This window comes from Stenella coeruleoalba (genome assembly GCF_951394435.1).
Source record: "Stenella coeruleoalba genome assembly, chromosome: 2".
In the NCBI taxonomy this organism is placed as follows: Eukaryota; Metazoa; Chordata; class Mammalia; order Artiodactyla; family Delphinidae; genus Stenella; species Stenella coeruleoalba.
In genome coordinates, this window is record NC_137147.1 from 108,592,684 (window position 1) to 108,878,467 (window position 285,784).

At 45.9% G+C, this 285,784-nt stretch overlaps 5 protein-coding genes, 4 long non-coding RNA genes and 1 pseudogene across 27 annotated transcripts in view; 6 read left to right on the forward strand and 4 right to left on the reverse strand.

Annotated features, from left to right (window-relative positions):
* Positions 1 to 3,837: 3,837 nt before the first annotated feature.
* On the forward strand, positions 3,838 to 91,846 carry HOMER2 (homer scaffold protein 2). 2 transcript variants are annotated; one of them, XM_079913394.1, is made up of 9 exons: positions 3,857 to 3,971; positions 53,213 to 53,369; positions 62,203 to 62,334; positions 77,052 to 77,144; positions 81,985 to 82,091; positions 85,995 to 86,151; positions 88,269 to 88,379; positions 89,562 to 89,642; positions 90,835 to 91,846. In XM_079913394.1, exons 1-9 carry the CDS (start codon positions 3,967 to 3,969, stop codon positions 91,021 to 91,023), a joined length of 1,032 nt encoding a protein of 343 aa, XP_079769520.1. In that variant the 5' UTR covers positions 3,857 to 3,966; the 3' UTR covers positions 91,024 to 91,846. The 2 variants fall into 2 exon arrangements, with proteins under 2 accessions (XP_079769521.1, XP_079769520.1); XM_079913395.1 differs by lacking the exon at positions 53,213 to 53,369 and having other exon boundaries at positions 3,838 to 3,971.
* Positions 23,854 to 24,553, reverse strand: LOC307182717 (small ribosomal subunit protein eS27-like; annotated as a pseudogene). The gene has a single exon. The product of its transcript is annotated as a small ribosomal subunit protein eS27-like (transcript).
* A 12,170-nt stretch (positions 91,847 to 104,016) lies between the features above and the next one.
* Positions 104,017 to 108,840, forward strand: LOC307183116. Its single transcript, XR_013827363.1, has 3 exons — positions 104,017 to 104,247; positions 107,450 to 107,588; positions 108,781 to 108,840. It is a non-coding gene; the product is annotated as an uncharacterized lncRNA (long non-coding RNA).
* On the reverse strand, positions 107,025 to 125,757 carry WHAMM (WASP homolog associated with actin, golgi membranes and microtubules). The gene is made up of 10 exons (XM_079915150.1): positions 124,983 to 125,757; positions 121,782 to 121,955; positions 119,276 to 119,426; positions 116,445 to 116,614; positions 115,280 to 115,445; positions 112,698 to 112,885; positions 111,652 to 111,738; positions 111,321 to 111,416; positions 109,599 to 110,076; positions 107,025 to 107,772 (listed from the first exon to the last, which is right to left on the reverse strand). Exons 1-10 carry the CDS (start codon positions 125,592 to 125,594, stop codon positions 107,477 to 107,479), a joined length of 2,418 nt encoding a protein of 805 aa, XP_079771276.1. The 5' UTR covers positions 125,595 to 125,757; the 3' UTR covers positions 107,025 to 107,476.
* A 10,413-nt stretch (positions 125,758 to 136,170) lies between these two features.
* FSD2 (fibronectin type III and SPRY domain containing 2) lies at positions 136,171 to 157,934 on the forward strand. Its single transcript, XM_079914531.1, has 11 exons — positions 136,171 to 137,303; positions 137,454 to 137,549; positions 139,233 to 139,463; positions 140,829 to 140,851; positions 141,878 to 141,999; positions 144,002 to 144,157; positions 146,596 to 146,730; positions 147,472 to 147,622; positions 150,288 to 150,425; positions 153,049 to 153,177; positions 155,703 to 157,934. The coding sequence occupies exons 1-11, from the start codon at positions 136,659 to 136,661 to the stop codon at positions 155,881 to 155,883; spliced, it is 2,007 nt and encodes a 668-aa protein (XP_079770657.1). The 5' UTR covers positions 136,171 to 136,658; the 3' UTR covers positions 155,884 to 157,934.
* Positions 139,490 to 166,772, reverse strand: LOC307182881. 3 transcript variants are annotated; one of them, XR_013827284.1, is made up of 5 exons: positions 166,610 to 166,772; positions 163,188 to 163,342; positions 160,423 to 160,458; positions 148,044 to 148,178; positions 139,490 to 143,458 (listed from the first exon to the last, which is right to left on the reverse strand). It is a non-coding gene; the product is annotated as an uncharacterized lncRNA (long non-coding RNA). The 3 variants fall into 3 exon arrangements; XR_013827285.1 differs by having other exon boundaries at positions 158,722 to 160,458; XR_013827286.1 differs by lacking the exon at positions 139,490 to 143,458 and adding an exon at positions 145,758 to 146,286 and having other exon boundaries at positions 158,722 to 160,458.
* A 133-nt stretch (positions 166,773 to 166,905) lies between these two features.
* LOC307182273 lies at positions 166,906 to 169,079 on the forward strand. Its single transcript, XR_013827162.1, has 3 exons — positions 166,906 to 166,934; positions 167,506 to 167,566; positions 168,527 to 169,079. It is a non-coding gene; the product is annotated as an uncharacterized lncRNA (long non-coding RNA).
* Positions 169,080 to 198,592: 29,513 nt separating this feature from the next.
* Positions 198,593 to 229,641, forward strand: AP3B2 (adaptor related protein complex 3 subunit beta 2). 2 transcript variants are annotated; one of them, XM_079914323.1, is made up of 26 exons: positions 198,593 to 198,873; positions 207,308 to 207,383; positions 207,519 to 207,593; positions 207,901 to 207,996; positions 212,443 to 212,603; positions 212,874 to 212,940; positions 213,041 to 213,223; positions 213,331 to 213,614; positions 213,854 to 213,908; positions 214,264 to 214,335; positions 215,768 to 215,830; positions 216,182 to 216,314; positions 216,593 to 216,702; positions 217,344 to 217,520; positions 220,959 to 221,145; positions 222,644 to 222,762; positions 223,243 to 223,351; positions 223,736 to 223,859; positions 224,216 to 224,399; positions 224,543 to 224,603; positions 224,936 to 225,042; positions 225,244 to 225,472; positions 225,890 to 225,974; positions 226,224 to 226,321; positions 228,971 to 229,109; positions 229,211 to 229,641. In XM_079914323.1, the coding sequence occupies exons 1-26, from the start codon at positions 198,761 to 198,763 to the stop codon at positions 229,359 to 229,361; spliced, it is 3,258 nt and encodes a 1,085-aa protein (XP_079770449.1). In that variant the 5' UTR covers positions 198,593 to 198,760; the 3' UTR covers positions 229,362 to 229,641. The 2 variants fall into 2 exon arrangements, with proteins under 2 accessions (XP_079770449.1, XP_079770450.1); XM_079914324.1 differs by lacking the exon at positions 198,593 to 198,873 and adding an exon at positions 201,842 to 202,195.
* Positions 229,642 to 230,597: 956 nt separating this feature from the next.
* Positions 230,598 to 243,736, reverse strand: LOC307181801. Of its 4 annotated transcripts, none has more exons than XR_013827051.1 (6): positions 241,771 to 243,736; positions 237,305 to 237,426; positions 234,703 to 234,820; positions 233,328 to 233,420; positions 232,789 to 232,827; positions 230,598 to 231,941 (listed from the first exon to the last, which is right to left on the reverse strand). It is a non-coding gene; the product is annotated as an uncharacterized lncRNA (long non-coding RNA). The 4 variants fall into 4 exon arrangements; XR_013827053.1 differs by having other exon boundaries at positions 234,703 to 235,095; XR_013827052.1 differs by lacking the exons at positions 232,789 to 232,827; positions 233,328 to 233,420 and having other exon boundaries at positions 234,703 to 235,095.
* CPEB1 (cytoplasmic polyadenylation element binding protein 1) overlaps positions 240,296 to 285,784 on the forward strand; it is a 99,107-nt gene continuing 53,618 nt past the window's right edge. For 2 of the 11 annotated variants that reach the window (XM_079912648.1, XM_079912649.1), the window contains exon 1: positions 240,296 to 240,624. Coding sequence is in view for 2 of the 11 variants with exons in the window: in XM_079912639.1 (XP_079768765.1) it covers positions 240,610 to 240,624; positions 255,592 to 255,766 (190 nt within the window). In the remaining 9 variants the exon portion in view is untranslated. Of the gene's footprint in view, positions 240,625 to 240,846; positions 241,104 to 241,171; positions 241,419 to 255,591; positions 255,767 to 260,359; positions 260,591 to 285,784 lie in introns of those variants that run through there. The other 9 variants (XM_079912647.1, XM_079912646.1, XM_079912644.1 and 6 more) reach the window with 8 other exon arrangements.

The following is a 285,784-nucleotide window of genomic DNA, read 5'->3' on the forward strand; positions in this document are numbered from 1 at the left end:
TAGCTCCTGTATCCCTTCCATGTACCGCCATCCCTTAGCTAGTGGGGAGCAGCCGCATAGCACAGGGAGATCAGCTCGCTGCTTTGTGACCACCCAGAGGGGTGGGATAGGGAGGGTGGGAGGGAGGGAGACGCAAGAGGGAAGAGATATGGGAACATATGTACATGTATAGCTGATTCACTTTGTTATAAAGCAGAAACTAACACACCATTGTAAAGCAATTATACCCCAATAAAGATGTTAAAAAAACCCAAAAACATACTGCCATCCCTTCGGTTTTTTGAGTACCTCCTTACTTTCTGGTACTACAAGATGCTTTATATTGGTCTTGTATTTTCCCTGCCCCAGACTACACTCAGCCATTTCTCCAGGTGCTAACTTTTGAGATACAAGAAGCAGAGATGTGGAATGTTACCCTCCTAGGCACAGAGGGTACACAGTGCTTATCTGCCCGGGGTGCTTGGGAGATTTGCTGGCAATACAGAGGAACGGTACAGGTGGAGCCGCTCCCTGTTTCCGTAGTTTCACAGGTTTGTATAGCTCTCTGGTGAGCCATCCACGGTTATTCCATTGCCCCGGTTAGAGCGCAGAATGTCCCTCAGACCGGCTATTCATGCCGGGCGATCAGATTCTGGAGCCTCTGCTGCCCACACAGAGTGGCAGGAACTCCAGGTCCCTGAGGTTGTGCTGGTCAAGGTCTGGCCTCTCAGACTTCTGGGGACATCTCTGCCCTGCTCATTCCCAACTCTGGGGCTATCCAAATGCCAGTTTTTATTTTCCCAAGGCTGTTGTTTCAAAGTTGGCTTCTACCCCACCTCCTCTCTCTCATGCACGTTCAGTAGGTGTCCTTGCTTCCGTTAGAAAAAGGAGCCCACCAGGCAAGTGTTCCCTCCACCTCTCTCACCTTCCCCTGTGGACCCTTCTCCCCCCTCCAAGGCCAACGCCTCCACCTGGGCCTGGACCCCATCCTCTCCCGGTTTCCCCAGGACCTCCCCTTCCTTCTCACATCTTCAGTCTTGTCCCCGCTCACTGGCTCTTCTTTGCTCAACCTAAAAGGATCCTCAAATCTCTTGCCCTAAAAAGAGTCTCCTCGGCCTCGCCTCAGCCTCCAGCCAGCATGGAATCCCCTTGACTGCAGGCCTCTTGATAGGAGAGACTTCACCACTCATTTCCCTTGACAACTGGGGCCACGAAGACCACGTTGATGGGAGATTTTCCACAGAAAAAGGGTGACTGTATTGGCTTCAATGGAGGGAGGAGGTACTGATAGGGAAATTAAGTGGCCTCTCTCTAGGGAAGATTCCAAGATAGTGGAACACTACTGACAAGAACCGGAAGCTTAGACAAGGCTCTGGGTGTCTGGGAAAGCTCCTGAGAGGCAGGACCCGTCCTAGGCCTGGAGTTGGGGTTGAAGGAGAGGAGGCCGCTCCCTACGGGAACAGCAGCCCGAGATTGGAGGAAAAGAGGGGCATCCACTTCCAAATCTTGTCTGATCCACCCTTTTCTCTGCCCGTAGGGAAGCCTTTGCCCAGAGTGACAGCCACTTTAATCATGGAGGATTTAACCTCACCTGGGCTCACACCTCTAGCATTGCCCTGCTTTCCGCTGACTGTGTGAAGCAGCCCAAGTGATTCACCAGCCCCACCTGTTTCACCTCACTACATCTTCCCAAGGTAACTTGGGTGTGCCCTTTCCATCAGTGGAGAGAAAGGAAACTCCCATTCAGGGTTTGGGATACTACTTGGCCCAATGCACTGTGAATCTATCTTCTGGTACTTCTATTCCAGCCGATCCTGCTTCTGCCATTCATCCCCCTTCTGCTGACTTCTCCCTTTGACACTGCCAGAAACCCGTACCCCTAACCAGCTTCACCTGGCCTTTGGAATTCAGCTTGTGATAAGTTTCCTCCAGGACCAAATGCTTATCTAGTCCTGGCTCTAAACAGACTTACCTGTGCTTACAGACCCTGGCCAATTCTGTGTATCTGTGGCCCAACCTATTTGCTAATTCATTCATTCAACAAATATATATATATATATTTGTGTGTGTGTGTGTGTGTGTGTGTGTGTGTGTGTGTGTGGTACGCGGGCCTCTCACTGTTGTGGCCTCTCCTGTTGTGGAGCACAGGCTCCGGACGCACAGGTTCAGCGGCCATGGCTCACGGGACTAGCCGCTCTGCGGCATGTGGGATCTTCCTGGACCGGGGCACGAACCCGTGTCCCCTGCATCGGCAGGCGGACTCTCAACCACTGCGCCACCAGGGAAGCCCTCAACAAATATTTATAGAGGACTTTCAGGTACAGTTCGAGGCACTGGAGAGACAATGATGGGCAAAAAGATATGGCTTCATAGAGTGTGCAGATGTGCCTGGGAGACATACTAAATAATTTCACAAATATAAATTACAAACAATAATTTCAATGAAGAAAAAGTACAGGAGTTCACAGTCTTGTCTGGGGCATTAGGTAAAGTGTTCCACAAGGAAGTGACAGTTTAACTGAGATCTGAAAATGAGTAGGAATGGACTAGGCAAAGGGGCTGGGGTGTCAGAGACAAGAGAGGACAAAATCTTCCCAGACTGACAGAATGGCATGGGCTGAAGGGAGGATGGCCAGTTGGCTGGAGTGCAGAAAGCAAGGGGAGAAAATAAGAGGAGAAAAAGCTGGAGAGGGCAATGGGGTTACAATGCGGCAGGGTCTTACAGCCATGTTCAGTATCTTGTCTTCATCCCAAGGACAGTGGGAAGGAAACCACTGGAGCATTTTAAGAAGAGTGGTATGATCTGATTTGTAATTGAGAAAATTACTCACAGGGAGTCGCTAGCCACATGAGAAGACCCTGAGGGTTAGCAGGTAAAGTTGTGGTCCCAGGAGACATGAGGGTAGGGTTGGGGTGTTGGCCCTCCTCTATATGCTTGTTCCTTGACTTTTTTACTGTCCTGAGTAAAAAAATCCTGCCCAGGCTCATGTGGGCAGTATGTTCTCAGCAGAAAATGATCCTGCGAAAGGCCCAGAGGGGGGATGAAGATTAGGTTAGTCCCAGTGTCGGCCTTTAGTAGGGGATCCGGACCTGATACGTGGAAAGGAGATTAAGACTGCCCTTCTTTAAGCTCCACTTTTGCCATCTCCATTTCCCTTGCTCTAAGCCAAGTTGATTAAGCCCCCATCCCATCTTTACCCAGGGAAGAGCCCAGAACACTGCTGCGGGTGTAGGATCCTCCCTGCCCTGCTGGCTTCCAGAATTTCATGGTGGGGGTACCCTGAGCCACCCACCTGGCGGTGGGCGGCAAGATGAAAGGGGGCTATAAGGAGGGACACAGCCGTGCCCATCACAGATTCTGAAGACCTTGAGCTCAGATCTGAATGTGTGACCTTGGGCAAATCACTTCCTCTCCTGGGGCCTCGTTCCAGCATCTGCACACTAAGGGTCGCCCCAAGTCCCCTCCAGCTGCGAGCGGGCCTCTGAATCCCCGCCGGCTGGATGCTTGCTCGCGGCACTGCGCCGAGCCCCCGGGTGGGCGTGGGGCGGGGGCGAGCCAATGCCGAATCTCAAAGGTAAGGGGGTGTGCTCAGGAGGGGGGTGGAGACCGCGGGGCGGCGCCGGGAGGACGCCGCACACACGGCCGCGCTCCCAGCCCCTCGGCTGGGCGCCGGCCCCGGGGGCCAAGAGGTTACGTAAGGAGCCGGGCGGCGGGAGCGGGGCGGGGCGGATACCGCCCGAGCACAGCAGCCCAGCCCCCGGCGACCAAGACCCCGCCCGCCCGCCCGCGCCTGGTGTCGGCGGCGGCGGCGGCGGCGGCGGCGGCGGCGGTGGCGGCAGGCGCGCAGCCCCGCGGAATGGAGCGGCGCCGGGGCTGAGCCGGGCGCGCACGGGCTGCCGCATGTGCCGCGCGGGGAGCGGCTGCAGAGCGGGCGGAGAGCGAACACGAGAGGCCCCGTCGGAGCGGCAGCCGGAGCAGCGCCGGAGATGGGGTGAGTGAGACCGCGCCGCGCGCAACCCCAGAGGGGCTGCGGGGCCGCGGCTCGCGTCTCCCGGGCTCGGAGCCCCGAGAGCGAGCGCGCCCCTACACCCCGCGCCGGGACCCTGGAGCCAGCGAGCAGTCGGCTCCTGAGAGCCTGAGGCCGCCTGACTCCGCGCCCTCCGGCCCGGCGCGCGGACACCGGCCAGGGGCACCCCGGCCTGGGCGCGGACTTTCAGCTCCGCGCCCGTGGCCTTTCCCCTCCCAGGCAGCCCGGGCACGGGCGCGGGGGCACCGGGCGGGGACAGGCACCCTGGCCGGCCTCCGTGCTTCGGCCATTCCGTGGTCCCCTCGCTCCGGGCGCGATCAACTCCAGGGCCTGTGTTCTGGAGTCTTAAGAAGCAGTTAGTCTTTCTGCACGATTGGGTTTATTACAAACAAAATGAAAATCGAAGTTTTCCTGGAAAGAGAACACACCAGATAATAATCATCCCCAGTGTAGTAATAGTGGACTTTGAGTCTGCTTTGAGATGACTGAGGATGTGTAGATAAGGCTTCAGTCTTTGAAACAACTGAGTTGATGCTCAGGAGAGAAGTTGAAGTACTCTGTCGAAGTGACTAATGCTTCTGAGTATATAAAGTAATTTAAAAAGCAGAATTGATTTCTCCTTGGCGTCTCTCTGAGCAGTAGGCGCTGTGAGTCAGGCAGCCGCTGTGCTAATCACAAAATTAACTCCTTACATCTGCTTACCCGATGTGAGCCCATATTGATGATGTGCTGTGCACACTCAGGGAACGGTTGCTATTCCCATTGTACAGATAAGGAAACTGAGGCCTGAAGTGGTGGGGTGATTTCTCCCAGGTTGGGCAGGCAGCTGATGAGTGTTTGTAGAAGGACGCTGAGCGCATCGGCAGAGGGGAAGCCACAGCCTGACTGTGGGCTTGGGAGTGGGGGGTGGGTAAGTGAGCCAGAGTTCCTGAGTCTCTGTGTCCCCTGCTGCTAAGTTTAGCGGCCTTCAAACAGCTTCTCAAGACCCAAAGACTGCTGCTGGGTGGGTCTAGAGAGCTTGCTCTCCTGTATGGGATTGGTGAGGAGTGGAAAGGGGAAGGATTGTCCTGGTGGCCTGACCCAGCTCTCATGGGTCAGTGGCTTTGTTGCACCTTACTCCTTACTTTACTCCAGGTAAGTTTCTGGAGTAATTCTACCGAGTGAATTTTATCTGTGTGGTCTGTAAAGTGTTTGGAGGAAACAGAGGGAGGTCAAGAGGAATTTTGAGAAGGGCAGTGTGAGAACTCCAGACCAACATGGGCAGGTCAGGGGGGACAGAGAGGGGCCAGGAGATTTGCTTAAGACATTGGTGCGGATCCAGACTTCACACATGCAGAAGGTGTGAGCGATTCTACCAGAGGCAGCCTGGCTGGGAAGCAGTTTTTCTGTAACATTGCCAGTGACCTCTTGGTCAGCGATGAAAGGGCTGCTCTTTGTGCAGTGGGAAGCTTTGAGGCTCTCAGATTTCATACTTTAAAAAAAAAAAAGTATGGGAAGAAGGAGTTCGCAGATGTAGGTCTCAAGATGGAAGATAAAAGGGATCTGGGTAATTTTAACACTCTCTCTCCCCCCTCCCCCCAGCCAACACAAAACCAACCCAACACACTTGCATGATCAAAAACAAATATTTAAGTTCTGTGGTTGAGAACAAATAGTTCTGTGGAAATGAAAACGTTTACTCATAAAAGCTTAAAGAAAATGTCAGAAAATAATTTTTGTTTGTAGAGAAGCAGGGAGGAGTAGCTTGGAGATTTTGTTTAAACATTGAATATGCCTTTCATGTAATTTTAACATCATCTGATAAATATCTATTACTCACTTCTTGTAGGTAACGGTTGGTTTGTAACTCCTACCTACTTCTGCCATTTTAATATATCCACCTCTTCTATAATTTATTTGAACGTACAAACCATGGCTGTAAGTTGAGATGGAGCTAAGGGCTGGGTAAGCAGTACAGACAGAGGAGGGTGGAGGGAGCCATTTTAACCGAAAATAGAACCAATGTCATCCTTTCCGAGAGTTGAGTAGGATGGAGGGGGATGAACCAAGAAGGGGCAGCCAGTAGAAAGTCTTGCTGTGATCCTACAGCTTTGCCATGGCTCTACTGTCTAGACATGACCAAGATTTAAGGGAAAAAAACAAAAAAACCCTGAGTTTATCTCTTCCCCACTTAAGATGCTTTTCCTCATTCAGATGTTCACTGCTATTTCCCGCTTCTCTTCTGAGAAGTATTTTGCATTAAGTGTGTGGTTTCCCCAGTAAGTTTGTGTTCTCACTTCCCAAGGAAGCTGCTTCATACCTTCTCCCCTTCTCAGACCTCTCTCTCCTCCGCATGCACACCTTGCATCCCTTTTCATTGACAAAATAGAGCCACAGTCCAAGGAAAAGCCTCATCTTCCTGCCATGCCTGCAGTCCCGTGTGCAGCTGCTCCTGTGTTTTCCTTCCCACCTGTTGTTCTACCAGAGGCTCACCCCTCCTGGCGGACCATTCATCCCATCCCCTTTCACCTTGTCAGGGAACATTTCTTGTTCTCTCACCTTCCTCTCTCTCCAGGGTCTTTCCCATCAGTGCACAAACATGTTTTAGTTCAGTGCTGTCCAGTAGAACTTTCCACACTGATGGAAACATTCTGTATCTGCATGGTCCAGTACCGCTGCCACCAGCCACATGTGGCTCTGGGGCACTTGAAATGTGGCTAGTGCGACCGAGGACCTGAATTTTTAATTCAAGTTTAAATAGCCACAAGCGGCTAGTGGCCGCCATATCGGACAGCACAGCTTTAGCATCTCTCGTTTTACATCCCTGTCCTTCTTCTGTTCCGCCTCTTTGCTCCCCTTCACCTGAAAACATCTCAAAAGAGATGTCCAAACCCACTGTCTCCATTCATTTCCTTCACCTACCATTTGTTAGCCCTTCACAGTCTACAGTCTGGCTTCTGTCCCCACCTCTTCACCAGAACTGTTCGGTCACTGATGACCTTGTCATTGTCTTCCTGCCCTTCTCAGCAGCCTTCCTCCACCATGGCCACTCCCTCCTCCTTCCCACCACGCTCTCCTGGGTTTCCCCTTCCCTTCCTGACAGCTCCTCTTCAGTCTCGCTGCTGGTTGCTCCTCTGTCTGACCTCAGTGTGATGGGGTGGGTTGTTTAGGAACTTGTCCTGCTTCCTTCTTGCTGTCAACACTCTCTTCCTAGGTAATGTTATCCTATCCCACCCCCACCCCCCATGGCTTTTTAAAATTTTTTAAGTTTTTAAATTTTTATTTATTTATTTTGCGGTACGCAGGCCTCTCACTGTTGTGGCCTCTCCCGTTGCGGAGCACAGGCTCCGGACGCACAGGCTCAGCGGCCATGGCCCACGGGCCCAGCCGCTCCGCGGCACGTGAGATCCTTCCGGACCGGGGCGCGAACCCGTGTCCCCTGCATTGGCAGGTGGATTCTTAACCACTGTGCCACCAGAGAAGTCCCCCCATGGCTTTAAATACTCTCTATATGCTGGTGACTCCCATGTTTGTATTTCTAACACAGCCCTTTCTCAGGGCTTCCTGCTCTTGTCCACGCATGGAGCTCTTGATATTCCTTCCAGATCTCTCCTACCCTCTTTCTTCCCCATCCCAGTCCATGGCCCCACCGTCCACCCATTTGCAAGAGTCGTCCTTGATTCTTCTCTCCCTTACCCCTGACATCCAGGCTGTCAGTGGGTCCCAGGGGTTCTACTTCTGGGATATTATCTGGGGTGCATTCTCCTCTCCCTAGAATCATAGCTCCTACTCTAGTCCTGGCCACTGTAGCCTCCTTCCTGGACTAACTTCCTAACAGTCCCCCCAGCTTCCACTCTGGGGTGTCTCCAGTCCATTCTCCACATGGGAGCCCGAGTGATCGGCTTTTCAATCAGGTCACATCACTCTTTTCCTTAAGCATCCTCCAGCCGACAGGCAGCTGGCTTGTGCCCCGCCATCCCAGTCACTCTGGGCATCCCTCACTGCCTTCTGCTAACACTGGCCTCCTTTCTTTTCTTGCCCTGCCTGGGAGGTCTTTGAACTTGCTCTTCCCTCTTCCTGGAATGTTCTTGCCCTGACTCTGCAAATACCTTCCTCCTTCTCATCCTTGGCATTTTGACATCAGGAGCTCCTGCTCAGGGAACTTTCCTGACCACCCCTGTTAAATGCTGACAGTAGCCACACTTTGTTCCCACAATTGCTCACCACAGCACACCTGCTGTCGTTTGAGTTCTACCTCCTTGTTTATCATCTGCCTTCCCCAGTAGCATCCCTAGAGGACAGGGTCTTCTGTTTTTCACCAGTGAATCCCAACAGCTAGCCCAGTGTCTAGCACCTAATAGGTCCCCAATAAATTTTTTGATTGAGTTAATGCTTGAATGTGGTGGGCAGCCTTGCTTGGATTACGGCCTGGAAGCTGTGGATTACCTTTTATATAGCACACTAAATTGAGAGTTGCAAGGGCCAAGAGAGAAAGAAATCACATTTGGATGCAGTTTTCTTTTAATGCTAGAGCAAGCCATTTAGCTTTTATTGTGACTTGGGTTCATTTTCAGGCTGTCGGCTCTCACCCGATCACTGGGGTTGTAAATTACCTTTTTACCCGCCTGCAGAAGGCTAACAGAAAAGCCAGCTTGTCTGCTGTCGTGGCTTGTGGATGATTTTGTCAGTGTTTACAAACAAGATCTACTGTATTTCTGTTTGGCTTCAGTTTACACTCATTTGTTTTGTTCAGCCAAGATTACGTTGCGATGTAACCATCTTGGTTATCTAACACCGTGGGCCTTCTTTTGGTAATCTATACCGATTAGCTTTCTTCTGATGACCATTCCTTCTCCTTTCATTTTCCACTCCCTCTGAATCACACCTAATTACATAGTTCCTACAAATTACAGACTTTTCTTTGGGGTTTGTGTTGACTAAAATAGATAACAGTCTCTCAGATATATTGAGGAAACTTGTCTTCTCTTGGTCCTGTTGTGGGGTGTTTTGTTTTGTTTTGTTTTTTAATTTATTTTGGCTGCGCGGTGCGGCTTTGGGATCTTAGTTCCCCGACCAGGCCCACGACAGTGGAATGCAGAGTCCTAACCCCTGGACCACCAGGGAAGTCCCCTGTTGTGGGTTTTTTAAGCTTTCTGAGGTTCACTCAGTCTCTTCGTCTGTAAGGCAGTTGGAGAGTCTACTGGGGATCCGGGATGAGCAAACCTACTAGTTAGTTCCTGCCCTTGTGGAGTTTTGAGGAAGAGGAGATAAACCACATATACAAGTACCAGCTTTATGTGTGAGTTTCAACAAACTATTGTAATCCATAGGGTGTCAGAGGAACTATCTGGGGAACTTAGGAAAGATGCCCCAGTACACTATGGGGAGATGCTTAGGGAGACCATTAGCATGTAGGATCACCCTCATCATTTAGAAGCCCTTAGCGTCACCCTGAGTGTCAGAGATGGAAAAATACACAGTACTTGGCATGGGGTAGACACTAAGTAAATATGTACTGAACGAATGAGTGAATAGGAATAAATGAAAACTCACTTTGGGTTGACTCTCACTTTGGGAAGATGCCATCATTCTTGTTGGAAACAGTCCTGAAACAACTGGCCTTGAAGGTTTTAGAATGGAATTGAGGGCACGTTTGCTGCCTGTGCACAGTCTCCTGAAGGAGGACCCAGAGCAGAGCAGGTGGTTTGTTTTTGTCCGCTGGACTCAATGATTTGTGTAAATTACTAGGTTTCTTTTCTGTAATGGCTTCTGGGGAACTTAAGAGACAGATGTGCGGTCCCCCTTAGCAAATTTATCAGACCTCATCCTTTACCTTTATTCCTCATTCAGTTGTATGGCCCTGCCCTTGTTTTACCTTCACCCTTTTTCATCTACCGCTTTTTTTTTTTAACAAAATGTAAATAGCTTTGCTTTTTTCTAATTATAAAAATGTTACATGTCCCTACTAAAAAATAACAGCATAAAGGAGGAAGTGAAAATTACTTGTCATCCCACATTGCAGGGATAACCTCCATCAGCAATCGTATGTCTGTCTTTGCAGACTTTTCCATGTATTGGAATATATATGTCTCCGTGTCTAGACCTATGTCTACATAAAACAAGTATATTTTTATCCAGATGGAATCATATCATACATCTGTTTTGTAACATAAGTTTTTCAACTTAAAATACCTTGAATGGACATCTTTCCACACCAATCACTATAAATATACATCATCATTTAAATCCAAAACTACTTCTGATTTGTCATTTTGCTGAATTTTATACATCCTTGCAAACCTGCTTAAGTCCTTTCTAGAACAAGGCAGGGTATAATTTAAAAAATAAAAACGACATTTTGATAATCTTTTAAAGCAGTTGTTTGCTTTAAATGAATTGCTGAAGGAAAGAAATGGTAGAGGAAACCAGGATCACAATTAACGTTGGGTAATTTGCAGTGACTGTGTAATTTTGAGTGAGTCACTGCTCCTTAGTGAATCTTGGTAAGAACACCAAGGATTCGTCGTTGTTGCTAAGGGTGTTGGTGGACCAGGACCCAGCTGCTCAAACTGTTTCTGCTTGTTTGGAAATATCAGGGCAGAGTAATTCTGCTTTAAGACCTGGAGGAGAAGGCGCTCTACAAGCAGAAAGCACCCGTGCCCACCCCTGAGCACCCCTTCTGCTGCAAAGCCCTTTGTCTGGTGGGCATCAGGCCCCTCCTGCAGAGAGGCTTCCCTTGGCGAGGGGATTGGCAGGGACATACATACAGGAGGGACGGGTACAGTCCCTGCTTCAGTTGTCAGGCAATTAAAGAAAAACACCTGGGTAAATCCTGTGACATGTTACTCAGCCAGCATTGGCGTCTAAAACCTTTGGAGAAAGACTTCCTTTTGGCATATGGAGTGGGGCTCGGAGCTCCTTTTCCCTTTGAAAAGAAAAACTTCCTTCACCTTTGTCAGACGAAAGTGAACAGCAGCCCCCAAACAGATTTACAATGGAGAAAAAGCATTTTTCAGAGTATTTGAACTCTCAGGTGTAACAGGTCCTGACCTTGTGGTCTTGAGGGTTAGACTTTGGTTTTTTTCTAGCATGAAGATACATTAAGCAAAAAGCAGCCTCGAGAGGAATTGAGGCAAAGAGCTTCTTTCTAAATTCGCATGGGTTTGGAGACGCTGGTCCCCAAGCCCCGTGTGTTCTGTGTCTGCACTTCCAGGTATTGCTCACGCAGGCTGCCCCCAAGTCGTATTTATAGGCTTGGAGGCACGCGCTGGCAGCAGGAGCCGGTGTCCTATAGCGGGTGTGCGTTGTGTGGGAACAGTGTCAGGTTGGAAACCTCTGCTGAATGTACGATGAAGCCTCCAGAAGTTCTGCCGCCGGGTGCTGTTAGTCATATGGTATCATTCTGGTAGAATTTATTTAAATTATATTTCAAATTAGCTTGTTAGAATAAAAATACGCATGTGGGGAACACATTTAGACATTTGTCAACGACTAGAGATTTTTTTTTTCTTTTTAAACAGTTTTATTCACAAGCCTGGTTGATTGTCTTCTTCTTCTTCTTCTTCTTCTGAGGAATTGGGGACCGTGGCGCCCCCTCACCCCATGCAGAAAAGCTTAGGATAAGGCATCGCCACCAGCCAAAGCAGTTAGCTTGAGAGCTGTGCAGTAAGAGACCCTTTGGTACCCAGGTGCCTCCCAGCCGAGTTGAGGCTGAGACCCAGCTACCAGGGGGGCTCTGACGGTCCCTTTTTTGTTGCCTTGTCCTGGGGAGATCTTGGTCCAGATCACCAGTGAGGGGCAGACCTGCCCAGCCAGCCCTTTGTCCTCCTTCCTCCCTTTGTGCTCTGGGGGAAATCTTGTCTGTGGGTTTTGGGGTAGGGGTTGTCCACAGGGATCCAATTAATGAGGAATATTGTAGACCCTGCTGCCCAGGCATTGGATCCCTTTTGGGATTTTTAATTGGGAAAGCTTTTAATTGGGGTTGTTGAGATAAATGGAGAACAGGAGAGTTGTTTGTCCTGGGGGGGCGTGGGGTGATGGAGAAAAGGTCCTCCTGGGGAAGAGGAATGGAGCCTGTTTCGGGAGGCTCCAAAGGGCAGGAAAAGGAGGTCTCGGTGGAGGCGGCATCAAGGCTGATTTCAGGCCATGGGCCTGAGGATGAGCTCTCTAACCCCTCTGAGCGGACCGAAGATGAAACTGGCTGTCTCGGGCTTCCCTGGTGGTGCAGTGGTTGAGAGTCCGCCTGTCGATGCAGGGGACACGGGTTCGTGCCCCGGTCCGGGAGGATCCCACATGCCGCAGAGCGGCTGGGCCCGTGAGCCATGGCCGCTGAGCCTGCGCGTCCGGAGCCTGTGCTGCGCAACGGGAGAGGCCACAACAGTGAGAGGCCCGCGTACCGCAAAAAAACAAGAAAAGAAAAAAACTGGCTGTCTCAGCAAGATGAGTCCATTGTCATGGAAGGCCACCTGTCAGGGGGGCTCAGGGGGGCTCAGTACAGACCCCAGCCCCCCTGGTTGGCTGTGTGAGCTTGGACAAGTCATTTTATCTCTCTAAGCTTCACTGTCTTCAGCTGTTAAAGGACTGAGACGATTAATGAGAAAAATGTGTGTAAAGCACTTAGCACAACGTCTCACACATAAATATTTCATCAGTGGTGGCCAAATTCACCGTGATCATCATGATCATTTCCGTTTTGGGTAGGAGGTTGGCAGGTGTACTCCTCAAGGTACTCCTGAGGTACCTTATGGAGTACATGGTTGGGAATGGTCCATTCTTCATCTTTAATCCTCTTGGGCGCTCCCCTGAGTCCTCAGCTGCTGGCCAGTCCTGAGTACTGCCAAGGTTGGTTCCCTGTCACTGGGTGACCCGGAGAATATGCGGTTTGCCTTCTGAAGCTCTCGTTCGTATCACTAAGCCTCTCCAGTCGTGCGGGTGGAGGAATGTTACCAGTCCGTGGACACGGAAGGTTAGGAAGCTGACCCACCCATCCCAACAAGAAAGCCAGTCTACCAACCAGTTGCTTTCATGGGGAGGTGCAAGTGTGGACAAAAAACCCAAGGAGCTCTCCCCGTTGTGGGCATCAGACTAGGGATTTGTGTTGCTGGTTAGGGAACCCTTCATTGTATATTCATTCTCTTATTCTTTCAAGGAATCGTGGCCATCTACCTTGTGTCAGGCACTGTTGTAGGTGCTGGGAACAAACACAATGATGAACATTCATGGTCCCATGATGCTTGCAGTCTAGTGGGGAGGTGGACATCAACCAAACATTACCTAGTGGACTAACGTGGGACGGATATGGGACCAGGGGCCATGTGGACTAGACAGTAGTTGGTTTCAGAGGCTCATATCTCTGATTCCCACCCACTTATATGGATCTGAACTCCTTTGTCATCACCCTTCATCTGTTCATCAGCTCCTGTAGCTTTCTTTTTTATAATTAAAAAAATTTTTTTAATTAATTAATTTTATTTTTGGCTGCATTGGGTCTTTGTAGCTGTGAGCGGGCTTTCTATAGTTGCAGCGAGTGGGGGCTACTCTTCGTTGCAGTGCATGAGCTTCTCATTGCAGTGGCTTCTCTTGTTGCCGAGCACGGGCTCTAGGCACACGGGCTTCAGTAGTTGTGGCTTGCTGGCTCTAGAGCACAGGCTCAGTAGTTGTGGCACACAGGCTTAGTTGCTCTGCGGCGTGTGGGATCTTCCCGACCAGGGCTCGAACCTGTGTCCCCTGCATTTGCAGGCAGATTCTTAACCACTGTGCCACCAGGGAAGCCCATTCTGTAGCTTTCTTGACTCTTTGACCAATGGCCATCCCCTAGCTCTTGAGCACCTTCTCTGGGCCAGGCTCTAGGAGGACAGAGGTTGTTAGAACAGGGTCCCTGCCCTCCTGAGGCAGATGGATGGTGGGCAGCTAATTAGGGCAGTGAGATTAGCCCTTGTATTGAAATATGAACAAGGATGAAATGCTTAACTCTGCAAGAAGTTAGAGAAGGCTTCTTGAAGGAGATGACCTTGGAACTGAGTCTTGAAGGACGAGTAGGAGTTTCCCAGGCAGACAGAAAGGCAGGACAAGGCAAAGCATTTAGATGGAGAGAGCTTCCCATAGGAGGCAGTGGAGTATGGAGGTCAAGAACAGAAACCTTGTACTCAGGCCTGGCTTGGCCATTCGCTGGCTGTGTGACTTGGAGCAAGATACTGACCTTCTTTGACCTTCAGTTTCCTCATCTGTGAAATGGAAATGATAATAGTACCAACGTCATAGTGTGGTTGTGAGGATTAAATGAAATACACATTGTGATGTGCGTTAGCTGTTAGTGGTGGGCAGGGAGGTGAGAAAGAATGTGAAGTACATGGTGAGTGTGGAGAAGGGGTCAGGAAGGTATAGACATGAAGGAAAGGCCTTTGTGCCAAGTGGTTGGGACTTCATCCTGTGGGTGGCAGGGAGCCAGTCATGGGTGAGGCTGGAGGTGGGGGGAGCAGTTAGTCTTGGTACCAGAGAATGAGGCCTGACCCCCAGGGCAGTGGCAGGCAGTGGGCTCAGAGCGGAAGAGGTGACTTGGGGTAGGAGGCAGAAGCATGCTGTATCCCATGGAATTGGACTTCAGTCTATACATAATGAGGGAACACTTTCAGTTCTGAAGAGAAGAATGTTACTTGCGTTAGGAAAATTATTCCAGAGATGGTAATGAAGGGTTGCATAAAAAGTTAAGAGATTAGAGGAAAGAGACCTCATAGGAACTAGCCACAGTCAGGCAAGAAATGTTGAGAGCAGAAAGAAGATATGGCACAGACTTATGTAACATAAACCTTGCCCTGTTCTGTTCCAGATCTGAGATGGCTTCTAGGAATGAACATAATACAATAAAATAGAAAAATATATGTAAGACACCTTGCTGGAGGTGAGAGGTAGAAAGCTTGAACGTCTTTCCTATAGAGTCGCTAAGTTAGGACACAAATTAAACTATTATTTAATGAGAACTTAGTGGGTTGGAGTCACCATGCAGAGTGTGTCTATATAATATCTCATTTAATTCTCACAACAACCCTCACTTTCATAGTTGGAGACACTGGACTTGAGAAATCAGTAATCTGTTCAAGCTCCTAGCCAGGAAGTGGCAGAGTTGGAAACCAAGTTCAAGCCTGTTTGAGAAGCAGAATCCATGTTCTTGAGATGCACTTTCTGGAGGCCAGAGACGCCCTGAGAGTCAGGTGGGAGGTGGACACACGGCTCTTGATTGTTGGAATGAGAGAAAGGGAGAGGCAGAGCTGCCAGCAGTTCGGATATTTCTAGACGGTATGGCTGAGTGGATGGTGGTGCCATTAACCAAGGTTGGGAACACAAGAGGAGGTGCAGTTTTGGGGAGGGAATTGATGAGGGTTTAGTCTGGGGTGATTATGGTAAATTTCCACTTGTGGTGTGTCATATGGAGTGGCCTCTGTCAGTAGAAATTCAGCCCTAGCACTTAGCAATGCACTTAGCAATTAGGATAGAATCAGAGGTACAGATTTGAGAGCCATCACCTCTGAGATGGATTTGATCAGCCAAGGAGAGAGTGGGTCAAGAAGGTGGAGATGGAACTCTGGGAAAGGATGACAGTTGAAGAGAAGGAAAAGAAGCCAGTGGGTGAGTCTTAGAGGTGATGACATTGGAGGAAGGCTGGAGGAGAGAGGTGTCGCGGAAGCCAGGGAAGAGGAGGCTGAAAAGGGAGGTGTACTCAACAGGAGTGAAGACCTCAGAAAGCTGGGTGGGGACCCAAGGTGCATGCTGCTGAATGCACTGTGAGGGTGGGAGTGTTAGGGCACTGATGGATTTTAAGAGCAGCTTCCGCCAAGTGTGAAGGCAGAAATCCATCTGCAGTGATTTAAGGAGTGAGCATGTGGTAGGGGAATAGAGAAGTCTGGCTGAAGGTGAAGGTGAGTTTGAGGATGAGTCAGGGTAGAAGGAAGGCTGATTTTTATTTCATAATTGAGCATGTTGCAAGTCTGAGGGGGAAGGGAAAGGAGGAGGTTGAAGGCATTAGAGAAAGATGAGAGGCAGTGAGGTTGGAGGCAGGCCAGAACTAGAACAAGAGCTTTCGGCTGGGAGGGTCATCCTTAGAGACCAGGCAAGGTACAGGTATGGAGGCATTTTGAGGCTGTGGTGGAAAGGGGAATGAGGGAGCTGGGTCGACTGGCTTTTTTTTTTTTTTTTTTAATTTAATTTATTTTGGGCTGTGCTGGGTCTTCGTTGCTGCGTGTGGGCTTTCTCTAGTTGCGGCGAATAGGGGCTACTCTTCGTTGCAGTGCACGGGCTTCTCATTGCGGTGGCTTCTCTTGTTGCGGAGCACGGGCTCTAGGCACGCGGGCTTCAGTAGTGGTGGCATGTGGGCTCAGTAGTTGCTGCACACAGGCCCTAGAGCGTGCGGGCCTCAGTAGTGCGGCACATGGGCTCAGTAGCTGTGGCGCACGGGCTTAGTTGCTCTGCGGCATGTGGGATCTTCCCGGACCAGGGCTCAAACCCATGTCCCCTGCCTTGGCAGGCAGATTCTTAACCACTGTGCCACCAGGGAAGTCCCAACTGGCTTTTCCTTCTCAGTGTGAGCTAAGGAATTGATCTGAGAACCAGGCGGTAGTTTGGGAACAGAGGAAATGGTTTGGTACAGCTGGTTGTTGGGGGTGGGGCAGGGAGTTAGCTGGGGCAAATACAGATTTGTGAGCAACCTGAGGGACTGGTTGGAGATTCAGGAATGTGAGTTTGCAAAGGTGCCAGTTGCCACAGCTAGACTACTTGCCAACATCCAAGCGACCTGGGGGCAGGAGCAGAGGCAAGCAGTCCCAGACCCAGATGATGGGCAGTCAGAGACGGCCACCCTGGTTGGATTCCAGGTGCTTTGCTCTCCGCAGCTGTCGGGGATGCTGCGTAGGAGGAGGGGAGAGCCTGCTTCATCCCCATCAGTCCCCTTTTTGCTTTCGCTTCTCTGAGTAGCCAGTCACTGTTCTGTTGTTAATAATTCTTCCAGACCTTTTCTAAAAAATGCATTAAAGTTCTTGCCAGCATGACCTCTTTGAGTAATGAGATCTGTAAGTTTATTAACCTTGTGAGAAGTGGATTTCCTTGCTCCAGGGGAGCAGATAATCTCTTGGAGGGAATGAACATTAATGTGGTGACCCGCAGGGTCAGCTCGACACCTGAGGGCAGAGGCAGGGTGGGGATGGCTTATCTGTGCCCTCTCCCCCACCATCTGATGTAGGGTGTGTCCCATGGAAGATGGACTGAGTGCTTCTGCACAGCGCTGTCTCCTTGACCTCACTCTGAGTCTTGGAGTGGCCCAAAGCTGAGAATGGTAAGAAAAACCAGACCGTAACAAAACCTCATTTCTTTTGATGAGTCTGATTCTCTAAGTATGAGAAGGGGAAGGGAGGGCATGGGAGCACTGAGTCTTACGCAGACAAGAATATCTAGAGTGTGGGTCAATTCACAGGGCGCCCAGCTAAGTAGCAATGATTCATGACTTCATCTTCTTTAGTTTGGCGTTTGCAGCCTGCTCTAACCTAGCCTGACCTACCCGTCTTCTGTGTACCTGAATACTTGGCCCATGCCCCTCTATATTGTTTATCACATAAAACATTTGATTATAAGACAATGGGTTTTTTTGTTTGTTTGTGGCATGTTTTGTTTTGTTTTGTTTTGTGGCATGCGGGATCTTAGTTCCCTGACCAGGGAATCGCACCTGCGCCCCCTGCATTGGAAGCACAGAGTCTTAACTACTGGACCGCCAGGGAAGTCCCTATAATACAATGTTATATCAACATAATATCATAATCTGCTTCCCCCCAATCCTTGCGAACCAGACCAGCACAGTCCAATAGAAATATGAAGGCCACATATGTAATTTTGCACGTTCTATTGTCCATTTTAAAAAAAGCAAAAGAAACAGGTGAAATAAATTTTAATGTATTTTAAACAAATACATCCAAAATAGTATCATTTTAACATTTAATGATTTAAATCAGACATGGTTCCTCTTATTCCCATGGAATTTACATTCTAGTGAGGGAGACAGATTCCGCCTGTCTCTGCCCACTCCCAGCCCTCGCCTCCCCCCAACAACAACAACAAAACCTCTTAAAAGCATCCACAAATAAAGTAACTGCAAGTCATGCTCAGTGCCATGAGAGAGAAGCAAGGGCTGAGACTGACTTTAGAATGTATGTTTATGAGCTGCCTCTGAAGAGGTGACATTTAAGCTGCTACATCACGTGAAGAACAGGAGCAGACCATTCTAGGTGGAGGAGCAGGTGTAAAGACCCAGCGTGGGAAGGAGCTGCCCAGAATGTTTGAGAAATTGAAATCAGACCTGTGGGGCTGGCTGGCAGCAGTGAGGGGAGGGTGCCCAGTCTGAGGTTGGAGAGAAGTAGGAAGGAATGAAGGTGGACGGGACCTCATAGGCTGTGGCATGGAGTATGGTGTTTTTTTGTTTGTTTGTTTGTTTTTGCTGTACGCGGGCCTCTCACTGTTGTGGCCTCTCCTGTTGCGGAGCACAGGCTCCCGACGCGCAGGCTCAGCGGCCATGGCTCACGGGCCCACCCCCCACCCCCCCGCGGCATGTGGGATCTTCCCGGACCAGGTCACGAACCCGCATCCCCTGCATCGGCAGGCGGACTCTCAACCACTGCGCCACCAGGGAAGCCCTGGACTATGGTTTTTATTTGAGATGTCGTGAGATTGGATAAGACTGAAGGTTTTTTTAAAAATTTATTTTTGGCCGCACTGCATGGTGTGTGGGATCTTAGTTCCCTGATCAGGGATCGAATCTGCACCCCCTGTATTGGAAGCACGGAATCACAACCACCTTACCGCCAGGGAAGTCCAAGACTGAAGGGTTTTAATAGACCTGCGACACGGCCCTTCCTAATTTTTAAGAAGACTTTTCTGGTGCTCTGTGGAGAATGGAATGAAGAGGATGAGCCCTGAGCCAGAAGAAGTGATCGGGTTCCTGGGTTCCAGTTCAAAGAGGATGCTGGCTGAGCCTAAGGTTGCAGAGGGGAGGGAGTGAAGTGGGCGGATTCCACAGATGGTTTGGAGAACTTTCAGAGGGATTGGATATGGGCTAAGGTTAAGGGAGAGGGAGAACATAAAGAGGACCCATTTGGTTTGGGGGTTAAGCAAACAGTAGGTGTAGGGAGGCCTACAGGAGGAGCAGGTTAGGTGTGGAGTGGGTGAGGCAAGGTCAAGTAACTGCATCATGTTGAGCCAGAGGTTGTGAGTGGAGCTGGGCAGAAGGCAGTGGATTGTACGCAGCTTGGGCTCAGCGGAGGTCACACTGGAGGTAGATTGCGTGAGGTCACGATGGATCGGGAGGGTAGGCAGAGGGGGAGAGGGCTCAGGAACACCCACTGTCGAGGAGCCAGTAGAAGAGGAGGAGCCAGCAAGGAAGACAGAGGAGGAACGCCCGGGGAGGGAGGAGGAACTGGGGCCGTATCTCCAGGAGGAGGGCTTGGGCATCAGTGTCAAGCGCTGCTGAGAAGTGGCCTGGGACTGGGTGCCATGGTGGCCGCTGGTGGCCCTGACCTCAAACCAGTCAGCGACGAGGTGGGGCCGGACACCAGGTGGGCTGGAAGTTGAATGGGAGGCTGGAACAGGGGTTGCGTAGGGGATGCGTGGACCACTTGTTCAAGAAGTTGACTGTTTAGGGAGGAGAGGAATGAGACAACATGAGAGGCTGTGGGTAAAGGGGGAAGGTATTTAAGATAGGAAACTCCAGCATGCACGGATGCTGGCAGGAATGCTGCCCAAGAGAAGCGAGGTGACGGAGGAGCCCAGGCCTTGAGAAGATGACAGGCATGGGGCTCAGGGCATCAGGGGAAGAACTGTCCCTTGGAGTGGGGAGAGGGAGGCACCCTCTCCTGGAAAGGAGGGAAGGAGGCCACAGTGGGAGCTGAAAGAGGCAGGTCTGGGTGGGGTTGAAGATGCATGAGTTCCAGTCCAAGCCTCCTGTTTTCTCCATGATGTTTGAGACAAGGTCATCAGCTCACAGAAAGGGTGGAGGGGCTTCCCTGGTGGCGCAGTGGCTAAGAATCCGCCTGCCAATGCAGGGGGTGTGGGTTCGAGCCCTGGTCTGGGAAGATCCCACCTGCCACGGAACAACTAAGCCCGTGCGCCACAGCTACTGAGCCTGCACTCTAGAGCCCACGCCACAACTACTGAAGCCCGCGCGCCTAGAGCCCGTGCTCTGCAACAAGAGAAGCCACTGCAATGAGTAGCCCCTGCTCGCCACAACTAGAGAAAGCCCGTGCGCAGCAACGAAGACCCAACGCAGCCAAAAATAAATAAATAAATAAACAAATTAATTAATTAATTGAAAAAAAAGGGTGGAGGACTGGGTGTGGGAAGTTTGAGAAGAAGAAAAAGGTGTGAAATTGGGAGCAGGTGGTAAGCCTCCCAGAGAAACCCAGGCTTTGTGGGCCATTGCAGAGTGACAGTTTGAGGTCCGAGAACATGCCTTTAAAGTGAAACGTGTCCACCCAATTTTGTGATGTTGCCCGGTTGCTTGGATGTGGGCATGGGAAGCGGATGGCAGGACGCATCAGGCTGAGGGGCAGGGTATTCCCATGGGGTTGGGAACAGTGATAGCCTGTGGGAAGGGTATGGGCCATTCAGGGAAGGAAGGGAAGTCACTGAAGGGCATGGGGAAGAAGGCATTGGACTGGCGGAGGTCAGGGGGCTGAGTCCAGGGTGCTGGGGGCTATCCGTGTGGATGGTGGTGGTGACAGGAGGTGGCTGGAAGAAGCAGCTGGGCTTGGAGCTGAAGCCCCCGATCAATGACCGGAAACACCTGGAGGCTGGTGAGGGTGGGGAGGGGAGGCAGGTGGCTGGAATGGTCTCGCCTTCAAGCGCTCAGAGAGAGCCACGTGCTGGGGGGGCCACAAGGACACCAGTCGCCCGTCTCCCCTTGTGTTCTGCTTTTGTAGGAGGCGAGAGGAGCAGACTGGCTGTGCGTGGTGTGCGGAGTGCTATCCTCAGGGACCAGCCTAGGGTCAGTTAAGGCATGAAGGTGAAGGGAATATTCTGGCTGGACAGCTGGTGCCCGCTGATTTCAAGGACTTCAGTGAGGCCACAGAGGATTTGAGAGTGTGGGGGGGAGCGAAGGACTGGCTCCGATTTGGGGATGAACAGAGCAGGGAGGACCGAGAGCCTGGATGATGCTGGGTGACTCAGAGGGTGTGACCTCCTGGCTCTCCCCGAGGTAAAGGGGTGGGAAGTGGGGCACATCTTCCCGAGCATGTGAAAGACTTGGGGATTTTGAGTTGATGGTGAGTTCCACGTGAGTCCGCTCAGGTGGTGTGGTTGTCTCGAAGGCTGGCTAAAACTTTGAAGACCTCAGTCGAAGTATGAAAATAGCTATAATAGAGGCGATGGGTGTGCTTCACTCTGCATCTAGGATGTTGTATTTGGTTCTGGGTGTCAGAGTTCATCCAATTTAGAAGGGAGAGCAGAGCAGGAGGGGTCTGGACACATGTTTCCTGAGGATGATTTGAAGGAAGTTTTCTTAAAATGAAGTCCCTGTATGCAGTGCAGGGGTCTGTGAACACCCCTCCCCACAAACTGTACGAGCATTGTGTATGTGCATGTGCTTTTCTAGGGAGGATGGCCATAGTTTTTTGTGGTTTTTTGCCATAGTTTTTTTTTTTTTTTTTGGTACACAGGCCTCTCACTGTTGCGGCCTCTCCTGTTATAGAGCACAGGCTCCGGATGCGCAGGCTCAGCGGCCATGGCTCACGGGCCCAGCCGCTCCGCGGCATGTGGGATCTTCCCGGACCGGGGCACGAACCCGTGTCCCCTGCATCGACAGGCGGACTCTCAACCACTGCGCCACCAGGGAAGCCCTGCCATAGTTATTTTATCAGATATTCAAAGGGGTCCTTGACTCAAAAAGAGATTAGAACCACTTGTTTAAAGGATTTGGGCATGTTCAGCTTAGAGAGGGGAGAACGTGGGCCAAGAGGTAGGGGGAGGAGAGAGCTGTTTCCATGTAGGTGAGCACTGCCATTTGGAGGAGGGGGATTTGCTCTTGTGGACACGTCTGGGGGAACTCCGGCCAGTGGGAGGGAGACACAGGCAGCCGGGTGGGTGTCTGAGGGAGCCTGAGGGCACCTGCTACAGGTTGGGTATATACACAGGGCAGGGACAGAAGGAGGTGGCCTGCGATGGCTGCAAAAGCTTCGTCCAAACCTTCCTGTTCTGAGGAGCACACAGCTCTGGGCATTGCCAGGTTTTCCTGTCCTCAGGAAGACCGTGTTGTGGGCTGAGCTTCGCTGGGAGAGATGAACCCCCTGCACATGCTCAGGTGTGCGGCTCTGGGGTGCAGAGGCCCCCTGGAAACGTGCCTGCCTTTTTGGAGACAGTGCATTAACTGTCCTTTTAGGGAGTGGGCCCTCCACCCATCCTGGGGCCTCAGGTGACCCCTCTGAGGTGTGGGGACGTGTTCCTTGGGCATTGCCATGGGGTGTGCCTAGCCCCTCCCCATGTCTTATCCGGGGCTGTGAGCCCACCATTGTGGGCCCTCAGATGCCCATGTAGATGGCCTGTGGCATCTCTTCCAGGATGTGGAGTTGGGTGAGACGAGCACTGAGTTGGACCTGGGGTTGAGCAGCGCTTCCTGTCTTAGGGGGGCCCTGTACTTCCCTGCAACCAGCGTGTTCCCAAGCAATAGTTGGGCTCCTACCTGACTTTGGCACCGACAGAATCTGATCTGCTAAATTTGAAAGTGACTCCCATGGGACAAAACTGATGATTAATCGAGTTTGGCCTTTGTCAGGGCTTCCTCCCTGTTTTTTCTTCTCTGTTTTTTTTTTTTTTGCTGTACGCGGGCCTCTCACTGTTGTGGCCTCTCCCATTGCGGAGCACAGGCTCCGGACGCGCAGGCTCAGCGGCCATGGCTCACGGGCCTAGCCGCTCTGCGGCATGTGGGATCTTCCCGGACCGGGGCACGAACCCGTATCCCCTGCATCAGCAGGCGGACTCTCAATCACTGCGCCACCAGGGAATCCCTGTTTTTTTTTTTTAAAGCAGGCATGTTTCACCAAGGATGGAATATTCTGGAAAATTGGAATTGGAATCCCACAACCTGATTGAAAGCCATATCCCTTACTTCAAGGGAGGGAGCTAAAAAAAAACCCACTCCTTGGCTTCTCCCGTGAATTTTAAATATTCTGAAAGCTTTGCCCACAAAGGAAACAATGCCTCATTCCTTACATAATTAAGTAGAGTACACCAAGCATGGCTGTGTGGCCCAGGCCTGGTCATACTGTACCTCTGGGAGCCTCTCAGGGGGAGAGCTTGGCTGGGTGCCCAAGGAGGTTCTCCTCATAGAGAAAGGGATGCAGCTTCAAACAGCTGCCTTGCAAGCACCCGGCGAAATTGGCACAGCCCTGGAAATGTCACGAAAGCGGATGAAGGTGTCATGTGATATAATGCAAGTTTTCCCCTGAGAGGCTGCATCCATCAGCTGTTTGTATCAGCCCCGTGAATTCTTAGTTGGTCTTATTTGTCCCTTCACTGCCACGTGACTGCACACGTGAGATGACCGTGTCCTCGGGCCACATCTGCATCCTCCCAACCACTGTAGTATTGGCACTGGTTTCTATATGTACTTGGTGGAGATTTCTGGAGACTCTGCAGGGAAGAGAAGGCTACTTTATCTTCTGGAGGATGACCCTCCCCTCAGGAGCCATGGTGGCATCTCAGAACTGGCCGATTATTTCCCAGCTTTCTTCCTGTTCTGTAATTACACAGGTTCTTTATCTGTGAGGCCACAGAATGGTCTGCTGGACAGACATAGGTCATGCCAGACGGTCATTGTGGTGTCTTACTTGGATTCTGTAGAAGATTGAGTTCTGCCAGGAGGAAGGGAAGTAATATTTGTTGATTATCTATAGGCATTATTTCATTTAAGCTTCATGTTTTATGGATAAGGAAATGAGCTCAGAGAGGTTAAGTTACTTGTTTAACGTCACACAGCCAGGACTCTGAGTGGGCTGGTGGTTATATACGTTGTATTACTCTGAGACTTTTACAGTTCCATGACAAAAACAATCTTTGTTTCAAAAGTACCGCTTGAGGTTTAAAAGAAAAGAGATGTGTTTAAGGAAGCTCTGTTAGCACACCTTCCAAAGGGCAGGGGTAATAAACAGGTATTTAGTCTGATGTGAACCCATGGCTGTTCATGCAGCTGAGTTTTCTTTTTCTTTCTTTCCTTTTTTTTTTTTTTAATCCAAAATGTGTTTATTGGGGTGGTTTCCCGTTCATCTTGATTCAGGGTGCTTTTAGTGCTGCCTCTGTCTGAAGGAGCATCCTCCTGTAAGCCTTGCTTTTCCTCCTGTAGGCTGGCAGAGGACAGTAGAGCAGCCAACACACAAAACTGTGCACGGCTAAAGACGGTGGTGATTTTATAGCGTCCTGGGCATTTCACATCCATGAAATAGGAAATGGGGCTCTGCACCAGGCGCTTCTTCTTGTGTTTCCTCTTCTCCTCCTCTGGAGAGGGATGAAGGAGATCCTTTGCAAGAGGTGTGTTCTCGTGGGGAAGTCATCACCACCGGAATGCAGCTGAGTTCTCTACAGATTTTGCCCTGAATCTACCGAACCCATTCCTTTTCTCATCCTTCTCTCTTCCAGTTTCTCTCTGGTCCTTTTTCTCAGATTTCAGTCGAGGTTCTCAGAATGACTTAATTCTTCAGTCTTCTTGAGTTGTAGGTTGCAATCACATCTATTAAGACAATGTTCAGATCACGTAGTAGGCATCTGAGTCCCCAGCGAGTAAACCTGTTAGGCTGGGTCTATGTCGGGTGAGTTATGTCGACATTAATCTTGACACAGGGCAGGGTGGTAAGCTCGCCAAAGCCCACGTTGCTCTCACCTGCTTGCTGGCTGTGAATCAGGATCTCGCCCACACTTGCCAGGGGTTCAAGCTTTAGCTGATTGCCTGCATTGTTTGTCGGAAAGATGCACGAGAACTTTTTTCCCCCCAAGTGTCCTGGCAGCTTTGCTGTAGCTGGGCCTCTCCTGGCTGTAATAGAAGGAGCTGCCTGTCAGGAACCGGAGCTGGAAGGTGCTTGAGGGATGTGATTTTCAGGACTGGTTTCCCTGTCAGCACTTTATCTCCACAAATGGGAGTGCTTTTCAAGCCCCTTCATCCTAGGGGAGAGGTCAGACTAAGTCTGAAGTAGTGACATTTGGTTCTGTTTGAGCATCTTACAAAAATTGTGTGGTTTCTTTGTATGTTTTTTTCCTAGAGCAAATCCCTTACCCACGAATGGCTAAACTAACCTAGTGAGTCATGAGTGCAGCTTGAAGGGGAAGTCACAGACTGAAGTTATGATCTGAAACCTAGATAGGATCTCGTTAAGTGTCTTTTGCTGGGAGGAAGTTCATGGTTGAGCGTCTTCTAGGTAATCTGTTTTTAGAATGAACTTTTTCAGGTAGCCTCTGAAACTCTTCTTGGTAACAGGTAAAATGAACTTCCCCCACATCCATGGGAGCAAATATTTGCACGGCAGCAGCAGGAAGCACTGTTTATGCTCAGATCTCCGTGCCTATGGGCTTCTGATGCTTCATGCTTGGGTTTATCAGAATCAACAGCTTTATCTAGGTCACCTGTATCCAGGTGGCCGCCAGTGGGAACAGAGCTGCGTCCAAGCAGTCTGGGTGGAAGTTACCCTTGCGAGCAGCGGGTTTAGCCCAGCAATGCAGTTCTTGAATATGAACTTTGCTCCTCCGTTCCCTCAGTTACGTAGTATTTACTGAGTACTTCCAGGGGTGACCTAGACGGATTTGACCTCTGTCCTTGTAGAGCTTACAGTATAGCAGGGGAGATGGAGGTTGAATAATTACAAAAGTAAAAGTCATTCATTCAACAAGTGTTTGTTGAGTATCTCGTCTACCAGGTGCTGCACGTGGTGAACCAGACAAGAATCCCTGCCTTTGTGACACTTACATTTGAACGAGACACACGATAAATCAAACTGTAACAAAGAAGTAAATTTTATGGCATATTAGAGGTGACAAATGCCATGAGCAATAGAGCAGGTAAAGGTGACTGGGAGTAGGAACCGGGCACGGTGGGTGACTGGGTGCCAGTTGCAGAGGGTGGGACGCATGGAATGAAGATTATAGACGGGTTTGGAGATATTGATAAATGACAGGTTTTGACAGGGAGTTGGAGAGGCTGAGGGGGGTTCAAGCAGTTAGGAGGCCAGTTGGAAGGATCATGTATGTGTGGGTCGAAATGACTGAGAATCGGGAGAGAGAGGGCCTGTGATCCTGAAATCATCCAGAAACGAGGGGGAGTGACACGGGGTTGGTGGTTGACAGCAGCAGTGAGGGGTAGAGGATGACAGAGTCTGATGACAAGAGATTGAAGACCTGGGACTTTGAGGGAGGAAAGAAGAGGTAGAGAGGAGCCTGGTCATCCAGCTGTGCTCTGCAGGAGAGGTACAGGGTGTCGCGAGGGCAGATGGTAGGGGTGTCTGGCCTGGAAGGGAGAGGCTGGGGAAGGCTTCTGTGATAATTTATAATAAATATATATTTGATCTTCGTCTTGTTCCTGGCACAGAGCTCCTCAAACCCTTGGAATTTCCTGTGAAGAGAGCCTTACAGGTGTCTTGTTATGTTAATGAGGTGACTGGGAAAGCACCTGAGGATGGGGGACCCAACCACATGATTAGAGGGTTGGAACTTTCAGCCACGCTCCCCCACCTCTGGGGAGGGGAGAGGGACTGGAGGTTGAGTCGATCGCCAATGATGTCATCAGTCACGCCTCTGTAACGAAACCTCCATAGAAACCCGAAAGGGCAGGGTTCAGGGAGCTTCCAGGTTCGTGAACACGTGGGCATTTGGGGCGAGTGGCGCTCAGAGAGAGCAGGGACGTTCTGAGTCCTTTTTCTATACCTTGCTCTATGTGTCTCTTCCATCTGGCTGTTCCCGAGTTATATCCTTTCAGAATAAACCAGTGATCTAGTGAGTAAAATGTTTCTCTGAATTCTGTGAACTGCTCTAGCAAATGAATCAAACTGTTGAGACCTTGAATCTGTCGCCCGCTGGTGAGAAGTGCAGGTGGTAACTGGACTTGTGATTGACATACGAAGTGGGGGCGGGCAGGGGTCTTGTGGGACTGAACCTGTAACCTGTGGGATCTGACCCTCTCTGCGGGTGGATGGTGTCAGAATTGAGTTGGATTGTAGGACGCCCAGCTGGTGTCTCAGTTGCTTGGTGGTGTGGGGGGAAACCCACACATTGAAATTGGGTGTCGGGACTTCCCTGGAGTGGTTAAGACTTCGCCTTGCAGTGCCGAGAATGTGGGTTCCATCCCTGGTTGGGGAGCTAAGATCCCACATGCCGCGTGGCCAAAAAACCAAAACATAAAAAAAAAAAAGAAGAAGTGTTGTAACAAATTCAATAAGGACTTTAAAAACGGTCCACATAAAAAAAAGAGAAAAATTGAGTGCAGAATCTTAGCTTCCCAGGGGAAGTGCTGTTTGAGAGGGTGGTGGGTGGGTAGATGTGGTCCAGAAGGGTCAATAGGGAGCACGAACTCTGGAATGGTCAGGAGGAGGCCTGCCTCACAGATCAGGGGTGAGTGTGGACAGGAGCTGGAGAGACAAGGGGGTTTCCTGAGTTAGTTGTTTAGGGCTGCAGTGGGAAGAGGCCTGTTTGGGTGACTGGTGGCTGCATAGAGACCCAGGTGGGCCAGATGGACATTGTCTGTGGCCACCCAGGAGGCCAGCTGTTGAAGCACCCGGTGGGCCAGCTGCTGCCTGCTGCCCCATCTTACTGCCTGGTGGGTGGTTCATCAACATGGTCCAGACAGGCCCCAGGGGCACCTCTAGGAGTTGTGAGCCTTTGGCCAGGAACCTGAAGGTTTGGGGGACTCAGGAGGTATTTTCTGGGTTTTCTCCTGACTGTGGAGACTTTGGGAAGGACTGTGCGGTTGCTGCTGGTGAGCAGGATTTGGATTTCTGGATCATTCCTTAAGGCCTGGGATGACAGCCTTGGTAAGAGATGGATAAGGATGAACCTGTTTGCCCAGAGACCCGCTGAGGTCCTCAGGAGGGCTTCTGCCTGAACATGGTGGCAGGGGAGGCAGCCTGGGGAGGAGGGTCAGGGAACACAGGTGTGGGGCCTCCTGGGACAAGTGGGAAGGGAGCCTGAGGGGTGTGTTGGGTTTAGGTGACCCAGGTGACTCCCGCCTGACAACTTTGTGTGCCCTTGGGTGCATTACTTAATCTTTTCCCCCTGTTTTCCTCTGTAAAATGAAGACACAGACACTGATTCTCAAGGTTGTTGGGAAAATGAGGTGAGCTATGTATGTCAGTGCCCAGCACGACGCCAGACACCGACAGGTGATCAATACATGCCAGGACCTCTAGGAAATACCTTTTCCGAGGTACTGCCGAGATCTGGTGAGCGGATCTCAGCATTGCTCTAGGACATGGAAAGGCATTTCCTATTTAAAAACCAGATGCCTTGGGAGAGGCACACGAATTGCGCTGCAAATGTGAGCGTGCGTGGAAACCCGTGAATCTGAGGATGGAAGCTTGATGCAGAGCGCTTGGAGGAGATAAAAAGGAAGTGGGGAGAAGTCTACACACAGGCCATCTGGGCCTTCGGAGGGGACAGGCAGTGTGTCCTTGGTATATGGGAAGGATCACGGGCTGTTCTGGGCACACGTAGGCCCCAACTGTCTGGACACCTGCTAGCTGCCTGGGTCTGCTAAAAGTCGAGTGTCAGACCTTTTCCAAAAGGGAGAAAAACCTGTAGAAGATCCAGTATGATAAATAGCCCCCATCTGATTCATCATAACCAGAGCACAGTGGGATAGGAAAACATGTCATTCTTCTAATAGTCACTTATTTCTGTCTGCTGAAGACCTACCAATGCTGTGTACATTTCCTTCCAAACCTAACGAAGTATAAATGGAACTTGACTGCCTGTTTGCTCGGACCCTTTTGTTCTCTCTCTGCACCCTTCCGTCTCACCCCCTTGTTTTTTTTGTTTTGTTTTTGGGCTGCGCCAGGCGGCCTACAGGATCTTAGCTCCCCGACCAGGATGGACCCTGGGCCACGGCAGTGGGAGTGCCGAATATTAACCCCTGGACTGCCAGGGAATTCTCTCACCACTTTGTTAAGACATGTCTTCTGGGTGCCAGGCTCTGGCTGTGACATGGCACATAAAACGTAGTCCTGGCCCTTAAGCTCACCCCAGTAGAGCTGTGCTTTCAGGCCAGGCAGAGTGCATCGGGAAAGGTCATTTGTGCAGCACCTGGGGTAAAGGGAGGAGTTGCTGGTGGAAGCCGTAAGCTGGGCCTCCAGCTATCCTGTTGCAGCCTGGAGCTGAGAGGGTCAGTATATCTCTGCATGCCTCTGTGTGTGTCTGTGTGCATGCACGTGTGTATGTGTGCTCGTGTGTATGTGTGCCTGGAAGGAAAACATTACCTAGCAGTTCTGCTGTAGAGAGGGGTTCCCACTGCTTCCAAACAAAGGTCTGCTTGTTTGCCCTGTGGAATTTCACAGGGGTCACACCAGCCAGCGACTAGTCCCTCTGGGCCCTCTGTGACTTGGGTTCACTCAAAGCTCTGGCCACAACTTCAAACACTTCCTCTATCAAGGTGCTGCAGGGGCTCTGTAAATGAAGACCTGATTCCTGCCCAAGGGGGCTTACAGTCCAATTTGGGGGGTACAGCACACCTATAGCTACCCAAAGACAAGTCAGAATAATATGAGGGCCACAGAGGAGACACAGAAAGCTGGGCTCCAGAGAGAGAATCCAGTCTGGTGGTGGACCCAGGTGCCCCTGATGGAAGAGGTGACCAAATTGCACTTTGTCTTGAAAGATGGTAGGATCCTGACCAGTGGGGGTGGGCTAAGCGGGGGGTGGCCGTGAACAAGGGGGCATTCCAGGGGGAAGGCACAGCTCCTCTGAAGGCACAGGTATGGGTGAGAGGAACTTCTGTTTTGTTAATCCTGTGCGTTGGTGCAGGGGTTGATAGGGAAGAGGAGACAAAGGCTGGGTGAGGTCTTGGATTTGGGCTCCGGGGCTGGGGCTGGGGGCTGCCTTCACAGCCCTTGTATGAATAGCTAGACAGAGCAGACGCCCGTGGTTGGTCTGAATGGGGTGCAGTTGACGCTCTGTAGTACAAGGGAATCCAGCACAAAAAGGCTCCCTTTACTCGTGTATCGCTCGTTTGAGGTCCACAAGGGCTGACTTTCTATTGAACGTGGCCTGTCTCAGCTCCTGCGGGGTCAGCATGCACCTGGTGCCATGCGGTTCTGTGGAGCCTCGGGCACGAATTATTTTTGTGCTCCTTCAAATGCCCGTGTTTATTTTTAAACTTGAGCCTTGGTGAGGCAGGGATGTGTCATGCAGGCTTCGCTTTTGAGTGAAAAGGTTCTCTTGGGCTGATGGAACCTGCAAAAGATGTTCCCCATTTAACGCTGTCCCTTCTCTTCATTTCATGTCCCAGTGCCTGTATTCCGGCCTTATAGGGAAGGCCACAGAAGTAATTTGCTTTTTAAAAAAAAATCCTGGAAAGAGGAAACCTGCATGCAGTCTGCCAGTCTCATAACTCGCACTGGCAGATCTGTGTCAGGAGGGGCAGTGCTCAGACAAGGGGGGTCTGTGTGCATCGGAGGTGGGTGGGAGGTGACAAGCTGGGATGTGAACCCGAAACCTGCCGTCCCCACTCCCACTTCCCACCAATGGGAGCCCACGGACAAGGGGCTTAGAATAGAACGTCTGTTATCTTTGCGGCATATGCAAGTTATAACTGAAAAGGTAATGAGATTAACTTAGAGTCCAAGATGAAGGATTCAGCGCATGTGCCTCTGTCTACCCTTCCTCCCCAGAACCCATTAAAATGATAATAAAGAGATTATTAAAAGTATAATCCTATGACAGCAAAGTGAATGGGAAGGGATTAGCAGCAGCTGAGAGATTGCAACAAATTTCTGGACGATAGAAAGCAGGTGGAGGCATGGCCACATCAGAAATGTAGCAGAGAAGCCCCAGAGCCCAGTGGGCCCGAGTGGAGCGGGCCAGTCTGCCCTGCCCAAGAACCCCAGAGAGCCTCTCGACTAAGCCTGCAGGTCCATCCCAGGACAGAAATGAGACGTGGTGCTGAAAGCTGGGACTTTAATGGAAGGTCTCAGGGGAAAATGAGGACAGGTGAACTTCGTTGGCAGAGGCAAGCCTGGGGGTGTGGGTGCTGGCCTTCTAGAACAAAGCCTTCCTTCGTCCGGCGTGGATCTGGGGTCAATGGATGGTGTTTGAAGCCATGGTACCTACTCAGTTAGATTAGCTGGGGAGGGAACGAGGAGTGCTCTCACGCTGAGGAATCAGAGAGAGGAAGAGGCAGCAAAATAAACGTCTAATCAGATAACATGGATGAAAGACAATCAGTAGTAAAGCCAGGCCTTCAAGACACTGAGGGAAAATAATTTTGTAACCATTGGAAAAAATTTTTATATATTGCAGAGTAGACTGAAAAATGTCCCCTATAAATATCAGGCCCTAATCTCTGGAACCTGTAAGTGTTACCTTATAAGGTAAAAAAAAGGGTCTGTGGATGTGATTAAGGGGAGGATCTTGAGATGAGGAGATTGTGGCGGATTATCCTGGTGGGCCCTGATGCAATCACACGTGTCCTTATGAGGGAGAGACCTAAGGAGATTTTACTATACACAGATACAGAAGAGAGATGGGGACATGAAGACCTCAGCAGAGAGAGATTTGAAGATGGAGGGAGAGGTCAAGGAATGCAACCCTAGAAGCTAGAAAAGGCCAGGAGTCGGATTCTCCCCTCAAGCCTTTGGAGGGAGCTTGACCTTCCTGACACCTTGGTTTTAGCCCAGTGAAACTGATTTCGGACTTCTGGCCTCCACACTGTGAGAGAATAATCCTGTTGTTTTAAGCCACCCAGCTGGTGGTCATTTGTAGCCCTGGGAAGCAAATACACCCAGCCCAATTCATCCAGTGTTGGGCGGGGGGGGGGGGGGGAGTGGAGGCAGTTACAGGTATGCAAGGACTTAAACGTTTACTTCCCACTCATTCTGAGGGTCTACACCAGCCAAACAAGGGTGAAGCCTATGAAGGAGGCAGTTGGGGGCAGAAAGAGAATTGGTAGCTTCTGGGAGCCTGAAGAAAAGAACTTCCAGACAGACGGCTGTGAGTGGGCCTCAGAAGCACCCAGTCCAAATTAGAACTGGAAGTCGTCAGCTCCAAGAATAATATCTCCAGGACAGAGACTGGAATGGATTCCAGGAAATGTTCAGAATGAACAAGAAGCTGGAAGACCACAAGCGTTATAGGAAGATGGGCTGTGTTTCTTTTCTCAATAGGAAAAAGAAGGCAATAGAAAAATGCCACAGAAAAGAAAAATGACCGCAAGCCTGTTGTGATCCAAATGTGAAACACACTAAGATACCACCCCCACCACCTGCTTTGAACAGTGGGGAGACAGCTGGAGAGGAGAAGCTTCTCTTTGACCTGGATGCTGGGAACTTTTCCCTTTGAGGAGCACTTGGCTCTTGACATTGGAACTGTACAGAAGGAACTAGAATTCCTGGCACATTTCTTGGCTCTGCAGGGAACAATATTTATATAGTCATAATAATGTTCTCTTTTTAAATGGTGATATAGTGCTCTACTGTGGTAATGTATTAACTGAACTCTTCCTGGACATTCCATTTAATTCCTGGTTGACTCTTTGACTTTTTTTTTTGTTGTTGTAACTAAAGCTGGAGTCTGAGGTCAGTTTGACCCATGACACCTCTTAGTGGGGAGAGTTGAAGAACTGAATTGTTAGACTAGTAATGTGTAACCATGCACCTGAGGCGCCCCAGGTGGAAGAGTGATGGCGGGATTCTGGACAGAGGTGGTTTCGTGGCCCACCTAGACCGTCCCCATTACTGGGCCTTGGTCCTCCTGGATCCTTTCCTGGTGAGCAGCCTGGTGCTGCTTCCCGGAGCAGTGGCCTGTGGGCAGAAGGGGGTGTGGGGTGGGGCAGGCACGCGGCCTTACAGGTGGTGCAAATGGGAGAAACCTGAGCTTGTTTAGATGCCAACAGAAAGGATCCAGAAACAGAGAGAGGCTGTGGTTGTAAGCAAGGCCAGAGTTGCCCAATCTTCTTAACGTCATGGACACACGGAAAATATTTGTACAGCTTATGGGTAAACGGACGAGACTGCTCATGGTCAGAAGTGACCAGCCCGGGCACTCCAGTCGTCCCCGGCTCTGCCGTGCACCCGAGGGTTGAGGAGATCCCCTTGTCAACAAGTTCCTTCCTCCCAACGCCATGACATCTTTGTACAAATGAGAAAAAAGTCACTTCTTTCTCAAGACACCTTCCAGACGCCTGCTTTCTGCCAGGCAGTTGACAGAGTCAGTGTGCAGAGCTTTTATGAGCCACACCGCCATGGATGGATGCCCTCCGAGTTCTGTGCCGTGCAGACTCATGGCTCAGCACACCTGTGGCCCATTTGAGGACGCTGCTAGGAAGAAGGTTAAGGGCCTGAGCTGCAGGGGAGCGGACAGAGGCCAGAGATGTTCCTGCCGTGTGCTGGCATGAGACTCCTCAGGATTCTGCCGTGCTGACAGAGCCGAAGGTGGGAGCACCTGAAATAGGGCTGCAGGGAGGTGAGGTGTGGGCGCCACGTTCAGGAGAGACACCTGGGCTGTAGGCAGACATCTCGGCATCATCACGAGGAGATGGTTCTTGAAGCTGTGGAAGTGAGCGTCTGGAAAAGCTCCATGGAGAAGAACTTGGGAACAAGCAAGTAAGCCCCTGTGGATCACCCAGCACCCCTGCTAAGGTGGGGCCTGATATTCAAGTAGAACATGGAAATGAGCCCCCAGTGGGAGGGGAATCTGAGCACTGTGATGTCCTGTCCCATGGCTTTTGGGCACTGTCCCAACCAGATCGAGGATCCCTGGCAAAGACCTCTGACTGCCGTACCTGAGCCCTCAGGTCTGCACCCTTAGGTGCTGGCTTTCTTCACCCAGTACTCACTCGGTGTCACTGCCAGTATGTGCTGTCTGGGACAGCATCTCATTCATCTCTCTGTCCCTAGGGCCAAGTGTTAGATTTTTGAAGGGCTTTTAGGAGTGTAGATAGAGGTCTGGGCCGGGATGCTTGGAGGATGCAGGGCTCCAGCAGCCCTGCCTGCTCTTGGCCTCGGGTGTCCTTGGGAATCCACTGCCCGGGTGTTCTCCACAACTCTTGATTCTGAGCCGCTCCATGGAGTGTAGGGTCCAGTCCTGTAGAGCTCTGGCCTCGCCAGCTGTCCCAGGGACGCTCTCCGGAACTGAAGGAGGCCTGCTTTGGGGCCCCCACACCTGAACTCTTGGGCCAGATGAGCTGTTTACACATTTGCCCTTGACATTGTGGGTAATAATAGAAAGGAATTTTTGCTTCGTTGGGCACATCCGATATAATTTCCACATTACATCGAAGACAAATCATTTGGTTCAGCAAATAGTTTGGCCCAACTGTGTGCATGGGACTGCAGCAAATAAAAGGCTGGAGAGAGGTGCATTGTTTCCGCACGTCAGAGTAAACTCACGGTGGCTCTAGAACAAGGGATTTATTTTTATTTACTAGGCTTCCTTCTCTTAAGACATACAGTGTTTCAGCCTCATAATGTTAACCGCTAAACATGTCACTTCTGCCTTACGTGGTGCTGGGACTTGTTGCTGTCCCCACGGGGGCAGGTCCTCTCTGCTTGCGCCTTCCCGTGTGTCTTTGGCGTCACGTGCCATGTCCTTGGGTGCAAAGGAAATGGCTGTCCAGCAGTTCCCACCCAGGGGCCTGGGAGGGTAGGAACCAGCGTCCGGGCTATTTTATTATTTCCCCAAGACAAAGGGCAGTTGTTCTGCTTTAGGCTGCTTGGGCAGGTAACTAACGTACCTTCCTTTTTGGCTGGAATCCTATCAGTTCTTGAGGCCACCTTGGTGAAATCCTGCTGATTAGAAAGCTATTTGGGAGTTATACATGACTTCAGTCATAAAGAAGTGAGAAAAATTATTCTTTCATAAATACTGCCTGGAAGGTCAACATCTTTCAATCAGTGGGGTCCACAGGGAAGATACGAATAATGAATGGCCACTTCTCGGTCAGTAGGTTGGAAACCAGTGGATTAACTGTGAGTCAGAAACGAGCCCAAACAACCACTGAAAACGAGGGTTCTGGCTCTTTCCAGGGCAGTCCGTGGCTTGGAGATATCCAGCCCAGCTCCTGGGCACTTAGAAGGCACCTTGGGTCTCAGTTCTGTTGGTGCCAAGTCCCCATCCAGCTTCTGTCATTTCTGTTCCCTTGCTAGCTAAACTTTTTAAGAAAAAACAGTTTACTGAGGTATAAATGGCATACAAAAAGCTGTACGTATTTGATGTACACAACTTAATGAGTTTGGAGATAAGAACACACCTGCGAAACTATCACCACAGTCTATGCCGTAAACAAATCCATTCCCTCCAAAAGCTTCCTCCTGCCCTTCTTGCTTATTATATGTGTGTGTGACATAAGAACACTTAACAGAAGATCTTTGCAAAATGGTAAATATACAGTATAATGTTAACTCTTGGCACCGTGCTTTTTTTTTTTTTCTTTTCTTTTTTTTTTTTTTTTTTTTTTTGGCTGCGTGGCATGGGGGATCTCAGTGTCCTGACCAGGGACTGAACCCGTGGTGGAAGCATGGAGTCTTAACCACTGGACCGCCCGGGAAGTCCCTGTATAAATTTCTTCAGAGCACCTACCCCTCTCCCTCTGTCAACCGTGGTGTTTGGGGTCCTCTCACACCTGTCTTATTTGGTCCAGGTGGTTCTACACTTGACCTCTCGGATGGGAAGCGAGCGACACCGGCCTCTCTCTTGCCCAGACACAATTTCAGGTTGTAGCAAGGCTCACTGTCTTCACCTCACGTGCATTCAATAACCCTCATTTCTCCCTTTGCCAGAGAAAACCCCAGCTCTGTCGTCACCGTTCCCCGGTCTTCCTCATGCACACACAGGTAGCTCCAGAGCTCCCTGGATTCTGAGGCAGAGGCCGTGGTGGTCTTGTTCTGGGGTATTCCCAACGGTCAGCATAGCTCTCCTATGGAGCTGTGGAGTAGATATTTGCTAAGTTAATATATATTTTTATTAGTATGCATATTTATAAGAATGAGATCTTAGTAGGATGCTTTTTTGTAAGCTCTTTTCATTTTAATACTATACGTCCTTAGTAACATCTATAGTCCTAGTGTTGGCGAGCTTTTGTTGGAACTCTGGAACCTATGAGTTCTTGTTTGTTTGTTTGTTTTGTTTTCTTTGAAGAAGAGATTTTGAGTGACACTGAAGCCCTTCAAGTCCTAGCTGGTTCTGTTCAGAAGGAAAGGGGACACAGACTGTACTCAGCAACACCTGTTGGCCTCCTTATTCAGTAACTTCTGGATGTAAATCATTGAATGATAATTTAATGAAGTCAAGAATAAATCATGATGGGTAAAGGAAAAAAGAACATCTTTCCATGTTAGTAAGCACTACAAGTTTTAAAGGCTGAGGGGTATGTCTTGCATGGGTATATTACACTTGATTTAAACAATCCCTCACTTTGGGGCATTTAGGTTATTTACAAGGATTGTGTGTGTGTCAGGGGAGGTGTGTGTAATAAACAGCTCTTCAGTGACTGTCCTTTTGCCCTCATACCTTTGCACGTCCTCATTTATTGCCCTTGAATAGGTTCCTAGAAGTGGAGTTGTTCGAAATTGAGTTATTTGTAGGGAGGTGGATGGACCTAGAGTCTGTCATACAGAGTGAAGTAAGTCAGAAAGAGAAGAACAAATACTGTATGCTAACACACATATATGGAATCTAAAAAAAAATGGTTCTGAAGAACCTAGGGGCAGGACAGGAATAAAGATGCAGACGTAGAGAATGGACTTGAGGACCCGGGGAGGGGGGAGGGTAAGCTGGGACGAAGTGAGAGAGTGGCATGGACATACATACACTACCAAATGTAAAATAGATAGCTAGTGGGAAGCAGCCGCATAGCACAAGGAGATCAGCTCGCTGCTTTGTGACCACCTGGAGGGGTGGGATAGGGAGGGTGGGAGGGAGGGAGACGCAAGAGGGAAGAGATATGGGAACATATGTATATGTATAACTGATTCACTTTGTTATAAAGCAGAAACTAACACACCATTGTAAAACAATTATACTCCAATAAAGAAGTTAAAAAAAAAAAAAGTGGAGTTGTTGGCTTCAGGAGAACACATTTCTTTTTGGCCGCATGCAGCATGTGGGATCTTAGTTCTCCAACCAGGGATTGAACCCATGCTGCCTGCAGTGGAAGCGCGGAGTCCTAATCACTGGACCTCCAGGGAAGTCCCAGGAGAATGCAGTTTTAATCAATTTATTACTGATTCAATAAATTGCCTCCCAGAGAGCTCTCCTGGTCATACCCCATTAGTAGTGTAAAAGAGACAGATGCGTTCCACTCTAGCAGGCTGGATTTTTTTTTTAATCTTTTTTTTTTATTGCGGTAAAATGTACACAACATATGATGTACCATCTTTTTTTAAATTTTATTTTTTTTATTTTGGTTTTTTGGCCCTGAGGCATGTGGGATCTTAGCTCCCCGACCAGGGATTGAACCTGCACGCCCCCGCATTGGAAGGTGAAGTCTTAACCACTGGACCACCAGGGAAGTCCCTGACCATTTTTAAGTGTGCACTTCACTGGCATTAAGTGCTTTCACATTGTTGTACAATCGTCACTGCCATCCATCTCCAGAACTTTTTCAGCAGGCAAGTGGTTTTTGTTTTTGTTTTTTTAGTCTTTGCGGTTTGATGCTGAAAAACCTCTCACTGTTTTAGCTCACAGTTCTTTTTTACTGAGAAGGTGCAACTTGCTGTCAAGTGCTGTGGACACTTTTGTGTCTCTGTGCTCTCTGCAGTCTTCAGCATCCTCGGAGCCGCTGGAGGCTCTGGACAGCTCCTTCCTTGAAGCTTTGAGCTCCCGGGCTTGGTGTTGGCCGTCTTCCCTGGCTTCCCTCCCGCTTGCCCAGCTTGCCCAGCTTGCCCACCTCTGCTCCACCTGCCCTTTCAATGCACACTGTTTGCAGTTTTCCCTCTGCTGCCTTTGAGCTGTTGTTCTTCAGGGTTGCTCTTCCCTGCCCCGTCCTCCTGAGGCCTGCTCCATCCCAGCACACTCTGCCGCTGTTGTTGGAAAATATACATAACGTAAAGTTTAGCATTAAAAAAAAATTATTTATTTATTTATTTTTGGCCGCGCCACGCAGCTTGTGGGATCTTAGCTCCCTGACCCTCGCCCCCTGTGGTGGAAGCTCGGAGTCTTAACCACTGGGCTGCCAGGGAAATCCCAAAGTTTAGCATTTTAACCACTTCTAAGTGTGTTTGCAATTCAGTCGCAGGTAGAACGTTCACAGTGTCGTGAGCCTGTTACTGCTGCCCCTCTCCAGACCTTCTTCATCGTCCCAAACAGAGGCTCTGTACTTGTTAAGCAGTAACGCCCCATTCTCTCCGGCCCCCAACCCCTGGTAATCATCATTCTACTCTCGGTCTCTATGCATTCGGCTGTTTGATTCATATAAGTGGGATCATATAGTATTTGTCCTTTTGTGTCTGGCTTATTTCATTTAGCAGCATATTTTCAGGGTTGATCTGTGTTGTGGTATATGTCAAAATTTCATTCCTTTTTATGTCTGAATAGTATATTCCATTATATATATGTAACCCATTTTGTTTATCCATTCATCTGCTGGTGGACATTTGGGTTGTTTCTACCTTTCGGCCATTGTGAATAACGCAGCTATGAAGATTAGTGTACGAGTATCTGTTTGAGCCCCGGATTTCAGTTCTTTGGGGGTATATACCTAGAAATGGAATAGCTGGATCATTCGGTAATTCTGTGTTGAACTTTTTGAGGAACTGCCAACTGTTTTCCACAGTCCCAGCACACTTTTTGAATAAACGACCAGAAGAGATGGCACCTGAGGCTCCCCAGGCTGAGGGACTCTGCCATGCAGGGAACCTGGACCTGAGAGTCTAGAGAAAAGGATTCAGGCAGGGGGACTGGGACAAGAACCGTTCCCTAAGGCATGTAGAGCTTGACTGTGTAACCTACCGTCTGCCTGTCGTAGTTTACTCTTCTAAGCAGTGACTTCTGTAGCTTTTTAAAGAAGGTAGCCTGAGAGAGAGCTGCTGTTGGGCACAGAAGCAAAGACAGTGGCCAAGACAAGGGGGCAGGAAGGCTCTGGGCTGTAGGTAGACTCTCAGTCAGACTCTCGGTCTCTACCAGCAGGCACCATTGTCTGGAAGCAGCCAAGGGGCTTCCAGCTGCACAAGAGAAGTTCTGGAAGGATCCAGAGCTCTCTTCTTGTAGCTCAAGCCTCTGTGAGGTGGTCAGAGTAGCTTGGAAGCAAAGCAAGAACAGTAGACATGCTCTTGAGGCACTGGGGACTTCCATAACCACCTCTCCCCAGCCCGCAGGGATGCTGAGTTTCAACTCTGTCCAGGCCACTCCAGACAAGGGGAGAATGGCAGAGCCCAGGAGAACATCTTCCTAGTCTTTGAGATATGACCTGCCCACAGTCTACAGCTTTGCTTGTATCTCCCAAGGTTGCCTTACCTGAAGACCCTTTGCTTCGGTATTTACCGAACTCCTTCCTTGCCTCTCTCGAAACCTCCGTTTTCTGTGTTTTCAATATTTCTAAACACATTAAAAAAATTCTCCTGTTCATAAGAGACCCTGAAATAGGCAGCCTAGTGTGAGATGGGTTCCTCCCTGGGACAGCAATGACCCAAGTAAGACAGTGGAGGCCCAGAGTGGGCACACATTCTGTCTGTCTACCTAGGGTGTAGGTCACCTTCATCAAGTACACCATTGTCCCGCTAGAGATGTGTTAGGTATCTGTTAGCCTCTACTTCATGCCCACTGGGAGGGCTGTAATAAAAAAGACAGACAATAACGAGTTCTGGAAAGGATGCAGGCACGTTGGAATTCTCAGACAGTGCTGGTGGGTATGCAGAATGGTGTAGCCTCTTTGGAAATAAGCCCGGCAGTTCCTCAGAAAGTTAAGCATAGAGTTACCATATGACTCTTTCACTCTTAGGTATAAACCCGAGAGCCAAGAAAACACATGGCCACATAAATCTAGTCCACAGATATTCGTAGCAGCATTATTGATAATAGCCAAAAGGTGGAAACAGTACAAGTGTCCATCGACTAATGAATGGAGAGACAAAATGCAGTATATCCGTACAATGGATTAATATTCAGCCATAGAAAGGAATGAAGTACTGATATGTGCTACATGAGGGATGAACCTTGAAAACATGGTGCTCAGTGTAAAAAGCCAGACACAGAAAGCCACATACTGTGATTCCATGTATATGAAATGTCCAGAACAGGCAAACCCATAGAGACAGAAGGTAGATCAGGGGTTGCCTGGGGCTGGAGGTGGGGAGAATGGAGTGACTGCTAATGAGTGTGAATGGGGTTTTGGGGGTGATGAAAATGCTCTGAAATTAAATAGTGGTGATGGCTGTACAATGCTGTAAGTAAACTGAAAACCACTGAACCATACACTTTCAAAGGGTGAGTTTTATGATATCTGAATTATAACGCAATGAAAATAATTTTAAAATTATCCATGAAATTTAAATTTCGCCAGTTCTGTATTTGCGTATATGTATGTGTGTGTCCGTGTGTGTGTGCGCGCGTACCAAATCTGGTGACTCTATACTTGCCACCTATTTTTGTAGAAAATTGTGTATTATAATACACACATAAAATATCTATTAGCCTGAGAGACCAACTGATAGATAGTGTAAATGAATACATCAGAAGTGCTTTTTTGAGGTATGTCTGCACCTTTGGTTTTGTATTTTACACCTTTTGCAATTGACTTGGCAAGTTACCAGACTCTTCACACCATGCGATTCTAGTTTTACACGAGTGGTTCCTAGGAAAACAAAAAGAGCTTTTTCCCCCTGAACCCAAATTCAGAGTGGTAAGCTATATACTTAACCGCAGTTGGTTTCTAGAACTGGTACTAGGATCCCCCTTGCTGCTACCCAGGAACCCAAAAGACAAAAATGAACCACAAAACCAGTTTGCCATAGTTAGTACTAATTTGCCAGCAAAGGAAAAAATAAATCCCAGACTTCTAAATTTTTTAAGCTATAAAATTTTTTTTTTTAATTGTGAAAGTGCACAGTTATTCTTTTTGAAGATTCTCTTTTGTTTAATTTGCTGATGATAACAGGGAGAGAGAGCTAGGTCTCTTTGGGCATATTGAGCTGTCTAAGGTGGAAAAGGGGATTGTCTTCCCTGCAGTGATGTCTCACGCGTGTAATTAATATATTATCATAATATTCCTTTAACTGGCTGCTATTACTAACAAAAAAGCACTTTGCAGGACCTCCCTGGCGGTCCAGTGGTTAAGACTCGGTGCTTCCAATGCGGGGGGCATGGGTTCAATCCCTGGTCAGGGAACTAAGATCCCACATGCTGTGCAGTGTGGCCAAAACGTTAAAAAAAAAAAAAAAAAAGGAAAGAAAGAAAGCACTTTGCATATATTATCACATTTAATCTAAACAGTCCCTTGAGGTGGTTCTGTTAATGTTGAGGGAAGGGACTTGGCCAAGGTTACACAGATGATCAGGTCCTCCTAGGGAGCATGTACTGTTCCACAGTCTGAACTAGTCTCCCCGTTACTCTTTTTTTTTTTAATAAATTTATTTATAAGTTTATTTACTATTTATTTTTTGGCTGCGTTGGGTCTTGGTTGCTGTGCATGGGCTTTCTCTAGTTGTGGCGAGCGGGGGCTACTCTTCGTTACGGTGCTCGGGCTTCTCATTGCGGTGGCTTCTCTTGTTGCAGAGCACGGGCTCTAGGCATGTGAGCTTCATTAGTTGTGGCTCGCAGGCTCTAGAGCGCAGGCTCAGTAGTTGTGGTGCACGGGCTTAGTTGCTCTGTGGCATGTGGGATCTTCCCAGATCAGGGCTCGAACCCATGTCCTCCGCATTGTCAGGTGGATTCTTAACTACTGTGCCACCAGGGAAGTCCCCGCCGTCCCACCACCACGCCCCCCACTTACTCTCAACAAAGAGAAGCAGCATGATTTTGTGGAGCCTCCCTCCTCTTCTTCAGCTTTGTCTCTGACAGGTAAAAAGAGCCAAGAAAGGAACTAGAATCAAACCCAAACCCTCCTATGTTCCTGACGCGAAATAAGGACTGTTAAGTCGTTTTGGTATATATTTCATATGTCCATCACTTTGTTTTCCTTTCCCGATAAAGGTTGGGCTACATGGTGGCTTCCAATATGATACGAAGCCAACTGGATTTTTGGAAAGCTCTGTCAGCCTGAATGACCCTGAGGACTCTTGAGCTCCCCTGCTCTTTCCTGGCTCCCCTGCTGCTTTCCTGACCCCTGTCCTTCATCTCTAAGGGTGGGTCCTCTTCCTACCCCTGTCCTGGGTGTCCCCCAGCTGGGTTGTCCCTCTCCTCCTCTCTGCCTGTGTACTCACCCTGCGTGGTTTCATCCACCTGTGATTTCTGCTCAGCTGCTGCAGTGGGTTCCCCAGTCTAGTCTTCTAACCTTGAAGAGTCACCCTGAAAAGGGGTCCCATTTGCCTTCTTTTTTAAAAAAAAAAAAATTATTCATTTATTTGGCTGCGCCGGGTCTTAGTTGCGGCACTCGGGATCTTTAGTTGTGGCATGCAGGATCTAGTTCCCTGACCAGGGATCGAACCCAGGCCCCCTGCATTGGCAGCGTGGAATCTTAACCGCTGGACCACCGGGGAAGTCCCCCATTTGCTTTCTAACATCTCTTACAGATGGTCCACAGGCAAGGTCCACTCGTCATGACTCACGTTTCCTCTCAACTGCCCAAGCCAGAAAACTTGGGTCTTTTTCCCTCTTATCCTTTTCTACACTTGATCTTTAAAAAAAACCAGCTTTACTGAGATAAAACTCATGCACCGTACAAGTTTACTTATATAAAATATACAATTCATTGATTTCTTTTTACTATATTCAGAGCTTGTACAATCATCAACACAGTCTAATTTTAGAACATTTTTCCCTCCTCAAGGAAACCCAGAACCTGTTACCAGTCACTCCCCATTCCCCCCATTTTATGTTTACTGTAGATGAATACAAAAGCCCTCAACATTTAAAATTGAGAACATTATTTTTCCAGTCTTATAAGAAAATCATATCTGCTTAATTAGGAATGATGTTGCCGAGTCATACCCTCATCGCAGACGCAGAATAAAGTCTTCTCTATTTTGTTTGCATTGCAGTGTAACAGGAAAATCTATGTGCACAGATGTGTTACAGCAAAAGGAAGAACACAGACTGCTCCTTCGGCAATATTTTGCACTCTCTTGAATTAGCCGTCCCAGGAATCGTTAATCGTTATGACTTGGCCGCTTGCCACCTGACTTTTTAGAAATCATCACTTGGATGTTTTCTGGTTCTTGGCTTTTGGTGTTCCTAGCAGGTGAATCATAAAACTCTGCTTTTTGTTTTAAGACTCCCATTTATCACCATAGATTCAGGTGGAATGACCTTTTTTAGTATAAATGTTCAATAGACCACATATAGAGTAAAATCACAAATGTATGTTGAAATCCTAGGATACCTTCCGTAGATGAAATATCATGCATAGAAGGTGCCTGTTGATTCGGTGGCTGGTTTGTAAGTGCAGGTGACATGCCCATGTGCAACTCAAAAGACGGGCATTGGTGCATCACCTGTGACCCAGCAGTCTTGAGTAGAGAACACAATCTCTTAATGATGATATCCCATAATTATGAGAACAACTACCCAAGTGCATTTAACATTTTTCCTACATATATATTTCTTAGACTGTATTTGGAAGAGAAAATAGCTTTGACATAAATTTTCCACTGAGCACAGTTGGAGACGGTGGCCCCCAAGATAAAGACCAATTTCCTTAGTGTGTCTTTCAGAATCCATGGCTATCTGGCTTCAGCCCACCCTCAGGCCTCATCTCTTCTTTTAAACCTATTTATTTATTTAGGCTGCACCGGGTCTTTGTTGCGGCATGCAGGATCTTTCAGTTGCGACATGCAGACTCTTAGTTGCGTCGTGCATGTGGTATCTGGTTCCCCGACCAGGGATCAAACCTGGGAGCCCTGCATTGGGAGCATGGAGTCTTAGCCATGGGAATTCCCCAGGCCTCATCTCTTGCCACCCACTCCTGTAGCCACAAATAGCACTTGCCAGTCTCTGAGCATACCTCTCATGTCTGCAGAGTCATTTTCCCCTCACCTGCTAAACCCAGATTTGCTGGACTCTGGGCCCGGGGTAGAGGGGGACGTTTGGAGGAGGGGGAGGAATTTCTGTGCAGGAGTAGAAGGGTGCTGTTTGAACACGAGATGGTCTTGCAGTGTTGCTGGTGAGTGTTATTTTCTTCCTTGATCCCGTCCTTGGTCTCATCTTCCCATCATATGTTTACCTATCCTGCATCCTCAGAGAAGCCCCTCACCCACCCCATACAAATACTTGCCTTCCATCACAGATTTGCTTTTCTGAAATTCTGCCTCTCCCCTCCCCGACCACTGGGATCCTCACCCACTGCTCTGGGCCCACCACCCCTTTTGAAGAGTACGGACCCTTTTCCAAAGCACATGGCAATGGACCTCATGGGCCCTCTGGGGCAGCCCTCAGCCTGTGAACCAGTCCCAGAACTTATGCAAACCCACATCACAGGAAACCCGCAGGAGAACGTGGGTTGAGAGCTCCTGAAAAACTGTCAAGCCCTCTATGATAAAGGTAGTGTCATCAAGAAAGCCTGTCAGTGTTCATCAGGGGTACTTTCCTCATTCTGTTCCGTGATGTAAATGTGACCCAAAAAGGGAATCCCTAGTCAGTGGAGTACGAAGATTTGTGACAAATGTGACTTATGTGATATCTCTCACTTATCAGCTCTGTTAATCTGGGCAGTTTTGGGGCAGATGGAAATCACTTCAATAGAATGGGTCTGCTGTGACCCCCTTCAAGGGGCTCAGACCAGACAAGGAGATGGACTTCTGGCTAAGGTCCAGCAGGTGCAGGTTTTCCCCAGGGAGTTGCTGGTCCATTGTTCTAACAGGGTTTATGGAATGGTTTCTGTGTCCCCACTGATGGGTAATACTGCCTACATCATATACTTAATTCCTTGGACTTCTGCTTCTAGATTCTGTCTGTTCCATTAGTCTGTCTATTTCTTTGCTCATAGCTCTTCATTTCATTTGCTGTAACTTTATAATAATACATTTCAATATCTGCCTACATTATGGCTAAACCTCCTCATTGCTCTTCATCTTCAGAATTTTCTTGGCTGTCCTCTCATGTTGAGTTTTCCACATGAATAACCCTGTCTAGCTCTAAAAATAATTCTATTGATATTTGTATTTTGTTAAATGTATGTATGTATTTAGGGGTAATTGACATCTGCGTATATTACTTTTCTCATTTAAGAACAGGATGTCTTATTTATTAAAGTTTTCTTTTGTATGCCTGAGAAGTTATCTTTACTTTTTCTGTGCAGATCTTGCTTACTTTTTAAATTGATTCCTAGAAATTGTATCTTTTTGGCTGCTACTCTAGATGGGATCTTTTAAAATCTATTATATTGTCTCTCTGGTTGTTTGTATGTATAGAAAGGCTATTGATGTTATTTTTTTGTTAGTAATTTTGTACCTAGTCACCTTACTGGATTTCATTATTCCTATTCACTTTTTCAATTGATTTTCTTAGGTGTTCTAGATGTGTGATACTATTATCTGCAAATAATGGTAACTTTATTATGGGGCTTTTGTGTGAAAGTAGAACTACAGTATACTTGTGAGTTTGGTAGATTCTTTGCATGAAAGAATTGTGCTAAACCTTTTGTCCATTATCTCCTTTTTCCCCCAGATCTTTTTCCTAGGCTCAGGGATTTGACCCTGCCAACTAGGGGCCTGTTGAGCATCTAGAATGAGGGCTGACAGCCTGATGAGCCCATGCTTCTGTTCCCTCGTGACAGGTGCTCAGTCCAGGGCCTGCATCCTGAGAGCACAAATTAGACGTCTCAAGATGCTATGGTAGGGGACTTCCCTGGTGGTCCAGTGGCTAAGACTCCGTGGTCCCAATGCAGGGGGCCTGGGTTTGATCCCTGGTCAGGGAACTAGATCCCACATGCCGCAACTAAAAGATCAAGCAGGCTGCAACTAAAGATCCCGCCTGAGGCAGTGAAGGTCCCACGTGCTGCAACTAAGAACTGGCACAGCCAAATAAATAAATATTAAAAAAAAAAAAAAAGAGAGAGAGAGAGAAAGATAACTACCTTGCCCAAGTTTAAAAAAAAGAAGAAGAAAAGATGCTATGGTAGAACTCAAAGGACTAGTGGGAGCCTTTCTGGCGAGTCAGGGGGGAAGGATATTTTAGCCCCAGTGAAGGGCGTGTGCATGGTCATGTGAAAATGCAGGTGCTTTGGAAGAGCTAGCAGAAAAGCAGCAGAGCGTGTGTGGTGAGGGGACAGGGACAGGTGCTCAGGGGTCTGTGGATCATTCTGATGCACTTGGAGCTGGTCCTGTGGGGCATAGAGCCAGGGAAGGTCTTTGAAGCCGGGTGGGCAGTGCCACGCCCATCGAGCTTGGGGCTGCTCCTTTCTCTTGTGCTGTATGCATGGTGTGTGGAAGGATTCAAGAGTCAAGCCAGGTAAGCTCATTAGGGCATCCTCTGAGACTCTGAAACATGTCTAAATGTCTGTAAGGTAATGTCTGAACGGTTTGTTTTAATTCAAAGCAGGTAGAAGCAGGAATAATAAGAATCATGAGGTTTTACAGGTTCCTGTCAGGAAAAGCCTGGTGAACCTTGCAAGTGAGGGATTATCATAAATTAAACTATCATTTTTATTTTATTTTTTCTGCAAAAAGTAGTCATGCCAGTTCTTTGCAGAATCATTTCACATGGAGCCAGGAATCGTTCAAAGGGGGAGTGGTCTGTCTGCCGAGTGTTTTTCATATTCCAGGCATATGTCTGTTTCACAGTGTCTAATTATTCTTGGGGACAATTACTGTCAGGTTCCAAAATGTGTTCAGTGAGCAACAATTGGTGTTTATTCAGCTCTAAAAAGACTATGCAAGGGAACGGTAGGTTGTTATTGTCTGCCTAAAGAAACGTTTTGCCATCCGGAAACATCTGCTTTCTATTTAAAGCACTGAAGAAGGAATGGGAGTATATTTGAAATATACTCCCTAAGCATCAAACACCAAAGAAAGGAGAATAAAATTGGGTATGAAGGTAATTTCTGTTCTCTGATACACACTCTCTTCAGCTTTTCCCTGCTGGGAAGGAAAGGTGCCCTCTTGGCTTGGAAAGTTCTGCTTCTCTTGAATTTTTCTATTTATACTGATTTGCACACTTCCAGGAACTGACTTCTGTGTCCTAGTTCCAGCTCTTTAGTTTCTCAGGTAGGGCAAGGTGCTCTTTCAGAGTTGGGGTCTGCTTTTCTGTATTTTGTGGTGAGGTTTGTTCTCTGATTTTGCTCATAAAGATGTAAAGATTTGCTGTCCACGTTGCCTGAAATCACCCTGTGACCTTCAGTTTTCTACGTGGAGAGTGCTGCCCACTCACAGCTCTGTCCAGAGGGTTTTAACCCTCTGAGAACATATACAGTCTGCTTGGGGTGCAGTAAATTTTCTGTGAAGGTCAATATGTTAGTTACCTATCATTGTGTAATCAAGTGCTACAAATTTAGTAGCTTAAAACAAAACACATTTCTGTGTATATCCTGGACAATTGTTGAAGCAAAGAATTAACGGGTTAGAGGGCTGTAGTCTAAATCAAAATATGTGGGTCTGCTCTCATCATTATAACCCCTTTTGGCAATAAAAAAAAAAGGATAAAATATATCTGCATTGCCTTTACCTGGTTTTGAAAGCAGAGTGGTTATGACCTGAAAGGGAATTTATAGGCAATGGGTTTGAAAGCAGGCTGAAGGCCAAGATTTCAGAGACAAAGGTAGGTTACTTCAAGCACTTCTGATAAGTGCCAGTAGATATTTATAAAGTACATCTAGAAAGATATATTCAAAAACTACATAAGTGTTTCCTCTGGAGAGAACTGAAGGCATAGAGACAGGAGAGAGTTGTGCCTTTCACTGTATGCCCTTTGGTGTCATCGAAATTTTGTACCATGTTCACATATTATCTATTGAAAACCTGTTAATTAAAAAAATAGGAGACCTGATTCCTACTCACAGAAAAACAAAAACAAACAAAAAAACACATTTCTGTGAGTCAGAAGTCTGGGAATGGCTTAGCTAGGTCCTCTGCTTCAGGGTCTCTTAGGAGGTGTCATCAAGGTGTCAGCCAGGAGTGGGGTCTCATCTGAAGGCTCGAGTGTGGACAGATAAGCTTCTAAGCAGTTGTTGGCAGAATTTCAGTTCCTCAAGGATATTGGACTAAGGGCCTCCGTTTTTCTCTGGCTGAAGGTCACCCTCTCTGGCTGGAGTTGCTGTGGGATGGTCCTCCCCAAAATGACAACTTGCTTCAGCAAAGCCAGCAAGAGAGTCAGTCAAGGGAGTCTGCTAGCAAGACAGAAGTCACAGTCCTCTGTTACTTGCTCAAAGTGACCTCCTGTCACCTTCACCATATTCTGTTGGTTAAAAGCAAGTCACAGGTCCCACCCATGCTCACAGGGAGGGGATTACACAGGGGATCCCAGGAGTCACATCAGAACTGCCTACTACAGACGTATTATTTTAGGAAGAGAGTATAATGGCTAAGGGGGGGGGGTTGTCTGTGTCACTTAGAACTGACTTCAAAGCTCAGATCTGCCACTTACTAACTGTGTAACCCAAGGCCAAGGTCCTTGGCCTCTCTGAGCCCCATTTCCCCACCTGGATCCCCATAGGATCATTGGGATCTTAAATGAGAGCTCATATGTGAAGCCTGGCAGATGGTAAATACTCAGTAAATATTAGTTGGCTTTAAACTAAATATCAGCTAAATATTAACTGGCTTTTCTTTCCATCCCCCCCTTTTTTTTTCTTTTTCTTTAAATACCATTCGATTTTTGAATTTTAGAAGAATAAAATAGAACTCTCCAGTGGCCAAGGACTTGGTTATTCACATGGAAATCCCAGTACTGTGGGTAGTTTTCTGGACCCAAAGCTGTGCCAAGCTGGCCTCCAGGTCCCCAGGCCTGAGGATCGCAGGTCTTTGACCTCAGAAGGTCTGTGGCTCTTCCCGTAGTGCCCACCCTCAGCATGGGGTCTGTGGGTCTCCCTTCCTGGGTCACTGTGCTGTCTCCACGCTGGAGCAACCACTTCCCCTGCAGAGGCCTGACCACGGGACCAGGGCTGCAGCCACTGAGGGTATGGCCAGCTGAGCCAACCGTGTCTCCCAACGTCCTTGCATTTCTGGTTGGGGTCCCGCCATGGCGTCACTCCATCCCCAGAGCTGAGCGGACAGATTTGGAGATGGGGTCCTTCTTGTCTGCATGCTCACCTTGACCTGAATCATGCCAGGCAGATGACTTGTGGCTTTGGCTTATCCGTGGTCAGAAATCTCTACCAGCTTCTCTCGTCTCCCTGTCCCTCCCCCACCGTCCCTCTCCACCTTGCTTTCCTCACTGCCTCGCTCCTGTAGGCCTCAGGCACACAGAGCACTTTCAGAAGGTCGCTGCTTGACCACCACAGGCTGCTGTCTGTCCTGACCAGAGCACCTCTGCCTCTCCAGCCTTTGCACCCAAAGATCCTGTTCTCTGTCCCTCTGTTGTCCCCTTCACGCTGTGGAAGGATGTCTTGGAGTCGTTTCCATCATTCTGGAGGAGAGATGACAGCTGTAGGGGTGACTTCTTCCATTATTTCTAGAGTGTCTGATAATGTCTAATGTGAGTATCTCCCCAGATTCCTAGAGGATAAAAATCACCTGTAACTCTTGTTAAAAATAGAGCTACCCAGGCCCCATCCCTGGACAGCCAGGTTCCTGCCGGGATAGATTGGGGCCCAGGAATTTGTATTTTTACTAAATGCCCCAGCTAATTCCTCTCAGAGGTTGAGGAAACACTGGTCTAAAGGTCCTAAAACCTAGACCCAGTCCCTCTTCCCCGGTGTGGAGAACACAAGGGAAGAACCGAAAGTCTGGCTTCTTCCCCTGGGAGGGCTCCTGGGTGACCATGGGTCCCTGCCCAGCTCGTAGTGCTCTGTAAAAGAGAGGCAGAGATTTTAGCATAATTCAATTCTTTTTTTTAAATTGAGATATAATTGACATATTAACATTATTTTGTTTCAAGTGCACTACGTAATGATTCAATATTTGTACACATTGCATAATTCGGTTCTTTTAAAAACCTCTTCTGTATTCCTGCCCTTTCAATTGCTCCCTCCTCTTAAATATGCAGAAGAATTCCATGTGAGCAAGTGCTTTCTTTTATGGTGCTGTACTTGGATGATTAGCAAAACATGGTGCCAGGGCTGCAGTAGCGCAGCTGGGGGATGCAGATGTCAGGCTTCCCCACGTGGATTGATTAGGAGGGCTGGTATTCACAGGCACACACGTTCCCCCACGGGCTGGCCCCTCTCGACAACAGATGCAGGAAATTACAGTGAGAATATTCCTTTTGTTTCTACAGCTGTTACCCTGCGACTGGAAGGGTGTTGATTTAGAATTGAGTGGGTGGGTGAACTTGGTCACTGTTGAGGGAAGACAAACGGCTTAGTGATCCACACCCCAGGGGCTCTTGCCCAGCTCCTGGGACCTAGAAGGGAAGCTTCAGGGGGCTAGGAATGCTGGGCTGTGTCCGTCTGGAAGGCTGGATTCTAGAAACAGCTGCACTGAGGTAGCAGGAAGAGCATGCCCTTGGCTTTTATTGATTCAGAGAAATAGTCATGAAAAAGTTTCTGCGTTTATCTACATCCACAATTGATGGTTGATGCCAGTATTCATGGTGTTATTCAGTATTCCTTGCATGAGGCTCAAATAAATAGTAATTTGCTTTTCTAGGAAAAAATTTCTCTCTTTAATGAGCCTTCTCTAGCCAGGATGGGTTGAAAGACAGCTTTACCTAAAACCACTCCATCGAGAGACGGGAACACTTAAAATTCACTTTTCCTTTTGATTTTATTTTTTGTTTCCGCTTGGGTGTCCTCTTATGTCATCTCTTTGACATTATGAGGATTAAAAAATTTTAATTTTTCTGATTTTGATTTAATTTTGTACCTCTAATAAGTGCTTATTAAATCTATAGTATTTTATGAATGATGGGATTATTTTCACATCCTGCTGGCTTCCCCCCACCCATTTTGTCTTATTTTGGACCACTTAAAAGGATTTTCGAGCCAGTTTGCCTGAAGACCCTTTCTTCAAAAATAATTATATTAAAAAAAATTATATTTTGTAATGAGTCTATGATTTATTTTGTGTTACTCTGTGAAGTAGATACCTTAAAATATGAAATGCAGTGAAATCCATTACAATTTTTATCCACCTGCCTTATTAGTGCTTATTGTCAAGATCTAATTAATTCCTCACTCAATAGAAAGAAACATAGATACTGTGCTAATTCGGTTAATAATCGCATGAAGAATTTACAGGCATGTGAGTGAAAAAGCAACAACAATACAGAGGCAAGAATAACAAAAGAGAGAGATTTGATGAACATTACATAAAACCCAAAGATTTATAAGTTGGAAACATAAAACTTTAAGGCTCGGTCAGTTATAAATGAATGCATCATAAAATGCTGCAAATCTGAGAAGTATTTAGTAGAAATATAATATGAAGTCACAAATGGTTTGCAAAATCCTAAAACTGTTGCGTAATCCTCCCCGCTCCCCAGTGAATTTGTTGCAAAATCCTAAAAATGCCAACAGGATGTCAGAAAAAGAATAGGACACTTGACGGAGATGCAAAAACACCGCACCGGGAGTTGGCTTCTTTTTTTTTAAACATCTTTATTGGATTATAATTGCTTTACAATGGTGTGTTAGTTTCTGCTTTATAACAAAGTGAATCAGTTATACATATACATATGTTCCCATATCTCTTCCCTCTTGCGTCTCCCTCCCTCCCACCCTCCCTATCCCACCCCTCTAGGCGGTCACAAACCACCAAGCTGATCTCCCTGTGCTATGCGGCTGCTTCCCACTAGCTATGTGTTTTACATTTGGTAGTGTATATATGTCCATGCCACTCTCTCACTTTGTCACAGCTCACCCTTCCCCCTCCCCATATCCTCAAGTCCATTCTCTAGTAGGTCTGTGTCTTTATTCCTGTCTTACCTCTAGGTTCTTCATGACCTTTTTTTTTTTTCTTAGATTCCATATATATGTGTTAGCATATGGTATTTGTTTTTCTCTTTCTGACTTACTTCACTCTGTGTGACAGACTCTAGGTCCATCCACCTCACTACAAATAACTCAGTTTCATTTCTTTTTATGACTGAGTAATATTCCATTGTATATATGTGCCACATCTTCTTTATCCATTCATCTGTCAGTAGACACTTAGGTTGCTTCCATGTCCTGGCTATTGTAAATAGAGCTGCAATGAACATTTTGGTACATGACTCTTTTTGAATTATGGTAAAAGGAATCCAAATCGGAAAAGAAGAAGTAAAGCTGTCACTGTTTGCTGATGACATGATACTATACATAGAGAATCCTAAAGATGCTACCAGAAAACTACTAGAGTTAATCAATGAATTTGGTAAAGTTGCAGGATACAAAATTAATGCACAGAAATCTCTGGCATTCCTATACACTAATGATGAAAAATCTGAAAGTGAAATTAAGAAAACACTCCCATTTACCATTGCAACAAAAAGAAGAAAATATCTAGGAATAAACCTACCTAAGGAGACAAAAGACCTGTATGCAGAAAATTATAAGACACTGATGAAAGAAATTAAAGATGATACAAACAGATGGAGAGATATACCATGTTCTTGGATTGGGAGTTGCCTTTTAAGCAAATTTCTCATTAGGCCAATTGCCCCGCAGCCTCAGGGTGTTGGGTTTCAGTAACTACTCCGCTGGTGTCTCTTTTTTTCTCCTCTCTTCCCTTTTTTTATTTTAATTGTTCTCAGGCTTATGTATCTTTCTCCATAAATGATTAAAATCTTAGGTGGCTTAGTTGTATAATCATAAATTATACATAAAGTTCCATCAACTCATTCGCCCATCTCTCCTCTTGCAGAGAACAGCCCATCTTCACCACCCGAGCCCACGTTTTCCAGATCGACCCCAACACCAAGAAGAACTGGGTGCCTGCGAGCAAGCAGGCCGTCACAGTCTCCTACTTCTACGATGTCACAAGGAACAGCTATCGGATCATCAGTGTGGATGGAGCCAAGGTACCATCTCGCCGGCTCACTTGAAGTCACTTATTTTCATCAAAAGCAATAGGATACATTTGAAAAGTGGGGGGAAAAGGGTGCACCCCAAAACCCGCCACCTTAACAGAGATGTTATTGTTATCATGTCTTTATAATCACAGATCCCGCTTTTTTCTTTTTTCATTTAAAATTATGGCCAATTAAAAAAAATTTCCCTGTTAGCACGCTGTCTTTATAACTAGCATTTTAATGCTACTTTAATAATTCCACCAAGGACCTATAATGTCCTTAATCTCTCCCCTTATGGTTAGCTACTGAAGTGGCTTCCAGTTTTTTACTATTATAGATAATGAGCGTCTTCATGAAACAGATAACCTCATTTGGTCATCATGCCTATTGCTTTTTGGATATTTCCTTAGGATAGATTTATGGAAGTAATGTTATAGGTCAAGATATTAGCGCTTTATGGCTCTTGATGGTTATTACCAAACGGCTTTCCGAAGAGCTCTGTCTTCCAGCATGTATGAGAATGCCAGTTTGTTGCACCCCCGACAGCACTGGGTATTGTAACTAGTCTGGTTTTGGTGTTATTAGGCATGGGAGTTGAATTTTATTCAATGGTTTTGGAGTATTTCTTGAGATAATTTTTTTCCTGGTGTTTTCATTATTCTGCTGTCTTCCTCAGTATTTTTGCCACATTATGATGGGAGCAGAATAAAGAAGGATTATCAGTAGACGTATCACCAAGTTTACAAAAGAAAAGAAAAGTAGACTTGATGCTTTATAGTTTCTTTTCTGTCTTTAATCTGTGTTCATCCTGATGGACATTTTTACATGGATAATCTGCTCTCACCTGAAATTCAGTGTATCTGAAGCTGAATTCCCCTATTTGCCCTCTAAACCACCTCTCCATTTTCACTTCCCAGTCACTTGTTGCTGGAAGGAAGGAAGGGAGGGAGGGAGGAAAGAAGGAAGGAAAGAAAGAAGGAAATGGAAAAGCACAGTCATTCCCTTTTTAGTTGGTAGAATGAATCTGCCTTTGAAGTGTGTCACGTTTATACCTAATGCTTTGTTTCAAGGCCGTAACTCTTGTCCTGGTACAGTCTTGCTCAGACTGTTGCAGTAGCCTTCTGACTGGCCTCCTCTCGCCTGCAGTCTGCCCCTAGGTCAGCGTTCCTGGGGAGTTGGGTCAGGGCTGGGTAGAGGAATGGGGCCTGGCTGTGGGCTTCTCCCTCCACAACCCCACAACCACAGAGCAGGAGGCGTGGGAAGCCTCCGCTGACCAGGGTTCTGATGAGCGCTCAGGAAGGGTAGAAGTGCCTGGCGCATAGTAGATGGGCACCTTGTGTCTGAGGATTGACTATCTGAGAGATGCCTTTATTATTTCTTTTCCTCTGGGAGACATGGTGATCTGGCGGTTGTATTACCACTCTCCTTCTCTGTGCTTTTGAGCTGGAATCTTCTCACCTCTTGCCAGGATGTTCTGCTAGCAGTGGTGAATCAAGCCGACTTGCTTTCTTTTATCTGTAGATTCTGTGAGTTCATCCGCCATCCCTTGAGATGGGTTTGCACTTCTGTCAGTTGAGTTATCCCAGGACAGAGTGGGCTTAAATACAGATAAAGTGCATTTTATCTGTATTTAAATACAGATAAAATGCACTTCCTTAGAGGAAGCGCTTTAGTCCTATTAGCTGGGCTTTGAGTAATTTGTCAATGTGTCAGCGTTGTACGGGTCTGCAGCTCCTGAAGTCAGTGACAGTGGTGGGGTCCGAGCCAAACGAGCTAGCTCTGAGAAATCAGGTGGGTGGAGGAGGGTGGGCTATCCGCCGGCTGAAGAATAGAGCTAGTTCCGGCTCAGTGCGGGGGATCCATCAAGTTATGGAGTCACTTAAAAAGTGGGAATTGGGAACCTAGGCTGTGGGGTGCCACTGGAATCCAGCAATGGAGCCTGCGGCCCTCTGGCCACGCCTCCTAAGCGCCACACCACCTGGCATTCCAGGAGCCCACCCAGAGTTCCTGCCTTACTAGCGGGGCACAGGCACTGTGACGGGGCCTCGTTCAGCGAAAGGGAGTGTCCTGTGACAGAGCATAAAGCCCAGGGGAGTGAGTAGGGACCAGCCTTAGTGGTTTAGTCCCTGTGCCTGGCACTTGGGGCCGCGGGTGGGTGGCAACTGTCCTGCCCTGAGAACTGGAGCACAGAATACCAGACAGTGGTCCCCAGGCCTCCTCAGCTCAGCTGGACCTTGCCTGGAGCTGCTCAGCAACAATGTGCAAAACCAACAGGCCGGGTCTAGGTCAGATCCTCTGCCTCCAGCCGCTCCACAGGTCAGGTGAGACATGGAGAAGGACCCCCGGATGGTGATTTCCCCAGAGTGGTAGCAGCTCTTGACACTGCCCGGTCTTCTGCGCCTTCCTCCTCCCCACCCACGGCTGAGTTCCTGATCCCCCCAGCCCCAGCTTCTGCCCTGCCCCAATAATCCAGATGGATCTCCTTCCTCCCTAGGGGCTGGAGTAGGGCGCCGTCTGCTGACCTGATGCCAGTGCCGCGCTGTCCCAGGGCCCTTGTCCGCTGCCCCTCTGCATCCCACCCCTGCCTCTGGATCCTCATCCTTGCCTTCCACCACGTTGGGACAACCCCACTTTGTTTTAGGCCTTTGATTCCAAATGTTAAAGGAACTAAGATGACAGATGGTCAGATGCTTTTAGCCTTTGGGGTGGTGTCTTGGCTACACCTCTGACCTTGGGCAGTTCTAGGACCCCCGGTCCTGCCTCTCTCTCCTGACCTGGCCGTGTCACGTCTTCTGCTTGGTGCTTCTGGGCCAGCTGTCCCTCCCAAGGCGGGAGGCTGCTGCGGTCTGGAAGGGGAAGCCTGCTCTGCCCCTCCCAAGTGAAGGAGTAGATGTGCTTCAGGAACAGGTTGCTGGTGTGGAAGGGACTTGGAGGTGGTTGCGAGCAAAGACCACAGTGGACTCAGCCGCTGAGTCCACCGCGGGCAGCCCACAGAGCATGGGCCCCCCGTGAAGGGAGGAGGCGCAGCCAGCAGCTTTAGCAGCTGTCGTTCCACACGGGGCATGGCAAGCTCCTCTGCCCGTCCGAGCGTTGGTCGTGCTCTACTTGGGGAAGGATGCGGGGAAGCCCTCATCTTCCCCTGAGAGCCTTTGGTGCTGCTCATCGTAGGAAAAATCTGTGTGCAGACCTTTTCTTCCTTCTTCCAAGGAAAGTATTTCATGTGTCAGTCGCAGCTGCTGCTCAAGACATACGTGGGTGGGAATACTGTGGTGCGTAGCTCCAGCATTGCCTGGAGGTTCTGTGGATCCATGTCTGTGGCGGGGGGGGGCTACCAGGAGACTGTGCTCTTCGAGGAACGGGCCTGGCCCATCTTTGGAGTCTCAGCATCAAGCTAGAGTGGGCCACGCCATAGACATGGGTGGGTGACGAGGTCAGGCCTGGCCACATCCTCTCCAGGCCTGCAGGAGGTGTGCCGTGTCCGCGGCGGGACAGTGGGCAAGAGTAGGATCACCGCCAAGAGGGAACCAGGACCAAAACCTCCGAATGTCACCCAGGGTCAGCCCTGTGCATGGACAGGTGGGAGCCACATGAGGGGTCTCCCAGCTTCCCAGAGCGCTGATGGGAGCCATCACGTCACCGACAGCCGCAACCAACGGCCGTGTGACTGATGGCGAGTTTTTGCGCGGAACAGCCAACTCCATTTCCAGAGCATTTGTGAACTGAGCCGTCGCAGCACTTGATTTCATTGTGCCGTTGGCACTCTTTACAGACTGAGTTAATCATTGCCATCCTCGTGAGGAATTGCCTGCACCTGTGGACAAGACCTGCCTGGAGCAGGTGCTTCTCCCGGGTGCTCTGGATGGCTCCCCTGCCCTGGGTTCTCAGTTATTTATAGGATCACAGAAGCCTCTCTTGGAAGAGACCTTAGAGGTCATCCATTCTACAGATATTTAGCAGCACCCTCTGTGTTCTGCCTAATCACAACGGTTTGGAGGATATAAGCCTCTGAAACTCTGACTTGTTTGGTGTTTTGTCTGGGAATGTGAAATTGCTTTCAAGAACACAGTCAGGGTCCCCTCCTCCACCCATCAGTATAGTTTCCTCTTTTTTTTTTTTTGGTCATTGTTTGGTTTTTGTTTTTTGATGTGGACTTTTTTTCTTAACATCTTAATTGGAGTATAATTGCTTTACAATGGTGTGTTAGTTTCTGCTGTATAACAAAGTGAATCAGCTATACATATACATATATCCGCATATATCCTCCCTCTTGCGTCTCCCTCCCACCCTCCCTATCCCACCCCTCTAGGTGGTCCCAAAGCACCCAGCTGGTCTCCCCGTGCTATGCAGCTGCTTCCCACTAGCTAGCTATTTTACATTTGTTTGGTGGTGTGTAAATGTCATGCCACTCTCTCACTTCATTGATGTGGACCATTTTTAAAGTCTTTATTGAATTTGTTACAGTATCGTTTCTGTTTTATGTTTTGGTTTCTTGGCCATGAGACACGTGGGATCTTAGCTCCCCAGCCAGGGATAAAACCCACACCCCCTGCATTGGAAGGTGAAGTCCTAACCACTGGACCTCCAGCGAAGTCCTTAGTTTCCCCTTTTGGATAAATACAGAGCACCTTCTGTTAAAGGAGCAGACATATGGAAGGTTCTCAGCACACAGTAGGATTTTCGATGAATGTCGGTTTCTCTTCTTCCCTGACTATGGTTTTAAAAAACAAGAATAAAAGCATCTATTAATACCTTTTCTGGAAGCAGGCAACAAGTCTTTTAATTGCTGTAACATCCCCAGCCTCTTCTGCATTCTGACTTCCATCTCCGTGGATTTGGGGACTTGCCCTGAATAGGAACCAGGGGGCCTGCCTCCAGCTTCCTCTGAAGCCGGAGCTGCACTAGGGACTGGAGGAGCTTAGCTTTTTGCTTCTTCCAGGTACCTCTTGGTTGCATGTGCTCTGTGCATTGTGTGAGAAGTGGGTTCCAGTGATCTGCAGGAACTGAGTCTTTTACTGGGGAGTCTCTTTTTCTTTTTTCTCCATGAACGTTTCAGAGAGAATTCACAAAAAAGAGGAAGGGGGTGGGCATAAGGGTCAGGAGCCCATATTAAAGGTTGTGCTTTAAAGCAGCCCCTTCATCCTTCTGAGCTTCACTTTCTAAGGGTGCTCCCCTGCCCCCCACCCCCACCCGGCCTTCCCAAGTCCCCAGGGAGGCACCAGTTCTGGGTCCTGCTGAGTCCGTCTGCTTCATCGAACACCCACGCGTGCCCTTTCTCTCCACACCCAAGGCCTCATTCTTCCTTGTTCCCTCCTGACTGTCCCTTCTGTATGCCTTCACTCCTCAGGCCCTGCCTTCGTGCTTCTAAAGTCATTTTCTACCCAGGCCTCTTCCCTTGAAACTCTGTCCCCTCTTGCTGGGTGACATCCTCCACTCCTGTAACCCCAGAGTCTGCTGAGCCTCCCCCCGCTTACCTGAGGCCAGAAACCACAGGTCCAGCCACTTCCTCTGCCCCCAGCGCAGTTTTCCAGTGTCCCCATGCACAGGGCACCGCCTTCCCTTTTCACAAGCTTCTGCTCACACGGGGGATTCGTCTCCCAGACAGCTTTATTATAGCTTTGCATGTTTTTTATTTTTAACTGTTTATCTGTGCCATTTAATGTCTGATAACAAAGCAAATACTCATGTACCCAACACCCAACTGAGGAAGTCTGTCCTTTACTAGTCCTTCAGAAGTCCCTTTCTGGACCTCTCCCTAATAGAGGCACCTGCCGTCCACCCTGCAAGAGGTTACCACTTTCTTGAAATTTGTGTTAAACATTCCCTTGCCTTTCTTTATACTTTTGCCACTTGTGTATATATCCCTAAGCCAGAGGTTGGCAAACTTTTTCTCTAAAGGGCCTGACAGTAATTTTCTTATGAGCTGTACAATCTCTTTCACAGCTCTTCAACTTTTCTTTTGTATCAATAGCAAGGAAATGGCCAGAGGCCAATATGTACATGAATGGGTGAAGCTGTGTACCAATAAAACTTTATTTACAAAAACAGGCAGGATTTGGCCTGAGGGCTATAATTGTTGACCCTTGCCCTAAATATATTATTTAGTTATGCCTGTTTTTGATTTTTACATAAATAGAATCATACGGAGACCTATACTGTATGTCTTCTTTTGTGACTTTTTTTAACTTAAGTTTTTGTCGTCATCCGTGCTGATACCTATAGCTTTGGTTAACTTTCACTTCTAGGTAGTATTTCGTTGTATGAATAGGACCATAATTTATCCGTTCTGCTGGTGGTGGACATTTATGTTTGCAAACACTGCTACTGTGAACATCCTTGTGCATTTCTCCTTGTGTACCTATGCAAAGGTTTCTCTCGGATATATACTTAGGAGTGGAATTGCTGGGTGGTAGGGAATGTGCATTTTAAACTTTGTCAGAGAAAGCCACATTAGTTTTCAAAGTGATTTTGCCCATATGTGAGAGCACCCATTGCCCCACATCCTCACCCCCACCCTTGGTATCATCAGACATATTTTGAATTTGGTGAGTATATAGTAGTAATGGTAATGCAGTTTCCACATTCCTAGTGACATTGAGCTTGTAGCTTATGTCCGTCAAACTCAACCTACCTCATTCTCTCCAGTCTCACAAGAGCGGGTTCCATTCACCTGCCCAGAACTAAGCCTCCCTCAGGTCCCATCTCCTCACCCCCACCCCCAGAATATCCCTCCCATTCACACAACTGCGCTGGGCACTCAACCGTAGCAGACCCAGAGTAGACAAAAGGTCCTATGTGTCCACTTCCTTTCACTTCTTCTTGCATGCTTGAGGAGGGTGAAAGTCAGAAATGAGTCAGAGCCTCAGAGAGACACAGGCAATAAGGTGGATTCCAGTGCAAGCGCAGTTAGCCAGAAATGATTTGCGAACCCAAGAGGAACACTCACAGAAGGAATGTGTCCTTAGAAGCTTCGATCTGCCCAACTTCTCAGGAGGACTTGGTGTTGGTGGGCTGAGCCAAGGGTAGCACAGGACAGAGTTTCCATGTTAGTGGGAAGTGAAAGAAGAGGGTCCTGGGATTGACCACTTTTTAATGGCTCGATTGCCCCAGCTGTCCGTCTTGCTGCTTTTTTTTTTTTTTGGTACGCGGGCCTCTCACTGTGTGGCCTCTCCCGTTGCGGAGCACAGGCTCCGGATGCGCAGGCTCAGCGGACATGGCTCACGGGCCCAGCCGCTCCACGGCATGTGGGATCTTCCCGGACCGGGGCACGAACCCGTGTCCCCTGCATCGGCAGGTGGACTCTCAACCACTGTGCCACCAGGGAAGCCCTGCCTCCATTTCTTGATAGTGTCCGGTGACAGCAGGCAGAGCTCTTTACTAACTGTTGCATTCAGTTATCTGAAAAACATTTGATAAAAGTGTCTTAGCTCACACAGTCTTGAGAATTAGAGGAACTAGCACAGGGAGGAAAAGCAACCTGGAGTGCAGTGAAGGCATCAGTGCTTCATAGCTGGGGCAAGAACAGGAGAAGCACGTCATACAGAAGTTCGGAATACAGGACTTTGAGTCAGACAATCTGGGTTTTACCTCTAGGCTTTGCTACTTGCCAACTCAGTTTCTCCTGTGAAGTGAAGGTGGTAGTCATACCTCCTAGGCTTGTTGTAAGGCTTAAGAGCTGATCTAAGTAGTTTTTTAGTCTTCAGTAATTTAGTATTTAGTATTCAGGCTGCCAAGGATTTCTGCCGAGTGAGCTTGTTATTGATACTTTATAACACTGATCAATTGTTTAGTGATTACTTACATGTCTCTACCCTCTTCGTGACTACCTGCAACTTGAAGACCAGGAATCTTGACTCCTTCCTCTTTGTGTCTTTGGTTAGCAGAATACCAGGCATATGGTGAATGTTCAGTGAGTGTTTGTTGAATGAATGAATGTACTGTGTGCTGGATATCATCCTTTTACCTCCACGTTCATCCTCTACTCTTCTTCACCCTGCTCTGGTCCCTGAGGGGCTGACCCGCAGAGGACATAAGTGGGCTTGTGGGGCCTCTGGCTTCTGGTTGGGTTTGGCCAGTGGCGGGAAGTCAGAACGGCAGAGGTAAGGGCATTTGTCCCACTGGCTCCCCCTCTTGTGAGGTCACCATGTGCTGGTGTGTCCCTCAACAGAAGGTCTCCTCTCTCGTTAAGGGAGCCTGTGCTCCATGACTCTCTCCTTCCACATCCCATAGCCTCTTCACCCCCTCATCCTTTAAAGCCAAGGAGAGGTGGCAGCAGCTCGCACCAGGTCCCTGCACTGTCCATACACCCAGCTCACACCTGTCTAATTAGTCTGTAAATTAACCCTCCACAAATTATCCCAATTAGAGTGTACCTTTTCTTTCCCGTGGGGAAGCAGCCAGCCCCCATTGCTCATGGAAATTTTAAATGGTTTGAGCTGGACCCCGGGGGCTCCAGGCACTTAAAAACGTCGGCAGCGTGGCTCTTCAGAGGATGTGTGACATGGCTGGCCGTTAAGGGCAATCGGATGTGCGACAGCTTTGGGGAAATAAGTAGCAGTTTTGGAAACTGTTCTCTACCTAGGAGAGCCTTTCTCCCACTGATAACCTGTGAGATCTTATTTTAGGCTGACTGTCTGTTTTTAAGTCTCTGCAATTGCCTGTTATCATGGTTGTGTGTATATGACTCAGCGTGGGATGTGCCAGGAGAGGAAGAACTCAGGACCAGCTATAGCAGTGGGGATGCAGGCTTTACCTACTAGCTTTGCCAACAGAGGAGTTTTTAAGGAGTGACTCTGGTGTCTAATTCAGTGTTTAAATGTCGCCTCTTTGGGCTGTTTCGCTGCAGGTGATCATAAACAGCACAATCACACCCAATATGACTTTCACCAAAACATCGCAGAAATTTGGGCAGTGGGCCGACAGCAGAGCCAACACGGTGTTTGGTTTGGGGTTTTCCTCGGAGCAGCAACTGACAAAGGTAATGTGGTCCTTCCCGCAGCGCCGTGGGTGCCGCGTCCAACGCTCTTCTCATTCAGTAGGTAATTGCTTACTGAGGGATCCGGTGCTGCTTCTACTGGTTGAGCAGATTCCTCTCTGGCCTTCAGTTTTCTCCCCTCTGGCGCTGCAGGGCTGCCAAACCAGATGACCTTTTAGAAACATCAGTTTCCTTGGAAATGGAGATGTTGTTTAGAGAAGGAAAACATCTCTGACAATGCTGCTTCACAGCCTGAGGTGTAGCCTCAGGACGCAGCCTTGCCAGTTGTTCCTTCCCCAGGTGTCCGCCCGGCCCCTGCACCCAGGGTGTGTCTGACAGCCATCAGTGTCACTGACTCTGGTTGGAGCCCTCAGAGAGGGGGAGTAAGGTGACTCACGCTCAGTAAGAGTTTTAAAAGGTTTCTGCTCCCAATTTCCAACATGCATGTGGGGGGCGGGAGGGGTACCCCGAAGCACCAAGCACTTCTCAGACCCCAGATGGGTGTCCTGCGATGCAACTCGATTCTGACACTGCCTGCCTGGAGGAATCATCCAATCCCACAGGTGAAGGGCTCAGTCCTGCAGGATCCCCCCAACTTCAGACTTCAGTTGTAAGCCCAGGGTGTCACCTGTGCTTCTGACTAACCAGCTATAGATCAGAGGTTCCAGTGACCCCCTCCTAAGGTTCAATTAATTTGCTAGAGCTGTTTATAGAACTCAGAGAAACATTTTACTTACTAGGTTACCAGTTTATTATAAAGGGGTATAACTCAGGAACAGCTGGGTGGAAGAGACCTAGGGCAAGGTATGGGGAAAGGACGGAGCTTCCACGCCCCTGCTGAAGTCTGCCACTCTCCCCAAATCTCTACATGTTCACCCACCCGGAAGCTCTCCAAACCCATCCTTTTAGGGTTTTATGGAGGCTTTATTAATTAGGCATGATTGATTCCATCACTGACCACTGGTGATTGATTCAGCCTCCAGCCCTCTCCCCTCCCCTCTATTCATGATTGGTTCCCCTGGAAACCAGCCCCCCCATCCTTAGGTCCTTTGCAAACAAAAGTCACCTCATTGACATAAACCCAGTTTTGACAGAAAGGAGCTTGTTATGAATAATAAGATACCCATTTCACCTTTATGGCTCTGAACTCAGAACTGAGGACAAGAGACCAAATACTGTGACAAAAGATGCTTGCATTGCTCTTAGTGCTCAGGAGCTGTGAGCCAGGAACCGTGGAGGAAGACAAGATATATATTTCTTATATGTCACAGGATCATAAGTTCTTAACTTGGAGCCCCCACAACCCTTAAAATGTCACACAGTGTTTTGTGTGTGTGTTGCTTTTTTTCTAGGGAGAGCGTTTATAGCTTTGCTTTGCTTTCCAAGGGGTCTGGGACACGCTCTGTGGATAGTTAAAAAGGTGTTAAGGAGCAGAGCATGACTGACCACAGACTTGGAGAAGCCCAAGGACCGAGGAAACAAACTGACCACCTCTGAGAGGCCTCACCTGGCCGATGGAAGGGGCCAGAAGCTTGTTTTAGGAGAATAGGCTTCCTTTTAGGATGGTGGAGAGTCCTGTGTAGGTGTTGAAAATGCACTGGTTAAAAGCAAGACTGACTAGGGACTTGCCTGGCGGTCCAGTGGTTAGGACTCCGCGCTTCCACTGCAGGGGACCCGGGTTCAATCCCTGGTCGGGGAACTAAGATCCCTCGTGTCTCAATGCAGCCAAAAAAACAAAACAAAAACAAAAAGCAAGACTGCCTAGTTTATGTGACACAAGAACTTACTGGAAGACTATCAGAGTATCTCAAGGAATCCAAGAGAGAGTTGAAAATCCAGGAAGGGCTGGAGCCAGGCTGGCTTTGGGAATCTTGGCTAAAGGAGTTCTAGACCATTGCCTTGACCGTCCCACTGACTGCTGGGCGGGTGTTTATTGAGCTCCTGCTGTGCCAACACCATGCTGGGCACCAAGGATGCAGAGCTGTGGTCCCGTCCCCAGAGGGCCTTACAGAATTCCGGACGCCTGGGGAATTGACAGAGCTGCTTAGTACAGACTTGGTTGCTTGGGTTCCCTGTGTACACTAAGGACTGTTTTCACAGGGGGATCAGGATGAATCAGGCAGCCACCCTGGCAGGAGCTTGCTAAATGCATCTTTCATTTGTCCAGTGTGTGTGCGTGTGTGTTTGTACACCACATACACACACACGCACGTTTCTAAGGAGGCCTCCAGCCCACAGACCCAGCCACAAACAAGCCCCCTAAGGAAGGGTACCCCACAGTCTGTCCTCCTCTGCATCCCCACCTATGAGGATGCTGTTCCCTAGAAGCCCAAGAAACCCAAAATGGCCTGATGGCACGCCACACATCCTCTTATGCCACCCACTCCTAGAAGCATCCTTTCCTGGGTACTAAAGTCTCCAGATCGCCAGGGCTCAGCAACATGGGGCAGGAAGCGGAAATCTTAAGGGTAGCTCGTGGGGTATAAACATGGGAGATGTCATCTCCATCCCTGATCCCTCAGTCCCTGGACTGCGGCTCTAAGGAGAAGTCCCACAACTCTGCCAGATGTGGTGTTCTAGCGGGCAGCACAGCAGAGTTCTGGAAGGCCTGCTGCTTCTGCTGATAAGGTTTGTGGGAGGATCAAGAATCCCGTGGCGAGTAGACCTTGCTTCATTTCATTTGCAGAGAAGTTGGTTGGTTGGTTGGAGGTGGTGCTGTGTGGTACAGAAGGCATTAAGTAAGTTTGTGAGTCGGGGGGCCGGGAGGCATGACAGTTCGTAGTATACGTCTGTCCTGGTGAGGGTAAATTACTGTGCGCTCTGGAGGAAGGGCCCTGCGTAATCAGCTTTCCACCAGGGAGCTGGCTGGTCACTTAGGAGTGTGATGCAGAATCAGGGCCTCAGGGTGGGTCACTGCTGTTGGCAGTTGATACTCAACCGGGCCAGAGGTCAGGGTGGCCATGACAGGAGTAGGTATTGTCAAGGCCACGCCACATTCTCTCCCCGGCACCAAGGCCAGTGTGTCCGTAAGCCTTTTGAGCAAGGGCCAGGCTGCCTGGGGAAGAGAATGACTGGGTACCCATAGAGCAGCCTTCCTGCCCCTAGTTCTAAGGATTCTTTTTGCTGGAGGGTGGAGGCTTCAGAAGAGCATTGTCTTGGTCTGTTCAGGCTATTATAACAAAATACCATAGACTGGGTATTTAAACAACAGCCTCGCAAGGTTCTTTTTTTTTTTATAATTAATTTTTATTGGAGTATAGTTGCCTTACAATGTTGTGTTAGTTTCTACTGTACAGCAAAGTGAATCAGCTATACATATACATATATCCCCTCTTTTTTGGATTTCCTTCCCATTTAGGTTACCACAGAGCACTGAGTAGAGTTCCCTGTGCTATACAGTAGGTCCTCACTAGTTATCTATTTTATACATAGTATCAATAGTGTATATATGTCAATCCCAATCTCTCAGTTCCTCCCACCCCCACTTTCCGCCTCAGTATCCTTATATTTGTTCTCTACGTCTGTGCCTCGGTTTCTGCTTTGCATAAAAATGGTATAAGATCATCTATACCATTTTTCCAGATTCCACGTATATGCGTTAATATATGATATTTGTCTTTCTCTTTCTTACTTCACTCTGTATGACAGTCTCTAGGTCCATCCACGTCTCTACAAATGACCCAATTTCATTCCTTTCCATGGCTGAGTAATGTTGCATTGTATATATGTACCACATCTTCTTTATCCATTCCTCTGTTGATGGACATTTAGGTCTCTTCCATGTCCTGGCTATTGTAAATAGTGCTGCAATGAACATTAGGGTGCATGTGTCTTTTTGAATTATGGTTTTCTCCGGGTATATGCCCAGTAGTGGGATTGCTGGGTCATATGGTAGTTCTATTTGTAGTTTTTTAAGGAACCTCCATGCTGTTCTCCATAGTGGCTGTATCAATTTGCATTTCCACCAACAGTGCAAGAGTGTTCCCTTTTCTCCACACCCTCTCCAGCATTTATTGTTTCTAGATTTTTTGATGATGGCCATTGTGACCGGTGTGAGGTGATACGTCACTGTAGTATTGATTTTCATTTCTCTGATAATTAGTGATGTTGAGCATCTTTTCATGTGCCTCTTGGCCATCAGTATGTCTTCTCTGGAGAAATGTCTGTTTACATTTTCTGCCCTTTTTTTTTGATATTAAGCTGCATGAGCTGTTTGTATATTTTGGAGATTAATCCTTTGTCAGTTGCTTCGTTTGCAAATGTTTTCTCCCATTCTCAGGGTTGTCTTTTTGTCTTGTTTATGGATTCCTTTGCTGTGGACAGCCTCTCATAGTGCTGGAGGCTGGAGTCCTGAGATCAGGGAGCTAGCATGGTCAAGTCAGGTGAAGGCGCTCTTCCAAGTTGCAGACTGTCAGCTTTTCATTGTATTTTCACATGATGAAAAGAGGGCAAGAATGCTCTCTGCGGTCTCTTTTTTTTTTTTTTTTTTTGCGGTACGCAGGCCTCTCACTGTTATGGCCTCTCCCGTTGCAGAGCACAGGCTCCGGACGCGCAGGCTCCGGACGCGCAGGCTCAGCGGCCATGGCTCATGGGCCCAGCCGCTCCGCGGCATGTGGGATCTCCCCGGACCGGGGCACGAACCCGCGTCCCCTGCATCGGCAGGCGGACTTTCAACCACTGCGCCACCAGGGAAACCCTTCGGTCTCTTTTATAAGGGCATTATTCCCAGCCATGAGGGCTCCATCCTTATGACCCAGTCACCTCCCAAAGGCTCCACCTCCTAGCCCATCCCACTGAGGGTTAGGATTGCCACATATGAATTTGAGGGAGACACAGACTTTCAGTCCATTGCAAGCATTCATGGGGAACGTGAATATCTCCAGGCTCTGGTTCGATTTGGGCCCATTGTTGTAGCCATTTCCCAGATCTCTTTGTCACTACCCCTCCAGCTTGATTTCTTCCCAATCCCTCCCATGCAGCTAGGCCCTTTACCATTTCCCCAGGGTTCAGTGTAGACTCCAACTGCAGGTCACCTCTCCTGTGCACACCGGACAATGAGATGTTCCACGTCGTGCCACAGGGAGGATTTCCCTTTTCCATCATCCTCCCGACGACGGGAGGAGCACAAGCAAAATCCTGACACTGTGTGAGGGAAGCTGCAAACGGTTCACTGTTAACAGGGTGCCCAGGCGTTGGGGGTGGGGAAGGCTGATAGAGGCCAGCTGTTGGAAGGCCTTCTGTGTCATGCCAGAGTTCCTGGACTTTATCCTATGGCCTGTGAAAGATTTTAAGCCAAGAAAAAAAATGATCAGATTTTCATTTTAGGTGGATTTTTTTTCTGGACAGATTCGCTTGTGTTAGTCCAGATCAGAGATGATGAGGGCTTGTGTACGAGTTGGAGAGATTTAAGAAATACTGAGGAGCTAAACGGGTGGCACTCGGTGAGCCGACGTGGGAGGCCAAGACTGGGGTGGGGATGGGTGGATGATGTGACGCCATTGTTTGAAATGAGGGAGAGGAATAGGTGCTGTGAGGATCGGAGGGAATTTCTATAAGGTGGAAGCAAGTATGATGGTGAGTTGTTGAAAGAATAATTAAGCAGAGCCTCTGTCTGAAGCGGCTCTTGGGGATTGCCTGCCTTTTCCCTCTGAAGAAGTTCCTGGTGGGGAGAAGAGGGGTGGTGGGAGCCATGCCTCCCCTGCCAAGTGTTTCCTATCCAGACTGATAGGCCTGGAAGCCTCAGACTGCTGGGCAGGGTCAGATGGGGGGCTTCTGTCAGCGACAGGGTCCTGGCTGGGCCCACCTTGGCTCAATGGCCCCTGATCCCACGCAGGGCTGGAGTTCTTCACGGAAGCCTGGGATGGTTTGAGGGTTACGCTCCGCTGCCTGGAACAATTTCTTCCATCTTTGGGGGACTCAAAGTAGCTAGGAAGGATAAAGGGGTAACATATCAATGAAAAGAGTTGAAAGGAGGGAGAACTCAGCACAAAAATGAGAACAAGTTGTTAAAGTCCCATTCTTTGTGCCCCTGAGAACTGAAGAGACCTTGGGCTGCACGTGCTTCCAGGTGTGGCCACTCCTAATTTTTTCCAGACGGAAGATGTCCTATCATTAAAGGGGAGCGCCCTGTCTTCCCGAGTTACCCGGCCTCCTCCAGCGGCATTGGAGTCCCGCTTTGCGACTGTGACCTGCCATTGTCACAAAGCCGTACCAAAGAAGCCCTCAGATGTCTCCTTTGTTCAGAATGTTTCAAATCAACTTGTCCCCTTCCCTTTGAAGGGAGCTATTAACCACACACTGATCAATTACCATGATGTGAGGCTGGCACTCTCGACAAGTGGCAATTAGCACAGAGGAACTTGGGCCCAACGGGTTCCCGAGGTGTGTTGCTGAGAGGACAGCTGTGGCTGAATGCTCTCGACTTCACAGAGCAGCCACCCACAGACCTGAAAGGGGAACTGGTCATCAAACCCTATAACTAGGCTAGAAAAAGGGACCCCAGTGTGGGTGTTTTCATTTAAGAACACTTCTCTTTTTACCCCCCAGGAGGAAAATAGATAGATACCTTTGTCTTTACTGCTCCCTTTATAAGGACCACTTCACACCAAAATCCAGAAAGTATTACAGGGACACTTTCTGCTCTTTATATAGGCTTTCCAAAATGACAGGAGCTACATTTTCCCAGAGGTAAGCTGGGACTCTGTCCACCCGCTGAAGAGGGCATAACGCCTCAGCCTACTGAAGAATGTTGAAAAGGGACTTACGTGTTCTGACAAAAGGAAGGGCTTCTGAAGAGATCAAAGGAAGGAGAACCAAGTGTAAGGATGAACCAGTTGTTAAAGTGTAGATGATTTCTGGCATATGACCTTGAGATGTTTGTCTCCATCTCATTCATTGCAGGCAGAAGGAAACACATTCTGCCATGAAGCGGAGTGATCCAGGGTGGACTTGCTAGTGCTCCGTGATTGGTCCATCTAAACCCTGACCCATACGTGGCATTTGCTTTTGACCCTTTTCAGTTATGTCATTTCAAATTCAAATTTGTGTTCTGATGCTCACTTCATTAACTCAGTGTAGTTGTGAGAGCATTGCTCTGTCTCCTACCTTTGTGATTTAAAAGGCTAATTGTTCTTTCAGTGGGGGATATTGATCATTCTTTTGATATGTTTTAGTTAGAATGTTTTTGGCTGCAAGTAACAAAGAGGGCTTATGCTTTTCATACAAAAGAGAAGTCCTAAGGCAGGCAGTTGCCAGCATTAGTACAGTGGCTCCGTGATATCGGGTGTAGGGCTCTGTGTTTTGTTTCTTTGACTGTCCTTTTCCTCATGATGATAAAATGGCTTCTTAAGCTCTATCCATCACATCTGCATTCGTGGCAGGAGGGTGGTACCACAACTCTCCCTGTAAACTCCCTTGGCAGATTTCTTTTTGGGATACTGTTATCAGTCTTGGGTCCCTAAACCACCCTCCCACACCCACCTTCAGGAAAAAAAAATAGAGGCAGACAAATGTCTTACCATGGTCAGCTTAGATCAGTTCTCATTCTCTACCACCTGGGAAATGTCCTGCTCTAGACAAATTGAGATTCTGTTAAGCTAAGGGAAAAGAAGAAATGGATTTTGAATAAGCAAATAGGTAGCATCTGCCCTAGGGTCTTCAAAGACCCAGGCCAAAAAAGCCCCAAATGAAATAAAACAATAGTCTTTCATTTTCTATCATAATATATGATGATGATGATTTTGATTACAAAATTATTACCACACATTTAAAAACTATAGAAAATGATCCTAATAAGTAAAGACATGAGAATTTGGCATATATTAAGAAACATTTGTGGTTTGAATGTCCTTTGATCCATGAGTTTTATTTACAGGAATCTATTCTAAGGAAATAATTGTAACTGCATCCAGAGAATTAGCTACAAGAATTTTCCTTGCAGCATCATTTATAATAGCAAAAACAAAAAGACAAAAACACCAGCCTAAGTGTCCAGCCATAGGAAATTAACTAAATAAACTCCAGTATATCCTTCAGGGTGATATTGTGCAGCAATTCAAGTAATGTAATAGACGATCATATAAGTGCATGGAAGTATTGTCATATCGTTAATATCAAAAGTAGCTATAAAAGCAGATGTACAATATTCTATTTTTTAACGAATATGTGTAGTGGATGCATGTATCCAGATAGGAAAAAATCGAAAGTTTATATGGTTAGTGCTTATCTCTGGGTGATGGGACTATAGGTTTTAAAAAGATATTTTTTCCTAAATTATACTTACTAAATGTACAAGCATGTGTGCTTTTTTTATAATAAGGGGGGAAATATGAGAAAGCTTAAGACTTGGAGAGAGGGGCTTCTTCACCAAAGGACGGTCATCTTGGCACCTCCCTCAGTGAGGACTGCTTTCATTCCAACAGTTGGAGGCTGTGAGTGGAAACCTCCCATCCTTCTCCCAGGGCGCCCTGGATTGCTTCCAGTTTTTCATGCTTATAGTTAATGCTAGGATTAACGTCTTTATATTGAAGGCCTTTTTTTTTTCCATATTCCCAATTATTTTTGAAGAATAGTTTCCCAAAAGTGATCTCACTAGGTCAGTGGGTAGGAACATTTTTTTCTCGTAAGAAAAACATTTTTCTTACGATACATATTTCCAAAATGCTTCTCGGTGGGGCTGTACCAGTCACAATGCTGCCAGGAATACCTTTGCCAGCACAGGATATTATAATTGTTTTTAGCGTTTGCTAATTCAGCAGGCAAAGAATGGTGCCTCAGTATTTTGCCTTGCATTTCCAGCAAGGCTGAACGATCTTCTCTATAAATTGTTTACTTGTTGTATTTTTTTTTTTTTTTTTGCGGTACGCGGGCCTCTCACTGTTGTGGCCTCTCCCTTTGCGGAGCACAGGCTCCGGACGCGCAGGCTCAGCGGCCATGGCTCATGGGCCCAGCCGCTCTGCGGCATGTGGGATCTACCCAGACCGGGACACGAACCCGCGTCCCCTGCATCGGCAGGCGGACTCTCAACCACTGCGCCACCAGGGTAGCCCTACTTGTTGTATTTTTTATTCCTGAATTTTGCCATTTATCTATTGGGGTTTTCATATTTTCCTTTTCAATTTGTACAAACCCTTTCTATACTAAAGATAATGGCCCTTTTTCTGTTGTACTGGCCTAGCTATAGATATTTCCCCCAGGCTGTTGTTTCCCTTCTGATTTAGTTTTTTTTTTTTCTTTTTATATTCAAAAGCTTTGAATTGTTAGGCAGTCAAGTCTGTCACTTTTGTGATTTTCTTTTGTTTCTTACAAGTTTAGAAAATTACCCTCTCACCCCTCAAGCAGAAGTCTGATGAATGTTCAACTCTGCTTGCATCCAGATTTAAAAAAAAAAAACTTACCCCTTTAACCCATCGTTGATTTATCATGCTACTGGTTCGCCTAAGGATTTAAATTCATTTCCCCTCAGTTTACCAAAATTATCTCAATCATATTTTTGAATAATTTTCTCCATTAATTTATGATTCCTCCTTTGTCATAGCTAATTTTTATATAAATGGTAGGGCCTATTCCCATAATGCCACCTCTTTTTAAATGATTATTTACCTAAAATGTATCTGATAGAGCTTATCCTACTTCGTTACATTTTAAGCTTATTTTCTGATAAAAATTCTTTTGATTCTCACCCATTTGAATATAAAACGAAATCCCCTACAGACTCAGAATTCCTTTGAGGACAGCAACCACGTCTTTCCTGGGTATTTCAGTGTGCCCAGCACAGTCCCTAGCACATAGAGATAACTAGTTAATACTTTTGAATGAACGAATTCACCCTTTTGTGGCATTCTTTTACTAAAGTTCGTGGTATTAAGTCCAGTCAAGGCCAGAGAAGCTGTGCTTCTCTCTGTTGAACCCCTATCGTACACCCAGCAAAGCCCCATCTCTCATCCTCCAGTGATCCGTGTATTAGTATCCACATTTCATAGATAAAGAAACCAAGGTGCAGAGCAGTTCATTTGCCTGCGTTTGAAAGGCTGTTAAGTGTCAGAGTTGGGCATCTTAGCTAAGGTAGCAGTTAAGCAGGTAAATCATAGGGCCCCGGAGTGTCCAGCACTGGCTTCAGATGGCCTGTGTTCAGTCCCAGTGTGAACTTGGCCAGTTTCGAAACCCATCTGTGCCCCATTTGTATACTGACAGTAGTAAGAAGACCTCAGGGTAGCTGTGAGTGCATAGTAAGACTGTACATTCTAACCGAGTGTCTTATCTCATTCCTGGGAGTCGAGAATACATGTCCTTTTTTCCCCTTTTTTGAGATGTTCTAGGCTGTTACTGTTCACAGGCGTGCCTTGGAGATATTGTGAATTTGGTTCCAGACCACCGCAATAAAGCAAATCTTGCAATAAAGCAAGTCACACAAATTTTTTGGCTTCGCAGTGCATGTAAAAGTTATGTTTACACTATACTGTAGTCCATTAAGTGTGCACTAGCATTATGTCTAAAATAACAATGTACATACCTAAATTTAAAAAATACGTTGTGGCTAATGATTGCTAACCATTATCTGAGGCGTCACTGAATTTTAGTAACAGCAAAGATCACTGATGGCAGATCACCATGAAAGTTTGAAACATTGTGAGAATTAGTGACAGAGACACGAAGTGAGCAAATACTGTTGGAAAAATGGTACCGATAGACTTGCTTGATGCAGGGTTGCCACCAGCCTTCAATTTGTAAAAAACACGGTATCTGTGAAATGTGATAAAGTGAGGTCTGCCTGTGTAGTAGCACTGTCACCTTGAGGTCCTATAAGGATGTGTGTTTTGACGTATATGTGACAGTTGTTCCTTGCCCCTCTTTTGTAACTGAGAAAAAGAACAGCTAAATAGTGAAGCTGAGGAGAGCTGTAAAATCAGAACTTGTTGCCCGGGCCCCTCATTCTGTATCTGCTATTCTAATCCTCAGGCCTTGTCTTTGCCTTAAAGGTTCCCATGGCCTGTTTTGGAGTTAAAGCTTTTAGAATTTTCTTTTAAAGAGGAAGTGAGTACAATTCTATTTTAAGGTAAGGGCATCTCTTTGCAAATGGAAAATCCAATCAATAAGTGTTTAGCAACTGCTGTGGACAAGACTCTTGGCATTCTTATAAACACCCGAAAGTAACTGGATGTGTGGATGATTGTGTGGAAATCAGATCTGGGCTCAAGTTCAGGTTTATTATTTACTAGCCATGTGACCATGGGCAAATTTTAACCTCTCTAAGACTCCATTTTCTTTTCAGGAAACTATACATAAGAATTCCCATCCTAGGGACTTCCCTGGTGGCACAGTGGTTAAGACTCTGCACTCCCAATGCAGTGTTCGATCCTTGGTCAGGGAACTAGATCCCACATGCGTGCCACAACTAAGAGTGAGCATGCCACAACTAAGGAGCCTGCCTGCTGCAACTAAGGAGCCTGCCTGCCACAACTAAGACCCAGCACAACCAAATAAATAAATAAATAAAATATTAAGGAAAAAAAAAGAATTCCTGTCCTACAGAGGATGGAGAGGAGCAAACAAGAGAATGTGTGTTAAGAAGCCATTAAACTCCTTACCTTGTAGATGTGCCTATGCTGAGGGTCTAGGGGAAGAGGGTACTAAGTAGGCCCACGCAAGACAAAACCGTGGGACACCTGGAGGGGCCACCATGATGGGTGTCAGGGGACAAAGAGAGAAGGGCCCATTGGAACTGAAGGTTTGTGCTCTGGGCTGAGTCTCCAAGAGTTGAGCTGAGGGTCATCCCAGATGTTCAGGGTCAGGTAGGAGGAGACAGACAGAATGGAGGCCCCCAAGCTCCATCCAGAGGCAACTTGTTCTGTCAAAGCCCGGCAGGGCTTTATTTGCTGACTTCTTTGCCACTATCTCCTGCTACCCAAGTCTCGCCCTCTATCTGATACTTACACAGCGTTCACACCCCAGCACCTAACCTAGGGCATGGCCCAGCTCACGGTGAAAATTTTTGTTTGCTGAAGGTGTGAATGGTGCTCAGACCATGTTTGTTGACTGAATAAGCATGACCCTGGCTGATGACATGTCCAATCTAGTTTACAAGCAACTTCGAGTAAGACCCTGAGAGAAAGAGACCCTGACAGGCACAAGGACCGTCTGTAAAGAACAATGCTTTTGGTCTGGGAGCCTGGTGAATTGAGATGCTTGTGGGAGACAGCCAGCCCCACCTTCCTAAGCACAGCATGGGGAGACTCCATCAGCAGGTGTGTCTACTGAGAACCACATGCATTACCGTTTTCTTCAAATCACGTTTGACTTTTAGTTGGTAGTGGGGCACAAAAACATTTAATATCATACCTTTTAAAAGTTGCATCTTTTAATGTCTTAATAAGATTGAAAGGCATTTATAGTGCCTGCACAAAATCTCTTCCGGGATAATGTTCATATTCCAAGTGATACTCTATCTAGTTCCTAGGTTGATCCAGTCAGTTAAGCTTAGGAAGCAGAAAGATGGGGCAGAATACTCCCAAGACACTTACCACAGTACCTTCTTAAGTCCTGAGGTTTGGCCTGTACTTTGACATGATTTTTTTTTTCAAGTGGGCGTAGGTGTGCAAATCTAGAACCCAGAGCCTGTTCATTCACTGAACAAACTTATTTGTGCCTGCTCTCTGCCAGGTGTCAGGGGAGGGTGCAAAGAGGAAGAGCGTGGACCCTGCCGTCAAGGAGTTCACGACATGATGTTTTTACTTACGGGGCCCCTAAAAGGAAGGCGGGTGCTCTGCCCATCCTTGCTAGACCTCACGTCTTTTAAGCAACAGGTAATGTGATTTTTCTCTGACAGCTCTAGGTTGGTTAAATGAAGCCCTGTAGCTATGGCTTTATTTACAGGCCTGTGGGAGCAACACAGGCCAGCGTTGCCACACTGACCTTCTCTGCCTCTACTGGGTGCTTGGTGGACCAACGGCTATCACCCGGCAAGGTTTCCCAAAGCAGACCATCGTTGTTGGCTTTGTGAAGCACTCAGAGGGCGGCCTGTGCTCAGAAATAGAGTTCTCAGCAAAAGCCACAGAATTGTTGGTGGCCTTGCCACTTGGCCAGCTGTTTTTCGTTTCTCAGCAACATTTGGCTCTCTCTTGCTGTGTGACGTCAGCATTAGCTATCATAGAATGTTCTCTGTTCAAACAACGTATTGGCTGATTAAAATCAGTTGCCTTGTCAGTGACTATAAAGCAGTGATTGATATGACTGCCCTGGGATTTTAAGAATTTTTTTCTTTTAAGAAAATATTAAAACATTTTTGAAAGCAGAGAGCATAGTATAATGGGCACCCATATGCGCATCACGTAGATTTAACAGTGAACACTGTGCCACATTGCTTCATCTACTTTTATTGCTGCTGAAGTACTTTAAAGTAAATTACAGACATCGAGACATTTCACGCCTAAATACTTCAGTGTTGATCTCTAAAGAATCACATTCCCCCACAACCACAACATCATCAGCACTTCTAACAAAATTAATAATAACTCCTGGACTTCCCTGGTGGCGCAGTGGTTAAGAATCCACCTGCCAATGTGGGGGACACGGGTTGGAGTCCTGGTCCGGGAAGCTCGCACATGCTGCGGAGCAATGAAGCCCGTGCGCCACAACTACTGAGCCTGCGCTCTAGAGCCCGCGAGCCACAACTACCGAGCCTGAGCGCTGTAACTACTGAAGCCTGTGTGCTCTAGGGCCCGCAAGCCACAACTACTGAGCCCATGTGCCACAACTACTGAAGCCCATGTGCCTAGAGCCCGTGCTCCGCAGCAACAGAAGCCATTGCAATGAGAAGCCGGTGCACTGCAATGAAGAGTAGCCCCCGCTCGCCGCAGCTAGAGAAAGCCCGTGTGCAGCAACGAAAACCCAAAGCAGCCATAAATAAATAAATAAATAAAGTAACTCCTTGGTGTCATCTTATCCAGTCCATGCTCACATTTCCCTCCTTGTTGCCCAGAAGTCTTCTACTTGGTCTGTTCAAAAGAGGACTCAGTCCTAGGCTGCACGTTGCATTTTGCTATTTTATATCTTAGGCTTTTAAAATCTAGGACTGGGCTTCCCTGGTGGCACAGTGGTTGAGAGTCCGCCTGCCGATGCGGGGGATGCGGGTTCGTGCCCCGGTCCGGGAGGATCCCACATGCCGCGGAGCGGCTGGGCCCATGAGCCATGGCCACTGAGCCTGCGCGTCCGGAGCCTGTGCTCTGCAACGGGAGAGGCCACAACAGGGAGAGGCCACAATAGTGTGAAGCCCGCGCACTGAAAAAAAAAAAAAACATCTAGGACTGTTCCTTTTCAACTTTTTGGATGTTTTTGTGTTTCCTGACATTGACTTGTAAGAGTTCTTGGATCTTTCAATAGGGATTATGAAGTTTTTCGTGGATTCCTTTTGCACTATAGCTAAATTTCTTTTGTTGCATTTGTATTAGGTGCTGTTGGCCAGAGGTATGTGTTTTTAATATTTCGCCATCAAATCTAGCTTCAGTATCTTAGAAATTCGTTCAGATCTGACCTTGGCCAATAGTGGGTTTTTTTGGAAAAAGCATTCATTATATTCATTTCTTTTTAATCTCAAATAAAATCCTTCTTCTGGATTTATACAGGACTTATTGGCTTAAAAGGAATGCAAAATAATAAAGGTAGGTTCTGAATATCAGCCATGTGTAAGGTTAAGGAAATCCCTAATAATTCTTCTTCACGTTCAGTTTGCAGAGAAATTCCAGGAGGTGAAAGAAGCTGCCAGACTAGCCAGAGACAAATCTCAGGAGAAAATCGAGACCTCGAGCAATCATTCCCAAGTAAGTAATTTGTCCGTAAAATGAATGACTGTGATCAGTGCTTGAGACTCTGTTCCTTGTCACTTTTGACAAGAAATAAGAAATTTTCGCAGTAGGGCATTTTGAAAACTTTTTCAACTATTAGACTGCTCACAGTGAGATGAATGTGACATGTAAGAGACTCTTGAATTTTTCAGGATGTGGTGATATATTTTGGATGGAAAACGTTTGATGAGATTAGAGTTAATGCATGTCCCTGGTCTGGGATGTCCTCTGGTCACGGTTTAAAAACCAATGTCAATGGTCTTCCCTGGTAGCGCAGTGGTTGAGAGCCCGCCTGCCGATGCAGGGGACACAGGTTCGTGCCCCGATCTGGGAAGATCCCACATGCCGCGGAGCGGCTGGGCCCGTTAGGCATGGCCTCTGAGCCTGCGCGTCTGGAACCTGTGCTCTGCAACGGGAGAGGCCACAACAGTGAGAGGCCCGTGTACCGCAAAAAAAAAAAAAAAAAAAAAAAAAAGCCAAGGTGAAGTGTTTTCTTTCTGTGTTGGGAGGTGAGGTCTGCATGAAGGATGCTCATGGACAAATGCAGGTACCTGTGCCCATGACAGAGAAAACTTGATCGATGCCAGAGAGTCCTCGTCTGTCTCCCTATTATAACAAAGTCACGTGGGAGGTGGTATTCCAACAGCTCTGGTTTAGCCAACGTAAATGTGGCTTTGCCAGGAACTGAGTTATCTGTCTACTTAAAAGTGTGATAATTGACTAAAAGGGACCTATTTTAACCTGAAATAAAAATACCTGCCTTCCTGACATCTAGATTAGGGTGTGTAGTGGTAGGTGGAAACCTTGACCTAGTGACAGAGTTATGTGTAGAGAGACAGGGAAAGGGAGACCTGACGAGACGTAGGAGCTGGGGTCTGGGATTAGGGATAAGCATGATGTAAATGCAAGGCAGCCAGGGTTCTGCCTGCCTGGGGGTGAGATGCACAGTGGGAGGAACAGAGATGCACTTGGAGGTACTGTGGAGGACCTGGAATTCTTCATTAGTCGATCATTCTTAATTATTTATTGTTGGATAATGGGAAGACATTGGAGATGTTTTATAGCTACCGATCAGGAATTGACATGAAGGTTGCATGCGGGTGGTGAGGAAGTCAGGGAGGAGCTGAGGGCAGGAAGATCGGAGAGGAGGCTGTGGGGTGGAGAATGGCCAGGCCAGGCCAGCCATGGATGGATGTCGGGGCAGCTTGTGGAAAGAGAACAGGAGACATGGGCATCCTGAGCGGTCAAGATCAACACCCTAGACTTGGCCGTCAGCAATAGCTGAAGCTGAATCCTGTAAAAGATACCCCTACGGATTTATGGAAATGAATGTGTATTAGACTTCAAGTGGGCAGGAACTTTCCTGAATCTTTGTAAATAATCTTTAATGACATCTAAATGATACTGTTAATTTAGTATACTAATTGTTGTACTGAGTAATCGCTGAGGATCTGTAAAATTGGGCACTTGAAATGGTCCATAGTCTAAGGACTTTCTCTGTGTTTTTGTTTTTGGAATGCTAAGGTTATTATACAATAAGAGTTACCAAAGATATTTTGTTAACGTTTTGGTGTGTTTCTTCCTAATATAGCTTTGCAGTATATCTTGGTGTTATTCTTTTTAATCTTTTTTTAAAAAACGTATTTGTTATGATCCTTTCCTTGTGTTTTCAAATATCCCTTTTCAAAACTATTTTAATGGCTAGATAGTATTCCAGTGTTTGCATCACAACTTATTCCATTAACCTCCTATAATTTGGGACATCGGTGTTGTTTCTAATTTTTCATTAGTATAAATAACACCATGCTAAGCATTCTTGCATACCTTTTGTGCATTTGATGGTTTCTGCAGGATAAATTCTTGAAGTGGAAGTATTGGGTTAAGGGTAGGACTTTTTTTCTGGTCAACAATTTTTTTTTTGGATTTTATTTTATTTATTTTTTATACAGTAGGTTCTTGTTAGTTATCCATTCTATACATATTAGTGTATACATGTCAATCCCAATCTCCCAATTCATCCCACCACCACCACCCCCGCCACTGTCCCCCATTGGTGTCCATACGTTTGTTCTCCACATCTGTGTCTCTATTTCTGCCCTGAAAACTGGTTCATCTGTACCGTTGTTCTAGGTTCCATATATATGCGTTAATATACAATATTTGTTTTTCTCTTTCTGACTTACTTCACTATGTATGACAGTCTCTAGATCCATCCACGTCTCTACAAATGACCCAATTTCGTTCCTTTTTATGGCTGAGTAGTATTCCATTGTATATATGTACCACATCTTCTTTATCCATTCGTCTGTCGATGGGCATTTAGGTTGCTTTCATGACCTGGCTACTGTAAATAGTGCTGCAGTAAACACTGGGTTGCATGTGTCTTTTTGAATTATGGGTTTCTCCGGGTATATGCCCAGTAGTGGGATTGCTGGGTCATATGGTAATTCTATTTTTAGTTTTTTAAGGAACCTCCATACTGTTCTCCATAGTGGCTGTATCAATTTACATTCCCACCAACAGTGCAAGAGGCTTCCCTTTTCTCCACATTTGTCTCCGGCATTTGTTGTTTGTAGCTTTTCTGATTGATTCCCATTCTAACTGGTGTGAGGTGATACCTCATTGTAGTTTTGATTTGCATTTCTCTAATAATTAGTGACGTTGAGCAGCTTTTCATGTGCTTCATGGCCATCTGTATGTCTTCTTTGGAGAAATGTCTATTTAGGTCTTCTGCCCATTTTTTGATTGGGTTGTTTGTTTTTTTAATATTGAGCTGCCTGAGCTGTTTATATATTTTGGAGATTAATCCTTTGTCCATTGATTCGTTTTCAAATATTTTCTCCCATTCTGAGGGTTGTCTTTTTGTCTTGTAGTTTCCTTTGCTTTTCAAAAACTTTTACGTTTCACTAGGTCCCATTTGTTTATTTTTGTTTTTATTTCCATTACTGTAGGAGGTGGATCAAAAAAGATCTTGCTGTGATTTATGTCACAGGGTGTTCTTCCTATGTTTTCCTCTAAGAGTATTATAGTGACTGGTCTTACAGTTAGGTCTTTAATCCATTTGGAGTTTATTTTTGTGTATGGTGTTAGGGAGTGTTCTAATTTCATTCTTTTACATGTGGCTGTCCAGTTTTCCCAGCAAGGGGTAGGACTTTTTTTTTTTTTTTTTTTTTTTTTTGCGGTACGCAGGCCTCTCACTGTTGTGGCCTCTCCTGTTGCGGAGCACAGGCTCCGGACGCACAAGTTCAGCGGCCATGGCTCACGGGCCTAGCCGCTCCACGGCATGTGGGATCTTCCCGGACCGGGGCACGAACCCGTGTCCCCTGCATCGGCAGGCGGACTCTCAACCACTGCACCACCAGAGAAGCCCAGTAGGACGTTTTGAGAGCTTTTGACACACACTGCAAACATCCCTACAGAAATGTACAATTGTGACTCCCACCAGCAGTGAATGAGAGCGTTTTTCCCTCCCGTTCCCTCCCCAACAAAGCTTTGTTGATTTGACAGAAGAAAAATGTACTTTATTGTCTTTTTAAATTTTGTATTTCTTTACTAGTGAGATTAAATTTTTTTGCTTATTAATTCTATGTATTTCTTCTTCTGTAAATGTCAATTGCATATCCTTTCCGCTTTTTTGTGTTCATTTCCAAGAACTTTATTTTTAACATGGCTAGTTTTGAATATGTACAAAACTAGGCAGAACTGGGTAAATGAACCCCCATGGACCCATAGGTCAGCTTTAACAGTTAGGACTCTATGACCAATGGTTTCATCTACACCCCCCTCTCCCTCCGTCTTTATTTTAAAGCCAGTCCCAGACATCATTTCATTCATAAATATTTCAGAGCGTCACTCTAAAAGTTGAGGACTCTAGGGGTTTTTTAGTATAGGAATAGTATTAGCGTTTTTGTTTTTAGTATGCATTGAAAATATTTCCCCCACATCGTTGCTTACATTCTGATGTAGTTTATGCACTTTTTTGCGATGTAGAAATTTAGTAATACGTCATTCCCTTCTTGTCTTTCTTTTGCCTTTATTCTTCTTGGAGGCGAAATAAAATCTTTCTAAGATCTTCTCCAAGACCAGATGAGGTTTCACCTCCATGTAGAATGGCTTATTACAGCAAACATTTCAGAATATTCATAACATTGCTAACTAGTCGCAGACACCCATATCTGATTCCTGTTTTTTTTTTTTTTTCAAATGAGTGTGTTCATCTCTCTGTAGCCCCGGGATTTTTAAGTCATCTCAGCTTCTTATACTTTTTCTCTTAACTCATTCACTGTTTCTTATTATAAAACCCTCCTCCCCCGCTTTCTTTTTCTTTTCTTTTGGCCATGCCCTGCAGCATGTGGGGTCTTTGTTCCCCAACAAGGGATTGAACCTGCGCCCCCGGCATTGGAAGCACGGCGTCTTAACCACTGGACCGCCAGGGAAGTCCCTAAAACTCTCCCCCTCTTTTAATCTGTGGTTTCTGTCCTGTGTTATTTAAGGAGAGCAGGTATCCAGGCTTGTTAGGTTTACCTGTAAAGTTTGAGTGAGAAGGTTCTGCGTAACGGCCCTGTGTGCTGTCTTGTGGGTAAAATGCACAGACTGTCTGGACTCCAAGTGGAGTCTCCACGGATGGTCTTGTTATGAGTCTGTGGACTTGTCAGTCTTTGCTGCGTTCTGGTTGGATGCGTTGGTTCTCCCACACTCATAACCGCACAGTTCCTCATCATGCCTGATTTGCTTCCGCTGTGAGGACAAGTGATAAGGTGTGCAAGTGATTCAGTCTGGCCAGGAATCTGGGTGTGAAACCCCATCTTCCACTCAGGCATCCAGCATCAACGGAACGGACGATGAAAAGGCATCTTCTGCGGGTCCTGCCAACACACACCTCAAGTCTGAGAACAACAAGCTGAAGATCGCTCTGACACAGAGGTGAGCATGTTCAAATCCAGGTGCTGTTGTCTCCCAGGTCAGCACTTCCCTGCAGCCTTTCCCACTGGGCAGGGTTTCAGGAAGTTGGGAAAGGAGACTGGGTCCTGCTCAGAGCGTCCGGTCTTGACTCCTGGCCAAAGGAAGACCAGCTGCCTTCGTGGTTGTTCTCTGTGCACATCAGCATCTATGTGTGTGTGTGAGAAAGAGAGGGGTGTCCCTGTGCTTTTTTTTTTTTTTTGCCATGCCACGAGACTTGTGAGATCTTAATTCCCCAGCCAAGGATGGAACCCAGGTCCCCTGCAATGGAAGCATGGAGTCCTAACCACTGGACCACCAGGGAAGTCCCTGTCCCAGTGCTTACGTTTCATGTTTTTGGGGGGGTGGCCCGTGCCATGCGGCATAAGGGATCTTAGTTCCCCAACCAGGGGTCAAACCCGTGCCCCCTACATTGGGAGTATGGAGTCTTAACCCCTGGACAACCAGGGAAGTCCCTGTTTTGGTTTTTGAGAAGCCAAATTTATCATTTATTCATATATGATAACACTGAAAAACATTAAAACCTAAGAAACTATCTTGAAAATAAAATAAAATCTCACAAAAATCAGTAGCTTTTCTATATACAAACAAACATCACGTAGACTATATATTTGAAGAAGAGATTTCCTTTACAATATGAACTAGAACCATAAAATACATGGGAATAAACTTAAGAAATGTACAGGATCTTTGTGAAGAAAACTCAAATGATTTTGAGGGCCATACATGAAAAATTCAACAAATAGAAAAAGTCTATTGGGAAGTGGTAGGAAGCCTCAATATTTTAAAAAGTATCAATTTCCCTTAAATTGATCTACAAATTTAACACAACCCCCATGACGATATCAACAAGATTTTAACTTTTAATGACTATACTAGCTGTGCTTGTGTTTTCCTTGTTTTTTGTTTGTTTGTTTGTTTGTTTTTTGCGGTACGCGGGCCTCTCACTGTTGTGGCCTCTCCCGTTGCGGAGCACAGGCTCCGGACGTGCAGGCTCAGCGGCCATGGCTCACAGGCCCAGCCGCTCCGCGGCATGTGGGATCCTCCCGGACCGGGGCACGAACCCGTGTCCCCTGCAGCTGCAGGCGGACTCTCAACCACTGTGCCACCAGGGAAGCCCTGTGCTTGTGTTTTCATATCTTGAGAATGTGGCCTGTTTCCCAAAGGCTAGGCTGGGTCTCACGGTGTAAGGCTGGCCCCATGAGCACCTTCAGAACTGCTGTCTTTGGGGGTCATTCTGCTCACCTGGCAGGGGACTCGGCCGGCTTCCCCCAGCCTCTCTGTGGCTGAGAAGCTGCTTTCCTCAGACCTGCCCCGTGTAAGAACTCTACCATATTAATTCCGCCATTTTACAGGTAAGGAAACTGAGTCCCAGGTGGTACAGTGAGTCCTTGCCCAAGGTCACATGGCTGGTAAATCTTCCCAGAGGCACCCGCCTCTGCAACCCAGCCAGCCTGACCAGTGCATGGAGCTTAATTCCTGTGATCTGACAGAAATTAAGGAATTTCAGAAAGAACATAGGACCCGTAGATTCAGCCACTTTCTTTGGACCCTGGGTTTTGTCAGATACGTCAAAGGACAGAACTGTGACCAGCCTCTTTTACTCATCAGGTGATCTTGAAGACTATTTTTGGTTGAGTCATGGTGGGCTGCCTGGATGAAAACATTCCACCCCTAAAAATAAATGTTTTTAAATCCCACTTGAATGGACGAGTGAATTACAGGAATGGGTGTGAAGCCATTTCCCAGAAATCAGCTCAATCATTAACTCTGAAATTAATCACATAATAATATTTTGCTATGTTTTCAGTCTGTGGTGTTTGAAACCAAAAGTATATGTGTTCCAATCACAGTTCTAGGACCTTGAGGTGGATGAAAGATAATGCAGATTATTAAAATACAGTTGTATTTACTTTTTAAAAAATTAAAAGAAAAAAAAAAGAAGCCTTTAGAGACACAACTCCCCTCAGCCAGGCAGTATTGATTAGAAGCCAAAAACTTTTTTTTTTTTCAGAGTGGTTAAGTCTGAGGTGGTTTTTTTTTTTGTTAATTAATTTTTATTGGAGTTTAGTTGCTTTACAATGTTGTGTTAGTTTCTGCTGTACAGCACAGTGAATCAACTATACATATATCTCCTCTTTTTTAGATTTCCTTCCCATTTAGGTCACCATACAGCACTGAGTAGTGTTCCCTGTGCTATACAGCAGGTTTTCATTAGTTATCTATTTATACATAGTAGTGTATGTATGTCAGTCCCAACCTCCCAATTCATCCCACCCCGCCACCCTCACCCCCTTGATAACCATATGTTTGTTCTCTACGTCTGTGTCTCTATTCCTGCTTTGCAAATAAGTTCCTCTCTACCATTTTTCTAGATTCCACATATAAGCGATATTATGTGATATTTGTTTTTCTCGTTCTGACTTATTTCACTCTGTATGACAGTCTCAAGGTCCATCGTCGTCTCTACAAATGATCCAGTTTTGTTCCTTTTAATGGCTAATATTCCACTGTCTGTATGTACCACATCTTTATCCATTCCTCTGTTGATGGACATCTAGGTTGCTTCCATGTCCTGGCTATTATAAACAGTGCTGCAGTGAACACGGGTCTCCAAAACAGGAAACAAAAGCAGCGTTGAATGGGACCGGCAACTGAGGGCAACCTGATTCCAGTTTGTTTTTTCAAACTTCACTGATCACAGAGGGTTATCATGTGGTTTGGTGATAATGTGAAGGGGTCCCTCGGACCTGAGGTGACCTAGGGTCGGCCAGGGCTCCCTCACACATCCTGCGGTTGGAACCCCAGTTCTTCTGCCCTCAGGGGACTCCCAGCCCCTGTCTCCTCTGTCCTCAAGTCCTCAGCTCTCAAATCTGGACCCAGACTGTTCGTTTAAACCTGGGGTTGTTGGGCTCCAGAGAGGAAGTGTCAGGAGCTTGTTGAAAGTGTCCGCCGCTTTCATGAGAGTGTCAGAGGGCCCGGGGTCCACCCCAGCACTTCAGAACCTACATCCCTGAGGTTCATTTCAGGAAGGAACGGACATGGGCAGGAGAGAACCGTCCTGCGGCCAGGGGTCAGTAGGGAGCAGACGGGGAAGGGGTCTCTACCACAGTCTGTGGCTTCATTCTTAGTTTCTTTTTTTTTTTAATTGAAGTAGAGTTGATTCACAATGTTGCGTTAATTTCTGCTGTACAGCAAAGTGACTCAGTTATACATATATATATATATATAAAATTCTTTTTTATATTCTTTTCCATTATGGTTTATCCCAGGACGTTGAATATAGTTCCATGTGCTATACAGTAGGACCTTGTTGTTTATCCATTCTGTATATAATAGGTTGCATCTACTAACCCCAAACTCCCAATCCATCTCTCCCTCAGCCCCTTCCCCCTTGGCAGCCACAAGCCTGTTCTCTCATGTTTGTGAGCCTGTTTCTGCTTCATAGATCAGTTCATTTGTGTCATATTGTAGACTGCACATAAGAGTGATATCATCTGGCATTTGTCTCTGTCTGACTTACTTCACTTAGTATGATAATCTCTCGTTGCATCCATGTTGCTGCAAATGGCATGATTTCATTCTTTTTTTATGGCTGAGTTCATTCTAAGTTACATCTCTTCCTTCTCTGAGAATTCTGTTCTCTTCTAAAGTGATGCCTTGAGAAAATCACCCAACAAGGCAGCATGTTCCCACTAAAGGGAGGTGCCAGGCCCGCTCAGCACGTGGTTCTCGCTGCCAGGCCACCGGCGGGAGAGGGTGTGGCCCCGAGGCATGGGCTGAGGGGGTGGCCGGGTGCCCCCTCCGCAGGGCAGCTGGGTGGATGGTGCCCACCCTCCCGGTCACCGCCTGGCCCCCGCCCTGCAGCGCCGCCAACGTGAAGAAATGGGAGATCGAGCTGCAGACCCTGCGGGAGAGCAACGCCCGGCTGACCACGGCACTACAGGACTCGTCGGCCAGCGTGGAGCAGTGGAAGAGGCAGTTCTCCCTCTGCCACGACGAGAATGACCGGCTCCGGAACAAGGTGGGGAGGGCCGGGGTGGCTGTGACCTTCCTCTCCCCACTGCCTCCCGCTTGGCCTTCGGTCCCATGTCCCAGGGGCAGGAGGAAGACCCGCTGCTTCTCCCTTTGTCCTCCCCTCCGCCTCCCTGCCTGCCTTAGTGGGAACGCTACTATGTACAGAACTGACTGATTACCTTTCCTGAACCAAGTTTTAAAATTGCAATCGCAAAGGAGAAGAGAAATCAATGGGAGATTGCAGCTTTGTCTCTCGCAAAGATCACCCTCTGATGCGAGCTGTGGGTTGGCCTTTCGTGGGTGGCCTCCCTCTGGCATTTTCTGTGGTTCCGTGATCTTCGGTAGAGAAAAGGGATCCAAAGGGTGAGTGAAGAAAATAGATTCAGGAGATGGTGAGGCGTGATTGCTCAGAAACCCTGCTTCCCTGCAAACTGCTCTTTCTAAAAATGTGAGATAGGCAGCAAGGAAAGGAATACGGCCCTTGATGTGTGAGGTGGGCGGATGCGGACGGGCCTCGTGTGCCTTCTACCCTCCTACCCTGACATGGGGGCTTTTCAGTTTTTTTCAGAATTCACCCACGCCCTTCCCTGTAATTAGTCGCTCATGCTCTGCTGTTGGGCTGAGTTGATGCGGTTGTTTTAGGGTTCCCAGGTGAGGTCCTGGGGTTGCTGTGCTGTTTTGCTGGTCAGCACTTTTATCCCACAGTCGGTGAACACAGTCTGCTCCGTAAATGCAGGATTTCAGGGTACGGGTCACATTGAGATTGGTACTCGCTCCCCTTGCCCCCGTTTATAACCCGCCCACCCGTTCTGAGTGGAGCCCCTGGAAACCACTCCCCTACTTCACGTCTTACTTCGGAGCAGGTGGCATGTGAAACTGCCTCGTGTCGTTTTTTCATAAAGTGCTGATGGTGAGGGGCGCAGGCCAAGTGCTGACTCCGCACCTTCCCTTCTGAGGCTGGGCTCATCTGCTTGGCAGAGGGATTGATTGCCCTTTGTTTCTTTTTCCAAGGGCAGAGCTGAGTTTCTCACTTCGCGTCTGAGTGTAAGAACCAAAGAGCCGTGCGGGGTCGGGGGGGTGGGGCGTGGAGGAAGTGCGTGCAGTGGAACCTACTCCCTGTGCGGAGCAGCGTCAGCTTCCCTGGGCGGGAAGCACTGGGAACTTGATTCCCAGGGCGGGATGTGGACGTTGGTGGGATCTCCGGCAGCTCCTGTGGCTGGAGGTTCAGATCCTGAGGGCTGGTGCAGGTCACCTCTAAGAACTGTCCTCATGTTGACCACCTAGTGCCCTGCACCCTGAGGACTGCCGCTGCCTGCTTGTGGGGAACCCCATCAACATGGTGCTCTTGTGTTACTTGCTGGTTACACCCCTGCCGTCCACTCTGCACCCATGCTTTGGCCCCTGGGAAATGCCCAGTGTCAGAGGTGTCAGGCTTGGGAAGGAGAGAAAGATGCACTCTGGGGATGTACCTCAGCCTTGTCATCTCTCCAGGAAATGCCCAGTGTCAGAGGTGTCAGGCTTGGGAAGGAGAGAAAGATGCACTCTGGGGATGTACCTCAGCACTTGTCATCTCTCCAGGAAGAGGCCCACGGGCCAGGCCCCTTCTGCGTGCATCAGTGGGGAAAGGTCATCTTGATTTAAAACGTTTGAAATGTCATTGAGCCCCAGTTGGTAGCCACTGTCCCACAGAGTTGCTCGGTTCTCTACCCTGCTCGCTTAACCCCTTGAAAAGCAACAGAATCATTCAGGGCATGATTAAAATGATGTGACAGTCATTCTGCGAAGAAGCAGATAGATTCATGGGACGTCTGGCCCCGACTTGTGACAGATCCTTAAAGCAAACCTAAAGCTACCGTCCTGTGACTGTGAGAGAAAACCAGAGGCCCAGAGCATACTGAAGCCAGGTTTTGTGACGTCTGTGGCTTTGTTGGTGTTAAATGAGGGCATCCTGTGCCCGCAGGAGCAAACAGCCCAGGGGGAGCCCCGTGGAGTTTGCCTGTAGCCACGAGGAAAAATTTATAAGTGGGTTAATTTATGGTTTACTTTAAAAGAGCTGTGGTGATCTTTTGTTTAATGACTACAGTAAACTGGCATCCCTGCTTTAACATGTGATATTCATTAAAGATTGACGAGCTGGAAGAGCAGTGCAGCGAGATAAACAGAGAGAAGGAGAAGAATACCCAGTTGAAGAGAAGAATTGAGGAGCTGGAGTTGGAACTCCGAGAAAAGGAGACGGTGGGTCGTGGGGCTCCGAGCGGTGCTGCTTGGCGTCCCCTGGGCCTTGGCGGGTGATCTCCACCCAAGGACACGGCAGGCAGCTGTGGGGCATGTGACCGGCCCTGGCAGCTGCCCGGATCTCAGCACAGAGACAGAGCCAAAAGCTACACCAGGGCACAGATAGTCCAGGGCAAAGGCCTGACCATTACCCTCCGCAGCCTCCTTGTTGTACTTATTCTATAGTCAGTCGCTCAGGTCCAAGAGGGAGCTGAACATTTGCAAAAGCACTCGGAAACTTTCACAGGTGGTCTTTTATCAGAAGTTGTGTTCTGCTGTCAACTTAATGCAGCGAGAACCCCCTGTCACACAGTCATTTATTTTCTGGGGGACAGGACCGCTAAGTACAGCAAGTCCCCTACCCACGAACGAGTTCCACTCCAAGAGTGCACTTGCCTAAGTCCAGTTTGTTCGTAAGTCCGACAGAGTTAGCCTAGGTATGCAACTAACATAATCGGCTGTATCCTACTGTACTGTAATAGGTTTATCATACTTTTCACACAAATAATACATAAAAAACAGACACAGAAACCAAAGGAAACGTTTTTAACCTTGCAGTACAGTACTTTGAAAAGTAGAGTAGTACCAGCTACATCACTGCTGCTTCTACGCTTGCTTCCGGACATCCTGGGCATGAAATAAAGACACTGTAGTACTGCACTCTCTACAGTACTGTACAGTAAAGTACACAAACGCACAACCACTTGTCGAGGATGCACGCACGTGACGGTGTACACCAGACACGTGAACTGACTTACATGACTGGACATGTGGACGCACATTTGCATCTTTGAAAGTTCGCAACTTGAAGGTTCATAGGTAGGGGACTTACTGTATGCAGAGGGTGGAGACCATGGGCAAGTTACCAATCCTCTCTCAGCCTCGGTTTCCCCGTCTACGAAACAGGAATCATACTTCTCTTTTCATGGTGGTGTTCGGCCTTCATGCATTAATTCATGGAACATACTCAGCCTTTAGAATTACCTCGTGTGTTAAGTATAACATCATCGCCATTATTATTTACGCAGACAACACAGGTTCCAAAAGCTGCTTCCATTATTGTATGCACGAGTTGGGGATTTTCAAGAATACATTTTATCTGACTTGCTTTCACATTCTTTTTCCAATTTCTGTCTCCTGTAGGAGTTGACAGACCTCCGAAAACAAAGTGAAATCATACCTCAGCTCATGTCAGAGTGTGAATACGTCTCTGAGAAGTTAGAGGTAAGGGCGGGGAGCACGTCCACCTGGGCTCAGATGAGAAGGCATCCACTGTGTTACCCATTTCTCCGAGGCCTCTCCCTTTCACGCCTGGCTTGGTAAAGAAAAGAGACTTTGTATTCCTAGAAAGCCAGCGTAACTACATGCCAGATGCCAGCTTTCCTCCCGGGTGCAGACTCAGCAGTGTTTGTCTTCTGTTTTCTCCACTTATACGAAGGTGTCCTGTGCATAACCATAGTGTAGGTGACTGTTTCCTGCCCACAGAAGTCCCTACAGAACCACAGAAGGGTGCAAAGCAGGGGACAGAAAGGAGGGCTGAGAGCCTAAGATCCAGGGGCTATTGCACCTCCCCAGCCAGTGACCTTGGACATGACCTTGGACAGCCCCCCCCCACCCTGCCCCCCCACCCTGCTGGCTTCAGATTTCTGATCCACCTGCTGCATTTCTGAAGGAGCATTTTCAGGTCCTCCTTCACCTCCGAGGTTCTCCTCACTTCGAGAGCTCTTTGTTCAGGTATACAACCTTGGTATTAGTAACTGGTTCTTGTACACCCATTCAAAAATTCTCATTTTATGCCCATAAGATGAAAGCTCTTATTTGGACTCACAGCGGTCCCGCCATTGGGAGCTTCAACGTCTCCATGGCAACACCACGGGACGGACAGAGCACAGACCTGCTGTCCCTGCGTCTGGCACGGCCAGTCCTCCCTCGCTGACGGCCAGAGGCTGGCCTGGGGCCAAGGAGACCTCGCCTTCTCAGTGGAACCGGGAGAAACAAGTCACTCTTCCATTTGTGCTATTTCTCACTCTCTCCCAGAATGGAACCCAACGGGGGCCTCTGCTGACCACACTGGGCTTGGGGCTGAAAACCCCATGTGCTGGGATTTCAGGCTTCCTCTGCTGGGCACTTTGTGAAAGCGTCACTTAGCACCAGGCTCCCTTGGGCAGGATGCTGAGTTCTGTGTTCTCTGTGGGGGCATCGTATTAAGGCGAGATGCTGGCCGTTGGTACCTCTGCCAGAGAACAGCAGGAAGGAGGGGCACACACCTGATGCCAGGGGGGTGGGGGCAGGACACTTAACACTTCCAGGGAGGCAGGCCCGCCCGAGGGGGACGGACAGTCTGGCTGTCTCAGGTCTCAGCGGGGCTCCTCCCGCTCTGTCCCCAGACCCTTCTTTCTCTCTCGCTTTGCTTCAGGCGGCAGAGAGAGACAATCAGAACCTGGAAGACAAAGTGCGCTCCCTGAAGACGGACATGGAGGAGAGCAAGTACCGCCAGCGCCACCTGAAGGTGGAGCTGAAGAGCTTCTTGGAGGTGCTGGACGGGAAGATCGATGACCTGCACAACTTCCGCCGGGGCCTCTCCAAGCTGGGCGCCGACAACTAGGGCTGCGCGTGAGTCCCCAGGGTGTGTGTGACACAGAGTAGCACTAGGACGTCCTCCCGTTCGCGTGGCTTCTGTAAACGCAGGCGCGGTTTGTCACGTTTCCAAACCAGGGGTGCCGTCCACTCTCTCCTCTCCAGAATAGAAACCTCCCCTTGCTTCTCTGGCCTTGCGAGGTCATGGACAACTGGACGATTCTGACTCAGGAATCCAGAACTAGGTCTACCTTAAACATTTACGCAGTCAGGGCAGGGATGTTTATAACTTTCTTAAGGGCTGTTGCAACCATATGAACTGGAAAAGTATTTTCTAATTCAAGTATGAATACCCTTTCCAACTCCTGTTTTTTTGAGTAGCGTTCAGAGTGTTCGAATGTTCACCAGGCACCAATGCGTGGGGCGTGGTGATAGCAGTTTTCCTCTCAGTATATACAGAGATGCTTTAAAGCAACCACTGAGTAGAGACTTGTCCCAAGAGAGAAAACGCACTTCTGGTGGAGGCGTTTTCTGGCAGGGGAATCGCCTGCATCCACTCCGCCCACTTCCACCCGCCCCCAGTTTGTAGGGTTGCGACAATGTTCCTTTTCTTGGTTTTAATTTCTGAGCAGGTTACTGTGCTGTGGGGACAGCATGCAGCGAGGGTGCCTAGCACAGTGCCTGGCACAAAGTAGGTGCTTAATAAATATTTGTTCATTTAAACGTATAAACAGAATTTAGTGTTTTCATCACATCCCCCATCAAGCCCCTGTTGGACAGTCCACCGTCCTGGTGCACTGGGTCGTTATCAGGCATGTATGTGACTTTGTGGACAGACTCGTGGGTTGGCTCAGGTGGCCCTGGGGCCAGGAGGGTGGCAGTGGAAGCAGCAGGAGCTGGTCTGAGGCCCCCACCTCCCAGCAGCCCATCCATGGTGCTCTGCCCCTGGGGGCCTCTGACACTGAGATCACCCTTCCTTTCCAGGAGTGAGGCCTGTGGCCTAGGGATTCTAGGACCACTGACTGACCCTGGTATAGGGGCTGCCCAGGGCTTGGGATCTAGGGTGGGATCCTCTGTTGGGTTTAGACAATTGAAAAAGAAATCACACAGGCCCGTGAGGGAAGGAGTGGGCTCAAAGTGGCTGAGCCTTGGCCTTAGAGGAGTTCTGCCCAGGTCTGCCTCCTCCTGTTCCTGCTAAGGAAGGGACCAGAGCCATGGACCTCTTCTCTCTTACTGAGTTTCTCAGTGGGGCCAGTGGACATTTCATTTGCCCCATGCATGGCAAGATGGTCTGAATCCCTGGCCGTCGGCATTTCTAAATCCCTTTGAAGGAGGGGGAGGCTTTGCCGCCCCCTTACCTGCTTTGAGGACCACTAAGAGAACTTCCCCCTCTAGAAGGATTTTCTCACGCATTAGAATTGCTCCCTGCTGAATTGTTCAGATAAACAATAAAATAGCCTGAGGAGGTGGGTAGGGTACACACGGATGTGACCCGGGCCCCAGGGTGACTTTACAAGTCCTGCTGCTCTCTTTCGTGTAGCTGAGACCATCTCCCTGAGCAGGGAGGTCTTCTTTAGGATGGGGAAAGCACCAGGACAGGTAGGGGAGACCCGCAGGCTGAGTGGGGCAGCTCTGGTGGAGTTCACTGGGCTGGTGGCAGATGGAAATGGAAAGCGTGGTCAGCCCTCCTGCTGATTTGTGACTGGGCGCTGCTGGCGCTGCCCTTTCCCTGGAGCTCCAGATGGCTCTCAGGACAGTGGTAGCAGCTCTACTGACCTGGAGATCAGAGAGCTGGGCTGGCCGTGAGTTGGCCTTGTGGCCCAGCAGGGGCTCAAGAGGATTCTTCTCAGGCTAGGCCAGTCCACCTGCCCAGGAGCGGCAGACACTGGGATTCTGAAACCTCCGCTTGGGTCTTCTGATGCCCACCACCCCTGTCTCTGCGGCGGCTTATTCATCCAGAAGGAGCTGTCTTGACTGAGTGGACATGCTCAGGTGACGTATTCATCCGAGGATAGAGTTGTCAAAGCTGCTTGCACATTCCGGGCAGTGACTGGAGAAACTAGTGGCAGCAGTAGAGCCATTACCACGGTGGGCTGCTGTGCCCCTGTGCAGTTGAGACCCATGACCCCCGCTCACCAACCGTGGAAGAGTTTGGTGAGCGCTTGTAGGCAGTAGGTGAGGAGCTGAGAGCCCCACGCTATGTGGCCCCAGCCAGCTTTACACCATCAGCCCCGGAGCTAAGAGCAGTAGGGGCTCCTCTAAAGGAGAAGCTAAGTTGGGCTCAGCAGGGAAAGCACACCTTTACAAAAGCCCTGGACTTTCGGTTCCTTCTGCTTTTCTCTAAAGGTCTTAAGCTTTCTTCATTTACTTTCTTTTAAAAAAAAAAGGCCTGGGGACAACCTAGACAGTCTGTGGAGAGGCTAGCCCTGTCTAACAGCCTCGGGATAGAAGGAGAATGACCTGCTGAATTCATCCCAGTTTCCCTTGAGCCAAGCCCTCATTTGTGAGGACGTCCAGCTCCAGTCTCAGCACTGATGCCCTTTGGTTGGCGTGATCTGATCTGAAGCCAAGTACAGGCAGGGCATAACCCTTGTCTCACAAACACCCCAGCCCCGTCGTGCTGCTGGAGGATTTAGAGCTAGGACTGCGTCTTTGTTCCCAAGTGATGTCTCCTGATTTGACATCTCCAAGACTGGCTGCCGGAACCTCAATTAGCTTTTTTTTTTTTCCTCTGCATCTGTGAAACCTGGGGCCTAAAAAAAGCAACGGAAAATTTGGAATCCTTTAACCATAATCATCCTTAAAAATAATTTTCATTCCAAGTAAAGACCCACTGGATGCGTGATACAGTTGAGAGCGGCAAGGGGAGATAAAGTCTTCCTAGTGCCTCGGGAATAGAAAACCACCTGAGTGACAGGCTGGGACAGTGTGGTCAGGCCTTGAAAGAGAGCCAGCGTCCACATGAGACCCAGAACTTGTACGCTACCCTCCCTTCCACGCTCCCCTGCATGCCGTCACTTTAGACCTCAGCTGGGTGAGAGAACGGGGCAGAGATCATTCCCCATTTTGCAGCGGAAGCAGAGACAGGTGACTCACCCTGAGTCACCCAGCTAGTGAGCAGCAGCGCGGGCTGCATCTGGGTCTCCTGAACCCTGGTCCAGTGTCTTTCTACGAGTCATGCTCTCTTCTCCCTTTAGTGACCTTTGGGTGCCAAGAAAAAAAAAACTCTCTTGTGTCCTGATAAGAGCACATTGCAGTTATACTGTTTTAACATATGTCCCCAGCAAATGACAACTTATAAATGAATGAATCAGAATTACATTTACATTCATTACAGCAGTAAGTTCCACTTTTGAATGATTCTGCTTTTGTAGGGATCTTTCCAAGAGATTGTTGGTTAAAATGATGTTGGTGCTTTGAGAGGCCAGAGCGATGAGACACATTTTGAGTTCTTCGTTGATGGCTTTCGTGGAGGCAAAGCAGTTTGTTCAAAACAAGCAGGAGGCCCCCAAATGGCAGAGCAGTAAACAGAGTGATGGCGGGGCAGGTGGGGAGTGGGGGGATTGCCCATCACTGCCCAGCCCCTTCCCAGACAGGAGCCAGCACTGGGGAGGGAGCAGACCAGCCAGTGGTTAGAGCAGGTTGAGTGGCACCTGACGGGCCCCGGGAGGAATGTCCACAGCGGGTAGTTGGTCTCCATCCTGCAGTCTCATCATAGACATCTCTAGACTTGGGCGGCCCACGGGCACAGCCTGGATGGTGGTTGGCTAATGCCTGGCCAGTATTTACTACATTTGACATAAAACATCAAATAAAGGGTGCGGGGTATAGTGCTACTCAGAGGCGTCACGATCGGCCTGTTGTAAAAGGACTCCTTTTCTATAGGCAAGACTGCTTTTCAATAGAAATCGGGGGCAACTTTGGGTGAGAGCCAAAGCCAACTGCAGGGAGTGCCAGGGATGTCAGGTGTGGCCAGCTGTGCCCTTAGAAGGCAGGCAGCCGGGATGGGACTTAGCAGAGGCGCTTGGCAGAGGTTGCCCTTTAAGACAGAGCCGGCCGCTGCATTCTGCTCATTGCTGAAAGTGGCCCTTTGTGCCATGTGTCCATCTAAAAGCTATGGGTTCTTTTATTCACTCGAAAGATCACTGGATCTTGAAGCACTGGTGATTTAAACTAGAAGCCTGCAAATCAACATCCATATATATTCTTAAATGACATGCATGGTTTAAAAGAATTCCAATTTCTGCATACATAGTTTCCCCCAAATAAATATATATTCTTGGGATGGTGGGGGTGACGGCATGGAGAGAGAATCCTGTATAGAAATGTGTGTTGTTTTACGTGTCTTTTTCATACACCTATCTCAAGAATATGGGTTTTTCCAGTTCCTCTTTAAACACCAGCCAGGAGGAAGGTGATTATGGTAAGACTTTGGCAGCCAGATGATATGGTCTAGTGAACTTTTGGAGTGTGTGTGAGTGTGTGTATGTGTGTGTGTGTGTGTGTGTGTGTGTGTGTGTGTATGTGTATTGGGGGAGGAAGCAGCAGGGGGAAGCAGGAGAAATGACAAGGAAGGGTTTTCAATTAAAAAATATATGTATAGCTAAGAGGAGTCTTTAATAATCCTGGCGGTGATGTTATATGTTCTGGAATCCGTCTTTGAGAAGAGCTTGTGGGTCTTTTGTTTTGAGCGGAATTGTACAGTGCCCTACTCTCTTTGACGAATGCAGAGCCTTGTGAAGAGTGCCCCCACCCCCAGGCCACACAGACCCCGGGTGCACCTGCCAGGAGCCCAGAGAAACCACGGTGGAGTCCAGACTGTGGGACATTTTGGCGGATGACTGACAGGTCCAATGATATGCAGCTGTGGGGAATGTGTCACTGTTCTTACCCTATGGACCACTTTTAATATAAAATCCTGACTTTAAATAAATTGTTGTAGCAATGTCTTATGGTGTGACAGACAGTTAGGCACTTCTTGCATCAAAGGTAAGAATTTAACGATTAGCATGAGGTGGATAAATGGACTCTCCCAAGAATACTGTTTTTTTGTTTCTTTTCCCTTTTCAGATGCCTTTTTGGTACATAAATAATATATACTTTTCTAAGAAGAAATGAAAAAAATCACCTGTTATTACACCATCTGATTATAACCACTGTTAACATTTTGGTATATATCTTTTCAGACTTCTTTTCTATGCATCTATAGCTGTTTTATTACTTTTTTCATGAGATACAATCATATTATACATATACTGTTTTATAACTTGCTTTTTTCCCTTTTAACACTATATTGTAAATATATTTCTATGTCAGTAAATATGTAACAGCATCATTTTTAACATCTATGTAGGTTGTACCTTGGGTACTTGTTTCCAGTTTTATACTGTTGTACTCAAGGATATGACGGAAATCCTTTCTTCTAACACCTTCATGTACGTTTCAGAATATTTACTTAGGATAACTTGCTAAAATTGGACTTGCTGGCTCAAAAGTGTAATGGGTGCTACAAGCACTGCTCCGTCTCCTCCTCTCCCTCCTGGGCACACAGGAGATGCCACTTACCAGCCCCTATAGTCACTCAGGGTCCTGGTGCTAATGCTGGCCAATAAAGTGTGAGCAGAAGTGACATGTGCAACGTCCAGGCTGAGACTGTGAGATGCCCCCATGCAGGTCTCCAGTCTTTCTGTTGCCTTGCCCCACAGGTGGTGATGTCCCAGTGCTGGAGCCTATGTCAGCTGGAGCCTTTGTCAGCCTGGGTCCCTGAGTGACTGTGTGGAGAGCTCCCCTTCTCCCATCATGACACCCCCCTCCCCACTTGTGTGGATTTGTACTGTGAAGAAAGAATAAACTTTAAGTGTTACACTATTGGGATGTCAGGGTTATTTTGTTACTGCAGCATAACATATCCTGACTAACAAAAAGGTACGCACATGTTGGGGACTTTTAATATATCTTGCCTCAAATTGCCTTCCAGAAAGATGATACCAAATTATGCTCTCACCAGCAATGTGTGAGAATGTCCGATTCCCCTCTTTCACACTGGTGTTCCCATGGGGACTGGGGGGGCTAGTTTTGATATGCATTTTTTTGATGACAGTGTGACCCTCTAACCAACATATTTATTAGATTATATTCTTTTGTCATTTACCTATTCGTCTTCTCTGGCCAATTTTCTCACAAGGTGTTTGTGTGTCTCATTGATTTCTAAGAAGTTTTTTTTTTCCCTATAAATATTATTTTTTAAAAGTTGCATGTATTTGGGGCTTCCCTGGTGGCGCAGTGGTTAAGAATCCGCCTGCCAATGCAGGGGACACAGGTTCGAGCCCTGGTCTGGGAAGATCCCACATGCTGCGGAGCAGCTAAGCCTGTGCGCCACAACTACTGAAGCCCGCACACCTAGAGCCCGTGCTCCACAACAAGAGAAGCCACCACAATGAGAAGCCTACTCACTACAAGGAAGAGTAACCCCTGCTCACCGCAACTAGAGAAAGCCCGCACACAGCAACGAAGACCCAACACAGCCAGAAATAAATAAATTTATTTTTAAAAAAGCTCAATATATGGCTTAGATTGAAAAAAATTTTTTTTTAGTCAAATCTATCTTTTCCTTTATGGTTGCTGCCTTTGCTGTCATGCTTTTGAAGATCTTTGCAATTCTGATTCCAAGGTTGTATGAATTTTCACCAGTATTTTATTCTTGTACTTTTATTGTTTTGTTTAAGCAATTAAATCTATGATCCATGTGGAATTTATTTTTTAAATTACCCCAACATCACTTACTGGGAAATCTATCCTCTCTCCACTGATACAAAATCCCATTTTCACTATATATCCAATCCTTATATTTCTTTTTTTTTTTTTTTTTTTTTTTTTTTTTGCAGTACGCGGGCCTCTAACTGTTGTGGCCTTTCCTGTTGCGGAGCACAGGCTCCGGATGCGCAGGCTCAGCGGCCATGGCTCACGGGCCCAGCCGCTCTTCGGCATGTGGGATCTTCCCAGACCAGGGCATGAACCCATGTCCCCTGCATCGGCAGGCGGACTCTCAACCACTGCGCCACCAGGGAAGCCCCTCTTTTTTTTTTTTTTTAAGAAAGCATTTTCTTTTCTTTCTTTTTTTAAAAATTATTTATTTTATTTATTTTTGGCTGCGTTGCTGCATGCAGACTTTCTCTAGTTGCGGCGAGCAGGGGCTACTCTTCCTTGCGGTGCACGGGCTTCTCATTGCAGTGGCTTCTCTTGTTGTGGAGCACGGGCTCTAGGCGCACGGGCTTCAGAAGTTGTGGCTCACGGGCTCTAGAGCACAAGCTCAGTAGTTGTGGCGCACGGGCTTAGTTGCTCTGTGGCATGTGGGATCTTCCCAGGCCAGGGCTTGAACCCGTGTCCCCTGCATTGGCAGGAGGATTCTTAACCACTGCGCCACCAGGGAAGCCCTCAATCTTTATATTTCTCTAAGCGTACTTCTGAACTTTCTATTGTGTACATTCTGGCACTGGTACCACATAGTTTGATCATCTCAGATTTAGACTAAATGTCGCCATTAATTAAATGTCTTCAAAAATGTCCTAGTACTTTTTGTATATTGACAGTTCCAAAAGAAATTCGGGATCATTTTGTAGCATTTAGAAGAATTGGAAATTGGATTGTGTAAAATTTATAGGTAACTATAAAGACAATTAACATCTTCATAATATTTAACCTTTCATTTCAGTAAATTTATAAAGTATTATGTTCCTCAGTATATTTTTTCTAGTACAGGTAATTTTTTGTAGTTGTGGTTACTGTGGTAAATAAGCTCTTTTGTCCATTATATTTTCCAACTGCTTATTGTTAGTATAAAGGTACATGACTACTTTTTTTTAATGAAAATTAAATCCATTGATTTTTTTAATTTAAAACATTAAACAAAAGCTGTGTAAATGGTAGCATTGTGAAAAAACATAATATGGAAACTGAAAGTCCCCCATAATTAAAATCCCTCTGCCCCCAAGATAAACAGTCAACACATAGTCTTCAAATCTTCTTTTCCTAAAGTATGTTTTATCATTTTGACCGTATGATAGAACCCTTCTGCTGCTTGTATTTTTCACTTGGCAATAGATCTTGGACATCTTCCTGTTGGTACCATATCAATCTACCTCATTCTTCTTAACTCTGCATAGAGAGTTCTGTGGTTGTTTACTAGTTTGTTTAACTTGGCAATTGGTTATTTGTTTATTTTGTAGCTAGCCAATTACTGAATTTCCTTTCGTTTTAATAGTTTTGTTGTTGTTATTGTTAATTCTTTTGCCTTTTTCATGTAGTTAATAGTTCTGAGTAGTGATGATAACTTTACCTCCATATTTTTAATAATCTTATTTCACTTCCTTATCACACTGACCAGCACTTTTTGAACAATGGTAAATAACACCTATATAAATTGTGCCGGTATTGTACATTCTTCTTTATATATATTTTTTACTTGGTGAGAATACCTCTAGTGTTCCTCCAAAAGTACAAATTTGACTCTTAGTATGAGATATTCTTAATATTTGAATTTATATATTAAAGTTATGCCCTCCTCTTTCTAGTTTGCTGAAAGTTTTATCAGTAATGGTTGTTGGAATTTTATTAAATGCCTTTTTTTTTCACATCTGTCAAGATGATCAAATGGTTTTTCTTTTTTTTTTTTTGCGGTACGCGGGCCTGTGGGATCTTCCCGGATTGGGGCACGAACCCGTGTCCCCTGCATCGGCAGGCGGACTCTCAACCACTGCGCCACCAGGGAAGCCCGGTTTTTCTTTATCATAACTTAATATGAATCATTTAAATAGATTTGCTAATGTCAGACCCTGTCTGCATTTCTAGAAAAATCTGATTTAGTCATGGTATATTATTCTTTCAATATATGTCTCCACTCAATGTTAACAGTGGTTATTTATGATGGGTTGGTTTATGGTAGACTTTTATTTTTTGTTCTTATCTATATTTTCTGATTTTTCTACATGGCTCTCATATTACTTGTATAATAATAGTAAGAGCTTTAAAATAAGAAAATTACTCTGGATTTGGTTTGCTCTTATTATTTTGGAATTTTTCAAAATTTTAGGTGGATAGTTATGTAATTTTTTTTTCTGCTGTCTTTATCAGGTATTGGTGTTGGGTTTGTGTTAACTTCTTAAAAAAAAAAAAGAACTTGGGAAGCTCTATCTCTTTTTTTCTATGCCCTTGAACAGTTTAAATAATATTTAGAATTTTTTGCTCCTTGAAGTTTTTATAACATGTATAAATCTGTCTAAGTCTAGTGCCTTTTTAGGAAATAATTTTTTCAATGTTTTTCCATGCTCATTAGTCTCTTTAAACATTCTTCCTTTTCTGTAAGTTTTTGGCAACTTAAACTTCCAAAGTAATGATTCTGTTAAGATTTTCAAATTTGCTAGCCTGGAGCTGTCGTATTTTCTTTTCTCATTCATAACATTCTGTGTCTGTGCTTTCCCTTTTTATTCTGGGATTTTAAATCTTAATTTACTGTTTTACCATTTTATGATTTTTTTTTGGTTTGTTCTTATTAATTTCCTTCCTTTATTTTATTATTTTTTCACCTTCTCAAGTTGAATGCCATTTTAACTATTTCCTGTTTAATAGTAGATATAGTTACTAGCGCTCATAAGGCTACATGACTTCTTCTGAATATTTCTTTATCCATTTCTGTTAAATTTTTAGCTATGGTGTTCTAAGTTATAAATAACTTGTAATTTCATATTTGACTTTTTTTACTTGAGTTATTTGAAATTAACTTTTACATTTCTAGATAGTTTGATACTTTTTGTTGTTGTTATTAACATTTGTTACAAGTGTTGTCAAAGAGGGTATGGCCTGTACAATTTCTGCATTTTGGACTTTATTGATGTTTTCTTGGGACTTAATAAATTGTTAATTTTAATCAATATTCCCAGGAAACTGGAAAAGAAGATATATTCTTGGAAGGGAACAAAATTAAATCTGTATGTATTAATTTGACCTTATTAATTATAATCTTATGGACCTTTAATTTTTGCTTACCTGATTTGTTAAAGACTAAGGAAAGTGTGTTCAGACTACTATTGTATTTCTGTCTATTTCTCTTGTGTTTCTAACAGTTCTTGCTTTATGTGTTTCCGTGTGACGTTATTTGGCAAATTATCTTTTTATACTTAAGGGAAAAAATATTTTCCTTTAAAGACTTGTCTACCTTTGTGGATTTTACCTGATTTTGTTGTAACAGAGTTGTTTATGTAGAAATACATAGTTCAGTAAAATGTTTGTGTCTGTTTTTAAGTCAACAAAAATCTTTCAGAAGCCCTTTGTGTCTTAAGATATTTTGGAAACTCTGGATCTCCCCAAGGGTAGGTTGATGTTCTCTAGGGTGACTTCCTGAGTCAAAGCAAGGAAGGCAGTATGGGTTAAGGCACGTAAGCCTTTGGAACAGAATTAGGGTTTGGGGTGGTTTGCCAACATTTCCAGTGTCTGCTTCAGGGCAGCCCCGTGCTTGGTATGGTTAGGGGTCACCTGCCCTCCAGCTGGTCACCTTCTGCCTCGATGGGGTCAATATTGAAGCTTTTCTTAACCCAAGAGGCACTTTTCTTCTGCAGGGCTGGCCTTCTGAGCAGAAGGCAGCAGAGGATATATGCTTATGTTCCTGGCTGTTGGGGGAAAAGCTAATCTCGGAGACTCATTTACCGGAAAAGATTTTTCCAGAGCTATTCAAGCAGATTATTCATGGCAAAGTCTGTGCCCGGCAGCGAACCAACTTTTCCCAAACACGTGGAGGAGGTGTGAATCTCAACCCACAGCTCAGGAGTGAAAGATATACCACCTTCTCTGTTTTCCCTTCATTCAAGTAAGTTTCTGTTTTGGGCCCTCGTTCTACCAGGCTCATGCAGTTGGATCTCAGTCAATCCCAGGACTCCCTTTTCTCCAGACGTGAGTTTTCGCAGGCTGAGGGCTTGCATATTCCCAGGGTGGTGGGGGTCAGGGGCTCAATGTCTGTTGAGATGTCCCCTGTTCCTGCCCTCTCACTCCACTACCGCTGTGTCACAAGAATTCCTCACAGGTTCCTGTGCTGCAGAAATCTCCATGAGGCTGTCCGAGGCCCTCTCTCCACGCAGCCATCCCATGTCTGGCAGCAAAGGTTTCGGGTGGAGGGTGATTTAACTTAGAGGGACTGCTAGATAGACCAGTGCGTGTTTGCACAAGAGAGCACGCTAGTGAGCGGAAGTGATTCTGTGGGCACCCATGCCCGCTTGCTTTGCAGGCCCTTGCAGCTCACTTGCAGGGGGCGGGGAGGGGCTCTGGCCCAGATCCCCACATCAACCACCTCCCAGAGGGGCCTCCTTAACACCCATTGGGTCCTAGGCTTCCCTTCTCCGGGGCGCTTGGGAAAGTTGACCTCGCTCTTTTGCAATAATCGTCCCATGAATGAAGCTTTCCTTCCCAATTCTTGTCTTGCTCCTGACTACTCCTTTTCCTTCCCCTCCTCCTCCTGCCCTGTAGTGTTGGGGTCTCCAAGGATCCGGCCTGGGCCACCTTCCTGTGACACTCTCCCCTGGCAGTTCCAAGGCTTCCCCACTCCACCTTGTCCCAGCCTCCTGGAGTCAGTTCTCCTCTGTCCAGTGCTGCCCCCTACCCACCTCCTGATCCCTGACCGTGACACCTCCCCCCTCCAGGTGTTGGCACCATCTGTGTCCTTGCCCTTGCTACCTGCACAATGAGTCACCATATTATGCTTCTTCCTCAGGTTATCCCAGTCTCTTCACTCCATCACTGCTTCTCTCACCAGACAGTCCCTATCCTCTTCCTGATCCCCTCACTCCAGGATCTCCTCCATAGTCTGGTGCCTTTTAGGTAAAGCTGCCAGAGGCCTCTTCCTAAAGCTTGAGTCATCAGGTTCTAGCCCCCTCTCTCCATCCTCCCCCCATGAGGTCACACTAACCGCCTTCCCTGGTCCTGCCCAGGCCTTGCTGGTGCATCCTCTCTGTGCTCTAGTTCTTGCTCTTCCCGCTGCCCGGAATCCTTTCCCGTTTCCAACCCCATTTCTCTTCTTAGACCCAGCTCAAAGGCCTAGGCCCTCCAGATTAAAATCAGCCACTCCAGGGGACTTCTCATGCTTCTTAGAGAGCTCTTTTCACACTTACAGCTTTTTTTTTTTAACATCTTTATTGGAGTATAATTGCTTTATAATGGTATGTTAGTTTCTGCTTTATAACAAAGTGAATCAGCTATACATATACATATGTCCCCGTATCTCCTCCCTCTTGCATCTCCCTCCCACGCTCCCTACGCACGTACAGCTCTTAAATCATTAATTCGTGTATTCATGTAACAAATATTTCTTCAGCACCTTTATGCCCCAGGCCCTGGGAACACAAAGGTGAAAAGACACAGATATTTTCCGCAAATCTATTACGTTCCAGTGGAGCCGTGAGGTGATACATTGCAGGTGCAAATGGAACTCAGCTGATCGAGGATTTGTGAGACTCCCCCTCCAGCAGGGCTCTCACAGGTGTTCAAGAACAGGAGTCAGGGTACATCCTGCTTCTCCAGAGCTGGGGTGACCCTGGGCCACTCTGAAGACTTTGTGAGACATCCAGCTCCAAGGCTTTTCGTCTTGGAAGGAACCTGCAATGACTCTAAGTATGCCTGCCTCACTCTTCCCTTTCACAGCCCCCTCATTTCCTGTCTGACTTGTATATATTCGTGTTTTTCTAAGGATGGTCTGCAGACCAGCTGCTTCAGAGCTATCTTGGGTTTCCCAGAAAAACCTCCTGGATTAGCATTTTTGCAGGCCAGGCCTTGCAGTATGCATTCTAGAAGCTCCTTGTGCTAGACAACAAGATGATGGCTCCCCAAGAGGTCCACATCCTAATCCCCAGAACCTATGAATGTGTTACCTTACCTGCGCGAAGGGACCTTGCAGATGGACCTTCAGATGGGGAGAGTATCCTGGATTATCTGCGGTGGGGGGGGCCCAATCTAATCACAGGAGTTCTTAAAAGCAGAGGACCTTTCCTGGCTGGGGTCAGAAAGAGATGGTGATGGAAGAAGAGTCAAAGAGATACCATGTTGCTGGCTTTGAAGATCAATGAAGGGGCCACAAGTCAAGGAATGCAGGCAGCCTCTAGAAACTGGAAAAGCTTCTAGCTTCTCCCCTAGAGCTTCAAAAAGGAACACAGCCTTGCTGACACCTTGATACTAGCCCAGTGAGACCCATGTAGGACTTCGGACCTATGGAACGGTAAGATAATAAATTTGTGTTGTTTTAAGCCCCTATAATTGTGGTAGGTAGTTCTGGCAGCAATAGAAACCCGATACGCTCCTCCCACGAGTTTACATATCTAAGAGTTGAGAAACTCTGCTGTACAGTGAGTCCCCGACATGCAAACGAGTTCCATTCCGAGAGTGCGTTCCTAAGACCAATTTGTTCGTTAAGTCCGGCAAAGTTAGCCTAGGTACCCAACTAACACAATCGGCTATATTGTACCGTACTGTAATGGGTTTATAATACTTTTCACACAAATAATACATAAAAAACAAACACACACACAAATAGTACTGTACGGTAAAGTACACAAAAGCACAACCACTTGTAGTAGATGCATGCGCATGAAAATGTACGCCAGACGCGTGAACTAACTTACATGATTGGACCTGCGAACGCATGTTCCCATCTTTGAAAGTTTGCAACTTAAAGGTTCGTATGTAGGGGACTTACTGTATAAATTCACTCGGCTACATGGTTTCACATGACGGGTGGTCATTCATCAAAAACCTCTTGATTCTGGCTCCTGCTACTACCTGCTTGATTCCCCAATTCAAATGCGGGAGAGGGAACGAATGAACAAATGAGTCAGTCAGTCTGAGCAGCCCGGCTCATGGTTTTTCACTCCGGGACAAGCCATAGGAGGCTTCCAGTTATGGATTGGCTGTCCTAGCGTCAGCTTTAGCCAGAGGGCCCAACTCAGGCTCTAAAACGTGGCCAAAGTGGGCTGCCCTTGTAGCCAGGGCTGTGGGTTGGGGGAGGCGTTGTGACTGGTGTCCAGGACAAGGGGCAGTGGTCCTAGAGTGGGGGCGGGCCCGGGAAGACTTTGGAGAGGAGGACGCGATGGAGTTGAGACTGAGAAGTGGGTGTGGATTTGCCGGACGGGTGGCAGAGGGCTGGGATGCCCCGGGCGCTGAGGCTTAGGAGAGCAGGGCCATTGGAGGGCAGCCTGCTTGGTATTGCTGGAGTAAAACCTGTGGTGGGGAAGGGGCGGAGGGGCAGCAGCCAGGTTTCTGAGGGGCAGGCTGGAGAGTGGAGCAGGACGTCGAGGGGGGAGGTGGGGATGGATTGACGGCACTTTAGCGGGTGGACTGCACAGGTTTGAAGCTGGACAACAGCAGACAATACTTGACCCTCCCCTCGGCCTGGATCCGCTGAGGCCAGAGTCTGGACTTAAGCCTTGGCTGGAAGAAGGGGGGAAATGGAGAAATGAGGGAGAGAGGATTCCAGAGAAGTTTGTGTGCACGTTAAGACAGTTGGGCGAGGGGTTTCAATTGGAGAACTCTCTGGAAAAGGATCTTTTTTTTTTTTTTGAGTCTTCTCATCTTTGGCAGGCCTTAGAAAGCAAATTCTGAGAATTATCCAAGTCTGAGTAAGCTCACTGGTGTCTCAAAATACTGAAATTACAAGAATTAAAATAAAAATACCAAATTGCATAATAAGCATAAGAAAGTCCAGCAGAGCTCTGATGTTGCCATTTTTAAAAATACCAGATTCTTTCTAGAGAAACTTTTTTGTGCTGAGCTTGGCCTGTCTATGGTGGAGAAAGAGGCCTGGGAGGCTGCCACTTGGCCTGCCGCTGGGATTTGCGACTGAGGCCCGGCAAGTAGCCAGCAGGGACTGTCCCCCGTGCTGCAGCATCGCCCCCCTCCCCCCCACACACACACACCGGGAACCTGCCAAAAGGAAAGGGAACAGTGGGAACAGAGGTTAATGCCGGGTCAGGGCACCAAGGCCTGGGCCCCGGGAGCAGAGTGAGGCACCTTCGTGTACAGGAGCTGGAGCTGGGTCTGCATCACTTCAGGTCAGGGAAAGTAGGACACCTGACGGAGCCACGGGTGACCTGGCAGTGGCCACACTGAAGGATCTCCAGCCATGCACGGAGGTCCAGGCTGCAGCTGCTGAAGGACCCAGACCCCTCCCAGCTATGCCAGCTGAGGCCCCTTGGAGTTAGCTAAGAAGAAACTCTAAGTAGGAAGGGTTTTGGTCTATAACTTTTCTTTGGAAAAGGAGGGTCGATTCATCTTGTTCTTTGTAACCCAGGATTGCCATGGCAAGAGTGAGGGTGATGACATTAGTGGGGATGCTTTGGACAATTTGAGAAATGAGGAGAGTGCCTTGTATGGGTCTCTTCCCCTTTCCTAATTTTAACACAGAGCAAGGAGGAGAAATGATTCCAGCATGAGTGCCTGAGGGAGACAACACTCTTCCTCCACCCTTAGTAGTTGCTTAAATAAATGTTTAACGTTTTGGGGATTTTGTTGTTGTTGTTTTTGGTTGAGTTGGGTCTTCGTTGCTGCGCGAGGGCTTTCTCTAGTTCAGGCGAGCAGGGGCTACTGTTCGTTGCGGTGCGCGGGCTTCTCACTGCAGTGGCTCGTCTTGTTGCAGAGCACGGGCTCTAGACGCGCGGGCTTCAGTAGTTGCAGCTCACGGGCTCAGTTAATTGTGGCACGCAGGCCCTAGGGTGCGCGGGCTTCAGTAGTTGTGGTTCGTGGGCTCTAGAGCGCAGGCTCAGTAGTTGTGATGCACGGGCTTAGTTGCTCCGTGGCATGTGGGATCTTCCTGGCCCAGGGCTCGAACCCGTGTCCCCTGCGTTGGCAGGCGGATTCTTAACTGCTGTGCCACCAGGGAAGTCCCGTTTAATGTTTTCAGTAAGATTTCAGCTAAACCCAGCCAAGGGAGGGATGGCTGTGTTAAGATATTACGTTTCATTTCCTCATGAGTGACACTGATGCATTATAAATAGTTCTTTATTATGAGTTTATATACTGCCTGATACATGAAATACATTTCCTTTAAAATAATTCCTGCTTATAAGCAACTTATTCGGATTATTGTTAAGATAATGTTCACATTCAAACCTTTCAATCCCAGGAAACCACTACACACACTCGGGAGGAACGGTCAGTAGTGCTGTTTACCATAGCAGTGTAAACGTTTTTCAGAATAAGGGAATGATTCTAGATTATCCGTGGTGAACAATAACTACCATTTTCTTATGCCAGCAGTGCTCACCGTGCATTCTTAGATGCGTGAAAGGCACCACGTCTCTCCTTCCTTCCCTGACTTTAGGAGCTGCAGCGTTAAATAAAGCTGCAACGTCACACACCCAGCCCTGCTGATCTTTCGGGGTGTTATGTGGCCAGTCTACCAGCACCCCATGCACATGCTTTTCCAGAACGAGCCTTGGGCCTTGGCAAAGAGGCTAACGGTCCCACTCGCCGGGGTTCTGCTCATCACGATCGTCCTCCTCCGAGTCAGCAGATACTCTCTTGATTCTCTGGAGCGCCGCCTTGATGCTCCTCTCCAGGTCGCTGGTGGGTTTATTGCTGGGGCTCGGGCCAAGGTCAGGGTGAACTTTCTTCAGTTTGACCCCTTGCCTTATGGCAGCCAGAATGTGCTCATTGACTGAGGCACGGGGAGGGGACAAAGTGGGCGCTTGCGCCTTCTGGAGAGGGGCCCTGTCATGCCTTAAGGAGGCCAGCACTTCATCCATCGACCCTGAAATTGAGTAAACAGAGCAAGGAGTCACGAAATCATACCCTTTCTCCCTGAGATGCCGAGACATTTTTGTACTCGTTAACAGGGTTACGTCACCCATCAGTTAATGCGACGACGTAAACAAATCATCATCATTCCATTAAACAAATGCTTCGATTATCTGCTAGAGAGGTCGACCGTCAGCTCCCTTTCTGAATCCAGGATAGTCTAATTGCTGATATTTTACCTTGACCACTTATTTTCCAGTACTTCTTCAAATCCATAGCAACTCCCAGGCACAGTCAAAAGTCAACATACCTTCTGTTTCTCAAGACACAGGTGTTATCATCCTTTTGTGTAACCCTGAAGATAGTTATGAATTCCTGGGGTATTAAAGTAATCCAACCCAATGTGCATTGACAGCTCTAAAATTGTATCTCCTCCATTTCCCTTCCCACTTAAGAATTTTTTTTAACGTACCCCACTGTATTTCTCCAACTTCAGTCTCGGATATTAGTCAGTGATGACTCGTGCTGTGATAATGAGGCGAGTAGGTTTCTACACATGAAAAGGCTTAAAGCAAAACTTTAATCAGTAGCTCAATGAACCCAGAGTGGGTGGCACTGGCACATTTCTCTGTATATAGTGTGTTTAATTCCACCTACATTACCCTGACGTAACTTACGTGCTCTACTTTTGAGGGTGTGAAATGCTGTCAAAACACAGATTAGATCAGAGTTTCAAGGCCTTGGTGACGAGAAGCTATTTTTCACTCTGGCACCTTGAGACCCCTGCGGGGGTAAAATCTTTTACCACCTGCTGGAGACTGGGGCATGACTGTAGCCACTCATCTAGGGACCTTCTACATGAGACTTCAAGGTGAACAGTCATTTCTAGTTCAGAATTGAAAGGCCATGCCGTGGCTAACAAGACACTTTGGATTTTAACCTATAACTTGTTATTACATTTCCCTTCTAGGAGTAATAAGACAAAGTTTCACCATCGAGGGCATTTTATTATTCTTTCCAGTGAACTGAGGCAGCGTGTGTGAGCTGATCAGGGCTTCCTACACTGTGGGCTACACCAGGCCGGAAACAGCGCTCCCCCCCACAAAGCCCTGCCACGTCCCATCTCTCGTCTAGGCCCAGGCACGTGAGCTCTCGCTTTCATTTACACGATGTTGCCACAGACCCCATGGAAATGGGCCTCCGGTCTCTACCTAAGAGCGTGCACATTTTCCTTTGTACCCGGCTCCAGGTGCAAAGAAACCTTGAACTCAGAATAACCAGAATCCGCATTAACCAGAACCACAGTTTGGAACTGTTCTGTTTGTATAATTCACATCACCTAGCACAGTCCCCTTGTATGCTCTAGGCATAGGTACTCAGGCATAATCTGTAAAACAAATGTACACAGCATTTTGGTAGAATTTAAACACAGACACAAACACACTCCAGAGCGGTGGGCTCTGAGTCTGGGCAGATTTCAGCCCGTCTCCTCCATCGTCAATGTCTAAATCATAATTAGAATAACGAGCAGAACGATAGCCCTCATTAGACAGAAATAGTCAAGTGTATTCACTGTGCTATACTTGCAAATGCAAAAAAGTGGTCTACTATTTTTCTGACCGCTTCATTTTAGAAAGATTTCCCGCCGCATTTATCAAACTCAGATTTAGGCTATGCTAACTTTGTAATAAAAGAGTGACAAGGCAAAAAAATACTGAAATATTTTAAGATTGTAGAGAGTTCTAAAAAAGATTTTGATTTGAAGATGAAGGCTCCTAAAGCTAGAACGCTCCAACCACCTAACCACCCCTGGTGAGCAGGGACACTTCGGCAGATTACCTGGGCAGCTAAGACTGTCTGAGGAACCACACGGGCTCTCAGCGGGCGATTCACACACTAGAGGAAGTGGCTGATCATCTTTCGCTGAAGTCCTGAAGTGTAAATTCCGATGATTTGCAGATTGAGAAGAAAAGGGCGGAGCAGGGAGGGGCGGTGGTGGTGGTGGGGGCGGTGGCGGAGGTGGTGGCGGTGGCGGAGGTGGCGGCAGTGACAACTCCTCACTTGATCTGCAGTGTGTATGGGCACCAACTGGAACAAAAGTCTGAACAGGGATGTTTCTAGCACAGTCTTCATGCTCAGGGGTTCTCACGTTACTAACTTCGGCTAAGGGAGCGCTTCTGGTTTTCCTAGAGGACGGATGGATCACCGCCGTCATCTGAGAAGTCGGCGGGGACGTCTGCCGGGGAGGTCCACTCGGCAGGTGTGCAGCCGCAGGGTGCGAGCGAGAGCTCTTTAGGACAGAGCGACCTGGACATCTCTGAAAATGAAAAACTGCCGTGAGAAACTTGCTACAGACGCAAACCGTCAAAATGCTGAAGCTTTCTGTAAGTGAACACTGAAGCATTTCTGTGCGTGGATTATTCTAATTCACAGAGAGGCTCCTTCTCACCGTGTACCGCCACCCTTGCTACTAAATCTATTAAGGAATAAGCATTTATATCCTTTCATAGAATACTTTCTCTGTAATAAAGATATGAAAGTATATATACAGATGAAAACATTCATCATATCTTTAGTATGAAAAATCAGAAACTTAGTATCAACGATAGCTGGAAAAAATTATGGTGAATTTAAAGTATTAGGCAGCCATGAAAAATCATAAGTAGTGCAAAGTCCAAAACATCCTTAAAAAATGCAGATGATCTGGTGTTAAATGTATAACCAGGTAAAAAACAGAGGTATGAAAAATACCAGCAGGGTGGACCTCAAAGTGACAGTTAAAACAGGAATTATGGATGTTTCTCTAATTTTTATGTTTAGAGCAAATTTTATAATTTAAAAATGTGAATTAAAGAAGTTCTGATGAACGCATATATGTGAAATCTAGACAAATGGCACAGTTGACTTTATTTGCAAAGCAGAAATAGAGACACAGACAAAGCAGAAATAGAGAACAAATGTATGGATGCCCAAGGGGAAAGGTATCTTGTTGGTATCACACAGTGCACCTTCAGTACCTCATCCCAGAATTATGTCTGGGAGTGGGTGGTATTCTCTTTTGGGTCATTATGAAGGTGTGTGTTGCAGGTGTGTGATGAGAACAGGTTTATGTTCTACATTCAACGAATTTAATGTTACTTTAAAGTAAGTATTTACTTTTTTTTTTAAAACCTATTCACTTTTAATAGGGCGCAAAATTATACTTACATCACAATGTTTCCTTGACCAAATTTTAAAGACTTCTTTATTACAAATGAGGAAACAGCTAAATCTAAGGGCAATTTAACTATTTTCAGTTTTCCCTGCCAGCTGACACCATGGTGAGAGTCACACCACCTGGTCAGGGGGCAGAGCAGGAACCCTAGTGTGCGGCAAGGTCAAAAACATCATGATATTTCTAATATTTTTGATTTTTATTTATAGACTACAAATAATGGCATTTGGGAAACATTTTATGTCCCAAATTTCTGTTCCTAATACTTTATACTTTTCTCCTAGGATGGGTGATCTTCATTTATTTCTCCAGACGATGCAGGCGAAGTGATTATTTCTAGAACTCACCTCTTTAAATGCTCTCAATCGTTGGAGTGTTTTTTGGCGCTCTTGGTTTATCCATTCTTTTTTCTTTTGCTCCTCCTCTTTTTTCTGGTCTCTTTTCTGTATTTAAACAAACACATACTTGTAAACTTCTCAGAAGTTCTGAGAAAGAGAGGGACTGTCACCTGACCTTATTGCCTCCTCTGGCCCCCACATCTGCCCCCCACGCTGCAGGGCCAGACAGCGCTGTCCCCTCACGATCAAGGCTGACGGGGCAGCGGAGCTCCACTTTGCACAAACTTAAGCCCGTGTGTCATGTTATGCAAATATAAAACATTTTTCTTCAACCACTCACCCTCTGAACGCTATGATGCTGATGAAAATATTTTATGCTTTCTTCAGCCTGCTGCAATCTGAGTCGATGATTTTCTTTGCATTGATCCTGGGGGAATAATATAATTTCATAGATCTGTTTTTCACTTGGTTATAAATTGAACGCCACATGGTTTTTAATATTACCATGGGCTATAGCATAAAAGGTTAAAAGAAAAAAGCACTGCATTGGGGCTGCAGTATAAAGCATTTATTAATAGGAGTTATGGTGTGGCTCATTGCTTCTGCCTTCTCCTCGGTCACGTGATACGGGGCAGTGGGCTGCTTATGGGAATCCCTCCTTCCTGGTAGGAGGGCCACGGCTGGGATTTAGTGCTTTGAGAGATGGAAAAGCAAATCCTCCAAACAAGTGGAAATGAGAGGACATACAGGCAGTCCCACATTCCTAAGTGGGATGTGTCCTAAGGATCTGTTTCAATGCAATTATTTTAAACACATTTCCCCATAATGTTCTAAGTGATATCTCCAAATATACCTACGTAACACATCCAACCTACAATACCTGAAAAATTATATTAAGAACTACATCTCAATTATGCTTAGCCATTCTTAGTATGTTACCTTTTTATGTAATCACGGAGTGTTTAAAAATTAAGAAAAAAATCACTCACCGCATATAAGGATTGAAATGAGCTGAATATTATCTGACTGATATTTTATAATCAACAGTTCACAATAAAATTAATTTTAGCATTTATTATAGCTGATTAGAAGTTTCTACCTATTGTGGTTTTTAAAATACCTGTGTAAGTAATAGGCATTCAATAAATAGTTGTTGAAAGACTTAATTAAAATCTAAAGATGATGGCAAAAGCTTAAATCCAAAAGGAAAAAGAATCTTAAGAAAAACATTTTAAATGTATTTTAATTGTATCCACTGATAGCTACATAAACACACACAAAATTAATCATTGATAAAAAGCCTTATTTTCAATACCTCTTTATCTTTCATAAAAGAAGAAACCCTTAGAAGGGGTAAGAAAAGAAAGCTGCCCTGGGCACTCCTACCTTTCTGTTCCTGAGACGGGCTCTTCTGGCACAGATCCTGCCCCGTTTAGATTCCAGCTGCTGGCACTGCCGGCTGAGTTCCTTCACCTCCAGATTCTTATCATCCTGCAGCCCCATTACATGATCCATGACTTTAAGTTCCTCTGGATTTTCACATGGATCATAATAGATAACTTCATCCTGTTTATCTAGAAACATATTAATGATTTCTTAAAAATATGTCTTATTATTAAAAATAATGCATACTTTTTCTAATGTAAGGAAAGTTAAATATCCTTGTAATTATGATTAACATTTATGTATATGTGTACACACATACACACACACACAACTTATATAGCTACACATATCAATAAACAGAATTCTTAGAGAAACTTTTCCATGTGATGGAAATATAATTTTAATGGCAACACAGTATTCTCAAATTTAAGCACTCTCTGTTGTTAGAATATTCCAGTGTTCTATTATTATCAATTTCACTGTGATGAACATCTGAATATAAATCTTTGTGTACATTTTTTATTACTTCCTTAGCAGATGAATATTTAAGGCTCTTGATGACTCTTGTCAAATCACCCTCCTCCAGAAAGGCAACTTACATTCCACCAGCAGTATATCATTAAGGTGCCTTAATGATATTTAATCTTAATTACATATTGATTTTTTTAAAAATACATGCTAACTGTAACAAATTCAAGCCCTACAGAAGTACACAAAATAAAAAGTGAAATTTCCCTCTTCCTTCACCAACTCTTTGGCATCTTATTCCCAGAGGAAAACATGGACAGTTTGGCATGCATCCTTCCAGATTAACTTTTTTCTAATAGAAGTTTTTCCTAAATATGTAAAATGCTTATAACGTGAAGCTACTGTAAAGTTTTTTGAATATCTAGGATTAAATTAAATGTTCAGGATCTATATGAAGAAAATAACTAAACTTGGAGGAACTTTAGGGAAAAAAAGACTTAAGTAAATGGAGAGACATACCATGTTCTTGGATGGGAAGATTCAAAATTGAAAAGATGACAATTCTCCCCAAATTATCTCTAATGTTAAGTGCAATCCCAATAAAAATTCCGAGTTTTTGGGGTTTTTTTGTTTTGAACTTGCCAAAATGATTCTAAAGTTCATCTGGAAGAATAAAGGAGTGAGAGAAGTCAGAAAATTTTTGGAAAAGTAGAGTAATGAGGGAAGTACTTGCTTTACCTGATACTAAAATGTACCTCCAAGGTACAATAATAGAAACAGCATGGTACTGGCACCAGAAGCCACTCACAAATCAGTGAAAGAAAATAACAATTCATAAATAGATCAAAACAAATATGATAATTCTGGATTTGAGACAGGTAAAACTCAAAGCAAAGCAACAGGGGAAAATGTTTTTAAAAACTAGTGATTGGGACTGCTAACAATTTGGGGGGAAAAGTTAGATTCCTACCCCACATCAAAATAAATTTCACCTGGATTAAAGAGCCAAATGTTTTTAAAAACAAAATCATAAGAATACTGAAATAAAACATAAGTAAATACTGATATAATTTTGGGATAAGGAGGTATAACACCAAAGCAGAAGACTGATAGAGGTGACTTCATAATAATTAAATATTCCTACAAGGCAAGAAAAAGCAAATGACAGAGAAATTATTTGCAACATATGACAGATAATAGAATAACATCTCTAATATAGAAAGGGAATGTTCCAAAGAAAAATGGTCAAAGGCCATGAATAGGCCATGAATAAATGAAATACAAATGGCCAGTAAACATACAAAATTGCGTTCAACATCACTTGTGATTAAATAAATGAAAATTAGAAGATGCCATTTTTTGCTCTCAAGTAGGTGAGAATTTAAATGAATAAGTATGGGGAAAAAGCTATTTTATAATCAGCTGATGGGAGCATCATTTTGTACAACCTGTCTAGAGGGCCATTATGTAGAATGAAATTTAGAAATTTAGAAAATAATAGAGGTGCAAAAAAATGCATATCAAATGATTCTTGTAGTTTTTTTTTAACAAGTATGTGTCAAAATGTAAAACATGCATTGTCCTTGACCTGATTCCATCTTTAGAAATTTATTCCAAGGAAATAATCTGTTGTATACACAAAGACATGTGTAAAGGAAGGTTCTTCACTACAATGCTGTTCACAACAGTGAAAAACTGGAAATCCCTGCATGTCTATACAATGGAATACTATGCAGCCATTAAAATTTTTGATGGTTTTATTACTTACTGAAATGGAAGAATGATTATTATGTATTAAGTGAAAAAGAGGTTACTGAACAGGATACATAGTTCTGGTTTAAGAAATTGAAAGATTTATAAACATCAGCATACAAAAAAGGCTACAAAGCTATAGAGCCTAAGTATCTCTAAACGATTTAACTGGGGTAATAATAGTTTCCCTTTGTTTTGCTGTGTGTTTACCAATGAATATATTATTTGAATAATAAAGTACTAAAGGGAAACTTTGTTAGAAAATTTCAGATATATTAGACAATATACAATAATTGATAATATGATCTATATTTCCTTGAATGTGTAATTTAAGCATATATACATTTAAATATATGTTTTACCTTTTATAAGTCTTTTAATAGAGTCCAACTGTGTAACAAGCAGTATTTCTTCATATTTTAATATCTCAAATTTAACCTCGTATAGTTCTAACTGAACTTCATAATATTGTATTTCTAATTCGTCTACAACATTTATTTTTTTTTCTTGTTCTGGAAGATCTTCTATCTTGTTTTCATGAAAAAAAATAAGAGCAAGTTAAAATAATTAGTACATTAAAGGCAAACTTTACAAGCATTCAAGTTATTTTCTATTCCTTGCTCAATATCAAATATAAAAAAAGCAAATAGAGAAGAAACACTTTTCCATTTCATTTAATGGGATAAAAATGCCTTCTTCAATGTTTGTCACAAATACTTTATCTCATCCCTGAAATATATGAAAACATTTAGGTTTTGAGAAAAATAAACGGCAATGAGGTATTTACAAATGTTTTCTGCTTTAAAGTCATAATGTTACAGGAAAAAAATTAAGTGACTATGCTTCTAGGATAAAGCACCTCTTTGATTATTCTAAAATTGTGCTGAAAACACGGCTTGATTGATTTTAAACTACTGAGTACTTGATTGATTTTAAAGTACTACATCAGTACTGAGTTTGATGTTATCGTCAAGTGAATCCTACAATATAATATTTCACAAACAGGGACCTCCTTGGTGGCGCAGTGGTTAAGAATACGCCTGCCAGTGCAGGGGACACAGGCTCGATCCCTGGTCCAGGAAGATCCCACATGCCGTGGAGCATAAGCCGATGCCCCACAACTACTGAGCCTGCGCTCTAGAGCCTGTGAGCCACAACTACTGAGCCCACATGCCTAGAGCTTGTGCTCCGCAACAAGAGAAGCCACCGCAATGAGAAGCCAGCGCACCGCAAGGAAGAGTAGCCCCCGCTCACCACCACTAGAAAAAGCCTGCACGCACCAATGAAGACCCAACAAAGCCAAAAACAAATAAATAAATAAACAATTAAAAAAAAAATATTTCACAAACATTTTGACCAAAGGGAAACTTCACGGCCAACCTTCCACAGTCTGCAAATTCTTATCTACTGGAAGATGGTGTTGGAATAAGCAAAGAAAGGAAGCTCTTTCACAATGCCTGGAAAGAAAGATTCTACCTAAAATAAAAGTATATTTTTAAAAGAAAGTTTCACTTATCTTTGTCTCACCTTTCCCTGAATTTCAGCTCTTTTGTGACTGAAACACAACTCTTTGGCTCTCATGAGTTGCAGAGTCTCCCGAGCTAACATCAGCTTGAGTTTTTCTAACCTGGGAGTTGCTGTGGCCCAGGCAGCCTGGCCAAATCTCTTCTCATCCTGTGCCATTTGTTTCTGCATTCCTGTTGTATTGTAATTAATAAAATAAAACATAATTACAACTCATTAAAAACAGAAAAATTTATCCTGAACTAATTCTTTGTTTATTGCCTCCCATGTTACCTGCAAAACATCCCTTTTAAAAGAAAAATTCTTGGATTTTAGTGAATTTTTATTGTCATAAAAATAATGCATGGTTATTGGTATAAAATTTTAGATAACTTCATTTAAAAAAAGAAAATAATAAATCATGAATCTCACTTAGTTAAAGCAATTGCTTCTTATATTTTTATATTTTGGTGCATATACTTCTAGACTATTTCTATGTTTAGCTAGACAGACAGGAAGATATAGTTTGACCAAAACAAACAAACAAAAACCCCCCCCACAGGATCATCATTCTGCTTTATATCTTTTTTATTTCACTTAATATATCAGGGAACTCTTGCTATTCATAAAAATAGTTATAGAGAATCATGCTTACTGCTACATGGCATTCCATTTTATAAATGTACTATAGTTCAACAAACTGACAGACAATAAGTTGTTGCTATTTGGGTCTACTATCAACAATGATTTAAGATCAAAGTCCTTCACCCAGCCCACAAGATCATATGGTCTCATCCCTGCCTGTCTTGCTGGCATTATCTCATACCACATTCTCCATTCAGGCATACCTCAGAGATAATGCAGGTTCAGTTCCAGACCACCACAATAAAGCGAATATCACAATAAAGTGATTCACATGAATTTCTTGGTTTCCCATTGCGTATAAAAGTTATGTTTACACTGTACTGTGGTTTATTAAGTGTACAGTAGCATTATGTCTAAAAAAACAATGTATACTTGAGGCAGGAGATAGACGGGCCCCAGACTACACAGTTTCTCCCCTGTGGACAGAAACTCTGTAATAGCAGAAACTCCATAAAAGCAGGATAATGGGGACTTCCCTGGTGGCACAGTGGTTAAGAATCCACCTGCCAATGCAGGGGACACGGGTTCGATTCCTGGTCCAAGAAGATCCCACATGCCACGGAGCAACTAAGCCCGTGCGCCACAACTACTAAACCCGTGTGCCACAACTACTGAAGCCCACATGCCTAGAGCCCATGCTCCGCAACAAGAGAAGCCACTGCAATGAGAAGCCTGTGCACCACAACTAAGAGTAGCCCCCGTTCGCTGCAACTAGAGAAAGCCCGTGCATAGCAACAAAGGCCCAACGCAGCCAAAAATTAAAAAATTTTTTGAAAAAAAAGCAGGATGATGGAGGAGTCTGGGCCCTTACCAGATAAGAGATAAAAGACCACATATTCCTCATTCTCAAAGTCAAGGAGAACTTCCTGACTACACATGCACAGAAAGGCTCCTTAGAGGTCAAAAAGGGAGGGGGCGCCACCTCACAGTAAGTGATGTCAACCTACCCTAGGCCTCTAGAATCCATCTTGGCTAAGAGATGCGCACACACACGGGAGGATCCTGAGATATACCAAATACAGACTCAGAACCAGGCAAAGCAAGATGATTGGTCAAAGGAAGAAATGCCCCCTAAAAGTGATTCAGACTACCACGAGGGTGCGACTCTCTCTGAGCCCACCCGTGTGTCTATCCACAGTCACTGTCCTCTTTTTCCTTCTAATAAACACTTTACTTGCTTCACTACTTTCTGTCTCTATGTGGAAATTCATTTCTACACAGCTGACAAGGCCAGGGCTTTGTCACTGGCCACTGGTCCCTGGTGGTCTTGTGGCTAGGATTCAGCGTCCTCACTGCCACGGCCTGATCTCAATCTCTGGCCGGGGAACCGAAATCCTGCGTCAAGCTGCTGCAGGCTGAGGCCATCTGAGATCACATACATACCTTAATTTAAAAATACTTTATTACTAAAATATGCTAACCATCATCTAAGCCTTCAGTGAGTTGTAATCTTTTTGGAATAATAACATCAAAGATCACTAATCACAGATCACCATAAAAAATATAATAATAATGAAAAAGTTTGAGATATTAGGAGAATTACCAAAACGTGACAGAGACATGAAGTGAGCAACTGCTGTTGGGAAAACAGCACTTGCTATTTTACAACAGACTTGCTCAGTGCAGGACTGTCACAGACCTTCAATCTGTACAAACGTAACATCTGTGAAGTGCAGTAAAGTGCGGTGCAGTGAAGTGAGCTATGACATGAGGTGTGCCTGGACTGTGCTCCAGCCCATGGCTTCCTCACACTTGGCATACTTCCCAAGTTCCTCAGACTTGTCAAGCTCCCAAAAACCAGAGGGCCTTTGCAAATGCTACCCCTGCCTGGAACACTCTTCCCTCACTGTTTTGCTTTCTCCACTTCCATTCACCCTTCAGATATCAGGGCAAGTGCCACTTCTCAGAGGCCTTCATTGGCCACTCTGATTGGGCCTAATTTCTCTCTCCTAAGCTCTCAGAGCCCCATGTTTCTCTTCTTCATGTGGCTTGTTGCCAATGCCATTTTCCATGTGTTTGAATGAATATATAATTAATATAATTAAGGTTTTTCTCCCTTCACCTGACTGTACAGTGGCTGTTTACGCTTTTCCTTATATTGAATCCCCAGTACCTAAAAAATACAGAACCTGGTGCTTAAGAGGCACTCAAATGTTCTCCGAATAAAATGAAAATTACATGTATCTTAGTATAGCATTTTAAATTATTACCTGCTAATGCTTCTACTGTTTTTTCAAAATAATTCACTGTAATATCTTGAATCGAGACTATAGCTTCTTCAGCCCGTCTGGTCCATTCTTGGGCTTCCTTCTGCAGGGCAACTATCCTTTTAGGACCCAGACCATCCTCATCCAAGGACTTCTATAGAAAGAAGGGAAAGTTGTATTCGTAAAAGGGAATAGTAACGTAGAGCCATTAGGAAATCGAAAGGAAATTGGTCACACGGATTATTTCAGCTACTTTTATTACTACTACATAGTCAATTAAACTTCACTCATTCATCAGTTCCTTACTGAGTATGAATAAGGCTCTAAGTGGTGCATCCTTTGGATGACAAAGGGATACTCTGAAGTATAAAGGGAAAAAACCCTACTTTTACTTTGTATTACTCAAATAACTTTTTCTGTAAGGGAATGCTGTCAAGTTATGTTTCTCTATTAATAATGATGCTCGATTGTTTGAATGAGATCTGTATTGTTAAGCACTCAGCAAAAGCCTGGTACATGACACTCAAGTGTTAGCTGTTGCCGTGGTTTCTTTTAGGGATATGGCAGGAAGCTTTTCAATAGTGAGATTCTTTTCTGAAGGGCAAAAGTAATACAGTAACCTAAAACATGAATGATCGTGACATATACTACGTCATCTAGTATCCAATTCTTCTACCAAGCATAATTTAGTGACATAAGAAATATACCCAGGTTAGCCATCAGGGAAATGTAAATTAAAACCACAATGAGATACCACTTCACATCTACTAGGATGGTTATAATCAAAAAGACAGACAATAACAAGTGTTGACGATGATGTGGTCAAATCGGAACCCTCATTTACTGCTGGTAGGAGTGTAAAATGGTGCATTTATGGAAAATAGTCTGGCAGTTCTTCAAAAGGTTAAACAGAGTTACTGTAGGGTCCAGCATATCCATATATCCAAGAAAAATGAATACATATGTCCACATAGAAACCTGTACACAAATATTCATAGCAACATTCATAATAGCCCAAAAGTGGAAAGTTACAAATGTCCATCAATTGCTAAATGGATATGTAAATGTGCTATGTGCATATAATGAACATTATTTGGCAATGAAAAAAATGAAGTTCTAATACACACTACAACATGGATGGAACTTGAAAACCTGATGCTACATGAAAGGAGCCAGACACAAATCATTCCATACGATATGAAATGTCAAGAACAGGGAGATTTAGAGGCAGAAAGCAGATGGGTGGTTGCCTGGAGTTGGGGGGGAATGGGGAATGCATATGGAGTTTCTTTTCAGGGAGATGAAAATGTTCTGGAATTAGTGCTGGTGGTTGCAAACTCTGAATATACTAAAAACCACTGAATTGTACACTTTAAATAGGTGAATTATATGGTCTGTGAATTATATCTCAGTACAGCTGTTATTTAGAGAAAGAAAAAATATATACAGGAAGTAAAGACAATCCAAATAATAGATTTGCAAAATAATGAACAGAACAACTTTCTCCACAGGTTAGGCTGGCATGAGTTTCATCTAAACATGATACCATTTTTATGGTAGCCCGGCAGTGGCCATGAGTGCATGTGTGGAAGGATGGCCCAGTGCAGGGGGCAGAGATCAAGAGATCTCTGCTGTCTTCTGATTCCAGCTGGTTTAGAACCAGAGAAAGCTACTGAACCTCCCCACCCACCTTGGTTCCAGATTCATTTATAACACTGGAATGATAATGCTTATTCTAACTAGTGTTCCATGGCTCAATGAAATAAGAGGAATGACAGCATTTACTAAAGTTTAATTTACTGAATTACAATCCAGGGCCTTGCTATTTAAATTTTCATCCTATTTCTCAGAAGTCTGCATGTGTCCTTAGAGGCTGAAAATAAGCTAAAGTAAATAAGCAACACATCAAAAACAAGTCATCACTTCCCTGGTGGCACAGTGGTTAAGAATCCACCTGCCAAGTGCAGGGGACACAGGTTCGATCCCTGGTCCAGGAAGATCCCACATGCCACGGAGCAACCAAGCCCATGCGCCACAACTACTGAGCCTGCACTCTAGAGCTCACGAGCCACAACTACTGAGCCCATGCGCCACAACTACTGAAGGCCGCGTGCCTACAGCCGGTGCTCCGCAATAAGAGAAGCCATCGCAATAAGAAGCCCGCACACCGCAATGAAGAGTAGCCCCCGCTCGCTGCAACTACAGAAAGCCTGCGTGCAGCAATGAAGACCCAATGCAGCCAAAAAATTAAAATTAAAAAAAAAAGTCATCAGCAAAGAAAGTGCGTAACCCTTGAAAATCTGCAGAAATCTTAATGTATTAAGACGACCGATGTAAAATGTCTTCATCTGAAATCAATTTAAAAAATAATAAATTCAATATATCTACAATATAACTAAATATAGAGTAAACCCGAAGTGGAAACACAGATTGAATCTTAAATGCAACTGAAGAAATAGTATACGATAAAGAATAAATCTCATAAAGTAAAAATATAAAGAAAACGTACCAAAATAGCAAGCTTACATGAAGTTGCAAGTTCTCGCATATCCCTGAATGGCTGCAGTAAATACTGGAAGAACATGGTTGCAGCAGTAACTAATTCCTGGTATGCTTCATCTTCCTCTCGATACACTTTCATTAATGCTACCATGGTGTTGGCTTTTTCATGCCCTTGAAGCACCTAGAAGGCAAAATGTAAATAAAGCTCACGTGTGGACAGTATTTATAAGATCATACCAAACCAACAAAGCTAAAGAAACCTGAATGTTCTAAACTTTAATGCGTCAATTTAAAATACTGATTAAGGGCTTCCCTGGTGGCGCAGTGGTTGAGAGTCCGCCTGCCGATGCAGGGGACGTGGGTTCGTGTCCCGGTCCGGAGGATCCCACATGCCGCGGAGCGGCTGGGCCCGTGAGCCATGGCCACTGAGCCTGCGCGTCCAGAGCCTGTGCTCCACAACAGGAGAGGCCACAGCAGTGAGAGGCCCGCGTACCGCAAAAAAAAAAAAAAAAAAATACTGATTAAACATGAAAATGCTATTGTTCTCCAACCAAAGTGCCCAATAAGAATGGTTAAATAAATCATGGTATATCCACAGTAGATTATTATTACTATAATCAATCATTCAGCACTGTGCTTTTGAAGACTGTTTAGTAACTGGGGACTTACCAGGGAAGCCCTGGGGACTTTTATAATAATAAGTGGGAGGTGGAGGAGGATGCAGAGTTGAAAATTTTATCTTAACTATGTTTCCTCTAAGTACTCAGAGAAAAGGACCAGAAAAAGGCATCAAATAGGGGGTAGACTGAGGATATATTTCATCACTTTTCCGACCATAAAGGTTTTGTGAGGATGTACTCCTTTTTTAAAAGCTCATAAGGACACAGAAATGCCTCCAAGTACTTCTCCAGCATGCCAACTCTCTTAATTCCCCCAGGTTAATATTGCCACCAAACCCCCAGCAGATTCAGTTAGCATAACAAATGTGGCTCTAGCCTCTGCAGAGTGCTTCTTCTGAGGCAGGACAGAAAATAAACTGAGCATTTATAATCTAGATAAACTCATTTGGTAAGAAATTACCTTACCCCCCAGGAGAAGAGAAATAAAATCAAGTAATAGTATAGACTTTTTTTCCCCAGTCAATAACCTTAAATTCTTCTATTTCCTTCCCTCCACTTAAGGATAAAGTGATCTATGTTCAGCTGACATTTTATCCAGGTGATAATAATAGGATTAAAAAAAGTTTCCCTGAAAAATATTAAAACACACAAAAAAGTAAACTTAAGACAACTGATACTTTTCAGTCTTATTGCTTAGACTATTCAGAATTCAAACCATTCAGCTTCACTTTATATACACTAGCAATATTGGCAACTGGTCTAATTCTAGAATCAATTGCTTTCCTGTTCTAAATATGAGCTGAGTATTAAGATGATCACATACACTTCCATGGATGCAGTATATTTTATATTTAAGCCCTCCTCTGCCCACCTGTTACACGTAAACAGGTGAACCACACAAGTGTCAACAGCTAGCCTAACAGTATGAACTATACTGGTGCCATAGTACCTCTGAATGAACTTCAACTTGGGTAACGTATAACTTTTACAATAGTAACATATGTTAGTTTAAGGAAAAACCACTTCTGTCAGAAACTGGTGTCTAAAAAATAAAAGACTGTCTGATTCAAAATGATAAAGTTGGGCTTCCCTGGTGGTAAGAATCTGCCTGCCAATGCAGGGGACACAGGTTCGAGCCCTGGTCCTGGAAGATCCCACATGCCACGGAGCAACCAAGCCCGTGTGCCACAACTACTGAGCCTGTGCTCTAGAGCCCGCAAGCCACAACTCCTGAAGCCTGGGCCCCTAGAGCCTGTGCTCTGCAACGAGAGGCCACTGCAGTGAGAAGCCCTCGCACCGCTGCAAAGAGCGGCCCCGGCTGGCGGTAACTAGAGAAAGCCCGCGTGCAGCAACAAAGACCCAACACAGTCAAAAATAAATTTAAAAAAGATAAAATTGACTGGCCTGAAACTGCTCTGTGGTTTCCTCACATTAAAAGTGAAATTAGGGGCTTCCCTGGTGGCGCAGTGGTTGAGAGTCCGCCTGCCGATGCAGGGAACACGGGTTCGTGCCCCGGTCCGGGAGGATCCCACATGCCGGGAGCGGATAGGCCCGTGAGCCATGGCCGCTGAGGCTGCGCATCCGGAGCCTGCGCTCCGCAACGAGAGAGGCCACAACAGTGAGAGGCCACAACAGTGAGAGGCCCGCGTACCGCAAAAAAAAAAAAAAAAAAAAAAAAAAGTTCATTCTATATTTAGCTTGAGAGGATATAATTAAGATTTTGAAATGTGGCTGGATTGTTCTCTTACACCTCCCCCTCCTCAAATGAAGGCAGAGAAAAATCATTCAGATTAAGTACAGCGTATAATGAGAAAAAGGCGAGCAAGAGGCATGTCAGGGTGTGGGATAGAGCACTAAATCTTGACTCAGGAGAGTCAGCTGGTTGTGGATATATCAGCCATATTTTTCTCTTAAACCCTTTGGTGAATTTGTGAATCCCCTTCAGTTCTGTAAGCTTACCACTCAAAAAATGAATTGTTCCATCTCGCTAATTACCTCTTTCAAGCTTAAAATTGCACTCACGTTGCTGCTGTTCCACACTGATGAAGACAGCTCACATCCTGTCGGCTGTCCACTTGACCGAGTCTTTATCACCTAAAAAACCTGTGTCCTAGAAGCACCTTCATCCTCTAAAACATTTTGTCTCCATTATCGGTCTTCCCTCATACACAGAACCTGTCAGTGTTTACCTTCAGTCTGTGTTGTCATTTCCTACACGGATGGGATATTTCTAGTTTTGCTTTCAGTATTCTCTGGCACTTCCTGTCAAAACAGCCAGCTCCACCAGCATCTTCAGGGGAAAGGTTTAAGGGCCTACCCTGGCTCCTAACTGCGATTAAACTTTGATTTAACTTAGTCCTCTCGCTATAGGCCCCACGGGGCTTCCGCGGAATTCCCCTTGATGCTCCCCGACAGGTGAAGAGCACCTGCGAGGCTGCTAGCCCTTCCGCGCATCACGCTGTTAACCTGCTCCTTCCCCGCGCTGGTCTGCGGAAGGACCCCCCTCTCGCACTCGTCCCAACCTGGAAAAGGGCCCGAGGCTCAACCGAGAGGCAGAAGGACCGGGCGACGGCCCGGCGGGCGCGTACCTGGCGCAGCCGCGCCCCCGCCTCGTCCCGCCGCGCGCGCAGGACCCGCTCCCGGAACTCGCGCAGGCTCTCGCAGTCGGCCGCGCATCCCTCGGCGGGGAAGAGCGCGTCGCGCACCGCGGCGCCGCCGCAGGCGTCGGCCGCCTGGCCCAGGTAGCGCTCCAGCTGCCCGCACAGCTCCTGCAGCGCCGCCTCGCCGAGGTCCGTGCGCGCCGGCCATACCAGCGTCCACAGCCCGAGCCCCAGGCCCCAGGCCCCGCCACCGCCCGCGTCCAGTTCCGGCGGCAGCCGCGGGAAGCAGCGCTCCAGCGGCGGCCACAGCGCCGCCAGCTGCTGGTGCGCGCCGCGGAGCCCGGCGGCCGAGAGCAGGCCTGCCCAGCTGGGCGGGGGCGCGGCGGCCTCAGACACGGGCTCGGACACCAGCTCGGGCCCGGGCTGGCTCCCCTTACGCCGCCGCCGCTGCGCCGTGCGGTCGTGACAAGTCACAGCGAACTTGCCCTCCACGTCGTTCCAGGCCACGAGGAAGCGCAGCTGGTGCCGCTCGGGCTCGGCGAAGAGGTCCTCGCGGACCGGCACCCAGCCCTCCAAGCTGTCGGGTTGCTCGTCCTCCATGACCGCCGGCGGTCAGCGCCCGGAGAGCTCGGCTCGCCGGAGCCTGGTCTCCCTGCACCCCCAGCCACTGGACTGTCTGGACCGCGTCATTTTTCGCTGAACTGAAATCGGCGTCAGCACCCCAGCTGCCGCAACCCTCGGCACTTTTGATTGGCTGCCCGCGGCCTGTGAGGCTTCCAGCACGCTTCCGGGATTGGTTGGGTGATAGAAGGGAGGGTTCGCGACAACCAATGAAAAGGTCAGAAGGTCGCCGCTCCGAATCAATCAATGTCGCAACCTCGTCTGGAGCCCGGAATGATCACTCTTGCCTCACCTTTTCCACCTGTGTACACACTGACGTTGAAAAAAATATTTGTTAAATGAACGAGTTATTGTCTTAGCCTCCTACACTAAACTGTGAACCTCTTGAGAACGCAAACCCAGCTAGCTGACTTGGTCTTCTATTACTGGGTAGAAGCCACAAGCTTATTGGTATCAATTCAACAAGCTTTTATGGAATGTTTGCTGTGTGCCTGTTTTGGGAGGCTAGGCGCGGAGGGGGCATACAAAAAACGTACAGTCCCTCCGCCTTCAAAGCATCCCAGCTCCCAACCAACATGTTTAAATATAATCGGTGTTCTAACACGTCATTTTAGAGATAAGGAAACTGAGACCCAGAAAAGAAACGTTTCTTAAGATACACAGACATGTTTATGTATGACTGATTCACTTTGTTATAAAGCAGAAACTAACACACCATTGTAAAGCAATTATACCCCAATAAAGATGTTAAAAAAAAAAAGATACACAGACACTTAGGCAATTAGACACTTCAGACCACCTGGCTATTGAAGACCTGTTTACGGAGATCAGGAGGTGTAGTTTGCAGGTAGGGATGGAGTGTGGGTTGGAGCTGAACCTGTTCATACAACAGGGTATAAGACAGCACAGGGCTCTACCCAGGAAATGTACAGTGTAGACAGAAATACAGTACATGTCAGCTCCCGTCCTGTGAGAGCACTGCTAGAGGGGTAGTGGGGTTGGAGGACCGAGGGGGAGGAGCGAGAAGCCCAGGGAGCGGGGAAGGAACCCTTCATCAAAACACGGTTTGTGAGGGCTTGATTCAGGAACTAGTGAAAGGGCTTTTGAAGTTTTTGAGCTGGGAACGCCAGGAATCAGATTTGTACTTGCTATTATTGCCCAAGGTAAAACAACAACAACCCCCCTCGCCCCCCCAAAAGAAAAAAACCAGGGCCAGGCTGAAGCTTTGGTTAGGGGCATCTCTACCCCCCCCCCCCCCAAGATAATCCCAAGGCATCTAGCAGCCTCTGTGGAATGTAGCTTGAAGGTCTAAAGGTTCCTCTATCTGAAGGTCCCTCCCTTTAATGTCGAGGAGAGGTGGGGCTATGGGTTCTTGGATTCCCAATAGCTACTCTGGCTGTCACCCAGTCCTCCTGGAGAGATAACCTTCTAGCTGAAGTGATTTATTTTTCCTCAAACTGTTTTTTAATATATCATTTTATCTAATATGATTTCTTATAATTCTTTAATAGTCTATTTTAATATCTTTGAATATTCTTTACAGTATGTCTTGACTGGTTTTGTTTTATAATCTTATTTCTATTAGTCTTTCTGAATTATTTGCTTTTTCAAAATGAAAATAGCAGACTTTCTAATTATAAAAGAAAATTTTATTTCTTGTGAAAGGGGAATAAATGTATATATTCTTAGAAAAAATGTGGAAAAGTATACACCAAACCTAATAATTGTTGTTACCAGGATGCATGACTGGTTTACATTTACTTTATGGTTCTTTTGTAGTATTTGCTTTTTTCTCAGCCAAGTATTATATATTATTTTACAATAAAAAATAATTTTAAAAAGTAATAAAAGGTATATATAATTATTATAAAATGGACGAATCAAAGCTATAAATAAAATAACTCAAAAAAGATAAACCCTGCTTTCATTTTGTGTGTGTGTGTATATATATGTGTGTATATATATATAATTATATTGTAATAATATTTTGCATACTCTTCCTACTTACAAATATATTGTGGACATTTTCCACATTAAAAATATAGGCATTGGGGCTTCCTTGGTGGCGCAGTGGTTGAGAGTCCGCCTGCCGATGCAGGGGACACGGGTTCGCGCCCTGGTCCGGGAGGATCCCACATGCCGTGGAGCGGCTGGGCCCGTGAGCCATGGCCGCTGAGCCTGCGCGTCCGGAGCCTGTGCTCCACAACGGGAGAGGCCACAGCAGTGAGAGGCCCGCGTACCGCAAAAAAAAAAAAAAAAAAAAAAAAAGGCATTGGGCTTCCCTGGTGGCACAGTGGTTGAGATTCCGCCTGCCAATACAGGGGGCACGGGTTCCAGCCCTGGGCTGGGAAGATCCCACATGCTGCGGAGCAACTAAGCCTGTGCGCCACAACTACTGATCCTGCGCTCTACAGCCCGCGAGCCACAATTACTGAAGCCTGCGTGCCACAATTACTGAAGCCTGTGTGCCACAACTACTGAAGCCCACGTGTCTAGAGCCCATGCTCTGCAACAAGAGAAGCCACTGCAATGAGAAGCCCGTGCACCACAACAAAGAGTAGCCCCCACTCACCACAACTAGAGAAAGCCTGCGCACAGCAACGAAGACCCAACGCAGCCAAAAATAAATAAATTAATTAATTAAAAAAGGTACCTACATCATTATTTTTAATACTTGCCAAAACTGAGTTGACAGTGTTGTGATTTATTTAAAGAATTCTATATTGGTAGGAATAGATTAATTTCAATTTTCTGCCAATATAGATAATGCTGTGGTGAACATTCTTGTACATATATCTTTGCATAATTTATTCTTTCAAATTGTTTGCTTTTGATATTTTATTTGGCTTCCAATATTTTTATTGTATAGATAACTGGCAGTAACAGTGTTTTAAAAATGAAATTTTGATTAAGGTTTCAAAAAGCAATAGATGTAAAATTCTGAGATCAAATCACCACATGCAAACTTTTCAAGGAAATGGTCCAGAACCCAATTCATGCCCTCCACCAGTGGAAGAAAATAAAAAGGGATCAGAGTGAAGAAAAGAGGGTATTTGAGAGGGAGACTGGTGGAGCGATTTTTCTGGAGAGAGCTATTGTTGGACTGGATGGGGAGAGTTGGAAGCCCCACCCTCTATCCCCAAGCCCAGTGTGGGGTCTTCAAAGGGACCCTTCAGGTAGCTCGCTGTATTTCCTGCAAGTGGGCCAATGGTGGCCTGAGGAGAAAAGATTGGCTGCTTTGGTGGCAGAGCCAGGGGGAGTGGCTGCATTGGAATTGTCTGCACCCCAGAGTTTGCCAGGACCAAGGATGGAGCCTACATCCCAATATCCAGATGTGGGCCAGCAGGACGACAGAGCCAGCAAGGAGTCACCTAGATCCTGCCTGAGAGAACCAGCTGCATGGGTCAGGAGACCTCATTTGAGAAATCTTGGAGGTGGCCCACCAGGGCCTGGAGGAGGAGTGCAAGGGACCCCCTGGAATAGAGGGGTTCTCAGCCTGGTCGTGGGAACTCCAGGGGAAAGGGCTTATCATGGTAAACCCTAGAGATATACAAAAGCTCAGAGAGACAGAGAGTGCTCTAAGCACCTGCCTGCCCCAGAGAGCCAGAAGCTAGCACCCACCCTCTGTGGCACCAACTCAGATAGGAGCTGTCTTATCACCTTAGCGCCTCCTGCCCCTGGCAAACAAACCAGCAGCTAAGGGAGGAGGTGTGGGAACAAGAGGCCGACCTCATCCCCTCCTTTCCCAGGGCAGACTTCCAGTTACAGAGGCCTCAGCTGGGGAGGGGAGAAGATTTTGATGCTGGCTAAACTAAGTTTGACTTTTTTAAAAAATTATTTATTTATTTATTTTCAGCTGCGTTGGGTCTTTGTTGCTGTGCGTGCGCACTTTCTCTAGTTGCGGTGAGCAGGGGCTACTCTTTGTTGCGGTGCACGGGCTTCTCATTGCGGTGGCTTCTCTTGTTGCAGAGCATGGGCTCTAGGCACGCAGGCTTCAGTAGCTGTGGTGCATGGGCCCAGTTGCTCCGCGGCATGTGGGATCTTCCTGGACCAGGGCTGGAACCCGTGTCCCCTGCATTGGCAGGCGGATTCTTAACCGCTGCACTACCAGGGAAGTCCTCTAAGTTTGACTTTTTAATTAACGTATTGGACTGTACATTCCCTTACTGAATGGAGACTATGCCTTCAAGCGACCCCAGGACTCTGTGTTACCTAAGAGGGAGCAGAAAGTCACGGGTGTGCTCGATTTTTATCCAGAGAGGGGAATAAATGAGTAAACGTTCAAGGAATAGTGGGAGAAAAAAAATTAAGTTGCATTTGACTACCTTCAGATTTGTGCTTATTCAAAAGACTCTGGGAAAAGCCCCTCAGGCCAGGTGGAAGGTGCACAGCCTGGGGACTCTCAGAAGTCCTCCTTCTCTGCGTGGCCTGCAGCCACCCCCCTGCCCTTGCTGTGACAGCCCCCAGCCCTCTATTCATGACCATACATCAGGCCCTCGGTGGAGCCACCGGACTCCAATCCCCACAGTAAATGAAGTAACTCAGGGGACAGCATGTAACCTCTCCTGGTGACACTTGAGCAGTCAGCAGTGGGCAGGTCTATATTTGGGCTTTCACTCATGAAAGGCCTGTTGCTATTTGCAGCCGGAGCCAGCTCGTGTTACCCTTGCCTTTGCTGCCCCACTTGTAGAAGCCTGGGCTAAAACAGGCAGGGGTAGCCCGCGGGGCACGCAGAGGTCACAGGGAGGGAAAGCCTGCTGAGCACGGATGCAGTTTTCTAGCAGTTATCCAGAGCCTCCGAGTTAAAAGAAGAATTTATGGATCCTTAAATTAACAGGCAAGTTTTTGGATAGGCATTCTTCAAATGCAAATTGTATATTAGAAGCTCAGTAACTTAGTACCAGAGTGTCAATGCAGTATCTTTCCTTTAGGTGGGAAGAGATATCATCTTAAATGACAGATGTGTACATTGCAATAAACAGTGCGAACATTTCCTGTGCCTTCTTGGAGCAAGGATTCAAGAATGTGGTGTTGGTATGGGACGTGAAAGCCTCAGATGCAGATAGAGAGAGGCTGGTGATTCTTGCAGTGTGTCTTTAGGGTATTTTTAGTACAGGGGTCCATTTGTTAGAACAGTTTGGAACCCTAAATGTTGATACCATTTGGCTATGGTATCGGGTTGATAAATACCTTTTATTTGAATCTGCGTGTGCATGCTGACAAATGATAATTTTATGCTTTGATTCAAATACTGAAAAACAGCTTTGTAATCAGTTTTCATCTGTTATGCATACCCCCTCCTCCTACAGAAAGTTTTCAGGTGTGGGCTGTGCTGATTTGAGCCATCTTGCAAAACTATACAGCTAACACTTTAAAGCAAGTTTCTTTAGCTGTGGCTGAGAAATTGCCAGGGGCTACATTGGTGAGCTTCTAAAATTGTAAGCAAAATTATGTTTGTGCCCTCATGGGCTCACTTTTGGGGAGAGAATTCACAGCTTTCAGTAGATTCTCAGGGATATCCATGACCCATAAAAGGTTAAAAAACTTTTTGGGAGGTGACTTTTCTAATTAAGCACAGGAACACACCTCCCATATAAGACTTAGGCAAAAGTCTTTTTTTTTTTTTTGAAACTGTGGATCAATTGCATAGAGTAGAAGCTACCCAGCTAATATATTCGTTATAGACTTGATTTATTATATTTCTCTAAGCCTTGGCTTTACATTTATAAAATGAAAATTTATTGTTAATATTCCTTTCTCCCCCAATTGTGAACATTTTGTTAAGACATGGAAAGAGCCTGGATGTTGAGGGGAAAAGGGAGTGTCAACCGTGGGGTATGTTGCAATACTCCTCCTTTGCTACCCAGGTCCCAGACCAGTTTGTGTTGGTTTATTCACAGGGCAGATGCTGGCGTGGAAGAATTTGTTCTTATTAGCATGTGTGCTCAGTGGTTTCCAGTCTTCTTGCCTGTTTAACGCTTTGATTTAGTGTCTCACATTCCAGCAACAGGCTGAAAGAGTTTCTCAGGATGATTTATTGCTAACACAGAATTCTGGTTTTCTCCCTTTTGGAAGCACATGGAAATATAAGTGTTATTTTTGGCTGGGCTGCTCCTCAGCCCATAGGTGGTATGGTTTTGTGGGAAAATGGGTCCAGATGCAACTCTTTCCCTGCCTGGGTTGAGTCCAGCACTCAGAACGGCACTGGATACTGAGTAGCCCCAGATCAATCCTTGTTAAATGACATCAGCCACAGTGAGCCATTTTTCCTCACAGGGACTCAGTTTTGCCATCGTAGAGTCAGGAAATTGAGTTACATGCTTTCCAAGGGACCCTCCATCCTTAGAATTCACATCTCTGCCCAGGTTCCTTGGAAGCTCTTGCTGTAAGAAGGGGTGATCTCATAGCCAGTGCCCGTGTCTGGATGTGAGGCTGCTCTGCTTTGGTGCCTTCTCCCATTTTCAGCTGTCTTCAAGGGACAGAATGATCCCACTGTGGCCACAGGTGATTCTACACTGCTCTGGTTGCTGTGGGTTTTCCCTTTCTGACCCCAGCCCTCCCCCTCCATGAGTGACCAGGTGGGAGACTTCTAACCTAGCCCAGGTGGGAGACGCTGAGGTCCTAGTAATAAAAACAATAATAGTAACAGTAACAACAATAACAGCAGCTAACATCTATTGAAGACTTACTTTGAGCCATGTACTGTGCTGAGCACTGTACACACGTTATTTCCTCTGAATGCCAACTTTATGAGGTAGAAACTATTAATAAACCCATTACACGGACTCATGAAAGTAAGGCCTAGAGAGAGGATTTTCCCAGGGCTACACGGCTAGGAAGTAGCAGAGACAATGCAAACACAGGACTTTCTGAATCCAGACCAAGGTGACCTCAAGGAGAGGTAAGGGGAGCGGGTAGAGGGATGTTACCTGGAGATTGAGGAGACAGAACCAAAATCAGAGTTAATTGGACATTAGTTAGATTTCAGGATGTCAAGGATGAGCTCCCGGTCTCTGATTTGGGTGCTGATGGGAGTGGGTTACTAATGGCTATTAGGAACGCAGTGGTCCTCCCCATGGTGGATGGGCGGGGAGCTCTCAGCAGGAAGAACAGCCTGAGCCAGGGCCTTGTGTGGGACTTACATGAAAGGATACTGAGAGAGGTCAGAAGGAACAGCAATGTCCACTGGAGAAGGCCAGGCTGTGTGGGGAGGTAGAGCTAGGATATGAGGGGTGGGGGATAACTTCCCTGATACCCAGGGGAGTTGGGACTTGCCAGCAGTGGAGCCCTCAGAATGCAGGACGTGTAGACTTTCCACATCCTCCTGGGCAAAGCAGCGTGGTGCTGTGCTTACACTAGGCGGGGACTCTCCTGAGGAGAGCCATGGGGTGCACAGCCAGTGGACCATAGAGACAAAATGGTTTCAAGGAGGATTCCTGCCTACAAGGTGACACTCAGGTGTGAGGGAAACTGTGTGATTTTGGTCCATGTGACCAGAGCCTGTGCTTTAAGAGGGGGAGGTATCCTGGGGTCCCAGGACAGAGGCAAGTGGTGTCTCTGAGAAGCTGTGCACCAGCCCAGATGGGTCAATCACTTATTCACTTGTCCGGGGCCTCCTTTCCACCAGGAATCATGTCTTGTTCATTGGACCCCCAGCATCCAGCAGTCCTGTTCTCTCTCTTTTTTTAAAAAAAAGATTTATTTTATTATTTACTTAATTTATTTTTGGCTGCATCAGCTCTTAGGTGCGGCACACAGGATCTTTGTTGAGGCATGCAGGATCTTTTCTCTCTCTAGTTGTGGCACGTGGGCTCCAGAGCATGTGGGCTCTGTAGTTTGCTGCATGCGGGCTCCCTAGTTGAGGCGTGCAAGCTCCGTAGTTGTGGAGTGTGGGCTTAGTTGCTCCGCGGCGTGTGGGATCTTTGTTCCCTGACCAGGGATCGAACCCGCATCCCCTGCATTGGAAGGTGGCTTCTTTACCATTGGACCACCAGGGAAGTTCCAGTCCCGTTCTCTTGAATCCACCTGAATCCACACTCCTCCAGGCCCATGAACAGTCAGGGCCGGTGTCAAGGATGATGCCCAGCGCCACAGCCTCTGAACATGGTGGGGTCACCTGTGATCTCTGTGTGAGTGCAAACTCCCAGGTCACTCCATGTTGCCCCACAGCATGCTGGGGCAGGACTTCTGAGACTCTGGCCTGACCAGGTGGGACCTGTAACACCCCTGGAGCAGAGAGAGCAGCCAGGAGCTAGGAGTGAATACAGAAGTGCTCTTAAGCTCGGAAGACCTGCTGCTGCTGCAGGCCTGTAAGAAGCCCCTGGAAGTGTGACCCTCTCATCCTCTCAGCTTCTATTTCCAGATCTAATTGCCCTCCATCTCATTCCCCTCCCCTGCCCCCATGATGTTGTACTAGAGCTCAAAGCAAATGTTCGTGGTGAGACACTACTTCTATGCAATGGGGTTCTTCTTCCCCCACCCCCAGCTTTATTGAGAGATAGTTGACATATAACTTTAAGTAAGATTAAGGTATACATGTGATGATGTGATGCACATATTTATTGCAAAATAATTACCACAATAAGGTTAGTTACAGCCTCCATCACCTCACATAATTACCTTTCTTTTATGTGTGTGGTGAGAACGTTTAAGATCTACTCTCTTAATAAACAAATGGGACCTGATGAAACTTAAAAGCTTTTGCACAGCAAAGGAAACCATAAACAAGATGAAAAGACACCCCTCAGAATGGGAGAAAATATTTGCAAATGAAGCAACTGACAAAGGATTAATCTCCAAAATTTACAAGCAGCTCATGCAGCTCAATATCAAAAAAACAACCCAATCCAAAAATGGGCAGAGGACCTAAATAGACATTTCTCCAAAGAACATATACAGATTGCCAACAAACACATGAAAGGATGCTCAACATCACTAATCATTAGAGAAATGCAAATCAAAACTACAATGAGGCATCACCTCACACCAGTCAGAATGGCCATCATCAAAAAATCTAGAAACAATAAATGCTGGAGAGGGTGTGGAGAAAAGGGAACCCTCTTGCACTGTTGGTGGGAATGTAAATTGATACAGCTACTATGGAGAACAGTATGGAGGTTCCTTAAAAAACTAAAAATAGAACTACCATACGACCCAGCAATCCCACTACTGGGCGTATACCCTGAGAAAACCATAATTCAAAAAGAGTCATGTACCACAATATTCACTGCAGCTCTATTTACAATAGTCAGGACATGGAAGCAACCTAAGTGTCCATCGACAGATGAATGGATAAAGAAGATGTGGCACATATATACAATGGAATATTACTCAGCCATAAAAAGAAATGAAATTGAGTTATTTGTAGTGAGGTGGATGGACCTAGAGTCTGTCATACAGAGTGAAGTAAGTCAGAAAGAGAAAAACAAATACCGTATGCTTACACATATTTATGGAATCTAAAAAAAAAAAAAGGTTCTGAAGAACCTAGGGGCAGGACAAGAATAAAGACACAGATTTAGAGAATGGACTTGAGGACACAGGGAGGGGGAAGGGTAAGCTGGGACGAAGTGAGAGAGTGGCATGGGCATATATGCACTACCAAATGTAAAACAGATAGCTAGTGGGAAGCAGCCGCATAGCACAGGGAGATCAGCTCAGTGCTTTGTGACCACCTAGAGGGGTGGGATAGGGAGGGTGGGAGGGAGATGCAAGAGGGAGGAGATATGGGGATATATGTATATGTATAGCTGATTCACTTCGTTATAAAGCAGAAACTAATACACCATTGTAAAGCAATTATATTATATCACAGAAAAAGCATACAGTAAGTGCTCAATATGTAGTAGCTACTATTAATATTGTGTTTACTGCTACTATTATTCTTTCTTTCTAGATTTTGTGTACCTCCATTAAAATAGTGGGCCTCATAGTCTATACATAATGAGTACTCTGTTTATTTTACTTAGTATCATACAGTAAGTCTTTTTCCAAGCTATCATTTGCTCTCCCTAATATTTTAAAGGCTACATTATATTCTACAGGGTGTACATTTCCTACTTTACTTAACCATTCTCCTAATCATTAGCGCTTTACAATTTTTTTGGCTATTATAAAAAAAGGTTTTGGTGGACATTTTTACATAGAAATAATTTTTTCCACTGTATTTTTTTTTCTTTGCGGTACGCGGCCCTCTCACTGCTGTGGCCTCTCCCGTTGCGGAGCACAGGCTCCGGACGCGCAGACTCAGCGGCCATGGCTCACGGGCCCAGCCGCTCTGCGGCATGTGGGATCTTCCCGGACCGGGGCACGAACCCGTGTCCCACTGTGCCACCAGGGAAGCCCAGCATTTTTAAGGCTCTTGACCCATGCTGTCACACTTGTTTTCCAGAAAGGTGGGGCCGTGCATATTCTAACCAACAACATGTAAGAGTACTCACTTCACTGGACCCTTACCCAGCCTTGGGTATCAAAAGGCAAAATGGCATCGACTTATTTGTTCTCTGCTACTCATAAGGATGAACTATTTTCCAAATGTTTTTGTACAGGTAATATTATATACAAAAGAAATTATTTTGTAAATTCTCATTGCTCAGTAACCTACTGAGATTTTTCTTTCCAATTAATTCATATAATTTGTTTAATAATAATTGCCTGAAACACTTGCTATTATTTTGCCTTTTGAGATTTTTAGGTTTTTTCAGGTCATTTGTTAGGTTTTTAGGTTTTTTCAGGTCATTTGTTAGTCAAATCAATTTATGTGTTCATTTTTTTTTCATAATTTCTCCTGTCTCTTTTAAGCTTAGGAAACCCATCCTCCTGTAGAAAGCAAACCTTTCTTTACAGATTGTTTAAAGTGAAACTACAACTGAGCTGCTCAGATGATTTTTTGTTTTAAATTGTGAATAAGTTGAGCCCAATCTAATGACCATCTACTGCAACGACCTTCTCATAAATGGGGTTTTGTGTTCTAGGATCCAGTGTATCCACTAAGAACTGTCCAGGAAGAATCCTGCTTGTGCAGAAGTGCTGCCCAGAGCTACAATGGAGGGGGAGGCGGGAGAAGCACCAGGGCTGGGCAGGCCCGCTGCTTCCAAGGACTTCCACTTTCGTCACATGGATCTGTATGACTCTGAAGACAGACTGCAGATCTTCCCAGAAGAAGACACTCAGATGAGAAGAGAAGTAGTTCAAGCCGAAATGACCAATGAGCCAAGACAGCCCATGCAAGGGAAGGCTCAGAGAGACCTTGGAGAGGAAGTGGATGAACTTGTCCATCTATATGGACTTGAAGATGATCACGAATTAGGGGATGAGTTTATTGACAAAAGCAGGCCCAGAATAGAGGTTTCAGAGTATGCTCCTTATATGATTATGGGGAGAGAGCCACTGAGGGAGCAGAGAGATTGGAGGCTTAGTGGCGAGGCTGCGAAGGCTGAGGACCTGGGCTTCGGGGCATGGGGCTCGGCAGGCCACTGCCGGGACTTGCGGGAAGCCTATCGGTACACCCACGGCCACGCCAGTGAGGAGTATGAGTGCTACGTTATCCCAGAGGAGGAGGACGAGGAAGAAGCTGCCGATGTCTTCTGTGTCACTTGCAAAACTCCAGTAAGAGCGTCGGGGAAGGTTCTTGTTGAGCACAAGGAGCATGAGGTGACCCCGCTCGGTAAAGCACTGGAAAGTGCCAAGGTAAATAGATCGCCCTAGTCCTCCTTTCTCTGGATATTGCATTTGAATCTCAAGTATGTAGGCAGGGAATAAATCTAAAATGCCTTCTCCAAAAGAGAGAGAGAGAGAAAACATAGCATTAATGTCTTCTTGGGATCCTTTGTTTGATAGGATGAAATTCACAAAAACATGTACAAATTGGAAAAGCAGATTATTGAGATGGAAAATTTTGCAAGTCACTTGGAGGAGGTTTTCATCACGGTGGAGGTAAGAGCACGCTTGATGACCCAGTCAGATACACATTGCTTCCATCAGCTGTGTCTGGTATGAGTTAAGGAATCTGTTCTCTTGGAACATATGGTGTCAGTACTGCTCCTCTTCCCTCACCCCTCTTTCTGCCCTCCCGTAGCACAGTGGGCATGCAGCTGTGGAAATGATTACCTGGCAGCATTCCCTACTGAACTATTAGCTCTCATGGGCTGGGTCTTCGGTGTCTTTATAGCTCCGGTCCTACTACAAGGTGGGACTCTTTCATGGGCCAGCCTGATAAGGCATTGCAAGACACCCATCCTGTCATTGATAAGTGTTCCTTGGCTGTTACCTATTTCTCACAAGATCAATAAGTTTCTGTGCCTGTCACCAAACATGTCACGGTCCCCTGGGTGTGCCTAGTAGGTGTGAAGTCCACTGCTGTGATACCAGCATGCAACCTAGCCATCCAGATGAGGTAGCCCAGACATAAGGACCAGAGGACTTCCTGTGTCCCCTCTCTTCATGTGGATGCTCTCCTTCTATTAATGCAGCCTCAGATTGTATCAACAGGAGCAACTCATAGGAATGAACTAAGCCCTGGGCCCCCTTCCCGTGAAGCTAGACTTTCCTCCCCACCCCCAGTCTTAAAAGGGAGGGCAGCTATTCCACTAATTCTCTGTGGAAGGCACAGAGAAGGGACAAGAAGCCCTTCCACATCTAAGCATAGGGTGGTGGGTGGTAGGAGGGCAAGTATACAACAGCCAGGACAGAACTCCCTACCCTCTGTACTGCCAGCTCACTCTCAGATCAGAGCAGCTTCACCCTCAGTGAGGACTCTAAGCTCTTCCTTTTACACTCAACACTGGTGGGGGTCACCTACTGCTTTTCCCTCTCTTCCACCATTCTGAGCAAGTCTTAGAATGTGTACAGAGTAGGTGCTCAGTAAATACTCCCTGAATGATTGATAAGAGCCTCTTCTTTGGAAATGTCTCTGTTATCTAATAAGGATGGTATAAATCAGAACCCGCAGAGCTCTCCTGGGCTTCCAATCTACTTTACGGGGACCAGGGTTTGATATGCTTTAATTAATGTTTCTTACCCACCGCGTTCCAGGATTGAGTACTGGCACAACCCTCTCTCTGCCTTCCTGCCTTTTCTCATCTATTAGGCAGCACCACCCGGCTTGTTCCCCTTCCCCTGCACCTTTTTCTTAGTTGATATGAGAATCTGGGTGATCCTGACGTTTGTATAGTCCAAGCATCAGGGAGTGGAGGTGAGTGTTACGAGATGTTGAGAGCTCAGGAGGGAAAGATACGTGGGATTCTCCCAAGGCAGACATCTCCATGTTAAGGTCCAAAGTTCCAGTGGCAGGCTGACTCATCACTGGCAATCTTCGTGGTCGGTTGTCATGGTGATGGGAGGTGGCTAAAACAGAAGTGGCTGGGGTATGGGGAAGAGGACTGCAAAATGCGGCCAGCAGAGAAAGCAGTAATTCTTGTTAAGATTATTGCTGGGGTTCTAGCTGGAGACTCCTGGTCCTAGCTACCCTTTTGTCCACCTCAGCACCCTGACAAGCGATGTTAAGACAACAGGGAGGGACTAAAACATCTCTGGATAGATACATTTTCATGCCCCAAATAACTCTGTAGTCAACATACATGCAGTGAAATGATGGCTGAGATCAACTATATCTTGCAGGAGAATTTTGGAAGACAAGAAAAAAACTTTGAGTCACATTACAATGAGATCTTGGAAACACTTGCTCAAAAATACGAAGAAAAAATACAAGCTCTAGGGGAGAAAAAGAAAGAGAAGCTGGAAGCCTTGTATGGACAGCTGGTCAGCTGTGGAGAAAATCTTGAAACCTGCAAAGAACTGATGGAAACAATAGAGGAGATGTGTCATGAAGAGAAAGTTGATTTCATTAAGGTCAGTAATGAAGTGAAATAATGAACTGCAATGACAATTATGATTAGAGTAGGTTAGATTGTCCCCTCTCTGCCTGGAGATGTTGGAACTAACTTTCACGGTCAGCATCCATTTGATTCCACTGGATGTATCACCATGATGATACATCCTTCGTCTCTCTGCATAGCTTCGCCATGAGTGGCTAAGCAGGCTCATGCACCCCTGACCCTTCCCTCCACCATTGCTTGGCTAACACGAGAGTCTTTGTTCCTCTGTCCTGGTTACCCAGAGATCTGTGCCCTCATCGTGAAATGGGGCAAAAACAGTGCTCTGAGGGGACTTCCCCGGCAGTCCAGTGGTTAAGACTCCGCCTCCCAATGCAGGGGGCACGGGTTCGATCCCTGGTTGGGAAACTAAGATCCCACATGCCGCAGCCAAAAATTAAAACAAACAAAAACAAAACAAACAAAAAACAGTGCTCTGAAACTTTTCTGGCCATCTCAGACAGCCTCCTGGAGGTCTGGGGAGAAAGATCTCCAGGCTAAAAAGGCACCTCCTGTTTCCCAGTTACAAGTGCAGCCATTATACATCTCACTTCATAAGCTCAGACATGCAAAAAAAAAAAAAAAAAAAAAATCCATCTCTTGATACCCTTGAAATCCACTTCAGTTTGACCCCAAGTCCCCATGTAGCCAGACTGTGGGAATTTCAAGCTCAGAGCTGGGGTCTCCTTTCTTTACAAGGTCCCACAGGAATATGGGGCAGCAGTGGGGTCCAGTATGTGAGGGAGGGGCCCTCAGCCTCCAGAGCTTCCTAGTTACCAAATACAGCCTTTACATTGGCCATGCCACAGGGGTCCCTCCAAGCCCAACAGTGCCTCCTTCCTGCCGTGCTTGGGGTAGCCAGGGAGCCGTGACCCAAGCTGGACAGCAGGTGGGCAGACACCATCAGAGCCCTCAGTACTACTCAGACCTTTTGAACCAATGGTTCCTCAATATCACTGTAGCTTAGTGACATAATCCAGAATGTGGAGAAAGTGATATATATGAAGACGTTTTCTCTGTTATTTATGATGGTGAGAAATTGGAAACAACCAAAATGTCCAACAGTAGAGTGAACGATGGAGTTTCTATTCAATGAACTGTTACACAGTCTTTCAAATTGATGATCCAGAAGACCATCTGTAACCTGGAAAGTGCTCACATAATGTTAATGGGAAGAAACTATACAGGTGTCATAAGAGTCATTTTTCTTAGGGCTTGGGACATGGCTGATTTTTCTCTTTTACTCACTTCCAAGTTTTAACATGTTTATATTATTATATAGTTTGAAAAAGAAATTTATTTCCAAATTCAATTCAATATTTTTTCTCTTTCTCCTTTTTAGGATGCTGTGGCTATGGCTGACAGGTAATACTTTTGTTCTGACATGTATTTTCTTTTTCTGTTCCTTTTACCTCTAGATATCCAACTAGATATCAGTTCCACTTGGTTATATGCTCCCAGTTTCAGCTTTTGTGTCTGCCCCTACGAGTAAATAGCACTGGCTTTGGAAGGACAGTATGGGATCACAAGGACCCTCTAGTACCAAATCTTAGAATCTCAGAGCTGGAAGGGAGCATATGATGAGGCCTAGCCTGCAAGCCCAGGGTCAGATTTCCTCTCTGAGCCCCTCCTTTCAGCAGGAGGAACAGAGATCATCCCCAGCATCCCCCAGCTGGGCCAGGGCCCAGACCGTGTGCTGCGGAAAGCATGCACGTTATAGAGTCAGACTGGAGTTTAGATCCTGCTACCCCCATGACCTTGGGCAAGTCCAACCAGTCTAGGACCCACCTTCCTTACCTACAAACAGGGATAGCTTTATGGGAATAAAATCAGACAATGTCTGTAAAGCAACACGAACACTGAAGCTTAATAATATAAGGGTTAAGAGCATGAGTTTTGGCAAAAGACAGACATGGTTACAAATTGTGCCTCTGCTACTTACAAACCCTGTGACGGCCAGGAACATGCGCAGGAGACCCAGAGCCCCGGTCCATGGTCATCGACTTGAGGGCACTTGACCACGTGGAGAGGGAGCCCCAGAGGGGCTGTATGTCTTTGGGGCCTGGGGTGATGTGGGGTGGGAACTCCCAGGTCAGCATCGGAGGATCTTCCAGATGGTGTGGATCTGGGGCTCATAGGTGGACATCCTCCCGCCCCCTACCCTCTGACATGACCCCACCCCTTCTCCTCTCCTCAAAGGCGTAAACCAACCTGCCCATCCCCATGGGTGACCTCGTTGGTCAGTCACTGAAGCAGATGCCAGCAGGCAGCCCGCAGCATGTTAAAATAAGGAAATAAAAGTTCATCCAAGAGGCCCTCGTTGCTTATCACTAGTGACCCCCGAGGAGAATGCCCCTCCATTCTCGTTAGTGTGTCTTTTTATACTCACAGACTTGGAAAATTCCTGAAAACAAAAACAGATGTGGAAATCTCGGCGCAGCCTGAATTTGAAGACCAGACCTTGGACTTCTCTGATGTGGAGGAGCTTATGGGCGCCATTAACACCATCCCAGGTGCATATCTCACTTGTGTGCATACTTCACACCAGTTTCCCTGAGCTTTGAGTTAGAAACTTTGATGGCTAAAAAAAAATCATAAAGGTTTAGAAACAGGCATTTTCCCCCCACCAGCTGCATAAGCTTCATGGTTTTGTCTTTATGACTTGTAAGGGTGAAAACAGAGGCTGACCTTCCTGGGGTAAATACCCACCCTCACTCTCCAGGGTGCCAACATCTGGCCCCAGAAACTCTAATTTACTCCAAGCAAGTACCCCAAATTTTATTTCCTCGACTGTTGTATTTATGTTCCTCCCAGGTGGCTGTTTTTAGCATAGGGTTAAGAGATGGGCTTTGGAATCCTATGGAGCTGGTGAGAATCCCAGCCCTGCTACTTCCTAGCTGTGTGACCCTGGACAACTTACCTAACCTCTCTGAGCCTTGGTTTCCTTGTCTGTAAAATGGACATAATCATGACTCATGGGGACATGGTAGGAAATAAATAAGGTAATGTATGTACAGCATGTCACATGGTGCCAGGTAGCTCTTAAAAATCTTATTGTGATAACTTATTTTTAAGAATGATACTACAATTTAGCTTTTACTGATTGCTCACCTTTCCTTTCTCACCAACACCCAGCACCATTCTGAACAATGTTTTGTATATCATTTTTGTTTTTCCTTTATACAGATTTTTAAAAAATAAAAATGGAATTGTTTTGTAATCTGCTTTCTTTTTTTAGCAAAACAATTGTGACGAATATTTTCTCGCACAGATAAATTCTTCTACAACATCACTCTGATGGCTATATATCTTAATCTGTTTACTTAATCCTCAACTGTTGGATGCCGAGACGTTTCTAGGTTTTTCACCATTATAAACCATACTGCAATGAATGTCCTTAATTATAAATCTTGGAGGCCATTCTTAGACTTACTGGGTCAAGGGGAGATTTCACTGAGCTATGAAGTCCTTTGGATGGTCTAGGGATGGTGTTGCCCAAGTAATCAGGCCCAGTCTTTTGGAAGGAAAGGCACTATCGTCCAAGTCAGCACTTGAGAAACATGGAGATTTTTCCTCATCCTCCTGTGTCCAGGTCCCATGCAGACCATCACCCTCCTGCTTCCATCTGGAGCCATCCCTCTTCTTACTGCATCCCCTGATGGGGCTGTTCTCTGCAGGGTATAGAAGGCATCTTCTGTGCATCCTGAACTCCATCACGTGGGGATACATGTTCTTTCTCTTCTCACCTTTGTCATGTTAGGGTCCTCCAGCCCCTAACCAGCAAGGAAAGGCTGAGTTCATTCCTTTAAGTTTTACCTGGACTGAACAGTTTCAGAATTTGAAAATAAGGATGTTCTTGAAAGCTTGGGATGGAGGGAGGTGCTGCCATTGGAGAATTATGGAAGAAAAACAAGGAGTGTTTCTTGGTTGTGGGTGAGCCTGTGTGGGGCTGGGGGAGGCAGAAATATTAACCTACAGAGAAGAAAATAATTAACTCAGTAGATGGACTCTAAAGGAGTTGGTTCTGAAAGGCACAATTTGGCCAAACCCAATCTTCTCTCATCATAATGAAGGAGACAGTTGTTGGATGGGTCCCCCAGAAAAAGCAAGGCATCCCTGTTAAGGCTTCTTTCACTCCTCTGTTCACTCCAGGGCTGAGGGCAGTAGTGCTGTGGTCCTGGCTGTCCTGCCTCTTTGGATGGCGTGGAAGGGTCAGAGGACCCATCCTTAGGTCAGGACTTACAAACCATACCCCAGCCTGAATTGCTGTCACCAACCCCACCTCCTCTAGCTTGTGTGGATTGGTCAAAGCAGGAACGGACATACCGGTTGCTTCAGGCTCACGGTTGGGGGGTTTGGCCTTCCCATCCCTGTCCACTCTGGGCTGCCTCTTCCATCTCCAAAGCCCAAGGATGCATTGAGGGATTGGTTGTCCTGTAAAAGGGGCCATTCCCAATTCATACCTCTACTTAAGGCTCCTCCTTTGTTTTGTTTTTCTCTGTTTTCCTTTTCTAGCTCCTTCTGCTCCAGTGATAAACCCACAGGCCCCCAACTCAGCCACAGGTTCCTCAGTCCGAGTGTGCTGGAGCTTATACTCCGATGACACCGTGGAGAGCTATCAGCTATCCTACTGGCCAGTGCAGGACAGCTCACCTGGGAAGGACCGAGCAGGTGAGGCTCTGTCAGGAACAGAACCATGCTCCAGAACAGTTAAGGCCTCTCAGAGGCCAGGGCCCTGCCTTCCTGGAGGTTGGGAAGGTAGAGATGGGATGAACCTGCACACCTGGCTCCTTGGAGCTGGCACGATCTGGGAACTACACAGAGGATGGGATGCAGGCAGGTGAGCATGGCAGAAAGGAATAGGAAGGCAAGTTGGGGCCTGACTGGGGAGGATCACAAGGCAGGCTAAGGTATATGGACTGTATCTACCGCCGTCGGGTCAGAGTTGTCCTTGGGATAAGTCTCTGGCTGCACTGTGTGCAAGAGGGGTGGGGACACCCCTCCTTGAAGAGGCCCAGCTGGATTGGCTGGGTTCTAGCAGGTCCTGGCATGTGAGCGCGGGCTGGGCTCTCCTCAGAGCAACGCTGTGTTGGGAGAATCTGGAGGGTTAGTCTGCAGACCCCCATGGGGGCTGAGGGGGGTTCTGCAGCCTGGGAGGGCTGCTCCTGATCTGATCCACATTCCCAGATGGAGCCAGCTGCTGGGAATGGCCCCCAGCCTCCACTGTGGGCAGCTCTTGGCCCATTCTCTTCCCAGGGAAATGGAGCTGGCAGGCCTGGGGTTAGGGCTGAGATACCTGCCTACCCCTCATAATAGATAAGCCAGTCTCCTATTGAGAAGGGAGAGTCAAGAGAGCAGAGGAGGGGACTTCCCTGGCGGTCCAGTGGTTAAGACTCCATGCTCCCAACACAGGGGGGCATGGGTTCGATCCCTGGTCAGGGAACTAAGATCCCACAAGCCGCATGGTGCAGCCAAAAAAAAAAAAAAAAAAAAAGAGAGAGAGCAGAGGAGCCCCAGCTGAGCATCTGAAGGAATCAGGGATTAGGGCCAGCCTGGGAGGGCCTGTTCTGTGTGCATGGGGTCAGAGTGAGATTGCTGGAAAGGGATTTAGAGATCTCCATTTTATGGATGAGGAATCTGGGACCTAGAGAAATGAGCTGTCTGTGGGGACACCGTGAGTTACGGCAGAACCAGGATGAGAATCAAGTCCGCAGGCTCCCTGCCCAGAGCTCTTCTCCTTGTACCGGGTCGTGCAGGTGGAGGGTTCTATGTGCCGAAGGGGAGGATGGTTTACCTGCCCAGGGATTTGGAAGGGGAATCCTTGAGAAAAGTAAGTTTAAGCAATGATGAGGGAGAGTGAGGGTGGTCAGAATAAGGACTAAAGAGGGCGTTGCGGCGGGGGGGGGGGGGGGGGGGGGCGGGGCGGGGGAAGGGGAGATTTGAAAAGGGAGATTGTGGACCAAAAAGTCAGATCTGATCGATCAGTCAGTTTTTGCCACAAATCAACCCTGTTGGTACCCTCTGCAGAAGAGGCCATTGTGTTGGGGCTTTGTCCTGGGGATCAATAAAGATCTTTAATGGATCACTTTGTTATAAAGGAACTGATATCAGAGAGTGGATTAATGACTTATTACTGCCTTTCAAGAGTCTGGGGATGTTTGGACGTGTATCAGTTAGCTTTTGCTGTGTAACAACACCCCCAAACACACACATGTACACAACACATTGGCTAAAAATGACAAATATTTACATTCATTCATTTGTTGGGAGGGGCAGAACAGGGGTAGGAAATTCAGAGGTACAAACTACTATGTATAAAATAAATAAGCTACAAGGCTATATTGTACAGCACAGGGAATATATCCAACATTTTATAATAACTTTAACTGGAGTATGATCTATAAAAGTATTGAATCATTATGTTGTACACCTGAAACTAACATTGTAAATCAAAGGTACTTCAATTTTTAAAATGACATTTATCCAAGAGTTTGCATGCCACAACTAAGAAGCCCGTGTGCCACAGTGAAGATCCTGTGCGCTGCAGCTAAGACCTGGCACAGCCAAAATAAATAAATAAAATTTAAAAATAAAATAAAATGGCATTTATGATTTATTATAATTCTCTGAATTGGCTGGACAGTTCTTCTGGTCTGGGTCAGCTTGGTAGGGCTGGATGGGCTAGGATGGCCTTGCTTATATGTCTAGGGCCTCAGCTGCAACGGCTGAGGCCTCTGTCCATGTGATCTCATCCTCCAGGAGGCTGGCTGAAGGTTGTTCCCATGGAAGTGGAAGCATTCCTGGCAGGAAGAAGACAAGGCCTCTGTGCACCAGCACCTCCCAAATCTCTGTTTGTACCATGTTTGCTATAGTCCCATTGGCCAAAGCAAGTCACATGGTTAAGCCCAGCTTCAAGGCATAGTGGGAAAGACCAGACCTCTCAATGGAAGGATCAGCCGAGTCACGCTGCCGAGGGGCATGCATACACAGATGGGAGGAATTGGTGGCCAGTTCTGTATCCATTACAGGGGAAATAGATTACAGCGCAATGAACTTGGAGCCAGTTGGCCTATTTTAAGGTTGAATACTTGTCTTTATTTTTTCCCCAGAGTTTACGATGACGGTCAAAGAAACGTATTGCTCAGTGACAAACCTTGTGCCAAATACCCAGTATGAATTTTTGGTCACAGCTCAGAACAGGGCTGGCCTCAGCCCCGCCAGTGAGTGTGCAGTGTACATGACAGGTAAGGAGGCCATTTGTTTCTGTAGCAGGACCTTCACTGAAGGGGACACAAGAGTCATGGCTTCCTTGACGTGGCAGGGCTCTTGATTTCACTTGGAAGGGCAGGAATACCTTTGCATTTTTTTCTTTCATTTAATACACCAAATCTATATGCCTGATATGGCAGGGACATTTTCTCACAGTTGGTCTCAAAATATCAAAAAGTACTGCTCTTGGACACAGTACCATTTGAACCTTGCAACCATCCTCCATTCCAGGAACATCTGAAAGGGATTCCCTGGTGTCTCAGTCCATTTGGGCTGTTATAACAGAATCCTACAGATTGGGTGGCTCATAAACAACAGAAATTTATTTCTCATGGGTCTGGAGGCTGGGAAGTCCAAGATCAAGGTGCCAGCAGATTCAGTGTCTGGTGAGGACCCTTCCTGGTTCAGAGTCAACTGTCTTTTTTGCTGTGTCCTCGCATGGCAGAGAGGGGCAAGGGAGCTCATTGGATTTTCTTGTATAACAAACCCCTTTGACCCTCATGACCTAATCACTTCTCAAAGACTCCAGATACCATCACACTGGGGAATAGGTTTCAACATATGAATTTGGATGGGGACACAAATGTTCAGTCTATAGCTTTCTATTGCACTGAATCTCTTGTAGGAAGAGAGTGCTTGCAATGTCTGCCCATGCTCTGGACCACAGGGCTGGATGTGAACAGGTTTGTTCATCTCTCCCTTTCCCCTGCATTTAGCGCCTTGTCCCCCCATTATGAAAAGCAAAGAGATAAGGAGCTGTGAAGAGGCTGCGCTGATCTGCTGGGAGTCTGGGAACCTGAATCCTGTGGACTCATACACGGTGGAGTTGACCCAGGCAGAAGTGCCGGGAGCCTCGGGCGTAACTGAGTGAGTCATGAGGGGCGTTGGCTGGGCACGAGAGGCCTTGACACAGAGACACAGCTTAGGAAATGTGTGGAGTCTGGAGAGAAGGTCAGAATTTGTGACACACAGGAACCTTAATTTTGTGAGAAATAGCTGGAATGCTACCATTGAAGGTGAATGATGGATGAGTGAATAAATGGTAAACCTCAGGTTTGCTTTCTTAGCACAGCCAAGGTTTACCATCATTCATTCAACAAGTATTGAGCGCATAGGTGGCGCCTGGGCGTTGGTGAACCAGACAGACAAATTCCCCACCCTTCCAGAGCTAACAGTCGAGTGGGGGGAAATAAACCAAAACCAAGAAAACAAATGCTTAAAATACACAGTGCTATGAAGGGAAAAGAAACTCAATGAAATAGGGAATGCGGTGGAGGTGGGGGCTTACTTTGGAAGAGTAGACGTCTGAACTGAGACCTGATGCGTGGGAAGGGTTGAGGCCTGAGACAGTGGATGGAGGCAGCACCTGGCCCCTGGGCAGGCGTGAGCTTCCTGTACTGGAGGAACCAGGAGACCCACCTGGCTGGAATTTAAGAAGTAGAGAGGACTGTGAGAGGCAGAAGTAAAAGAGATTAGATTTCAATGTACAAAGAACATCATGTCCATGGTAGAAGGCTGCCTGGAGGCTCACATTCCCCTTTGGTTGGCAGAGATCTGGAGGGGTTCACAGATAAACGAAGGCTGTACTCAGTGACCACAATGGCCTGCAGATCCTACGAATCTACAGCTGTGTACAGTGGAGGAAACATGGATGTACCTCTGGGTTACAACCAGGCAGTGCAGAAGCTTGTGGAAGGGGAATGAACCAGGCAGCCCGGTACCAGCCACCAAGTCCCAGGGGCTGCCCTGTTGTGTACCTACCCAGCTCTGGAGAAATGGAAGAGAGGGGTTTGGTGTCAACAGATTCTTCCATGCTAAATCCAGGGTTTGGGCCGTGGCCATCTATCCCACCCACCCATTTGCCCCAGGTAGAATCCATATGTCCACAAGAACATCAGGGCTGCTGACCTTGGCTGCTGATCTACTTCTGGGGATCCTCAGAAGCAGGGCAGTGAGTCCAGTGGTCTGGCCACCTGAATGGTTTGGATTTCCTTTGCAACTTGTGCTGATACTTTAAGGGCACCTGATACCTGGGACCAGCCCATTATGATTGGGGTCATCAGAAGGCTGGTCAGTGACCTAGGTGATCTGGGATGGTGCTGACTCTCCTAGTATAAACCTAATCATGGCATCCTGTTGCTCTGGAGAAAAGACAAAATTCCTTCACAGGCTCTGGCCCCTTCCTGTCTCTCCAGGTTAACCACACCAGCTCTCCCTCCCTCTCTGGCCCCAACCACATTGGTCATATTTTAGTTCCTCCTACTTTCCATGCTTCTTCCTGCCACAGGACCTTTGCACATGCTTCTTCTATGTAGGAGACTCTTCTACTCTCTTTTTATCCAATTACCTCCTCGTCATTCTTCAGAGTTCAGCTCAAAAGTCACCTCTCCCCTACTATACCTTCTATAGTACACTGTCAACTTGTCATGGTTACCATCTTATGTTTCTTCCAGTGATGGCTTGAGAAATGCCTCTCTTCTAGACTGTAAGTTCTATGAGGGCAGAGACTACATTAATTTTCCCTAAGGCCTCCCTATACAGTCTCTGAAACCTAAGGTGTTTAGTTAATACTTATTGAATGAAGGGACTTCCCTGGTGGCGCAGTGGTTAAGACTCTGCACTCCCAATGCAGGGGCCAGGGTTCGACCCCTGGTCAGGGAACTAGATCCCACTTGCATGCTGCAATTCAGAGTTTGCATGCCACAACTAAGGAGACCTTGAGCCGCAACTAAGGAGCCAGTGAGTTGCAACTAAGGAGCCCGCCTGCCGCAACTAAGACCCAGAGTAACCAAATAAATAAATAAAATAAAAAATACTTATGGAATGAATATGTAAAAGTGCCCCTCTGCCCAGAGCTGTAGCCTCAGAGTGACCTGGACATCCCGGCCTCGCCAGGTGTGGGTGTTGTATCTGTAAATGGGCATCACCCTGAAGGCTTCTCTTTCCTACTGAACTGAAATGGGGTTGGCAGCTGCAGGAGTACAGACAGTGGCAACCATGGGCTTGTAATACTGTATTGTACCACTTACATAAATTGGATTATTCCCAGTAGGTAGCTGCCCTCAAAGAGGTTAATAGCAGTGGGCTTCTGTGGGCCTTTCAGCTCTAGCCAGATCATTTGTTCATAAACGCAGACTGAGAGCCTGCTAGGGGCCCAGCGCTGTGCTTATGTAAGTGGTACTTGACCCCTGCCCTCAGAGAGTTTGTGGCCCTACCAGACAGACTGAGACACATTGGATTCAACTGCATGCATGCCCCTGCCATGCAGCGCTAGACAAGGTGCCTGGGACACGGGGTGGGGAGCTTGGAGGGGAGAGAGCCACAGACAGAAGGAATACAAAGAAATGAGGAAAGTGGACCTGAGTGGGAGGGAGCATTGAGGGGGTCAACACTCCTGCCTGCACCGCTGCTGGAGGGCAGAGAACAGGGGTGGTGGCGGGGGGAATTAAAAATCCCTGCTTTGAAAGGGAGGCCTGGTGCTTGGGCCTGGCTGCCCCGGCCCCAGGGTGACTTCAGCTGCCTCCTTGCCCAGGTCTGTTGTGGGCATTCCCACCTGCGAGTGCCTGGTGCAGCTACAGCCCCGGCAGAGCTACACCATCTACGTGCGAGCCCTCAACGTGGGGGGCCCCAGCGCAAGGAGCGAGCCTGCTACAGTCCACACCACAGGTCTGTGACCCCCGCCGCGTACTCTCTGGGCCCAAAGTGACCCCCTTGTAGCAGACCCAGGGCTGCTATGACTTCATTGTTAAATCGATAAATGTTCACTGATATGAACACATGGCAAATCAGGCTGGGAAGGGGCTCAGGGGTGATCAAAGCCCTGGGGTCCCATTTTACAGAAGGGGAGACCGAAGGCCCAAGTCATACAGCAATGGGGTGGCTGAGCAAGCATTAGAACTCAGGGTTTTTCTCCATGACCTTCAGGTGGACTAGAGGCTTGTCACACTGGACCTGGGTGGCCCAGAAAGCACATTTCACACAGGCTGAACACCACCCCTGGGACATGGTCTTTATGAAATTCCCAGGAAGAGCCATGGGCCATGGATTATCTCCCTGCTATCGGCCCAAACATCTCCTTACCCACAGGCCCAACGTAGCTCTGGATGCCTTAGTGGGTGCCCACATCCACGCCAAGCTCCCACCCCCTGCCCGCACTTGCCATCACACGTCATGGAATCGTCACATCTCATGTTCAAGTCCTGAGTCAGCAGAGATATCACTAGAAACATTCCATGCATCTCCTGCTATCCCAGCACTGCCACGGCTCTGGGTTCTAAGCTTTGCTAAGGTGTGCTAAAGCCAGGTGGCTCTTCCCACACCTCACAGAGCAAGCCCAGCTCAGGCCAGCTGCAGACTGGGTGACAGGCAGGTGAGAAGCAGAAGGAGGGAGCCTGGGCCCAGGGCTCAGGGGACATCGTTCCTTTGGCTGGGATCTTTCACTGAGGGATGTAGGGTCATTTTGTCCTCATTTCCAATACCAGGAGGAAAGGTATGCGATTAGTCCCCACTTATGTTCCTTCCACAGAAATGCGAAAAACAAGTTACGTGGCTGCCGAAGGCGGTAGGGGTTAGGGCTGGGATTGGGACTCAGGTTTTTCTTTTATATTGTGATGGAACTTTCCTTTGGTTGATTGGCATTTCTACTTTCTTGTGCTGACTTGGTGTTTTGAAATGTCAAACTCTGGCTGTTTCGATAAAAGAGAACAGAGCAAAAGGTACAGTCAGCCCTTGGTTATTATTGTCTCTGAATTCCTTTGTTCAAATAATTTGTTAAGAGTGTACTTACAAAAAACTTGAATAAACATGAATCGGCAAAAGACATATCTATTCGTTCAAAAAACGATCCTTGGGCTTCCCTGGTGGCGCAGTGGTTGAGAGTCTGCCTGCCGATGCAGGGGACATGGGTTCATGCCCCGGTCCGGGAAGATCCCACATGCCGCGGAGTGGCTGGGCCCGCGAGCCATGGCCGCTGAGCCTGCGCATCCAGAGCCTGTGCTCCGCAACGGGAGAGGCCACAGCAGTAAGAGGCCCGTGTACCAGAAAAAAAAAAACAAAAAAAAAACGATCCTTGTTTGGGCCTAGAGAGCAGGCAGTAAGGGCCATGCCTGTCAGCTGCAAGGTGGGAACCTGCCTCCCCCTGGTCCGTCTGCTCAGATAGCAAATGAAATTTCCAGGAGCATCGAATTGTGGAAATAAATGTGGACAGCTTGGGGCTTCCCTGGTGGTGCAGTGGTTAAGAATCTGCCCGCCAATGCAGGGGACACAGGTTCGATCCCTGATCTGGGAAGATCCCACATGCCACGGAGCAACTAAGCCCGTGCACCACAACTACTGAACATGCGCTCTAGAGCCGATGAGCCACAACTACTGAAGCCCGCGCGCCTAGACCCTGTGCTCTGTAACAAGACAAGCCACCGCAGTGAGAAGCCCGCGCACCACAATGAAGAGTAGCCCCCGCTTGTTGCAACTAGAGAAAGCCCGTGCACAGCAACCAAGACCCAACGCAGCCAAAAAAGAAAAAAAAAAAGTGAACAGCTTGATGGCGAGGCCTGAAGTAGAATTTGAAGCAATGAACATGACAGAATGGGAACTGAGGAGCTTGACTAAGAGACAATGATGGAGAATGAGTTACTATGTCCCTAAACAAAGGATTAAAAAAAAAACTAATTTCTTATTAAACCCATTCGGTACCTTTTTTTTTTGATGTGCTTTGTTTTAACCATGACTTGGAGAGGGTTACAATCTCCTTCCTTCTCCCCAGCTGCCCTAATTGAAAGTTGAATGTGGAATTCTGCTAACCTTTGTCAAATTGATCGTTAAGAATTTCCTCAATTGCTATTCCTCTTGGCAAGTAGGTTAGAAATTCCTGTTCACCAGCAAGTATTTACAGCCTCCTATTTAAGGGCGCAGCCACTGGAATCAGAGGGGCTTGGGGTTCGAATTTGAGTTCTGTCATCTGCCAGCTGACTTCTCAACCACCCTGCACCTCAGTTTTCTTCTCTACAAGATGGAAATACTAACCCCTGGGTACTCATAAGGAGTGAATGAGATAAGAGTTACTGCTTAGCTCAGTACTAGACTCACAGTAACCCCCAACACATGTTAACCGCCACCATTATTAGCATGAGGGTCACTACCACGCAAAGTCCAGGCTCACGTGTATCGTGCAGGAAGCTGAGTCGGCCATGCGTGGTGAAGCCTCGGCCCGCACGGAGCGCAAAGTGGAGAAAGCAGAGGAGTGACTGGCTGTTGGGGGGTGTGTGTGTCTGTGTGCTTCCTCCCCTCGCAGGCAGCTACTTTCGCCTGAACGAGCACACCTGCCATCCCTGGCTGACCGTTTCTGAAGATGGGCTTACAGTGGTACGAAGTGAGAGGAAAGCCTCCGCCAGGGAGCCACTCCCCAGCGACACCCGCTTTACTAGGTACTGTATCAGCCCCTCACCCACCTGAACAGTCTGTGAACCAGCCTAATACATGCTGTTATTCGGGTAAAGTTGGATTATGACACATGCAGCCTTGAAGGGGGCTTCAGGCTCACTCCAAGAAATGAGTGAGGGGGAGGGGATGGTGGGGAGCGGAGGCTGGGGAGAGGGGAGTAGGGGGTCTGGCTGGTGCCAGCAGAGGAGACGTGTTGTGGCCTCTGAGGTGGAGTCCTGGGCTCCCAGGGCTGGAGGGTCACACCGTCAGGCCGTGAGAGAGCAGCAAGGACCCAGGTCCCCCAGTGCTTGGCCCAGAGCTCTCTCTCCCACACTGTGATACTATCTAACAAAAGCCCTGGTGAAAAACCAGCCCAAAGCTGGTGGAGGGAATGGTGGTCGTGCTAGTGCACGACCTGAGAGAGGGCCGTCCATCAAAGATGCGCCTTGTCTGTCTGGATCTGCGCTATCTCCAGAGCTTAGTACTCAAGATCAAAATGATGTATTTGTAACTCATTTCTTTCCAAATGCTTAAAGAAAACTTAAAATAGGGGGCAAGGGACTTCCCTGGCGGTCCAGTGGTTAAGACTTCACTTTACAATGCAGGGGGTGCGTGTTCGATCCCTGATTGGGGAGCTAAGATCCCACATGCCTCGTGACCAAAACAAAACCAAAAGAAATAAAGAAAACAGAAAAAATATTGTAACAAATTCAATATAGACTCTAAAAATGGTCCACGTCAAAAAAAAAAATCTAAAAAAAAAAAAACGGGGCAAATATGCCCTACTGAAATAGAAAAATCACAGCGATAGATGAAAAAAAAAAGAACACAGCTTAACTTCAAGGGCTAATTTCTGTTTCCAAGATTAAACATTAAACACAGCTCTTAGCTTCCTGGTAATCAGGATTAAAAGAATTCTCAGTGGGTTGGTCTTAGAGTCAGGAGGATCTTAAAAGGAAGGAAAGGACTCTCTTAGGGGGGCCAGAGGGGCCACCGATGGAAAACTGCATCCAGCCTCCCTGCCTGGGTCCTGGACTGTCCTGCAGCCGACACTTCCTCTGACACTCGCTCCCTGCTGGCCTTCTTACTGCATGTGTGTTACATACCTACTATATGTAAGTGTTAGCGTGTGACAGCAGAACAGCACACAGTACAGTGGAACACAACTTTACCCTTTCCTGCCTCTGTCCACTCAACCCAGGGTTGGGGGGCACAGAGAGGATTAAGAAGCAATAAAGTCCTTACCTGCGTTAAAAAAACAGAATGCAACTGATCAAATCTTAAAGAGCTTATTGGCTTTTTTTCAATAATTCATGAGTTGGGCAGCCTCTAATCTACAGCATTTCTATGGTGGGTCTCCTTCATATGTGGTCCTCTAAAAACGCACACCTTTGACCAGGCCACTGCTACTTCACTCTTTGTGTGGATTATAAGACAGCTCTCTGGGTAGACACAGCCTCAAGCATCTTCAGCTTCAACCCTTTGGTGTTGCACTAAAAGTTGCAAAACCAGTTTTTGGCCATGTCTTTTGAAAGTCCTGTGTAGGTGGTCCAGCATCTCATATTGTAATATGGGAGTACTTACCACCTACTGTTCCGGTCTTGGCTTTTGGGGTTCCAGCCAAGCTGAGTTAGAGTCCCATGTTAATATCCTGTTACCAGTACGTCTGTTGACCCATGAAACAATGTGCTGTGTGCTGGGGGTAAAGAGACAAAGATAGTCCCTGGGCCTCCCTACTGGCACAGTGGTTAGGAATCCGCCTGCTAATGCAGGAGACACGGGTTCGTGTCCCGGTCCGGGAAGATCCCACATGCCACGGAGCGGCTAGGCCCGTGAGCCATGGCCACTGAGCCTGCGCGTCCGGAGCCTGTGCTCTGTAATGGGAGAGGCCACAACAGTGAGAGGCCCGCGTACAGCAAAAAAAAAAAAAACAAAAAAAGAAGTGTGAACTGGGGAGGGAGGGGGAGAGGCAGATGGGGAACAAGGAGACCAGAAGCAAGTGCTGGCCAGCTCGTGAACCTCAAGCATACGGTTCCATCGACCGTGCTGTGTTCTGTTAGGTTTCAGTCCCTTTCTTTTTTTTTTTTTTTTTGCCACGCCTTGTGGCATGTGGAATCTTAGTTCTCCAGTCAGGTACCGAACCCACACCCCCTGCAGTGGAAGCGCAGAGTCTTAACCTCTGGACCACCAGGGAAGTCCTCAATCCAAGAATCTTTCTTCATGAACAAGTGAACCAAACCTTTTTGTTACTATAAAAGTCCAATCACTGTAAAAAGCAAACAGAACCTTTTCTATTGGCTTGTCTCCTCCTCACCTATAACCAGCAGTATAATAATCCTCTTCTAATCTTCAGCATCAGTCAAGTGAGCTTTGATAGTTAGGGCCGTGCTGCTTTACAAGTGGGTGTTCAAACACCTGCCTCCATGCTTCTAGACCACCTACTGACTGACCCCAGCAGCTGGTGTCACTCACCTGCACAGCCAGGCTTGGGTCACCCCAAATCACAGATGCTTCTACTTTCTAAAACCAGGTGTGTTGCTGTCATGGGAAACCTAATTCCAGTCCGAGGGCGCCATTACTGGGAGGTGGAGGTGGACGAGTGTTTGGATTACACGGTGGGTGTGGCCTTTGAAGATGTCCCTAAACAGGAAGACCTGGGAGCAAACCGCCTCTCCTGGTGCATGAGGCACACATTTGCATCATCAAGGTAAGGTGAAATCTGGATACCCAAGATTAAAAGGTGCTTTGAAAAGAACAGAGCGAGAGGTTTCCACTAGTAGTAACTAAGGCCCACGTTATGTTTTCTAAAATATGCTAAGATATTTCAGGACTCATTTCCAGCCCCCTTCCCTAAAGTCCAGATGGAAAGAGAAAGCAGCTCTGGGTACTTCCAATAAAATAGCTAAAATTCATGGAGTACTTATTCTACGCTAAGCACTGTTCTACACTCTTACACATACTATCTGGTTTACTTCCCACAATTGTATTATCCCATTTTAAAGATAAGAAAGCTATGCCCCACAGCAGTTCAATAATCCAACCAGCATGGATTCAGAGCTTGGATTCAAACCCAGGCAGTCTGGCTCCAAAGACAGCATTCTTCACCACTAAGTGATTGGTTTTGCATTTATGTTCAACTTCATTGTTACTAAATGAATAGTTTGATTTGAAGCCCCAATTCCATCTTTTTTAGTACATGTGGGCAGAGGCTTAATGGTTATGGTTAATTCCGGTTTGCTTCTGTCGCTAAGCATTCTATCCTCTACTGGAGTAGTTCCATAAAGCTGGGAAAATCCATGAGGCCCAGGCCAGTAGACATTTCGGACTTAGAAGGCCATGGGTGCAACCACTCTCCATCTCAAAAACTGCAAAAATTTTTACTACACCAGTTTCCCAGTACCGTGGGTACTATGGGGCCTCTGATCCTCGACTTGCTGAATCCTATTAATGTTTCATCCAATGTTTTGTGCCCAGGAGCCTCCATCGTGGTTAGTTAAATGTTGTCATGCCTAAGCAAAGGTGAGAAGAGCAACTTTCCTCCTGTAAGATATTAAGACTAAAATCAGCTCTGCTAAACCTCAGACCCAGCTTGAGGAATGAAAGAAATCCCGTTCACTGAGCCACATACTGTTTTTGGATATTCTGCCTGAAGTAAGACTAAAAAAATCAGTCTCCTCTCCTAGTCGGTTAAGAACAAGGGGCAGGGAACAACTGAAGGCGCATACAGGATGAGGAGGAGTCTGTGTGGAGTGGGAGAGGTGAGGTTAAAAGACAGAAGGGTGGGAACACAAGACATAGTGAAAAAGGAAGGGCGAAAAGCCCCGTGCTACAGCAGAAGTTTGTAGTCCCACCTTGGAAAGATGTCCGGGGAAGGGGGGTGGGTGGTGGTATTTGTGTGTGTCTCTTAACAGTGGAGGACTCGTGTTTTTTGGTTCATAGTCTTAGACTCTATTGGTGGTGAGAGGGAAAGTAGAGGGAAGGGCTCATTCAGTTTCTGTTGACTGCTCAGTTAAGAAAAAAACAAGATGAACTGGGATGGAAAGAGGCTGGTTTGTTCCGACACATCTGGATCATATTCTAAGCGTTCACCCCAGCCATGTGGACCAGCATGCTGGCACACAGAACCTCAAACATCCATAGGGGGCAGAGCTAGGAAATTCCTGTGGCCGCCTTTGGTTTCAGCCATTTTCAAAGCACAAAGAAGTACCCTCCCTTCATGAGAGGGTGCTGGTGCTATACAATACTGAGTGGTGACAGGCCCCCAGGTGCCCCCCTTAGTTTGAAAGTTTAGGAAAGGGATGGCTCAGGGTACTTGTGCACAGATTATACCAAAAGCCCCAATTTATTACATGAAAGATCATGAGGTTTCCTGTTTCAAATGTCTTTATTACAAGGGATTTACACATCTCAACCTTGAAATCCACATTTTTAAACGTATTTCTATACAAATTTTGATGCATTATGAGTTTATGATACTGTATGTTAAGTTTCTGCAGTTAAGTGGCTGCTCAAAAACAGAGTTTTGAAATATAAGTTTCTTAGGACACGTTTTAGAAAAGAGATACATAGTTTGAGAAATGGCCTGTTACTTTGATAGTCATTTAATAAAAGAAAATGATATAATTATAGGAGTATTTGAAAATTGAAATACTCCTATAAAGCCCATCTACAGAATTTCTGAAGCTTTGTTATATCAACGTTTAATCTTTAGGCATAAGTATGAATTTCTACACAACAAGATGACTCCAGATATAAGGATAACAGTTTCCCCAAGGAAGATTGGAATTCTATTAGACTATGAAAATTCAAAACTGTCATTTTTCAACGTGGACATTTCTCAGCATCTGTACACGTTCAGTTGTCAGCTTCACCTATTTGTGCATCCCTGTTTTTCTTTGGAAAAGCCTGGATGTCTAAAGATACACAATGGCATTTCAATGCCAAAGCACGTCACTTTCTATTAGACCCTTCGGATGCCCAGCTTCCTGTCTCTTTTCTGTACCTACCCCTCTCCCAGCCACTCACGCCTCAGCTGCCTGAACTTGGCATTCAAGCACCATGCACCCAGCTCATCATTTATGGTTCATGTTGTTTATCTGCCAGACTGTTGTGGGGGCATTCATTTCACCTGACTTGGATCCTGTGTGCTGCCACCTGTGTGATGCTAGGTTAGTCAGTTCTGGCTGTAAAATGACGGCTCAGACTAAATGAACTCAAAGGTCTCTCAGGTTGTCAAACTGTATTGGTCTATCTGTGTATATGCAAAGTATCTGAGTCCCCAAGGCCTACAGAGCTTGGGGGAGAAGGAGGGAAGTGATACATAAGTGTTAGTGGCTCCAGGCGCCCCAGCACTTATGACATTTCATTAGTCAGCCAAGAACAGGCGTAAGAAGGCAGGAGGCCACCCACAAAGAGAACCAGGGTAGCCACGTGCCGTGCTCAGCAGCCTTCTCCTCTCCTGTTTTCCCAGTAGTCAGTGGCACTCCGGTGAGGTTTCTCCCACCAAACACTGTTTCTAAAAACCTCCTCCTCTACTTCATGGTACTTACCCTCTTTAATTTTGAAATGACCTTTGTAACACCTAATTCCATGAAGGCAGGACAGTATCTGTCTTGTTCATCACTCAATCCCGAAGGGCTAACACGTGCACACCAAATACTTGTTTCATCCAGCCACTGCTCTTCGGCCTCTCACTGCTCTCCATGTGAGGGCTGGCAGGGCTTGTTCAAACTATAGCAGAAGACCTATGGCAGGAGAGGGACAAACCTGAGGGGGGGCAGTATGAAGGAAGAGAGGGGCAACTGTGGCTAGATGGCAAGACTGGTAAAAATGCAACATTACCTACTACTACATGCTTCCTGGTGTCACACAGCAGCCTACACATAAATAATAATAAATGTGTTGCTTTCACTATGCGCACGTTTGGGGTAGGGGGGCTAAGGTCTCGTAAAAAATAGACAACAGTTGCAACTGATTCTAGGAACTGTCCTATAATGTAAAAAGAACCAGATTTGAAATCAGAAGACCCGAGTTTGATTGCTATTTTGTAGCGACTCTGCGACCACTGAAAAGTCACATTGTCTCCCTGAGCTCTGTTTCTCTTTAAACAAAGAGAAAAATAATATTTGTCTTCTAGGATGGGAGATTTAATGACAAACATGAGAATGCATCACAGTGTATGACATATAGCAAATGCACAACAATCTTTTAAGAGAAAACATCAGTCCACCAAGTGCAAAGCTGGGCCCTGGTAGGAGAGGTGGTCTCTAGCCAGCACCTTTGGGCATCCTGCCTCACTGGTCTCATGCCATTTTGTGACCTCGATGCCCAGCTCCCTTGGCTGCATTTCTGGTTCTCCAGTTCAAGTTTCCAGTTGCCACTTAAAGGTCTGCACACATAGCATTTTCATGCTTACCAGTCAAGATGCAGAGTAAATGACTCCACCTGTAAAGCAATTCTCAGGGACAATTTAGTATTGTGCCCTGTAGATGCTTCTCTAAACATATATGCCCCTGATCTCATCACTTAAAGTTTTATGTTAACTGAAAAATCTTACACTTTAAAGATTTTCACTTTCATGTTTCCCAGTACACTCAAAGTCTGACACAAGGAGCACCTCGTCTCCTATCTCAAAACTCTGCCTATTGGTATAAACAGAAGTTCAGATTCTTGAATTCACAACTCAACTTGAAAATCTTAAAGCTCGTTACAAACACACACACACACCCCTCTGCCCTACCAACCTGGATCACTACCCTTATATAAGGAAGATACAACCAAAGCAAGCACAGAGATGGTTCAAGTTACAAACAATTAAAATATATGTGTGTATTATCAAAAATGTTATCAGCTACTAAAAAAGAAACTACTGAGTAGGAAGTAGGACATCACAGATAAAGTTTGAATTCAGGATTCTAATAGGCTTTATTTCACATGTAATATAACATGGATAAAAACTAGGCATCTATAAGGTTCTAATAAAATTTTATTTGATCAAGAAAAAAATGGTGTAGAAATAGCTTTGATTTTTTAAATCCACTTAATCTAAATAAGGCAGATGACCAACTTCAAGCATCACAATTATTCAGCATAAAGAACCTTTCTTTAAACATGTTTCTCATCTTCCACAAGAAAAAAAAAGTCTAGAAAAAAACCAAAACAAAACTTTTGTTTTTTGTAACATATTCTAGTTCCTTAAAATGCCAAGAACAATCTGCTGGAACTAAATTTCAATAAGGGGCAGGATTTACCTCAAGGCCATGTTCACCTGCAACCTGCTGATAAATCTGTTAAAAAACAAAACAGAAAAAGATTTTTTTAAAAAAATCAGACCATTGTAGCCACAATCCCTCATACTGGGCAAAAGATACCAAAATCTGTTCTTTTCTTAGCTTTACCTATATCACTTTATAACTCTTGAGCAAGTTATTAACATAATCTTTGGCTTCCCCACCTTAACAAAGGGGAAAGAGAATATGTAAAACCACCACAGAATCCTGGTGTAAAGTAACACGGGTTTAATAATTCAAAGTACTCAGAATTTAAGGCACCTTTATTAGATGAGATTGTAAAGCTGGTTAGAGACTTGGGATACAAAATGACACTGGTTTCTGGTAAAATTAAATTGCCTTTTATTTGGAAAAGTGTATGTTTAATAACTGACTTCCTGCTGATTCAAACAATATGCAATCACTGTACACATGCAATAAAGTAATTTCTGAAGCATGTGCTTGGTCATCAATTTGCTCTTCTCATCCTCCAAAATGTGTTAAAATCTTACGTGGCTCACACAGTAGCAGCTGCCCCCAGCACAATTCACCATGATGTGGCATTCTGTAAATGAGACTAGGCTGGTCTCTATCCAAGGTTTAGCTACCAGAAGACTTCCTGGGTCTTCCCTGGTGGCACAGTGGTTAAGAATCCGCCTGCCAATGCAGGGGACATGGGTTCGAGCCCTGGTCTGGGAAGATCCCACGTGCGGCGGAGCAACTGAGCCCGTGCGCAACTACTGAGCCCGCGTGCCATCATTACTGAAGCTTGCACACCTAGAGCCCGTGCTCCTCAACAAGAGAACCCACCGCAATGAGAAGCCCATGCACCACAACAAAGAGTAGCCCTCACTCGCCGCAACTAGAGAAAGCCTACATGCAGCAATGAAGACTCAACACAGCCAGAAGTTAATTAATTAAAAAAAAAAAAAAGACTTCCTGGACCCTATGAAGACTGTACTACAGGAAAGGTCCTCTCCTCCACTTTCCTAACCAACTTCTCCAACTTCTAGTCACCTTCCTATCAATTAGAGTAAGATTCTCATGGGTTCACTATGTCTTTCTTCACCCTGACTCATCTATAAATTCACTACTCCTATTTTCTATAGTAAGACAATAGAAAGTGTATAACTGCTGTTGGTAGATAAGTAGGTCTTGAATTCAGTTTGCAAACAAGACCTGTTCTATCTACCTTTTCATTTAGGAGGCTAAAAGCAGAGTCAGCTTGACTTCAAGGACTCTAATTTCTTAGTCTCCAGAAGAACATGACAAGTCCAGCTTTTAAAACACTGTCCTCTAGCATGTCAAGATATTGAGGGAATGGTAATCTATTACTTTTATAACTTCAACCTTTAAGAGATTTGAACTCTTGCATATGCTTGCTTCATGGCAACCAACGCTTAATGAATCTAAATGCAAGGTAACAGTTTGTGGGCTTCCCTGGTGGCACAGTGGTTGAGAATCCGCCGGTCAATGAAAGGACACGGGTTTGAGCCCTGGTCCGGGAAAATCCCACATGCCATGGAGCAACTAAGCCCGTGCGCCACAACTACTGAGCCTGCGCTCTAGAGCCCGTGAGCCACAACTACTAAGACTGCGTGCCTAGAGCCCATGCTCCGCAACAAGAGAAGCCACCACAATGAGAAGCCCGCGCACCGCAACAAAAGGTAGCCCCCTGCTCGCCACAGCTGGAGAAAGCCCGCGCGCAGCGAAGACCCAACGCAGCCAAAAAAAAAAAAAAAAAAGATAACAGTTTGTGATTTGCAAAGATTGCACCCAGTCAACATCTTTTCTGTCAGTTAGGAAGTCTCCCGAAGGAGTGTAACCATGAGTTGGGCACAGCTATGCCCCAAGTTAGTAAAATGTCCCAAATATTTTAGAAATGCTACTGAACAGGGGCTAGTTCATGTCTTTCTACTTCAGGGCTTGTTTTCTGCTATTCCCCAATCCCAGAAAAAAATTAAGCCCAACTAATTAATTGCCTTTTCTTCATTTTTCCCACACATTGATAGATTCAGGTTTTTCTGCTCTATTTCCACCTCACTCAAATCCTGGTAGAATTAAACTATCATTTATTTGAGTTATGCAAATTCAACTAAACAGTTTGCAGCTGATTAAAACAACATGCAGTCATTCAGACATAACCGGTAAAAATGTTTTTATACAATGAACTCGGATTCTAACCTTGCTGTCTCCCCTGTGCTCATTCCTAAGCCTAAATGTGGGTCTCTTCTTTGAAAGCAGCTTACGACATGTCCTTATATTCAAATAGACTGTACTGGAGACAAGAATATAATCCACTCACTGGGAAAGAATCCAACCAACATAGCTGAGATTTCCCAGCTATGCATTTAAACAAAGCAGGAACTTACTTTTTACAAATGGATTTACTGAGTACACACATCACTTCTTGGTAAAGCCATCCTATTATTCGGCCACACAGAAAGATTTCTACCCTCTGACTTCCCTTTATATCCCAAATACCCATCCAATTAAGGGGGAGGGGGCAGTGAGAGAGAAGGAAAACAAGAGAAGCACGATCCAAAAATAAGGAAAGAGCTCTGGAAAAGACACTTGATAGTGTCTTTTGTACAATTTATAAACCAGCCACAGATTCCTGGGAATCTGGAATGAACACCACCCCCACCCCCAGCTCCTGGCCCACCCAAGTAATGCCTGTATAAAAGTTACTTCTTAGAAGCACTGCTTAATTCCTCCCTCTCCCAGGCTAAGTTCCACATACTCACCTCCTTCAGAATACTTAAGCGGCTATAGTGCCACCATGACCTGTGTCTACTCCGCTTGACAGTAAGCAAATCAAAGGCAGGAACTGTGCCTTCATAATCTCTGAATGATCAGAACATGGAAACAACAGTGTTCTGCTTTCAAAGAGCTTATATATCTGAAAAGAAAAGGAGACATCAAATTGTCTTCCAAATTAAAAGAAAAGCCTCTTTATTAGAAAGTAGCTTTCAAATCTGTGTGTACTGGTAGGAGCAGGGGGAGTACTTCTCAACCTTTCTTCTGTTCCAATACACCTGAGGGATCTAATACATAATCCCATTAGTTAGCAGTGAGCCATGGTGACTTCTAATATGGGCAGAGTGGGAGGGGCTTAGAAGAATCTAGGGGGTGGGGAAGATGTGTGTGGACTAGAAAGCTCCTCCCCATGACTGCAAGAGCTCTTTGACACATTTAATATTATAGTTTTGACTACTCTTAATTAAGAGAGCCCAAAGGTCTACAATATGTTTACTTAAAATGCTCTGAAACATAAATTTGGTTCATATCCTCTGGAGGCTGGTGAGTGGAAGCTACCCCCTCGGCCCTGAGCTTGACAGATGTTCTGATATCACAGCACAACAGGACTCTGGCTCTCTGCTGGTCTTAGAATCTAAGACTTTGATGGAGGAAGTTATATGCCGTTGAGGTAATGAAAAATTTAGGGACTTACAAAGATCACAGGCGATTCCTTCTCAAATGTTGTGTCCTTTTTTTTTTTTAATACTTTTTTTTTTTTTGGCTATGCAGCACGGCCTGTGAGATCTTAGTTCCCCGACCAGGGATCAAACCCGTGCCCCCTGCAGTGGAAGCATGGAGCCCTAACCACTGGACAGCCAGGAAATTCCTTTAAGTGTCTTTAAAAAACCATTTTATGGGAAAGATGTCCTCACAAGTAATACAAAGTAACAATTACAGTAGCTCAATGCCAAACAACAGCTCCACTCCCTGAGACAACCTTGGCCAAATTTATGTAATACCCGCAGGGTGAAAAATCAGAAGGAGGCACTCCTCATTACTGAAATCTCATCCTTTCCTAAAAAGTTGATGGCTGGCTAGAATTTTCAGGTGGGAGCCTATGTTTCACTCCTTTAAAGCAGAAAAATATGTTCCCAGCCCTTCAGAGAACTTCAAGCCAATTTCCCCAAAATAACCACATGTAACTGTCAAAGATTTCTGCAAAAGAGAAGGTGTTTTAAACACCAATTACCTACTTATGTAATAACTATGAACTCAGTATAATTCCAGTAGAAATTATAGAAATATAAGACTGTCCCTGTTATTCCTTTTTTTTTCCGGTACGCGGGCCTCTCACTGTTGTGGCCTCTCCCGTTGCGGAGCACAGGCTCCCGACGCACAGGCTCAGCGGCCATGGCTCACGGGCCTAGCCGCTCCGCGGCATGTGGGATCTTCCCGGACCGGGGCACGAACTCGTGTCCCCTGCATCGGCAGTTGGACTCTCAACCACTGCGCCACCAGGGAAGCCCCTTGTTATTCCATTTTTAAGGTGATACTTCTGCTTATGTCACAATCACTTGCTACAGCAATCATCTAAAATTTTTTTGAAACATTTGTATAGAGCAGTTATTCTTAAAAGTCTGGTCCCTGTGAGGGCCCCTGAGATCCTTTCACTCTAACAACAGAATGTGTGCTTATATATTCTTGTGTTTAAAGACAACTCTCAGTTTTTAATTTCTAATACCATAAATACTGATATATATATAACACACATAAATGAGAGCTCTTTGGAATCCTCAATAATTTGTAAGGGAGTCCCAAGAGCAAAAAGTTTGAAAATAATTTATATAGAGTAACAGTGGGTCCCTCACAATGAACATCTAGTTGAATGAGTTTCTCAGTGGAAAGACTTCCCCTGTGTGATGCTAACAGTTTTCAATATTTGCTAATGTTCAGGTTGTTTTCTAGACCTCTTAGGCTTTCCCACGTTCCTACAAGACATTTCCACCTAATAATATGGAAAAGATGAGAGAGAACGCACAATACTTTTAAAGAGCACGAGCACTAAGTGCAGTATTACTTATGCAGACAGCTGAGGTGTGACTGCAATGCCCTCTACAGCATCTGCCCTGGACTTGCGGGCAACTTACGAGTTCTTTATAGCTAGTTTCTGATTCAGACAGTGTTTTGAGTAAACACTTCCACAGATTGTTACAGTAAATATTCATAGTGAGAACTCAAATAGTTAGTGATAAGTCTTCCAAGGTGAGCATATACCTATGAACACCAGGCCTTTCTGTGTAAAGGTATGTAAGAGGTACGCAAAGTTTCATCTTCACGTTTTGTTACTACACATACGTTCCTGAATAGGAAATGATAGATGCATCTACATCTATAGAGTATCTAAAATGTAAATAAATGACAGTTCTAACTCCTGACACATAGTGACTTTGCCTTTGATGGATTCATACTGCACCTAAATGTACACCACCACCCTCTTCACTCCTGCTCACTTCCCCCCAAAAAGACTTGTTCAGCAATCCAAAGAGATGGTATGGTGTGGAGGAAAGAATTCTGGGTTGGAAATGAAGAAATGTCACTTCTAGTCCCATCTCTATCACTAACAACCTGTGTTACTTTCAGCCTGTCTCCTCTCAAAGACTGAGCTTCAATTTAAGATGAAAGGAGGGGGGACTTCCCTGGTGGTGCAGTGGTTGGGAATCAGCCTGTCGGTGCGGTGGACGCGGGTTCGAGCCCTGGTCCGGGAAGACCCCACATGCCGCGGGGCAGCTGGGCCCGTGCGCCACAGCTACTGAGCCTGCTCTCCGGAGCCTGTGAGCCACAACTACTGAGGCCCGCGGGCCTGGAGCCGATGCTCCGCAGCGAGAGGCCGCTGCACTGAGTAGCCCACGCACCGCAGGGAGGAGTGGCCCCCGCTCGCGCAACTAGAGAGAGCTCGTGCACAGCAGGAAGGACCTAATGCAGCCAAAAACAAACAAACAAACAAATAAATAAATAAAAGATGAAAGAACGGGTATGGTTCTACCTCTAATACCAAGTGACTTTGCTGGCCGATTCAGGAAGCTTAAAAATTACCGACTGTGAGTGTACTTTTTCAAATTAATGCAACAGGCGCTGCTGCCTCAAGCAGGAATCATCGATTATGAAAGTCTGGGTTTGTATAGACCTTCACGTTGCATACCTTCCTCAACACAGGATAGCGCCCATGGGAAATTTCACCTACTGAATTTTTTTCTTAAACTGCATTCTGAGTGTGGATTTCTCCCTTTCACATCTATCCCCACGACAGCTCCGTGAGCTACCAAGCTCGTTTTTCAGACGAGGTCCAGAAAGCGGAGGACGATGACTTAGTCATGAGACCTAGGTCGCCGGTAGCGCTGACACGGCGACAGATACACCGACCCCTCACCTCTACTCCGGTTCCCCTCCGCGTCTCCTGAAGCCCGACACTCCAGCCAGCCTGCCTACAAGGACGCTGTTGTCATCCGCCTCGCCGGGTGGCCGGAGATCGGCCTTACTTTACGTGCCAGAAGACGCCTGCTCTCCGGTGTCCGATCTCGGCGGCAACTCCTTTCTTCTTCCGGCGGAAAAGAGCTCTTTCCGCTTTCCGGGGCGCCGGGAGGAAGTCCCGCCCCACGCAGTAGCGTGGGGTGGTGCGTCGGGTCGAGGCGCCGTGCGCAGGCGCGGAGAGAACTAAGTGGTTGACGCTTTCTGGGAGGGATGCCGTACGCCCGGTAGGGTGGTCTAGAGCAGCTAGGGACGCGGGTTGGGGGAGGGGTGTGTTTGTTGCTGGGTCCACGGCCAGAGAGGCCTGGGAGTCGTTCAGTGGGGCTTGAGAGAGCGGGTTGGAGACTCCATCTATTCAGAAAACAACCCACTTCTCCCACGGGGATCCTCCGGGGAATCGAGGCCCACTACCCCCCACAACTGCCCGTGTTTCTGGCCTTGCTCCACTTGCCCCTTGCTGTATTTAGTTTCTTACTGTCTTTCGTTTATCTGTGTAGCCCCGTATCTTGCCGCATTAATGGCTACCATTTGCTGAACGTTGGCTGTGCATCTCACAGCAGTAGCTCATAAGCGCCTGGTAATTCTTGATTAGTAGGACTGTTGAAGCTCACTCATTCCTTTACCACCGCCGGGATTGAGCGCCTACGTAGTCCTGGGCTGGTCTATGGATATGGCAGTCTTTGGGTTGGGAAGGTAAATTAGAAATTAAAATTGCTGTTGTCTTAGTTTCCTAGGGCTGTCATAACGGAGTGACACCCATTGGGTGCCTTAAAACAACAGGTATTTATTTTCTCACAGTTCTGGAGGCTGGAAGTCCGAAATAAAGGTGTCAGCAGAATCATGTTTCCTCTGAGACTAGGTAAAACCCTTCCTTGCCCCTTCTTAGTTGCTGGTGCTGTCCAGCAATCCTTGGTGTTCTTTGGCTTGTACCTGCCTTCCTCCAGTCTCTTAACTCTTTTCTCATGTTGTGGTCTGTGTCTCATCTCTTAAAAGAACACTAGTCCCGTTGGATAAAGGGCCCATCCTACTCCAGTATGACCTGATCTTAACTAACTACATCTACAATGACACTACTTCCAGATAAAATCACATTCGAAGCTCCAGGAAGGACATGAATGGGGTGGGGGTGGGGGGAATGTGACACTGTACAACCCAGTATAGCTGTCAAAGAGCTTAAGAAGTAGGCAAGCCAAACGCTGACGATAAATAGCTGTAGTACAGTGAATTCAAATATAATTTCATTGGATCTGAGAACTTTTCATGGACATTTGGTCTATCCCCTTGATAGGTGGGTATGATTTGGATGTGCCATCATAGACCATCATAGACAGCATGCTAGGCAGACAGACATCACAGACAAGCACAGGTTGGAATGTAAAAAGAAGTTAGGTTAAAGCAGGAGGGATCTTGAATACAGGCTGGAGTTTGGAGTCTGTTTTGTATACAAAATGAATAAATTGAGTGCAGGGGAGTTGTGATTTGAAGATTAATTAGCAGCTTGGGCCAGACTTACTTTGTGTTACTTATTCCAGTTTAAGAAGTCGTATACCCTATCCTCTGAGCATATCCTGTGCTTTTTCATCCTGGTGTCCCTGATCATGCTGTCCTTTATTCCTGGAATGCTACTTTCAAGCTGCATGATTTTTGCTTGTTGATTTTTTTTTGTCATGGAAATTGTGGTATGAAATGAGGTGGGGGAGGAGAGTTGTTCAACTTTAAAAAATTTTTTTTAATTGAAGTATCGTTGACTTACAATGTTCTGTTAGTTTCAGGTGTACAGCAAAGTGATTAATATATATATTCATGTATTCTTTTTCAGATTCTTTTCCACTGTAGGTTATTACAAGATACTGAATATAGTTCTCTGTGCTATACAGTAGGTTCTTGTTGTTCACCTATTTTATATATAGTAGCAGTGTGTATGTTAATCCCAACCTCCTAATGTATCCTTCCCCCCCCTTTCCCCTTTGGTAATCATAAATTTGTTTTCTATGTCTGTGTCTATTTCTCTTTTGTAAATAAGTTCATTTGTATCAGTTTTTTAGATTCCACATATAAGTGATATCATATAATATTTGTCTTTCTCTGTCAGACTGACTTCACTTAGTATGATAATCTCTAAGTCTATCCATGTTGCTGCCACACATGACGTTATTTCATTCTTTTTTATGGCTGAGTAATATTCCATAGGTATATATGTGTCTGTTTGTGTGTGTGTGTGTGTGTGTGTGTGTGTGTGTGTATATATATATATATATATATGCGCCACATCTTCTTTATCCATTCATCTGTCAACGGGCATTTAGGTTGCTTCCATGTCTTGGCTATTATAAATAGTGCTGCTGTGAACATTGGGGTGCATGTATCTTTTAGAATCGGAGTTTTTGACTTTTCCAGATATATGCCCAGGAGTGGGATTGCTGGATCATATGGTAACTCTATTTTTAGTTTTTTAAGGAACCTCCAGACTGTTCTCCATAGTGGCTGCACCAATTTACATTCCCACCAACAGTATAGGAGGGTTCCCTTTTCTCCACATCCTCTCCAGCATTTATGATTTGTAGACTTTTTGATGATGGCCATTCTGACCTATGTGAAGTGATACCTCACTGTAGTTCAACTTATTTTGTATTGTTAGCATCCCCCTGATAGAAAAACCTGATAAATACAGCACAAGGGGAAGAAAAAAAAATACTAGAGACCAAACTCACATAGATACAAAGCTCTAAAGTAAAATATTAGCAAATTCAATCTTGCACTTCATTTGGAACAAGAAAGCACTTATGAAATGATTTAATATTAGAAAATCTGGGACTTTCCTGGTGGTCCAGTGGTTAAGACTCTGCCTTCCAATGCAGGAGGCATGGGTTTGATCCCTGGTCGGGGAACTAAGATCCCACATGCTGCGGGGTGCAGCCAAAAACTGAAAACAACAAGAAAAAGAAAGAAAAGAAAATCTGTTGCTATAAATCATTTGTATGGTTTAGAGGTTTAAAAACTGTATGATCATCTCAACTGATAAAATGTTTTCTGAAAAAATTCAGTATCTACTTAAAACACTTTCAGCAAAATTGGAATGGATAAATAACAGTTGATAAAAGGCACCATAAATCTATAGTAAATATTGTACAGAGCGATGAAACATTAGAGAAATTCCCATTGAAGTCAGGGAAAAATGGATACCCACTTTCACTGCTAATTTCAGCATGGTGTTAGATTTTCTAGCCAACGCAACAAAACAAGAAAAAGATAAAAAAGATTAGGAAAGGAAGAAGCAAAAATATTATTTTCAGATGATGTGATTTTCTCTCTAGAAAATGCAGGAGAATGAAATGACAAACTGTTAGAACTAATTAAATGGTTCAGCAAAGTGGCTAAATCAACATATAAAAACTTAAAATTTTCTTACATACCAGTAATAAAATAGAAAAAAAGGAACCTATCAGAATACACTGAGCAAAAGATGTACAAGAATTTTATGGGAAATATGAAATATTATTGAAAGACATGAAAAACCTAAGTAAATGGAGATTTTCATGTTCCAGGATGAGAAAATTCAGTGTATTAAAGATAAAAGTTTATGACAAAAATTTTTGAAACAGTGCCTATCAAAATACTGATAGGCTCTTCAAATAACTTTATTTGGTCAAAGTATATTATTCTTTTGATACACTCCTAAGTGTCATTTATTGATATTTTATTTAGAATATATCTCATTAGTGAGATTGGTATGTAGGTTTTTTTGGTACTATGTTAATTGTATGTTGGTATTTAAAATTATATGAGATCCCTTAAAATAAATTAGGGAGCATTTCACATTTTTCTATGGTCTGAAATAATTTAAGTAACTTTAGAATTATCTGCTCTTTTAAGACTGAATAGAGAACTTGGTTGTGAAACTATGTTACATGAAGCATTATATGTGAATTTTAAACAAGGTGTCTACTCTCTTCTATGATAATTGAGTTATTCATCTTTTCTACGTTTTCTGGATCAATTATAATTTGCTTGGAAGTCATCCATTTCCAGAAGGTTTTTCAAATTAGTTGTCATTGTGTTAGACATAGAATTCTCTTATGATTTAAAAAATCTGTTCTGCACATGTGGTTGTTTACTTTTCTCATTCCTAACCTTACATAATTTTGCTTTCTTTTTTCCTAAGTCAGGCTCACAAGGGATTTGTCTATTTTGTTGAACTTGTCAAAGAACCAGCTTTGGAGTTTGTTTTTCTGCTGTTCTATTTTTCAGTTTTAGTTTTTGTGATAATTCTTCATCCTACTCTCTTTTGTTGTTCTTTTCTAACTTCTAAATATGGATCTAAGATTATTTTTTTCTAAGTGCCTCCATTTTTAATCTTTTGTTTTTTGTTTTTGTTGTTTTTTATATGTATTTATTTATTTTGGCTGCTCTGGGTCTTAGTTGTGGCATGCTGACTCTTAGTTGTGTCACGCATGTGGGATCTAGTTCCCTGACCAGGGCTTGAACCCGGGCCCCCTGCGTTGGGAGCGTAGAGTCTTACCCATTGGACCACCAGGGAAGTCCCTTTAATCTTTTGTTTTTAATGAAGACATCTTAAGGCCATAAATGTGCCTCTGAATACAGCTTGTGTTGTGTTCTATAGCTTTTAGTTTAAAGTATTCTCTTTTTCATTCCTCTTTACATATGTTGTAATTTTCTCTTTGATCCAAGGTTTATCCAGGACTTGGTATCATTAAAAAAAATTTTTTTTCAATCATCTTTTTATTTTTTCTAGTTTTATTATGATCAGAGAATTAGGTTCTGTACTTTTTAAATTAAGATTTTCTTCTTTGTCAAGAACATAGTCAACGTTTACATATTCCATGGACATTTAAAATATGCATATTTTCTACTTATATTTGGAAAATTCTGTGTTTCTATTACATCAGGTGTACTGGTTTTAGTATTCAAATTTATTGATTGCAGAATTCAATTCTCTGACGTATTTCCTAGATCAGTCTAATTCTAAAAGAGGTGTGATTGAAAATTTCAACTTAAATGTATCTTAAACTAGTTTTTCTTGCATTTCCAAAAGGTAGGTTTATGTATTCAATTGCTATGTCTTTGGTTTGTACAGGACTATGACTACTCTATCCTTTTTGTAAATTGTGCCTTTTATAAATTAATTTTTATCCTATTTAGTGCTTTCAATTTATATCTAACCAATATACCCTTATCTGAGGTTAATGTTACTGTTCCTTCTTGCTTCTCTTTACCTCTGTCTGATTTCTCATGGCTTACCTCTTTATTTTCAGTCTTTCATTTTACTTTGTTTCATTTCTAGTAAAAAAAAGAATTATAGATATAACAAATGAGCAATTTGAATTTTCTTTTTCACCTAGAGAGTTAAGCTGCCATGCAGAAGCCAGCTATTGTGATGAGCAGATCATCAGATCCATGGTGGCTTAGAGCTGGGATACTTTTCTGTTGCAAAAAAAAATTTATATTAAGATAAACAGTAGTTTACAGTTTAGCTTGTGATATCACTATTGTAAAATATCATTAAGTACAAAAAATAGCCTAGAAATATAGCCATCAAAATCTTGACAACAGACCTCTCAGGCTGCTCAGTAATAAAAAACACATGCACTATTGTTAGGATTATTTACATGCTATATGGAATTGACCAAGGACCAAAAGCCTGTCATCTCCTTAGCTAGAAACAGTGTACCAATGCTCACAACCCCCTCCCCTTTATCTCAATACATTTGGTAGCTTGATGCTATAAAAAAAACACCCAGCTAGCTCCTTTTAGATATATTTCTGAAAGGAAAAGGGGAGATCAAGAAATGTCTCAAGTAGAACAGCCAAATCAAACAGAATTGCTAACCAGTCAGGACTTCCTTGTGACTCCAACAGCTGCACATGTGTGCCCTCTAGTGCTAGGTAAATGAGCAGGACTGCAGGAGCATAGATGCTCCTGATAAAGTGACTGGACATCTTTTTCTTCTTCTTCTTGAGTGGCTGTTGCCCACTGTGAACTCTCACAGTAAACTAATCAGCCCCCTGCATTCTATTCCTTTGCAATTGTCCACATAAATGGACACATCTAGACTCACTCACAGATGCTATGACCCCTGAAGACAAAAATCTGGCTTTTTAAAAAAAAACTCTGTACCCTCCATATCACTTAGCTTTGAAAAGCCATCACCCAGACATTGTTGCTGAATTTGAAAGGACAGAGAGTTATATGAAGAAAACTTGTTGAAAGTCCTGAAAAACAAAAAGGAAGGCTTAAATGATGGAAAGGTGCATCAAGGCCTTGAACATGAGGATTCAATACTATAAAGATGTGATTTCTCCTGAAGATACTGCAATATTTTTTCTATCAATTACTTTCATTTTATCAGTTACTCTCATTATGCTCATATCAATTTTCCAGGAGAACATTTCATACTTTCCCCTGTCTCTTCAGAACTCTCCCCACCTCCTTGATTTCTTATTGATAATATAGAAGCAATCAGGAGATAACTCCACACTCTCAGTCCTCCCTCTGCCCCCATTTGCCTACCTTCCCAAATCTGTCCCATATAATCTCTCCCGTTAGTATGGATCTGTCTGGGCTCTTATTTACACCCAGTCCCTCCATCTGCGAACTAGATTCCGTCTCCTCTCAACCACTCAAGGAGACTGTGATCCTGCCATTATTCCTCTCTTCTCTGAATTGTCCACTTTTCCCTTTCTACTGGATGATTCCTGTTAGTTTACAGATAGATTATAATAACTGCTGTCATTTACAAAGATATCCCTCCTTGACCCAATATCCTATTGCAGCCCCTACTCCATTTCTCTGCTTTCATTTACAGCAATAACTCCTTGAAATTATAGTTCATTGTCTTTATTTTCTCATCTTCTATTGTCTTTAACCCCCTCCCATCTGATTTTCATCCCCACCATAGCAAACCATTCTTGTTATGCCTCCCATAATCTCTTTTTTTTGTTGTTTTTTAATTATTTATTTATTTTTGGCTGCATTGGGTCTTCGTTGCTGCGCACGGGCTTTCTCTAGTTGCAGCGAGCGGGGCTACTCTTCATTGCGGTGCACGGGTTTCTTATTGCGGTGGCTTCTCTTGTTGCGGAGCACAGGCTCTAGGCGCACAGACTTCAGTAGTTGTAGCACACGGGCTCAGTAGTTGTGGTGCACGAGCTTAGTTGCTCCACGGCGTATGGGATCTTCCCAGACCAGGGCTTGAACACGTGTCCCCTGCATTGACAGGCAGATTCTTAACCACTGTGCCACCAGGGAAGTCCGGCTCCCATAATCTCTTAATCTTGACATTGAAAAGTGTCACAGACAATTCATGGTCTTCATCTTATTCCTTTTCCCAGCAGCATTTGAAACAGCTAATCTCTCTCCCACTTCCTGACATACTCTTCAGTTGTTCCCAGGGCACCACACTCTCCTCGTTTTTCTCCTACCTTGCTGGCTGCCCTTTCTCAGTTTCCTTTGCTTAATTCTCCTCCTCCTTTTCCTCCCAACCCTTAATCTTAGAATACCCCAGGGTACAGTCCTTTTTCCTTTCTACACTGACATTCCAGTTGGTTTCCTCCCATGTAATGACTTTAATCGTCTCTATTTTAGTGCACCTCAAATTAACTCTTTAGTCTTGGCAGTTCCCTAGAACTCTACACTCATACATCCAGACATTAACCTCACTTCTCCGATTGATGGTTTTTTTAAAAAAATATTTATTTAGTCTTAGTTGCGGCTCGTGGGCTCCTTAGTTGCGGCAGGCGGGCTCCTTAGTTGCAGCAGGCAGGCTTCTTAGTTGCGGCTCGAGGGCTCCTTAGTTGCAGCACATGGACTCCTTAGTTGTGGCATGCGAACTCTTAGTTGCGGCATGCATGTGGGATCTAGTTCCCTGACCAGGGATTGAACCTGGGCCCCCTGCATTGGGGAGTGTGGAGTCCTAACCACTGCACCACCAGGGAAGTCCCTCTGATTGATGTTTAATACATATCTCAAGCTTATCAGGTCTAAAATTAAACTCTTGACTTCCACCACTCTCAAACCTGCTCTTCCCATAGTATTCGTCGTCTTATGATACCAGCATTCACCCAGTCACTCAGGCCAGAAACTTTGGAGTCATCTTTGATGCTTCTTTTTCAGACACATTCTACATCAAACCTATCAGCAAATGAGTTCTACTTTAAAATATATATACTGAATCTGATCACTTTTTTCCCCCAATATAATTACTAACCTAGTCCTAGCTACCAACATCTTTGCCTGGATTGCTGGCTGAGCATCCTAACTGGACTCTCTGTTTCTACCCTCATCTCTCTCTACCACACAGAAACCAGAAAAATCCTATTGAATCACCAGTCACTCTCCTGTCCCAAACTGCCCAGTGACTATTCATCACACTTTAAAATAAAATCCTGTGTCCCTACCATGGGCTTCAAGGCCCAATGAGATCTCTGCCCCAGTCTGCTTCTCCAACTCATCTCCTACTACTGTCCCCTTTGCTCTCACCACTTCAGCCATTCTAGCTTTCTTATTCCTCCAATATGCCAACTGTGTTCCTACCTCAGTGACTTTGTACTTGCTATTCTCTCTGCCTGGAACTACCACCCCCTAAAATGTATGTGTGACTTGCCCCTCACTTCATTCTGAGGTAGGGTTACCAGATACAATACAGGATGCTCAGTTACATTTGAATTTCAGATAAACAATAATTACTTAGTATGTATGTTTTGAATATTTGTTATCTGAAGTTCAAATCTCACTGGGTGTCTTGTATTTTTATTTGTTAAATCTGCCTTTTCTGGAGCTTTTATTGTTTTAGTTCATGGAAGGGGCTACCCATTCCTGGCACCTCCCTCAGTCTCAGCTTTCCCACTGGCACAAGCCTGTGCCTCAGGTGTTAAAACACAATCCCTAAGGCATATATTTGGTTCAGTTACTTTGTGGATCACAGGGCTTCAATTCTCATTGTTGTAGCCTCTTTATTTAGGGCACCTGAATATTCTCTCTGAGCAGGACCTTATGGGGCTTTCCCCCATAAGGGGGGACAGACAGCACCCCCCCCATTATTCCAGCTGCCTCTTGTTTGTAGAAAAACTTTAGCCTCCTACACCTTCCCCAAGTTCCAAAAAATAAATTTAATCAGAGAAGTGAGAAAATGCAGAAACAAAAGAAAACAGTCAAGCAAGACATAATAATAATAGTTTAGCCATTAAACCAAGTCAAGGACCTTTAGTTCTTCCTCAAGGTCTATAGATAATATTCTGAGCCAAATCCTTTGAGTTGTTTTGCAAATACTGAAACCCCCACCAGGTGGAAGAAGTTAACTGTATGCTGAACGCAAGCACATAGACCCCAGACCGGTTGGAACCAGAAGGTTGATGATGTTGACTCCCAATTACCTCACCATCAACCAATCAGAAGAATGTCCACAATTGATCACGCACCCCGCAACCCCCCTCCTTCACCCTGTCTTTAAAAACCTGAACCCCCCCTCCCTCACCCTGTCTTTAAAAACCTGAGAGTCCCCTGCAACGGCAGGCGGACTCTCAACCACTGCGCCACCAGGGAAGCCCCCACATGTTTTAATAAATATTTATTTACATTTATATAAAATAGAAGCAGTCGGGATATATATATATATTGGAAGCAATCAGGATAGAGAGGGAGAGAGAGAGAACCAACTCTCTCTATACTTGAAGCCTTCTGCTTTCAGGCTGAACTATGTGTTTAGTTTTGGGTTTGTTTTTTTTTTACTATATTACTTTTTTAAAAAAATTATTTATTTATTTTTGGCTGCGCTGGGTCTTCGTTGCTAAGCGCGGGCTTTCTCTAGTTGCGGTGAGTGGGGGGCTACTCTTCCTTGCGTGCAGGCTTCTCATTGCAGTGGCTTCTCTTGTTGCAGAGCACAGGCTCTAGGTGCGCAGGCTTCAGTAGTTGTGGCATGTGGGCTCTAGAGCACAGGCTCAGTAGTTGTGGCACACGGGCTTAGTTGTTTCACGGCATGTGGGATCTTCCAGGACCAGGGCTCGAACCCGTGTACCCTGCGTTGGCAGGTGGATTCTTAACCACTGTGCCACCAGGGAAGCCCTGTTTTTTGTTTTTAAAAAAAACCTGCCTCACCTCACCTGGACAGTAATAATGCTGCAGTGAACATTGGGGAACATATATCTTTTCTAATTAGTGTTTTCTTTTTCTTCAGATAAATACCCTGCTAGATCATATGGTAGTTCTATTTTTAGTTTTTTGAGGAACCTCCATACTGTTCTCCATAGTGGCTGCACTAATTTACATTCCCACCAACAGCGCATGAGGGTTCCCTTTTCTCCACATCCTCTTCTGCATAACCTTGTTAAGATTACATATACTGATTAATGACACCGAGGTCTAAATGTACAGGCAGCCCCTCACATCATGTTTATGGTTTCACAGTTTACTTTGGCAAAAACAGTTTAGCATATAGCTGGAACTGTATTCTAAGGAGTCACAAGGAAATTTGCGTGGAGTCATGGATTTTCCAATGGTAAAGATTATGTTCCTTCTTTATATATTTCAGGTGTCCTGGGAAAGAACTTTGTAATGATGAAATAAAATCCATATATTACGGCAAGATGAGAATAATTTAAACATAAAATTTTTCTTTGCCCATTTGGGCATCCTCTCTTCCCTTTAGTGTGTGTTATGCATCTACATTAACCAGACCTCCTTAGGAGATAACATTCCTCCTTAATCTTGCAAGGGGTCACAATGACCCATGACCCACTGCTCACTTTATATGTGTACATCTGGATTGTGTAAACTGTAAATTATACATCATTTGATGTATAACCCCCTTTGTCTCAAAAACTTATATAACTGTGCTTTGACCTCTAACAGGTGGACGAGTCCTCAGAGATTTCTCAAAGACTCTCAGGTTATAATCTTCAAGTTGACTGGAATAAAATTTTCCATTTCTTTCTTAGTACACCTCCCTTTCTTCCTCCTCTGTAACTCCTAGAATTTCGGAGTCGTGAAAGAAACCTTAGCATCAAGGTCGAAAGTCTTGCTTTACAGATAGCAAAACAGAAAAGCAGAGTGTTGTTATCTCTACTGTCTTACCTGCGTGAGCTTCGTGGAAACTCCCATCATTCGTCATCTGTACAGTTTAGTCAGTGTTTGGACTCTGATTTCTCTCAATGCTAAGCTGAATCTGAGAGCAAGAGCGACACCTTGACGAGAAGAGGAGGTGATAACAGGTTTCCCGTGTGACGAATACAGAGGACAACTCCTGGATGCTTGGTGTGTGATGGTTTTTAAATCAATTCGACACCTGTGTGAACATAAGGGCGTTAGGGAGACAAGAGAAAGGAGACCCACTTTGACAGCAGGTGCTGCCAGTACACTGGAAGAGCATTCTTGGGTGAATCACTTAAATGCGTGATGTTAAAGAAAGGGACGTACAATTCTCGGCAAGTGCCTCCTCCTGCCTCACCTCACCTGGAGAGTAATAATGCTGCAGTGAACGTTGGGGAACATATATCTTTTCTAATTAGTGTTTTCTTTTTCTTCAGATAAATACCCCGCTAGATCATATGGTAGTTCTATTTTTAGTTTTTTTGAGGAACCTCCATACTGTTCTCCATAGTGGCTGCACTAATTTACATTGCCACCAACAGTGCATGAGGGTTCCCTTTTCTCCACATCCTCGCCAACACTTGTCTCTTGTCTTTTTGATAACAGCCATTCTAGCAGGCATGAGGTGGTATCTCACTGTGGTCTTGATTTGCATTTCCATGGAGATTCGCGATGTTGAGCATCTTTTCTTGTGTCTGTTGGACATCTGTATGTCGTCTTTGGAAAAATGTCTATTCAGGTCCTCTGCCCACTTTTTAATCAGGTTTTTTTGATTTTTTGATTTGATGTGTATGAGTTCTTTGTATATTTTGGATATTAACCCCTTATCAGATATATCATTTGCAAATATCTTCTCCCATTCTATTGATTTAATTTCAGCACTAATTTTAACTTTCAGGAGGTTTTGTCCTCTGTTACTCTTTCATAACATCCTGTTACTGTTTTAAGGGTGCAGTTTTCTCACTCCGTGTGTGTCTATGTGCATGTGTGTGCGCATATGCATGCATGTTCTCTCCTGTTCCCTGAATTGCTGTTTTCAGTCTTTATATTGGAAGCTTCTTCAGCTGTCTGGGGGAATCTTGACTGTGCATACTTAAGAATGAGCTAGCTATGAGCTCTCTGTACTTCGGTGAGATGTGTCATTGGGCCAAGATGATGGAACAGGAATGCTGACATTCTGAATGGAAGAAGGCAGGGTATTTTCTATGGAGCCATCAAATTTATTTAGTGAATAATGTTTCATTGTTACCATTAACAATGGTAAAATCTGAGAGGTAATATCCAAAATTATATGTTTTTATTTCTTTAGACATCTCTGTATTTTCTGAATTTTTAACAATTAGTGTGTTTTTAATAACCAGAATATATATAAATCTATTTTTGAAGTGATGACTATCTGTATACATAAAATTTTGTGTATGTCTTGACTTCTCTAAGCCAAGTGCCCATATTTAAATTATTTGTTCAGGAGAATACATTATTTGAAGTTTTAAATCCATATTTTCAAATTTTCTCTCCAGAAAGAATGCAAATATATATTTACCAGCAGTATTTGACAGTACTAGTTTCCTAGACCCTATTGGAGCCAAGGAATGATAGGTCTCCACTCATTTTTTCCTTGTTAGCCAATTAGATAGGTTATCACTTCTGGTGCTTTCTACAAGGCACACCTCATATGAATAGCACTCAAGGAGTTAACCTTTTCAAACTGTTATTTGTACACTCTCCAAAGTTTTTCTTTGCTTTTAACTCTTTTTATGTCAACTTTTTTTTTTTTTTGGTCTGTCTGGTTTATTTTCTTATGAGTAGTTATCAAAAGAACCACTTAAATGTTTGGAGCCCTTCTTTTCTGAGTCCATAAAAATCTGACAACTAAAACAAATTCCTGAATTCATCAGATTTCAAAATGATTTTTCCTCTGGTTGAGTCAGTATAGGGAGGGAATTAGGCGTTCAGGACTTCAAGCCAGACTGCCTGAGCTCAAATCCTAGCTGTACAACAACATCTATAACCTTAGTCTAGTTAATGAACTAGACTCATTTCCCTCATCTATGTAATAAGAACTATGTGAAACTATCCATATAAGCATGTGACACAGTGCTGGTACATAAAAAACTCTTATGTTTATTACTATCATTGTGACAATTATAAGAAGGAATACTCCTGGATAGGTATAATGCTATGGACTGAATTGTGCCCCCCCTCCGATTTATATATGAAGCCGTAACCCTCAATATGATGGTATTTGGAGGTGGGGTCATTGGGAGATAATTAGGTTTAGATGAGATCATGAAAGTGGGGCCCTCATGATGGGATTAGTGCCCTTATAAGAAGAGAAACCAAAGAGTTCTCCCCCCACCCCCCTAATGTTATGAAATAGCAAGACGACAGTCGTCTAAAAGCCAGAAAGAGAGCCCTCAGCAGGCCTCCACTGTGTTGGCACCCTGATCTCAGACTTCTAGTCTTAAATACTGAAAGAAAAAACTGTCAAGCTAGAATTCTTTACCAATTCTATACCTTCTTTCAAAACAAAAGGTATACCAATTCTATACCCTCTTTCAAAAGCAAAAGTGAAGTAAAAACTTTCTCAGACCTATTAAAGCTAAAAGAATTCAGCAGCAGCAGACCCTCCCTACAAGAAATATTAAAGGAAGCCATTCAGGCAGGAGGAAAATAGCATCAGATGGAAACCTAGATCTACTCAAAGAAATGAAGCCCATCAGCAATGATAATTACATGGATGGGTATATGTTTTCTCAAACAGAACAACCTGTTCCTAGGAAGAGCTATTCTGTTCTTATGACACTACATAACTGAAACAAAGAAAGAGTTAAGATACTATGTTTTTCCAGTTTCTGCTTGGAATTAGATATGGATCATTCCCTCCTGTGTTATAACTCCCTTGACTGAGCAAAAACATCTGGAAAGTCATTTCTGTGACTTTAGCCAACAGTTTGTTAGTCATTATCCATTTCTTCACTAACCTGGAGTGTACATAGCAGTAGGAGGCAGATTGTTTTCTTAATTTGTTTTCAATGTTTCACCTCATTTGTTACTGTGGTTATGAAATGAACAAATTCTCTCTTCACTCTGAGATACAAAATTTAAAACTTTGGTTCACCAAAAGTTTTAAAAATAAAGGTGAATTTGTGAATTGTATAAGTATCAGAATTAAAAGCAAAATTTTCTGCTTAAACTACCACTTAGGAGAAAATAAATTGTGTACGTGTACTATAAGCTCCTTTATTGATCCTAGGTTTGTCTTTTTGAGATTTTCATAGGCTTCTCCATTTCAGGCTCACATATGGCTTTACTGCTTACTTTCCAAACTTCAGTTTGGTCGTTTCTCACCTATATGTGTCTTCATTGTATGTTTGAAACATTGAATGTTTCATTTATGGTTACATACAGATAGAAACTCATTATCTTTTGAAGAAACCAATTTATGGCAATAATCTGTGATAAAACACTATCTTAGAGGAATAGTGGTTCTTATTTGTTACAGCCTGTTTGTTGGTTGGGCAACCAATCAATTTAGCATTCCACTGCAGGCAGGAACCAGCTGTGGGGTGGGGAGAGTAACATAATCAAGAGCAAGGGATAAACAGGTCCACTATGCTTTTCCTAGGCTGTGGGAAGGGTCAGTTGGTGAAACACCACCATCTTGTCTGGACACTATGAGAGAAGTCCCACCTGGCCACTGGGGAAGATAGGTGATAGACAAGATAGACAAGAAAGACATTGGTGATGATTTTCCTGATGTGAAGACCTTTAAATGTATTCCCTCAGGATGACCCTGAATAAAGATGAGAGAAGGAGCTTTATCTGTAATAAAACATTCTCTCAATAGCCTATCAGCCAAACAAACTGCAGGTCCTCCGTATTTACTCCTGGGGTCCAACTGTCAGAACATCAGGAGTCTGGTCTTGATTGTGCCTTTTGAACCTTGAAAAAGACCACTTAAAATCATTCTGTCTATAATGCTTACCTGTACTTGTTTTGAGAGCATCAAATAAATTGTTAGAGCATTTTGAAAGAGTATAAAGTGAACACGAATAAAGAACTAGGGTGGAAGAAACCTTAACTCTCAACCTACTTCAGTTAGGAAAGGAGATTTGAAAGGATGCCTGGGGACAACCCAATTAAAAGGATTCTCAAGTATCAGTTACCTCGATCTCTTTTTATGTCCCCAGCTTTTTTTTTTTTTTTTTTTTTTTTGCAGTACGCAGGCCTCTCACTGTTGTGGCCTCTCCCGTTGTGGAGCACAGGCTCCGGACGTGCAGGCTCAGCGGCCATGGCTCACGGGCCCAGCCGCTCCGCGGCATGTGGGATCTTCCCGGACTTGGGCACGAACCCGTGTCCCCTGCATCGGCAGGCGGACTCTTAACCACTGCGCCACCAGGGAAGCCCTATGTCCCCAACTTTTTATTCTGCCTGCTACCACCTTAGTTCACATTCATCTCTTAATTATTCTTGTGCTCTCACCCAGCCACCCCAAAAAACCTGCTTACCCTGTCTCCGTTATCCTTCACACTGACCACTAGTTATTCTCTAAAACTTACCTAATTACAAAATTCCTATGGCTTAGAAACCTTCAGTAGCTCCTCAGGGGACTACAGGATGGATCAAATTCTTTCCACAGTATATGAGGTCTCTTGCAATCTACTTTTCAGGTTTTTTTTTTTTTTCTTGGGCTACGTTGGGTCCTCGTTGCTGCGCGCAGGCTTTCTCTAGTTGTGGCGAGTGGGAGCTACTCTTCATTGCGGTGCGCGGGCCTCTCATTGGCGGTGGCTTTTCTTGTTGCAGAGCACGGGCTCTAGAGCGCAGGCTCAATAGTTGTGGCGAATGGGCTTAGTTGCCCCGCAGCATATGGGATCTTCTCGGACCAGGGCTCGAACCTGTGTTCCCTGCATTGGCAGGCTATTCTTAACCACTGTGCCACCAGGGAAGCCCCTTCAGGGTTGTTTTAAACATTAAGTTTATATAATGTCTGACACATAGAATTCAATATATCTGGGTGAAATAATAACAACAACAGTAGCTGTAGGCTAAAAATTCATTGAAACATTTCCTAGACTGAGGAATATACTAGGTTTCAGTATCTAAAAGAAAATATCTACAGAGAAAGACCATTCTTATAAACCCGAGAAACCACTCTCTTGAAGGCAACCTTGGTGAATGGAGCAGTAGTCAAGACACATCTTTCACTTTGTTTCCTTCCCTTTTCTCCATGAAGTGCTGATACAGTCCCAGACTGTAACCTCCAAGGGAGGTTGGACCATGCCTTTTATTTGTTTTGCCTTCTACTTCTTTTTCTTCTCCTACTGTACTAGTGAAGGAAACCAGACTATGTCACCTCAAAACATGCCACTTTAGTATATTGATGATTTTGAATTAAAGGCAAGAAGAAATAGTAGGTGTAAGAAGGACACTCTGACCCTCCTTTTCTTTCTGAAAGCAGGAGCTAAAACTCCCATGTGAAAAGTACTTACCCTGTACCAGAAGGAAGGAAGACATTCTTGTCATCAGAGATGGGGAATCTGGGGCTGAGAAATCTATACAAACAAACCTTATTAAACTAACCCTTATCTTCCTAGTTACATCTTGAATGGAAAAATTTGCTTTTCCTCCTGTGTGATTCTCCTTTACTCTCACACTAGTACCACAGTCACAAAACTTCTGACAACAGACTGTGTGGGATTTTGCCCACAACAAGCAATTCTTTGAAACCAGCTGGGTATCCTACAAATTAACTCAATTCTGACACTATCTAACTGGAGATAGCTTCAGATCCCACAGGTTAAGGGCTTAGTCCCACAAGACTGCCCCCATGTTAGATGCCAACCTCAAGTACTAGGTCCCCAGGTTACCTACAACTTCTGTCTGACTTGGCTATAAATTGGAGCCTCCCACGATCTCCCCTGTCTCCACCTTGGGTTCATTTAGTTTTTAGAATGGCTCATAAAACTCAGGAAGACAGTTTACTTACTACTGTAAAAAATTAATAAACAGAAGGGGGAGCTCTCATGCCCTGTAATGGTAGCTGAGCCCAACAGGAAGAAAGCTGGCTCTTCTTTCCTGGCAAGGACTCGGCCAGTGAAAAGCCATGGACTCTGTTTACTATAGCCTTCCCAACTTCCTTTTTCTCCCTCCCAATAAAAGCATCCTCCTTCCCTTGCCTTTTGAGAACGTTCATGTGGCTCTCCCAGGATTGCAGACCTTGAATTGAAGTTCTCTGCGGATACTAAATAAACCCATCTTTGCCTGGGAAATATCTGTCAGTCTATTTGTTTCAACACCGTTTGTTATAAAAGGATATGATAAAAGATACAGATGAACATCCAGATGAAAAAGATGCATAGGGCAAGGTATATGGGAAGGGGTTCGGAGCTTCCATGCCATCTCTGGGCATGCCACTCTCTCAGCACCTCCATGTGTTCACCAACCTGTAAGCTCTCTGAACTGTATACTTTGAGGATTTTTAGGGAGGCTTCATCATGTAAGTATGATGTATCACTAACTCCATTTCCAGCCCCTCTCCCCCCTCTGGAGAATGGGAAGTGAGGCTGAAAATTTCAAGCTTCTAATCATGGCTTGATCTTTCTGGTAACCAGCCTCCATCCAGGAGCCCACCCAGAGTCACCTCAGAACAAAAGACACTGCCAGCACCCAAGAAATCCCAAGACATTTAGGAACTGGAGCCAAAGACCAAGTATTAGAACAAAAGATGCTCCTAGTGCTCTTATCACATAGGAAATTACAAGGGTTTTAGGAGTTCTGTGCCAGGAACCAGGGGCAGAGATCAATTTATGTATTTACTATTATATCAGACTTCTTCATCATTTACTATCCTGAGCTCAAACCCCTTTGTCTTATCAATTTTTCACAAATTTATTGTTTCTTTGTCTAAAAGGTGTAAAAGCTTCCTGCTCTGGTCACTTCTTTGGGTTTTCATTCTCTTGTGAAGGCTCCCATGTACATGTAAAGATTTAATAAAATGTGCACACTTTTCTCCTGTTAATCTGTCCTATGTCCGTTTAATTCTTAGGCCCAGCCAGGGACCCTAAAAGGGTAGAGAATTTTTTCTTCCCCTATACTAGATAATACCTTCAGTACAATGTTGAATAGAAACAGTAATAGCAGACGTCTTTGTCTTGTTCTAATTTTGAAAGCCAGCTGTATTAATTTCTGAAGGCTGCTATAACAAAGTACCACAAACTGGGTGGCTTAAACAATAGAAATTTATTGCCACACAGTTTTGGAGGCTGGAAGTCTGAGACCAAGGTATCAGCAGGGTTGGTTCCTTCTGAAACTGTGAGAGGAAATCTGTCCCATGCCTCTTCCCTAGCTTCTGGTGGTTTACTGGCAATCTTGGTGTTCCTAGCATTGTAGACACATCACCTTAGTCTCTGCCTTCATGTTCAGAGAGCATTCTTTCTGTGTCTGTATCTGCCTCTGTGTCCAAATTTCCTCTTTTTATAAGGACACCAGTTATATTGGATTAGGACTCACCCTGATGACCTATTTATTATTATTATTATTATTTTTAAAATTTGGAACGCTTCACGAATTTGCGTGTCATCCTTGCGCAGGGGCCATGCTAATCTTCTCTGTATTGTTCCAATTTTAGTACATGTGCTGCCGAAGCGAGCACTGATGACCTATTATTAATTTAACTAATTACATCTGCAATGACCCTCTTTAAATAAGGTCACATTCTGAAATACTGGTTAGGACTTCATCATATGAATTTTTGTGGGACACAATTCAACCTATAACAGAAGCTCTAACATTTTACCATTAAATATATTTGCCATGATAACCTTTATTAAGTAAGTTCTCTTCCATTCCCAATTTGCTAAAGGTTTTGATCGTAAGCAGACGTTAAACTTTGTTCAATGTTTTTACATAATTAACAAGATTTAATATATGGCTTTTATTCTTTAATCTAGTAATGCAATGATTTATACTGATAGATTTCCTAATATTAACCCATGCCTGAATTTTGAGAATAAACCCAACTTGGTCATAATTTTTAATACATTTCTTGATTCAGTTTGCTAATGTTTTAGAAGATAGCTTTTCACATCTGTGCTCATAGGAAAGATTGACCCATAAGGTTTTGTTTGTTTGTTTGTTTGGTTTTTTGGTACGGTCTTTGTCTGCTTTATATATTGTTACAATAGCCTCATAAAATGAAGTGGGGACTGTGACAGATATTACTAGTTGTTTCAGTTTGGAGTGATAAAGTTCTGGAGATGAATGGTGATAATTGTTGCACAGCAGTGTAAATATACTAAATGACACAGAACTATACACTTAAAAATGGTTAAAGTGGTAAATGTTACATTATGTATAATTTACCCCCCCACACACATACACACAAAACCAAACCCACAGCTAACATCATACTTAATGATGAAAGACTAAAATCTCTCTAAGATCAGGAACAGGACAAGGATGTATGATCTTGCGAACTCTATTTAACATAGTACTGGAGGTTCAGGCCAGGGCAGTTAGGAAAGAAAAATAAATAAAAAGCGTCTAGGTTGGAAAAGAAAAAGTAAAACTGTCCCATTTAAAGGTAATGTGATCTTATATTTAGAAAATACTAAAGAATATCCACAAAAAACTAAATAGAGCTAATAAACAAGTTCAGCAAAGTTGCAGGATACAAGATCAATACACAAAAATCAGTTGTATTTCTATACGTTAACAATGAACAATCTTAGAATGAAATTCAAGAAACAATTCCATTTACAATAGTATCAAAAATAATATATAGGATTCATTTTATACAGGGAAGTGCAAGAATTGTATACTGAAAACCACAACACATTGTTGAAAGAAATTAAGAATTAAATAACTGGAAAGATATCCAATGTTCATGGATTGGAAAATTTAATATTAAGATGGTAGTTCTCCCTAAACCGATCTACAAGTTCAACACAATCCCTATCAAAATCCCAACTACCTTTTAAAAAAGAAAAGAAAAGTTGATCCTAATATTCATATGGAATTGTAAAGGACCTTAAATAACCAAAACAATCTTATATAAGAAGAATAAAATTGAAGGATTCACATTTCCCAGTTTCAAACCTACTATAAATCTACCACATTTAAGACAATGTGGTACTAGCATAAGACATAGGTCAATGGAATAGAATTGAGAGTCCAGAAATCAAACCATACAGCTATGGTCAATTGATTTTCAATAAGTCTAAGATCATTCAGTGGGAAAAAGACTACTTTCACAAATGGTGCTAGGATGACTGGATATCCACACGCAAAAGAATGCAGTTGGACCTCTACCTCATACCATAAACAAGAATTAGCACAAAGTGAATAAGAGGCCTAAATGCAAAAGCTAAAACTAAAAACTCTTAGAAGAATACATAGATATAAATCTTTGTGACCTTGTATTAGGCAATAGTTTCTTAGATAAGACACCAAAAACACAAGCAACAAAAGAAAAAATTAGATGAACTACATCAAAGCAAAAAACTTGTGTGTATCAATGGATACTATCAAAAGAGTGAAAAGACAATCCACAGAATGGGAGAAAATATTTGTAAACCATATATTTGATAAAGGTCTAGTATCCATAATATACAAAGAATTCTAAAACTTAATAATAAAAACACAACCTAATTAAAAATGCACAAAGGTATTGAAGACATTTGTCCAAAGAAGATATACAAATGGCCAATAAGCACATGAAAAATGCTCACCATCATTAGTCATTAGAGAAATGCAAATCAAAACCACAATGAGATACCACTTTACACCTATTAGGATGACTGTAATCAAAAAGACAACAAGTGTTGGGAAGAATGTGGAGAAACTGGAACAGTGCTGATAGGAATGTAAAATGGTGCATTTGCTTTGGAAAGCAGCTGGATAGTTCTTCAAAAAGTTAAACATGGAATTACCATATGACCCAGCAAGTCCACTCCTAGGTATATACCCAAGAGTAGTGAAAACGTAAGTTCAAATAAAAACCGGTACATGAATGTTTATAGAAGCATTATTCATAATATTCAAACAGTGGGAACAACCCAAATGTCCATCAACTGATGAATGGATAAACGAAACATGGTATATTCAAACAATGGAATATTATTTGACCATAAAAATAAATGAAGTACTGATATATACTACAATATGGATGAATCTTGAAAACATTATGCTAAGTGAAAGAAGCCAGACACAAAAGGCCACAGAATGTATAATTTCATTTATATGAAATGTCCAGGCTAGGCAAATCCAGAGACAAAAAGATCAGTGGTTACTAGGAGCTGGGGGAAGGTAGAGAGGAGAATGAGGAGTGACTGCTCGGTGGATATGGGATGTTTTTGGGGGGTGATGAAAATGTTCTGGAATTAGATAGTGGTGATGGTTGCACAAGCTTATGAACATACTAAAAACCATTGAACTGTACACTTTTAAATGGTGAATTTTATTGTATGTGAATTCTATCTCAATAAAAAAGGTACAAGACTTGAACAAACACTTCACCAGAGGGATTATACAGAAAACAAGTAAGCACATGAAAATATGTTCAACATATTAAGGAAATGCAAATTAAAACTATTGTGACCAGAGAAGCCCAAGGAGATATTATATATATGTAATATTTAATTGGTAATATGTAATTTGGTATTTAGGATGGATGGATGTAATGGCATCTAGCACGGAATCCTGGAACAGAAAAAGGACCTCAGCAAAAAAAAGTAAGGAAATCTGAATAAAGGATGGACTTTGGTTAATAATAATATATCAATATTGGTTCATTAATTGTTCCATGTGGGTCATACTAATATGAGATGTTAAAAGGCTTAGTTTTTTGGGATGGTATAACTGTTCTATGTTGATTGTGATGAATCTACTAGTGTGTTAAAATTCATATAAATGTACAACAAAAATAGCCAATTCTTCCTTCCTTCCTTCCTTCCTTCTTCCTTCCTTCCTTTCTTTTTAGCTGCATTGGGTCTTCATTGCTGCTTGCGGTCTTTAGTTGCAGAGAGAGGGGGCTACTCTTCGTTGTGGTATGCAGGCTTCTCATTGCGGTGGCTTCTCTTGTTGTGGAGCATGGGCTGTAGTTGCGTGGGCTCTAGTTGTGGCCCACGGGCTTAGTTGCTCTGCTTCATATGGGATCTTCCCGGACCAGGGATTGAACCTGTGTCCCCTGCATTGGCAGGCGGATTCTTAACCACTGTGCCACCAGGGAGTGGGGCTACTCTTTGTTGTGGTGTGCAGGCTTCTCACTGCGGTGGCTTCTCTTGTTGCGCAGCATGGGCTCTAGATGCACGGGCTTCAGTAGTTGTGGCACGTGAGCTCAGTAGTTGTGGCTCGTGGGCTCAGTAGTTGTGGCTCGCGGGCTCTAGAGTGCAGGCTCAGTAGTTGTGGCAATGGGCTTGGTTGCTCTGCGGCATGTGGGATCTTCCTGGACCAGGGATCAAACCCATGTCCCCTGCATTGGCAGGCGGATTCTTAACCACTGCACCACCAGGGAAGTCCCTAAATGTTAATTTAAAAGAAAAAATTAAAAATTATTTGGAGCAATCAAGAGCCAACAGAACCTGGCGATTTGACCCTGGAGTGAAGAGAACCACACTGGATGAGCTCTGTCTTTCCAAAGCTTTCCCCTTAGGGCCCTCCCCCATCTGTACAGTGTGGTGTGGCTAAACCTCATGCAGAAAGCCACAGAACTTCTTGGCTTAAGACATCAGTGGATAAATTTCAGGGTGGAGCAGCTGGAAACTGAGGGGGGAATACCCCAGAAAGGAGGTATCTACAGAGAGGGGATCCCCTAAACCTGCACATAAAATTCCTACAAGGGACTTCCCTGGTGGTACAGTGGTTAAGAATCCACCAGCCAATGCAGGGGACACGGGTTTGATCCCTGATCCAGGAAGATCCCACATGCCACGGAGCAACTAAGCCTGTGTGCCACAACTACTGAAGCCCGTGTGCCTAGAGCCCATGTTCTGCAACAAGAGAAGCCACCGCAGTGAGAAGCATGCGTACCACAACAAAGAGTAGCCCCCGCTCACCACAACTAGAGAAAGCCTGCACACAGCAATGAAGACCAAACACAGCCAAAAATAAATAAATAAAATAAATAAATTTATTTTTTAAAAAATCCCACAAATCCTTGGATAACTCCTTACTGCACATCCACTGGGTGAGACTCCAAGGAGCCTAGTGGGAAACAACAGCTGAAAGGGAGATATTTCTGCTGCTGTGTATTGCAAGGGAGACAAAATTTGTAGTTTGATCTCCACAAATTTAAAGGGGCTTGGTAAATGCCTTTAGGCTGCCCACTGAAATTCCATAGGGGCTATGCCTTAGAAGACTATGGGGCAGGACTAAGGAATTCACCCTAATAATAATGGTGAAACTTAAACAGACTCGCCGTAACAAAGGGGTGAACCAGAACTCCACAAGCTTCAGGTCAAGTTCAAGCTATTAATTTGACTGCTTGCTAATACAAAAATCAATATTCTTCAGGAGAAGATAAAAGAATCCATAATCTGTACAATGTATCATCTCCAACGTCCATTATACAAATTTTAAAAATCCTAGACATGCAAAAAAGGAAAATGTAGCTCAACATCATTAGAAAAGTCAGACAATGACAGTAGATACCTACACCACCCAAATGTTGGGGGGAGAAAAAAACCTTTAAGCATTTATTATAAATATCTACAAAAAACTTTATGCAAAAGATAATCATAACAAATAAATAGATGGAGAATCTTAAGAAAAAAGAAAATTATATTTAAAAATAGAAATTCTAAAACTGAAAATAAGTAAACAAATAAATGACTGATTTTGGGACTTCCCTGGTGGCACAGTGGTTAAGAATCCACCTGCCAATGCAGGGGACATGGGTTCAAGCCCTGGTCCGGGAAGATCCCATATGCCGCGGAGCAACTGAGCCCGTGCGCCACAGCTAAGCCTGCGCTCTAGAGCCTGCGAGCCACAACTACTGAGCCTGCATGCCACAACTACTGAAGCCCGCACGCCTAGAGTCTGTGCCCGGCAACAAGAGAAGCTACCGCAATGAGAAGCCCGCACACCACAATGAAGAGTAGCCCCCGCTCGCTGCAACTAGAGAAAGCCTGCCCACAGCAACAAAGACCCAATGCAGCCAAAAATAAATAAATAAATAAATAAATAAATAAATAAATTTATTTTAAAAAAAAAAGACTGATTTTAACAGCAAGTTGAAGTTGTCAGAAGAAAGGGTCAGTGAAAGTAAAGAAATGCCAGGAGACATCTCAGTCAAAAGACGAGAATAAAGACTGAAAAAAAAATGACATATCAAACAATATTAAGGTGATGGTATTAACTGGAGTTAGAGAATGAGAGGAGAGAGAAACCAAGGCAGAAAAATGTGAAGAAATAATGGCAAAAATCCCCGAATTTGGTAAAGACAAAAATGTATATATTCAAAATTCTCAGGGCACCACAATGAGATATAACTGAAGACAACCGCTCCTAGGTACGTCATAGTCAAACTGCTGAAAACAAATATAAAATCTGAATAGTGAAGATAAACAATACATGACATACTGGAGAACGATAATTTGAGTTATCTTTGATTTTTCACCTGGAACTGTGAAGGTCAGATGACAGTGGAGGAAAATCTTTAAACTGCTGAAAGAAAAAGATTGTCAATATAGAAATTTACATCCAATAGGATGAATGAAGTTGAAATAAAGTTATTTTCAGATAAAAGAATTCATCTAAGAGAATTCATCCACCAGCAGATCTGCACCACAAGAAATGCTGGAAGAAATTCTTTAGGCTAAAGGGGAATGATATCAGGGAAAATCTTAGACCTTCATGAATGAATGAAGGGATCAGAAATGGTAAATATCTGGGTAAATATGAAAGACTCTTTTCTTCCTACTTTATTTAAAATGCAGGACAGTTTAAAGCAAAAATTATGACATCATCTTGTGGAGTTTCTAATGTGTGTAGATATGATCCATACAACAAAGCATAAAGGATAGGGCAAGGATTGTCGTAAATGGACCTATTTGGTTATGAGACTTCTACACTTTATGTGACATCGTACAATATCATCACTAAGTAGATTGTGAAAGCTTAAGTACATAGTTATATTGCAGTACTAGAGAAGCTACTAAAATATAGACAAAGAGGTACAGCTGTCAATATGTAAAATGAAGTTCTTTTTTTTTTTAATTGGGTGAAATTCTTTAAAAAAAAATTGAATATGCCCAAAGAAGACAGGAAAGGAGAAGAAAGGAACAAAAGTCAGAAGGGAAAAAAACAAATAGTAGCTCAAAATCCAACCGTATCAATTATTACATTAAATATCTATGGAACAACAAATGGTTCAATTTAAAGGCAGATATTACCAAAATGAATAAAAAAGCAAGACTCAACTATATTCTGTCTACAAGAGATGCACTTTAAATATAAAGACACAGATAGATCAAAAGTAAATGAATGGTAAAAGATATAGCTACAAATAGTGAGCATATCAGATAAAATAGACTTCAAAGCAAAAATTATTAGCAAAGATGAGGAATGACATCCATAACCATAAAGGTTCAATTCATCAGACAGACATAACAATAATCAAATGTTTATGTATCTAATAATAGAATTTCAAAATCCACAAGGCAAAATTTGGCAGAATTGAAGGGAGAAATGGACAATTAATCCCTCTATTAATTCATTGAAAAACTACACAAGAAATCAGTAAAGACATAGATGATCTGAGCAACATTATCAACCACCTTGACCTAACTAATATTTATAGAATACTGTACCCTAAATGTGCAAAATGAACATTTTCAAGTGCATATAGTATATTCACTAATATAGACCATAGGTTAGTCAATAAAATAAGTCTCAACAAATTAAAAGGAACTGAAATCATACGAAGTTTGCTCTCTGACCACAATAAGGTGAAGATGGGGCATCTGTGTACCCTGGAGGCCAGTAAGGGGAGAAAGGTAGTTTCAGATTGCAGGCACAAGTGGCACTGCAAGCACAAGCGGGTATGGGGTAGGGGCTGAACACCAGGAGGAGGGGAGAGAGCTGGGTGGGGGCACCAGTTACCCTCCCCAGGCCCCAGCCTTACGGTCTCTGGCTGCCACCTGTCCCCAGAGCTGCCAGGAGGAGGGAGTGCTGCAATCAGAATGGCCCAGGTGGTGATGCTCAGAACAGGGCCCCTGGGCTTCCTGCTTGGCTCCTTTGTCTGCCTCAGGGGCGGACAGCTAGTCTTCCCTGCTCTGGCCACAGAAGGAGAGCACCTAGCAAGGTACAGAGGTGACGACTGCAAGGTGAGCTGCTTGGGCTCGGGGCTAGGATTCAGGTGGGATCACTGGGCCAAGGTGGGGGTGGGGACCAAAGGTTTTGTAAGAGAAGGAAGGGCCAGCCCAGGGTGTGCTGGGGGCTCAAAGGAAGGGTCTGCTCTGCCCCAGTGGGGAGCCCCAACCCTTGTTCTGGCTGGAGATGGCCGGCTGAGAGCAATGACCCCAAAACCTTGCTTCCCACAGAGGAACCCTTTGTCCAGGGCTAGACTGAAGGGGGACAGGAGGGGCTAGGCCATAGCCACACCACCAAGGGCCACCACAATGACCCCACAAGCCCTGTGCTCAGTGGTAGGACCTGACTGGGTGAGGTCCTTCAGGGATTTCTGGGGGAAGGGCAGGGCCCCAAGGAGACTGCCTGTCACCCCACACCCAGTTGCAGGGCCACTCTCACCGCTGTTCCTCTGAAATTCTCCATCAGAGTGAAAGGAGAAAGAGATCAGGTCCCCAGTGAGGACCCCCAATGGGATGGGCAGCATTTCAGGCCAGGTGCCCAGAGAATGGGATGCTCTGTCCCCTGGGCTCTTGCTCACAGCTCTGGGACCTTGCTCCTCCTCCTTTCTTACAAAGAAAATGGCAGCTTGGCTCAATGAAAGCCAAGGGGAAGGTCAGGAAGAATACAGGGGGTCAGTAATTCCTGGTGGTGGGGTCTGGGGAAGCGGGTGCTCGTGTGCCAGCAGCATGAGGGAGGCAGTGCTATACAGTGGTTAAGGTCATGGGCGCTGGAACCAGACTGCCTGGGCTTGAATCCTGGTTCCCCCACTTACTAGTTTGTAACCTTGGCAACCTCTCCAAGCCTGTTTCCCTTTCTGTTAAATTGGAAGGATAACAACAGTATCTATTTCATTACATTACTGTTAGGGCTAAGTGGGGTTTTAGCACAGTTTCTGGCAATAAATATTATCATTATGGATGGAGCCCCACATATAGGCCTAGATCCCCTAACTGAAGGGTCACCTCCTCATCCAGACCCTGACTCAAAGTCCAGGGGCCCAGCTGATGGTGGCCAGAGTATTCACCACTGGGGAACTTTTCAGAGGGAGAGTCAGGGGTGGGGCCCTGCTCTCCAGAGCCTTTCCAGCTGCGTGATTTCCTAAGAGCTCTGGGGCAGGGCTCACAAAGAGGCAGCCAGTTTCTGAGGGCCCATTGTTTTTCTCCTGTGAGATGAGAAAGACACTTTCTCCCCACCCCTCCTCCCTTGATGCCCAGCTCTGCATGCTCAGGTGCAGGCCAAAGATAAACAAAAGCTGCCCGTCTCTCCTTGTCTTGCTCACAAAGAGCTCTCAGTGCCTCCCAATGGTTCTGTGATGCCCAGCCTTCCAAGCTTATTATCCCCAATTCACAGATGAGGAAGTTGAGGCCCAGAGGGAAGAAGTGGCTTATTTGATGTCCCATACAGAGAAGTGGCACAGCCCGGACTTGGTCTCCCAGTCCTGTATCCAGTATTGCAACAGACTCATGGGCACGCCAAATGCATAGCCACACATTGACGCACAGACAGACAGTCCCACGTGCACCGTGCACAGCCTGAGTGGGGAGAGGCCAGAGGGGCGGTGGTTTGGACCCTCACTCCTCAGGAGCCAGGTGGTGACAGCTGTTTGTTTGGGTTTTTTCCCCTCCCTAGATAAGCTTCACATCCCAGGTAACTGGAGCAGAAATCCTCAGCTTATCTTTTCTCCAGGTGGGGTTCCTGCTGCCCCAGTAGGGGCCAGGACAGTCCACTCTCTTCCACAGCTGTGACCTCTGCTTGACCCAGTGGGTATGGGGGGAGTGGGAAGCAAGAGATGCTGCTGGTGGATTTCAGGAGAGTGTGACCAAAGTCCAAAGGGCTGTTCACATGACTGGGTCCTCCCTGTGGTCTCGAGGTCAAGAGAGATGGGAGAGGGGAGACCTCAGCCTAAGGTAACCAACTGTCCAAGTTTTCCTGGGTTCTTGGGATGTAGGGTTTTTAATTTTAAACCCTGGAAAACCCCAGGTAAACTGGGATGAGGTGGTCCCCTGAGCCTTCCACAGCTCCCAGTTTGGGAAAATTGAGATTCACTCCGGAATATGTAGAGGATACTATGGACTGGGGCCAGGAGGGAAGGGAAGGGTCAGGGACAGGGGAGGCAGGCCCTACTTTCGCCCCCTTTCCCAGGCTCTCCCTGAGACCAAAGCTCAGGCACAACCACGCAGGCCATCCTCCCAGGTCCCAAAAGCCCTTTGTTCCCAGTAAAGATAGGAGAAACCTGAACTAAATGTATTTCTCACTTCCTTATAGAGGAAAAGGAGGTAAGGGAGGTGACTGATGTTTAGGTCAAAGGGCACACGAAAGAGTCATGCAGACATACATTAAGCTGTGTGCACTCCAGCAAAGTGTAACTTTTGGAAACCTGTTTCTTTATCCTGAAAATGCAGATATGTTCCCATCTTGTGGGATTGTATGAAGCATCAATGAGCAGCAGCTTAATAGATGTTGGTGGCTGAGATTGTGGGAGGGTCTTTCTCCTCTCAGACTTGGCAGGAGATGCCTGTCTTGGGTCTAGATCTCACCCAGGTTTCTGTTTCTTTCTTTTTTAAAAAATATTTATTTTATTTTATTTATTTTATTCTTATTTATTTTTTGGCTGCATTGGGTCTTAGTTGCAGCATGTGGGATCTTTCATTGTGGCAAGGGCTCTTCATTGTGGCACACGGGCTTCTCTCTAGTTGTGGCATGTGGATTTTTCTCTCTCTAGTTGTGGCATGCGGGCTCCAGGGTGCGTGGGCTCTGTAGTTGAGGTGCTTGGGCTCCAGAGCACGTGGGCTCTGTAGTTGAGGCGCGCGAGCTCAGTAGTTGTGGCACGCGAGCTTAGCTGCCCCATGGCATGTGGGATCTTAGTTCCCCGACCAGGGATCGAACCCATGTCCCCTGCATTGGAAGGCAGATTCTTTACCACTAGACCACCAGGGAAGTCCCCCAGGTTTCTGTTTCTTCAGGACTTCTGCTCCTCTCAGGTTTACATGCCCCTGGTGTTGCCTCCAGGGAATGGCAAGATGGGAGATGACTGGGAAAGGGGGTCCTAAAGGAGGAGGAGGGGAGGGGAATGGTGAGGTTGGAATTTGAGATGAGAAGAAAACGTTGCATAAGGAGGAGGTCTCAACTGCGGGAAACTGAAGGGTGGCTCAGGGCAGAATTTATCCATGATATCCAGGCCTCTGAAGTTCCTCAGCACAGGGAGGCATGTGTGGGGTAGCGAAGACATTCACCTCAGGCTTAGCCCCAAGCCAAGTCTCCCTGAGCCCTGGGTGGCCCATCTGACCCAATGATCAGTGGCTTCTCCCTCATCCCAGCCTGCAAACACCCGGTGGTCTGGTCCATTTCTCCTCCCAGGCCCTGACTGGGGCAGTCAGCACCATTAAGTTCTTCCTGTCTGAGGCTTTCCTGGGTCAACACTTAGAGGCCGTGTAGCACCTGAGCCAGGAGACCTCTTCCTGGTCAGGTTGGTGTCACCCACTGGATGCTGGTGCGGGGCCCACGTGGGCGTGTACTGCAGCCACAGAGAGATCATCCACTTTGAGGGTGAGTATCTCATCTGGAACACAGGCCTTAGTCTTCGAACAGAGGCTACCCATCAAGCCCAGCTCCACCAGTGGGTGGGCCTCACGGGGATGAAGACTGCAGGTCCTGAGCTCATGGTGTGAGTCTCTGAAGACAGGCAGTTGGGCACCCAGGGTGTGGGGCTCAGGGCCGCGGGATCCTGGGAGATAGGGATGCAGGCTGGATCTTGGGGCTGGAGTCACAGGACCTGACCTGGCTCTGATCCGCACTTGTCTGGTGATCCTTGCATGCAAGAATCCTGGTGGCCGCGGGCCGCTCATGTTTCTCGGCTCCTGCAAAGGCGTTGTGTCCAAACAACGGCAGCGACTGCTGCTGCGCCCCCGCTCGCTTTGGAGGGTGCTGTGTAGACAGGGCGGCTGGAGCACCGCATATGCAAAGCCTTGGACGCTGACCCACCTCCCTATCACCCCACGCACAGCAACTGCGTGCACTCTGCACTGCACTGCTCGGCCTAGAGCCCAACCTGGACCCCCTACAAATAGCCCAGAGTCCCACTAGTTCAGTGTGCACGGCCCAGCTACCCATGCAGGACCCCACGTCACCTCCAGAGCCAGTTAACAAATGCAGCTAACCAATGCGTTCCTGGAAAATTCAGGCCCTCCCTCCCCACCCAGGCCACGTTCTTCAAACTCAAGATCCACTTTCCTCTGGCAGACCCAAAGCCCCCAGAAGCAAACTAGGCCTGCTAACTCATCAAGGTTCTACTCCTCTGAAACCCTTTTGGGTCCACTCCAGGAAGACCCCAGCTCACAGATACTGGGCACATCTATTTACTTCAGCCTCCTTCAGCCAGGTGCTGCCATGGTCCTGGTCAGTCCCTATTCCCATTTTCCAATGGAACCCACCTACAGAGACAAATTCCACCTTTCCGGCCCTGCCCATTTCCACCCGGGCCCACCAATTCTGGTTCTGGAGACACCTGTATCCTAATCTATAGATCAAGACTCAGCCCTATGGACCCTTCCACACTCCGTATCCAGGCCTTCTCACCTTCTCCCTGAAGTCCAGCCAAAAGACCCCAGCTATTCAACCTGATTCCCCAAAGTCAACTAGAACCCACCCCTTCCCCCAACCCAGTCACCACTTTCCCTCTGGATCCAGGCCGTCTTTCCTTGGGGTACCTTGGGCCTTGGGGGAGGAGCTGAAGGCCTCACATGATCCAAGAGTCTTGGCAGTCACACCAGACCCTAACCCACCCTCTTCCCTTCCCCTTCTTTCCTAGGTTTCGGTGGATGTGGACTTGACCGTGGACTAGCCATGACCTCAGGCACTCCTGGGTGGGCATGAGGGCTTCAGAAATGGTTATTAAACTATTTTCCAAAGCTGAATTCGGGGTTCACATTCCCCTCTATTCTGTCCCCATTTCTCTACATCTGCATCTACATCTACAGCAGCATGCTGTAGGCTCCTTGGCGCTCTTGGACCAACCTTCCTTAAATTCCAACATCTCCAAGAAACCCTTTTGCACAGCTTTCTCTTACCCCTCCCCCACCCCCGCCCTTTCCTTCCACAGCGTGGGCGAGCATCCGCGCTAGTATCTGGGATGAGTGGAGCCCCTAGAGGCCGTTCCACCGAGACCCGGTGGTCTGTGGTAGGTAAAGACGTTCTGCATCCCCAGAAGGCTGTCCCATAATCAGTCCAGCAACCTCCACCGCCCCCCCCCTCCCAGACCTGGAGCTGCATCAGTCCCTTTAAAGGGCAGGACCCTTCCTTACTGGGGGGTGGAGGGATTTCCGAGGGATTGGGGCGGGGCCAGACCCTGCTACACCTCCCCTCCTGCTCCCTCCTCGGACACGCCCTCCGTTCCGCAGGCGCCGGTACCTTTAAGAATCTTCACGCGAGCATCCCAGATTGATAAATCCGCGCGCTGCCTCCGCCACCGCAGGTTGCGGCCTTTGCGGAGCCCAGGCCGCGCAGCCGACTTCGCCTGTCCGGCCTGCGTTCCCTTCCTCGGTCCCTGCCGCATCCCGGAGGCGCCGCGACCATCCCAACGAAGCCCGCGACCTCCCCTGCCGCCCCATGTCGGCCGCGCCCGCCTACAGCGAAGACAAGGGCGGCTCTGCTGGCCCCGGGGAGCCCGAGTACGGCCACGACCCGGCGAGCGGCGGCATTTTCTCCTCCGACTACAAGCGGTGAGGGAGCCCGCCGAGAGGGTGGCTGTGCCCGGGCCGGCCTGGAAACATGCGCTCCGGTACCATGGACAGCGCACAGGCCAGTCGGCCGCGCCCAGGCCGGGCCCCGGCGGCGCGCACCGGAAGCCTGCCCAGCCCCCTCCCGCCGCGGTCACGGGCCTTCGCGACGCCCGTCCCCAACGGCAGCATCCCGCAGTGAGGGGCCGGCCTGCGACCTGGGAAGGGGGTGGGAGGCTGGTGGGGGATGGGCCAGCCGTCTCTCTTTCTGGAGGACCAATCCTCTCGCCCCAGGTGTTTCTCCTGTTAGTAGGTTTGGATTACACGCGTTCTCCGCCTTTTTTCGCGTGTGGCAAATTGACTCCAAAATAACGTGGGGGAGGGGTCAGAACCAGCAAGCTTGAGCCTGGGGCCTGTCCAGGAAGGCCCGTCCTGGAATAGACTCAGAACCTCCCAGGCCTGGCCCCTCCTACAAATCCATTTTCCCTCATTCTGGTCCCCATGTTCTCATCCCCATCTCCCATCTAGCGCTCACACTCCTGCTCCCCACATTGCCCCTATAGTTCAGCCCTACCTTAACTTCCCACTCTTCCCTTCCGCCTTTGGCTCATTCGTTCGTTTATTCGTAAATTTTGAAAGAAGCCTTTTTAAGGGCCTACTGTATCGAGTCTCGTCCTAGTCACTGTGAATGCAGCCACGAACATGAGACAGTCCTTGTCCTCAAGTTGCTCTAGAGGGGGACACAGGGAAGAAGCTGTCAGTGACAGTTCAGGGTAGCGGGGGCTGTCAGAGCGGTGAGAGGAGCTGGTCCCTGTGCCAGGAGAGAAGGGACAGGGGAGAGCCAGGGATGTTTCAGGCAGAGGAAAGAGCTTTTAGCAAGGTGTGGACGTGAAGGAGAGCTAGATCACAGGTTTTGTAGGTTCTAATACGGTGAGGGCAGAATCTCTGTGCAAGCCACCAGAATGACCAGAAATGAAGGTGGGGAGATGCCAAGGTCGGGGGGGGGGGCGCAACTGAAGGGTTCTAAGCAGGCAATAGCAGATTTGCATTTTAGAAGGATCCCAGGCTGGGTTGTGGAGAAGAGATTGGAGGGGTGCTGGATTCAGCAGGAGACAAGTGAAGGGGGCTGAAGTTAGGGGGGAGGACATGATGGTGGCCAAGACTATGGGCGAGGCACAGGACTTGAGGGCTATTTTAGGTGGTAGAAGCCCCAGACGTGATGATTAACTGGGGGGAAAGGTAAGAGGAAGGGGCTGGGAGAAGATAAGGATAATCTCAGGTTACTAGTTCTTGTAACTGGATAGATGGTGGTGCCATACAGGGTAATTGGGGAAAAAGACATTACAAGCAAATTTGTGGAAAATAATGGCTTTTGACATGCTGAGATTGTAGACTCTGAGGTATAATACATTCAAGTCTAGTAGGTAGCTGGATGTTAGGATTTGGAGTCCAGGAGATTATTATATATATCCATCAAAGCCACAAAAGGAAGCCAAGAGAACCTAGGAAGCATGTAATATAAAATGAGTTCAGACAGGGCACAGGTAGGAACCCTGAAGACATGGAATTAAGAGTGACCAGAGAGCAGGGGAAAAGTGTTTCAAAGTAACTGAGAAAAAGTAAGCCAAGGGAAGGAGGAAAAATAAAATGTAGTTTCAAGAAGGAAGCGATCAGTAGTGTCAATGCCCACTGAGGTCAACTCAAACAAGGAAAGCAATCATGACCATTGGTTAGACAAAGAGCAGGTCAACCCCTTCCTGCTTTACTCCCCACCTTCTGCCCTGGGAGAATAGTTCTGGCAAAGTCAGAAGAGGAGGGGCTAGATTATTTTTCCCTAACATTCTATGATGAACAATTTTAAATATACAGAAGAGTTGAGTGAATAATACAATGAATGTGTGCCCTCCCTCTAGATTCAACCATTGATGACATTCTGCCATTTTGCCTTATCTAACCATCTGTCTATATTTTTGGCTGAGCCATATAATTTGTAGACATCGTGGCGCCTCAGCCCTAAATTGTAATCAGCATGGGAAGCCAGATTAAAGTGAATAGAGGAGTGAAGGGGAGGTAAACAAATAAAACACAGTGGATGGGAATTTTGCTTTCAAGAAGTGTGACTGTAAGGGGGAGAGAGGGAAAGAGTTGCCAGAGGAGAACATCAGTTCAAGAAGGTTTGTTTATTTTATTTTTGTTGTTATTTTTGTTTGTTAATTATTAGGATGGGAGAGCCCAGAGCAAGTTTAACTGCTGATGGGAAGGAGCCAGCCGTGTGGGAGAGGCTGAAAGGAATTGAAGGAGAGAGGGGAGGGGAGGCTTACAGAGCTGGGTGGGAGGATTGGCCTGGCCTCAAGGAGGACCAGCTCTGCCCAGAGGGAGGAGGACAGGAGAGGAGAGAGTAGATGCAGATGCTTGGGAGCTGCGGGGGATTTGATCTAAAGCCTTTATTTTCTGTGAGAAGCCAGTAGTGAAGCTGCAAAGGCAAGGCTGTGGGTGGGAATTTGAGGAGCATCAAGGGGGTTTGAAATAGAGCAAATAAACTAACCACTCCTGGCAGGGTAGGGGCTGAGGGGACAAGAGGGCCAAGGATGTGAGTAAGAAGCAGATTGGAGGGGTGGACCTGGGGGGCCTAGGCCAAGTATGGAGGAAAGAGAGATAAGAGAGTGCTGATAGGAAGGAAAAAATCAAGGAAATGGCCTTGGAAAGACAGGTGAGGATCAAGATGGTTAGGGTCAGAGTGAGAAGGGTGTACAAGATTTCTGAGGAAGAGCTGTTCTGAGGAGGCAGAGGTCCAGTTGTGGCATGAGAGTGGAGGAGAGGGATGCCCCACCTCTGTCTGGATCAGCTCTCCTGCCCCCTAGTCCCCTGCCTGGAGATTGGGGGTTGGCCCTGTCCCCAGTCCCTGCCCTCCTCCCCCTCGTGAGTCCTTGTCTCTGAGCAGTGAAGAGGAAACCAGAGCCTCCCTCCCCGCCAGTGTCTAGTTTCTGAGTTTCGGGGCGGGCCATCTGGTGACAGTGACAGGCATCCCCAGCTCCCTGGTCAGCTCAGTCCCATTTTGGAGCAGGACCTGGTGCCCAATGCAGCGATTCCTGCAGCTCCCAGGGGCCGTGGTGAGGCCAGGGGGCAGAGGGGCTGATGGAGCTGATCAGGAGGCTGCCAGCCCTGTGCTGGCCCCTGAAGGCGGGCCCCCACCCTGGTACCAGGCCCTGCAGCCGGAGGAGCTCCGGTGGCTGCAGGCGCCAGAGGAAGACACGACCCCAGAAACGTCCCTGGAAGGACCTTGCCTAGAGCCTGGCCAAGGCCACAGCCAGAGGCAGCCACTACGGTACAGAGGGGCCCCCAGAGACCCTCACCCAGACAGCCAGGAAGGCAAGGGGTGGGAAGCTGCCATTCTCAGCCAGGACCCATTTAAGTCCCACCTCCTCAGCAGGAGGACTGGGCCGGCATTTAGGGTCTAGGTGGGAAGCGGGGGGCATCAGGGGTACTGTATGGGGGACTGAGAGTTTGAGTTGGGGGAGATAAGCCTAACTCCCTGGAAGCTCTGAGGGGAAGAGGATAGTAAAATATTTGAGGGTGGAGTAAAATATTTGACCTTTTCCTCCCCCAGGTCCTAGCTAGAGTGGGTTCTGGGTGAGGTTTGGAGACAGGATAAAGCGTTTGGCCACCCTCTCCTGTCTAGTGGGTTGGAACTTGGGTTGTGAGGGGAGGGAGGAAAGTGGATATCAGGTGAGATGAGTATGTCTGGCCTCAAATGCCATGTTTTACCCACCAGCTGGCTCCAGTGCCCCTTGCCCCAGAGAGTCCCTCAGGCCAGGGGTCAGGTCACAGTGAGAGCAGTATAAGGGGATCGGACTGCGGGAGATTAATGTTTCATGGCCTTAGAGTGTTGCTGTGTATCTCTCCCTTCTTCTCCCTCTTGGGAACATAAGCTGGTGGGAGTGAAGATGAGGGACCCAGGGTGGTTACAACCTAGGAGGGAGCTGCTGTCTTTCAGGGGGCAGCTGACAATCCTACCTGTGCTATGTCTGCTATGTCCCCCCAGTCCCTCCGCTCCCTCGATTCCCCTTACCTAGGGCCCTAGAGCCTTCAGGAGCCTGGAAGGTGTGCGCTAGGCTGGGTGGGTGGGAGAACTGTGGGTGCCACAGCACACGCCCTGGGTGTGTGCATTGGACACGGGCCTGTGGCATCTGTCGGGGTGGTGAGTACACCCAGGTGCGAGGAAGCCTGCTTTAGAGAACTCCCAGAGTTAAAGGGGCTGGGCAAACTCTGACAGGTCCCAGTGAAGTCACCCCAGGCTGGCCAGTGAGGACGCCCACGTGACCCCTCAGAAGGAGGTCAGAGGATCATGAGGCTGGAGTATTTGATCCCTTAAAAGCCTGTATTTATCATCAAGAATCTCAAATGGGAGCCCACAGGCCATTTTGTCCAATGAGACTGGAGTAACTCAGTCTTGTCAAAAAGGTGCATGTGTATGTGGTGTGTGTGGTGTGTGTGGTGTGTGTGTGTGTCTGTGTGTCTGTGTGTCTGTGGAGGGACGTGTGTGGGGTATGTGCATGTCTGGATCGGGGGTGGGGGAAGTCGTGGTGGATATGTGTCTGTGGGCGTCTATAGGGATTTGTAGGTGAGGTGTGTGCGTCCATAGGTGTGTGGGTTTATGTGTTGAGAGTGTGTTTTTGTGGGAAGTGTCTGTATGTGTGGTATATATGTCTGTGACTGTGTGTATTTCTGTGGGGGTTGTGGGTGTGTGTCTGCAGGGTTTTTTGTGGGTGTGTGTGGGTTTATGTATAGATTTTATGTGTCTGGGGGTTGTAGGTGTGTCTTTGGGGGTCTGGGTATGTGTATGGGGTACAGGTATGTCTGCGGGGAGATGTGGGAGGGTATCCCTGGTACCATATCCCTGCGGGGGTATGTATGGAGGTTCCTGGGGGTGCAGTGGTGTGCGTCTATTTGGGAAGGTGACACCCAGCTCTGTCATTCTTCCCACACCCTCAGTGCTGCCCAGGCCCAGGTGAATGGTCTGTATCTCTGTCTACAGCCATGTGTCCTGAGTTCAACACACCTAGGAATTGACCACCTGGTTTGTGTTTAGGAGGGTGACAAGGTGGTTGTCTTCTGACCCTGGCTTGGCCATAGGGAGTAGAAAATGTCCTCTGGTTTGGGGGGACATCTTCCTGAATGGAGGAGTTTTGATCTTTTTTTTTCTTTTCATTGGAGTATAGTTGATTTACAATGTTGTGTTAGTTTCTGATGTACAGCAAAGTGATTCAGATATATAGAGATATATATAATTTTCATATTCTTTTCCATTATGGTTTATGACAAGATATTGAATCTAGTTCCCTGTCCTATACAGTAGGACCTTGTTGTCTATTTTATATATAGTAGTTTATATCTGCTAATCCCATATGCCTAATTTATCCCTCCTCCACACCCTTTCCCCTTTGGTAACCATAAATTTGTTTTTTATGTCTGTGAGTCTGTTTCTGATTTGTAAATAAGTTCATTTGTGTCATATTTTAGATTCCACATATAAGTGATATCATATGGTATTCGTTTTTCTCTGACTTACTTCACTTAGTATGATAATCTGTAGGTTCATCCATGTTGCTGCAAATGGCATTATTTCATTCTTTTTTATGGCTGAGTAGTATTCCTGAATGGAGGAGTTTTAGATCAACTTGAGTGGGGCAGGACATCTTCTCCTGCCCTCATCTGACAGCTAGCAAGTCCTCTGTGTTCTGTTAAGCACTCACACATTTCTGCAAAATGCAGCCCTACGACTAGGTGCATGTTATGTCAGGTTCTTTTCTTCCTCTTAGCATTTAGCACTTACTCATTTCTCAGCATCAGCACCAGTCACACTTGCCTCTTTATGACTATTATCATGCTCTTCCCTCTCCTGATATTGCTACCTCCAATTTCTGATTCTCTATTGCTTCTAAATGTTTCACTTCTGTGACTAACTTTGTGCACACTGCTTTTTAACTCCTACCATTGGTGATACCTCTCCCAGCTGGGTTCTCATGCCTAGGTCAAAGCTATGGATTATCTGAGTATCATCTGGGAGATTAGAGAATGTACAGTTCTCCATACACAACCGCTCATCACATTTTGGAATTGCCTGGGCAATATATGAGTGCATCAGTGGTCCCACTGCTCTATCAGCTGTGTGCAGACACATTTTTCCACGGGGTTATTCACACTTCTCTGTTCACTTCTTTGACCACCAGCCCCTGGATCTCTGAGTATGGTCAGGCAGGTTGTTCACTGCTCAAGGGCACATGGCCAAGGAATACCAAACAATGCTCCACCCACTGAATGGGGAGCAGCAGCACAGGGCTGTGTCTACCTGGTGGGGCAAGCGGGTGGCAGAAGGGCTTGCAGTAGCCCTGACAGTAAATACTGAATATAGACCCTAAATTTATATCAGTACTTTATCTATTTTGAATATTAAACTTTTATTCACCATATCCCAAATATTTTCCTTTCTGTTGCTATTATGGGCTGAATTGTGGCCCCCTCAAATTCATATGTTGAAGTCCTAACCCCCAATACCTCAGAATGTGACTGTGTTTGTAGATAGGGCCTTTAAAGAGATAATTAAGTTAGAATGAGTTCATTAGGGTGGGCCCTAATCAAATATAATTCACCTGTTATAAGAAGAGGAAATGTGGACACACAGACCCACAGAGGGAAGACCATGTAAAGATATAGGAAGACAGCCATCTACAAGCCAAGAAAAGAGGCCTCAGAAGAAACCAACCCGCTGACACCTTTATCTCAGACTTCTAGCCTCCAGAATTGTGAGCAAATAAGTTTAAGCCACCCAGTCTGTGTTACTTTTACGGCAGCCCTAGCAAAGAAACACGGTTGCCTTGGTTTTTTTTTTTTTTCTTAAATTTAGTTTACATACAAAAGTTAAAAAAAAATAAACCTAGTAATAATAATAAAACATTATTATTACTGATAATTTTATGACCTTGAAAATTAAAATTTCCCCCTCTTCCATATATTGAAATAATTTAACTATTAAACAAATGTGGAATTAATTTTGGTGTGAAATATATGTACAAGTTTAATTCTTTGCTACATAGCAGTTGTCCCGACAGCATTTATTTCAGGGGAGGAAAATTTCTTTCTCCCATTGGCGAGTTATTTGTTCCTAATGTACCAACTTAGATTCATTTGTGAAATTTCCCCCCTATGACTCTTGACTTTCTACTTTTAACCTGCTACCATAGGGCTTTTATTGTTGTCATGTTGTTTTGTGTTTTGAATTCTGGTAGGGGGAGTTGTCTGTCATTGTTCCATTGTTCTCTTGTTCTCCCCCCAAAATTCTCTGGCGTTCTTACCAATTGATTTTTGTTTCTGGATGAATTCTGCAGCCACTTCAGGAAGTTTGACAAAAGGCCTCCATTGAAATTTCAATGGCCATGGTATGAAATTTGTATATTGGCTTGGAGACTACCTTTATTCCCCTTCGTCTTGTGCAAGGGGTTATTTATTTAAATTATCATTTACCTCTCCCATTAGGGTTTTATAACTTTCTTGAATGACTGTTGAATGTGACAGGTCTGGCCTTTGTGGTAAGACCACTTCAACGGACTCTGGAGAATCTGGGACCCGTCCAGTCCTTGGAATCAGCTCACTCTGTGGGGTCAGGGCCTGGGACCACACTCGGGGAGGACAAGGGCATCTTGCTCTTGTTTTGACACCCACCTCCTTTCCACTGGCTCCAGGTCCTTCTCATCTATCCAACTGGCCATTTCCTGGGAAGGGTCCCTACCTTTCCCACCCCAAATCCATCCTGTCACCTCCTGGCTGTATTAGTTTCCCAGGGCTGCTGTAACCACAAACTGGGTGACTTAATAGAAATTTATTATCTCACAGTTCTGGAAGCTAGAAGTCCAAAATCAAGGAGTCAGCAGGGCCTTGCTCCATCTGAAACCTGTAGGGGAATTCTTCCTTGCCCCTTTCTAGCTTCTGATAGTTTGGCAATCGTTGATGTTCACTGACGTGTAGATGGATCACTCCAATCCTCTGTCTTCACAAGGCGTTCTCCCTGCATCTCTCTCTTCACAAGGCCATCTTCTTAAAGAACACCAGACATATTGAATTAGGGACCAACCCTACTCCAGTATTACCCCATCCTAATTACAGCTCAAACAGTCCTATTTCCAAATAAGGTCACATTCTGGGTACTTGGGGTTAGGACTTCAACATATCTTTTATGAGGGGGGCACAACTCAGCCCATAGCACTGGCTGGCCCACATGCTCCTCCCACCCCTAAGTCCCCTGATGTGTATTTTACCACCTTCCCTTCTGGTCGAGTCCTGCTTTCCCTGCCCAGGTCCCTTCTTTCTGCCTGGACCCTACTGATTGATAGCCCCACCCCCCCTGCTGTGCCCTCAGCTGACCTCTTGTTTCTCCCACCAGGCATGATGACCTGAAGGAGATGCTGGACACCAACAAGGATTCCCTCAAGCTGGAGGCCATGAAGAGGATTGTGGCGGTGAGGGGGGAAGGAGGGGCCTCCCTTGGGCGAGGGGCCTGGGGATCAAAGAGCAGCTCTCCTCGGCTCCTTGTGGACCTTCTCCTAATGAGAGCCGGCATCCTTCTTCTCCCCCTTCCTTGACCCCACCACCAGATGATCGCCCGGGGAAAGAATGCCTCAGACCTGTTTCCTGCCGTGGTGAAGAACGTGGCCTGTAAGAACATAGAGGTGAGCGCTACCTGGTGAGGGGTCTCTCATGCCCACCTCCACCAGGTGGGCATAAATAAACTGGAGCTGGTTGGGGGTGAGGAAGGGAACAATCCAGTCCTTGGGGTGGGGGTGGGGCAATCTGCTCAGAAAGTTCCTGGTCCAGGAAAAGACACACCATCTAGACATCCCTGAACTAGATGTGGATCAGAGCAAAGGAGCCAAGGTACACCCAGGGTGCTTTCCCCATGGACCACAGCCAGCTGGGTTGATGACCTCTCATAGGGTGGGGGCACCAGTCCCTGCTGAGAAGCCCACTCCCCCCCAGGTGAAGAAGCTTGTCTACGTGTACCTGGTGCGCTACGCCGAGGAGCAGCAAGACCTAGCCCTGCTGTCCATCTCCACCTTCCAACGCGGCCTAAAGGTCAGAGGTCTCCGTTTGCCTCCCTGGGGTCTGGGCCTTGTGGGTGCTGTATTGGAGGAGTGAACCCAGGGAGACGTCTGAGCATGGGGGGACAGGCTCTGGAGGCCTTTTCCTACCTGCCTAAAGTTGGGAGAGTCAGAGGAGGCTGTGATGATGGCTGCCTCAAACGTGAACCACTTGAGCCCCTGACATTGGCCCTCACCCCCATTGATGTAAAGGGACTGAGGCCCACAGCCAGGCGGAAGTCTGCCTTCTTAGGACAGGGCTGTGTGCGGGGAGCTGCTGACCTGGATTCCTCACCTCTGGGTGTCGGAGCCTTGGCACTGGCAGGTTCACCTGGTCTGTGTATCTATCTGTGGAGAACAATGGCTTTGGAACCTTTTCACCTGGAACTGGGTGAGGAGGACAAAAGGGTTTATTGAAAACAAATGAGCTCCATGGAGAGGAAAACCACAAAGTTCACCGAGCAGGAGAGCAGCCTCAGATGTGGAGACTGGGTTCCACGGTCAGCACAGAGAACATAAAGATAAGACCATTCCATTTTCAGTGAGTTCAATACAGCCAATGATTCCTTGAGCGTTGGGACACATTGATTATTCTGTTTAGCACCAGAAGAAGTAGTTGACTTGTCTCAGATGCCCCAGTGTATGTAAAATATCCACCTTTAAAGACCTGGATCACATTTGTTGTGGTGAAATGCTCTTTGAGGCAGGCAGAAATTGAAATCACCCAAGGGAAGGGACAGTGGGAAGAATTCAAGTCCCTTAGAATTCAGTGGAGAGACTTGCCTGGTGGCGCAGTGATTAAGAATCCACCTGACAGTGCAGGGGACACGGGTTCGATCCCTAGTCCAGGAGGATCCCACGTGCCGCGGAGCAACTACTGAGCCCACGTGCCACAACTACTGAAGCCGGCGTGCCTAGAGCCCATGATCCGCAACAAGAGAAGCCACCGCAATGAGAAGCCCGCACATCACAAGGAAGAGTAGCCCCCACTCGCCGCAACTAGAGAAAGCCAGCGTGCAGCAGTGAAGACCCAACGCAGCCATTAATTAATTAATTAAAAAAATAATGCAGTGGAGGCTGAATCCCCCCACACTATTTAAACTGAATATTCTCGCCTTTCGTTTTGTATATTAAATGCAGGCATGATAGTCTCCACTGGGTGGTTTTCTGGTTAGGATAAGATTTCTTCTGGGTAGAGAAGGCAACATCACTGCTGTTCTATTCTCTCCCCAATCAGACTCTTCAGCTCTGATTACAGCCGTTAACTCCTCTAGTCTTTCCACACGTTTAGTTCAAATTCCTGTGAGAGGGACTCTAAAAGGTCCAGCTCATCTTGTCATGTTCAGCTGATGCTGTAGGCCGTTGAGCAGACTGAGAGTTGACTGCCAAAACCCGGGGCGCGTGCGCCCCTGGTTCAATCTGCTCTGGCCAGCAGGAGGGGATGACAGAGTCTGCTTCTCTGAGGTGGGGCAGAAAGCATGGGCACTTGCATATACCATTCTTTCATTCAGCAAACACTTGGGTATTTCTATGCCAAACACTATGCTAGGTTATTTTTAAAGGTCAAAACCAGGACTTCCCTGGCAGTCCGGTGGTTAAGACTTCGCCGCACTCCCAGTGTAGGGGGCACAGGTTCGATCCCTGGTTGGAGAAAATCCCACATGCGTGGCATGGCCAAAAAGAAGTCAAAACCATACAATCTATCAGAGTGGCTTGACTCGGGGTTAAATCATTTTATAAGAAACATTCTGGAAATTTTGCACGGATTTTTACTTTGACCTGAGTTTCTACAGTCTGCCCCTTTTCCCTTTTTGGAAAACCAGAGCTCATTTAGTCCATCTCAGTGCAGTGATTTCTCTAGAACAGTGGTCAGCAAACTTTTCTGTATACTGCCAGGTGATAGTAGTTTAGGCTGTGCAAGCCATCCAGTCTCAACCATGCAACTGCTCGATTTTGCCCTTGTATGAAAACGGCCATAAATGAGTGGGCTTGGCTGGGTTTGCATACATTTTTATTTATAAAAAGGGCAGAAGACAGATTTGGCCTGGGGACTGTAGTGTGCCAACCTTTGCTCTAGAACATCTCTGACAGGTCATCTCCAGTGATACAGACCTCACTCCTTCATAAGGCACCTTGCTGCTTCTTAAGACAACTACAACTGTTTTTTGTTTTTATTGAAGTATAGTTGATTTACAATGTTATATTAGTTTTAGGTGTGGATTACAACTTTTTTAAAACCATTATATTGTTTTGAAACCTCCATCACCATAATTTTTAAAAATTTATTTCAGGCTCACAGAAGGCATAAAGAATAATATAATGAATATATACCCAGCATAAGAAATGAAAGATTTCTCAAACAGCCAAAGTCCCCTATGTATCTTCTCCTGCTTATTATTCATATACATGTCTTTATTCTTTTATTACTTATTATTGCATTCCTAAATAATGTATAATATTGTTTTGTAAGCAGTATCTTATATGTGTTCCTCTAAAACTCACTTTCTTTTTGTTATTACTACTGTTAGCGGGGGCTTTCCTGCACATTAGAACCAGCCTTTTCTGTCAGCCCAGGCTGAGGCTTTGTTTGCTTTGCAGCCCACTAATGTTGGCTCACTTCAGACAAACCTCCAGTTGGCAAGCAGATAATCTAGGTCTCCCTATATCCTGTCTTTATGCAATTGGTTCCTTGAATCTCCTATGAAACCCTACTATATTCCATTTTATAAGTTTAGCACAGGATCCAAGCCAGGGTGATTCTGAATCTTAATTTTCTCCTCCTGATTTTGTGTCTTCCTCCAAGATGCTGATAAGCTATTCAGACCAGGGCAACAGACTATGAATCCCCTATATCATGCTTCCAGGATGACACCCATCTGTTAGTAAATCTTCCCCAAGTACCGCATTTTACCAAACTATGGATCCACCTAACTGCAATCAGCTGGTATTTTCCCATCTTGTTAGGAAGGATTTTAGCAGCAGAAAATTTCTTAACACCTTTCATGTGCAAAGGGATGTGGTTATCCAGAGATAAAATAGACATGAATTCTGCTCTTAAAATGCTTACGTATTAAATGAAACAAAAGGCCTACATCAAAAATGGCAATCCAGGAAATGCCATGAGAGACTCCCACAAATGCTTTGCTGAAATCAAGATACATACTGTTAATAGCTACCAGCCTAGTTACCCTAGCAAAACGAAAAAGGGATTTTGGGGGATAACTTCCTGTGAATCCATAATCATTTCCAAATAAAGTGTTAAATAAAAAAGGAAAATAGGTTTTAGCAGTGGATGTGATATGATTTGACTCACAGACTCCTGCTTTTAAAATAAGTGCTTTGAAACCATCTGTTTAAAAATTAATTCCAGAATCTTAACAGGGATTACCATAATTTTCACCTGTAATTTTGTGGCTCTTCTCTTTCTCCATTTTAGAAAATCAGGGTAGCATCTACCCTTTAGTGTCCCAGCACCTCTCCCACTGTCCACCGTCCTCCAAGATTAATGGTAATTTACAGCTGCTGCTGCTCTTGTAATCTCCTGATTACAATACACTGTGTCTAAGGCTCTTCTCAGGTGTCTATAGGATGCAATAAGAGCAAAGAGAAGGGGCTTACACACCTATTCTTTTTTTTTAAAGCAATCAACAATGGTGTAATACCATTTTTGTTATTTATTTTTGGCTGCGTTGGGTCTTCGTTGCTGTGTGCGGGCTCTCTCTAGTTGCGACAAGCAGGGGCTACTCTTTTGTTGTGGTGCGTGGGCTTATTGCCGTGGCTTCTCTTGTTGCGGAGCACGGGCTCTAGATGCGCGGGGCTTCAGTAGTTGTGGCTCATGGGCTCTAGAGCGTAGGCTCGGTAGTTGTGGTGCACGGGCTCAGTTGCTCCGCGGCATGTGGGATCTTCCCGGACCAGGGCTCGAACCCATGTCCCCTGCATTGGCAGGCGGATTCTTAACCACAGCGCCACCAGGGAAACCCCACACCTATTCTCTTTTAAGCACTGTGGAGGAAGAGGAAGAAGGGCAGGTTTGAGAGGTTGCTGGGAGAGAGGACTGTAAGGATGAACTCTCGGAAAGGGAGACCAGGTTGCATTTGCTGGCAGTCCCCTCCAGCATAAACACAAAGACACCCTCCCCCTCCACACACTCCCCTAAGGAACAAGACCTTTAGGTGTTCTGAAAGTTTGCCACTCTTCCTGAGAGTGAAGCAGCCAATGCCACATACGTTCAGGTGTCAGATTTCTGCAGCAGGGCCGAGAGTCGGTGCCTTCAGGCAGCTCCCCGCCAGGTACCCAGCACTAGCACATCATCCAGGCCCCAGAGAGGAGGCAGGGAAGCAAGAGCTGGTGGTGACTAGGGACAGTGAGTTCCACAGGCGTAGCCTCTGCCCTCAGGCCACCTGCTGCCCTCTCATGGCTCTGCCTCCACCTCTGCTCTTAGGACCCCAACCAGCTGATTCGTGCCAGCGCCCTCCGCGTCCTGTCTAGCATCCGTGTGCCCATCATCGTGCCCATCATGATGCTAGCCATCAAGGAAGCTGCCTCGGATATGTCGCCCTATGTGCGGAAGACAGCTGCCCACGCCATCCCCAAGCTCTACAGGTATACCCCAAGCCCCCGCCCACCCCTGGCCTCTCCCACGTCTTGCAGGCTGCTTTTGGTTTTGCTTGTTTTTTTTATTTTGTTTTGTTTTTCTCTTCAGATGGTTTAAGGCAGTTTGGGGAACTGACAGAGATGGAGGACATTGAAGGCAGTGGCTCATACCTCTTTATGAATAGGGTTGGGGTGAGGGAGGTGAGCACAGCTTGGGCGGATATTGGGAAGGCTGGAGACGGGGGGAGGGGCAATCCCGCTCAACAGTTTCTCCCTCAGTTTGGATTCTGACCAGAAGGACCAGCTGATAGAGGTCATTGAGAAGCTTCTGGCGGACAAGACCACGGTGCGTATGTGGACACACAGGGACGGGTGGTGAAAAGGGGCCAGGAAGAGGCCCCTCTGTCCTTCCTGTTCATGTGCTCTTGCCTCTGTCGGTTCCCCAGCTGGTGGCGGGCAGCGTGGTGATGGCCTTCGAGGAGGTGTGCCCAGAGCGCATCGACCTGATCCACAAGAACTACCGGAAACTCTGTAACCTGCTCATCGACGTGGAGGAGTGGGGCCAGGTGGTCATCATCAGCATGCTCACCCGCTACGCCCGCACGCAGTTCCTGAGCCCCACCCAGAACGTGAGTGGCCCAGACCCCCAGGCGGGACCCCAACCCTCGCCCTAGCAGAGTGGGTAGGCGGGTCTCCGGGAGGAGGTGCCCACTGTCCCGCCTGTCTCCCCCTTCAGGAGTCTCTGCTGGAGGAGAACCCCGAGAAAGCCTTCTACGGCTCCGAGGAGGATGAGGCCAAGGGCCCGGGGTCGGAGGCAGCGGCCTCCACGGCGGTGCCGGCCCGAAAGCCCTACGTCATGGACCCCGACCACCGGCTGCTGCTGCGCAACACAAAGCCGCTCCTGCAGAGCCGCAGCGCCGCCGTGGTCATGGCGGTGGCGCAGCTCTACTTCCACCTGGCGCCCAAGGCGGAGGTGGGCGTCATCGCCAAGGCTCTCGTGCGCCTGCTGCGCAGCCACAGGTGCGCGCCCGCCCCGCCCACGCCCGGGGGCTGGCTCGCCCCGCTTCCCCTGACCCAGAGCGCCTGACAGTCTCCGCCCCAGCCCACCTATTCCCCGCCCAGACCCCAGTCCTGCCCTCCCCGCGCTGGTGCCCTCCCCACACCGGTCCTCTCCACCCTCCTATTCTGCCCACCTCCCTTCTCCCGACCTGCTGCCCCAGCCGAGGGGCCCAGGTACCTCTGACCCCTCCTCTCCACAGCGAGGTGCAGTACGTGGTGCTCCAGAACGTGGCCACCATGTCCATCAAGCGCCGGGTGAGCAAGTGACCAAGGCCCGCCCTGGCGGTCCGAGTAGTGTCTCCTGCGGGGCTAGGGGTACTGGGGAAAGGCAGGATGGGGGGAATGCCCTGGCTGTGCAGAGTGTGGGAAGGAGAGACCCCAAATGCAGGTGGAGAAGCAGGGCCTGGATCCCGAGGGCCGCTGAGGGAGGAAAGCCTGATGAAGAAAGACTGAGTTAGATCTGAGAAGGAGGGAAGAATCCAGGACTAGAGGACAGTGAGGGGCAGGAAAGATGCTGGGTCCTGGGTCAGGAGAGGAGGAGGGGTGCTCCGGAGGAGAAGCAGGTCTCAGGCTGAGGTGGAGCTCCTTGGGGCTGCCTCTCTCGTGCCAGGGTATGTTTGAGCCGTACCTGAAGAGCTTCTACATCAGGTCCACCGACCCCACCCAGATCAAGATCCTGAAGGTGAGTGATGGACAGACGTGCCTGTGGACTTTCTGTCCCCCACCCCCATGACCCACTTGAATATCCACAGTGGCCACCTTGGTGCCTGCCTGTTTCAGGGGCTGAGCCCACCGTTGCTCCAGCCAGAAGTGTTTGCTCAGGAAGCCAGGCTAATGATACTGGGGAGACAGGGTGAACGGAGCTGCCCTTTGCCCAGTACCTGTTATACTCCTGCCACTTTTCACATATGAAGTAATTCGATTTTCATAATCACCTCAGGAAGTGTACATTATCTCTATTTTATAAAAATGTAGACTTAAGATGAGGTAACTACCGAAGGTCAGGTCTGCTACTCCCAATTCATACTTTCCCTTGGGACTTCCTTGGCGGTCCAGTGGTTAAGACTCCGCGCTTCCAATGCAGGGGGCTAGGGTTCAATCTCTGGTCGGGGGACTAAGATCCCACATGCTGTGTGGTGCAGGCAAAAAAAAAAAAAAAGAATTCATACTTTCCCTGCTGCAGTCTCTGTCTTCTACCCACAGTGTAATTACCCTCACACACCTACGCCCTCAGGCTGTCGTGCAGACATACCACCACAGAAAAGGCGGCAGGAGCCCATACCCACGTTCCATCCCTGCTCTGCCTCATTATTGAGTAACTTCCTTCAGCAACAGTTAATCCTCCTAACCCTTCTGAGCACCTATTGTGCATCTCACGGCTAGATCTAGGGGTATCTAGGGGTACAACAGAGAACAAAACAATCAGGTACCCTGCCCTTGTGGAGCTTACAAAATCTCGCTGGGGTGAGGAGGAGACATTGGGCAGCTAATCACACAGCACAGGTAAAAATCCATTTGTGAAATAGGATGTAAAAGCAAAGTGCAGAGAGCTGTATGAGCATAAATAGGTGGACCTGATCTAGTCTGGTGTCAGGGAAGTTTTCCTTCAGGAGGGGAGGCTTGAGCTGAGGACTGAGACATGAACATGAGTTCTCTAGGTAAATGCAGGGACAAGAATGGGAAGAGGTGCTCCACACAGAGGAAACAGCATATGTAAAGGCCAACAGGAGGGTTGTGATTAAAGGCCTGTGTGACTGGGGCATAGAGGGTAAGGGGGAGAATGGTGGGAGATCAAGGACTTACAGACCATGGAAAGGATGTTGGTCTTTATCCTAAAAGCAACTGGAGGCTTTAACTTTTCCTTGAAGGTAGAGAGGTGACATGATCGTACTACAAGCATACTCTGTCAGGGAGTCCATTTAAGAAGCAAACTGGTCCTCCCGCATTTTGGATAAGTTTCATGATCCGTCAGTTCTCTCATCAATCTAAGGATGATGCAGGGCTGTCCTGCCTGAGGAATGTTTTCTGGTTGGTGAAGTGTGTGTTTGGAGTGAAGGTTTATGAAAGCACAGAAAGCCCACTGGCCACCCTGCCCATTTTCTGACTCCCTGCAGCTGGAAGTGTTGACTAACCTCGCCAATGAGACCAACATCCCTACTGTCCTACGGGAATTCCAGGTACGGGCCAGGGGCCAGCTTATAGTCAGAGAGGCCCATGAGAGTTGTCCTGCAGCACCTTGTGCTTATGAGAATCGGCCTGGTGGGGCAAACCTTCTCTTAAAAGCCCAAAGTGGAGAAACTTATTTTACGTCCCTTCCCAACGCCTTCTACTGGCTTTGGGTTAGGGAATCACTGGGTGACGGGTGAGGCTGTCATTCCTTTTCCCAGAGTTTAGTCTCTGACATGATGAGTCATTGAATGAGGGGTAACAGCTTTCTGGAAGGCCACCCTCAAGCCTGCAGAGTCACTGCCGAGTCAAGTCTGAGGGATCACTGCCTTCCGGGGGTCACTCTGTTGTGGTGTCCACAGACCTACATTCGCAGCATGGACAAGGACTTTGTGGCAGCCACGATCCAGGCCATTGGGCGCTGTGCAACTAACATAGGCCGAGTCCGTGACACCTGTCTCAACGGCCTGGTGCAGCTGCTGTCCAACCGTGATGGTCAGTGTTTGTCTGCATGTCCAACTTTGATGACTAGTGGGTGCTGCCTGCATGTCTGACTCTGATGGCCAGTGGGTATCCACCTGTCTGTCCAGGAACAATGTGTGTTCATCTGTCTGTCTGGCTCAATTAGTATCCAAGTGTTCTCACGTCTCTGAGGGCCACTGGAGAAGTACAGAGGGTTGAGGAACACAGCCAAGGGGCTGGGGGCATTGCAGGTGTGCCTGTTCATTGTGTGTGGTCATCTGACTGTCCCGGGCTCATTTCCTGTCCTACAGAGCTTGTGGTTGCAGAGTCAGTGGTCGTCATTAAGAAACTGCTGCAGATGCAGCCAGCACAGCACGGAGAGATCATCAAACACTTGGCAAAGCTCACAGACAACATCCAGGTCAGGGAGTGACCCCGTTTCCTTTCTCAACCCAGTGTCCTCCTCATGATTTTAAGACCCTATAATTAAACACTAGCTTTAATAAAAAAATCAACTTCCAAACCTTCCCTACTGGCTCGAAAGGTCTTAAGGTGGGAGGAGGGGAAAGATGAGACCATGTGACCCTGGTTCGCCTTCCCTTTGGGGATCCCTTGCTGAGCTTCAGCCTGTACCACCACTCAGGTTTTCTCTAAAGTTCTGGCCAAGGGTGGCCAATTGACTAGTCCTGTGTTTTTGTGTCACACTGCCAAGTTGAAACATTCAAGCAAAGGCATTCCTGAAGATTCAGGGAGAATAACAAGGCAGTAAAGCATTGAGGGTACAATGGATCCAGAAAATCAGTCTTTTATACTAAACTGTGACTGAATTTGGGGCTTGAAGGCTCTGCCCATGCTAATGAAACCCTAGGGAAGAGGGGAGATGCTGCCCGGGAAATACCCAACCTTTAATCTCTCTCCCATCACCTCCCACTCCTATTTCCAGAGAAGCCCAAGATACAACAGGCCAGCACAGATGGGAGGAGTGCCGATTCCTTGGCAGACCAGGTGCCCACCCACATTCCCACGTTTACCCCAGACCTGACTCCTCTCCCACACCCACAGGTGCCCATGGCCCGAGCTAGCATCCTGTGGCTCATTGGCGAGTACTGTGAGCACGTCCCCAGGATTGCACCCGACGTCCTGAGAAAAATGGCTAAGTCCTTCACAGCCGAGGAGGACATCGTCAAGCTGCAGGTCATCAACCTGGCAGCCAAGCTCTACCTGACCAACTCTAAGCAGGTACAGATTGAGAGATGCCTCCTAAAACACTCTGGGCCCCAGAAACAGCCCAGGCAGTATTCTGTGGGCCCTCACCAGGTAGGCATGAACTTTAGCACCTCTTTCTTTTTTTGGTCACTTTTTTTTCTTTTTCGTATTTTATTTTATTTCTATTAATTTTTATTGCAGTAGAGTTGATTTACAATGTCGTGTTAGGTTCTTCTGTACAGCAAAGTGATTCAGTTATACATATATCAGCGCCTCTTTCTGAAGAGGGAGTTCAGGACAGGTGTCTGGTCTGCCCAGGTGACCAGTGTTCCCCCAGTGTCCACAGCTACTGCAGGGCCCCAAGGGCCTAGTAGGGATGGTGACCACTGTTGAAGAGGCTCTTCTATGGGGCTGTGACTTCCAGTCTGGCAGTGGGTGTGTCCCTACCTGCTGCCTTTGGAACACTGGGGCCAGGGGGAGGGCCCAGCAGTGATAGGCACTGATGGGAGAATATGTGTCCCAGGAGATGTGGTCTCTGCTTCCTCCCAAAGCTTGGTGATGCTTTGCCAGTCTATGCCGGGGATGAGAGGGCAAGTCACTGCTCAGGCTTGGGTGGTATTGGCAGCCATTGTCATTACTAAGGTGAAAGGTTATGAGGGGCACCATAGCCAAGGACATGGCTCAACTGAGCTGGAATATCAGGATATTAAAAACCTCTTGAGTGTCCAGCAGCCTCTGAGATGGTCCCAGGAGATTCTGCTAAAAACAAAGTGTAACGTTCAGAGCTTCTCAAGGTACTGGGGACACCAAGCACCCTGACAGTTCCCACACTCAGTTAAGTGAGGCAGGGGTTGGCAAACTACCGCCCATGGACCAAGTCTGGCCTGCTGCCTGTTGTTGTAGATAAAATTTTATTGGGACGCAGCCACGTTCATTCATTTGTTTATTGTCCGTGGATGTTGTCGCTGCGATAGAGTCCATATGGCCTGCAAAGCCTGAAATAGTTACTCGCACCCTTTATAGACAGAGCTTGCCAACCCTTGGAGCAAAGCACCTGGGCCGTACCCTGTAGATTGTGGCGTCCCTGCTGGCCTGAAGGTGGCCTCTTTGCCGTCCCATGGAGTCTTTGGACGTGGCACTTGTGTGTCTTCTGTGGCTCCTTTTTCTTTTTTTTTTTTTTTCTTTTGCGGTACGCGGGCCTCTCACTGTTGTGGCCTCTCCCATTGCGGAGCACAGGCTCCGGACGCGCAGCCTCAGCGGCCATGGCTCACGGGCCCAGCTGCTCTGCGGCATGTGGGATCCTCCCGGACCGGGGCACGAACCCGCGTCCCCCGCATCGGCAGGTGGACTCTCAACCACTGCGCCACCAGGGAAGCCCATTCTGTGGCTCCTTTGATCCACGGTGGCTAGAGTGGGCCCCAGGGACGCAAGCTGGGGAGGCAGGGCCATCACATGCCGGGACTCTTGTCAGGAGCTGGAAAGGACAGCAGTTGTGTAGAAGCAATGAGGGGCTGGATCTGTGGGTGTCAGTATTGTGGGAGAAGCAGATTGGAGACAGAGAAGTTAGAGGGAACACCACTGGAAACCTTCAAACAAATATTTGTGTGCCTCCTTTATTCAAGTGGGAGGAAGGAGCAGGTTGGAGGAACGTTTGAATAGATGAAGCAGCCTGGGTGGGTAGCGCCCTGGTAGAGGGGGCGTCTGAAAGGCTCAGGACTGAGCCAGAGTGGTGCTGTTGGCATGTTTTCATTAGCCTGGGTGTGCTCACGTGGCATTTCCCCAAGTTGTCACTGTTAGCTACATGCACATTTATTCATGAATTTATTTAACACGCATTTCCCGAGTACCCACTATGCCTGGCACTGAGCTATGTCCTGGGGTGATGACAATGAGCGAGACATGTTTACTGGCCTGCAAGTGCTCATAGCCAAGTAGAGGAAACAGCACAAAACGCAGAGCAATAAGGGCTGGAGTCAGGGTTGGCACAGAGAGCTGTGGGTATATATATAGCTGAACGCCTCTCCTAGGCAGGACACAGGGGTCCCAGCCCCCATCAGGCCACCCAGAGTAGGCTGTTCAGGCAAATGGAACCTCCAGGCACCCTTTACCCTAAGGCCAGTCCTTCCAGGCGTAGGCCCCTTAGAATGGTTCTTTGACTCGATAACGAGAGCTTTCCTCCTTCCTACCCTCCCTATCTTTCTCTCTTCTTTCTTCTCAGCCTGTTCTGGGAGTGGTGGAGGAAGGGGAATTCTTGGCACACTAGGAGAGAGGTGGTCTGGATGTGTCCATGTCCGTCCTGGCAAAACAGCAATGATACGTCCCCCATCCCAGTACCAAGGGTGACATTCTGGACCTGCCACAAGGCCACAGCAATCCCAGCCATCCCGCCCACCTGCGGAGCCATCCATTGCATGCCAGATTCCGGCCCAGGCTGAGGCCAAGGAGATGAGGGTCCAGGCCTGGATGCAGCACTGACGGGCTCCTTAGCCTGGGGAAAGTCACTTAATGACTCTGATTCTCCCCTGTAAATGGGCGCAGTAGCGCCCACCTCTCGGAAGGGTTATGGGGATGACATGAGGTAGTGAAGCACCTAGCACAGTGTTTGACACTAGAAGCCACTCCGTAAATGGTGGCTACCACTGTCATTTTGTGACAGGTTAGACTAGGTCAGGATCAGGGCAGAAACTGAGACTTGTGGTCCTGGGATGTGACTACCTTGACTGCAGGCTGTGAACCCCATATGACTTCAGCAAACCCATAGGATCGCTGCAGTTTGCTCTGATCTCATTAGGACCTTCCAGGGAGGATCATGGCCTCTGAGACCCCTGGGCTGCTCAGAATCTACTATGTGGGTCAGTGGGGCGTGAGGGCAGCCCCTGCCAGGGGGATTCCCATGTGTTCCCCCTTTCTCTTTTTGTCACGTAGTTCCCCCCAGGTGATGGAGCCTAGAAAATGTGAGGTCTAGCAGAATGTTCCAGACCTTCACTCACTCTGGCACCTCAGGGTGGAAAGATTGGCCCAGCCTGGACTAGGTGGTGTAGGAGTGGGCCTAGGGCAGTGGGGACCACAAGCCTGAGGAAGAATGGCACCCAGGGCCAAGAGGGAGGTTTCCAGAAGGGCAAGCTCTGTTGCTGGCCAAGTCAGTTGTCAGAGTTGGCGTTGGGAGTCAGGGCCGGGGAGGAGGGAGAAAATGCAGGGTCAGGCACAATGGCAGGTTGGGAGGGAAAGTCAGCTGGAGGCAGCAGTGCTCGGAGCTGTTGGCCAAAAGAATCTGGTTCATGGACTTCCCTGGCGGTCCAGTGGTTAAGACTCCGCACTTCCACTGCAGGGGACACAGGTTCGATCCCTGGTCGGGGAACAAAGATCCCACAAGCCACAGGCATGGCACACACACAAAAAAAGAATCTGGTTCAGAGACCTCCTGTGTCCCCACCCTCTGTGATGGCTACTGACCCACTTCTTGTCCCCCAGACCAAGCTGCTGACCCAGTATGTGCTGAGTCTGGCCAAGTATGACCAGAATTATGATATCCGAGACCGAGCACGCTTCACCCGGCAGCTCATCGTCCCTTCGGAGCAGGGTGGGGCCCTCAGCCGTCATGCCAAGAAGCTCTTCCTGGCACCCAAACCAGCTCCAGTCTTGGAGTCATCCTTCAAAGGTGGGAGTTGAAATCCAGAGTAACCTTCCTGGGGGAAGGGGAGAATTGGCCAGCAACCCGGTCCCAGCCCTTCCCCCTGAGGTCTCAGTCTCAGCCTTTGGTGGGCAGGACTTCTGGAGAAACGCCAGTCCTGTGCCCCTGGCCTACCCCTTTGCTCATCCTGCAGCATCTAGGGCTTGCTCTTTCACCCGCTCACAACCACCACCACCGTCAACTCACCTGAGTCTCTGCCCTCCCAGGCAGGATGGGCGTCTGGTTTCTCTCCTCTCGGGCTCTCCTTTCCATCCTACTCCCTGAGCAGGCACTATATGTATCAAGATTTTACCTACCAACGGCCCAGGAAGGCAGGAAGTAGAACTCCATACAAAGGAGAGCTGTAGGGACTTCCCTGGCGGTCCAGTGGTTAAGACTTTGCCTTCCAGTGCAGGGGGTGCAGGTTCGATCCCTGGTTGGAGAGCTAAGGTCCCACATGCCTCGTGGCCAAAAAACCAAAACATAAAACAGAAGCAATGTTGTAACAAATTCAATAAAGACTTTAAAAATGGTCCACGTCAAAAAAATCTTAAAAAAGCAAAAACAAAGGAGAGGTGTATGTTTGTAAGTGTCCTGAGAAGGCGGCTGCCAGCACTCACTGGGCTGTCACTGGAGGTCAGCCCAAATCGTCAGCCCCAGGCCCTCTGCCTTGCCTCTTCTCTCGGTCTGATCTCCCGTGACAAGGGCTCTGAGAGATGTGGGAAGGGGAGGGTCCCCCAGCTGACTCTCTGGACCCAGGAACCTACTCAGGAGGGGAACTTCCTTCACAAAGCTCGGTTCTTCTGCGTATCTTTTTGTTCTGCTTTATCTTTCCCTGGACCACAGGAGCAAGGAGATTCTGAGGGATGGGGCAGATGTGCAAACCTCCCAGGAAGAAGGGGAACGGTCCCTTTCTCCTCCCTAACACCATCCCCACTTACAAGGCTCTGGGTTGCCCTCCTCTGGCTCTGACTCCCTCCTGCTCCCATTTGGACTCACCCCTCCCCACGGAGTCCCCAGCCTGAGCAGACACACCTCCCTGCCCTTTGACCCAGCCTGGCCAGCCTCTTACTCATAGTTGCTACCCTCACCCCAAGCAGGCCTCTTTCCTGAGCCTGGCTGTGCAGCAGCACCACCCCCGTTGCCCTGGGAGAGAAGCCACACCCGCATCTCTGCTTCCCCAACAGGCACCAGGGCAGACAGGCAGCAGTAGCTCTGGGCCCAGAAGCCCCTCCTGCCCTCCTCTGTGGCCCCAGCTCCCCCCATCCCTCAGCCCCTGCTCTAGTCAGCCATACAATCTTTTTTTCCAGCATGTGGGCCTAGAGATTCAGTCAGGGCAGAAGAGCCATTAGGGGACGTGTCCACCCCTCTCTTTTGTCTAGCTAGGAAGTTCCCACCAGAATCGCCACCCGGCCCCACCTAGGAAACAACTCCCAGGGCATTTCCTCACTGCCACTACTGACTTGACCTCTCACCCTGTCCCCAGACCGGGACCACTTCCAGCTGGGCTCACTGTCCCACCTGCTTAATGCCAAGGCCACGGGCTACCAGGAGCTCCCAGATTGGCCAGAGGAAGCCCCAGACCCATCTGTGCGCAATGTGGAGGTCAGCAGGGGTGGAGGGTGGAGCTGTGTGTGGGGAAGGCCAGACAGCAGGGAGCCCTGGGAGCGCCAGCCTGGCCCTCCTGACACCCTCCCCACACGCAGGAAGAAGATCTCTCCCTTATTGAGACCCATGTGGGCCTGTTGGGCGAATACACCAAGGTCCCCCCGCCCTGTGTGCTGTGTGCCCTCTGCTCTGTGTGCAGTGCTCTCTCCCAGCCTGTGCTGCCCCCTCCCTCCCCCTTGTATGCTGCACCCCTGTGCCGTCCCTACACTCTGTTCCTTCCTGCTGGCAGTGCCGCTCTGTGAGTGCCTCCCCTGCGTGGACAGGGTCCCTTCCCTCCCCCCATTATTCCCTCTTGGGGACAGGACCAGGTGGGGCCCTGAGAAGAGCCAGGGTGAAAGATAAGAGGGGCTTGTGCTTTCCTTCCCCCTCCCCATCCATGATTTAATGGCTCCTCGCCCTCCACCCCACAATCTCCAGGTACCTGAATGGACCAAGTGCTCAAACAGGGAGAAGAGGAAGGAGAAGGAGAAACCCTTCTACTCAGACTCTGAGGGAGAGTCAGGGCCCACAGAGTCTGCAGACAGCGGTGAGGAGATGGGCAGAGCTGGGGCCCTGTGCTCCTGCCTGCGTGTGTGTCTTGTGGCTGACCATCTGGCACACGTGTGTGCTCCTGTATTAGATGGTCACGTGTCCAGGGGGGTGTGCGCCTCCTTGTGTGCACCTATATGTGTGCTTATGCACTTGAGGATTGCACGTCCCAGATGTGTGTGTGCTTGTGTAGGTCTCTATCCACACGGGTCCATCTGTGTTCCAGTCGGTCTGGTTGGTGTCTGGGGCCGGGGGCAGGTCGGGGGGTTGGAGGGAGAAGAGGTGAGTTTGCTGCTTCAGTGCAGAGTCTGAAGCTGGGTGTCCAGGGCTCCCCAGGAGGCCTGCACACGAGGGAGGGAAGCCTGAGGCAGTCCTTCCACAGACCCTGAGTCCGAGAGTGAATCGGACAGTAAGAGCAGCAGTGAGAGTGGCTCTGGGGAGTCCAGCAGTGAGTCCGACAACAAAGACCAGGATGAGGACGAGGAGAAAGGGAGGAGCAGTGAGAGGTAAGATGACTGGGTGGCTCCAGGGCTCTCCCTTGGAAATGAAGGGCTAACCCCCAGCCTTAGCCAGTCTCCTAAGAGTCCCTGAGCCTCCTCAGGAGCTGTTCTGCTCACGTGATGGCCGCAGGAGGGCTCTGCGTGGGGCGCAGCATGAAGAAGCAGTCAGGGAAGGGGCCCGAGCTGGCACAGGCTGGTCTAAAGCTCTCACTGCGACCCAGGCATAGGAGCTCAGGTGTGGAGTCCACTGGCCCAGGCTCCCCACCCTCACCCCCAATGTCCAAGGCTTTCCCTGCTCTTCTGTGACGCAAGAAGGGGGTCATCCAGGCTGGGCCCAAGCCCTGTTTGCCCCTTTCCTCCAGTGAACATAGTGAGGAGGAAGGTAAGAAGAGGAAGATGAAGAAGAGGAAGAAGGAGCCAGAGGGACAAGAAGGCGGCTCGTCCTCAGAGGAGGGCAGTGACTCCAGCAGCAGCTCCTCAGAGTCTGAGATGACGTCAGAGACAGAGGAGGAGCAGGCGGAACCTGCCTCCTGGAGGAAGAAAACAGTGAGCGCCTTGGGGCAGGAACAGGATGGGTGTATGGACCGGGGCCCTCCCCAGCCTCTGGGCCAGGCCCAGGCATCTCCCCATAACCCAGCCCGGGCCAGGGTGCTCCCCTTCCACACTCACATCCCGCTTTTCTCTTCCAGCCTCCCAGCAGCAAAAGTGCCCCTGCAGCCAAGGAGATCTCCCTGCTTGATCTAGAGGACTGTGAGTTTGGGTGGTAGAAGTCACAGGGGGAAGGCGGCCTGGGGAGTATGACTTAGGAAGGGCCATGGGCGCTCTGGGCTAGGTTCCTCGGGGGTTTGGGGTGGGAGGAGCAGACAGAATCCATCTTTGGGCCTGAGAGGGCAGCAGGACAACCTCTCCAGGTGTGGGGTTGGGGTCAAGGATGGATATCTCCAGGGAGCCACCAGGCTGCCACGTGCCTCACTGTCCGTGGTGCTGAGCCGTCTACTCCCTAGGTCTTGGGCTCCTGCTCGATCCAAGCCAATTCCACTTTGCCTCTCCCTCGTCATAATGTTTCTCATATCCTCCCACAGTCACCCCTCCCAGTGTCCAGCCTGTGTCTCCCCCCACGGTTGTGTCCACCAGCCTGGCTGCTGACCTGGAGGGCCTGACGCTCACAGACTCCCCCCTGGTGCCCTCGGTGAGTGGGGTGGGGAGGGACAGGGCTGGGGCAGGGACACATCTCTGTGCCGCATCCTACGGTATGGATTGGTGTGAAGGGGGTGTGATGGAGGGATGGCTTTGAGCCTCTGTTGCTGTGACCACAAGTAGGGACAAGGCTGGGATGGGCTCTCGCCTTGTTGTTCCTTTCCGTACTTCCCCTCTTCCTCCTCCCCTCCAGCTGCTGAGTCCAGTGTTGGGTGTCGGGAGACAGGAGCTGCTGCACCGCGTAGCTGGCGAGGGGCTGGTTGTGGACTACACCTTCAGCCGCCAACCTTTCTCCGGGGACCCCCACATGGTGTCTGTGCACATCCACTTCTCCAACAGCTCTGATACCCCCATCAAGGGCCTACACGTGGGCACCCCCAAACTGCCCGCTGGCATCAGCATCCAGGAATTTCCTGAAATCGGTGCGGAAGGGCCTTGGACGTGGTGGAGAAGGAGGCTCCTGGGTGGAGCTGGTCTTTCTGTGGCTTCTGAGGCCCCCCTCTGTGCCAGGCCAGGGTCTAGGCTGTGGGGGTGTGGAGATAGCATCTAGCACGATCCACGGACAAGACAGACTAGGAAATGAGCGAGTCCGTCTCAGGGCAAGAGGTGCTTGAGCCTTGGTTGTTTCAGCACTGACTTAAAGGGGGTGAGGGTGAGTGGGGGAAGGGTGTTGACATTTCAGGAGAAACTCAGGAACAGTCTCTCCAGGGGCTCAGAGGGCCAGGATTCCATAGAGGAGTGGTCAGCTCTGCAAGTGGAGGGGAGAAGGGGTCAGGGTTCCAGACCTATCAGGTGATGCTGTCGTTCTCTCCCCCTTTCCCTGCCTCACACTGCTGCAGAGTCCCTGGCACCCGGAGAATCTGCCACTGCTGTCATGGGCATTAATTTCTGTGACTCGACCCAGGCGGCCAACTTCCAGCTGTGGTATGTTTCCAACTCATGGAGCGGTAGGAGGATGGCTAGGGAGAGGTGGGGTCAAAATAACCTGGAGCTGGAGGTGGTGTCAGGTGGGGCCACATCACGATCTGGTGTGTCTGGAAGGCATCCCAAGACCTCAGGTCTCTTACCTCCCTCTCCTGCTGCCTCCAAGCCCTCCCTTCAGACACAGTGCGAGGTGAGGGGAGAGATGCTGGCCTCACTCCCTCTCCCTCTGTCTCCTCCTACCCTTCCCAGCACCCAAACCCGACAGTTCTACGTCTCCATTCAGCCACCTGTTGGGGAGCTTATGGCCCCTGTGTTCATGAGCGAAAATGAGTTCAAGAAGGAACAGGGTGAGTGTTCCCTGGAGGTGGGCAGGGAGGGTGCTCAGGACCACCCACTGGGGCTCATTCAGCTCCACCATACAGTCACACTGAGGGAGCCTCAGCTCCTGCAGGTGGAGGCAGGCCTCACAGCTCGTGGCTCCAGCAAAGGCTTCACGGAGCCTGGGACACTTCAGTGAGGCTTTGGAGACGGTCCCAACTCAGCCAGGCAGAAAATTCTAGGCCAGAATTCCAGCTGGGGGAAACGTTATGAGTAGGTGTTAGTGAAAATTTACAGGAAGAAAGGAGGGGAGCAGTTTGCTTTAGGGCATAGGAGCCCTTAGCAATGGTGAGTAGTGAAAACAAAGCTGAAAATATGTGTGGTCTAGTTTCTGGAAGCCTTGAACGCTATGCTAAAGGATTTCAGTCCCAAAATTTCAGAGCTGGAAGGGGTCACAGAGGTTATTGGGTCCAGCTCCGTCGTTAGAGAGGTAAGGACTGTAGACTTCGTTTTCCTAGCAGTAGAGGAGTCATTGAAGTTTCTGAGCAAAGACGGGGCCAGGTTCAGACTCCTGCTTCAGAAGGAGAAGTCTGGCAACACTTACAGCTAGGACTGGAATTGAGAGAATCTGCAGCAGGAAAAAGAGGCAGAACAGCGTAAGTGGGAGGCAACATGGGGCTTCATGAGTCCCGGCTTTAAGTTCTGAACGTGCCACTTGCTTGGTATGTGACCTTGGACTAAATTCTGTGCCTAGTTATAAGGCTATTACAGTAGATCTGATGAGAGATGGTGACCAGGATTAGAACCACAGCAAAAAGAATGAAAGGCTGAGGTGGGGGAGAGGGAAGCCATGGGCATTTGCCCTAAGAAAGTGGAGAGGGAGACATATAAGCTGGCTCTAGAATGTCTGGCTTAGATACTAGGGAGAATGGCAGTGCCGTTGACCTAGACCAGGGGTTAGCCAACTTTTTCTCTAATGTTGGGTCATAAAGCAAATGTTTCAGGCTTTCTGGGTCATGTGATCTCTGCTGCAATTTGCCGTTGTAACCCAAGAACAGCCACGGATGATACATAAATGAATGAGTGTGGCTGCATTCCAATAAAATTCTATTCATGGACACAAATTTGAATTTCATACAGTCTTCATGTGTCATGAAATATCTATCTTTGATTTTTCCCCCAGCACTTAAAAAATATTAAAAACAAACAAACAAACAAACCATTGTGGGCCATGCAGGTGGCAGGTTGTATTTGGCCTTCAGGCTGTAATTTGCCAAACCCCTGACCTGGAAGAAAGAAGAATGGATTGGGCAAGGGAAAGGGGGCGACGATCTTGGACAGTTTTGGAGAGGCTGCTTTTGAAATACATTTGGGAAATTCAGGAAGAGGTGTTTAATATGCAACTGAAAATGTGGGTCTGTGCCCAGGAAACACTTCTAGGCTGGAGTCAGGAGCATAGCGGTGATAACTGAAGCTGTGAATATGAGTGAGATCACCCTGGGAGAGAGATGGGTGGGAAGATAAGAAGGTCAGAGACCTTCCCTGAGGAAAACCTGCCTTCCTCGGGAGAAAAAGGAGGGGAGGGAAAAGAGAAGGAACAGTGAGAGGTGGGAGGAGATCCACGAGAGATGAGGAGGTTGAAGAGTGCCTTGGATGGTCTGCAGGCCAAGATGACCAAAGACCTTCAGATCCAGCAGATAGGAAGCTGCTGCCAACGTCAGAGAGAGCGGGTCATTGCGAAAGGGGGGCAGAGGCCAATTGCAGTGGGTTGAAGGAGACCAGGGCTTGGGGAAATGGAGTCCTCTTTGGAGGACCTTGGCGGTCACTGGAGAGGGAGACACAGCACTAGCATAATGACGTATCCTCTTTCTAGAGAGGACTTCTTAGGATCGAGGAGACTTGATATGGAGAGACTAAAGGTACAGGGACAAGAAAATGTCACTAGTTAGGAGCGGAGGGCATGACAGCGACAGGAGAGGGATGTCCGTTCTCAAAAGGAGGAGAAGAATGGCGGAAATAGCAGAAGGAGGAGAGAGGGGCTGAGGAGAAGGTGGGCAGGAGGGCAGACGGAGGAGCTCGCATGGCTGGGTAGAGCATGTGAGTGGAGAGGAGAGGTCAGACCCGTAGAGTGAGGGTTTCTTGGGATGCTGTGAGTGCCTGGGGACACGACGAGTCCTGGACAGGTTTGGAGCTGTTGCCACATGTGAAATTAGGGGTCCACCTGTGAGGGCTGCATGTGACAACCGGACTCTGGCCTGTCGGGTGAGGACCACCAGTGATCTCTTTGTGAGGACTCGGTCTCCAGGAGCTGGGAGAGAGTTGCACTTGGGTTGGAGGGCCAACCAGGAAAGACGAAAAGGTGGAGGAAACCTCTAAGTACTGACTGGCCACCAAGTCCACTGGCCACTCCCAAGGGGCTGGTGGCCCAGATGTCTGACAGTGGGGAAGCACCCAGTCAGTTTCTGCTCAGCAGTATGGATAGAGCCCTGGGTGGGGTGGCAGGTTGACCAAGGCTCTCTGAGGGAGGGCCAGGTCCGAGAGGGAAGTAGCCCCTCCTCAAGACTGGTGAGGGAGATTCAGACCTGCCCCGCCTGAGTAGAACCTGGTGAGGGTGCTCAGTGGGCAGACCCAGCGGTACCCCCCGTGGCCTTTGCCCTCATCATAACCTCTGTCCCCAGGAAAGCTGTCGGGCATGAATGAGATCACAGAGAAGCTCACGCTGCCAGACACCTGTCGGAGTGACCACGTTGTGGTGCAGAAAGTGACTGCCACTGCCAACCTGGGTCGTGTCCCTTGTGGGACATCTGATGAGTATAGGTACTGACCACCAGCAGGGGGACGAGATGGGCTCTCGGTCCTGATTTGAAGGAGGGGCCCCGTGCCTCAGGGTTGAACTCATTCCTCTACCCCCACCTCAGGTTTGCAGGGAGGACGCTGACCAGCGGGAGCCTGGTCCTGTTGACCCTGGATGCCCAGCCCACTGGAGCTGCCCAGCTGACAGTCAACAGTGAGAAGATGGTGATCGGCACCATGCTGGTGAAGGACGTGGTACAGGCTCTGACCCAGTGATCCTAAGTGCTGTGACCTCTTTGACCGTCCCTTGTCCCTCCCTCGTGACATCTACGCTGTTAGCCTCTCTCTCTCTCTCTCTTCCTCTCTCTCATATCAGACTCCTCATTCCAGATAGCATCCAGGGGTCCTCTCTCTCTCTGGTCACGACCAGGCTCCCTCCCAATTCTCCTCCCCATGGGTTCCTTAGTGACCTGTGCAGAGGGAGATGGCAGGGCTCCATTTGGTCCTCCCAGCTTTGTGTGGCTATTTATGTGGCAAAATCTCAATAAAATGTCTTCTCCCTAGATGCTGGCTCACCTTTCCTTGCTCGTGGGTTCTGCCTAAGGGGGTTGGCGGGGGCGGGGGGAGAGCTCCTAAGAGTGACTGTGTTTGACCCTTGTGAATGATCGCCACCGACCTTCTAGGGGAGGCTGTGACTGACTCTAAGAGGTGCCTCTGGTTGGACCCCCAAGATGACCATCTTCGAGTCTCCAGGCATCTCTGTGTAAGAGACGTCCGATCGGGGATGGGGAGGTCAGGCTGGAAGAACTCCCTGGTCCTTTTTTAGGAGCCTCTGCAAAGACGCCTCTTCGACATCTGGCAGTCCCTTTTGGTTCCCCTCATGGGCCCCTGGGAAGGAGAACTCATAATGTGGGGAATTCTCAAACGTAGGTGCAAGGTTCAAAATATGTCAGCTACATCTAGATATGGGGCCTAGAGCCCCACCTAGCTGGGGAGATGACCCACCTGGCCATCTTGAAGAAGGAAGAACAGGAGATGTGGACCTGTGCTTCTCAAACTGCCGTTCATCAGATCACCTGGGGGTGTGTTATCATGCAGATTCAGATGGGTAGGTCTGAGGTGGGGCCTGAGAGTCTGCATTTCTAACAAGATGTCAGCGACCGATGCTGTTGCTCCACGGACACACTTGAGTGGTGAGGATGTAGAGCCTCCACACCTGGGACAAGCCTTCTAGGGGTGGCAGTGAGGGTCAGGGCCCCTCCCTGATACCTTTCCCGGTGAGGAAAGAGGCTGAGCAGCAGTGGTTCCTAAAGGTGTGAAAGGTGTTCCATGAGCATGTGTTGTGCCAAAAGAAAAAAGAAAAGTTTGTAATCATGTAAATTCAGGAACCGTGGATTGGCATACAGGAAGTTTATTTCTCACAGGCCTTCTCAGAGCCTTTATTATGCTAATGTGCATTGTAAGCCCCACCCCCACCCCACCACTCCTTCTAAGAAGGGCTACAGCTCACAGTGTTACCCTTACTTGGTTTTGACCTTGGGATGCCTTTGTCCCAGGACACCTTGATTGACTGTGTTACAGGATGCACACTCCAGTGATAGTTTGAGACGTGGTGCCTCAGCCCTGATCCTCTGTAACCAAGACTCTAGTTCTTTGACCACACCTCCCCACAGCCCTGTCACTGAGCAAGTCTGTTTAGAGAAAGACAGGGTGAAGCAGGTGTGGCCCTCTTCTCAGGGAAGGAGAACAAAGGCAGTGCCAGGGGACAGCCCTTTCTCCGACTCCGGGGACTTGCTGGGCTCCGTGGCACCAGACAGCAGCTGGGGCCACTGCTTCACTGAGAGCCTTGGGGCCCCAAAGTCCTGGGATCACTGTTTTTGTTGCTGCAGGTTCCGAGATGGGACTGATCCACCAGTCATGGGTCACTCGAACGGTGGACTTGTTCTCACTTGTGTCTCTGAACCAGCACTGCCCGCAACAGAAGAAAGAAGGTGGGAGCGATTTTCTAAGAAATTAGAACAAGGACCATCAGATAATTCTTTTTTTTAAAAATTAATTAATTAATTTATTTTTGGCTGCGTTGGGTCTTAGTTGCTGCGCGTGGGCTTTCTCTAGTGGCGGCGAGCGGGGGCTGCTCTTGGTTGTGGTGCACAGGCTTCTCATTGCAGTGGCTTCCCTGGTTGCGGAGTGCGGGCTCTAGGCGCGCAAGCTTCAGTAGTTGTGGAGTGCGGGCTAATCAGTTGTGGCTCACGGGCTCTAGAGCGCAGGCTCAGTAGTTGTGGCACACGGGCTTAGTTGCTCCGTGGCATGTGGGAACTTCCTGGACCAGGGCTCGAACCCGTGTCCCCTGCTTTGGCAGGCAAATTCTTAACCACTGCGCCACGAGGGAAATCCATCATCAGAGAATTCCTTACCAACTTGGACTTTGCAGCAAAGGCCCCAGAGTGGATTCTGTAGGAACCAGAAGTATATACGGCATGAACTCTAACATCCCTCAAGGAGCTTACAGCCCAGATTCCCAGAACCTCTTGGAAAGGGCACCAGGATCTCCAGCCCTGGGTGAGAGTCCAGAGCACGGGAACCTTAGTCACAGCCCTGTGTTGGTTTCTCTGGAACGTGTCCCAGGCTGTGGGGTTAGCAATAACAACCCTTCTTAAGAAAATGATTCTCGTGCGTGAGATTGTCTCAGGGGAGAGGCAGGAGGCAGGAGAACGAGGTGTAAGCAGGGAGAGTCCCAGTCAGCAGCTGGTCGGGAGAAGGAGCCCAGCTGGGCAGGCTGGGACTGCGGCAACAGGCAGAAGTAGCAGTCTTCAACCCAGGACGGGGAAGGGACCCCATTGTCTTCTAGGGAATGGTCTGTGGGGAGAAAACCTCAGTCAGAGGGGAAGGGAGAGTAGCTGCCCCCACCTCAGCCCAGCCCAGCCCATATCTTCCTGGACTCTAGGTCCATGGCCGAACCTTCCACAGCTCTGCCACGTCGGCATCCCCGAGTGAGTCTCTGCAGGGATAAGACAGGGCCTGCCCGGGACACACTGGTGGAAACAGATCAGACATACAGGACCTGAGGGGGACCTCACTTCTCTCCAGAACATTCTTTCCAACCCATATCATAGCCTGTATTTTCTCACTGATCCAAGTCTCTGCCACTGTGGTCACAGGCCTCCTGGATCTTAATGTGTCCCGTGAGAAGCACTGAGGGGCAACCATGGAGCTGTGGGATTCATGTGGGGCCCAGGACCTCAGAGCAGACTAGGAAGGGCTCTTAGGGCTCTGCTGGTGCACAGGGAGGGTTCGGGGGAGAGGGCCAGATATGGACAGAAGCACGGGGACTGGCACTGAGGCAGAATGTGCCCCCGGCGAGGGTCAGGTAGAGCATTAGTGAGGACTCAGGAGGTCCAAGTGTGGTCTGAGCTTGACCACAGGCCTTGACAGGTCAGAGGACAATGAACACAGTGAGGGGCTGAGAACAGGAGCCCAGTCCAGGATGGCTTCCAGGTGGTGCTCTGGCAAGTGGCTAAAAGGAATGACTTCAGTTTTTGGCCAGGTTGCTGTAGCTAGCTGGCTACAATGACTGGGGAACAGATCCATCTAGGGATACTAAGGAAGCCACTACAAGGACCCCGAGCGGGGGGCATTAGCTGTGCCCGTGCCTGAACCCCCCAGCCTGTCAGCCCCAGGGCAAGCCCCTGGGCTAGTTCAGTACCTTCTGCTGGGCATCTTGAAAGTCACCTCTCAGCATAGCCTGCAGATCAAAGGGGTGGGTGTTGGGTATGTAACTCAATGTGACAGGATTTTCCCCAGCCTTACTGGGCAAAGAAGGAAAAATAGGAAAGTGCTGGACCCTCCCCCTGCCCCCCTCCACCGAGGCCTGGCTCCTGGACAGCCAGGATCCTCACCACCAATTTCTTCCCTGCCTCCCCAGCACATTCACGTCCCTCTTGGTCACTCTAATTCCTACCATGGCTCCACATGCTGGGGGTAGGGGTGGGGAAAGGCCTGCCTTAGGCCCCTCCTTCCTCATCAAGCATTTGAACAGCCAACAAGTGCTGGGCACTGTGGTGGCAAAGAAGCTATGGGCTGATGACCAACCAGGACTGGGGTGTGAACCTTGGAGGGACTGCTCAGCCCAGTAGGTCCCGTCTCATTCCACCAGCCTGCAACTGGCTGCAGAGCCTGCTGGATTGGGAAAGCCCCAGCTCAGGGGTGGGGCAGGAGCGCGGCTGAGGGAGGGTGTACATGGACCTGGGTCCTCAAGGAGGTGAGCTGGGTCTTCCTTCTATGATGGCCTGATCACTGTTGTCTCCCAGGGTCAAGAGAAAGATGGTGAACCAGCGCCTAAAAGGGTGAAGCCCAGGATGGGGTTTGGAGAACAGGGGGTAAAGTGGGGCACATCCAAAGGAAAAGCAGTGAGCATCTTCTTGGGTCTTCTGCTTGATGGTGCTGCCTGATCCCGTCGTCTCCTACCCCACTGTCTCTCCCCCATCCCACTGACCTGTCCACTAAGAAAAAGCACTTAGGGCTGCCCTGTTTGATCCTGACCATGAGGAACCCCACCCCCACCCTGATTGCCCCATTACAGCTGAGGATGCTTTGGGGTCACTGAGGCTTGGGATAGTGCTGAGAAAGGTAAGCAATGCTGGGGATTACTTCTTATCTGAATGCCACTTTCACCCCGAACGTTACTTCTTATCTTGCTGCCAAGGACCCTCTAACTTTAGCCCCTTTTCAGATCTTCCACCCATGAGTCCACCTGAGTGGAGCTTCCCAATGGTGCCTGGAGAATAAAGGTTGCCAACAGCTCAGAAAAATTCTTCTGTCTGGGATCTTCCCAGACACGTATGTCCCTGTCTTTGGGACTGTTTTTTTAAAAAAACTTTCAAGTGTACTATTCATACAGTAAATTGTGCAAATCACAAGCGTGCAATCTGATGAGTTTTCATAGCCTGAACAACAACAGCATCCAGGTCAAGAAACAGAGAGCAATAGCACACCTCCCTCCCTCGTAACCCCTTCCCGTCTGGGGCCGTGTTGTATTTCACTCAAAGATCCATCACAGAGCTCTGAAATGGTTCCACAGCAGTCTGCAAATGGCAATGGGATCCCAGAAGGCCAACACAGACTTGTGTCTGGCAATGCCAACACGGTGGCATATGCTGCTCTCTGGGGCTACTGGGGATGTGTTACCAACAACCCCTGTGGCAGGGGCAGGGTGTGTGGAAATAAGTGGGGTTGTTTTCTTGTTTTGACTGAAGGAAAAATGTGAGGAAACAGCTCTGGGGAAGAAAGAACTCTTGAGGGCTTGGGCAAGGTGACCTTGATCGAAGTCTTGATGTGCCAGACCCCAGCATCTGCACTTGCAGAGGAAAGGCAGGAGGCTGGGAGAGGGTGAGGCTGGGTGAGGGTGAGGCATGGTCCTTCTCACTCGGACCAAGGCAAGACTGAGACCCTGGGCTCCTGACAAGAGTGGCTGCATACTCTCCAGTAAACCCCTAAACTTCAGCCTCCTCAGCTGCAAAGCAAAGGGGAGGGACACTCAGGCTCCCACGTCCCTCCTTGCGCTGAGACCCTAGGCATCCTGTAACCCCTTTACAAGCATTTCAGGACAACTGGCACTCACCTTCAACTGCGATCAGTGAGGTAGCCGACCTCCAACGATCACTGCTTCCTGGCATTCGCACCCTGGTGTCATCCCCTCCTACATCTTATCAGGGCTGGTGTGTGTAAACAATAGGATACTGTAGACACGAGAGTATGTCATTTCTGAGATTAGCTTATGAAAGTCAATGCACCTCCATCTCAGTCTCTGTCTCTGGTCATTTGCTCTGGAGAAAGCCAGCAGCCCTCTGGAGAGGTCGGTGTGACAAGGAACTGAGTGAGCTCGAGGTGGAGCTAGGAGGCAGATCCAGGTCCAGGCAAAGCTTCAGATGACTGCGGTTCTGGCTGAGAGCTTGACTGCAACCTCAGGAGACAGCCTGAGCCAGAACTGCCCAGCTAAGTCAGTCTTGGAGTCCTGACTCTCAGAAATTGTGTGAGAGAACAAATATTTGTTGTTTTAGCCTGCTTAGTTTTGGGGTAACTTAACAGCATAAGTTAATACAATCCAGCCCTCGACCCATGTCCTAGGGTATTGAAAAAGTCCTCAGAGGAAGCCTGGGCCCCCAGCTCTGGCCTTCAGAGCAGTTTGCTCCCACATTCAGTGTCAGTGGCGTGCTGGAGCTGGCTCATGCTGGCTCGTGAGCGTCGAATGGGATCATACTGATGGTGTGAAATCAGCCACGGCAGAAGTATTTATGCCACAGAAATAGGTGACTACTGTAAATGACTCCTCTCTTGCAGCCAATTGTCAAACATTTATCAGCACACCACTGCCCTTGTCTCCATCCCTGTATCTCTTTAAACAATTATGATATATTTCAAGTTTAAAGAATAAAATAACAACCTCTTGTGTACTGATCACCCATTTTAAGAACTAAAGCACTCATCAATTCAGCAGACACCCCCTGTATCCCTAGTTTCACAAGCTCTTCCCTCCCAACGTGAAGTAAATCACTATTCTGAATTTTATGTTTATCAAGGCCATGCATTTTTGGGTACTTTTACTACATACAGATGTGTTCCTAAACAATATATTGTCCTTTGTGGTAGTAATGTACTGCATGTTTTAGAATTTTATATAAATGGCATTGTAGAGTATGTGTTCCCTGACATCCTACCTCTTTCTCTCAATGTTGTTTATGAGTCATCCATGTTGATATGATTAGCTTTATTTCATTTACTTTTACTTATATACAGTATATTCCATTGTATGACTAGACCACAATTTATCAAGCCACTCTCCTGTCGGTAGGCATTTAAGGTATTTTATTGGGTTGGCCAAAAAATTCGTTCAGGTTTTTCCATAAGATATTATGGAAAAACCCGAAAGCACCTTTTGGCCAACACAATATTTTATTTTTGCAATTAAAAAAATTATTTTTTTATTTTTGCAATTTTGAATAACACACCTATCGGCATTTTAAACTCCTGCCTCTTTTAACACGTGCGAAAGTTTCTCTAACACATTTCCCTGGAAGTGGCATTCCTGGGTCATAGAGTATACATACCTGCAACTTAACAACATTGCCAAATTGCTCACCAGAGTAGCTGTACTTCAAGTCAAGAATGTTCACAGCACCTTCATTCATAATAGTCCAGTTCACATTGCCAATCACTAGGAGAATGGGGAAACAAATATGGTATATCCATACAATGGAATACTACTTAGCAATAAAAAGGACTTAACTGCTGCTACCTGCAGCAACATGGATGAATCTCACAGATGCTATGTTGAATGAAAGAACCCAAAAGTTTATATGAAGTCCTAAAACAGGCAGAATGAGTCTGTGAGGAAAGCAGTTAGAATATTAGTTGTCTCAAGGAGAGGTGGATGAAGTGGGAAGAGGTATGATGGAACCCTTTGGGCTTCTGGAAGGATTCCATGCCTTGACGTGGGTGGTGGTTACCTGGGTATGTATGTCGGTAAAATACATCAAGCTGTATACCTAAGATTGTGCACTCTGTGTGCTCTCTATATGTGGGTTGTTACCCCTCAATTTAAAAAATGTAGAAAACAAAAGCCACAACCAAAGTGGCTGAACCAGTTTACACCCTCACTGGCAGTGAGCCTGCTACTAGGATAGTGAGACTTTTCATTTTGCCTATCTAGGAGGTGTGAAATGGTATCCTACTATGTTTCCCTGGTTATTGGTGAGCCATTCCCATCTTTTGCCCATTTTTCTATTCGCCTCATTGTAAAGTTCTTATATATTTTGGAAATGAGTCCTTTGTAGATCATGTATTGCAAATATACCTTCTACCAGTGTATGACTTGTCTTTTCAAGTTTTAAACATCTTTTGATAAACCAAAGGTTTAAATTCCAATGTGATCAAATTTATCAATTTTCCTTTATACTCTGTGCTTGTTGTTCCATATTTACAGAATTTGCCTGCACTATGAGGTAATAAAAATATTCTCCTAATACTGTTTTCTAAAAAAATTTCCAAGTAATGCTGTATACATTTGTATTTTTAACCCACTTAAAATTTACATTTGTGTATGATGAAAGGTGGCGCTGATCTACTTTCTTTTATCCCACTTAAATGAGCAGGAAAAAGAACAACATGGTTTCTTCTGCACAGAGCTTGGCAAAAGCCAAGTAGACACTATGTGCTCACTTTACCTTGTGGTCTTGAGTTCCTAAATGAATCTCCCTTCTGAGCTTTTCCAACCAGGAAAATTATTTTCTCCCTGCAGTCTCTTTTCTTCTTTTAGCTCTCTGCCTGCTGTGGAGGCACTGAACACCTGAGAATATAAAAGAATACAGGGTCCCCCCTAGTACATGCATTTAAAACTTAGTCCAGCCAATTACAGTTACACTTAAAACCTGTATTGTAAATCTGGGGCTTGACTGCAGAGATGGTGCCAGGCATAGCTGGGCTCAAAGGGTATTTGTTGACTGGGAGAATGGATAATGCTGCCTGTTTGTTCCTGCTACTTCTGCCAGTGACCAGCTGTGGGGACCTGACCAAGTCATTTAATGCCTCCACCTCTGCCCCTTTCCACACCCCTCCCTGTGGATCATGGACATCTTCTAGTCAGGGGTACTGTTCTTCCTGTATAACCTGCAAGCCTGGCCAAGTCAGGGCAGGGAGACAGGACTGACCAAACACATGACTTTGTGCACTCAGCCACCCTTTCCTTCACTGTCTGGTGAGGGCTGGGGTCAGTCAGAAAGAAGTGCACACATCAGGGTGCTGGACATTTTGTACTTAACTGGTTAAGGCTTCAGGCACTGAAGCCAGAAGACTGCCTGGGTTTGAGTCCTCACTCTTCCACTTCTAGCTGGGAATTCTTGAGCTAGTTACTTAATTTCTCTGAGCTTTAGTTTCCTTGTCTGCAAATGGGTTAACAGGTAAAACACTTAGAACTGTGCCAAGCACATAGTAAGTGCTCAGTGAAGATCAGCTATTACTATTACCTGCAACAGAAAGTTTAGGAAGAGGGATTTTATGCAGCAGAAATTTCTGTTCCACGTCACCTGAAAGATCATTTTCTTCTGGCTGGGAGTTTTAAAATATGAAAGAGCTCCCAGATACTGTTCCCTTGGGCACTGTTCCAGGTTTCGGATTCTTATCTTCCTCAGCTTTGGGTCAGGGAAGAGAAAGGGATGGAAAGGATGAGCTGCATGAGGCCCCTGGACATGCTGGGCTTGACTCTTTTAATTTGAATTAGTGACCAAATTTAAAATTAGGAAGATTTCACATTAAAAAAGAAAACGAAACTGCATTTCCAGCTTGTCTTGAAAGATCTGGCTGGGCTGGGACATCATTCCTGCACGGTATCCAACAGATAACTGCCCTTTTAGATGTGCCTTGGGCCTTCTTGGTGCTGTCATCCACCCTCACTTGGCTCCTGGGCTGTAGGTATTTGGGTGTGGCACCCCCTGAGAGGACAAGCAAGATACACTACCTCTGATGAGTTGTCCTATGCTGTTTGTGGGCCAGGGTGAGACTTGTGGGCGGGTTGCTCCTAGAGAAGGAAGAGCCCCAGGTAGGGCCTGGAGTGGGAGGGTTCCAGGGAAGCTAAACCAGAAGGTGTGGTTTCCTGGGCAGCTGAAATGGGCCATCTTGAGGAGGGAGGGCAAGTGGGTAAGGGGTGCCGGGGCCCCGTCTTGCTCTGCCCCTGCAGCCATCACCTCTCTGCCCATGACCTCAGCAACCCAAGGAAGCTCCTGAACGGGGATATTCTATGGATGGAGATTGGCCAACTCTCATTGCTAACACTGGGTCCTTCTGTGGACTTCTACTCCAGCATCTGTTTTTTTTTTTTTTTTTGCTGTACGCAGGCCTCTCACTGTTGTGGCCTCTCCCATTGCGGAGCACAGGCTCTGGACGCGCAGGCTCAGCGGCCATGGCTCACGGGCCTAGCCGCTCCGCGGCATGTGGGATCTTCCCGGACCGGGGCACGAACCCGTGTCCCTTGAATCGGCAGGCGGACTCTCAACCACTGTGCCACCAGGGAAGCCCTCCAGCATCTGTTCTTACCCTCACCTTCTCCCATTACTGTAATACTCCTGCAATCGTAGGCTAGACCTTGCCTTCCTCTCCTTCCATTGCCTCTGCACTCCCTCCCCTTAGCCATTAGATCCAGGCCAGCCTCACCAGCCTGCCGGGAAGGCAGCAGACTTGTCCTCTCAACTTCCAGGAAGAACCTTAAGCATAGTAAGTGCTTTATAAAATAGTATTATGTTGATGAGGTAACACATATACAACCCTTGGTAATGCTCAACAAACGCTGATTCCTTTCCTCCCCACCCCAATCCCTTGTTTCCCCCTTTTTTTCTGTCAAACCTCTACTAAGTCTCTAGTAACATCTCAAAATTTTGAGACCTGATACTGCCATTCCCCTGTTTACAATTCTTAATAGTTCCCTGCTGTCTGCAAAATAAAGGCCTTTCACAAAGTGGGCCCAAGCTTCCCTCCTGCGGTATCGGCACGCATTATCCTCCATCCTGGGCAGATTGAGCCACTCTGTTCAGTCCTCCTTCTCAGTCTTTGCTTGATCTCCCTGCCTGGAACGCCACCTCCGCCTCTGTGCCTGACTGGGGCTTCCGGTCCGCTCCCGCCCCGGCTACCCCAGGACGCCTTTCCTGACAACAGCCCAACCCACGGTGGTCTCTCTCGCCCTGTGACCCCCGCTGTCTCTTGTCCCCTCTCCGAGAAGTTTCCTATTGCAGCCTGGAAAGAGCGTCGGAAGCGGTTTCGTCAGGTAACTGTGGTGCAGAGAGGACCCCTGGTGTCTTTGGAACTTTCCGGAATCCCCAGACGCCCGCGCACCCAACTCCCCACCCCACCCCCGTTCCAGCACACGGAGCAGCCAATCTAGAGTGAGTGTGCCTGCTGGAGCCTGGGAGTGAAGGCTCGGACATGGGCGCGTAGGGTGGGCTCTTGCCCTGGAGGGGTCCTTGGAATAAAAGGAGCGTGGACGCTGTAAAGACGGCTTTACTGACAAAGCACATGGCCGCCCCGTCGCAGGAGCTTGTGAATCGCGTCCTATTTCATAAGGGTTAAACTGAGGCCCCAAAGAGGTAAATGACTTGACCAGGGTCACTAGGTGAGTGGCATGCCCCACTTGGGCCCCTGGCTCTCGTGTGTGTGTGCGTGTGTGTGCGTGTGTAAGCCGTGGCCCGCAACGGCTGCAGCCGCCGAGCCCGCCTCCGTTCGGGAGCCCGGCTCCGGGTGGGCGGTGGAGCCCTCCGCCCGGCCTGGTGGAAGGGGCGGGGCCCCGGGCGGGGCCGACACAGGTGCTCCGCATACGGCCGGCGGGGGGGAAGGGGCGGCTCCGCGGGGCTTTATAAGCGGCCCCGGGTGCACGGCTGTGCGCGGCTCGCTGCAAAGATAGTGCCCACGTGTCTGTACGTCCCTCGCCGCGCCGGCCAGACGCCTGCCGGCCGGTCCGTCTGTCCCGCTGGGCCACGCCAGCCCCATGGCGTTCCCGCTGGTAAGAGCTGCTCACCGCCCGCCCGGGCGGGGCTGGGCGGGGCCGCGGTCCGTGTCGCGGCAGCTAACGGTCCGCGCGCAACCTCGGCCGGTCCGCGCGCAACCTCGGCCGGTCCGCGGTACCCTCCTTTCCCGCCCCCACCCGTGCGCGCAAGTCCCGGGCGGGGCGCGGGTCACGTGCCCGCGAGCGTGGGGCCTCGTGGAGGGGTGTGTGGCGAAGGGGGGGGTAGGGAGCCTCCTCGTGACTCAGGGCCTTTGGGCTTAAAGGCGCCGCGGCCCTCCGGGGGCGGCCGGTGGGGCCTCCGAGCTGCGTTGCAGACGCCCGTTGGCCTCGAGTGTCTGTCCAGACGGGAGCAGACCGGACGGAAGGGCGCCCCCGCGCCCGGAACATTTCCTTTTCCCGCAGCCGTCGCACGTGAGAGTCTAAGCCACAGGCGCTCCTGGGAGCTCACGCGCCTGGCAGCGACCCCCGCGAATCTCGTTCGTACCCAGTGGGCAGCGGGGAAGGGCGGCCGGGGCGGGGCGGGGCTGCTGGCGGCGAAGACCTTTGCGCTGGGCCTCGGGTCAAGGGAGAGCGCCACGACGGCAGTGGGCGCGTCTCCTTTAAGGCGGAGGGATTAGGCCCCTCGTGCCGTCCGCGCGCGCTTCTTTGGCCCGTGAGGTCACGTGGCTTCACACGTTCGTTAGGCGCAGGAGCTGGAGTTCTGGGGCGGGGTTGGCTAGGTAGGGTCGGGCGCTGGAGGGTGGCCGGCACGTGCAAAGCGGCTTTGCGCTGGGGAGCCCCGCGGCACAGAGGTAGGTCCTGGGGGCATGGGCGGGGGTCCTGCAGGCCGCGGAGGTGCCCCAGGCGTGGAGCTGACCTAAGCCGCGCCAGCTTCGGTTTTCCCCACCCCGAGTTCTCTGACCGCGGAGAAGCGTGCGTGTGGCCTTGGCTTTGTCATTCTCTCAGCCCAAGACCAGACCAGGTTCCCAGACTCGGGTGGGTGTTGGCGCGGGCCCAGCGCTGGTTTCGGGTTTGGCGGAGCAGTGGCTGGGGGCACAGCCTGGTTGCTTCGCTTGGTCAGTACGCAGGTTAGAAAGGCCTGTGCCTGCACTGAGCCCCCGGGGCGGGGAGGGGGGGTACTCAGACCAGGAAAAGGTTACTCACCTTTGGTTGTCCCACTTGGCGTCATTCCCCGGTTTTTTCTTCGCGTGAGTGTTGTCTGCAGTCAAGTCGACCCTGACTTTCTTGCGTCATTGCCAGAGGACCCGGGCAGGCCAGGGTCCTTGTAAGTGGCCCAGCGCCGCCCACAGGACTGAGAAAGCCCGAGCGGATACTTGCGCTCTGGAGCACGTCCTCGCGTGCACGGGTTATTTTTTGGTGGCATTTCGCACGGTGCAAGCGGTCCTGCGCTATGATTGCGCTCGCGAAGCAAGTGGGAAGCACGGAGACTCCACGACAGCGCTCAGAGCCGGGGGTGCCGGCTGTGACCCCCTCCCCCACCCCACCCCGCAAGCCCGGCTCTGCTTAGCGCTGCATTTCGTTGGCAGCTGCCTCCTTTGGTCTCCCTGGCTACCGATCTGCTGCCTTGCTCTCTCGCTGGCACCTGAGTAAACTGCTGGGCGAGGGGCGAGGGGCGAGGGGGGGTTCGCTGGTATCCACAGGTGTACCGCCTGCCTCTGGTCTGCCCCTCAGGTGACGGTGCTGACATGTGCCAGCTGGAAGTGTCTGTCTCCTGAGAATAGTTTGCACCCTTAGGCTCAGGTTCTGTTTGAGCTTAGGGACACAGGCTGGGTTAAAAACAAAAATAAATCGCAACAGGCGGAAGGAAACCTTGGAAACTTCAGGCTGGTGGTGGTTTTCCTGGTTGGTTGGTTGGTTTTTGTCGTAGGTAGAAGGGAAGTGGAAGGAAGTTCTGCTTCTGGAGCTCCGTGGAGCTCAGGGCTGTCGGAGCCCCTCAGGAGAGTAGAGTTCAGGGCTGACCGCGGGTCTTGGAGCGTCCTCGTTGAGCTCGCTTTGAGCTGCACTGTATTCCCGTTGCTGCAGTTTGGCTTTTGCCACAGCGATGTAATTTAAACTTGAGGAGTGGTTTGGCAGTACGTGCTCGGTTTATAGAACTAGGATTAGGAAGTTGACTACCCTATAAAGTCAGTCTTTATAGTATAGAAATACTTGCCATCCCGCCTCCGGAGGGTTGTCTTATAAGCATCCCGCTGGCCCAGGCTCCCCTGTGGGGAAGGGGAACTGTGCCGGCCTGTACAGCCGGCAGGAGGTTGGAGAGCGAATGCGTGTGTCGAGTGACCATGGAAACATGAGCAGTTTGGATTGAGCCTTAGGCACTTGGTGCAGGAATGTTTCTGTGGTCTTGTCTTTCTTTCCTGCGGTCCCAGTACCAGTGTCTGTGAGTCAGTAAGTGGAGGAAGGTGATAAAAGTAGTGCGGCTCCATGCTCAACACCCAACTTGTTAAGAAGTTAATGATAATAGCTGTCTTTGTAAGTTTTTTCAGGGGTGACCAAGCAACTTATTTTGTTTTTAATCCTTAAAATGGGTTACAAACCCAAATCCCTACAGGGGCCTGAGGTAACAGAAATGAGTAAATGGAAAGAAAGTAGAGTAGTGCCTACTGAACTACAGAATTTGCTTAAAGGAGAGCCAGTAGCCTGGTTCTTGGCCATGCAGAAGTGTGGGCCCAGAGTTCATGGATCTTTGACTTTTTTCCTAGTTAAGCTGCCAATCTCTGTTTTTTACATGTAGCAATTAAAAAATTGAGAACACTGGATGGTTCAAAGTCTCTGAAGATTGGATTCAACCTGAGGGCTAGTTTGGGGTCTTTGTCTTAAAACATCCCTTTTAGATTTTCTCCCTATTTTGCAGATGATGAAACAGGCTTAGAAATCAAGTCAGGAGGCTATCAAGTGATAAAACCAGTGTGTGAACCTACGTTTTTCTGGTGCCATAGCTGAACCTATGGTATTATGTGTATTCCCGTATGTCAGAGGGGTCAAGGGGTTATTGGTGGTGTGCATTGTATAGAAATGCAGTGGTCTATGGGCTGGTCACATTCATAGGCAAAGTGAGCCTTAACTGCATTGGAGGGAATCTCTGGTTGCTGTGGAAGTCAGTGTGGGTCTTCTGAGCGTTAGCACAGCAGTGTTGATGTCAGGAGGAATGTGCTGTGTCTATCATTCCATAATGTGTGTCAGAGCAGTTAGCTGATTCTGAGAGAGCCAGAGGTCTGGAGAAGTCAGGCTCCTCCCACTGTGGGGGTGACCCTCCCAAACCTCTACACAAAAGACTGTCCTCTTTCAGGACAGTTAAATTTCAGCAACATTTCCCTTCTGAGACTAGGCATATTTGAAATTATGGTTTTGTAAGACCTGTGAAAGTAGAATGGGGCTTATTAAATCTCACCTTTTTTCTCTTAGCTAAAATTTCCATAATTCTGTCTTTTAGATTTCCAGGCAGAATTAATAAGGGTTTTAGCAGTATGTGGTAAAATCTGGGATAAGCTCCCAGGGCATAAAAGAGCCCTGCACCAGGACTAAGGAGCTGGCGTTTCATTCTGGGCAACACTTAGAATCTTAGTGTATAATCCACGGTAGCAGATGTAAAGGGATATGTACCTTTATTTCTGTATCTTATTCCCAAAGGATTTAAAGCATAAGGAAGTGAAGAGCATATTCTGAGATGTTGTCAAAGGAATATTTCAGTGAGACTGCAGACTCCCATACACACCAGAAAATTTTTTTTACCTGTGGTCTGGGAAGTTTTTGGAAAGATGGAAACTTTAAAATGTTACTTGTCCCCAGCTGCTGCTTTAGCTACCTTTACAGGCCAGGGTCTCAGCTGCGAGTTCAGTGTTTGTGAATTTGGTGAAGGGGAATCGTGAGATGACTAAAGTAGCTCTCTGCTCGTATTTTAGTGTTTATATGCTAGGTGATAGCTGTGCAAAGTTTTTCATTCATTGTTTTCAGCTAAATGTTCCCTATAATTGTTAGGTGTTTGTTTAAAGGGCAGATTAATTAGTGGGTAGTACTTCTGGCTTGAAGTTTGGGATAGAAATGCATGCCAAACCCAGATATTAGTGTTTAGGCTGCTGTCTTCAGTAGCTAGTGGTGGAGGCAGTAGAACAATCATGGGCTCAAATAGCAAATTATTTTCTCTCATATGGAAGAGCTCTACTAATCCCATCCTGTTCTGCAAATCTGCTTTTCCTAGGCAGTATCTAAGCTGTACTGACTCTGGGGAGAACTTGCCAGAAAGCCTGGGGGTAGGGGATGAGGGATAGGAAGAGGGTTGGACTTAAGAGGTTGGAGTGGAGGAACTTACATAAAGAATTTTTGCTTCTCTCTGTTGTTTGAGTTAAAACCAAGATGCATTGCTTGCACCCTTTCAGTATTTGGATACTGCTGACCCCGCCTCCTTTGCCCCACATACTGCAGCTTTGAAAATGCCCTTTTTCTTTCCTGCCATTGTTGGAGCCTGATTTTAGTTATACCTGTGTATGAGAGCTTGTCATCTTCTGGAAGCACACAGATTCCAGGTGTTGAAAGTTTTTATGTTCAAGATAGGACCCCCCAAAACAAGGCATTTTTCAGTTACAGTAAACTGGCTGAAAAGATTGAACTAAAAAATACATAATATGTATAATATTTCATATTTTTCATAGGGAAATTACCTGACTTTGCATAAGAAGTCAGTATCCAAATTTGAGAGTGTTAAATTTACATTGTAGACAAAATTTTCAGAGTTTTGTTACTGAGATTTAAAAAGACTCCTGTTAGGAACTATTTTGTTTACTCAGTATATAATGTGTTTTTAAGTAACACAGGTGTGGGGGAAATATTCCTGATTAAATAGGGTTGAGCTTTGCTTTCAGCGGTGCAGAAGAACACTTAGGCATGGGTAGCTTTTGAATTCTACTTCACTTTTCAATATTCCTGTATGGGTAGAGTACCCTTTTGATTTTTAAGGCATTTTGTGATGACTTTCCTTGAGGTAATTGGAGAATTCCCAGAGGGCAGGTCTAAAGATTGATTTGTGTGCTAAAAATGGGTCACAGTTGTGTGTAGCTGCTGATTCTGGGAGTAACTTGACTTATAATAGTGTGACTGGTTTCTTTATTCTTGGCCAGCATAATATGCTGACAAACTATCATCCTGACAGGCTTAGCGCCGTGGCCTGAAGTTTTCTTTGATAAAGGTGTGGGAGTAGCTCTCCTCTTGTTGAAGGAAAGCATTTACCTTGAAGGGCAGGTTGGGTTTCTTTGTGTCTTTTGACAGAACACTTAATCTCTTACTACTTAACACCTGTGCTCTCTGCATTCTGGCTTTGTGCTCCTGGCTTCTGGCTCTGACACCATCTGTCTCCTGAGTCTGCCCTTTCTCCTGAGACTTTTTTAAGCTGTACGTTTGGAATTGTTTTGAAGCTCAGGAGGTGTTGGAGACCTGTCTGCCTCCCAGGTATAACTTGGAGTTGACATCAAGCCTGGATTATAGTGTCTCAGTATGTTCACGGATGAGGAGAATTAAGCTTAGCATGAAAAATGGTTATTTATACAGTGAGAGGATGATAGAGCCAAAACTGGAACCCAGGTCTCTTTATTTCCAGACTAGTGTTATTTCTGGAATTCACGCACCTTGCTCTTTGTTATATTGATCTCTCATTATCTTTCATTTTACTTAAAATTTCCACTTGGTTCATAAGACTCTGGTTTCCTAGTTTTTCTTCTTTTCTCTGGTCTTTTCTTGTCCTGGCACTCACAGGCTTCCTCCTCCTCCCCGTGGATGCCACATTCCTCGTGGTTCATTCTGTTGGCTCATTTTTGTTCTCTTTTACAGAGGGCCTGTGTGTTCCTATAGCACCAGGTCACGTTTTAGGTTGAGCTCTTTTTGCCCTGATTGTTCTCAAGAACCATAGTTCTGATTAGCTTACTGAATGAATGTGTCTATCTGAGGCATATTAAACCTAGAAGGTCTCAAAACTACCAATTTCTTCCTTTTCCTCATCTTCTGGGGCTAATCTAATTATATCCCTTCCACCCAATTACTAGTCAGTTTTTTTCTGACTAGGGTCTAGTGTCCTCTTGGGGGAAAGAACTGTGTTTGGGTGTTTTTTTGTTTTAATTTTTTTTTTTTTTTAACCCTGAAAGCCCCAGTACAGATGGATGCTAGGTAAATACGTACTTGTAGCTTTCGTTCGGAAACCTCTCCCCAGTTTCTGTAACGATAAAGCCTTGATGTTATCTAACTTTTGTCTCCCTTAACTCCTGTGTATCCTTTTATCCGTTCTCCATTCCCATTGCTACCACTAGTTCAGGTCTCCCTTGGATGAATATTTTCAGTCTGCTTTTCCTACCTTCCTCCTCAGTTATTCCTGCCTGTTCAACATCTACGGCTCTGTGTGGAGCTGTGTCATAGTAATGTAATGGTCTTGTTGTTCCCAGACACATTCCTCAGACCCGCGGTCCTTGGGTCTTTTTTATTTTTGGCTGTGTTGGGTCTTTGTTGCTGCGCACGGGCTTTCTGTAGTTGTGGCAAGTGGGGGCTATTCTTCGTTGCGGTGTGCGGGCTTCTCATTGCGGTGGCTTCTCGTTGCGGAGCACAGGCTCTAGGCTCTAGAGCGCAGACTCAGTAGTTGTGGCGCACTGGCTTAGTTGCTCAAATCTTACAGTTGCATGTGGGATCTTCTCGGACCAGGGCTCGAATCCGTGTCCCCTGCATTGGCAGGCGGATTCTTAACCACAGTGGCACCAGGGAAGCCCTGGTCCTTGGGTCTTAATGGGTGGTTGTATCTCCCGAGCTGAATAGTGAGCTCTGGATGAGAGGGTGTTTTCCTGTATCCTTTCTCATCCCCTTTCTCATCCCCTACACACCTCTCCACGGAACAAATAGTGAGGTGTTGCTGATTAAATACAGGAATTTTAAAATGAAACTCAAACTTCCTTTGGATTTTTGGACTTGAAGAGGCTGAATTTGTCTCTGCCGGTCAGGAGCTTACGCCAGCTCCACCACCCTGCTGCTTTTCCTGCTCATATTGCCCTGCCTGAGTTTGGGAGGCTCTCTTAATGCTAAAATTTCTGAATGTGTCAGATGGAGCTGAGAACAGTATTTCCCTGCCCTTGGAAGAGGCTCCCCCCACAGCTTCAGAGTTGGCACAGAGCAGTTCCCTGACCTGGTCTCTCCTCTCCTCCTCTCTTGTTTTTCAGGCTGCCTTGATGCAGAAGGAAGAGGAGAGCCAGGCTGGGATTCTGACTTGAGTACTAGTGCCCTGTTAACCTGGTTGACTTGGGGAAAGATTTTCAGTTTTGCTAAGCATGTCTTTTTCTTTGTAATGAGACTCAGACAAGCTCATAAATTTTCGTGACGAACAAAGAAACTGGAGGGTCTGGATGGTTGGTTATATAGGCCCTTTTCTTGCCCTCTCCAGTTGGACTTAGCTTCCTTTACCATCCCTCTTTTCCGGTTATTGAAGGATTGTCCTCCTCCCTATTCAAAGAGCAGTTTTGTGTCTTGGTGTCCATCTTCTCTCATACCTTCAGGACCTCTTGGTCAGTTGTCCCTGCCACATCTTTTATCTCTGTCTGTAAACATGGTCATCTCTCTCTCATGTTTAGACTTTTCCTGGTACAACAGCCCCTCCAGCAACTAGCCTCACTGGCTTTTCTTAGTTTCCCCATCAAGCTTTTGTACAGAGTAACCTGCCCCCCCCCCCCAGTCTTTACTGCCTCACCCTTCATTCATCTCTTAAATCCTTGAGATCTGACATCATAGGATCCTGTTCCCTCTCACACATTCTGTTCTGAAACTCTTTTTAGCAAATTCATTTTGCCCTATCAAACCTTACAGACGTATCTTGAGCCTTTCAGGATGTTTGCATTCCTGCTGAGATGTTCTTATAAGATCTTTGAAAAGTGCAAATTTGATCACCTATTCTATGAGGCAGTGGTTTTCAAACATTTTCATCTCAGGATTCCTTTATACTCTTAAAATTTTGAGGACTTCAGGAGCCTTCACGCATGTGAATCATATCTGTCAGTATTTACCCATTAGAAATTTAAACTGAAAATAAATTTATCCATTAGTCATTTAAAAGTAACAAATCTATTACGTACTAACAATTGTATTTTCCAAAACAAAAAAAAACTGAGAAAAGTAAGCATTTTTCTATATGTTTGTTAACCTTTTTAGTATCTGATTTAATAGAAGCTGGATTTTGTTGTCTGCCTCTGTAATCTGTTGCCATACGTTGTTTTGGTAGATGTATATGAGGAAAATTTGGTCTCACATAGATATGTAGTTGGAAGAGGAAAAATATTTTAATAGCCTTTTCAGGTGATTTGCCTTTTCCTCTTTGGCGCCAACAAGTGGTAACTTCTTAAAGGTTCCAGTTGTCCTTCAGTATCCATGGGGGATTCCTTGAACTTTTAAAAAATTGGGTAGTAACATACATGCAGTAAAAGGCACTAGTGTTAGTGTATAGCTTGATCAATTTTTACATGTTTATATAGTTTTATGTATTTTTACTTATTTATGTTTATTTTTATATATCACAAATCAAGATGCAGAACATTTCCAACACTCTGTAAGGTTCCTTTGTGCCTTTTATCCCTTCCCCTCTCCACACACACACACATACACACACACACACACACACACACAGAGTTAAATACTGTTCTGATTTCTGTTGTCATCAGTTGGCTTTGCCTGTTTTTGAACTTCTTATAAATGAAATCATGTAGCATGTACTCTTGAGTTTGGCCTTTTTTTCCCCCACAGTTTAGTTTCTGTGAGGTTTCTGTAAGTTGCAGTGTAGTGCAGAAGTTTTGTTTTTGCTGTATAGTACTACATTAGAGATGTGAATAATTATCCATCTTACACGTTACAGATGTGAACAATTTAGACATGCTTATGGGTGTGCAGAAAAGAGTTAACATAGCAGATCTCACTGCTGTCCTTTGGCTGGTGTCTGGGAACTTGGATTTTGAGTTGCCACCATTCCCAGAACTGGTTAAGAATGATTTACTCTACATAAACTATATTAGGTATAGTAAATCATTGGCTTTAAGTATAGTAATATGCCTGTTTGGCAAAACCTTTTAACCTTTTTACCTACCTACTATCCTTTCTAATTTCTATGTATGTTTATTATTAGGCTTATGATATAGCATATAACTTACTTGTTTATGTGCTTGTGTTCCCATTAGACTAATTCCTTGGGAGCTGGGGCTGTCTCATTTATCCTCTCTCCCCAGAATAGCTCCTGGTGTATGGTGAGAATGTAATCAGTAAATATAATTGTAATCTTTGGGTCCCCAAGCACGAGGTCATATTGTTCGTGGCTTCCTTGTTTTTTGTTCATGTGGAATTGTCTCTGCTCCAAACTTAAAATCCCAAATCCTGAAATGACTTTGAGTGGCCAAGAGCTTTGACAGTGAAAAGAGATAGAATTGATGAGTGAATATTGGTTTTGTTCTTGTCTTAATAATTAGGAAAGGAGTCACTACAATTTATGGAGGTTGTGATGGAGGTGGTAAAAATACCTATGAAATGAATATAATATGGGTCTGCTTTTCCTGTGGTATCTGTATTGAGTGCCTGCAAATTTAGCAGATATTATGTTGGGTGCTACTTTGATAAAGGCCTTGAACGATCTTACAGTTTATCAAATGCAGAGCTAACTATGCATACAGCAAACAGTTTGACAGGTAAGTGTGACAAGAGCTACAGTTATAGTGACCATGTGTTTTACGTATTCTTGAGCAGTCTTGGTATTAAATATTCCCTTAATGTTCTCATAAACCTGTCCTGGAAATTGTAGTATTTCCTTTTCCAGACTGAGTTTATAGAGCGAAAAGAATATTGGGCATTAAATGCATTCTGTAGAAACTGAAGAATAACCAGAAAAGTAAAGGGAGAGCCAGGAGAAAGTGGTTCCTGAATTAAATGAGTGGAGAGTAGCCGAGGATCAGACACCCAAAGATGTCAATCAAGTAAGATAGATTTGAAGTATCGGTTGGGTTTGGCAACTCAGGTCATTAATGTAGTTTCTTTTGGGGAGAGAAGGACATGCTGGCAGGATATTATGGGTTGAGAGGAAGGATGAACAGGAGGTTCAGAAGTAAATATGGCATATTTTCTAAAAGATTGGTGGTAGAGCAAAAGGAAGAAAGGCAGTGGCTTAACAGAATGTTTTAAATCAAGGAAGATGTGTTTTTTTTTTAAGATGAGAGAGCCTTGAGCATACTTACTAATGGGAAGGAACCAGTGGAGAACAGAGAGGGAAGTGAGATCATGAATGAAGAGGAGGTGGTATCTTGAGTCTTGTATCTGGTCTCTTTCTGCAGATAAGGACCTGCAGCCTTATCTCCTTTATTCCTGGTGAGCCTCCCTGCCCAGTCTTGTTCCTGCACTCCCTTTCCTTGAATTTACTGTGTTCTGTATCCACTCTGTGCTTGTTCTTTGTCTATTATGTTCTTCTTCAGGCTTGCTTATTGAAATTCTGCTTTTTCATTAATTCCCTAGCTTAAAAGTCTGAATTGTTAAACCATCCTAGGTACCTTAAATATACTCATCTCTTCTGTAGTATTTTGTACTTACCTTGATCTCCACTTACCTAGCTGGTTGTCTTTCTTTCTCCCACTTAGCTCGTTCTCCCCAGGGCATGGATTATGTTTTACATGTTTCAGTAATCTCAACATCTGACCTAGCAGGTTTTTAGTATTTATGAAATATTAGACTATGTGACACTGTCATTTTGTTGGTAGAAAAGGTAGGATATTGACAACTTCATATGGATCAACCTAATAAATTTTTATTCCTTACATTCTTGCACAGAAGACTTGAGGTGGAAGTTTAAGAATGGACAAGCAAGGACCAAGGAGAAAGTTAGAGAAGCATTTCTTTTTTTTTTTTTTTTTTTTTTTTTTTGCAGTACGCGGGCCTCTCACTGTTGCGGCCTCTCCTGTTGCGGAGCACAGGCTCCGGACGCGCAGGCCCAGCGGCCATGGCTCACGGGCCCAGCCGCTCCACGGCATGTGGGATCCTCCCGGACCGGGGCACGAACCCATGTCCCCTGCTTCGGCAGACGGACTCTCAACCACTGCGCCAACAGGGAAGCCCAGAGAAGCATTTCTTAACAGCTGTAGAGTCACTGAAATTCAAACAGAAACTGGCTTTGAGTGACCAGGAGACTAAAGCAAACATGGAAACTTGGCTAGATTTACATTTTCCCATAATGTAAGGAAAACATCAATTCCTTAGGGGAAACTGTAACATTTCCTTATCTTGGTCTGAATGACATTTTTCTGAGTGGGTAGTCATACAAGTGCTGTTCGAAATTGTGGTAAACAGTATCCTCAAAATCCTGAGTGTACATGCTAAAGAGGTTTTATTCAGCTTTATCATTACTTACTAAAAAATTGAGACCAAATTGCCAAAGTACGTCTCAGAACCACTTTTTTTGGGATACCTAAGTATATTACTTTCTTTTGCTGTACAATAGGTTAAAAAAACCAAAATGTTCAAGACCAGTGCTATTAACTAAAAATATCTGATTAATTAGAAAACTTTATTCTCAGAAAAATTTTTAGCATGAACGGTTTTGCAAAGGGAGTCAGTGGATTCCAATCCATGGAACCCCAGGCTTAAAACTCCATCAGGAGGAGTAGATAAACTGTCCCATTCAGACAGTCTTCCATAAGTCTTTCAGCTGGCTTTTGAGGACTCAGGTAATAGTCTTGAAGTGGTCTGCAGTGTAGATATTTTGTTGTTGATTAAAGGCAAACTTAATGAAAACAAACCCAGAAGGTGGTAGAGTTGGCATTCATTTGTGACAAATATCCACAAACCAGGATTTTGACCTAAAGGAATGGCCATTTCATCACCATGTTGATCCCGGGTTATACGGTATTTGAAGACAAGGCCAGGGTTTCTAAAATAGGGCAAATCTAGATTTGTTCTGGCATACAAATAGGTATAACATTTTAGGATCTTATTCCTGAACTAGCAAACATAGCTGCATGGTGTGGGTTCAGATTTTAAAGAATTATGAGTGGTAGTTTCAAACCATTAAGGCAAAAAACCCTCTAGTTATGTGCTGTAAGCTTCTCTGTGAACTTGATTAGGATAAGTTGAAAGCATACTTATGAGTAACAGTGATGGAGTTGGGAGACATTTGTCCCTAATAAGTTATCGAGCGTATCCAGGCACTTTAATTTCTCATTACCACAAAGTCTGCAAGGTAGGTGGGTACTCCATTTTCTACCTAAGGCAACCAAGGCTCAAAGAAGATACTTAAGTATTTGTACTCCAAAGCATATAGACCTCCTTTCCAGTCTGCTCTCTTCTCCCATACCTAACACTCTGCCATGCTGGACCACTTTTGATAATGCTGCTCTGTTCTCTGTGTTCTTCAGACCTTCGTCTTACCCTCACTTCCAGGCACATTCTCTTCCTCTGAGTCCCCTCGGCTCAGAGGACAGTGTATGTTTACAGCACATTGTAGCTTGCGTTGTGATTGTTCACGACATAATCAGGTCTTAGTTCCCTTTCTAGACTTCAAAAAAATTTTTTTGACTGAGTCTCTGTCTAACCTGCCTACCCTTAGAATGCTGCTGTAGATAGCAGGCAATTGGTTAATGGTTATTAGGCAGGGGATGAATGAAGCATGTAGCCTTAAGATCCGCAGATTGATTATAAGTGCTTATTATCTTAGCCCTTGTGCAGTTGCCTTAACGAAGTTGAAAATCATCTTAGAAATCTACAGTTGTGAAAAGGGCCTTGTGTCAGTGGATTTAACCATTCTCGGTGGGACCTCTCTGGAGGGCTTGGGAAAACAACCTTGCAGGACTCTTTCAAGAGCTTGAAAATGATATGGAACTCAAGTTTGTCCCTTTAAGGCCATCCTGCAGAGTTTATAAAATTGTAAATGTTTCTGGTCATTCTCATGCTTATACCTGGATTTTAATAGGTTAAACAAAATAACACCAGGCTTTTTAAATTTTGTTTTGAAGTTATCACCTACAAGATCTTAGGTGCTAGTTTCCTTACTTGGTCTGTTCCCCGCCCCAAGGTAATTGGGAATGATATAACTGATGAGTCAGGCTCCCCTTAGAAGATTCAGTCTGTCAGCCAGTATCTCATTGCTTAAATGTCAGGCATGGGATGTGGTGAGTTAGGGAGATTGAAAAGTAAAGAATGGTACCTAGATTTCTGTCTAGGGCACCTGGAGGATGGTGGTGTTATTTGCTAAGACAGAGAATACCAAAAGAATCACTTGGGTGGGGGTTCAGTTCATGTTTATGTATCTGGGAGTGCTTTTCTCATTCAGTAATGTCTTACCTGAGTTGTAAGTACTTTTAATGATCGTGTGGAATTGTATAACTTATTTAAACAATTCCCTTTGGGTGGTGTTTGTACCACTCTTGGTCCTGACCGTGTCTTTTCCTGTGATTATATCTTCAGATGTAAAAATGGTAGCTACCATATGCCAGCACCATCCTAAGTGCTGTAAACATCTCATCAGAAGGTTGGTAGGTACTCTTCTGCCATTTCACAAATGGGGAAATTGTGGCACAGAGATTAATAACTGCCAATAAATGGCAGAACCAAACTTTTTAAACAACTGTATTGAGATATAATTTGCATAACCGTAAAGTTCATCTTTCAACTGTAAAGTAGGTGGTACTCCATTTTGTACCTAAGGCAACCAAGGCTCAAAGAAGATACTTAAGTGGTAAACTTAGTATTTGTACTCCAAAGCATATACACCATCTTTCCATACATATATTTACAGTTTTGTAACCATCACCGTAGTCTAATTTTAGAATATTTTCATAATCTCAAAAAGAAATTTTGTACCTATTAGACACGACCTTCTAACCTGCTCCCCACATCCCCAGTTGAAGGCAGCTAATCAACTTTATTTTTTTTTTATAAATTTATTTTATTTTAGTTTTGGCTGTGTTGGGTCTTTGTTGCTGCGTGCGGGCTTTCTCCAGTTGCGGCGAGTGGGGGCTACTCTTCGTTGCGGTGCACAGGCTTCTCATTGTGGTGGCTTCTCTTGCTGTGGAGCACGGGCTCTAGGTGCACAGGCTTCAGTAGTTGCAGCACGCAGGCTCAGTGGTTGTGGCTTGTGGGCTTTAGAGCGCAGGCTCAGTAGTTGTGGCACACGGGCTTAGTTGCTCCGCAGCACGTGGGATCTTCCTGGACCAGGACTGGAACCCATGTCCCCTGCATTGGCAGGCGATTCTTAACCATTGCACCACCAGGGAAACCCCAACTAATCTACTTTAGATTTGCCTATTCTGGATGTTTCATATAATTGGGCTCATATAATCTGTGGTCCTGTGTGACTGGTTTCTTTCACTTAATGTTTTTGAGGTTTACTTGTGTTGTAGTTTGTATCAGTACTTCATTCTTTTTTATTGCCAAATAATCTATTGTGTAGATAAATTCAAGATTTGAACCAGGTGTGTCTGGTTCTTAAAGCTCATGTTGCTGCTACCATGCCATTCTACTTCCTATACATGTCCCATTATGTTAGAAGGTTCTTGAGGCAGCATCTTACATTTCAGTGTTTCTCCCTCTTATGGTTCTCTCAGGGTGCCTTGCTTAGAGTGAAGTATTTTAATATATAGGCAAGAAACCCAAGTCCTTGTTAACTTTAACTTGTGGTGTTGGATTAGAAGAAAGGAGGTGTGAAGTCTCTATTAAAAGGGAGAGTAGAGGGCTTCCCTGGTGGCGCAGTGGTTGAGAGTCTACCTGCCGATGCATGGGACACGGGTTCGTGCCCCGGTCCGGGAAGATCCCACATGCCGCGGAGCGGCTGGGCCCCTGAGCCATGGCCGCTGAGCCTGTGTGTCCGGAGCCTGTGCTCCGCAATGGGAGAGGCCACAACAGCAAGAGGCCTGCGTACCGCAAAAAAAAAAAAGAAAAGAAAAGAAAAAGGGAGAGTAGAAAATCTAAACATCTTTTTTCTGCGTCTAGGAGGAAGACGCAGGAAGGATAAAAGATTGCTGGGACAATCAGGAAGCACCTGCGCTCTCCACGTGTAGCAATGCCAATATCTTTCGAAGGATAAATGCCATATTGGATAATTCTCTGGATTTCAGTAGAGTCTGCACTACACCTGTAAATCGAGGAATCCATGATCATTTGCCAGGTGACTTAGATTTGAAAACTTGGATGTGCTAGGCATGTGTACACAGCTGTTTCTAGGCAGCTTCCTGGTGACGCCTATGAAGAATGACCTTGAATCTCTGACAACACTTGCCCCTTTTGTAGTTTGCCTTGTGGATTGGGTCCCCTTTGGGGTGAAGACTTCCTTCGATTATAATACAGAAATCTTTTTTATGATTCACAAGACGATTAGGTGAAAAAGGATAGGTCAAAGTGATAGGGCTATTTATATATACAATTACAGTAGAGTCACATATGTTAAGATAGATTTTCTAATAGCTGCATTAGGAAAGTTTAAAAAAGTGTAATACTTGATCTAACCCAGCGTAGTCAAAATATCGTGTCAACATGTAATCAACATAAAAAACTTTTAATGAGATATTCTTTCGTTAGTACTAAGACTTCAAAATCCAGCGTATATTTTACATTTACAGCACAGCTCAATTTGAATTAGCTTCATTTCAAGTGCTCAGTAGCCACATGTGACTAGTGGCTACTGTATGGGATGGTGCAGCTCTTCAGTGTTTTAATTTCTTTCAAAATGAGTGCAAGTCAACAAGCATTTGATTTTTATGATATTTGATTTTATGATTTTATGATATTTTATGATATTTAGTATATTCCACAGAATAGTTGGGGAGAGGGGAGCATCTCCTGAAGATGATTCACAAGGAGGCTTGGGTGTCCTAACAGTGTTTCATAATCTTTTTGTGGGAGTTGCAACATATTATAGGAATGTTGATGGAATATTTTTTGTTTGAATTATTTTAGATGAAAGTGAACGTGTTTTTAATTTTGTAAACGGACCTTGAAAATATTTGGTAAAACACAGATTCTCAGAACAAGGACTGGTAATTGCTGTTTTTTAGTTACAAATTCTTTGATTTATTTTTAACTTGGCCTTGGAAATAATTCCCACAAAGATGTAGGAGCATGTGAACATAAAGTAGCTAAATGTTTAAGGGAGAAGTCCATTAGGAAGGAGATGGCCCGATGGAATTTATATTTATTAAATTGTGCTGGAAGGGAAATGAGAGAAGAGCATGGGGGCTGGGAGACACCGGTGGGTCTTGTCTCTTCTAACTTCCAAAAGAGTATACGTGTGATGTTTTCTGTTATTTGGAGTCAGCTGTGAGCTAACCCTTATTCTTTAGCTTATGCTGAGTTAAAAATTCAGAGAACCTGCTTGCTATGTATGCGTTGTTTTTTCCTTTTCAGAAAGTTGCATGAGTTATATTCCAATAAGAATGACACTCAACAATGACTTAAATTTCACTGGGTTGCTTCAGACATGCTGGAACTTTTATGGTTTATAGCAAAGTATTTTTCAGCTAATGCTAGGTTGTTGACTTGTGTGAGGGGAAGGCTCCTGGTCAGTGCGACAGGAGCTTTGAGGAGTGTACGTTTGCAGTTGGCCAGGGCGCACGGTGGCCTCGCTGGCAAGATGCCAGGTGCTGGTGAAAGTGTTACCATCCCACTCTGCCCAGGTCACTGACTGGCCAGACTACAAGGTACAGACTTCTTGGCCTCTTCAGGGTCTTCTCAGGGCACGGGTTCAAGAAGAGTACCTTGAAGAAATAGGGAAACCTGGCTTGTAAGGTTGCCCTTGGGCAGTGAGATAAAGTAGATAGTTTTTCCAGCTGTAGGGCAGAATGGTGCCTCCCCAAATGCCTCACAGAGTCCTCCTGGGGGGGCTCAATAAGGAAAGCAGTACTGCAGTTTGAAGGGACCTCAAGGGATTGTAGGAGAGGTTCTGGTCAAGGTGTTCTGGGCTGTCCTTCGCACATATCTAGCCCCACGGTATGGTCAGCTCTCTCTTTGTCCCCACCTGAGATGTTGGTGCAGGGCTGTGGGCTCTTGGTCTTGAGTGGTGAGGCAGGGCTGCCTGGCCTAGAGCAGAGAGCAGCTTTCCCAGGTTTCCCCAGCAGGAAAACCCACCTTGTGGTTAATGAGCAAGTAAACTTGGGCATGTATTTTCCATGAGGAACTTCAACGTGAATTTGCAGCTTCTGGTCAGAAGTAATCCTATTACCTAAGGAGATAATCAGAATGATAAAAACCTAAGAACAAGGGCTTCCCTGGTGGCGCAGTGGTTGAGAGTCTGCCTGCTGATGCAGGGGACGCGGGTTCGTGCCCCGGTCTGGGAAGATCCCACATGCCCCGGAGCGGCTGGGCCTGTGAGCCATGGCCCCTGAGCCTGTGCGTTTGGAGCCTGTGCTCTGCAACGGGAGAGGCCACAACAGGGAGAGGCCCGCGTACTGCCAAATAAAAAAAAAAAAAAAAAAACACCTAAGAACAAGATTGGTTATCACAGTATTATAACTAGGGACAATTTGATGACAACAAAAGCTGAAGTAACCATGCAGTGGAATGCTCTGCAGTTATTGATATGATGTTTGTAGAAGACTACTTAATGATATAGATAATCAGTACCTGAAGTGAAAAAGCAAAGTGCAAAACAGTATGGTCTCAGGTATGTATATATGTATAGAAAAAGACTGGAATGACAAGACATAAATGTAGCAGTGAAGGTGTAATGGGTAATTTGTTTTCTGTGTGCTTTCCCCTACTGGTTCTTCTGTGACAAACATGGGTTTTTTAAAAATTAATTAATTAATTAATTTATATTTTTTGGCTGCATTGGGTTCTTGTTGCTGCACGTGGGCTTTCTCTCTAGTTGTGGCAAGCGGAGGCTACTCTTCATTGTGGTGCGTGGCCTTCTCATTGCGGTGGCTTCTGTTGTTGCGGAGCACAGGTTGTAGGTGCATGGGCTTCAGTAGTTGTGGCTCATGGGCTTAGTTGCTCCACGGCATGTGGGATCTTCCCGGACCAGGGCTCAAATCCGTGTCCCCTGCATTGGCAGGCAGATTCTTAACCACTGCGCCACCAGGGCAGTCCCCAAACATGTTTTATAATAAAAACAACTTGTTAAAAATGGTGTATCTTGGCACAGTGTTTCACATTGCTGTTTGAATTTTGCATAGGCGAATTTAATTTTAATTGCACACCTTGTTTCGTATAGGTATACCTAACTTTGCAATAGTTAATGTACCATTTATTTTTTTCATTTGAGCAAATGTTTGCATTGTCATTTGCAAGGCTGTGTGTTAGCTGTGACAAAATTTCATTACATACAGTATGCAGTGAGAGTAGTATCAGAACTACACGCTCAGTTGATAAGGTATTATTGGGAAAGTGCTGTGGCAGGGTCAAAGGAAGGAGAGACTGTACTGGTTAGGGAACTAGGAAACACTTTTGGATGAAGCAGCATTTGAAACGTGCCTTGAAGAAGAGAAAGCCATTTCATTGTAACTGGATGTTGAGTAGATTTTTTTTTTAACTGTTGCTTCAGAATTAGCATTGGGGTCCAAAGCTGAAATTGAAGAGGTGTTGTTAAATGACCTGTGGTACAATGACAGTCCCCAAGAGTTGGAGCCAGGTACACCTCACTGGCTTCACAGATACGAAGAGGTCACAGAGCTGTCCCTACTACCACAAACATCATCTCAGCCTTTCCCTGGTCTGTGTAAGAAGACTGCTTAGGGAGGGCAGCATTTGAAGTGATTCCCTCCCCTCTTAGTGGAGCACAGTGGGGCGCAATGCTGCTTCCGCTGTCAAGCCAAGCGAGTTTGGAAGTGTCTTCCAAGAGAAGCATTTGTGTAGGTTGAGGGGGCTTCCAAGAAGGAAGGCAAGGTTGAGCCCATTGTTAGGCAGCAGACTTGCTCTCTGTCCTTGACTGAGTAGAGATGAAAGAGAAATTGAGAGAAGATGTGGGGCAGGGAGGGAGGAGGGTGGAAGGTGGCTGGAGCTGTCTGATTCCCACCAGTTGACCCACAGGGAAGTTGTGACTTTCTGTGGTTCAGGAGAAGTTGCAGAAGGCCTGAGCTTTTGGGCTAGCATCCCACCAAGATGGCCCTCGTTGTTGTGTATGGGGTGGTAGGAGTTGGGATGGGGCTGGAAGGGTAGGCTAGAGCCGGATCCCTTACACAAGCAACTCCTCATGAGAGGGGTGTCTGCTACCTAGAGGGCCCTTTCCCCACCCCCTGGTCCCTTAAACCATAATCTATCAATATTAAACTCTGAGGAAGGAGGGAAATGGGCTGTAAATGGACATGTGATTAAAGCATAAATGAACTGAGTATTTATTTAGTGTCTGTAAAGTGTGAAAATTGGTAAGATGAGGTTAAGGGACATCTTAACTACTGGATGGGCTGGAGGCAGTGACTGGAGGAAAAAGTTTCATGTTAACTCCCTGAGAAAAGGGAAAGATTAGTCAAAGTAGTTCACAGTAAGGTGTGGGACTGAAACACTGATTAAGATTTTTTTATTTAAGTGTAATACACATACAGAAAAGTACATATCATAAGTGAAGCGCTCACACTGTCTCCAACTGAACACAAGCATGTAACTGGCACCCAGATCTAGATGAACTGCTGACTTTCAATTTAGGACCAAAGAAGTGTATAATTGTACAGATGTATTGAATTTCTGACTGAGATGATTTCCTTTTTTATTCTGGAGTATCATCAGTAAATTGTCTGAAAAGCTATTCTGAAATAAATTTTACTGTATTCAGGGACTTCCCTGGTGGCACAGTGGTTGGGAATCTGCCGGCCGGTGCGGGGGACGCGGGTTCGAGCCCTGGTCCAGGAGGATCCCACATGCTGCAGCGTGACTGAGCCCGTGTGCCACAACTACTGAGCCTGAGCTCTAGAACCCGTGCACCACAACTACTGGGCCCGTGTGCCACAACTGCTGAAGCCCGCACGCCTGGAGCCTGTGCTCTGCAACGGGAGAGGCCGCTGTGGTGAGGGCCCCGTACGCCGCAGCGAAGAGTGGCCCCCGCTTGCCGCAAGTAGGGAAAGCCCGTGTGCAGCGACAAAGACCCAATGCAGCCAAAAAACAAATAATAATAATTTTACTATATTCAGCCCCAGCTAACAGGCGACAGTTGAAATTACTCTCGGGAAGTCTTGTTTCCCACAAAATAAATATTTTGTAGAACCTTAATATATGGCTTTAGCAGTTAAATCCAAGTATAACATACATACAGAAAAGTATGTATGATACTTTTACTATGATAAATATGCAAATTCAATGACTTTCCACATACCAAACACATCTTGTATATATCCACTCATATATAGAGGCAATAGACCAGAAACCCCCAGAAACTCTGCAGTCTCTTAACTAGTGAAGGGTAAACCACCATGCTGACTTTTAGATGCATACATTAGTTCTGCCTGGTTTTGAACTTACATAAATAGAATCATAAATATGTACTCTTCAGCTGTGAAATTCATCCATATCACAGCCAGTAGTTGTGGATCATTTGTTCCCACTGCTATACTGTATTCTGTTGTATGAATATTCATTCTGGCTTATTCATTCTACTGTTAATAGACACTTGGGGCCATTATGAATAGTGCTGCTATGAGCATGTCTTTTGGTGAACTTATTTCTTTTGGGTGTACTCTTAGGAGAGTGTTGGCTTATAGGGTATGTGTGATTTCAGCATTAATGGATGCTGCCAGTTTTTCACAGCAAGTGCACCGGTTTACACTTGTGACAATGTCAGATGGTTTGGGTTAGTTCCACATCCTCACTAACAATTGGTATTGTCTTTTTCACTGGTCATTTTGGTGAGTATGTAATGGCATCTCTATTGTGGTTTTAATTTTCATTTCCCTGATGACTCATGAAGTTGAACACCTTTTCATATGTCTGTTGACCTCTGGATATCCACTTTCCTGAAGTGCCTTTTCAGGTCTTACCCTAATATTTCTTTATGGTTACCTGCCTTTTTCCTGTTTACTTGTTGCTCTTTCCTGTTTACTGTTTACATATTCTGCATATGAGTTCTTGATATATAGAATAAAAATGTTTTCTCCCAACCTGTAGCTTGTCTTTATACTTTTTTTTTTTTTGCGGTATGTGGGCCTCTCACTGTTGTGGCCTCTCCCGTTGCAGAGCACAGGCTCCGAACGCGCAGGCTCAGCGGCCATGGCTCACGGGCCCAGCCGCTCCGTGGCATGTGGGATCCTCCCGGACCAGGGCACGAACCCATGTCCCCTGCATCGGCAGGCGGACTCTCAACCACTGAGCCACCAGGGAAGCCCTCTTCATGCTTTTAATTGGTATATTTTGAATAACATAATTTAAGTTTTAATGATGTCCAGTTTATCGACTTTTCAAATATGGTTAATGCTTTGTGTCCTGTTTAAGAAATGTTTCCCTATTCCAAAGTCATGAAGATATTTTGTGTCTCATTATAAAAACTTATTGTTTTACCTTTCACTCTTAGATTTCCAACCCATCTGGGATTAATTTTGTACATGGTGGAAGGTCAAGATTCATTTTTTTCTGTATAGATAGCCAGTTGACCCAGTACTATGTTGAAAAAAAAATCCCTTTTCATTGCACTGCTGTCACCTTTCTCATAAATCAAGTATATATGTTGTATGTGCATGTCGGTTTTCTTCCATTGAGCTGTTTATCTGTCCTTGTCTTAGTTACTACAACTTTATAGTAGATTTTGATATTTGGTAGTGAAGTCCTCTGGCTTTGTCCTTCATGATTCTTGGTTCCTCTTGGATTTTTGCATTTCCACATGGTCATAGATTTAGCTTGTCAGTATCACGTCGTTCCACCCCCCCCAACCCCCACTCCCAAACTCTGCTGGAATTTTGATTGAGATTTCATTGAATCTATGAATAAATTTGTAGAAAATTGGTATGTTGATGACAAATCTTTGAATTCATAAAGTTGGTGTATCCTTTCATTTATCAGGTCTTTAATTTTTCTCAATGTTTTATAGACATCTTGGACATCCTTTTTTAGGTTCATCTCTAGGTCTGGGTAGGTGTCTGTCTAATGCTACTGTAAATGATTTTTGTGTGTGTCGTTTTCTGTTTAGTTGCTGCTGCCTGATGGTCTTTTCTAATGTGGGCTCCAGAGCTGGATATACATACTGTTGAGTTTTGGAAATTTGAGTCCCTCTTACATGCAAATTTAAGTTTATGGTATTCTGTTTTCTAAATGTTCTGTAGTTTCAGTCTGCGAGTGGTTTTATTCACTTTTGTTGATCCATGAGGTTTTTGGAGGATATATGGAGAGATTTGGATTTAGGCAGCTGCCCATTTTCCAATAGGAACCAGGAAATCTGATCGTGCTGATCTTGTTTGAAAAAAATATGCATGTGCGTGTACACACATATCTTGGCAAAATGTACACCAAAATTTTTTATATTAAAATATTAATGATGTACACACCTTTTAGAATGTCTGAAATTAAGAAGACTGACCATGCCAAGAATGACATGAATGTGGAAGATCTGGAACTTTCATAAACTGCTCGGGGGAATGCAAAATGGTACAACTGTTTGGAAAACAGTTTGGTAGATTCCTAAAAAGTTAAACACTTACCTACCATATGACCCAGCAGTTCTACTCATAGATTTTTTAAAGAAAATTTTGTTTTAGAATAGTTTTTGATTTATATAAAAATTACAAAAGTAGTGCAAAGAGTTCTTGTATATATTCCCATCCAGTTTCCCCTGTTGTTAACATCTGACATTAGTATGGTGAATTTCTGTCACATTTGTCACAACTAATGAAACAGTGTTGACACTATAGTGCATATTTAATTTTGATTTTCTTATTTTTTGCCTAATGTCCTTTTTCTGTACCAAGATCCCATATTATATTTAGTCCCGTGTCTGTTTAGGCTCTTCTAGACTGTGACAGTTTCTCACTTTCCTTGTTTTTGATGACCTTGTCAGTTTTAGGCAGTACTAGTCACACTCAACAGAAATGAAAGCATATATCCATAGACAGACTTGTACACAAATGTTCATAACCTCTTTATTTGTGATAGCCAACAAAGTGGACACAACCCCAATGTCCATCAGTTGGGAAATGGATAAACAAATGGTGGCATGTCCATACAAAAGAATATTATTTATCATTGTGTGCCACAGCATAGATGAATCTCAGGATAATTATACTCAGTGAAAGAAGCCTGACAAAAAAGAGAATACACTTAAAATTCCATTTACATAGAATTCTAGAAAATACAAACTAGTCTGTAGTGACAGAAAGCAGATCCGTAGTTTGCTGGGGAAAGGGGCACAGGGACGGGGAAGGGGAGGGATTACAAAGGGGCATGAGGAAACTTGGGGATGATGGATATATTCATTTTCTTGATTGTGGTGGTGGTTCCATGGAAGTAACATACTGAAACATCAAAATTTGCACTTTAAATATGTGCAGTTTATTAAGTCAATTATACCTCAGTAGATCTGTCAACATTTTAAAAACAGCAGTTATCTCTGAATGGTGGGATTTAAACATACTTGTTTTGCTTTTGTAGAGAATTTTTTACTATTAAATATTTCAAAATAGAGAAACGAGTAGAAAATCAATTATCTCTGTGTATCTACCACCCATCTTTAACAAGTGTTAAGATTTTGACATGTTTGAAACTTTTTGAGGCAACATGAAACATCAAATAAAACTTTGCGTTTGTTGTGTTTGTCTGTTTCCCCTAGTCTCCTTGAGGCCAGCGCCATCTTTTTTAAAAAATATTTATTTATTTATTTGGCTGAGTCGGGTCTTTAGTTGCAACATGTGGGATCTTTTGTTGCAGTGCAAGGGCTCTTTGTTGCGGTGTGCATGCTTCTCTCTAGTTGTGGCATGTAGGCTCCGGAGTGCGTGGGCTCAGTAGCTGCAGCATGCAGGCTCTCTAGTTGGGGCACGCGGGCTCTAGAGTTCACGGGCCTAGTTGCCCCGTGGTATGTGGGATCCTGGTTCCCCGAACAGGGATCCAACCCCTGTCCCCTGCTTTGGAAGACGGGTGCTTAACCACTGGACCACCAGGGAAGTCCCCCTACTCTCTCTTCTAGAGATAACAACTCTCCTAAAGTTGGTGTATTTCCTTTATACTTTTACGTATTTGTCCATAAACATTGCTTTGTGTGTTTTAATTTTTTATGTAAATAGAACATACATTCAGGAAAGTACACAAGTAAGTATACAATGGGGTGAATTATCACAAAGAAACACCCATGTAACTGTAGCTCAAATTAAGAAACAGAATGTTACCAGCACCTAAGAAGACCCCTTATACCTCTATCTAAATGTCGTGCTTTAAAGCAGCGGTCCCCAACCTTTTTGGCACCAGGGACCAGTTTTGTGGAAGACAGTTTTTCCTCGGATGGGGTCAGGGGAGGTGGTTCAGGCGGTAATGCGAGCGATGGGGAGCGGCAGCTCGCTCGCTTGCCTGCTGCTCATCTCCTGCTGTGTGGCCCGGTTCCTAACAGGCCGCAGACTGGTGCTGGTCCGAGGCCTGGGGGTTGGGGACCCCTGCTTTAAAGGTTTACATAAATAGTATAACATATATTGTCTTTCTGGTATATGCTACCCACCCCCAGTGTATCATTACATTTACACTGTGTCCATATCGATATTTAAGTCAAACCAGTGCATTTGAATTGCTGTGTATTAGTATTTTACATAAATATATACATTATTTACCTGATCCTCTGCTGGTAGATGTTTAGGTCTCTTCCAGTTTTCTGCTGTTGTAAACAGTATTTTGGTGAACATCCTTGTTTATATCTCCTTGTGTGCATGTAACAAGAATTTCTTTAGCATATGTGCCTAGATGTGAATTGCAGGGTAATTAGGTATACTATCTTTAAACTTTAAGTTGCTGACTTCTTTTTCAAAGTGAATTTATCAATTTACAATCCAGTCAGGATTTCATGAGAGCTTTTCTCCATATCTTTGCAGACCTTAATTATTGTCACACTTCAAAATTTCAGTCACTCAGGGTATAAAGCTAACTTAATTTTGTTTTTGTTCATATTATAAAATATTTTCTTCAGTTAAAAGAATACATGTAGCATATATGATCTGCTGTCAACCCAGAAAAGGTCTCTAGAACTGTGCCCCAGGGTTCTTTTCCTTTATACTGTCTGGTGCGTTTCTTGAGATTCTTTTATATATTAGTATATAATTAAAATCACTGAGTTAGGTGAAATCATGGCGGGAATGCTATTCTGGTACATAGAAGAATTGTTAAGCAGAATACTTAATTGAGTATTCTCTACCTAGAAAAAAAATCCTACCCTTTTTCAAGATTGGCTTGGTTATCACCTCTGAAAACTTTTTCACATTCTTCTGCCTAATGTGTTCCATTGTCTGTTTGATCTTGCTCCATCTAATAGAGCCATTCTTGCTTCTTCCAGATTGTTTGTTAACCCACTATATGGTGGTATAAATGTAAACACGTATTCTGAAGTGGGGAGGTTAAAGTATAGTTTTGAAAAAGCATATTAAATTTGCCCATTTCATAATAAACCTACACAAAGTAAAGTGCAGGCTCTGGATGCAGGTTACTTGAGAACAAATGGTGGCTGTGTTACTGATTTGCTCTAACCATAGAGATTAAATTTCTGTAACACAGGCATAGTAATAGTACCCATTTATAGGATTTTTGTGAAGCTTAAGATACGTGTATTGAGTACCTAGAATAATGCCTATAACTACACTTACTAAATGGTGGCAGTGATTATGGTGGTGTGTGTATATGAAGAATGCAGTCATGAGAGCATTGCTGGGGTCATGTTTTGTTTTGTTTTTTTAATTAATTTATTATTTGTTTTTGGTCGCATTGGGTCTTTGTTGCTGTGCGCGGGCTTTCTCTAGTTGCGGCAAGTGGGGGCTACACTTCGTTGCGGTGCACAGGCTTCTCATTGCGGTGGCTTCTCGTTGTGGAGCATGGGCTCTAGGTGCACGGACTTAAGTAGTTGCAGCACATGGGCTCAGTAGTTGTGGCTCACAGACTCTAGAGTGCAGGTTCAGTAGTTGTGGTGCACGGGCTTAGTTGCTCCGCAGCATGTGAGATCTTCCCGGACCAGGGCGTGAACCTGTGTCTCCTGCATTGGCAGGCAGGTTCTTAACCACTGTGCCACCAGGGAAGCCCTGGGGTCATGTATTTTTAAAAGTTGAACTACTGGGACTTCCCTGGTGGTCCAGTGGTTAAGACTCTGTGCTTCCACTGCAGGGGGTGTGGGTTCAATCCCTGGTTGGGGAACTAAGATCCCTGCCTGCTGTGTGGTGCAGCCAAAAAAAAAAATTTCAAATATAGTCTGCTCCCACATTCAGTATTGATAATATCTAAGCGTTTTTTCTTTTTTATTGTGGCAAAATGAAATTTACCATCTTCACCATTGTTAAGTGTACAGTTCAGTGGTATTAGATACATTCACATAGTTGTGCAAAAGTCACCACCATCCATCTGCCTAACTCTCTTCATCTTGTAAAAAGGAAACTGTATACCTATTAAGCAATAACTCCCCATTCTTCCCTCCCCCCAGTCCTTGGCAACCCCCATGATATTTTATGTCTTTATGGTTTTGACTACCTCAGGTAAGTGGAATCATACAGTGTTTGTTTTTTGTGACTTACTTCACTCAGGATAATGTCCTCAAGGTTTATCCATGTTCTAGTATTTAGCAGAAATTCTTCCTTTTTCAGGCTGAATAACGTACTCCATTGTACATATGTACCACATTTTGCTTATTCATTCATTTATCGATGGATACTTGGGTTGCTTCCACATTTTATCTATTGTGAACAACGCTGCTGTGAATGAATATGGATGTACAAATATTTTTTTGAGATCCTGCTTTCAACTCTTTTGGGTATATACCAAGAGGTGTTATTGCTGGATCACATGGTAATTCTATTTTTAATTTTTTGAGGAATTGCCATACTGTTTTCCATAGAGGCTATACTGTTTTACATCCCTATCAGTAGTGCACAAGAGTTGCAGTTTCTCCACACCCTCACCAACACTTGTTTGCTTTTTCTTTTAATGTGGCCATCCTAATGGATGTGAGGTGTTACCTTTTTTTTGTTGTTGTTGTTGTTGTTTTTTGCGGTACGCGGGCCTCTCACTGTTGTGGCCTCTCCCGTTGCGGAGCACAGGCTCTGGATGCGCAGGCTCAGCGGCCATGGCTCACGGGCCCAGCCGCTCCGCGGCATGTGGGATCCTCCCGGACCGGGGCATGAACCTGTGTCCCCTGCATCGGCAGGTGGACTCTCAACCACTGCGCCACCAGGGAAGCCCAGGTGTTATCTTATAGTATTGATTTTCATTTTTATAGTGATTAGTGATGTTTAGCATCTTTTCATGTGCTTATTGGTCATTTCTGTATCTTCTTTGTAGAAGTGTCTATTACAAGCCCTTTGTCCACTTTTAAATTGGATGGTTTGGTTTCTTGTTGAGTTTTAGGAGTTCTCTGTATATTCTGGATATTAATTCCTTATTAGATGTATGATTTGCAAATATTTTCTCCAGTTCTGTGGGTTGACTTGTTACTCTGTGTCTCTTGATGTACAAAGTTTTTACATTTTCATGAAATCTGATTGTTTTTTCTTTTGTTATTTGTGCCTGTGGAGTCATAGTCAAGAAATCATTGCTAAACCCAGTGTCATGAAGGTTTTGTCCTGTGTTTTCCTCCAAGAGTTCTATTGTTTTAGGTTTTATATTTTGGTCGTTGATCCACTTAGAGTAAAATGGTGTTGAGTGAGGGTCTAACTTCATTCTTTTGAAGGTGGATATCCAGTTCTCCAAGCACCATTTGTTGGAAAGACTGTACTTTCCTCCATTGAATAATCTTGGTATTCCTGTTAAAAATCATTTGACCATATATGCAAGGGTTTATTTCCAGGCCTTCTATTCCATTGGTCTATATGTCTGTCTTTATGCTAATATTATACTGTTTTGATTAGTGTAGCTTTGTAGTAAGTTTTAAAACCAGGAAACATGAGTCCTTGTGTTTTGTTGTTCTTCGTCAAGATTGTTTTGGCTATTCGGGTCACTTGAGATTCCATATGAATTTTAGGATGGATTTTTCTGTTTCTGCAAAAAAATGTTATTGGGGTTTTGATAAGGATTGCACTGAATCTTTAGATCACTTTGGGTAGTATTGACAATTTAACGATATTAAGTCTTCTAGTTCATGAACATAGGATGTGTTTACATTTACTTATGTCATCCTTAATTTCTTACAGCAGTGTTTTGTAGTTTTCATTGTACAAGTCTTTTATCTTCTTGGCTAAGTTAATTCCTAAGTATTTTACTCTTTTTGATGCTATTATAAATGGAATTATTTTTGTAATTTCCTTTTCAGATTGTTCGTTATTTGTGTATATAATTGCAACTGGTTTTTGTGTGTTGGCTTCTTATCTGTTGCTTTGCTGAATTCATTTATTAGTTCTAACAGTATTTTTGTGGAGTCTAGGATTTTCTGCATATAAGAGTGTATTCTCCTCAGAGATAATTTTACTTCTTCCTTTCCAACTTGGACGCCTTTTATTTATTTTTCTTGCCTAATTAATTGCTCTCGGTGGAACTTCCAGTACTATGTTGAAAGAAATGTGAAAGCAGGCATCTTTGCCTTGTTCCTGATCTTAGAGAAAAAGCTTTCAGTCTTTCACCATTGAATATGATGTTTTCTGTGGGTTTTACATATATGGCATTTATTATGTGGAGGTAATTTCCTTCTATTCCTATTTTGTTGAGTGATGATGAAAAAGTGTTGAATTTTGACAAATGCTTTTCTGCATCAACTGAGTTGATCATGTGGTTTTTTCCCCTTCATTTTGTTGATGTGGTGTATTACACTGGCTTTTTGTTTTGTCTTTTTTGTGTGTGTGTTTTTATTTTTGTATGTTGAACCATCCTTGGCTCTCCAGGAATAAATCCAACTTGGTCATGGTGTATAATTCTTTTAGTGTGCTGTTGAATTCTGTTTGCTAGTATTTTGTTGGGGATTTTTACATCAGTGTTCATAAAGGGTATTGGTCTGTAGTTTTCTAGTAGTGTCTTTTTATGGTATCAGGATTATGCTGGTTTCATAGAATGAATTGGGAAGTGTTCCCTCCTCTTCAGTTTTTTGGAAAAGTTTGAGAAGAGTTGGTATTAATTATTGTTTAAATGTTTGATAGAATTCACCAGTGAAACCATCAGGTCCAGAAGTTTTCTTTGTTGGGAGAGTCTTGATTACTGATTCAATCTCCTTACTAGTAATACATAGATTCAGATTGTCTATTTGTTTGTGATTTAGTCTTTGTAAGTTATGTTTCTAGGAGTTTGTCCGCTGCATCTAGGTTATCAAATTTTGGGGTATATAGTTGTTCACAGTACTCTTTTAATTCTTTTATTTCTGTGGAATAGGTAGTAACGTCCCCACCTTCATTATTGATTTAGAAATTGGAGTCTTCTCTCCAGGTTTTCTTAGTCCATCTAGATAAAGTTTCGTTTCTGTTGATCTTTTCAAAAAACCAACTTATGATTTTATTGACTTTTCTGTGTTGTTGTTTTGTTTTCTATGTTGTTTATTTCTGCTCTAATCTTTATTATTTTCTTCCTTCTCCTAGCTTTGGTTTAGTTTGTTCTTTTTTTTAGTTCCTTAAGTTGTAAAGTTAGGTTGTTGATTTGAGTTTTTTCTTGTTTTTAATATGATCTTTTATAGATATAAATTTCCTTCACTTTTGCTGCATCCCTTAAGTTTTTGTATGTTGTGTTTTTCTCATTTGTCTCTAAATGTTTTCTGATTTCCATTCTCATTTCTTCTTTGATCCATTGGTTGTTTAAAAGTATGTTATTCAGTTTCCACAGTTCTGTGAATTTTTCAGTTTTACTTTCGTTATTATTTCTAACTCCATCCTGTTGTTGTCAGAGAAGATACTTTGTATGATATCTTTTAAAATCTATTGAGACTTAATTTGTGGCCTAACATATGGAAAATGTCCCATATGCACTTGGGAATGTGCATTTGTTGTTGGGTAGAATGTTCCATATAGGTTTCTTAGATCTAGTTGGTTTATTTTGTTGCTGAGGTCTTGTATTTGCTTATTTAAATGTCTTCTGTCTGGTTGTTCTGTTCATTATTGTGAGTGGGATATTTAAATCTCCAGCTATTAGTGTAGAACCATCTATTTCTCCCTTCAATTCTTAGTTTGTGCTTCATATGTTTTGATGGTCTGTCATTAGGTGCATAAATGTTTATAAGTAGTATATATATCATCTAGCTATATTGAGTCTTTTATTAACATATAATGTCCTTTTTTGTCTGTTTTAACCTTTTTTGACTTAGTCTATTTCGTCTGACATTAGTATAGCCACCACTGCTCTCTTTTGGTTACTGTTTGCATGGAATATCTTTTTATGTCCTTTCACTTTCATTCTGTTTGTCTCTTTGGATCTTGAGTCTCTTGTAGACAGGACATATATGGGTCATATGTTTTTATCCATTCTGCATATCTGTCTTTTGATTGGAGAGTTTAATCCAGTGGTCCCCAACCTTTTTGGCACCAGGGACTGGTTTTGTGGAAGACGATTTTTCCACGGACGGGGCAGGGATGGTTTCGGGATGATTCAAGTGCATTACATTTATTGTGAACTTTATTTCTATTATTATTACATTGTAACATATAATTAAATAATTGTATGACTCACCATAAAGCAGAATCAGCAGCTGTAAATACAGATGAAGCTTCGCTTGCTTGCCCCCCCGCTCACCTCCTGCCCTGTGGCCCAGTTCCTAACAGGCCATGGACTGGTACTGGTCTGTAGTCCAGGGGTTGGGGATCCCTGGTTTAATCCATTTACATCATTTGATTGCTGATAAGGAGAAGATTGACATTTGTCATTGTGTTGTTTTTTTCCTATATGCCTTAGAGCCTAAATCATGTAGAAAAAGGATACAGCTACAAACCATGTTATAATCAAACTAGGTTTTATAATTGCCCATGTATTTACCTTTATTGAGATCTTTTTTCCTCCATGCAGCTTCAGGTTCCTGTCCAGTGTCTTTTCATTTCACCTTTCAAGACTCCCTTGACTATTTCTTGCAGGACAGGTTGGTGGTCCTGAGCTCCCTCAGCTTTTGTTTCTGGAGCTGTCTTGATTTTTCCCTCACTTTGGAAGGACAGTTATGCTGGATACAGGATTCTCAGTTAACAGTTTTTTTCTTTTAGCAGTTTGAATATATCAGCCCTCAGTTTTCTGGCATCAAAACCTTTCGATAAGAAATCTGTTGATAATCTTACTGAGGATCCTTGTAAGTGATGATTTGCTTCTCTCTGCTCCTTTCAAGGTTCTCTTTGTCTTTGTCTCTTAAAAATTTGATTATAATGCGTCTTTTTTTTTGCGAAACGCGGGCCTCTCACTGTCGTGGCCTGTCCCGTTGCGGAGCAGCAGGCTCTGGACGCGCAGGCTCAGTGGCCATGGCTCACGGGTGCAGCCGCTCCGCGGCATGTGGGATCTTCCTGGACCAGGGCACAAACCCGTGTCCCCTGCATCGGCAGGTGGACTCTCAACCACTGCGCCACCAGGGAAGCCCATATAATGCATCTTGATGTGAGTCTCTCAGTTCACCTCACTTGGAGTATTTTGACCTTCAGTATTTATATTCATTTAAATCAAATCTCAGAAGTTTCCAACCATTATTTCTATAAATATTGTCTCCGCTTCCCTCCCCACCACCCCACTCCTTCTCTTGGGCTTCCCATGATGCATTTGTTAGTCTACTTATGGTGTCCCACAGGTCCCTGAGGTTCTGTTCACATATCTTAAATCTTTTTTTCTTTCTGATCCTCAGCCTTTATAATTTTCATTGTCCCATCTTCAGGATCACTAATTCTTCTGCCTGCTCAAATATTCTTTTGAATCCCTTTAGTGAAATTTTCATTTCAGTTACTGCGTTTTTCAGCTTCAGAATTTCTTTTTTTTTTTTAGGCTGTCTTTTTTTTTTTTTTGGCTGCACTGTGTAGCTTGTGAGATCTTAGTTCCCTGACCAGGGATTGAACCTGGACCATTGGCAGTGAAAGGGTGGAGTCCTAACCACTGTACTGCCAGGGAATTCCCTAGGTTTTCTATTTCTTTATTGACATTTCCATTGTTCCATTTCACACATTGTCTTCTTGACTTTACATCTTCCTTTAGTTCTTTGAGTATTTTTAAGACCATTGTTTTAAATTCTTTGTCTAGCATATCTGCCATTAGGTCTTTTTCAGGGACAATTTTATTGATTTCTGTTTTTCCTTTTTTTTTTTTTTTGCGATATGCGGGCCTCTCCCTGTTGTGGCCTCTCCCGTTGTGGAGCACAGGCTCCAGAAGCGCAGGCTCAGCGGCCATGGCTCATGGGCTTAGCCGCTCCGCGGCATGTGGGCTCTTCCCAGACTGGGGCACAAACCCGTGTCCCCTGCATTGGCAGGCGGACTCTCAACCACTGCGCCATCAGGGAAGCCCAGCATATATATATATTTTTAACATTGAATTTTAAAAAATATTTATTTTATTTATCTTTGGCTGTGTTGGGTCTTCGTTGCTGCACATGGGCTTTCTCCAGTTGTGGAGAGCGGGGGCTACTCTTTGTTGTCATGCGCGGGCTTCTCATTGCGGTGGCCTCTCTTGCTGTGGAGCGCCAGCTCCAGGTGCACTTCAGCAGTTGCAGCACGTGGGCTCAGTAGTTGTGACTCACGGGCTCCAGAGCACAGTCTCAGTAGTTGTGGCACACAGGCTTTGTTGCTCCGCACCATGTGGGATCTTCCCGGACCGGGACTCCAACCTGTGTCCCTTGCATTGGCAGGGAGATTCTCAACCACTGCATCACCAGGGAAGCCCACAGTACAGTACTATTAACTGTAGTCACCATGCTGTACTTTACATCCCTTTGACTTATTTATTTTATAACTGGAAGTTTATACCTTTTGAGTTTCTTCACTCACTCCCCACTTCCCCCCACCCCACCTCTGACGACCACCAATCTATCTCTGTATCTGCGAGCTTGGTGGTAACTTTTCTTTTTTCATTTTTAGATTCCACATGTGAGTGAGATCATATAGTATTTGTCTTTCTTTGACTTATCTCACTTAGCATAATGCCCTCCGTACATGCTGTCACAAATGGCAAGCTTCACTTTTCTTTTACAGCTGAATAATATTCTTTGTATACACACACCCCCCACATTTTATTTACCCATTCATCTGTCCGTGAACACACGTAGGTTGTTTACATTTCTTGGCTCTTGTAAATAATGCCACTGTGAACATGGGGGTGCATATATCTTTTCAAGTTAGTGTTTTCGTTTTCTTCAGATAAATACCCAGAAATAGAATTGCTGGATCATATGATAATTCTAGATTTAATTTGTTGAGGAACCTCCATACTGTTTCCTGTAGTGGCTACACCAATTTAAATTCTCACTGACAGTGCACAAGGGTTCCCTTTTCTCCACGTCCTCACCAACACTCATTACTTTTTGTCTTTTTGATAATAACCATTCTAACAAGTGTAAGGTGATAATCTCATTGTGGTGTTGATTTGCATATCCCTGATGATTAGTGGCATGTAGAGCATCTTTTTATATACTGCTTGGCCATCTGTATATCTTCTTTGGAAGATGTGTATTCAGATCCTCTGCTTATTCTTTCATTTAATTATTATTATTATTATTTTGCTATTGAGTTGTATAAATTTTCTATATATTTTGAATATTAACCTCTTATCGCATATGTGACTTGCAGGTATTTTCTTCCATTCAGTAGATTGCTGTTTCATTTTGTTGGTGGTAGAATTACTGACATGCTTGACATTGGTAATTTGTGCTTTTTTTTCTTTGTCAGGTTTATTAATTGTTTTAAAGATGAACTTTTGGCTTTGAATTTCTTACCCCACTCTCATACTTTTATATGGCATTAGTTTTTTTCTTTTTTTCCTATTGCTTTCTTTGGGTTTTATTTACTGTTCTTTTTCTGACTTCTTGAAGTGGAGGTGCTTAGAGTATGACATTTTAGATAAAATTCATGTATAATATGTCCACCATTTTAAAATGTACAATTGAGTGGCTTTAGTGTGCTCACAAAATTCTGAAACCATCACCACTACCTAGTTCCAGAACATTTTCATCACACCAAAAAGAAAACCCCTACCCATTAAACATCACTCCCATCTGCAGTTCCCCCATTGCCTAGCAACCACTAATTTACTTTTGGTCTCTGTGGATTTGCCTACCCTGTATATTTCACATATGGAATGATGTAATATGTGATCTTTCAAGTTTGGCTTCTTTCACTTAGCATAGTATTTTCAAGATCCATCCATGTTGTACCATGAATCAGTACATCATTCCTTTTTCTGGCTGAATAATATTCCATTATATGGACATGTTACATTTTCTTTATCCATTAAGATGATGGGTATTTGGGTTGTTTCTACTTTTGACTATTATGAATAACAAACACTGTTAAGAACATTCATATAGAAGTTTTTGTATGGAAATATGTTTTCAGTTTTCTTAGGTATATACCTGGAGTGAGTTTGTGGATCATGTGTAGTATCTCAGTGTTTAACTTTTTGAGAAACTGCCAAACTGTTTTCCAAAGCAGCTGCACCATTTTACATTCCCACCAGCAATGTATGAGGGTTTGAGTTTTTCCATATCCTCATCAGTACTTTTTATTATCTTTTTGATCTTTGTTGTGGTGCTTGGGCTTCTCACTGCAGTGGCTTCTCTTTGTTGCAGGGCACGGGCCCTAGAGCGTGTGTGCTTCAGTAGTTGTGGCTCGTGGGCTCTAGAGCACAGGCTCAGTAATTATGGCACACGGGCTTAGTTGCTCCAAGGTATGTGGGATCTTCCAGGACCAGGGATTGAACCTGCACTGGCAGGCGAATTCTTAACCACTGCGCCACCAGTGGAGTCCCCCATTGTTTTTTTGATTTCTCTAATGATGTTGAGCTTATGGGCTCTTTTATGTTTTCTTTGGACAAATATCTCTTTAAATCCTTAGCTCATTTTATAATGAGGTGTTTTTTTTAACTGTTGAGCTATGAGTTCTTTATACATTCTAGATGTTAGACCCTGATGAGATGTATGATTTGCAAATATTTTCTTCATTCCGTGGGTTGTCTCTTTGCTTTCTTGATAGTGTCCTCCTTTGTAGCACAAAAGTTTTAAATTTTAACGAAGCTTTATTCATCTATTTTTGCCCCGCTTTGGTTGCTAGTATTTTTGGTGTCATATCTGAGACACCATTGCCTGATCCAGTGTTGCAAAGATTTATCCCTTTGTTTTCTTCTAAAAGTTTTCTAGTTACCACGCTTAGTTTTATGATCCATTTTTTGTTAATTTCTGTATGTGGTGTAAGGTAGGCGTCCAACTTCATTCTTTTGCATGTAGATACTCAGTTGTCCAAGAACTGTTTGTTGAAAAGAATATTCTTTCCCCATTGAATGATCTTGGCATCCTTGTAGAAAATCAGTTGACCATCAATACAAGGATTTATTTCTGAACTCGCAGTTCTATCCCATAGATAAAGCCAGTACCACACAGTCTTTATTACTGTAGCTTGGTGGTAAGTTTTGAAATTGGGAAATACGATTCTTCCAACACTGAGATGGTTTTGGGTATTCATGGTTACTTGCATTTCCATATGAATTTTAAGATCAGCTTGTTAATTTCTGTCGAAAAGGCAGTTGCGACTTTGATCTGTAGATCGATTTGGAGACTGTTGCTATTTTAATAGTAAGTCTTTCAACGCATAAACATGAGGTAGCTTTAAGTTTAAGTTCTTTCAACAGTGTTTTATAGGTTTCAGTGTGTAAGTCTTGCACTGTGTAAGTCTTTTTATTCTTTTCGATGCTGTCGTAAATTAAATTTTTTTCTTAATTTAATTTTCAGATTATTCATTGCTAGTGTATAGAAATAGAATTGATTTTTGTATATTGATGTTGTACCCTGCCACTTTGCTGAACTCATTTATTAGCTCTAATTGTTTTTTTTGTAGATATCTTAGGACCTTCGATATCCAAGTTCATGTCTTCTGTGAATAGAGTTTTACTTTTTCCTTTCCAATCTAGATGTCTTTTATTTGTTTTTCCTGCCTAATTGCCTTGACTAGAACCTTCAGTACAATTTTGAATAAAAATTACAAGAGTAGGCATTCTTGTCTTGTTCCCGTCATAGGGGACAGCTTTCAGTCTTTGACCATTAAATATAATGCTAGATATGGGGTTTTGGTAGAAGCACTTTATAAGGTTGAGATTGTTCCCTTCTGTCCCTAGTTTATTGAATTTCTTAAATCAGGAAAGAGTGTTCTGTTTTGTCAAATATAATACTTTTTCTGGGTTGGTTGAGATGATTGTGTAATTTTTGTCCTGGTATGGTATATTTTACTGGTTGGTTAACATGTTGAATCAGCCTTGCATTCTTGGGAAAAGTCTCATTTGGTCATGGTATATAATCCTTTTTATGTGCTACTACATTTGCTTTGTTAGTATTTTGTGAAGGATTTTTGTGTCTATATTCATAAGGGATATAGGTCTGATTTTTCTGGTGATGTCTTTATCTACTTTTGGTATCAGGATATACTGACCTCATGACTGAGTTGTAAAGTGTTCGCTCTTCCCTTTTTTGGGGGGGAAGATTTTATGTAGAATTGGTGTAATTTCTTTTTAAGCCTTGAAGAATTCACCAGTAAGGCCATTTGGTCCTGGACTTTTCTTTGTGGGAAGTTGTTGTTCAGGCTCTTTGCTTATCATAGGTGTATTCAAATTGCCTGTTTCTTCTTGTGTCAGTTTTGGTAGTTTGTGTCTTTGTAGAAATTTATTTCACATCGGTTTTCTAATTTGACTTACAGTTATACAATTTTACAAGAGATAGTAATCTCTTTTAGTTTCTGTAGTCCCTTTTTATTTCTGTAAGGTTGGTAGTAATGTCCCCACTTTCATTTCTGATTTTAGTAATTTGAGTCTTTGATCTTGTTTCATGATCAGTCTAGCTTAAGGTCTGTCAATTTTGCAGATGTTTCAAAGAACTAACTTTTGGTTTTGTTGATTTTTCTCTGTATTTTTCTGGTCTTTATTTTATTTCTGCTTTAACCTTTGTTACTTTTTTTCTTCTGCTTGCTTTGTTTTGTTTCGTTGCTGTTTTTCTAGTTCCTTAAGGCATGTTGGGTTATTCAAGATCTTTTTTAATATAGGCACTTACAACTATAACTTTCCTTGCAAGTACTGCCTTCACTATATGCCATAAATTTTAGTATTTCATTTTTTTATTCAATTCATTCATTTTGCTTTTTCCCATGTGATTTCTTTCAGCCACTGATTGTTTAATTTCTATGTATTCATGAATTTTCCATTTTTCCTTCTGTTATAGATTTCTAACTCCATTGTGTTCAGAGAACATTCTTTGTGTGATTTGAGGCCTTTCAAATTTGTTGAGACTTGTTTTATGGAATTACATATGATCTGTCTTGGAGAATATTCAGTATCAACTTAAAAATATGTATTCTGCTGTTGTTGGATGGAGTGTTTTATAGGTATCTGTTCTAGTTGGTTTATAGTGTTCAAATCTTGTGTCCTTGGTGATCTTCTGTCTTCTTGTTCTGTTCATTGTTGAAATTGTGGTATTGATGTTTCAACTATTACTGTTGAAATATCTATTTATCCTATCAATTCTGTCAGTTTTTACTTCATATATTTTGGTGCTTTGTTCTTAGATTCACCTGTGTTTATAATTGTTATGTCTTCTTGATGGATTGACCCTTTTATCATTAGAGAAAGTCCTTATTTGTCTTTAATAACAATTTTTGTCTTAAGGTTTATTTTGTCTGATATTAGTATAGTCCCTCCAGTGGTCTTTTGATTACTCTTTGCAGGATATATATATTTCCATCTTTTTACTTTTAACTTATTTGTGTCTTTGAGTCTGAAGTTTGTCTCTTCTGTACAACATATATTTAGATCATGGTTTTCTAAAATCCATGTAAAAAAATCTGACTTATTTATTTATTTTTGGCTGCATTGGGTCTTCATTGCTGTGCGTGGGCTGGCTTTCTCTAGTTGTGGCGAGCGGGGGCTGCTCTTTGTTGCAGTGTGTGGGATTCTCATTGTGGTGGCTTCTTTTGTTGCGGAGCACGGGCTCTAGGCGCATGGGCTCCAATAGTTGTGGCATGCGGGCTCAGTAGTTGTGACTCGTGGGCTCTAGAACACAGGCTCAGTAGTTGTGGCGCACAGGCTTATTAGTTGCTCTGAGCCATGTGGGATCTTCCCGGACCAGGGATTGAACCCATGTTCCCTGCATCGGCAGGCGGATTCTTAACCACTGTGCCACCAGGGAAGTCCCTAAAAATCTGACTTCTTAATTGGACAGTTTAGTCTACCTATATTTAATGTAATTAATGGCAAGGTAGGATATACATCTATCATTTTGCTGTTTGTTTTCCATTTATCGTATGTTTTTTCTTTCTCTATTCCTCATTAACTCTTTTAAGTAGATATTTTCTAGTGTACCATTTTAATTTCCTTGTCTTTTCTTTTAGAATATTTTTAGTTATTTTCTTAATGGCTGCCCTGGAGATGACAACTAGCATCTTAATTCATAACAGTCTAGTTCAGATTAATACCAATTTAATTTCAGTAGTACAGTTGACCCTGAATGTGGGTTTGAACTGCATGGAACCACTTATATGCAGATATTTTTCAGTAGTATATACTGCGGTATTACACAGTCTGTGGTTGGTTGAATTCTGTCAGTGTGGAGGAACCATGGATATGGAGGGCCGAGTATAAGTTATATAAGGTTAACCTCCACATTGTTCAAGGGTCAACTGTATGTAAAAACTTTGCTCCAGTATTGCTACATTCCCTCTCTTTTGTGCTGTTAATGTCATATGAATTACATCACGTGCATTGTGTGCCCTTCAACACAGATTTATAATTACTTTTATTTATCTTTTAATAAGATAGAAAAATTATGAACAGCTGTATTTATGCTGTCTTTAATATTTACCTGTGTAGTTGGCTTTTCTGGTGTCTTTGTTACTTTGTGTGGATTAAAGTAACTTTCTAGTTTATCTTTTCATTTTAACCTGAAGGACTACCTTTAGTATTTATGTAGGGCAAGTTTGCTAGCAGCAAACTCTCTCAGGTTTTATTTGGGAATATCTTAATTTATTCATTTTCAAAGGAATGTTTTATTGGCCATAGAAATTCTGGGTTGAGTTTGTTCTTTCAACACTGTGAATGTGTCATCTTACTGCCTTCTGGCCTCCATGGTTTCTGATGAGAAATCAGTTGTTAATCTTATTGAGGATATATGATGGGTTGCTTTTCTTTTGCACATTTCAAGATTCTCCTTGTCTCTGGCTTTCAACAGTTTGAGTATGATGTGTCTCATTGTGGCTCTCTTTGAATTTATCCTACTTGAAGTTCATTTAATTTCTTGGATGTATAGATTGATGGTTTTCATCAAATTTGGGATATTTTCTGTCATTTTTGTCTTCACATATTCTTCTTTCCCCTGTTTTCTCTGTCCTCTCCTTTTGGGACTTCTAGATTGTATCCCAGAGGTATCCGAGATTGCTCATTTTTCTTCATTACTTTTTCTTTCTCTTTCTCAGACTGGATAATCTCAGTGGACTTATCTCCAGGTTCACTGATTCTGTCTTCTGCCTGTTTAAATCCTGAGACCCTGTAGTGAATTTTTCATTTCAGTTACTGTACTTTGCAGTGCCACAATTTCTAACTGGTTCTTTTTTATAATTTCTCTTTCTTCATTGATATTGTTTGGCATGTCTACCACGAAAAACAGAAGGCTACAAATCAGAGTTTACTTGGAGTCTTAGTAATTGCAATTCAGGAGACACAGATTTAGGTAAAACTGAAAGAGTGTTCAGGGAAGAGCAGCAGTCAGGGGATTATAATGGCAAAAGCCACAAGGGCTACAAGGTTGTCAAAATAGTCTGGCAAGAGTTATGATTGGGGCTTCCCTGGTGGTGCAGTGGTTGAGAGTCTGCCTGCCGATAAAGGGGACACGGGTTCGTGCCCCGGTCCCGGAAGATCCCACATGCCGTGGAGCGGCTGGGCCCGTGAGCCATGGCCGCTGAGCCTGCGCGTCTGGAGCCTGTGCTCCGCATCGGGAGAGGCCACAGCAGTGAGAGGCCCGCGTACCAGGAAAAAAAAAAAAAAAAAAAAAAAAAAGGTATGATTGGCTCTGATACAAGAAAGGAGATGTTTGCCCTTAAGGGATAGGCTGTAATGAGTTATTTTAGGGTAAGCGTTCAGTAAGGATCTTGAGTTCTTGGAACACTGAGAAGATGTTCTGGATGCCCATGTTAAGACAATAAGTGGTCAAAAGGCCAGGTTCCATCCAGGCTGAGGCATGCATAAGTCACACTTCTCAGTGGCCTCCTGGCTCCATTTTAGAGAGCTCCCTTAGTAATACTGACTCGATTTTGATTTTCCTTTCACAGGTGAGACATTGTTCCTATGCATCCCTTTAGTCTTTTAGACATTTTTTCCTTTGGCTCCTCAAACGTAGTTAAAGTAACTGATTGAAGTCTTGGTCTAGTACTTGAAATGCTTAGTCTAAGGTCATTTCTTTTGATTGATTGATTTATTTTTCCCCCTGTGAATGGGTCATATTTTCTTGGTTTGTTTTTCTTTGCATATTTTGTAAATACTTCGTTGAAAAGGGGACACTAAATAGTTTAATACGACAAGTCTGGAAATCAGATTACCCCTTTTCCCCAGAGTTTGTTCTTTCTGTTTGTTGTTGTTTAGTGACTTTTCTCAACTAATTCTGTAAAGTTTTCCTTTTTACTTCTTAAAAAAATTTTTATTGTGGTATAGGTGCTTTAGAGTGTTGTGTTGGTTTCTACTGTACAGCAACGTGAATCAGTTATACATATACATATATCCCCTCTTTTTTGGATTTCCTTCCCATTTAAGTCACCACAGAGCATTGAGTAGAGTTCCCTGTGCTATACAGTAGACTCTCATTAGTTGTTTATTTTATAATACTATCAATAGTGTATAATCTCTCTTTGGTTATCTTAGTGGTCAGCTAACGATTGGACAGAGGTTTCCTTACATGCCTGGAACCAGTAAGTCTTTCGTCCTTTGCCAAGGGGTCCAGCATGCCTTCCATGCTGATCCATACAGCTTAGTGAGTAGCCTTCACTTCCCTGCTTGTGCAGAGGCTCATGGTTAATCAGAAGTGAGAACTTAGGGCCTTCCAGTTTCACAGGGATATGTTGAACTTTTTAAAGCCCTCTGTGTGTATCTCATTCCTCAGCTTTTCCTTTTAAGCTTTTTTGGTAGTCTATTGTTTGCCTAAACTGTTACTTACTACCTGAGGCACCAGATGTTTAATGCTTGCCTTTGATTGTTTAACAGACTTCTCTCCTAGAGAAAGGCTGTTCATATTGGGTGAGCTCCAAGGCAGGACAAAGACAGCCTAGAAAAATGGAAGCTTCCATGGAACCACTGCAAAAATCAAGTAATGACAGTCTCTGGGGATGGGACTTGACCTCCAATCCTGTTCTGCCCCTTCTGGTGGCTTCCAGGATGCTAATTTTCACTGTGATTGTGGGCTCTTGGTTTTTAAGGTTACTGCAGAGCTAGAGAGGAGATGGGAGTAGTGCAAGTTAAAAGGTCTGAAAGTGTACTGTTTTTACCAGGATTAGCTACTTTGTGATTTAAATATTCCTGATTACTGCAAGCCTTTGTTTAATTTTCAGAGTTCTGAAAAAGTTCAGTCTGACAGTTTTTGCTGGTGTTCTCACTTCTTTTATGGAGGAGAGAGGTCCTTGCTCTGCCATTCCACTGACATCATCCTGATCATTGATTTGTAATCTTTCGAATACATGCACCACAGGCTGTACGTTTCCTTCTAAGCATGGATTTAAGTGCATTCTGTGACCTGTGATGTGTTTTTACTTATCATTCAGTTAAAAATATTTTCTTAATTCCATTGGATGTCTTGTTGATCCCTGAAGAAGTGTGTGGTTTAACTTCAAAACATTTGGGACTTTTTGTTGTCTTTTTATAAATAGAGTTTTACCTTAATTGTACTATATTCATAGAAAATCTTCCATGTGGTTTTAGTCTTCAGAAGTTGTTGAGACTTCTTTATGCCCTGCTTTGTTAAAGGTTGTATGTACACTTGTGGAGAAAGTGTGTTGACCACATGTTCAATGCAGTGTTGTGTTTGTGTCAGTTAGGTCAGGTTTGTTAATTTTATGTTTGATCTTCCATATTCTTATTTGTGGTTATCTTATTCTATCAGTTACCAAGAGAAATGTGTTAAAATCACTAGCTTTTATTGTAGTCTTGACTCTTATTTGAGGTTTGTTGATTTTTTTTTTCTGTTATAGATTTTTATAGACTGTTGAGTTTTAGAATTATCCCTCTAGGGGATTGGTCCCTTTATACTCATGAAATGCCCTTCTTTATCTCTTATGTTTTTGCCTTAACATTATTTTGTTTGACATTTGTTTAGTTACACCAGCTTTCTTTGGTTAGTTTTGGCATGGAGTATCTTTTCTCATATTTTTCAACCTATCAGTAACCTTCTGTTTTTAAGACACGACTTTGGAAAGCAGCATATAGTTGAAATTTTGATTTTTAACTAATTCTACCAATATGTGTCTTAATTGCAGTTTGGGTTTTTTTAAAAAACATGTAGTTGAACTATTAATATACTTACAATATTAAGTATATCACCTTTATTGGGTCTTTGTCCTTCATGTTCTGTGTGGCCTTCTTTTGGATTAATCAAGTGTTCCTTATTCATACTTAGCCTTCCTGTTGTATGATTTTTTTTTTTTACATCTTTATTGGAGTATAATTGCTTTACAATGGTATGTTAGTTTCAGCTTCACAACAAAATGAATCAGTTATATATATACATATGTTCCCATATCTCTTCCCGCTTGCGTCTCCCTCCCTCCCACCCTCCCTATCCCACCCCTCCAGGCGGTCACAAAGCAGCGAGCTGATCTCCCTGTGCTATGCGGCTGCTTCCCACTAGCTATCTATTTTACGTTTGGTAGTGTATATATGTCCATGCCTCTCTCTCGCTTTGTCACCGTTTACCCTTCCCCCTCCCCATAGCCTCAAGTCCATTCTCTAGTAAGTCTGTGTCTTTATTCCTGTTTCACCCCTAGGTTTTTCATGACATTTTTTTCCCTTAAATTCCATATATATGTGTTAGCATACGGTATCTGTCTCTCTCTTTCTGACTTACTTCACTCTGTATGACAGATTCTAGGTCTATCCACCTCATTACAGATAGCTCAATTTCATTTCTTTTTATGGCTGAGTAATATTCCATTGTATATATGTGCCACGTCTTCTTTATCCATTCATCCGATGATGGACACTTAGGTTGTTTCCATCTCTGGGCTATTGTAAATAGAGCTGCAATGAACATTTTGGTTCATGACTCTTTTTGAATTATGGTTTTCTCAGGGTATATGCCCAGTAGTGGGATTGCTGGGTCATATGGTACTTCTATTTTTAGTTTGTTAAGGAACCTCCATACTGTTCTCCACAGTGGCTGTATCAATTTACATTCCCACCAGCAGTGCAAGAGTGTTCCCTTTTCTCCACACCCTCTCCAGCATTTATTGTTTCTAGATTTTTTGATGATGGCCATTCTGACTGGTGTGAGATGATATTTCATTGTAGTTTTGATTTGCATTTCTCTAATGATTAGTGATGTTGAGCATTCTTTCCTGTGTTTGTTGGCAGTCTGTATATCTTCTTTAGAGAAATGTCTATTTAGGTCTTCTGCCCATTTTTGGATTGGGTTGTTTGTTTTTTTGTTATTGAGCTGCATGAGCTGCTTCTAAATTTTGGAGATTACTCCTTTGTCAGTTGCTTCATTTGCAAATATTTTCTCCCATTCTGAGGGTTGCCTTTTGGTCTTGTTTATGGTTTCCTTTGCTGTGCAAAAGCTTTGAAGTTTCATTAGGTCCCATTTGTTTATTTTTGTTTTTATTTCCATTTCTCTAGGAGGTGGGTCAAAAAGGACCTTGCTGTGATTTATGTCATAGAGTGTCCTGCCTATGTTTTCCTCTAAGAGTTTGATAGTTTCTGGCCTTACATTTAGCTCTTTAATCCATTTTGAGTTTATTTTTGTGTATGGTGTTAGGGAGTGATCTAATCTCATACTTTTACATGTACCTGTGCAGTTTTTCCCAGCACCACTTATTGAAGAGGCTGTCCTTTCTCCACTGTACATTCCTGCCTCCTTTATCAAAGATAAGGTGACCATATGTGCGTGGGTTTATCTCTGGGCTTTCTATCCTGTTCCATTGATCTGTATTTCTGTTTTTGTGCCAGTACCATACTGTCTTGATTACTGTAGCTTTGTAGTATAGTCTGAAGTCAGGAAGCCTGATTCCTCCGGCTCCGTTTTTCGTTCTCAAGATTGCTTTGGCTATTCGGGGTCTTTTGTGTTTCCATACAAATTGTGAAATTTTTTGTTCCAGTTCTGTGAAAAATGCCAGTGGTAGTTTGATAGGCATTGCATTGAATCTGTAGATTGCTTTGGGTAGTAGAGTCATTTTCACAATGTTGATTCTTCCAATCCAAGAACATGGTATATCTCTCCATCTATTTGTATCATCTTTAATTTCTTTCTTCAGTGTCTTATAATTTTCTGCATACAGGTCTTTTGTCTCCTTAGGTAGGTTTATTCCTAGATATTTTATTCTTTTTGTTGCAGTGGTAAATGGGAGTGTTTGCTTGATTTCACTTTCAGATTTTTCATCCTTAGTGTATAGGAATGCCAGAGATTTCTGTGCATTAATTTTGTATCCTGCTACTTTACCAGATTCATTGATTAGCTCTAGTAGTTTTCTGGTAGCATCTTTAGGATTCTCTATGTATAGTATCATGTCATCTGCAAAGAGTGACAGCTTTACTTCTTCTTTTCCAATTTGGATTCCTTTTATTTCCTTTTCTTCTCTGATTGCTGTGGCTAAAACGTCCAAAACTATGTTGAATAAGAGTGGTGAGAGTGGGCAGCCTTGTCTTGTTCCTGATCTTAGTGGAAATGGTTTCAGTTTTTCACCATTGAGGACGATGTTGTCTGTGGGTTTGTCATATATGGCCTTTATTACGTTGAGGAAAGTTC

Bases quoted from the DNA above. Each gene is read 5' to 3' on its own strand.
- AP3B2 (XM_079914324.1), top strand. From the start codon at position 201,948: ATGCAGCGATTCCTGCAGCTCCCAGGGGCCGTGGTGAGGCCAGGGGGC. The intron at 207,997-212,442 runs GTCAGAGGTCTC...CTCTGCTCTTAG, and splicing joins CCTTCCAACGCGGCCTAAAG to GACCCCAACCAGCTGATTCG. The intron at 221,146-222,643 runs GTGGGAGTTGAA...CCCTGTCCCCAG, and splicing joins CTTGGAGTCATCCTTCAAAG to ACCGGGACCACTTCCAGCTG.
- FSD2 (XM_079914531.1), top strand. From the start codon at position 136,659: ATGGAGGGGGAGGCGGGAGAAGCACCAGGGCTGGGCAGGCCCGCTGCT. The intron at 140,852-141,877 runs GTAATACTTTTG...TTATACTCACAG, and splicing joins GCTGTGGCTATGGCTGACAG to ACTTGGAAAATTCCTGAAAA. The intron at 150,426-153,048 runs GTGACCCCCGCC...CCTCGCAGGCAG, and splicing joins ACAGTCCACACCACAGGTCT to CTACTTTCGCCTGAACGAGC.
- WHAMM (XM_079915150.1), bottom strand. From the start codon at position 125,594: ATGGAGGACGAGCAACCCGACAGCTTGGAGGGCTGGGTGCCGGTCCGC. The intron at 116,615-119,275 runs GTAATAATTTAA...ACAATACAACAG, and splicing joins AACAGTAGAAGCATTAGCAG to GAATGCAGAAACAAATGGCA. The intron at 111,739-112,697 runs GTAGGAGTGCCC...TTATTCCCCCAG, and splicing joins CCCGTCTCAGGAACAGAAAG to GATCAATGCAAAGAAAATCA.
- HOMER2 (XM_079913394.1), top strand. The intron at 88,380-89,561 runs GTGGGTCGTGGG...TGTCTCCTGTAG, and splicing joins AACTCCGAGAAAAGGAGACG to GAGTTGACAGACCTCCGAAA. The intron at 89,643-90,834 runs GTAAGGGCGGGG...GCTTTGCTTCAG, and splicing joins ACGTCTCTGAGAAGTTAGAG to GCGGCAGAGAGAGACAATCA.